We start from the raw sequence: 288,358 nt of genomic DNA on the forward strand, positions 1-288,358 counted from the left end.
GGTAGAAAGAATGAATACGACCATAAAGGAAAAGATTGTTAAAGTGTGTAAAACAACAGGGTTGAAATGGCCGGAGGCTTTGAATTTGGTTCTATGGGACATTCGGAACACACCCAGACAACCTGTTGGGTTATCGCCAGCAGAAGTATTGTTTGGGCGAGTTTTGGCTGTTCCAGGCACTTATTTGCCAGCAAAAACAAGTTTATTGGATGGAGATGAACGAGTGACACAATATATACTGTACTTGCAAAATTCTTTCTTTGAAATGCGAAAGCATGCCTATTGGTATCAAGGTGGATCTCCTGAGATACAAGTACATAACATTCAACCAGGAGATAAAGTATTGATAAAAAATTTTAAGAGGAAAAATAGATTTGAACCAAAATGGGAAGGACCTTATGTTGTACTTTTAACTTCTTTTTATGCTGTCAAAGTTGCAGGAAAAGAGACCTGGATCCCTCATTCTCATGTCCGCAAGGAACCCGAGGAAAGATGAAATATTTTAGTTTGTTCTTTTTTCTTCCCTCTGTAAATGTTGTTATTTCACCTTGTGTAAGATTTGCTATTCGTTATCATGATTCCAATACCAATGCCTCTCGTGTGCTTTATAGTAACTGTGTTTTGCAATCTGCAGGCTTCTTTGCGGCAATTAAGACAAAGACTGGGGAACTCGTTTTTACGTCTAGCTGTCCAAAGATTGAGTCCAGAAAAACTATTTATCCATCTGGAAATACTTTGCAATTCTGTGTTAACACACGACTTCAATATAACAATAACTGGAACACTTGGACCTCTGATCATGGCTGGTCCGAATGGTTCAATCCTTGGACACAATTTTCAGGTGAACCCCCCCATTTTCAGAACACTGTACCTCGATATCACCTTAGATTATGTGATAATACCTATGGCGAGGGAACATCGTGCTATAACCATTTATTGTGGGGAATTTATGGCCGTAGAGATTGGTGCTGTTATAAACACCATCTATCAAACCCGAGAATATTTTATTCATTTCGGCTGTTGAATTCAGAGAAGGGAAACCCCCTGGACATTAAACGGCGATACCGCCAACTCGGGGTTCCACAAACTCATCATGATACAATAATACCCCACATCAGACGAGTTCAAAAGAGATCAATGGAAAACTTTGATTTGATTGATTGGCGTACAAACGTTCATGTTTCCTTGATGAAAACTTTTACTGAAAATCTAAATTTATCTGATTGTTGGTTATGTGTAGCACTTCCCAGATCGGTCGAACAAGGGTTTAGATTAATTGGCATTCCTATTCCGAGACAAATGAATTGGACAAAATACTGGTATAATACTACCCTAACAGAGACAGAAGACTTTCAAATATGGAAAATTGAAACACCAAGAAAAGGAGATTTTTCACATGTTCATTGTGTTGCTAGGTGTTACCCACCAGGAAACATGAATCAGGAGTTATGTAGCAATCATACTTTTGTGGGAAATTGGACTCACTGTAATACCACAACCGTGATAAATACAGGATTGCGATTGGCTTGGTGGGTACCAGAAGGTATAGGGATCTTTTGGTTATGTGGGAAAAAAGCTTACAAAGCTCTGCCTCGAACATGGGGAGGAATTTGTACTTTAGGAGTAATAACTGCAGACATTGAGATACATCCTGGGGAAGTTCCACTTAATACTTGGCATAGAACATTTTTAAATCGTTTAAAGCGAACTTCCAACCCACTCATAGAGAGACCACAAGGAATTTTCTCTTTTCTTCGATGGGTTATACCGGCTTTTGGAGTAAGTGAATTGGAAAAAGCAATAGTAAATATATCTGGGGAAATAGAAAAATTAGCCAATGCCTCAATACACGGATTTCTGACATTGCAAAAGGAAATTACAGAGCTTTCTAAAATCACAATTCAAAATAGAATGGCTCTAGATATGATATTAGCCTCACAAGGAGGAGTGTGTACAGTTTTAAATGTCAGTTGTTGTATATACACAGACCGATCAGGAGAACTGCTCACAGATGTGCACAAAATTTGGGAAGTGAGTTCTGTGATGCAAAAGGTAGAAAGGGACGACACCTCATGGGGATTTACTGAAACACTTTCTTGGCTCACTTCTTGGTTCCCAGACTTGGCCTTATGGATAAAGAAGCTGATTGTAATTACCTCACTTATAATTATTATCCTTGTGATTGTACTAGTGTTGGGACAATGTTGTGTGCGATGTTTTTCTTCTTTTGTTTTAAAATTAAAATCATCATGGAGATACAAATAATTGCAGGGATGCAATAAAAAACAAAAGGAGGGAATTGTTATAGAAATTTTCCACACAATTAATGAAAAAGTTCTTATGAGTTAGAGAAACAAGAATCAATAGGGGTGAAATAGAATAGTGAATAGAATAATTAATATAAGTCTATCTGAATAAACACAGGTGGGCTTTCACAGTCCACAAATATTGTTCTCAAAGCTCCTTTTGTAATCCTGACCTAAGACTGAACAAATCATCAATCAAAGCTTAATGAGTAGCTAAGCAGGAGTAGGCCTAGAAGTATTACCTTCTGATGATTTTGGTAAAGAGAATGTATGGTTAACCTCTTCTTTACCTTAAAAGAAATATAGGACACTTAGAAATAAAAATTAGTATAAATAAGGTTTTAAATATAATTTTAGCTGTTGTTAAGGTTGAATGTTTAGGAGACACTGGCGGTGGGAACCGGACTCTGATCAACCTGAATCAGGACGGGACGCTGATCACAGCAAGAACATTAAGGACGCCGATCACAGCAAGAACATCGAGGACGGGGTGTTGACCGGAGTCGGAGCGGAACCAGAACATAAAGATCAGCTAAACAATGGAAAAGAATGGACTTTTGTGGACTCTTGATGAAGAAAGAAAGAGAAATTGAAATAGTTAGTGGATTATTAACAGAAGCTTATGAAATGTTTATGATGTAATTGATTATTAGTTTCTATATAAACCGGTAGTGAATTTGAGTCAGGTACCATTCACTGCGGTGGTGGTCCAACTCTGAGTTGTTAATAAAACCAGCAAACCTAGAGACCCGGACTCTGCCAATTTTCTTTAACACTTGTCTCCACTCACTCTTCTCCTCTAGGTTATTGTTTTCCACCTGAGAGGGGCAGAGTACAGGGGTCCCTCGATCCTGGGAGCTCTCTGGCAGGTGCTCCCATTTTTGTTGCAGGGAGGGCAGAGCCTGGCTCCACCAGTCTATCTCCATTTCAGCCTCCCGAATGCTCCTAAGCCTTTCTACTTCGGCTTGAAGCCTTTCAACCTGGCTTTGCAGCTGTGCCGCTCAGCCAAGCAGATCATCTACTTGCTCACAGCGCACACAGCCCCCTGACACCACAGAGACGGTGTAGCATTCCCTGCAGCCCGCAACCTGCACCATCGCCTCCTTCCGTGGGAGCTCTGTCTGGGTTCCCACATCCATTTTGGTCTTCTTCCACCGGGTAGATACCATTGTTCTTTCACTGAACTGGGAAATACCTGTTGGTGGCACCCCTGGTTCACAGCTCCTTGGCACCTTCCTCGCCTTGTGCACTGGGAGGGAGTCAGTGCCCTCCCCAACGAGTTGCAAACAACTGCAGCCTCTCCTGCCTGAGATGTTTGTTTCTTTGTTTGTTTGTTTAGTCTCGACAAGCACAAATGCAAGAAGTGAGAGCATACCCATCCCCTCCTAAGGATCATGAATCTGAGTTTCCTATGATGCAGTCTGATGCAGTCTGATGCCAGGACCAGCGATAGGTGCTCGGAGACTGGAGAAGGATGGCAGGTCAGCAGGAGAGTGCCAGAAGAGCAGAAGAAAGGACTTTCAGGCAGTAATTCAGTCTCATTGGGGGCCCAACTGAAATGCCTCTATGCAAACGCACGGAGCATGAGGAACAAACAAGAGGAGCTATAGACGTGCACATACCTGTAAGGCTATGACCTTATTGGCATCATGGAGATGTGGTGGAATGGCTCCGATGACTTGAGCATTGGAATGGAGGGATACAGGCTTTTTAGGAATAACAGGCAGGGGAGACAAGGAGGGCATGTTGCCCTCTATGTCAATGACCAGTTCGAGTGCATGAAGCTCTGCCTGGGGATGGAGGAAGAGCTGACAGAGAGCTTATGGGTCAGGATTAAAGGGAGGGCAGGGACGGGAGACATTAGAGTGGGCGTCTGCTACAGGCCACCTGACCTGAAAGACCGAGCGGATGAGGCCCTCTACAGACAGATAGATATAGCCGCACGTTCACAAGCCCTGGTCCTCATGGGGGACCACCCAGACATCTGTTGGAGGGACAACACAGCTGGGCACAAGCAATCCAAGAGGTTCCTGGAATGTGTGGATGACAACTTCCTTCTCCAAGTGACAGAGGAGCCGATGAGGAGAGGTGCTATGCTGGACCTTGTTCTTACCAACAAGGAGGGGCTGGTGGGGGACATGAAGCTCAAGGGCAGCCTTGGCTGCAGCCACCATGAAATGGTGGAGTTCAAGATCCATAGGACAGTGAGGAGGGCACGCAGCAAGCCCACTACTCTGGCCTTCAGGAGAGCAGACTTTGGCCTCTTCAGGGACCTGCTTGGTAGAGTCCTTTGGGATAAAGACCTGGAGGGAAGAGGGGCCCAAGAAAGCTGATCAGTATTCAAGGACCACCTCCTCCAGGCTCAGGAGTGATGCATCCCAACAAAGAGGAAGGCAGACAAAAACGCCAGGAGGCCTGCATGGATGAACCAGGAGCTCCTGGATAAACTCAGGCACAAACCGGAAGCCTACAGAGGGTGGAAGCAAGGGCAGGTAGCCTGGGAAGAATACAGGGAAGTTGTCCAAGCAGCCAGGGAGCATGTTCAGAAAGCTAAAGCCCTGATAGAACTAAATCTGGCCAGGGATGTCAAGGGCAACAAGAAAAGCTTCTATAGGTATGTCAGTGATAAAAGGAAGACTAGGGAAAATGTGGGCCCTCTCCGGAAGGAAACCGGAGACCTGGTTACCCAGGATATGGAGAAGGCTGAGGTACTCAATGACACTTTTGCCTCAGTCTTCACCGGCAAGTGCTCTAGCCTCACTACCGAAGTCGCAGAAGGCAGAGGCAGGGACTGGGAGGATGAAGAACTGCAGTTCTTCAGGGTCGAGGGAGGTGACTCTCCCCTCTACTCCGCTCTCGTGAGACCCCACCTGCAGTACTGCATCCAGCTCTGGGGCCCCCAACATAAGAAGGACATGGAGCTGTTGGAGTGAGTCCAGAGGAGGGCCACGAAGATGATCAGAGGGCTGGAGCACATCTGCTACGAAGACAGGCTGAGAGAGCTGGGGCTGTTCAGCCTGGAGAAGAGAAGGCTCTGGGGAGACCTTCTAGCAGCCTTCCAGTACCTTGAAGAAGGGCATGTAGAGATAGGACACAGGGTTACTGTTTTAAACTGAAAGAAGGTAGATTTAGATTAGATATTAGGAAGAAATTCTTTACTGTGAGGGTGGTGAGACACTGGAACAGGTTGCCCAGAGAAGCTGTGGATGCCCCCTCTCTGGCAGTGTTTAAGGCCAGATTGGATGAGGCTTTGAGCAACCTTGTCTAGTGGAAAGGTTTCCCTGCCCGTGGCAGGGGGGTTGGAACCCAAACCATTCTATGACTCTATGATATGGTTCTATGATATGTCTATTCCATAAACCTAACAGCTGCTCTCTAATATTCAAGTATTTTTTAATAATTGAAAGAATATTTATAAACTTTACTCTGCCTTAGATGTTCTCTCTGAAAATTTCCTGATTAATAATAAAGCTGCAGAAGTATTACTTTTGCTTTCTTCATAATCTCAGCTATTTTTTGAACATGTTATTCTACGGAAAAAAATATCAAGCTATGAAAAATACCACCATCTCACCAACTGGGCTGTAAAAATATATACTACTTTAATGGGTTGTATGCGTTATAACTGGAAGATGCCTATATGCTTGCAAATACTAACTTGTGGAGAGTAGCTCATCATTCAGTTCTGGATGTCCAGTTTTAGGAAAGCTAACAATGAACTGAATGAAAGAGATGGAGGTTCCATCAGAAACTCTGTTCATGTAAAGCACAGAAATATTTTAGGCAGAAGCAGGTTTTCTTTACAGATACTATATGGCAGAGAAAACTTTTCTGAAGGAGGAAGATAAAACTCCTTAAACTCTGGTAGCTTGGAAAAGTCTTGTCTTAATTTAAAAAATCTCTCCACAAGAACTCTACTCCGTAGAAGACTATACTTCAGAAATTTCAAGAGGAAAATATTTGTTTTGTAAAAGCCAAATGTAAATAGCTGCTTAACAGAGTATAATTTTAACTGTAGACTCATTGCTGCTTCACCATGAGAGTGGTTTTATAAGCATTAATGTATTTCTTTATCAGTAGGATCAGTGCTGGGTCCAGTCCTGTTCAACAACTTCATCAACGACCTTGATGAAGGGACAGAGTGTCTTCTCAGCAAGTTTGCTGATGATACAAAGCTGGGAGGTTTGGCTGATACACCTGAAGGCTGTGCGGCCATTCAGCATGATTTGGACAAACTGGAGAGCTGGGCAAAGAGGAACTTAATGAAGTTCAACAAGAATAAGTGCAGAGTCCTGCACCTGGGAAGGAGTAATAAAATGCACCAGTACAGGTTAGGAGGCGATCTGCTAGAGAGCAGCTCCGTGGAGAAGAACCTTGGAGTCCTGGTAGACAACAAGTTATCCATGGGACAGCAATGTGTCCTTGTGGCCAAGAAGGCCAATGGTATTCTGGGGTGCATTAAGAAGAGTGTGTCCAGCAGATCGAGGGAGGTCCTCCTCCCCCTCTACTCTACGCTGGTGAGACCTCACCTGGAGTATTGCGTTCAGTTCTGGGCTCCCCAGTTCAAGAGGGACAGAGATCTACTGGAGAGAGTCCAACAGAGGGCTACAAGGATGATTAAGGGACTGGAACACCTGCCTTATGAGGAAAGGTTGAGAGACCTAGGGCTTTTTAGTCTGGAGAAGACTGAGAGGGGATCTGATTAATGTGTATAAATATATGAGGGCTGGGTGTCAAGAGGAAAGGGGCAACCTCTTTTCACTTGTGCCCTGCGATAAGACAAGGGGCAATGGATGTAAGCTGGAGCACAGGAAGTTCAACCTCAACATGAGGAAGAACTTCTTTACTGTAAGGGTTACAGAGCACTGGAACAGGCTCCCCAGAGAGGTTGTGGAGTCTCCTTTTCTGGAGACTTTCAAAACCCGTCTGGATGCGTTCCTGTGTGACCTGCCCTAGATTGGTCCTGCTCTGGCAGGGCGATTGGACTTGATGATCTCCAGAGGTCCCTTCCAACCCCTAACATTCTACGATTCTATCATTTTATGATTCTGTTCATAAACTCTTGCAGAGAACAGAGACTAAAGTTGTATAAGTATCCTTTTGCTGTAGGTATGAAAATGCTAAAGAAATGTCTTTCAATACAAGAACTTTTGCTCTCAAATATCTTTTTTTCACCTAGACTTCTATATGAGACAGGAATATCTGCTTCGAAGTGTATTTTGGAAGCTATACAGCCCAAAGGACCAGGACATGAGTTAACTATTAAAATTCAGATTTTTGGTAATCTTTCTGGTAACATTATGGAAAAAGCTGTGACAAAATGAGTCTTGGAGTACATGGGCACTCGTGGCATGCTTACCAGGCAAGTGCTGTTGCAAGTGCTCAACCCTAGGCTCAGCTCATGCTTGTTGCCTTGCTTGGTCCCCTAGTAAGGAACAGAGATCAAGGAACATTTTCCATTGTCAGGTCAGGGTCATGCATATATACCTGGGGTAGCTCTGGGCAGATCTTTGCATATTAACAATTTTCATTTTCATCTGATGCTCTGCGTAGACAAATATATCCTGTTGCAGATGGTGCCCTTTGCAAAGTGCTATGCTGATGTGCATAGGCTGCTTTACATCTACACAACACTTAAAGATGTCAGTCAGACATCTACTGCCTGCGTATCACCCTAAGTAACCTTATATTAGCCTTGTCTAAACTGTCATTAAGAGTGTGGCCAGCAGAAAGAAAGTATGGAGACAGTGTCCCTGTTGCATGACTATCTCTGGCTTTCAACCTGCGGACTCCTAACTGTGCACTGCAAAGCAGAGCAATTTCAGTTTAGTTTGGCTTTCAGTGTAGGTCACCTGAACCTAAAAATCAACACAGATATTCAAGCATACTTTATTATCTCCATCAGATGCTTTTGATTGCAGTGTTGGGTATGAAGTGATATTCTCTCTGGAAGCACCTAAAACTGCACAATAGCCTTGACTCCTTTTTCCTGGAAAAACCTACACAAGGACTCTCCTTTGCCCCTAAGACTTGTGGTTTCAATTTACTTTGCTTGATATGTGTACTTAAATGCATTATAGCATCTGGAGTGGCTGAAATTGTTCTTGAGACAGTGCAGTGAACTACAGAATAAAGTACCTTGTAAGTGTTCCCCTCCTACTTTATTATGCCTTTTCTGGTTGTGGATCTATAACATGATTTATGGACCACACATTAACAGGCACCACATCAGCTTCTACATCTTTCAAATGCTGAAGTGTAAACATAATTCGTCATTTCTGCTTTATTATGTGGAGGAAAGCAAAGGTTGTAGCCTAGTTTCCAGTGTGGGATGTGAGGGTAGACTACATCATAAAAAAAAAAAAAAGAAAAAAAATGTAAATAAAACCTAAAAGTAATTAATAATACTATAAATGCATACTGAGCTGCTGTGTCCAGCCTGAGACACACTGAAAATTCTGTGCCTGATCTATTGCCCTCAACAGCGTAGGGATTTTGCTAGCAAGACTGCATAGCTGCAAATATAATTACCTTATTGATTTCTCACCCCGTAGATATCAATGGGTGAAGCAGTAGAGGAGAAGTGTGCTAAACACAGACATATCTGCAATGTCTCTGACTTGCAGCCGACATCTGCATGCTTTCTTTGCAATCCTATTTCCATATACCCTTTGCAATCCCTGGTATGCTGCATTCAGGGCAGTGGGCCACACTTCCAGATGTCCACCATGTTAAAAAATTGGAAATGCACAACCCCATGAGGAAAGGAGCATTCCGGTCTTGAGATAAAGCAAAGTGCTGGTAGCAAATAACCAGTCGCATCTAACTGAACTTCAGGCTACTGAATTACATTGGAAGGAATGTGGCAGTATTTCCCACCTGCATTTTTCTAGCCTGGCAGGCTTTTCTAGTCTTTCAAATTTCCAGCTCTGCCAGAAACTGTAGCTGTTAATGCAGCTTGCATTAACTTGGAAGAACATCCCTTTAGTGAAGAAGACTAATAAACTGTCTAAGCTAAATTTGCAATTCAAAAAAAGTAATCCCAAAGCATAATTTTCTTAAAAAAGTAAATAAAAAAGCACTACATCTTTAAGGAGGGCTAATTAAATCCTCCATTCTTTTAAATGCTACAGAATCTGTTATATTTAAACTCTGAACTAAACATACGAGGCTTCTCTGTCGATTCCCAATGCAAGCTAGTAGGGCAGCATTCAGCGCCAGGCAGCACGTAGCACTCCAGAGACTGTGGACCTAATTAAGCGATGATTTTCTTCTGTTTGCTGCATACAAGAGGTGTTATTTAAACTGCATTTAGTTTTATGAGGCTCTAAACTTCTTAATTTTCTGCTCCAAACTCTGAGGATGAATTTGTCTAAAAGGGTATAATTTATTATTTTGGTTTTAGTTTTCTGTAGAACAGATTAGATTGGAAAAAAAAGAGCATAAACTGAGGAAATTCTTAACAACCAATTTACATACAGGTTTGCCTCATTTATCTCTTTTCTAAGTTCTGTTTAATGTGAAATTACTCAACATACCAAGCTCAGGGTTTTTGTAGCAGAGTTGTACGTCAAGATTTTTACATTAATCCCTCTGACACCAAATCTCAGTTTCCTTTGCTTCTATATGCAAATGAGATCTATCTTATCAAGAGGTCACAATGAACTGGAAAATTTAATTTTATGTTCATATAAGGTACTAAAACCTGCAAGAGAAGCACTGTGTCTTCCTGTGTGTTCAAGAACCACTGGCCTTTATAGAGTGCTACAAATAAAGTGTTTAAATGTTGCCTACACAAATCAACTCTAACTTCAAATAAGGCTCTTCATTTATGTGAATGTGGTTTTTTTTCCTCACTGTGGGATCTAAATGCAAGTATGACAACACTAACTTCATATTCTGTATTGAAAACTGTGTTAGAGAGCCACATTAGAGAACTTTTTTAAAATTATAGAGCTTATTTCTGTCACCTCAAACAAATATGCTAATATATACCATTCACACACACAGGATCTAATATTTGAACAGGATAAATTATAGTTTTACACTAGATATTGAATAAATAAAATTGTATGCCATGACTGCTTTGACTATACGCACTTCTCCCAGAGTATGTGAGCAAGTACATAACCACTATACTACAGAAACACTCCTTATCACATTTGCCTCGCATGCAAAAGGTTCTTGGCTTGTAACTAGGCAGACAACACTTAATTATTTCCATAGAGTTGGACTTTATGATTTTATGGGTCTTTTGCAATCTAAATGATTCTATGATTCTAAGTACAGAGACCAAAGGGTCATCTCTTGTCACCATGTAAATGAAAATTACTTTATTGTATTGGAGTGTGTGGTTGACTTTTACATATATTCTTTTTCATTCATGTGTAATGTATCAGGCTGAGAACCTACGTTTCTTTTTCTGCAGAAAAGCAAGCATTTTCCCAGAAATGAAATTTGAAGACTTGTCTCTGTTTAGCCCACACTGGGAGCTAAACAATAACCGTTGCTCTCTCACCTGATGTCCCTTCCCCAACCAAGGAAGGGAATTAGGAAAAGGAGGGAAACTTGTGGGTTTAAAGTTAAACAGATCTAATAAAATAAAGAAACCAATATAAATGATAATACAGAACACACAAAATTAGACTTAGCTATAGAGTTACAGCAAGTTGCCCCAGGAATAGCAATTGTTGGGAATTAGAAAGAGTGATACAATAAGAGAGGAGAGCAAAAAGAGCACCACTCCTTGCTAGCAGCTTTCCCTTTTATAGCAAACTTGATGTTAATGATATAGGATACACCTGTGGGCAAGCCTGGGTCAGCTGCCCTGTGTTTAGCTGCCAATGGCCCTGATCAACATGGCTGGCCACAAAATGATATAAAATCTAACAGAAACTTGATTCTATAAATTTTATCCCATGAAACCAGGACAAGACTTTATAAGCACTTTCAAGAAGTGTAAGTGGCAGGTTATCAGACCCTAGTGCAATTAGAGATTTTGGGCTAAGTTTTTCAGAGCACTAAAATTTACCTGTAATGGAGGGAAAAGCTATTTTTAAGAAGTGATATTGGGTAACTGTGAATAGAAAAAATAAATCTTTTCATTTTCTGCAATGGTGATAATCTATTGTATTTATTTCTACTCAGTAGTCTGTTAATTTACATGATGCTGTCTTAAAAAAAAAGGGGGAGGGTGGATTTTAACTAAGAAGTAATCTCAGAGCCATACTTTTAAACTGAGAGGCTCCAAATAGATTACGAAAAAAAGTTATTGAAATTTTGATTGTGTTTTTTTTTTTTCTTTTATGCACATGGTTAACTAGTGTTTAAGTAGCTATTTTATTAAAAGTGGCACTGTTTTTTATTCCTTTTCTGTATCAGGACTCTGAATTCACAAGCATATTTGAAATCCATGGATGCTGCATTGATGGGGAGATAAGCTTCGAAAAATGTATATGTCTTTTAGTGTGTTATATGGGAATACTGAATTTGAATGAAACTGAACTTGTGTTTTGCATTAAATAGATGTCAGAGACTAAATAGCAAACTCACGGGAAGTCTCATCAAGTTCTTTTTTACCCCAGACCTTGCATTAAAAATAGTTTTTGTACAACTGTAAATGTTGCTGTAAAACTCTTTCTTAGGCAGGCTGTAGCTCTGTTGTGCTACAACAGAACCTTGGCCTTGGCTGATCTGAACACTTTGGGACTGTATCGTCATTTAGATTAGAGAAAGTTTATTACATTGAATGTTGCATATTCTTTAAAAGTGTTGCTTTGATTTTTAAGTGGAAATGACTGCTTTTAGTCTGAGACAAAAAAAAAAGGAAACAGAAAAGTTAAACATTTTTGCTAAAGTTGAAAGACCTGAAGCATTGTTAACAGAGGCGACGCTGAGCTGTTCAGATTAGCTGTTCAGATTATTCTATCACTGCCTGCCTCTTACAGGAGATAAATGCAATATTACGTTGATGTATTTAGAGTGCCCTTTGCTCAACATCTGTGCTAGGCTTGACTATATTTTGGAGCGGTAGGAAGAAATCACTTTATGGCTTCTGTCACCAGCCTCTATGCACTATTCTGAGCTCTAGTAAACTGGTGGAACGCTTTATCTTGTTGCGAGAGTGATCTGAACTGTCCAGTGCTCTTCTTTCTTAAAGAGAGGTGTTGAGAAGATAAGGAAGGGAACAGCTTGTGGGGAGTGTCCCATGGTGATGGGACTGCTGCAAGTTAGAAGTGTCCCTGAATGGTGTTTGCTTCTGAATGGAGTATAATACCTCCCCTGGGCATTATGATTTCTGCATACTGGAAAGGTACAGAAAGAAATCTAGCTTAAAAAAGAAAAAGCGTTGCCATTAGGCTGCTGTAGTCTTTTTTTAAAGAGAGTATATGTCTGTTGACAAGACTAAAGGTGCTGTTACGGCTGTTCTTTTTATCAGTGCTTGAAAATTTCAGGTTTACTGAGAAGCGCACAGGGCAACTTATTTCATCCTGAGATTTCAGAGCATAAGACTAACTAATTCTGAGTTCTGGGGAAAAAGTTACACTTGGAGCAGTTTAAAGGTGTCATCCAGTACTGGCAAGTAGGGAACCATGATTCAAAAATCTAAGGCCTGTTTTGAGCTCTGTCAGTCACACAGTCTGAGACTCAGTTTACCAATGTATATGAGAAATGTAAGTATCTGAACATTTACTGAATTAATACTTGGAAGAAGCTGAGAATTTTTAGATAAATAGTGTTATAAATGACTAGTAATTTTGGAGACCTACATTTAAGCTATTTTTGTTTGCCCTTTTATTGGAAGTAAGATAAATAATCCTGGATTTTCCTACTAAAATACCTTAAATAACAAAAGCATGGCAACGCTATTATTTTTCTAAAGAGGATCATTGCAATATAAAGGTAGTTTTTGTACACAGAAAATGCTGTACACCTCCAAAAGCCAATACTGTAAGTTATATCTTATTTTGGTTTAATTTGTTTTGATGAGATAATCTCACAAGACTGCTTGTGTCTGCTGTGCATATTCCGTTGTGCCTGGAATGTTAAGTAGTTGTCTGCTCGCCATAGCAGGTGATTTTTTCCACCTGAGAGTCTCCCTGTGTGTTACTCAAGGTCACTATTTTAAAGTGAAGAAAGATTGTTTTCAAAGGTAAACATAAAATGTATTTTAACCCTTACACAGCAGAAAACTTATGAATTCCAATACTGAATGTCTTTTTTACCTATGTCTTCAAATCATAGATCATTCCATTTTAATACCTTAGTCTTCATAATTTTTTTCACTTATAGATTTATGTGAAAACCTGTATGATATGTCCCCAGATCCACATTAAAAAGAAAAAGTCAGTGATGTTTAAATTGTCCTGTTTCTCTCTGATATCACATCACTATCACATATCATAGCAAGATTACCACCAGTGCTCAAGCCCAGAACTAGGCCCAAAATACTTTTGTTATAAAATGACAAGGAATAGTTAAAAATATTGCCTGTCTTGAAATGCAGAATGGATGACTTTGAAGAACATGACAATTCAAAAACTGTTCGTGCATCATCTCTTTCATATTATTTTGCTTATTCCTTTCTCCTTCCTCGTTGTGTTTATTATTTTCTCTTTTTCTCCTTACTGTCTTAGTATTTTCCCCCTACTTGTTTCTTTGCTTTTTTTACTTTTGCTCTCCAGTCTCCTGTCTCCACTCCCCAGAACCTTTCACTTTCAAGTCTAGGGCCAGCCACAATCACCCTTTCATTTCACCTTTGCCTTCTGAAGGCCAAAGCACAAATCATCCTGATTTAAGTGATCCTCCTTTTTCACTTTTCCTCTTCCCTGCAATTACAGTTTGAAAGCAAACAGCACTCCCCTTATCACTGAAAAACAGCATATGCGTGAGGCACTCAGGGAATACAGCAGCATTAGTCTGTGTTCCCGTCCCTTCAAAGTTAAAGAATGATGAAACCACTTGTAACTTGTAGTCACACCACTTCTCTCCCTCATACCTCATTTTCTGAGAAGGAATAGCTCATCCTGAAATCCTGACAGTGTGAAACTGTAGGCACGATCTGGACTGTGAGTGCAAATTTTGTGTTCTAATGCAATTGTGTTTCTGTGTATCAGCTGGATCAGTCATGTTATATATTTTCACATCTAGTTATTTTCAGATCAAATAATCACAGAATCAATCAGGTTGGAAGAGACCTCTGGGATAATTGAGTCCAACCATTGCCCTGACACCACCACGTCAACTAGACCATGGCACTAAGTGCCATGTCCAGTCTTTTTTTAAACACATCCAGAGATGGTGACTCCACCACCTCCCTGGGCAGCCTATTCCAGTGTCTAATGACCCTTTCTGTAAAGAAATTCTTCCTAATGTCCAACCTGAACCTCCCCTGGCGAGCTGTGTCCTCTTGTCCTATCGCTAGTTGCCTGGGAGAAGAGGCCAACTCCCACTTCACTACAACCTCCCTTCAGGTAGTTGTAGACTGCAATAAGGTCACCTCTGAGCCTCCTCTTCTCCAGGCTAAACAACCCCAGCTCCCTCAGCCGTTCCTCATACGTCATATTCTCCAGACCCTTCACCAGCTTGGTCACCCTCCTCTGGACTCGCTCCAACACCTCAACATCTTTCTTGAAGTGCGGGGCCCAGAACTGGACACAGGATTCAAGATGTGGCCTCACCAGTGCTGAGTACAGAGGGATGATCACTTCCCTAGACCGGCTGGCTACATTATTCCTAATAGAGGTCAGGATGCCATTGGCCTTCTTGGCCACCTGGGCACACTGCTGGCTCATGTTCAGCCGGCTGTCGATCAGCACCCCCAGGTCTCTTTCTGCCAGGCCACTTTCTAACCACTCTTCCCCCAGCCTGTAGAGCTGCATGGGGTTGTTGTGGCTGAAGTGTAAGACCTGGCACTTGTTCTTGTTGAACCTCATGCCGTTGGTCTCGGCCCATCTATCTAACCTGTCCAGATCCCTCTGTAGGGCCTTCCTACCCTCCAGCAGATCAACACTCCCACCCAGCTTGGTGTCATCTGCAAATTTACTGAGGGAGCACTCAATCCCTACGTCTAGATCATCTATAAAGATATTGAACAGCACCGGCCCCAGAACTGAGCCCTGGGGAACACCGCTAGTGACCGGCCGCCAGTTGGACTTTGCCCCATTCACCACCACTCTCTGGGCTCGGCGATCCAGCCAGTTTTTAACCCATTGAAGAGTCCACCCATCCAAGCCCCGGGCAGCCAGTTTGTCTAGGCTGGCAAAGTGGTAAATAGGAGTAGAAAATATTGGATATGTATATCTGTAGATAACTCTTTCTGTGCTGTTTGCATACATGCGTATTTTATGCTTATCTAACTCTTTTTCTCAGTAGACAGCGTTCAATACCTTTCCTCTTCTGGACCTATGCTCTTCTTTTTGAAGCCTTACTACTACCCAGTGTCACTTATGTGTGTTCATAACCTCTTGGTGTACTCGCAGGCCTTGAGATGCTGATAAGGTCAAAGACATCCCGTGTGATTTCTGCTCAGTGTCTAGAATCCAGATGTACCACATAATAATTTAAAAGTTTTCCAGACTCAAAGAGAAACCAGATCAAAGACGTCATCATACAATTCATTTTTCTTAGGGAGTCAGTGTGTGAGTCTGGCTATTACTTATTTCAAAGTGCTACTTGTGTGGAGAAATACTCATGCTTATGTAGAAAATATGTAGACCATATATGGACATCATAATATTTTAAAATATTTAGAGTGTTTTGAAATTAAGCCTTATTGGCTGAGTTGAAGAGCATTTTGATAACAGCAGAGTACATAGTGAGTCTCATTGTTCTGTAGTGAGTGTTCAGGCTTCATTAACAAGTTGTTAGACATTTTTATCATCTTGCAGTATTCAAGATATGTAGTTCTCTCCTGCACTCAGAACAGGAATTACTTCTCTATTGCTGTATTAATGGTTGAGAATCATGACTTCTTGACAGCAGCTTCTTCATAGAAAGGTTTTGCAGCTCAGTGTGTGCTTCTGGCCAGCAATCTGGATACACTACCTAGCACGTCCCTGTGTATGCAACATACGGGGGCTTTCATCTCATGCCACCTATCACAGTCTAAAAGTTAAGATATCTAATGAAGTCATGGCTAGTCATGGTAGTGTTCATAGTAGTGATGGACAAGCATCTTTAGAGGCCAGTTCACCCCATCCTAAGACAGGTGTCTCACCACAGGTAAGCTTAGTTGCCCTTTGCAATGATGCTTAACTTGATGCTTGACTTTTAGGGAGGACTATATTGATCCTCTGCAAGTTCATAATTTTTTAGAGAGGCACTTGAATTGTATTTCAGATTGGTTTTGAGCATACTCACTGAACAATGTTCTAAACTTTGACTGATTAAGGAGATCAGTTTAGGATAGTGGAAATGAAAATATGCTGTGGTTCCTCATTTGTTATCTGTGAGAATAATGTTCCAAACAACCAGGAAACAGTGTGGACTTTTAGACTGAGGAGAGATGTGGAAACTGTCTTCTAAAGGAAATAATTTTGTCTCCGGACTTCATTTGTTTGTCTTGTGCATCTCTAAACTAATTCTTATCTTGACAGTAAGACAGCGTTATTGGTTTCAGACTACTTTGAAGAGTTCAGTTTGAAAAAGTAGCCCCGCCCCCCCCCCCAAAAAAAAAGGAGGAACTTCTTATCAATGGCGATCCATTTAATTGGTAGAACATCTTCTCTTTGCATCATTTGCTGCTAAGGTTGTTCATTTTCTACCTGGTACGTGTATTTCTGTGACAAGTGTACTACATAGGAAGTTATCTTCAAATGAGCACTTAGGGCCATATTCTTATAATGTAGTTCCTTATTCTTCCACAACTTTCCCTAAAGAAAATGAGACAATTCACAGAAGAACGTGGTTCTCAGTGCAAAAAGAGGATGAAAAACATAAATATATTTTCTTACTATGTCATTGTCACGGTTTAAAGCTGGGCCGGCTATTAAACCTGTGGTAGATGCTCTCTGTTAACCCTCCCCCCCACACCCAAAGGGAAAGAGACTTATGGGTTGGAAAGTTAAAACAGTTTTAATAAACTATAATAATGAAAAAGAGTATAATAAGAATAATAGAAATAATCAAATATATACAAATATATACAAAACCAAGATCGAGAGCTTGGAAATCCTCCTCAGGCAGAGTTGCTCCCCCCAGCACAGGCAGAGGGGAAAATGCAGCAGCTCCCCCTGCCATCACACCTGCAGGCTTTTAACTGGAGAATTGGCAAAGCTGCTACCAATCAGTGGGAGACAGGAGGGCCCCTCCCTCCTGGGCCCCACCTCCAGGAGGCAGTGGGTTAGTGATAAATAGGAAAGTGAGAATGACATGTATGGGATGGAATACCTCGTTGGTCAATCTTGGGTCACCTGCCCTGTCTGCTCCTCCCTGCAGGTGCGACCCCCCTTCGGCTCTTCACTCATAAGCAGTGAGGAATTTAGCAGTGACCTTGGTTTCTCTAAGACTAATTGGCCTGGTTTGGGCCAAACCAGGACATTCCACCCCTTATTCCATACCATTCACGTCATACTCAGATCACCACTACCTTTTCATTTTCAAATATATATACACATATCACTAGTTTATGATTCATCTTTATGCAAAAAGTTCATCAAGTTCATTTAGTTCAGGATTGTGGGTTTCCATCTGACTAGCAGTCTCTCAGGGCAGGAGACATGGTATGAGTTTTGTCACAGTTCATGCCCACAGGTTGCAGGTTCAAAATGTCAGTCTCGAGGAGGTTACTGGATGCCACTTGCAGCTAGCTCCGGTCTCATCACCACTGTCTTAACCTGAAAGACACTTATGCAGCAACAACATACAGTTCAGAATTAAGTAGTCTCACCCAGAATCAGATCACCTTCAGGGACACATCGGACTTCACCATCTTGCAACATCACCCACCAAGTACATCCAGGTCCCTGAGCAAAAGCAATCCCACGAATGGGTTTACCTTTGCCCATTGCAGGAAGAATCCAGACAGTTTTTCCCAACAGATTCCTTTCATGCACCACAGGGACTTTATCTCCTTCTACTGTATGTAGAAGGTCTGACTGAGCAGGGCCAGCTCGATTGATAGATCCTCTGGTGTTAACTAACCAGGTAGCTTGTGCCAGATGTTTATCCCAGTTTTTAAAGGTTCCACCCCCCATTGCTTTCAGGGTAGTTTTTAACAGCCCATTATACCGTTCAATTTTCCCAGAGGCTGGTGCATGATAGGGGATGTGATATACCCATTCGATGCCATGCTCTTTGGCCCAGTTATCTATGAGACTGTTTTTGAAATGAGTCCCATTGTCCGACTCAATTCTCTCTGGCGTGCCGTGTCGCCACAAGATTTGCTTTTCAAGGCCCAGAATAGTGTTCCGGGCAGTGGCATGGGGCACAGAGTATATTTCCAACCATCCGGTGGTCACCTCCACCACAATAAGCACATAGCCTTTACCCTGGCGGGTTTGAGGGAGTGTGATGTAGTCAATTTGCCAGGCCTCCCCATATTTATATTTCAACCACCGTCCCCCATACCACAAAGGTTTTAACTGTTTGGCTTGGTTAATTGCGGTGCATGTTTCACAATCATGGATAACCTGTGCAATAGAGTCCATGGTTAAGTCCACCCCTCGGTCACGAGCCCATCTGTATGTTGCATCTCTCCCTTGATGACCTGAAGTGTCATGAGCCCACCGAGCTAAAAATAGTTCACCTTTATGTTCCCAGTCCAAATCTATTTGGAACACTTTAGCATCTTGATCCGCTTGTTGGTTGTTTCGATGTTCCTCAGTTGCCCGACTTTTAGGTACGTGAGAATCTACATGACGTGCCTTCACGACTAGTTTCTCTAGCTGAGTAGAAATATCTTGCCACAATTCAGTAGCCCAAATAGGTTTACCTTTGCACTGCCAGTTGCTTCGCTTCCACTGCTTTAACCACCCCCACAAGGCATTTTCTACCATCCATGAGTCAGTATAAAGATACAGCCTTGGCCACTTTTCTCGTTCAGCAATGTCTAAAGCCAGCTGGATGGCTTTTACCTCTGCGAATTGACTTGATTCACCTTGTCCTTCTGTGGCTTCTGTGACTTGTCGTATGGGACTCCATACAGCAGCTTTCCACTTCCGATGCTTTCCTACAAGACGGCAGGATCCGTCGGTGAACAGGGCATACTGCTTCTCATCCTCTGGTACTTCATTATATGGTGGGGCTTCTTCAGCACGTGTCAGCTCCTTTTCTGGTGGCATTCCGAAGTCTTTGCCTTCTGGCCAGTCCATGATCACTTCTAAGATTCCTGGGCGATTAGGGTTTCCTGTTCGAGCCCTCTGTGTAGTTCATGCAATCCATTTACTCCATGTAGCATCAGTTGCATGATGGGTAGTAGGAACTTTACCCTTGAACATCCAGTCTAGTACTGGTAATCGAGGTGCCAGGAGAAGCTGTGCTTCAGTACCAATTACCTCTGAGGCAGCTCTAACTCCTTCATATGCTGCCAGTATCTCTTTTTCAGTTGGGGTGTAATTGGCCTCAGAGCCCTTGTATCCTCGACTCCAAAATCCTAGGGGTCGACCTCGAGTCTCCCCTGGCACTTTCTGCCAGAGGCTCCAGGTAGGACCATTGTCCCCAGCTGCGGTGTAGAGCACATTTTTAACATCTTGTCCCATACGGACTGGTCCAAGGGCTACTGCATGCACAATCTCTTGTTTAATCTGTTCAAAAGCCTGTTGTTGTTCAGGGCCCCACTGAAAATCATTCTTCTTTCTGGTCACCTGATAAAGAGGGCGTACAATCTGGCTGTAATCTGGAATATGCATTCTCCAGAAACCCACAATGCCTCAAAAGGCTTGTGTTTCCTTTTTGTTAGTTGGTGGGGACATAGCTGTTATTTTGTTGATCACCTCTATCGGGATCTGGCGACGCCCATCTTGCCATTTAATCCCTAAAAATTGGATCTCCCGGGCAGGTCCCTTGACCTTGCCTCTTTTTATGGCAAAACCAGCTTTCAGAAGAATTTGGATTATTTTCTCCCCTTTGTCAAAAACTTCTGCTGCTGTATCTCCCCATACAATGATGTCATCAATGTATTGCAAATGTTCTGGAGCTCCACCCTTTTCTAGTGCAGTCTGGATCAGTCCGTGGCAAATAGTAGGACTGTGTTTCCACCCCCGGGGCAGTCGATTCCAGGTGTACTGGATACCTCTCCAGGTAAAAGCAAACTGCGGCCTGCACTTTGGTGCCAAAGGAATAGAGAAAAATGCATTAGCAATGTCTATGGTGGCATACCACTTGGCTGCCTTTGACTCCAGTTCGTATTGAAGTTCTAGCATGTCTGGCACAGCAGCACTCAGCGGTGGCGTAACTTCATTTAGGCCATGATAGTCCACAGTTAATCTCCATTCTCCATCAGACTTTCGCACTGGCCATATAGGACTATTAAAGGTGAGCGAGTCTTGCTAATCACTCCTTGATTTTCTAATTGTCTAATCAGTTTATGAATGGGGATCAGGGAGTCTCAATAGGTGCGATATTGTCGTCGGTGCACTGCGGTAGTAGCAATTGGCACCTGTTGTTCTTCAACCTTCAGCAACACCACAACAGAAGGATCCTCTGAGAGGCCAGGCAAGGTAGACAGCTGTTTAATGTCCTCAGTCTCTACAGCTGCTACACCAAAGGCCCATCTATACCCTTTTGGGTCCTTAAAATACCCTCTCTTGAGGTAGTCTATGCCAAGGATGCACGGAGCATCTGGGCCAGTCACAATGGGGTGCTTTTTTCCCATTCATTTTTAGTTAGGCTCACTTCGGCCTCCAATACAGATAACTCTTGAGATCCTCCTGTTACTCCTGAAATACTGATAGATTCTGCCCCTTTATGATCCGATGGCATTAGGGTGCACTGTGCACCAGTGTCTACCAAGGCTCGATACCTTTGTGGTTTTGATGTGCCAGGCCATCGAATCCACACAGCCCAATAAACTCGGTTGTCCCTCTCCTCCACCTGGCTGGAGGCAGGCCCCCCCTAATTAAGGAATGGATTTGTGCTGCTCACAGGGACTGGACCTTCATTTCTCCTATTCACACTTGGGAAAAAGTGATTTGAGGCCCATCTACCCTGACTGGGGTCCTGCTCACTGGTAACTGGAGCAGCCATCCTCCTAGAAAAATTCTCTCTGGTATTTCTTTTAGCTTGCAACTCACATACTCGTGCCTGTAGGGTACTGGTAAGTTGTCCATGCCATCTGCTCATGTCCTCCCCATAACCACGCAGGGCAAACCACAGGATACCTCGTGATGTGTTCCGTTTCCTTTGAGCTGGTCCTGTAGGAGAACGTTTTCTCCTAACAGCTGCAACACGTGCCTGTGTAGGTAGAGAGTCAAGTTTATTCTCGATCTTGGACAGTTTGTCTGACAGTTGTTTAAATGAGTCCCTGTTTTCCTTAGTCAGTTTTTCCACAGCCGAGATGCGTGCCTGCAGTGGGGAAGAAATACTATCTTCATACTGTCGCGTACAGTTAGCCATTTCGCCCACACTAGATCGTGCCATAGCATCTTCTCCCCAGACTAATATTGACAATGTATGGGTATATGTCGGTGGGGCATTCTTCACAACCTTCCGGAACATGGATCGGTTGCATTCCTCTTCATCAGGATCTACAATGTCCCGTGGGTGTCTATAAATGATCTCTTGCACAGCTAGTTCTCTAAGGTAGTTAACACCTTTTTCTATAGTGGTCCATTTGCTTAGGTGACTCATAACATCATCTTTATAGGGATACCTGCTCTTTACGGCTGACAAGAGTCGCCTCCAGAGACTGATAGTGTTTGACTTTCTTGCGAGCGCCTTATCAATACCACCATCTCTGGACAGGGATCCCAACTGTCTGGCTTCTTTGCCATCCAATTGCGTGCTGTCTGCCCCATTATCCCAGCATCGGAGCAACCAGGTAATAATAGGTTCACCGTCATAACGGCTGAAGTCTTTCCTTATATTTCTCAGGTCCTTCAGGGATAAGGAGTGGTAGGTTATCTCTACGTCCGAGTCCTCCTCTTGTGATAGTTCTGCTTTAGAAGGACCTTTCTTCTGTGATGGGTCTGCTTTAAAAGGACTATCAAGGAAACCCCCATCTGTGTCAGGCCCTGACTCTGCCTGAGAAGGGCCCTCACCTGGGTCATATGATGGCTCTGTCTTAAAAGGCTCTGAGTCATCATCCTTCACTTCACGAGCTGACTTCTTTCGGTATTTCTTCCTGGTTACAGGAGCAATTGGTACAGATTCGATAGAGGCTGGGGTCTGAGTAGATGCAGTGGCTGTCATGGGAGTGCTGAGACTCGTTAGAGTCTGAGTAGCTGCAGTGGCCATCTTGGGGGGTGTAGCAGCTGTGGTGCAGGCTGCCAAGGTTTCAGTGGATTTAGTGGCTGTATCGGCAGCACACACTGTAGGATCTGAGGTGGCTGCACAACACCTACTACTGTCCCTGCACCGATATTTAATCTTATCCCACATCAGAAACACATTCAGGACAACCGAAAATAAAAACATGCCACCTAGACAGCACCATCCTAATTTCGCAAAATCTAGTGGAATCAGCTTGGCAGAAAAGGAGAAGGTACTATTTCCCAAAGTAAAACTGGAAGTGTAATCATTAACAGAATCAGCTAAAGGACGCCTGGAGCATGCAGATGAAGTCAATGCTACTGATTCGCGATTAAAGCTGCCCATCATTGTGTCATAGAGATAAGAGATCGCAATAGTAACTGCCCAGTTTATCACAGCATAAATCAGTATCAAACCCCATACCAAAACAATATATTTCGACCAGCGCCCACTGCTAATCTGCATGTAAACATTCATAAGAAGCAAGCAATAACACAGTGCCCACGGCAGGTAAGGCATCATTGCAATACTCAACTGTGAAAGAAACTCTATAAAAAGATGAAATAACACAGCATTCAAAAATGACATCACCATCTTCACTATCTGTTTTAATTTCCAACCCCTTGTAAATCTCAAAGGAAGAAATCTGATACTCTCTCAGCTGAGCTCTCCGGGTCTCCTCCCACCAGAGCCAAGATTCAACTTATGAGAGCAACCTGTTGGAGCTTCTCTTGTGCCCCACATTGGGCACCAATAAATCTGTCATGGTTTAAAGCTGGGCCAGCTATTAAACCTGTGGCAGATGCTCTCTGTTAACCCTCCCCCCCACACCCAAAGGGAAAGGGAAAAGGGAGAGAGACTTATGGGTTGGAAAGTTAAAACAGTTTTAATAAACTATAATAATGAAAAAGAGTATAATAAGAATAATAGAAATAATCAAATATATACAAATATATACAAAACCAAGATCGAGAGCTTGGAAATCCTCCTCAGGCAGAGTTGCTCCCCCCAGCACAGGCAGAAAGGAAAATGCAGCAGCTCCCCCTGCCATCACACCTGCAGGCTTTTAACTGGAGAATTGGCAAAGCTGCTACCAATCAGTGGGAGACAGGAGGGCCCCTCCCTCCTGGGCCCCACCTCCAGGACGCAGTGGGTTAGTGATAAATAGGAAAGTGAGAATGACATGTATGGGATAGAATACCTCATTGGTCAATCTTGGGTCACCTGCCCTGTCTGCTCCTCCCTGCAGGTGCGACCCCCCTTCGGCTCTTCACTTGTAAGCAGTGAGGAATTTAGCAGTGACCTTGGTTTCTCTAAGACTAATTGGCCTGATTTGGGCCAAACCAGGACAGTCACGTTTATACGCATACATCATGGATGAGCAAATGATTAAAAGAAACAGAACGGAAGTTCTTCAAGTTGTAAGAGATATCAAAAAGGAGTAACACACAAATTACATAACTTAATTTCATACATTAACTGGAGATCTCAGAATGAATATATCTTTCTGACACCTAAACTGGAGGAACAGTGATGTGCAACTAAATTACAAACTTTCCGCTTTGGAGAAACGGTAGTGTTTTAAAACACTAATAAGTTTTAAGACACACACACGGAGAAGCAGCAAACAGATACATGCTCCCATTGAAGGATAATGAAGTTAACCAAATTTCAGCAACAAGCATACAACCGACACTGGTGATCTAACTCCTTGTGCAGACAATTACCATTTCATTCTGGATTGCCTTAAAAAATCTGGCTGTAATTAGGATACTTAATTTGAATCAGCTCCAAAAATTTCAATTATTTTTTTTTTTTGTATTTGCCATCTTAGTGCTTTTTCTTACCGTTTTTTAATCATTTAGGCTTGAGATCAGAGCAACACAGCGATTAGTTCTCGTAGGGTTAGATACACGGATTAAGAATATATGTGACAAGAAAATTTGGGTTATTGTGTTTTGTTTTGGTTTGGTTTGGGTTTTTTTGGTAAATCGAAGACACTGTCTACAGACAGTATTACAGCTATTACAGCTGTGTAGGCGCCCTGCTGTACTTGAAGGAGTCTCTCCAGCCCTCGACGCCTGCAGCGACAGCAGGTGTCTCTGCTCCCCAGCAGATCCTGCCGCAGTCCCCGCCCTGGTCCTGTGCCCCCTCCTGCCCTGCCCAAACCGGGGCCTGCTGTCCACCCCCACCTGCGCTACTGACAGCGATAAAACCTACCCACACTTCTATAAAGGAAAAGATGCTTTAATGGCACAGCTCCCGAGCGTGTGAAGTTCAAAGAGGTGAATTCCATCTACGGGCAAAATAATACTCATCAGTTACGCAGGGCAGATTTCCCCGTGCAAAAGCTGATTTGGTAGATTAGCTACTGTCCTCATTATTTATGATTGCTTCTCATATTTAAAACATACTAACATCTGTTTATCGTGCAGAGTCGGTGTTAAAGGGTGGTGGACAAAGACGATGATGACGACATTTGTCAGCCTCTTTCGGGCTCTCTTTTGTATAAAGACGCAAGTAGTGGTTGCTTAGCTTCACAAAACATTCTCCTTCCCGTGCTCCAAGTTCAAGTCACAAAGTAGGCTCACAGCCCTGATCTACCTGAAATATTTGCGGAATAACAAGTATCTCCACTTAAATATGCAAAAATATATAGAAGTGGAAAAGTAACAATGCCCTTCCTTTCTCAAGCTGTACCGTAGGGGAGCACGCAGTTTGTTTTTCTGTGGATTTGGGTCTCCCGAGGGAGCCGAGGACCAGCTCCAGCTCGTGGTACCTAAGGAGCTTTGACGATTTTATTCCTCTGTCACTGGGTGTGTACCATCCTCCACCGGGCTGATCAAAGTGACCTCTAAGGCCCCTATGCAGCTTTCACTCTGCCTGCAAGTGTCTGGAAGGAGGCTATTTTGGGGCGGGGGAAAAGGGGGGGAAGGCAGCATCGGCACCGGGGAGCGCTCCACGGGCGACATCAGCCCGAAATGCATGTAAGTGGCTGAGCGTCCCTCTATGTGTCTGACCGTCGTGCTTACGGGTCCCTCCTCGGACGCCACCGCCCGCCCCGGGGGCCGGGGCCAGGGCCAGGGGCGGGGCCGGGCCGGGCCGGGCCGGGCGGAGGAGGGGCTGCGCCCCGCCGGCCCCACCACACGCAGCGTCCCTCGCTCGGCGCAGCGGCGGCGGGTCTCGGCGGCGGCTCCCGGCGCCCGGTCGGACGGGGAGGGCGCCCGCGGGACAGGTAGGAAAGAGGGACCCGTCCCGTCCTGTCACGTCCCGTCCCGTCCCGTCCCGCCCCGCAGGTGCGGCTCCGGGAAGCCGTGGTGCCGGGCGCAGGTGCGGCGGAGCAGCGCTGCGGCGTCCCGGCTCGGGCGGCGGCATCTTGGCTCGGGCAGCTACCCGGAGTCGGGCGGGGCGAGGCGGCATCGCCCGCGGCGCGGAGCGGGGGTGCCCCTCGGCGAATATGTCCTCGGGGAAGCAGCGGGGTGCCGGCCCCGCTCGTCGTCGCCGCCGCCTGTGCAGAGTAGCCGGGCGCCCGCTCCGCGTTGTCGCTGGTGGGTGACCGGGCTGGCGGGGCGGCTCTGGGGCTCCGGGAAGGCTCATCCCGCTCTCCCCAGCAAGCATCGCCTCTGCCTCCCGCGCTGGCCGTCTGGAGCCGGGACGAGGCAGTTCAGGCTCTCCGCAGAGCAGAGGATTTGCGCGAAAGATCTTTTTTTAAAGGTTACCGTTCGTTTTCATGGAAAGCTTTGGCAGTCCTAAACAGACTGGAACGAGGGTGCATACTGAGATGGAGGGATATTCGTGTACATACGTAAATAAGCGTGACCTGCACGTGAAAATGCACATCTGTTTAATAACTTGACTTCATTCCAGCAGATGTCCTTCAGCAGAAGATGCCTAGAGAAATTCTCAGTTGTGTGGTATCCTGTACAGATTTTCTTTTGGCGACAGTCATGGTAGTAAAAATATTTCCTATTTTGTGTTTTAGCCAAGAAATAGGTTTGGTCTGGAAATGTAGGCACAAATTGATTAGGAAGAAAAAGCAGCTGCTTTTCCTAGAATGAGCTGGGAACGTGGGGCTTTTTGGTAATCTTATGAATTACTTAAATGTTGCTGCCAGTCATTGCGTACTTAAATGTAGTCAAAACAGACATGTAGTTCCCAGAATCGTGTACAGCTCTGAAGTTTTTCTTGAGTACCAGCTTTTGATTATAGAGCAAGTTTAAAACCTCAGCTCAGAACATGCCATCAGTACTGAAGATGTTTCATGGCATACTTTCTCAGGTTTGTAACTGAGCTTTGGTAGCAGCAGTTTGGAAAGCAGATTAACATAATGACTCTATTTAGGAAAAATGTTTTTATCCAGCAACTTGGAAGAACAAAAAGAAAAGCCGAGTCTGGAGAGTGACATTTGTTTCCCAGCAGATAAGCTACAGACCTATGCTGAAAAGTCTTAGATGCTTTGATTGAGCAGCATGTCTGATGTGGGACTGAAACTGAAAGCTGGCTTCAGTTTCCTTGTCAACACCCCTAAATGGCATTTGTGCCCAATAACACAATACCAGGGGCAAAGCATACGTAATTAGGTATGTGTGTTCTTGAAGTGCAGGGGGGCGTCCAACTGTCTGAGCTGGAGACAGAATTTAGGAAAACAACAGCCTGGGTGGCCAAATTGTTTGTTGTTACTTTTGTTACAATTGTATTGGTTGTTACTCAATGGCCCTGCAAATGAAAGGGTATTAGGAAGCCTATTTTTATTTTCTGTCTCAAGTCAGAAAGGCCAGCTGGGCAGATGTGCTCTAGACTTTAAAAAGCTGGACAAACAACGTAATTTAGGCCCAGGTTTCTATTTGCTTATACAGCTCATGCACCTGCACAGCATCAAAACATGGGACCTTATCTAGTAAAACTGATTTAATTTTTCTTACACAGACAACTATAATCACCATGTAGCCTTGTCATACAATCAAATTTAGATGCGTATTGCTCCCACAAGAGGTGGATCAGTTACATCATGTTAGTATTGATTGTTAATATGCTGTGGAGATGGCATGGCTTTGCGTTTGGCTTCTTAAGATGGTGCAGTTGTAAGCTTGAAGTGTTAAAAGTCTCTGCTAGAAGCTGAGAGGTTCACAGTACTGGCCATGAATTTTCTGAGTCTTGCTCACTGATTACAATCCATATCTTGCAAAAAAAATCTCAGCTGCTGGCTGCTCAGTGACCTGTGTGAAGTAAGCTGGTTGTATCTATTTAATTTCCCCGGAAATCACTTATCAGAGTTCCCCTGTTTTGAGTATCAGGTGGTGAAATGGTCCAGAGTCTGCACTGTTCTCCAGGGGCAGGGCTGTGCATGCCAGTTTCGACTCCCCACAGACAGCCCCAGCAGACAGAAACTCTACTGCCTTTGCCTCACTAGCATTATGCTTTAGCCCTTTGTCTACCATAAATTTTACCATTTAGCTGCTGTAGCTAAAATATGCACAGCTAATGCCAACACTTTAAATGCGACTGGAGGTGTGGGGTTGTGTCCTCACAGCATGGGCACTGGCAGGACCTGTCCAGGGGTTACAGTGTTAAACAAGCTGTTCCTGCCCTGAAAGTGAACAGAAGAGTTTGACCAAGTGAATGGTCCTTCGGTGACTCTCATAACCACGTTTTCCACAAAAGGATGTATTCTGCTGTATGGGGTCATACACCTGGGGAAGCAAATGCAGTTTAACAGAAGCAGTTAACTCATCTGTGCAAAGAACATGGGAACCTTGTATTAACATACTTAAGTTTGATTAACATCCTAACAGAGTTTGGAGTGGACTTTTGACTGCAGCTGGTAAGGATCCCTTGAATTTATATTCAGATTACTTGGCAGGAGTTTTGCACCGTGTCTATACATACATTTTTCTTGTCTAGGCATTTTCACTTCTTCTCATTAGGGGAAGTAAGTGGCTTTTGAGGAAGGAAAAAAATAAACAGATTCTTTGCATATGTGCTACAGTTTTAGTCAAAACAAAGATATGTTGATTCTTCTATAGAGAATACCATAACATGGGTGTGATCCAGTATATTCATTTTTTAAATCAAACGCAGCGTAGAGCAGTAAAAATCTACTATAAGCCTGCCTTTAGATGTTGAGTGGAATGGTGTAGTGGAATTACAGTCAAAGTTCTTACATCCTTATTCCTGTTAAGCAGTGTCTTCCTTGATGAATGATGCCAGTGCACCAGATTGCACTATATAGTTGTTAAGTTACCGAGTCACTGTCAGCAGTGGAATTTGACCCTGATTTTTAATATTATGAGTTTCCCAGTAATTGGGACACATATTCCCCTTTGATGATCTGAAACATATGCTAGAATCAGCATATTGTGAACTTAGATATAACTGCATTTTTTTCTATGAGAAGAATCTGTGTCTTGATATTCCAAATGTTTTTCTTATGAAAAGAGTATATATCGTCTAAAGCCATCTGTCAGAAAAATAGGAGGAGTATTCTGGGGAGGGGTTGGCTTTACTAGAATAGCTTTATTGATTGTGTCAGCATTCTTGTTAATTAACCCATTCAAACTGTGTGGTCTTTAATTGATGTTTCACTTGTGTAAGGATTTGTGGTTCATGCCTTTAGATGTACACATTAAGTTTCTATTAAAATGTAGACAGCCAGCTCTTCATGTTTTATCTGTGTTTTATATCTGATTGTCAGAGAAATTAGCCCATAGTCAGCAATGAGGTAATAATTCTGTGCCCTTTTGATGTACAAGCCAATGAAGAATATAGATTGGGAAGCAGAAAGCGTAATTTTAACTTTGACACTGACTTGCTGCGTGACCTCAGGAAAGAAATTTAATCTTTTTTCTGCAGCTGTGAAAGAACGCTTTTCTAAGCCTACCAAATTATTTTTGTTGAACAGAGATGCAAGTTAACTCTTGCAAAGAAACTTGAATATCAAGACTTCATATTAATGTGTCGTGTATTTAAAATAGAAACACTAGCACTAACAGCTGTAGGTTGTATGGCTCTAGTGTCACACCACTGCAGTCACAGGAGCTGGACAACAGCACAAAAACAGTAGCAAAAATTTTCTTCCCTTTTATAACCTAAACTTTAAGACAAAAGACAACAGGAAATAAGGAAGGACAGTGAAATAATGAAAACAGCTGTCAAGCCACAGTCATATTATTATTCATCAAAAATCATGGAAAGTAAAATGTTTAAAGGGATTAACGATAGTTTTTTTCAGGTGAGAGTCTTCAAGTAGGAGACAGTGTAGAACTACTACTCTGACACACCAGTATATTACCAATGAGGACTGGTACCGTGGCCCTGCCAAAGAAGGTGTTAACATCTTGTTAAGTAAGAGAATTGTTGAGCATGGGAAGAGATTATGAAAGGCAAGGGGAGAAGTCATGAGCTCAGGGTGGTGCAGAAGGTGGGTTTGTCAGGCTGGACAAGAGAAGATCAGCAGGGTTTTTTAGTGTGGGTGAAGTTGTCTAGGCATGAGACTGGGGGGCCCTGACCCAGCCCAGTGGTGTCTCTCATGGGCAATGCTGGTCTGGGAAGGTGTGCTTGAAACAGTGGCAGAGGATGTAGAGAAGAGGGATGGCTGGTCAAGGCTGCTCAAGAAAGAAAAATGATCAAGAGAGTGATAATATGTGTTTAGGGTGACTGGCATATCTATGAGCAGTAGCTGAGTGGAATACCAAACCAGAGTTTAGCAGAAGTGAACATTACTTTGTGAGCAAAGAACATTACTTTGATGGCCTGCAAAGGAAAGAAAAATGAACTCGACAGGAAACAATAAGCAAGCTGGTAGTTTGTTGTTCCATGCACACCCTCATTTCTTTTGGAAAGAAACCATTGCTTTGTAAAGTTTTCTGTACATCTCAAGCGTTATGCTATGAGTTCTTGCCGCATAGCGCGTATCTCCTTCAGGGGTAGATCTTGTAAGCCTCTTCGAAGTGAGTAGCACTGTATTCCATAAGTAACTGTACGAGACAAATAGTGCAGCACAAAATGATGCAGAGAGATAGTAAGGGCAGGAGGATGTCATTCTTAACATATTTTGGTCTTAGCCCTGTGAGAATATTTTTCATTAATGAAAACAAGGACATCCGTGCAGGGTCTCAATGAGTTCAGCATGTTCACAGCATCTTTTGAAGTTTCTCCTATACAGAAATCTTGTTTATGGTACTTTTCAGGACTTTTTTGGGGTACTTGGTGAATTTAAAGGACTTGCACAGCAAGTAATAACATTGTCACCTGGTAAGTTACTCATCTTTGCTTTGTGGAAATATTTTGATTTTGTCTTGCAGACATTTTTCTGAAGTACAGGAGAAAAATATTCAAGGCGGAGATAACTTTGACTTGGGATTTTTCCTGTCTCCAACTGTTATTTGGAACAAAATACTCTGCTATCAAAAGGCTTAGGAAAAATCATTATGAGATCCTCACCCATGCTTCGCAGTAGATCTGGCAGTGCCGCGTACCGCCTATACTCTGCAGTCACACCGCAGCTCTGCAGCGATGCCAGCCCAGGGTGTGGGAGCTGCCTGAGAGCTCCACAGCTCTGGCCCTGCCAGGGCATTGGGGTTTCCCATGGGGAGCCAGCATGTGCTGGAGGAAGCTTGTATGCTGCAGTCCCGTTTTGTCATGCAGTTTTGACTGTCATAATTCATATTCAAAGATCTGGGCTACAGGGTTCATCTGCTTTGCGTTGTAGATGCAGGTGGGATCAGTGAGGTTGTTAGCTGGTGGAACAAAGGGGAGGAATTTGCAGCTGCGATGCTGTGCTTGTCTTCTCCTAAACTGGGTTTTAGGGGGATCCCGCTATCATGGTGGTACCTTTCTGACATCACATACTGCAAAGGTGAACTAAATCAAACTTATTTCTGTTTTCACTATTGTTGGCTTCATTCAGACCTTTTGTACTATGGCAGTCTATTTTTTATTAACCATCTTGCTCAACACTTGAGTTTGGTGTTGATTCACACATAGTGATTTAGATTACAGCTATTTTATGTTACTTGCCCCTTTCTTCATGTGGCCCATAAAGAAGTTCCAAAATCAGTTGATTTGGATGAGAGCTTTTGAGCCCTAAGTTTTAAAGTTTCAGCATTGCTGAACTGAGTAACTAAAGAGGAGCAAAAGAGTTTCAATCACAGGGCTATGCCAAAAAATGCCCCCAAAGTGAATGTTTTGTGTGAAAGCATGCCTTGCAGTTTAAGCACAGAGTGACAGTGATTGTAACACAACGCTGTTCATGTGACAGCTAGACAAAGAGGCCATTATGTACGGCTGATTGGCATCAGATCTTCCCAAAGCCAATAGTCGGACTAAGCTTGGTCGCCCCGAGAACGTGAATACACTGGAAGCACTTGCATGTCGAAAAAGAAGAAAAAGATGTGTGTGTGTGTGTGTGTGTGTGCATATGTGTGTGTGTCAGCCAAGGTCTGGTGAAGTTGTAAGTACAAAATGACCTAATTGATTTGTTTATGTTTTTTTGGAACTTGCTGTCAGGAATCAGCAACAAACATGTAACGTAACACTGAAGACAGTCATGGTGGGAATAAGACAAAGTATGTGAATAGACCAAGCAGATCTTCCAGTTCCTCTGCTCCCTGCTACAAGATTTCTTCCTACAGTGTGCTTTTAAGCATGTATAATCGAGTTTTAGTTTCCTCTAAAGTGTTGAAAAAATTTGGACCTGACTGGTCTGTCAATGCACACATGTTGTGATCACTGGAACTTAGGCACAAATAACCCTTATGTGTGTTTGTGGGAAGCATTTGTTTGTGACTTATAAACCCTCTTCAAAGGGTTCAAGACCACCGGCAAGAACCAGAGCGCTTGATACACGAAGAAATGTCCCTGACAACTTGTGAGCTGCAGCAATCTTGGCCCCAAAGGCAGCATACTTGCATCAGCCATTGTAAGCCTACTTAAAAAATAGGATGCGGCAGCTGGAGTGGAAAGCTCTTCAATTAGAAATGTATTTGTTTAAAACCAACTGTTTTGCCCTTGCAGCCCTGAGGGCTGGATTGTCTGCTTCAGTGCACAGGAGGTGGCACCCGATGATGACCAGCATTGCTGATGATTACACCCAGCAAAGGCGCTTTGGCCTCATTCCATACCTACTGTCTTCGCACCCCTCTTCGCCTCCCTTCCCCCCTTTTTTCCTTTTTCCTTTCCTACTCTTTCTTTCCTTTTCTTTCCTTCCTCCTTTTCCCCCTCTTTTCTTTCCCTCTCTTCCTTTTTCTTTTTTCTTATTCTGATCGAGGGCCTTATTAAACTAGTGTTTGCTTCTGAATGGTATTTGCTCCTAAACACTTAGCTTAAGGAAAACATGCCATTTACAGAGCCATCTCTGTCTGTTTGTTGGTATATTGCTACTGGTATAAAAACAAAGCACCATGAGTTCAATTTCTTTAATTTCTCATAAGGTTCAAATATGTTTTTTCATTTTGCTCTGACTGTTACACTTTCTGAATACAGAAATTCAAAATACAAAATTATTTCATATTCTGCAGTTGGGTTTTGTTTATACTGACACAGTTTTCCTACTTTGTTTGCACTTTCCTAGTGAATATTTTACTTTTGAGAAAGTTTTAAAGTGCAAAGAGGAACAGAAAGCATTTTTTGCAGCTGGTGACAGAGTAGTATTAAATAATTAATCTTTTTATTTATTCAGTTCTCCATCATTAGGCTTTTCTTTGGAGGGTTATTTGTCTATGCATTTGGGAGAGACGATCACCAAAATTACTTATGCCTGTATTAAGAGTTTTGTATCATCAAGAATTAACCTGAAGAGGGTCAGACTGTAGTTTGTGTTTGGGGTACAAATGATAAATCAAGAAGCATGATGTATTGGTAGCTCTATTTAAATACACAATACAAGTGCCTGAAGAGCTGATGATTTTGTTACTCCTGCCTGCACTGACGAAGGTCCAAGCTCAGTCCTGCTCCATCCAGCATGTGCTGAGGGCTGTCCCTGGCAGCTAGCCCTTCCCTGCACTCACCCCCTGCACTCCAAAAACATGACTCTCAGGAGTTGTTGCAGGCTCTGTATGAATTTGGTGCTTTTGCTCACAAATTCTTTTCTATGCCACGTTGCTTGTGGCTGAGGATCAAAACTAGAGAGCTTAATGATTTTGCCTGAATTTTACTTGTCAGTAAAAATCACAGCGAATTTTGGCCTGACACTTGGATGTTTTTTTGATGGTTTTTGCATCTTTCTTTAACCTTCGTGTGCTTGAAGAGTCACACTGCTCCCGGGAAAAAAAAAGGATGTGTTTGGTTTGGGGAGCAAAGTTGGCATAGTTAGATTCCTGACCAGCTTCTTCCTCCAGTGTTTACCTTACATGTTTTAGTAAATCTTTTTAATAGAAAGAAATGCTGAGGATACATCCCAGTGGGTGTCAGAGGAAGGCTGAGTGGTGGTCTAAGAAATTCAGTGATCTGTCTGAGTAAGTCAGGTGAATAATGCTTGTTGAAGGTAAATCTGTGCTAGACAGGCTGTTTTTTTCAAACAGTCCTCAAGAAAAGGATCGGTACTTAAAATATTTTTTGAACTGTGTTAGAAGGGTGCCAGACTGCACAGAAGTTAGGATTTCCTTTTCTCTTGCAAGCATTATGGAAATTATGCTTGTGGCCTCTGTATGTGCTCCCGTTAAAGGATGTTTGTAGGCCACTGCACAGCCTTATGATAGCAGTAGATTTTAGTTATCCATATAATTACTTTTTTGTGCATAAGAATCTCTTCAATTAGAACGTCACCGTGAATGTCCTAAAAGTGTGTATCATGTGAAACAGCACATTGTCTGTCTCCTGAAGACAGCAAAGCAAACAGCGTCTCCAGATCTGAAATCCCAGCTCTCACATGGGCATTTTATTCAGCGAAAGGAAATTATTACTTCCAAATAGTAATGTTTGGATTTGTACAAATGAACTTAATGTCCCAGCTGTGCTTTACTGTTCAAATCGCATCCCCCGTACTGTGTTTGGTTTCGGGACCACAAAAGACGAGGACATTTGGGTATGTATTTTAAAAATTATGGGTAGGGCTTAATGTAGAGATGGTGCTGTATGATTCTTGCCTGCTCTATGTGGTTTGGTATAGGTGTTGCCATGTCTCATGATGTAAGCTCTTACAATCCTGCTTGATGATGTCAGGTCCTTCCGTCCTTTTGGTGTTTTCTGATGCATTGGAAGTTATCTAAATTACCGTATTCAGTGACAGCAAAATACAGGAACTTTGAAACTTCTGAAATTTTGTTTTTTATGATGCAACTAGGAGACTTTCAGGAATCTAAACACCTCAAGAAGATTTCGTGGAAAGACGGGAAGGCGATTTATCAGTTGTGTTCAGAAAGTCTTAGTTTATATGCTCTCTAGAGTGGTGTTTACTTCCATAGAAAATCTAGATAATTGTAATAGGAATAAACAGACACTTAAGTCTAAACAGACTTAAGCCCTACCCATAATTTTTAAAATACATACCCAAATGTCCTTGTCTTTTCTGAACTCCTAAATGGGAATCCCATTTGCCCATTTGTACGATTGTCCTATTTGCCCCTGATTTTGTGATGCTACTTCCAGAGCTGTTACTCACATGCTTTGTGAGTTTTCATGTGCCTTCTGAGTGAGCAGGTGAATATCCACAAACCCGGGGTGGTTCTTCCATGAGAGACTGCATGTCCCCTGCTGCTGCTTCACAGTCCCTTCTCCCAGACAAAGGCCACGTTCCTTGAAGCAGCAAAGGTGAAGCAGTTAAGAAGTAATTAACACCTGTCCACATTGGCTGTATGTTGGCTGGAAAGCATGGAAGAGAGGCAGAATAAAATGCTGGGCGCCATTATTCCCGTGGGGTGCTGTTACTTTGTGCTTTGTTGGGAGTTTCTGATATACTGCAGCTGAGAGGTGTTTCACTGGCTGCAGTGTACTATTATTGTTGTTTCTATTTATTTTTGTTTGTTTGTTTAAGTGGGTTCTGATTAACCACATGATTGCTTTTTATGCATAAGAATGCCAATTAAGACATTGATGTTTTTCCTGCCATGACAAAGATCTGGGCACCTGTGGCTGGACAGCTGCTGCTGCTGCTTTGTGCTGGTGTTGTCTTCCTGGCATGACCCATAGGAAAGAAAAAATATATAACACTCTGCAGTTTCTCAATGTCATGTTTATGAAGAGAAGAACTGTAAGTCCAGGAGCAAAAAAACAACCTCCCCAGCCCTGATGGCTGTTTCACTTGTCTGTTGAGGTGCAGGAAGGCCGGTGGTCTTCCAAGTGTAACAGCCCTAGTAAAACTGTCCCCTTCCCGTGCAGGAAACTGAGATCTTAAACCTTGGCCAGGTATGGGCTTCGTGTGGGCTTGGGCTCTCTGGCTGCAGCCTGCTGAGGGATGAGCTCTGCCTTTCCAGTGCGTTGAGGAGGCATCCTCGCACAGGGAGCCCCAGTGCTGCGTGCTCAGGTGTTTGGCATGGGGACTGCGCCTGCCTCTGGTTTTCAGTTTTGACAATGGTGTTTCTAGAGAAGATTTCACAATTTGCACAGGCTGCCTGACTCCATTGCTCAATCACCACCGAAATGATAGGCTGCCTCTTCACTATCCTCTTTTTTGCCTGCAAAACCTCCTCTTAACACACTTGTCTCCTTCCCTCCGACTTCCTTCTGCTTAGACAGTGAAAACATAAAAGCAGAAAAATCGTTTGGGTCCTTTTTTCCGCCCTGGCTGCAGATCCTGTGAGAGCTGTGTGTGGGCTCCTCCCGGCGCGGGGGGAGACCCCGCGGGGCAGAGGGGTGGGGAGGGGGCCACGGCCCCTCGGGATGAGGTGGGGAAGGGGCCACGGCCCCGCGGGGCAGAGCGCTGGATGAGGTGGGGAGGGGGCCACGGCCCCGCGGGGCAGAGCGCCGGACGGGGCATTTACCAGCGGCCCCGCTTGCCTTATGCGTTTAACGTGCGGCTCCGCCTGCTCCGTGATGGAGCTTTAGTGGTGCTTTAATCCACGCCACATGCGGGTGACCCGAGCAAACCCTGTGGGAAGACAGAAGCCCTGTTGTGTGTTTGCGGCGCAGTTGCTCGGAAGCTGATGTACAGCTGTGGCCAGGCTTGTATGGAAGTGAAGAGTAACTTGATCTTTTAATCTTTTTTTTTTCCTCTTTTTTTTTTTTCCCTCCCTGATAATGTAAATAACAACTGTTCTGAAGGGTACCTGCCAGTGAGATTGACATGCATATTTTAAATTGAGGGGTAATTTAATGAAGATTTTAGCTGTGTGCAAAGAATGTACTTTTGTTTTTTCTATAAATTACTTTTAGCTAGTTTTATTTCTTTTACATTAAAACGTGTAAGAAAACAGAGGCTGAGGGTCCGAATTGCTTAACTTACATTCAGTAAACCAGGAATAACTCATGTGAAATCAGTGGACTTTCAGAGTAACTGAGGTGAGGTGCATGAACACGGATCCCTTGTGCATCGCCTGGGTAATGCATTGTAGGATCTGTGAACACACACAGGTCTGTGTCATCCAGACATCCCAAAGCTGCCTCCACCAAAACCAGAACAACGGGCCTCTTTTAATAGATTATTGAGATTTATTTTTTTTTTTAAAAGCTGAATTACCAGCTCTGTAATGGACTCTGCTGAGAATGCATAGCAACATTAGTGCTCTTTATGCTTTAGGGTTATTTTGGATCAAAGGCACTGTATGTTGCAAATATGGCTGTGCAGCTATGCCACAGGGCTTCCTCACTTTAAGGCAGAAGATGGTACTGAAGAGAAGTGAGTTTCACTAGTTCCAGGGAAGTTGTTTAAACTCTGAACCCACAAAAGAGTGCATTTGAAATTATTGAATGAGAAGACTGGGTGAGTAGTTGTTGAAAAGCAAAACAAAAACACAGCAAGAGAGATGCTTCCTTACTATAAGTATCCCCACTGCTGTAAGTAGATTTTTGCATCTCCACAACACATTTCAAAGAGCTGGGAGACTTAAGCTCATCTCTGGAACAATATTGCTCCTCTGCAACTTTAATGCACTTTTAAGATACACTGCGCTCTTTCTTGCTGAACGCTAGTTCATGCCAATTTGCATTATGTATGAATAACAACAGCCAGGATATGCGTTCATGGTAAGCAAACCTCAAAGGATGCAGTGATCTGGGGTTCTGGTCTGCTCCGCTAAAATACAAAGAATTTTTTTGTGACTTTGCAGACTGCCAACCTTTCTGTGTGTACCACACCCTTTGACAAGTAGATTTTTATTTTGACAGTGGATCAACTTCAGAAAATAGATTTTTGTTTTGTTTGGTTTGGTTTGCTGAAGTAGCACTGGGATGCAGGGAGGAAATGCTCTGGCTCATCTAGCAATGAGAGAAGACGTAAAAAAAGTCTGAGGTTGCCATCTCTTGGTCTTCAGTAGGGAGTTTTTGGAATGAAGTGGAAATCCATTGCAGTCACTCCGAAAATGTCTAGTAGCATTCAGAAACATCTCTGGAGGCTGCATCCTTGGATGTACTCTAAGCTGCTCCTTCTTCTTCTGTGGGAGTCTCTCACTACACTTCCAAAAATTACCCTGCTTTCTATTTTATTGCCTATCTCCAGGGAAATACCAAAGTTTTAGTACGTAGAAGTTTTCTTTTAGGCATATATGTGTGTTCTTCTTCACTGCAGTTTACAACAAGAATACCAGTGGGAAAAATAAAGAAATGAAAAAGCAGACAGACAAGAGGGCATTATTGGCCTCTTCAGAGGTGACCCAAATCTGTTAAAAATTCTCTCGGTTGTGATATTGTGTGTGGTGATTCTTTTGTAAATGTCTAAGACCCAAAAGTCTTCATTTCAGCATTCTGATGCTACATCCATTGTAAGCACTGTAAGCACAATGTGCATGTTATTGCCAAAATATCAAACTGGAGGCATGGGTCCTAAAGGTGGGCTGAAAATGGAGACTAGCAGACCTGAATTCTGTTTTCAGCTCTGCTGTTGATTTGTTTTCTGCAACGGGATAAAACTTTTAGACAGGAGTTTAAATACTTCCCATATACAGTCTTGTTATTAAGAGTAGCCTTAAGAACAAAAAGGCTTACAGTGTAGAAAAAGTGTTGTAGATCTTGTAGGGAGTTATGTTGATAAAAATACTGTATGTGAGATTATTACATAACATATACCTAAAAATAACTGTGCTTAAGTAAGTGAATCCTATCTTTTGCTAAATTAAAGAGATTGAGGGAGATCAGGTATCTGCAAAGGGCACGTGAGAGGGAACAGACCCCAGAGAGAGCGCGCCACACGGAAACTTGCTGGAACCCCTTGCAGTGCGGAGCAGCCTTGGGCTCCTGAGACCACAACAAAGACCTTCAGACAGTGACAGAGAGCATCTGCCCTGGCCCATCTCATCCGTCGGGGGAGACTCTTTCCAAAAATGGTCACTTGCCTCCTGGAGGGAGGGAATTAGAGTGTCCCAATCTGCCCTCCAGAGAGAAGAAGGATTTATTCATGGATTAGTTCACCGGGCAGCTGATAGGTTGGGTCAGACGAAGTGCCTGCCATTTGCCCCAGCCTGTGGTAGACAGCTTTGCTTGGCTTTCAACAGAAGGGCATCCTTCTGCCTTTCAGGAGCAGATGCAATGGATGTTGGTACAGTTTTCATTGCTGTTTTCCACGTTCCTACCTTTCTTTGCACTCTCTAGAGCAGCACAGAAAATCGGTAAGGAAGGTCAAATAATCCCTTACTCCTTACTGGATGAAATGGATGAAAAGAAGTAGTTTTAAGCAATACGGCAGCTGGCCTGTCCATCTTCCTTGCTGACAATAGCAACATACATTTCTGTTCTCTTAGTAGAAAGCCTGTGTGAAATTGGAAAGAAGCGGTTAGTTGAGGGAGAAAGTGTGTGCAAGCTCAGAGTTGTTTTGCTGTGTCAGGACTGGTAGATGCTAAGAGCTTGGTGTTTAGAGCCAGAAGATCAGCTAGTAGTAAAAACAGTGTAATAGCCGTTATTGGCCAGCCCAAGCATGGAGTTTTCACCAGGTGTTGTGGCCGTGAATCGGAGTCTTTAGTCATCAAAAGTCAGTTGTCACCACCACCCAGCATATGGCCACAGGCAGGAGGAGGGATGTGCTTCCTCCTAGCGTCACACAGTCCCTTGGGGTGGCTCCTCTGATCTCTCCGTCTTACGTTCACTTTGCTTTCCTTTACGCGTTTGCACTGTCTGCTGCCAGGGAGCTGCAGTCGGGTTTACAACCCCTGCACGAAGCACCCTGCTAAGCTGCCCGGAGCGTCCGTGCTGTGGCCAGTGAAGTGACTTGGCAAACGCTGGCAGCGTTGAGCTGTTAGGCTGCTCTGGATTTCAGAGAGAACAAGCAGTTTCATGAGTGAGTTCAGGTTTCATCCCAAATTTCCACACAGATCAGAGGAGAGCATCCATTCTGTTTTCACTCTTCCCAGAAGCTCCCTCACTGTGATCGTCCGGTCCCTCTCCAAATGCTGTGCTCTTTTTCACTGTCCTCTCAGCTGGTTGCTCGTCCGCTAGCAAAATAAAGCAGCGGATGTACTACTGAATGTGAAATTTCGTCCTGTGCAATTTCCAGACTTTGGATTGGTTATGTCTCTGATCCGTTAATGAGAGGACACACTCACACATTCAGATGAGCACTGCATTTCTTTGTGAAAATAGTGAATTCTTTTAATTTACCTTTAAAAAAAACACATGCACAATTTGCAATACTTGTTTTTATTTTTAATGAATGACTGAACCAAGGCCAACGTTCCTGTAGTTTTAACTGAGCGGCAGCAGAAGTTGTAACAGAGATGCTCCTAATGCCCGTCGGGCTATAAGTTTTAAGTCTGCTTACAAAGTTTGCCTGTTTTCTGGCACAGTCTCTGACACATACACTCCAGTCAATCACAGTAAAGTGCCTAATAACAGATGTGGCAATTAAGCTGAAGAATTCTGTCTCTCTCTTTTAATTTTTATTACAGAGAATAACAAAGTACCTCATTAAACCCACCATCATAGAGATTTTTTTAATTTGGCATACAAATGTCTGCAAAAATTAGATCTCTGAATAGGGTGCCTTGTTACTAAAGGTGCTTTGTCAGACAATGCTATGAATAGACCATTTTTGTAATGACAGATATGTACTTGTGCTACTGCTGTTCTTTTACAACCCATACTGCAAAGAGGTACAGGTTTAAAGGAGGCAACATGTGTCCTGAAGGATAACCTTTTGAGGGATTTAGGGCCTTGTGTTAAAGTTAATAAAAATGTGGTCTTGATTTTTCTGGGTTGAAATTGCACTGCCTTCAGCTGGAATTAGCAGCAGACATTTAGGAAGGTTTCAGATAACCTGTAACCAAAGTAAATTAACATGTTTTAATAAGAGAAGTTATCTTGAAAAAAGGTATTAATTGCAACCAAAAAAATCCTCTTTTGGTTGTTAGCGCTTCTAAGGCATTTGCCTTCCTTAGTTTCTTTTAATGATGTACCAGGCACTCTTTTTAAAGGAGAGTCTGATTCATCATTCAAATAAATTAATTTAAGAATTTAATGATTTGAGATGTCTTAAAAATTATGGTAAGAGAAAACTGAAACTGATACAAATCAGAACTGGAAACTTTGATATTAAATTACTCTTTTAGTATCTAAGTGTTTTATGCATAAAATACAAAGTTGTTTACTTCATCACTGTTGGAAAGAACTTATTTTTTTACTGCCCATCACGAGTCTTCGTAGCAGTTTTATTTCTTAGAGGTGTTATTTATTCACTAAAGCACAGTGTTTTGTCTTACAACTTCAACTATTTATCCAGGAGTATAGTGAATGTGTCTTTGTGTATTTACCTGCATGTGTATATGCACCAGTGTGCAGATGCGTGTGTGTGCATACACACACACACAGAAACACTGGGAGGAGAGAAAATCTGCAGAGACCATTGGCACCTGGCAAGCTGAATTTCTTCGTAGGAGTATTTTTTGTTTCTCTGCTGACAGATAGGGAGACTAAGCACTAAAATTATACAGCTGCAAACATGGTTTTAAGTTCGTAATTTTTTTAAAAATTAATGTAATGTTGAGTTTAGGCGTCTTAAATGTTCAGCTGCTCTTTAACCTGTTGTTCCTATGATGTCTGTAGATATTACAGGCCACAGACAGGATAATGAGACCAAATTGTCACCCTGTAATGTCAAGGAGCAGTGCAAATCAAACAAGCTAGTCAGTACAGGTCAGGGAGAAGGCTCACAGAAGTGAGCATTGTTGCCGTAACTGCATATGCTTACCAGTGTTACGAAAGGTATACAGTTAGCATAAAACTTAAGTCTTGGCCCAGTTCTCCTGGGGCAGTAGCAATGATATACAGCTGCCACCAGTATAAATGGACCCATATGATCACTTGATGGCATCTCATTAGGGCCTTCAGCAGTAGTAAATTAACAGTGGTAGAGAGAGACGGAGAGATGGATGAGAACTGAAATGAGTAGGTGGAAAGATGGGTCTGATCTTGCACGTATTGGTCTGTAGAGCTCCTTCCATTTTTTTCCAGCTAGTAGCAACTCCAAAAGATGCACTGAAAGGATCTTCCAATGTTGTTGAGCCAGTTTACTGTGAAAACCACAGTCTTATATGTTGCTCACTCTGTAGGATGGCCTCATCACGTTATATAGTAGTCTCACTGAAAGCTGTTCAGGGCAGAATTCCCTTTGTCTTTAATGGGAATAGGATTTGTCCCTTTACTTGTGGTTTGGTTTTTTTTAAACTAGAACTAACCAGTCTTTCTTGGTTTTGCATTATGGTCTTCCATTTTCCCCTTTGAGGAAAGAATGCAAGAATACTACATCTATTCTAACCTTTGCAGATACCAAAATAAAAGATGGAAGAAGTGAATGAATGAAGTGTCAAAGGCAACACTTCTCGATTTCCCATTCTTCTACCAGAAAGTTTTGGATTTACTTTGCGGGTGGGGGCATGGGAGGCTTGTGCAACGAATCATAGATGCTTTGAACTAGATTGCTGGAGGTGGAAATGAAAAGCTGGTAAGTAATGCATTGGAATGTTCAGAAGCTGTTAAAATGAGAAGGCATGAGAGTTAATTAAATACTTTTTTAAAAAAAAAACAGATCGTTTGAAAGTTGAGGTCTGTAACAAAGTCAGTATTGTGATAAGGATTTACAGGAGTGAAATGCTCAGTCCAAATCATGAAAACGAGCTAACCGGAGTGACAATTGTATTTTCTGTAGAGCGGTATATGCAAAATGGCATTTCCCTGGATGATTTACAAAGATAAATGTACTGAAGCAGTGTTAAAACAAATTTGTTCACAAATTATAACAACTTATTAGCAACTAGAAGATACAAACAAATGAGGGTGTTCGAATGACTGATTTTCGTAATGAAAGGGTCCAGTGAAAGGCAGTGACTGAAGAATTTTGCCAGTGATAACAGAGGCTGTGTCTGGGAAAGGGAAGAATGTAATGTATGATGGAAATGCATGTGGAAAAAGAGAACATGCATGTAATGGGGGAAGGAAAAAAACAGCGGTGGTCTTTGAAGAGGGCTGAAACAAGAAAGCAGAAGACTTTTAAAGGAAGGCGGGCACGTTTGGAATGGATCCTAAATTGCATAGGAAGCTAAAGGAATTGTTTGAGTCCTGTGATTGTACTCCTTCATATGCTGCCAATAAACTGGAAGTGACACAGTGTCTGGAAGGATGGTACTTGAGATAGTAGGAAAAGAGGGGTCACAAAAGCTATGGTGAAGAGAGGGTAAAAAAAACATGAATGGGAATTTCCACAGCAGTGGAACCAGGGCATTGGTGTATTTAGGCAACCACAGGATTGTCCCAGGCAACTTGTCAGCAACCACAAAGTTTTCACAGTTGCATCCATGAATGCAATATCCTTTCTTATGATTGTCATTAGAAAAAACTGAAATATCAGATGTCTGGTGATGCTGTCTGCTTAAGGGACTATGCTAAAAATTTGATACAGATTTCTTACCATGTTACTCTGTAATAAACAGAGCTTTCATACATGCCACTAACATCTAACTTGAGAAATTACTTTCCATAGACACATGCATCCAGCCATTTTTACTCTTAGCCTACAATCCTTCGCCTGTACTATTAAAACAGCCCTGGCATGAATATACAGGCTGATGGTCCAGTAAGGAATACATTATTTGATTAAAAAAAGAAAAGGAGAAAAGGGGGGAAAGGAAGTCTTTCTGTGTGGATATGATTTTTGTATCAAGCCCTATACCATATAGCCTCTCTTAAAATATGTATTATTTGCTTTCATTGCTGTTAACTGACTGTTAAGTGTCAACAGCCACCCTGCAAGATGCCCAGGGCTGATAGGTGCCATCTGTGTGCAGACTGAAAGCTGCTGGTCCCTGCGTCGGCGGCCTCATCCCAGCTGGGTGATGACAACAGCCAGATGCTGGCTCCCGCACATCTCTGCGTCCCACCACTGTTTTCGTCCAAAATGTGGCCTGTGGCTTCCCTGGGGGCAGCTGGCCAGCCCCGGGGCAATCTGTGGCTGTGGAGAGGGGCTGAAAGGGGAGGAAGACCTTGAAGGTCTGGCTGGAGGGTGCTGGCAACAAACAGCTGCAATAGATTGCCCACAAACAGGCAGTCAACTGGGAAATGGTGACCTCCAAATATCTACACACGCTTAAGAAAAACAGGTGGTGGTTGAGGGTGGCCTTTCTAAAACCAGGCTCCTGCATGCCCTTCCCTGTGCATGGAAGGGGGAACTGCTCTTGGTCCCGAGTTTTCCCCTGGTGACAAGCTGCATGTTGCCATTACCCAAAAATATGACCCTGAGGCAATGCTACCATCAACAGTACAGACACACCTTGTGAAGATTTTCAGTGGTCTGTGTTTAGAAAACTGGTTTATTATAAATTCTTTTTAGAATTTTCCTCATCTCACATACAGCTTCTCTGTCTATCACTTACTCGTTTCATTATTTGGCTTGGGATGCGGGAGCATTAAGCATCTTGAGAAATTTTCCCTTTTGTTTTGGTATGAGAGCATGAAGTAAAGGAGATAAATTATTGCCCACTAATACTCGGACCAGAAATAGATAATAAGTATACTTAGCTGACATAGTTTTATACGGTTCACTTGAAGTGTCTTGTGTAAAACAAATATATCAGTTTTATGTTCTGGCTGCTGAGGATACCAAAGTATCTTCTGCAGTTGTGCTTTTCAGATACTTTGGTTTGTATTCTAGACAGCTTTAACTGTCTTTATTTGGTAACTTTTCATCTGGATGGAAAATAACCGGACAACACATTTAGCCAAAAGATTTTTGTTAACAGTTCGTCCTGTCAACCTCCCATATGAATAATCTGTAAACATGCAGTACCGTGTGTTGTAGGTAACCTTAATGATCATAGGTTCACATGTTCAAGACCTACACTTATCTTCCTGAAAAAAAAAAAATCTTTCAATGTGAGCAGTGCTCTGATTTAGTGGACAATGACAGCTACAGTGAAGTGACCCCATGCTTGTGATGTTTGGCAGCCTGCCTCAGAGGAATAATAATGAGTCCATCTGCAAAGGATCTGGCATGCTGGCATTTGTCTTTACCATGCCTCCTTGCCTCGTGCAAACTTGACTTCCACTGAACTTTCTTTCCCTTCCCTTTTAATAGTGAATTGAGGGAGAAGAGGACGGATAAATGGATATATCATCCCTGCCAGTTTAGTGGCTATGGAAACTCTCACCGTACAGTGAGAGTGTTGCATGGCAGTAAGTGGTGGGCCAAAAAGAGTCTTGCTTTTCAAGAGTCCAGAAGATCCTAGGGAAACTCTCATCTGATCTTTTACAGAAAGAGCAAATCTTGTAAAAGATGCTGCTGAGTGACTTGCAGGGAAATACGGAGTCCTCGAGGACCCAGATTACACTGGTGATGGAATAGTGCTGTGCTTTTGTGTCTGTACTGCAGCGTGATGCTGGGGCATGCAGTGCTATGGAGGGGCCAGCCATCCGGGACGGTGCCGCGGCACCGGGGACATTGCTAGTATAAGGCTAGATGTTGGCTGGGAGTTAAAAGATTTCTGTTTCTTCCAATGTTCGTAGTTATCTTATTTCATTCTGGAAATGGAATTGTTCTTACAGTTGCAGTCCAAGAGATTGTTTGACGCTTATAAAACAATGTGCAATATGACAGCTCCCAATCTCTCAAGGCTTCCACCTGAAAGTTTTTGTGTTTAAGTAGAAAGTGCCTACTCCAAAATACAGTTTAACAGGTGCTTTCTGTTATTTAACATCAGATAACGTATTATTGCATTTATGTTTAGAAGGAATGGTACAGATATGCGGCCTGTGAGATTATAACATTACTTAAAGGATCGTGATGCCATAGCTTTCAAAACAGGTATTTCCATGTTTTATGGGCAAATAAAGCCTGGTCTCCTCCAGACTTGACGTGTTATCAGTGCATTCTCTGGAACTTGACAATTCAAGACTTCTTCACTTCTGTTCACTACAGTTTAAATGACCAATGGATTTGTAGGTTATTTGGCATGAGGCCAGAACACATAGACATTGTGATTACATAAACCTCATTTTCCTAGAAAGCTCTGATAATTAAAGAGAGACAGAAAAGTAAAGATTATCTAATCTATTAACTGAAGAAAAATGGCAATTCATTAATGTTTTTTTTTTTCTTAATAGCATGGCACTTGAAAAAAGTAGCAGTATAACTGTCACCATAAAGGAGAATTGTTCCAGCACACTCAGCCTCTGATTTGGTTATTCTTCAGGTACCAGTCTAAATTGTTTTTCCTTTTTCATGCCCTTAAACACCTTTGGACTCTGCAAACGTGTCAGTTTGTTTCACTTTGAATCTTAGATACTAACTCAAATCTGAGACTTTGTCTGCAGTGTAGCTGGTTTTGAGTGACTTAGGGGTACTCTCTTTTTCATGCAAGACCTGCTGGCGTTTGGGAAGGGAAGCCTGGGATGCAGCTGCATTGGCTTGTAGGCCTAAACTTGTCTTAATTGGCGTAAATGGCTGCCACCCCCAGGAGGACCTTGTGAGTGAAGAAACTTGCAGAAGAATAAACGTGTGAAGAGGAAAACTGGACTTGTGCGAGGGTATGAAATAAGGAAATTAATACTGTGTTTTGAGGCAGGGCTCAGTGATTGGGTTAGTACAGTTTGTGGCTAGTCATATATTTAGCAAATCATCCCGCAGAGTCAGGTTGTCAGTGAGTGCGTGGCTAAGGCAATACCTGTCAGTTAGCACACGTTCAGTTAGCAAGGTTTAAAAGTAAAGAAGCATGAGCTAAGAGGGTCGGATTTGATTAAGCTGCTTCAAGAAGAGCCCTTGTAATCTCTGATCATGGGGGGTGTGAAAGGGTCATTCAATTTAGGGCACTATTGGGTTATCATTGAGCAAACTGACATATTAGCTGTCCAGATCCCATGCATTTTCTGTCAAGCAGAGTCTCAGCCTTGCCTGATGGGCTGCACGTCGGTCTCTTCTGAGCTCCCCTAACTGGTGATGATGCCTTTGGAGTGACATACTTTGAGGATTTGAGAAAAGACCAGTCACTTTACATTTGCTGTGATTGTACTTCTTCAGCTAGTCTAGGGTCTGTGTGATAATACTCCTATTCAGGTTAATTTGTATTTGGATTATGAATGAGGTTTCATGTGACACAGCATCAAACTGATTTACTGATTTCCAAAGAAAAAATGCCTTCTGCTCTTCACCCATTAATTCTCTAATGTAATCAATAAAAGCAATCAGGTTTTTTTTTCACAGAAGTTAACATGGGACTAATCATCATTGACAAGATTAGGTCAGGTTCAAATTTTGCTTTGCCTGATGTGAGAAACGAGCCTCAGTCTGAAACGCCGATCATAATTTTGGTTTATTGCAAAGCAAAGGCAAAACAGCGCTGGGCAGCACGGGGGGTAATCTCACCAAAATCGTGCGTGCCTTTCACAGTAATTCATTTTGTATTTATGTGGTAAAGTGTTACATATTCATCATAATTTTAAGGATGCCTATACATATTCATGACTGTCCTGAAAAAGGCGGTCTTTATTATAATGAGCCCCGAGAAATTATTTCCATAGTCTCCGCCTTTAATTCCTCCTGGTTGCGCCTGCGCAGTTTCTCCTGGTGGTCGTGGGCCGGGGTCTCAGGGATGAAGGCTGTATGTCTTCCTCGCTGTGCACTTTTTACCCCAACTGCAAAACCTGCTGAGATCAGCTTTCTTTTGACAGCAGTTATGTGATTTCCTTGACGAGTCCCTTCCTCCTATACATTCTACTCTATCTTATCTTATGTTTTTCCTCTGGTTAGTAGTTAGTTCCTATCTAGGGTCTGAGAATATAGATATATAGCTTAAGCTAAACAATGGTCCTGATGGTCCTGTTATTAACCCTTAAGTGTTAGTTTCTCCTCATCACAGTGGCTTAGTATTTTGTGGTCACTTACTTATACATTGCCAAGAAGTCTCTACTTTTTCCTCTTTATTCTGACACGAGTCATTTTTCACTTCTCACACATGACATTGGTAGTGTAGGAGATGATTTTATAAACAGATTGTGTCCCTGGTAGAGGAGCTTAACCTCCGGAGTGAGGAGAGTATAATGCTGTGAAAAACACTGCGTAGGAAGTGAAGGACCAAACAATTCTTCACCAGAAAATCTTTAGAAAAAGTCTTTATCTCATCTGGAGCCATGAATTCCAGTTGTGGGTAGCAGTCACTAAGTCTGTTATGGGGTGCTGGCTTTGTCACGCTCTGGAGAGTGTGAAGGCAGAGGTGTCAGCAAGGAACTCTGCAGTAATGACTGTATGGTTTACAGCTCCGTCTGAAAGTTTAACTGTGATGGACAGAATGAAGATTTTTTACAATAGCATTTGCTGTATATGCAGGTTAATGCAATGTAAGTGTAATTAAGAACAGCCCATGGGGTTACAGCCCAGAGACTAGTTCGACATACCTGTGGTGTATCACTGCGGAAGGGCAGAAATGAGTGTTGTAAAACCTTAGAGATACCATGACAAAGTACGAAAAGCTCTTACTATTCTGAAGATCGTCTTCTAACTAAATGGCGTGTTCCTGCTGCATTTTTTATGTTGCAGTGGTAAAAATGCTTTTGCAACAGTAATGAGAAAGCTACATCGGCATTTCCCTTGGTCTTGGGTCCATTATGTCATGTTAGCAACTACACCGTACTATTCTCTGTTGCTCATGCAGTTCTAATCCTGCTTCATTCACCGGCAGTGCTTGATTTTGCTGACCAGAAAATACTTGTTCACAGCCTTGAGCAACCGTTATTTTTATGTTTTGCGTTGTTTTACCTTCCTCTGCTCCCCCAGTTCCATTCATATTTATTTACCTTTTGTTATGACAAATCTGAGGGAGAACTGTGTGCCCTGAGTTTTGCTTGTGGCTCGGCTCTGGGTGGGTGGAGAGATTAATTTGTAATCGTGTCTCAATTTTCAGTACATAGAGGAGAAGCATTTGTTTGCCTTTTTTATTATCTGTTCTTTCTCTGGTTTTGATCCTGAACGCTATAGGAAAACAACCCAAACCAAAGGCAAAACGTGCAAAACTGCTAACACTGTCGGTAGTGGCAGAGAAAGTACTAACAAATCTCAGATGGTGGGCAGTAATGGTTAGCTGTCTGTATTTGTATGGTGCACATACAGTCTTTTTCATCTGCTTATTGGCGAGATGAATGTAGTTTGTGTAGTTGCTCACATTAAAATGTATTTTAGGGGAGTACCTGTAATTTATGGAATTATATTTTTGGGATGCCTGTACACCTGTATCACCATGTTAAAATGAGCTTGTTAGTAATTATAATATGCCTTGGGATGATCAGATTGATTTTTTAATATTACTATTATTGATGACTATTAATATCTTCCTTTGATATAATAAATGTATAATGAGCTAAATTTCCTTAATTAGATTACAGGAATTTAGGGGAGTAGTCTACAGTTGCTTCATGCAGCTGCATTGCTTTGCTGTCAATATTTTTAAACCATGGGCCTGTATTAAAGTCCAGGGAAACAGAGAAGTCTCTGAGTTAAACAGACCTCATATTGCAGAGGACCTGCCTTAAAGATCCTGCCCAAATGAGAGTAAAGATGCAGCTTTGTCAACAAAAGTTTTTGCCTCGGATAGTGTAAAAAATGCTAAGGGGCAATAAGATTATAGTGTTCTGTTGAGACATACGTGTTCTGTCGTGTAGTTTAGTGGACAAAGACCTGGCATTAAAATGCCATGGGCTAGGTTAAATTTGTTGTGGGGTCAGTCGCATTGTGAAGTCAGAGGCTTCAGCTGTACTGAGAGAGTTGTTCATGCTGGTTAACAGTCAAAATGATTGGAAAATGTATTTTGCTGACTCCCATATGAAGTTTGAACAGTGTGGTTTTTTTTTTATTATTTCCCCCCCTGTATAGGCAAACATGTTGCTGGATATTGGAGAGCGTTTTTGGAGCAACCATTTGCCTCTTTGAAGTTCTTTTTCATGGAGGTCAACGGTGCTACTCACAGTAGAGAGCTCAATGCCTGGTAGCAAAATTCCTGTTTATGGCTCAGGAACATAAATTATACAATATACTGTAGGAGGTCAGAGGAGCTTTCTGTTTTAGCATGCGTTGTTTACTCTCTCATACATATACTAATCGCTAATTTGCATAGAGAAGGCATTCTCCAGCATGAGCATTTTCAGTACTTAAACCACAGGTACTATGTATATGTAGATAGTGAAGATACTGATGTATTATTGGGTGAGATAATTTAAGCAATATATAATAAGAAAAGTGAATCTCGGAACAGGATATCTTACTGCAGACTGTAGGCAGCAAGAGTTAAATGAGTCATCTACATTTTTTATTGCTAATATAAACACTTTAGCAATGCTAATCAGTTGTACTGAATTTCTGGTTTGATAATTAAGCAAAAGATCTGGAATGCAATCAGGTTTTACACTAGGGGGTTCATGCAAATGATTTTTTTTTTAATTTTATATTTTGTTAAATGTATCAAAAAGGAAAGTTACTGAACTTGATAATAAAAATAAAAAAAGGAAATACAGTTTACAGTCTGCATAATCAAAGTGACTATTTTCAATGAGGGAAATCATCACTTTGTTGAAATTATTAGTTGAAAATACATCTGCTTTTACTCCTTTTTAAACAACTGCACATTGACTACTCTGCTATGTGCTGTGCATGCAGAGAAGGTTACAGACCATGAAATGTCTTTCAGCAGCCCTGATTTTTCAAGAGGGATTTAGCAAAATGGGATCATCTCTGAATCCCCAGATATCTTAATATAATAGTTTCTTTTTGTGAGCTATTTTATGTTGTCTTCTGAAGAAGGTATTGTAAAGTAAGACTATTTAATCTCTATTTATTTTTTCATGGCCCAGTGGACTTTTTTTCTCTTAAAATGAAGTTATTGGTGTGGTTTGCTTTATTTTATTCCATAATATTTAAAGTAAGGAATTTCTATTTCTGATAAATTTGCTTTGTTAAAAAGATTTGTATTATTTCAAAATAAACATTTATTAGAAATTATTTTCTTATTATACTACAGATTAGGCTCAATGATCTTTTTTTTTTTGTGATCTCTGTAGCCACATAGTGTTAAAATTTGTGTGAAAATGAGGATATAAGGTTAAATGTTCACTGAAAAGGAAATATAGTAGCTTAAGTCATGACAAATTGCCTATTACCAGCATTCTTGCTGGCATTTGTGGGTTAATGACAGGTTGGATTAAGAGTGTTTCAGTATACAAATTACAATAATTTGCTTGAAAACAAAGATAGACATTGTCAAAGTACTAGGATAATATTTTAGATTTTTATGTTATAAAAATAACTTCTTTTTATGAGCAGAATGTTTATTCTATTTGGGAATTGTATGACTACCAGAGGAGGAGGTAGTTTTGCAAACTGTATCGGGAATTCAACTTTAAAGAGCAGTAACAATTCAGGATAACATGTGAAGCTGTCTGTTAACAATGTAAAGCAAAGTCATTTAAACTCTTCGCTTGATTAATCAATTTGTTTGCATGAGAATTATAGGTTAGTTAGCAAAAGCACTGTGGCATTTTTTGCAACTCCTGACCTTGCATTGCATGTTCCAATAGTGTTGTTTAGCATATTGAAGAACTGATAAGGAGTATTCATGCGTATATACAATTTCATTTATATGTTTACGTTAAAAAATAAACACCACCACCCCCTGAGTCCTGCAGAACAACTTTATATTGCTTTTTGTTTCTCTGACTTGCATCTCTCCACATGATGCTGTTGCCTGGACCCTGTAGGAAGGCAGTTTATGGAGACACCCAGGTTGAGGTAGTGCCCAGGTGTTAGGGTGCAGACTTTCCCAAGCAGACCCTGGGCATCACCCCCCTTGCTGGCCTGGGCCCCAGGTGCTCAGGCATCCTTAGGGAGGCCACGTAGTGAAGTCAGTGTGTAATTTTGGGGAGGAGGTTTTTTTTACAAAAGGTACTGCTTGAGATGGGGCGGCATCTGAGGTCAGCATAGGCTGCAGGAATTGGAGGTGCTGCTGGCGATGAACAGAGTGGCACAAACCCCTCCTGTGAATAAGTGATGTGTAGGAGTTCTGATGGTGTGTCATCAGCTGCACCTTTCTACTCTTGCGGTCTTGAGCAAATGCCAGCCTTTGTTTTAAATTGCAGCTCCGTCCTTAGGTGTGGACAAACCATGACTAAACAGACTGAACTGCCATCTAAACATCACTAAACATCACTAAACTGCCTGCAACTTGATGGGACAGTGGGACCTCTAAAATGTAGTTTGTTCACTGTCTGACTGCCCTGCCACTCATGTGAAACTACTCCATTTGCGTTCTTCTTCCAAAATGGTCGTGATATTGCTGCTGCTGGGCAAGCAGTGTGTATTTATTGAAGTACCTGTTGTTTTATATCATATATATTGATTATATATGGGTAAATAGTTTTAGCTCCTTTATTGTTTGTATAATATTGTTAATGTATTGTAATTTTTTTTTTTCTTACAGCTGCCTTTTTGGAAAGATGGTTCTTCATTTGAACTCCTTTTTTGGCTTCCCTGTGATACTCCTGTGCCATTGGATGGGGAGAACTTTAGCTTTGAATCTGGAAGATCCCAATGTGTGTAGCCACTGGGAAAGGTAATATTTTTGTCTGGAAAATAAATGACACAAATTCTGATTGTCATAATTTTGTTCTGTTTTATGTGGCACATTTTAAATGATTTAAAGCTTTTAGCTGAGTAATGAACTGGGAAAAAAAAATTTGCATTACTGCATTGGCAAGATAAGTCCATGGATGAATAAAAGACTATTTCACACTGGGCTGAAATGCAGTTGTCTTTGCAGTAGCGGTTAGGATGCAAAAACCACTACAGTCGCACCAGCAATGTTGCACAACCATCTGGGTACAAGAAGTGAATAAAAATAGCTTTTTTCAATTTAAGTGAAAAGGAGCTTTTACATATGCAAATCAGAATTAACCATATTGGAATTTGGCCAAATTTGATTATGCTGATTCTTTCTTATTCAATATTCATAGAATCTGAATTAAGATTTGTTGTTTAATTTTTATGATGAGGTTCAGAAATTTAGAACATACAGAAAGAAATTAATCAATTTAATTGGTCCATTTGTTCACCCACTTTCACGTTAATTGCAACGAGAACTCCACAATGGGTAGGAGAGGTTGAGCCACAAATATTTGCTGTACTTCTTTTCTTGTGTAAAGGTTATAGTAGTGAAACCAAGCCTTATGGTCTCATTATTATTATTATGCCCGTGATCGATTAGCTGGTCACTGAGACAGTCTAACGGTTCACTTGAGGACATGAGTATTTCCTGCATTTAAGGTAAACTATGTTTTATGTTTAATCACTGGGAGTGCTGCTAAGCCACTGTACATTTATTTCTGATTGTTATGGCTAAATCTTTACAAGGAAAATTGAAACTCGTATTTACTTTTTTATAAAGTCTCTATATATTAAAAAAAATCACTTAAGAGACTTTTCCCAGGAATTTATCTGAGCTTCATGAGAAGCATTTGGAGTCTCTGCCCCTCAATTTCACTTACACAACAATGTGTGTATGAAGTAGTTACCATACTAAATACCTGTTTACAGCGTTCAGGCACATGTCTGTGACGTTACTGGATACTGCTCTATATTGTGTATGCTTTGTTTACTATTTTTATAGATAAAAGTGGTTTTGAGGGAAACTACAATGTAGCAAAACCAAAATGGGAAAAAACCCAAATAGAACTATTTACATTGCATAATGTATTTTAAAAAAAACTAATCAAAGTCTGCAGAAAGAAAAATATATCTAGCAAGCTTGCCCATTTTATTGCGTGAACATTTTTCCTTCTTCTACTGAGTCTCAGAAACAAAGAGGAACTCCAAGTAAACTTACTGAAACATTCGTGCTGTTGCTCAGAGCAGGCAGCAAAGGTACAAAGTATAAAAGAGTAAAACCCCAAATACAAGCTCTTTGCTGATGCTGTCACGGCAGTGCTATATGCTTTAAATAAATCTACCCCAGCCAGTAATAAAATGGTCTTTACAAATGAATCTCGATCACAGCAAGAAGGGGTAGAGCGTGTCCTGCCTCAAACAAAGAGCGCAGAGCCTCAGGTGAGTGTCGGCACCCCACCAATGTTGTGTCGGACTAGGTCAGACAGCTGGATGGATTAGGGTTGCTTGCCTTCATATAGACGGGAGTAAGTTGTGGGCAGCTAGAGTAAGTGGGTCTGGATGTGTTTTCCCTCAATACAGGTGATGACAGTAGGAAGAGAAGGTTGTGGCTGTTACCCTGTGATAGGTGCTAAGAGGTCAAAGAGGGTGTGAGTGAAAGTGACTGACAGGCTACGTACTTAGTAAGCGTTTTGGCCGGTCCTGGGAATTAGTCCTACTGCAGGAACTTGCCATGCATTCCTGTATTTTCTAACCCCCTTGCACAATCAAGGACTGACTGACTGCCAGCACAAACAGCCTGCTGAAGAGTTTTCTAGGATGATTCAGTATTTTTCCCTTTTGCAACAGGACTCTCTTCCTCTTGCCCCACTGACAGCTCTGGAAGCTCTGGACTTCAAAGCGTAGATTTACTTCTAGGACACTGCGCTTATAATTTGGCAGAAAATGATAATAGGACTTCAGTATAATATTTCTGAAAAAAAAAGGGTTCTCTGTTAAAAATTAGACAGTAAACAAAATAAGGTATGGACTTCAAATAATTTCTGATTCCTAAATAGACTGTTTGATGGCATAATTGTTATATAATTTTTCAATAATTATTACTTAGGTGTATTTCTGTGCTAATACCCACTTAGTATCTAAATACACTGGCAAACTTTTCCACTACCAAAGAAGGTGTGTTGCTATGGATACAGCTACAGTTTTTGAAAGAAATTTCTCAGAAAATCCAGTGAGATTTTTCTGTTTTGTATGACAACAGAAGAAACCTTGTTTTCTGGCTCATAACTAGTTTTCCAGCTATCCAGTGATGTTAGTAAAAGTTTATTGCCACAGGAGAGCACGTACTAAACACTATTTCAATTTGCTGCTCATTTGAGACACAGGTTTGGGTTTTTTTTAAATTTAGGCATACATTGCTTTTCTCTAAATGTCTAGTAGTACTATTTCATCAAATGTATTACACGGGAGAGACATGGTGGCTCTCCGCATATATATTTTTCTTTGCTTGGTGGAAGAAAAACCTTTCAATTGATGTCTTCTGTTTTATAAAGTTAGATGGTTCATATTTTACTTAAACTTGGACTTTCTGTGAGGTTTTATTGCACGTGAGTATTTTGTTACATTTATTCCTTTCTGTACCAGGACTCTGTAAAAGACTTACATAAATCAGACTGTACTATAAAGGACTTGCTCGATAATGTGTTTGCTTTCTCTCTCTCTCCCCCCAGTTATTCAGTTACAGTGCAAGAATCATATCCACATCCTTTTGATCAAATTTACTACACCAGTTGTACTGACATCCTAAACTGGTTTAAGTGCACACGACACAGGTGATGTATAATTATTAATACTGTCAAACTGCTGATATGGTAGATATTTGTAAAGATTTTGTGTCTGTCAAAATTAAGCATGATATGTAGGACATTTTAGCTATAGTGACTAGTCTGTCTAACTGCTAAGGTCTGTATCAACTGGAAAATGCCTGTCCAAGGAGTGACACATATGTTTTATTAGCAGGTCAGGGTGTATGGAGTACTAACAGAAAATGAACAGGTTGGGAAAAAGTGTGCAATGTACAAAATTAAATTCCCCAGACCCTGTGAGGTGTGTTTGTTCAGAAATGTCACGAGACACCCCTTGCTGCTTGCAACCTTAAGTTCTGGGGAAAGTGTACGCTAGTCGAAAGGAAAATAAAAAGATTTGTTAAAGGAAACTCCTTGTGTTTGCAGAAAGTAAGCAAGGGGTGAATGATTAAAAAATTATGACAGCTGTAAAAAGCATTTTCCTCAGAGGAATATGCCCATAAGTATGAACCATCAGCAGTGGGAAAGGCTCCCTGGGGCACAGCAGCTGGAGGAGACAGATCAGTGCAGACAGTATGTAAAAAAGCAGATACTGAGTTCGAAGAGAGATTACACTTTGTCTACCTATAACACCATTTATATACGAGCTGTTCTTTGCTGCAAATTCAGACTGTCTCAGATGTTGTGGGGATGTGTTTACTGCTTGGTGGAGTATGTGGTGAGCAGCCAGGAGAGCCTGGGAGGGAGATTCACGGACACGGTGAGGAGCAGAGAGGAGAGAGTGGTGGGAGAGCCCGCTTCTGATAAATACTACTTGCTCATGTCAGAAGGAAGCTGTATTTTCTGCAGTTCTTGATGGGGTTATGTGCTGATTTCTCTATGGGCTGCTCATCGCTGCCCTGCAGGGCTGGCGGCTGCCCAGGAGGTCCCAGCTGTCCCTTGAGCCCTCCATCTCTTGCCTTAACCAGAATTTCTCTTCTTGTGGCATCTCTGCCCCTAGAAAACTGACTAACCTTTGGGAGGATAATCCCCAGAAGTCTTTCCCTTGGAAACTGGTAGCTGTAATGATCCAGCAAACTGATTTGTATTGCCAGCCTTTAGCCTCCATGGGGGATGCTAATGGCAAAGGCAGTGATGCTCTGGTTTGCTTATTCATTAAGTAGCCAAAATCCTTAACGTTTTTTCCTGCTGTCTGGCCACCCATGGACATAAGGCTTGTTGAGGAACCACTAGGACTCTTGAACTCAGCAACAGATAATCCGAGGTCCATTCGAGCTTTCTTTCTTTTCTCTTACTGATACTTAAATGTTTTTTAAAATGTGTAAGAATATATATTATTTTGTTTCTGAACCATCAGTTGTATGTAACAACCATTAATTCTTTTCTTTAGGATCAGTTACCGTACTGCCTACAGACATGGTGAAAAAACAATGTACAGGCGTAAATCCCAGTGCTGTCCTGGATTTTATGAAAGCAGGGAAATGTGTGTCCGTAAGTTTAGCTTCTTTTTGCTTTGAAATTCCATACGTTTATCACAATGTTGGTTTGACTCCTCTTTGATGGGCAACTTGTGTAAGCTGAGTTATGGGGGCTCAGTTATTCATCAGTGGTGCACGTGCAGCTCTCATTGAAGTCAGTTGGTGTTGTGCATATGCAAATGACAGGATAATTGGATCTCAGATGTTTAAGTAACCAGTCTGGATGTGATTCTAACTAATGATCATAAGGAAAATGCACAGCAGAAGTGTCAGTGTATTTTCCAACACAGTCAATAAATAGGTTCAAAACCAGTAAGGAAATATAAGATGAAAACCAACTTTTTAAAAAAATGGATCTATCTGAGACCAGACTGGCAATTTTTTCAACCTTTTGATTTTTAACATGTATGTATTAGAGTTATAAGAACCAATTTCTAACTACAGTTGGTTATTATACAGCATATATGAATGATCATATTTAATTTTTTGATTAAGTAGTATACTTTTTGAAGTATATAACAGTTTGACTGATCACGTGAGAAGTGTGATGATGAGTCTGTTATGTGACTACAGGTTTTACATAGCTATTCTATATGTAGTAAATTCATTCTATATTAACACAGTAATACTCAAAACCTAGTAAATTCAGATCACATTGGATGTACTAATTTTTTTTACTGTTATGACATAAAAAGATGCGAAATGCTGGTATTCAGGACATATCTGCTCTGACTTTTGAAGCAATGTTGGAATGCCTCAGACTTAAAATTGTGTAAAAATAAAGATGCTTCAGTGGAGCTAACTTTGCATTTGTTTGATTCTGTAATGGCTGACTGTGTAAGGCATTGAGAGACCTTCAGTCCTCATGATCTTAAACTGGAGCTGAGGATTCAGGGCAAAGGAGGAGCTCAGTATTTAATAGGAGACAGCAAATATTTCATGCTTTCCATTGTTTCAGACAGCTTTCTTTGTAGTGAACTTGTACATACTAGAGTAGATGATGCCTGCATACACTGTGATACTACTAGTCATCCAGTTTAACTTGGAAAGCAAGTGTGGTGTTGTCAGCTGAGATCAAATGGTTAGTGATAGTGATATGGGAAGGACTCTTCTCTTGTGTCATCGTAGCAGAAATATCACTGGCAGAAAGCCAACACAAAATCTTTTTCTGCAAGAAAATGGCGACCACATTGAAAAACACACATGCACCTCCCCCCTTTTTTATATGCGAAGATAGAAGCATTTCTGTTAGGGTAGTTTTATTTTCCATGCAGTGTAGATTATTTTTTACTTAGTGGAGGATGTAGGATGCTTGTAAAAGGCTAAAATATTTGTGGTGCTGATGATGTTTTGTGTTTGTTTGTTCCTTTATTTGACTTCTGAATTTAGAAAGCTCAATTAGGAAATTCTACAGGTAGATGATTTTGGCATGTCTCAACACTTCAGTGCGTGCACTGATGAACTGAAGGCTTGTGACTTTGTTTTTAAAATGATAATTAGGAATCTACAGCATGAATACTCACCAGTCACTGTTCCCCTAGAGGCAGTACTTACTAGTGGTAGTACCACTTCACTGCCTGTAGTGGGAAGAGTATTATTTGTCACTGCATAAAGAAATGCAAGAATGTGCCAGCCTCATGTTGCTGAAGTCTGTAAATGTTGTATTCACAAAGGAAAAGAATGACCAACAGCCAGATGAAAGCATAGGCTGAAATTTAAGGGGTTTTTTTTTGAGTCTTTTGGAGTCCAGTCTGAACAGATGAATTTGAATTCATCATAGGATAGAAGATTTATTTGGAATTGTGACTCTTCCATACTTCTTCCTGAAAACTTTCAATAGGTGAAACTTGTGTTATGTGTTATGTTACTTGTTGATGAAAATTCCTTTTGTGTTTTGTCTTTGGATTCTGTGTATGTGTCTGTATATATATATATAATGTATATATGGAAAATATAGAAACAGGCCTTTTTTACCACTCATATGGAAATTTTTGGTTTGTTTGTTCTTCTCCTAATTAAAAATAACTGTTGTATTGTAAACTGCCCAAACTCTGATACAGAATTTTAACATCCTCTTCTTTTGAGTAATGCCATTGATAAGAAGACGACAGTTACACTAGGAGTAGGTATCTATTAAGAGTTTTATGGAAAAGACCACCCCACTACAGCCATCATAAATACAAAAAAAAGTCTGCTAAGCAACTCAGATACCTGTCTTTCCAATGTTTCTGAGTTTGTTGAAATGATGCTGAATTTACATCACTACTAGTAAGCAACAAAGTGGCGTCAGAAGTCAGCCTCCAACTGCAGTCCTTGGAAGCTTTTCAGGGAACCTCTTGGGGAAGTTTTAAATGATGTTAATAAATATTACAATAGACACATTTTTTTTTGTGTAACTTTTGGCCAGTATAGATGTATTCTCTTGCAGATTGAGTTTATTATGGCAAGCAGTGTTCAGCCATGCTGAATAAAAAATTATCCTGTGTTTTATTAGTTGTGCCATTTGGGTTTGTCTTCAGGTGGGTAAAAAAATTATATTTTAGTTTTAGTTCCAGCATTAAATGGGGTCAGTACTCAGACTGTTTTATAAGCATGAAGATATCTGTCAGTACTTCCAGTATTACCCTGGTTTGTGCTTTCCTCATATAACTCCTGTTTATAAAAGTTATTAATAATGTGCAAATTTCTGACTTCTGTCTTCACTATTGCTAGCATCTCTGCAAAAGAGTAGGCTAACTGGAGCTCAGGTGATTATTTATTTTTGCTCTTAAAAATTATGGTGCATGTTATTAATATTTAGATCTGATGGACTTTCTGAGTTGATCTGAATGCAGAAAGATAGAATCATTCTGTTAAGTTCTATAAAGGAACTTACTCCTGGCTGTAGAAAGTCCATACCAGGTTCAGCAGTTGAATTAGTCTTTTATTTATTCCAAATAATTTACTGTCACTTATCTCCTAATATCAGTGACAATCCCTAGGAGGTTTGGCATATGGATGCTAGGCTGAGCTACGGATTGAGAAGTTTTTACAAAAAGTGCAATCTTCTATTTTATTTTTTTTACATTTACAAAGTCAGTTCAATTTTTAGCATGTTTCTGAAATGAAAGAATATAAAAACTTGAAGATGTCTTCTGGTGGCTTTGTTGTAGATTGACACACAACCAGAAGGTAGATTGATCCTAGTTGCATTTTGGTAGCTTGAACATTAACTTCACATACAGTTGCTGACAGTGTAGCACATTTCTAAGAATGTTAAAGGATAATTAGGCCTCTTGAATTTCCTCTAGGCATGAAATAGAAAATAAACCATTTATCCTAGGGCATAACTGGATATCACTCACTTCAGTAGCAACTAGTCATCAAGCACAGGAAAAAAGGATTAACCAAAGGATGTGTCCTAGCACACAGTATGGAAGTGAAGAATTTATTTGAAAAAACACATTTATAATGTAATTTAAAAGATATTTGAATTTTGTTTTGCATGATAAGTGCTGAGGGACCTTATTTTAATTAATTTTGAGAAAGTTGAAGTTAAACCTTGCAGAATATGTAGAAGGGTCTTTGTTTCGAGTCTAAAATGGTTTGTGCATTCAAATTTAATTCACAAAATTTTGAGAACTTTAACAGCTAAAGAAGTTGGGGTTTTTTTGAAAATGGATATATTTCTTCAGTTTACTCTTTTCAAAGACTAGATATCCAGATCAGGATACAGATTAGCAGAAATGCTGAACATGAAGCAGTCAGGCATGTAGTATGACTTCTTTTGTTGGAAGTCATTTATCTGAAAGAAATAATGTGGAGGCCTACTTACAATGCAAAAGCAGGCCCAGTTCAGATATTACTCCAGTCTTCCTAATATGAATTCTCTGTAAAGTTGATAGGAATTTTTTGTAATAGATTTAAGGTATGAAATCTCATGAAATCAGGTATGATTTCAGGTATCTGCTCATTTGATTATGTGATTAATTTGTTTAAAAGGTGGAAGTCTAATCGAGGAACCGTAGTTAATTCTCCTGGTCATTTACTTATATGCATAATTGCAGCCAAAATATTTCAAGTTTTGTTTATGTTAATTTGTACCTGGCTTTCAAAATAAAAAAGCAACAGATCCTAAAATGCATGCATAAACTTTTATTGAAGATAAAAGTATCTTTTTTCAAACTTTACTACTGGAAATTCTTGTGTATCTTCTTTTAACATCAGATAATGCAATGCACAGCTGTCTAAATGTAATCTATGATGACATAATGAAATAACTTCATATCACTTCCTTAACAACAGAGAGCAGATTCATAAAATGCCATTCAGAAATTTCAAGTCTTACAATGTTCCACTCTTCATATATGCTCTAGTGCAGAAGTGGAAGTCGTATGAGGCACAGGAGTTACTCCACTCAGCTGTGATACTTCAAGTAGGTATAACAATGGAGGAGCAATCTGCATTTGCACATCAGGGAGTACACTGGAGCCCATCGGCATATAAGTAGGTGTTCGAATTGCAATCTTCTCTTGAGCTGGAGCACTGTCTCACTCTCTTCATTGATATCAGTATGAGACCCATGATCAGTATTTGAAAGTGGCAACTTGACCTAACATTGTATTATACATTCTGTTACTCTGGCATGACTGGCTTAATCCCTCTGGTATGAGCTCCCCTCCCAAAGCTGTGGTGCTAAGGCATGTCTGCAAGCGTATTGGCCAAGCCCTTGCCTCACATGGCTTTCAGCTTGCTGTAATAATGGTGTCGATGGCCTGGGCAGGTTACATGTGTCTTTTCACATTGATTCACTTTGCTGAGCTTCCTCAGCAGGGCATGTTCATTCAGCTGGTGACAGAAGTACTAGTGCCTGCAGCTGAGGTGGGAACAGAGCTCAAGCAGCCTGGTGGACTTGTGTCCAGGGGACGGGACAGCTCCTCTCATGGTGCAGAAAGGGCAGCTACAGGGAACTGCAGACGCAGCAGCAGATGTTTTATAGATACTTCAAGCCGGCTGATACTCTATAATCAGAAAGAGCAAATCTACCTTCTGTTTTTTAAGAAAACGAAAGTATATGATCTGCTGAAATAGACCTATAAGTTGGACAAAGCAAGGTTTTAGAGAAGATTTTGAAGGCAACAATAAGACACAGAAGAAAAGGGGAAATAAGATGTAACAGGAAATACACAAGACTAAGCTCAGATCGCTTTTCATATGATAATTGATTTTTCCCTTACAAAAGAAGAAGATATGACTTACGCAATTTACTGCTGCCAGTGAATTTTTTGATGCTTCTTTACACTGCTCAGTGTAAAGAAAAAAAGACTTCACGTTAAGGTTTTTATCTGCTCTTGCACATAAGTATTTTCTTATATAATGTCTAAAAATTCCATAGGAAACCAAGAGAAAATAGTTCCTCTGACCCTGATGTCATTCATGTCTTTTCAGCTTGGTCTAGTCCTTTCCATGTTGTCCTCACCTAACACCTTTTTGTAGGTCATGTAGTAAATTTTGGTTCTCTTATCCTGATGTTCAGTGTAGTAATTTTTTTACAGATGCTGTCTCTTAGGGATGTTAACTAGGATTCAATTGCCAAGAATCCGTTAGCCCATAAGGTGTCTAGAGAATAATTCTTTTGGTTACAAAATAGATTTAAGAAATAAAAGTTTTTTAAGAAATATAGGATTTTGTATATCTTGCTCATTTTTTGAAACATTTTTGGCTTTAGTTCAGCTTCTTCAAAGTAAAGAATTACATGTACCCCTTCTTTGAGAAGGAAATTTGTGTATTTGTATGCCATATACATATATAATTTTAATTGATCTTCATTGAATTTACTTGGAAGCAGCAATATTTATATTATACAACTTACTTCACAGAATCACAGAATGTTAGGGATTGGAAGGGACCTCGAGAGATCATCTAGTCCAATCCGCCTGCTGGAGCAGGATTACCTAGACCATATCACACAGGAATGCATCCAGGCGGGTTTTGAATGTCTCCAGAGAAGGAGACTCCACAACCTCTCTGGGCAGCCTGTTCGGTCACCCTCACCGTAAAGAAGTTTTTCCTCATATTTATGCAGAACCTCCTGTGTTCCAGCTTGCACCCATTGCCCCTTGTCCTGTCAAGGGATGTCACTGAGAAGAGCCTGGCTCCATCCTCATGACACTTGCCCTTTACATATTTATAAACATTAATGAGGTCACCCCTCAGTCTCCTCTTCTCCAAGCTAAAGAGACCCAGCTCCCTCAGCCTCTCCTCATAAGGGAGATGTTCCACTCCCTTAATCATCTTTGTGGCTCTGCGCTGGACTCTCTCTAGCAGTTCCCTGTCCTTCTTGAACTGAGGGGCCCAGAACTGGACACAATATTCCAGATGCGGCCTCACCAGGGCAGAGTAGAGGGGGAGGAGAACCTCTCTTGAGCTGCTAACCACACCCCTTCTAATACACCCCAGGATGCCATTGGCCTTCTTGGCCACAAGGGCACACTGCTGGCTCATGGTCATCCTGTTGTCCACTAGGACCCCCAGGTCCCTTTCCCCTCCGCTGGTCTCCAACAGGTCTGTCCCCAACTTGTACTCATACATGGGGTTGTTCTTGCCCAGATGCAGGACTCTACACTTGCCCTTGTTATATTTCATTAAGTTTCTCCCCGCCCAACTCTCCAGCCTGTCTAGGTCCCTCTGAATGGCTGCGCAGCCTTCTGGTGTGTCAGCCACTCCTCCCAGTTTTGTGTCATCAGTGAACTTGCTGACAGTGCACTCTATTCCCTCATCCAAGTCATTAATGAATATATTGAATAGTACTGGTCCCAGTACTGACCCTTGAGGGACTCCGCTAGACACAGGCCTCCAACTGGACTGTGTCCCATTGACCACCACTCTCTGGCTTCTTTCCTTCAGCCAGTTCACAATCCACCTCACTATCCGATCATCCAGACGACACTTCCTCAGTTTAGCTGCGAGGATGCTGTGGGAGACAGTGTCAAACGCTTTACTGAAATCAAGATAGACCACATCCACAGCTTTATCATCATCTATCCACCGGGTTATGTCCTCATAAAAGGCTATCAAGTTGGTTAAGCATGACTTCCCCTTGGTGAAGCCATGCTGAGTGCCCCTAATGATCCCCCTATCCTTGATGTGCCTAGAGACAGCACCAAGAACAAGTTGTTCCATCACCTTTCCGGGGATGGAGGTGAGGCTGACCGGTCTATAGTGACCCAGGTCCTCCTTCTTGCCCTTTTTGAAGACTGGAGTGACATTCGCTTTCCTCCAGTCCTCAGGCACCTCTCCCATTGCCCACGACTTAGCAAAGATGACGGAGAGTGGCCTAGCAATGACTTCCGCCAGCTCCCTCAGCACCCGCGGGTGCATCCCATCAGGGCCCATGGATTTATGGACGTCCAGGTTGCTTAATTGGTCCCTGACCCAGCCCTCATCAACCAAGACAGATTCCTCCTCTATCCTGACTTCTTCTGGGGCCTCAGGGGTCCGGGGCTCCTCAGGACAGCCTCCAGCAGTACAGACAGAGGCAAAGAAGGCATTCAGTAACTCCGCCTTCTTTTTATCCTCTGTCTCCAGGGCCCCCACCTCATTCATCAGTGGGCCTACATTGCCTCTAGTGTTGGCTTTACCTGCAATGTATTTGAAGAAGCCCTTTCTGTTGTCCTTGACCTCTCTTGCAAGGTTTAATTCCAAGGAGGCCTTAGCTTTCCTAGTTGCCTCCCTACATCCTCTGACAACAGACTTATATTCCTCCCAAGTGGCCAGCCCCTCCTTCCATGATCTGTACACTCTCTTCTTCCACTTGAGTTTGCCCAGCAGTTCCCTGTTTAACCATGCAGGTCTCCTGGTACTCTTCCTTGACTTCCTACCTGCTGGGATGCTCTGATGTTGAGCTCGGAAGAAGCAGTCCTTGAATGCTAACCAACTGTCTTGGGCCCCCCTACCTTCTAGTACCCTGTCCCATGGGATTTCCCCTAGCAATTGCTTGAAAAGGCCAAAGTTGGCCCTACTGAAGTCCAGGGTTGTGATTCTGCTAGCTATTCTGTTCCTGCCACAGGAGATCCTGAACTCCACCATCTCATGGTCACTACAACCAAGGCTGCCCTCAACCTTCACCGCTTCAACCAGACCCTCCTTGTTAGTGAGGATAAGATCCAGCAGCGCTCCTCTCCTAGTTGGCTCATCCACCATTTGCATCAGAAAGTTATCATCAATGCACTGGAGGAACCTCCTGGACTGAGGATGGCTGGCTGAGTAGGCTTCCCAGCAAATATCAGGGTAGTTGAAATCCCGCATGACAACCAGGCCCTGTAATTGCGAGACTGCTCTCAGCTGCCTGTAGAAGGCCTCATCACCGTCCTCATCCTGATCCGGTGGCCTGTAATAGACACCCACAACAGTATCACCCCTGCCAGCCTGCCCCTTAATTCGCACCCACAAACTCTCAACTCGCTCCTGATCCGCCCCTGGACAGAACTCAATACATTCTAGCTGCTCACTCACATAAAGAGCAACTCCACCACCTCTCCTTACTGGCCTGTCTTTCCTGAACAGGATATAGCCATCCATGACCACATTCCAGTCATGCGAGGCGTCCCACCAAGTCTCTGTAATTGCCACTAGATCACAGCCCCCCGACCGAACACGGATTTCTAACTCCTCCTGTTTATTCCCCATGCTGCGTGCATTGGTGTACAGGCATTTCAGGGAGCGAGCTGAGCACACCGATTTCACCCCAGGGGGATGGGGGGCCTCCTGGTCTACCTCAACACTAGAGCGTTGCCCCAGTGGTGCAAGCCCAGCTACTACCCCATCCCCCTTCGAATCTAGTTTAAAGCTCTCCGAATGAGCCCTGCTAATTCCTGTCCCAGAACCCTTTTGCCCCTACGACATAAACCTTTCCCATGTATTACTGTCACACCTGATGTCTTATAAAACCAGCCATTATCAAAGAACCCAAAGCCCTGCCTGTAGCACCAGTCTCGTAGCCAGGCATTTATAGAGAGACGTCATCCATCCCACGTCATCACCTGAAAATGGAAGGAGGGAGGAGAAAACAACTTACTTCAGTGGTCTTTATCTCATATTCCTTCTTTATTGGAGTTAGCAGAGTTTAGGCTGTCAAAGCCCCCCAAATTGTTACCTAAGATAACTTCTACAGAGACTTAGTAGTGATAGCCTGGTTTGAAGAGTTGTGTTTGATTTACGTTCTACTACTGGAAAACTGAAACACCACTTCAGTGGCTGAAGAGAAGCTACTGTTGATTTATGCTGTTGTGGCTAAGAAAAGAATGCAGCTCTAATTTGCGATATGGCTCTGCATTGTAAACACTTGGACCCAAAGTTTCATCTGTTGTACATTTGTTCTAAGACAACTCTATTTTATTATTGGAAATTAATTATTGGAAAATAATTGATGGTTATTTGCACAGCGCCATAGCGTTTGCTGTTACATAGGGATTGCAGGAAGGACCTCTGTGCTCAGCATGGTGTGAGGGCCAGCACAAGGAGGTGCTCAAAGAGCTGCTTCTGTACTTCTCACTGGGTCAAGTTTCTTACAACGTTTTGATTTTTGTTTATTTTTTCCGTCTCACAGGGTATGCAATTGAATGTTGCTTTATTGTGTCCTGAGCCTTAGTGCTCAGGAATTTGGGTTGAGTGCGTTGGTGTTCACTAAGTTATTCATACATGTGCACATGAAGAGACATGTATGTGTACAGCTACTTTTATGGTTTACTGGTAAGATTTTCCACACATTTGGTTTAGGGAGAGCTTCAGCGCCCTAGGCAGCACTTACTAGGCAAGAATTTTCAACGATACAAGTAATTTATGTCTAATTATAAGCCTAATGGAAAGTTATGGTGTATTATTTGAAGTCATTCTTTTCATAATAAATAAATAGAGAACAATGAAATAGCTTTGTATTAATATCTTGTATCATCTAACATTGAAAAATTCGTATTCTCCCTGTTGATTTCTAATGAAGATCATTTTAATGCACATCTGAAAAGTAGCTTATTAAAAATAAAAGTTGAGTAAGAAAATTAAAGGTTCTAAAAATATGCAATTAATGGCTGGGATCCCAGATAACCAAAGATTTTCATAATATATATGATTGATCTCTCTGTGGCTTTCCTTTTTCTTGGCCACACAAAATATGAAGATGACCAACATGCTTCATGATGTTTAATTAGGAAAAAACCAGGACATTTTGCAAGTATTTTTCCTAATTACTGTAGAGCATTTTCAATGCATTCAGAACCAAAATGATTCACATGTAGTCCCATTAAACTTCTTGTAAACACTAACTTTGTCTTTTTCCCATCATTCATCTTGTATTCATTGGTATACCGATCAGATTCCTGTCATAGTTTCTCTGGAAGTATTGGTACAAAGAAAGTTCTCATCCTGTGCACATTTTTCAAGTTTTATTGTTGTTCAAACTAGAATGAAAGTATTACAGTGTATGTGGTTTTGAAAGTTAAGGGTATTTCGTGGTGAATATGATGCCAGCAAACTGTTGCTGGTTGCAGATTCTTCCTCTTCAGTGTATTGTATTCTGAGTCAGTTACATCGATGTGCTGGGTATATTGAAGCCAGTTCAAGTTTTTCTTAAAAGTTTCAAATAAAAGCTCTATTTCAAAGTAAGCCTTAACTGTAGAAACACATACTTGAAATCATAAAAATAAAAATTATAATGAAAAATTTCAAGCAGCTCTGTTTCGCACTTACTATAAAGGTTGCAGTGAGTCATAACATTTATATCTCATGCATTACCTTAATCATCATCACTGTTCTGTTGTGCTTCATTTGAACTGTGCAACCATTCAGAAAAATCAATATTTAAATACTAATGTGTTGCAAATCGTATTTTATCCATGCTGTTGCAAGAGAATTCCTCTTTTTATGCATGCAAAAGTTCCCCTCTTAGCATGAGAGTTTGCTTCGGAGAATCATAGGATGGTTGAGGTTGGAAGGGACCTGTGGAAGTCATCTTGTCTGACTTCTCAGCTCAGGCAGTACCACCTAGAGCCTCTTGCCCAGGACCATGTTCAGATAGGTTTCCAACCTATATCATACTATGACTCTTTTTTCATTAAATGTGGACAATCTTCTCTTTGTTAAATGCAAAAGTATTTGAGTAGCACCAACATGGTTTTAGTTGGAGCCTTCAAACTTAGAAGAAATAGAAGAGAGTGAAGTAAGAAAATTTATTTTGGAAGAGATGTCATCAAACATTAATACACTAATGTTTATTTTGCTTTTAAAAGATATTTGAGACATGAGTGATCTGTATTAGGAATATATGTAGAATATTCTTCCTAGAGCTAGGAGTTCTTCTTTAATTCTTTTTCTTTTTCCTTCTCTGACAGCTCATTGTGCTGATAAATGTGTCCATGGTCGTTGTATTGCTCCGAACACTTGTCAGTGTGAGCCTGGCTGGGGAGGACCGAACTGCTCCAGTGGTGAGTTTTCACCTGCTTCTGCCTGTCTCATGCTGTTTCCATGGTGTTCTCCCCTCTTTTGGGTAGATTATCATCACTACTGTGTTTGGGCTTCTGCTTTCTGGTCAGGGGGTTGTTCTGAGTTATGGGGTTACTCTGCGTGTCTTGATTTTTCTTCATTTACTTGCAAACAATGTTACCCTGTAGCAGCACTAAATGTATGAGCTATTTTGTGCTCAGAAACATGCCAGATAATACAGAACTTAGTGTCTGGAGTGAAGTAGATAAAATTATATTTTAACTATAAGAAAATCTCTAATTTTTTATTTTGCTAATGCATGAAGAATGATGGTGCCAAGTCATGTTTAAAAGCTATGAGCAAAGCCTTCCTCACAACCCCATCCTCCTTTTACACTCTACCACTAACTTGTCCTTTTTTCCTCTCACTGTGTTCTCCTCTTGCGTTATTGGTTGCTCCCTATCTGCTCAGTCTCTTTCCATTTTACTTTCACTTAGTAGTCACGTTTCTCCAGCTTTCTTCTCCTTCCCCTTCGCTATGAGAGTGCATGCAGGAGACAAGGGGAGCAAGAGAGGAGTATTGAGGACGCATGTGGCAGGAGACAGGGGCAGGTTGACACCTCTCCTGCTTGGCGTGTGGGTGCAGTTACATGCAGCCCAGCGAGCAGGTGGTCACGCTAATGAAGAAATTATGAAAATCAAGGCCATCGCATGCTTGATGCAAGAACATAGCAAAATGGCAAAGACACAAAATGAAGTAGTAAAATAACACCAGTTCATGACCTTTTTAGTCACTGCTGTTTTCTAGACTCTTTGAGTGTAAAACCAGGCACTGCAGGCTGCAATAAGGCAAAAAGGTCTGGACAGATGGTAGAAACCCCTCAGTGGTAGGACTGGCATGTTTGTGCACTATCCCTTCCTCTGTCAAAGGTAATCATTTGTGATGCAGACCGTGAATTGTGATTTTTTCTTCCCTTTGCCTGAAATAGAGTTTCTCAGCGTAATTCTTGATTTTTTTGTTCATTATAATTTGTTATTTATTCCATCTTTCTGTTCCCCTATGTAAGGTCTTTGGAAATGTAGTGTTTAGTCTAACATTAGAACCGTACACTTTGTTACGATCAAATTCAAAGGGGGTCACTGCTAGTGACTGTCCACTTGAAAGGAACATATTTTAGTCAACAATAAAAAAATATGTTTGTAATTTAAATTTCCGAGACCATATAAAATTCTAATTCATGAAACAGAGCCTGATGTCTTGCAAAGGTATTATGCTGCTAGTTTACTTGCTGTGGGGTTCCTATAAAAATAAAAACTGTGAAAAACCTAGATCATCAGCAGGACAAAAATAATAAGGTTGTATTTTCACCTTCATTTTTTCCTGCTTAACAAAAATAGGGCAATGCTTTTTTTTTTTGCAAAGTGCTATAGTGACTCTTCATCTGGAACTGATCTGTTGTTCAGGCAGCGTATTTTGTGAAATTTGAGAGAGAGAGAAACAGAGTGAATAGAAATAATTGATAATAAATTACATGAGGAAGAACATAACCATTTAAAAATTGTTACATTTGTTGTATAGTTTTTGTATATACCTACATGCGATTCTTTTCATAAACAGGTCTAAAGAAACACCAAGTTTTGCATAAGGCATGAAACTGAGTTAGCAGTGCAGTGTCACTGTAATACTGATCTTAATCTAGTGCACTGAATCGTCAAAAGAAATTGTCAAAAAATGTTATCTTTCTTTCTGAAAGCCTTATGTGTCGTGCTTTTCTGTAACTAATCAAATATGCAGAAGAAACGTGTATCACTAGACAACATAGAATGGGGAGATACTGTTATTTATTGAGATTTCTAAGTTCGAAACTCGCTGAAAGGGCCCTTTAGATGAGACAGGAACCTCTAAATCTCTCTTTAGAAATAATCCTTCCTCTCACAGGATTTTCTAGAATCCACTTCCCTTATCTGTCTGGTACAATTAATTTTGAATACATGTGCAGCTCTTTTCCTCTGCTTCTTCCTCAGTTGCCTTTGATTGCTTGTCACAGCAGCCTCAACAGGAAAAATACTTTCTGGTGTGCGTACACAACAGGCCAAAGCTGAAAGAGCCTTTGTTCATGTACCTTTGAACATGTGGTCTCTGGAGAGGTTGGTGATACTCTAAAGGCTTCTGCGTGATGTTAGAGCTAACTGGAGCTGCTGAAATTTGTTTCAGATCGCTGGTGTAGTCCTAGGAGAAGGGGGTTAGGCTGAGGAAGAGGATAGTTTTGTGCAGGTTTTACAGGGACATTTGTTTTGGAATTTATCCCATTCCATGTGGACAAACTTAAGCAAGCTGTTGCTTTCACCACATTGTCCTTCTGAGTTTGAGTGCTGCTGTTTGTTGCTAGCTGTCCGTGATTTCCTTATCCATGTGCCTGAGAGCTACAGCGCAGATCAAATTGAATTGAAGAGCAGTGGATAGTGTTGAAAAGATCGTAGATGGTGGGGTTTTGGCTCTCTGGCACTGAGTTTTATTGTTGCTTGCCCCACGTAGGAGATTTTCATATTTTGCCTTTAACTGTATTTTCTGCATGATCCCCAACTTGATTAGTTTTAGTAAATAATAAAGAGATGCTTTTTTTTAATAATGATTTTGTTGATGTGGCACGTTATTCATTCAAGAAAAATACATGCCAATTGCCACACTGTAATAATGTCTATCATATAAACATTTTAACTATGTAGCCATTTAACTGAATAATGGAGAAGGAACAATGATTACAAGGCAGGCCAGTATTTTTGTAAGGCAGACAGGGATTTAGTGGTTACAGGTGACCAAATAAAATACTGTGACTGAAAGGGAGAGATTATTCTCAAAGTGTGAGATACTAGGCAAACTTCCAGATTTAGCAATCTGTTTGTTTTTGTGGACACAAGCACGTCAGAAGCAACTGTTCTACGTAGGCACTAAACTTTTGTAAAACTGCAGAACTAAACTTCTGCTTCCAAAGTACTATCCTTTCTCTATCAGGATTGATTATTCTTCTTACAAAGGAAATTCATCTCTAAGTATCTGAGAACAGAGTTAGTCCTATTGTAGCATCTGTCCATCTGGCAACCCCCAGCTTGATTTTATATGTTGTTTCTCGGTTGTATTTATCCAGTGTGTTTAAATAAATTTTTAAACCATATGCCACGGCTTCTATGTGACAGTGGCTTTCTGGGTGGTAAGTGCTTCCTAAAAGCTGTAATGTTCTCTCCGAAAGTGACAGAGTGATTGCATCATGCGTTGTGCAGTAAAAGCTGAATCAGCAAGCTTCCTCCCCTATCTTTGCATACCACTGTGTGCTATGGCCTGATAAACTTTCTCAAGAGTGAACTTTTTGGGACACTCCCATTTCCTTTTGTAGCAACCGTTACCTCCTTTTTGTGACGAGTCTTATCCAATTCCTAATAGTGTATGTCGGTGGCTATTTTCAGTTTAGAGAGAAGACGGATAAAGATTTGGCTAGACTACTGAGGCTGTCCTCTTTCAGTGCTTAATTTAAGCCCAACCCATAACTCTCATCTCCATCACATTCTCTGCCTTTCTGAAAACCTTACATCCAATCTGGGAGGAAAATAGGATTGGATATATTCTTCTGTGAGTAAAACCCAAGTGGCGGTCTTGGAATCTGTCTAATTAACTAATATCTCCTTGGGGAATGTTTCCTGTGTGAGATGTATTTTTTCTTTAGGCCTTTTCTTTTTAGTTAAATGAAATATACTATATTAGGCAGTGTCTGCTTGCAGTGAATTTCAGTGGGAGGCAATGGAGATGATGATAATATACATGTATCTGAAAAGAAATACTACTTGGATTGAGAGATCACTCATTTGCAGGACACTTCCATCCTAGCAGGAGAAATGACAGTCATGCAAACCAAGTTATTCTAGTAAAGATTTATTGACTGAACACAGTAGTTGGGTCAATGACAAATGAGTGGACAGAAGATATGTTGAATGTATCTTTTCACAGAATCACAGAATGTTAGGGATTGGAATGGACCTCGAAAGATCATCTAGTCCAATCCCCCTGCTGGAGCAGGATTACCTAGATCATATCACACAGGAACACGTCCAGGTGGGTTTTGAATGTCTCCAGAGAAGGAGACTCCACAACCTCTCTGGGCAGCCTGTTCCAGTGTTCAGTCACCCTCACCGTAAAGAAGTTTTTCCTCATATTTATGCAGAACCTCCTGTGTTCCAGCTTGCACCCATTGCCCCTTGTCCTGTCAAGGGATGTCACTGAGAAGAGCCTGGCTCCATCCTCATGACACTTGCCCTTTACATATTTATAAACATTAATGAGGTCACCCCTCAGTCTCCTCTTCTCCAAGCTAAAGAGACCCAGCTCCCTCAGCCTCTCCTCATAAGGGAGATGTTCCACTCCCTTAATCATCTTTGTGGCTCTGCGCTGGACTCTCTCTAGCAGTTCCCTGTCCTTCTTGAACTGAGGGGCCCAGAACTGGACACAATATTCCAGATGCGGCCTCACCAGGGCAGAGTAGAGGGGGAGGAGAACCTCTCTCGACCTACTAACCACACCCCTTCTAATACACCCCAGGATGCCATTGGCCTTCTTGGCCACAAGGGCACACTGCTGGCTCATGGTCATCCTGCTGTCCACTAGGACCCCCAGGTCCCTTTCCCCTCCGCTGGTCTCCAACAGGTCTGTCCCCAACTTGTACTCATACATGGGGTTGTTCTTGCCCAGATGCAGGACTCTACACTTGCCCTTGTTATATTTCATTAAATTTCTCCCCGCCCAACTCTCCAGCCTGTCTAGGTCCCTCTGAATGGCTGCGCAGCCTTCTGGTGTGTCAGCCACTCCTCCCAGTTTTGTGTCATCAGTGAACTTGCTGACAGTGCACTCTATTCCCTCATCCAAGTCATTAATGAATATATTGAATAGTACTTGAATATATTGAATATATTCAAAAGCACTTGAATAGTGCTTTTGAAGCAAGCGAATCAGCACAACCAGCGTGCTGTCAGCACCCCTTTGGAGAAGTGTTTGTGAACTTCAGGGGTATAAGTTGATTGGTTCTGGGCTGGGGACAAGGGCAAAATTCAGAAAAAAAAGACACAGTGGTAAAGATAGGTATGTTTGTAGCTTAAAAATGTAAACAAATAGATTTTATTGAAAAAAATCAAACCAACACAACCTTTCCCTCCCTAGCTGGGTCGTTGTTTGTATCAGATTTTTGACTTGCATGTGTCAGGTTGGATTGTTACATGTTACAAGAGCATTTTTGTCTATAGGTTGTGTATAAAGCAGTCTTCTGTAGAAGTTGCTACACGTCGCAGTAGTTGGCTGTCTAGATATGTGGAGACGATCAAACGATGTTTTACATTTGTAGATTATGTTTTCTGCCTGTTTTCTGCTCACACTCTCACAACAGTATTTGCTGTAATACATAATGTATGGACCTGATTGTCAGTTTTGAATGTGTGTGCAAGATAGATACACATGCAGCCTTATGTGGAGCCCCACTAGGCAATCAGGACATTCACTTTGTTTTTCTCCTCATGCCTAGTAGTCCACAAATAATTCCTTCGAAATCAATAGGGCACTTTCTGAATAAGCTGGAGCAGAGGCAAAAGGCCAAAATCAATATTACACTGTCTCGTCTGCCTTCATGATCCCCCAGCTGGCCTGAGTAGTAAAGCAAAAAGGGAATGACATGTTTTTGGTTTATGACAAGTATGTTAGGATTGTTTGTGGAAAAGTGAACAGACATTTTCTATTTTTATTGTATTTAAGTAGTATGAGATTTGTTTAAATCACTGGATTTTAATTTGTCGTTTGATTCTGTTGGTGATTAATAGAGTTTCATTGGGACTATAGTCTGAGAGTGTGGGGGTAGAATAAGTGGCACTAAGGCGTAATTTGGCTTCAGAGTCTTATGAAGCATGAGAAGAGAACTGGCTTTTTCCTAAATACATTAAGGTGAGCGTTTAAAGCTGGCATCTCAGAGAAACATCTTCTTACCTTTAAATGCATTAATTAAGGAAACTTTTAAGGTACAGTAGCTCTGCTGCTGTCAGATTTCCTTTAGTGTCATGGATGTTTGTAAAGTTCGCAAATTCCATTAAAATCTCGCTGTTTTCTTCATGGGACTTGGCAGATGCAGAATATGGCAGAAACTGGATCCCTTGGCATAGCTTGTGTGAGACACTCACGTGAGTTACAACCACTGCCAGTTTCTCAGTGGAGCTTATAATTTCCTTTAACCCTGCAGAGGTGGATGTGTGACTGTTTTCCACAGACACACTTGCACCCCAAATGAAACAGCCCTCTTGGTGCGGGTACCAGTCAATGTGCTTGGGAGCATCTTTTACATTCTGATGGCACAGCTTGTGGATCTTGAAATGAGCTTCTTTGACCAAGGCATTGCTTTCCTTTTTGTTTGTCAAAAGCATTTTGACTAACAGAGCTTGCAAGGTACTCATAGAGAGCTAGCTCATCCTTAAGTTTTCCAAGCCATTCAACAGGCTGTAGAAATAGGTTCTGGTTTTAACCACATGCTTGCATCAGAAAGGCTTGATTCCCAGAACTGAGAAACTTCTAAACACCTAAGATAAACTGCAGAGTATCCTGACAGAGAGCTATTTGCTTTTATGGAATATGTGGAGGAATAGCTCATTCAGGTAATGCAGAAATGCTCCCTGCCCTGGCTCCCAAACAGCCACAAGCGCAAATGCATCCTGTTAGCAAAAGTGACAGCAGGTCATTAAGTCTTAAATATAACCTTTTCTTATTACATGTGTCTTCCTTATAATCTTCAGTACCCTTAATTCATCTGTAATTACTACTTCTGTAATTCCCCTAACAGACTTCTCCTCAGTTTTGCTGGCTGAACTCTCTATTTTCTCCTCTAACAAGGCTGAATATCTTTGGGTTGAGATACTAACCCACCAGGAAGTTAGGTCAGGTGCAAATAGGGTGTCACAGTTTAAAGCTGGGCTGGCTATTAAACTGGTGGCAGACACTATTAACCGTCCTCACTCCCGAGAAGCGGAAGGAAAAGAGAAAAGGGAGAGAGACTTATGGGTTGGAAAGTTAAAACAGTTTTAATAAACTATAATAACAAAAAAGATAATAATAATGGAAATAATTAAATATATACAAATATATACAAAACCAAGATCGAGCTACCCTGATGTCAGTCACGTCCACTGGCACTGCAGGGCAGGCTCTGGGCAGGCCCAGGCTGGGCCCAGCGACGGTCGGGAACTGGACTCAGGGATGCACGGATCGGGATCGGGGGCAGCAGGAAAATGGACAGAGCCCTCTTCGGACACCGGCCATAGCAGAAGGGGCTGAGACCCTCGTGATCCGACCACTTTGTACTGAGAATGACGTGTATGGGATGGAATACCTTCGCTGGTCAATTTTGGGTCACCTGCCCTGTCTGCTCCTCCCTGCAGGTGCGACCCCCCTTCGGCTCTTCACTCGTAAGCAGTGAGGAATTCAGCAGTGACCTCGGTTTCTCTAAGAATAAGTACAGCAAGAGCCTTTCTGCATAACATCCCTGCTGGTGCCTCAGTGATAACTACAAACTTTGAGCGTTATCAGTCCTAGAAACAGAGACTGCAAAGCATGCAGTCAGTTTCAGAAAGCGCAGTTACTTAGAAGAAGCTTAGCTGAGAGTAAAAATTGCTGAAAGTAAAAATCACTGAAAGGAAGATTGGTCTGTTCTAGTCCAAACCAGGACATTGGGAAAACAGGTATTAGTGGAAGTTGCCATCACCTTCATTGCTGACAGTCACTGCAGTGTCACTATGGTAGGTGGTACCAAAATTCTCAGGGCTACACAGCAGCTGTGCTTTTCTAGAGTTCAGTACAACAATGTATTTGAAATTATATTATTCTTCTGTTTAATATAATTTCTGTCCTATAAAGCATTTTGGTTTTGAGGTTCTAGGGAAATTAATAGATTTTATGGACATGCTTCAGCATTTTGCTGAATTACAGTTGCAATCTTTAGGCAAAAGCAGAAACGAGAATATATTTTCTACAAAACTGAGTTATTAAATGTACTTGTGTTGAGATTTACTGAAGGAAGGCATTGCAGTAAATGGTGATACTTTTATTGATTTGTAAACATTTTCTGGATCAGAGATGCTTTTCATTTCTGCTTTTCAATACTTTGTAAACTCAGAATATTTGTGTTTACCTAAGTTGATTTCTTGAATAATAACTCTGTAATTTTTTTTTTCTAGTAACAGTGCAAAAGTATTTTTAGTATTGGTTTAATTTCAATCTGCCTTATATATTGGTGAACTTACGTATTGTCAGTGGCTTACTTAGCAGGTTTTCAAGGATGTGAAGGATAACATTTGTTGCTAATTTAAAAATTAAGATGACCCTCAAGTCATTGCAAAAAAGGAAAAAGGCTAATTTATGGTCCTACAAGGAGATCTGTGAAAAATCAGGATCATGGACAACAGTTCATTTTATACAGTGCAATCAGATTCTTATAATTATGTAATTTTTCCTATAATAGCAATTATTTTTAACAGGTTTTATTTCAGTAGCAAGATAAAATGAACACAGAGCCATCTGTGTGTATTTTCCTTAGCAATTACCCAACCTTGTGTTCTGATGTCCAAAGCACTTTAAAGAGTCTTCTGAAATTTATGGCATGTGAAAGGCATATAGTTCCAGTCTTTTATAGCATCTGAAAAACATATTTTCATTGTTCTTCCACTTCACGGATCAAAAGGCTTTTACAAAGTAAAAAAAGAAAAATCCCTAAATTAAATTAAAGCTTAGCATTTTGAATAAAAATCCTTTCTTATCCACAAAACAAAAAGAATGAAAAATATGCCACAGGGTAAAAAGCCTACAGTATAACAAATGAAATCAGATAGAAACAAAAGACTCAAAGAAAACCCAGATTTAATAGAAATTGCATTCTGAAAAAAAACACTACTATGCATTTCTGTGTCTGGGCTGTACGTAAAATAAGTCTTTTACTAAAAGGCATTGATATTTTTATAATTATTAGGAGTGATTCTCTAAAGGGAAAAGATTTATTTTCTGATATGCATGTGCATATATTTTCATAACATCCTGAGGTGACCAGAACTGAGCATATAAAAATATATGGAGAATAATCTCATGTTTTTATTAAATAAGGCTTTGTAGGTTTTCTAAAGGGTGTTTTTATTCTGCTTTTCAGAATAGCTGCCTTTGTTTTCTGGCTTTTTCGACTCATCTATGAAATTTGTTTGCTGTGTTCCACATTTAGTGTCTTGCAATCCAGGCTGACATACAGGTTGATGTCACTAGGGGCTTAATGCATCTTGTCGAATTTTGAACACACTTGAGTATTTATAGCTTTCAGAATCAGCAGGAATTTACTTTTATTTGGTTTAAATTCCAGTTGGGAGAATTATTATCTGTTTCCTATCCTGCAGGAATATCCTAAGGGAAATGAATGCCATCAGTTTAGATCCACAGCTAACCAAATCATAATAGCAGAGAGTAGTTTCAAGAATACTCTCTAACCTTTCCAATAAGGATGATGTGGATTTAGATTAGTGACAATATGCATATTTTTGTCACGGTTTTTGCTTAGCGAATCAAGGATGTTGTTCTGAACACAAACACACTCAGAAATGATGGTCATTAACAGTAGCATCTACATGGTTATGTTTTTTCATGTCCTTATCAGCTAAGAGTAATTGAGGACCCATAAAGTATTATCCAAGTTTAGTATTGTGTAGACCAAAAGTACATGGTGCCTTAATGTAATATATGACATATTTGGCTTTTGTAACGGTATGTGAAATACCTTCTTTCCTGTCAAGAAGGACATCAGTGTCGTTTTCTGACCAAATTTTTATCTGGAGCGTGCTGTACACCATATCTTTGCAAGCCTTCATACTGTAATTGTGGCACTCTCTTTGAGCAAAACAGTAAACACATTTTCAGGTATGCAAAATACAAGACTATCTAACGTGTGAATTAGTAGTAAATTTCCCTTCTGTTGACACTTGTAAGTTAGGTGGGCATCCGTTGTTTATGGACAAAAGGGAGTACTTGTCCTGGGTGTGTTTACTTATGGAGGTCATCAGAAAAAGAGTTGAGGTGAGTGGCTCCTCTTGCCTATGAATTTAAATGCCACCTTCATAAAAAGTTAATCTGTTTTATTGTGAAATTCTTACTGAGATTCATCAGATTCTAATTAATACCAGGTAGATATCTAAAGTATTAGTTCCACTCATGTATATTTATGTTAAGACAAGCATGTTTCTTGCTTCTGGAACACAGGGAAGAGTCCTTCTTCCACATGTTAAACTCTGGACATCCTTAGGGCAATCTATGATAACAAGATTGTCAGTGGGCTACTCTTTTGGATAAATCAAAGTTTTCTTAGTATTGGCCTGTTTTACTTACACTGGCTATGCTTAGCTATTAGTGGTGATTATTCCCTGATAATGCAAGTCACTTGTGGGCCCTCCTAGAAATGTTACTCTTTTTTTATTTATATCCTCTGCTCCAAAAGACTGGAATAGTTTTTAAACAGGGCATGTTACAGTGGGTCTACTTTTAGTTTGATGGTCATTCTTGCTCCTTGGTGGACCTCATGGCTGTCCCTGCTGGGGTTTTGTGGACTCCTTCTGCAAGTAAAAATACAGAACAGAAAGTTGTCTCTACCCCAGAGAACCTGTGGTTGAAGCAAAAGAGATAACACAAAGCTGGAAACACGTAGGAGATGAGGAAGGAAGCAAACACTGATAAATGACTGTGGCAGGTAGTGGTTGTGACACACTTGCTGCATCAACTTTTTGTGGACTTCACAGGAAGGAGGAGTTACAAGGTACGGACATGGAGGAGGACATCATGACATTTTTATGGCTTAGGGTATGGAGAGTTGTGCCAAGCTGTAGAGGCAAGTTGAGGAGAAACAAGGAAGACAATAGTCTGAAAGTGCAACAAAGGGGCTGATGTCATGGGCGATGTAAATGTGGGGATTGTTATTTGGATACTGGATGAGAAATGATAGATCAGGGATAGACCATAAAGGCCATGAAAGTAAGGACAAGGCAATAGAGATCTGAGAGTCAAAGGAGGGATGCAAAGGAAGGCACAAAGATTTAGACTTGTCCTTGATGTGACAACCTAGAAAGAAAGAAATGTCAGTCAAAGATGATGTGGAAGTTATGGGCAGCTTCAGTTTGTTTTACATGCTGGAGCAAGAAAAATCAACTCTCGCTTACTAGAGGCTGTGGCTCCTTGAACCTATCTGAAGAAATTATGGTGGAGTTTTGAGGAGACAGAGAGAGAGGAATTCTGCATATTTGCTACTGCTTATTTTAAATTTGTACTTCACAGTATTGCATTCCAAGTGAGGGAGCATTCACAGAATCGACTTGGTTGGAAAGGACCTTTAAGATCAAGTCCAGCCATTAAGCTAACACTACCAAGTCAACCACTAAAAAATATCCCTAAACAATATCCCTAAGCACTACATCTATTTGTCTTTTAAATACCTCCAGGGATGGCGACTCTACCACTTCCCTGGGCAGCCTGTTTCCACTGCTTCATAACCCTTTCCATGAAGAATTTTTTCCTAATATCCAATCTAAACCTCCCCTGGTGCAACTTGAGGCAATTTCCTCTCGTTCTATTGCTTGTTACCTGGGAGAAGAGACTAGCACCCTCCTCGCTACAACCTCCTTTCAGGTACCTGTATACAGCAATAAGGTCACCCCTGAGCCTCCTTTTCTCCAGGCTAAACAACCCCAGTTCCCTCAGCCGCTCCTCATAAGACTTGTTCTCTAGACCCTTCACCAGCTTCGTTGCCCTTCTATGGACTCGCTCCAGCACCTCAATGTCTTTCTTGTAGTGAGGGGCCCAAAACTGAACACAGTATTTGAGGTGCGGCCTCACCAGTGCCAAGTACAGGGGGATGACCACTTCCCTTGTCTTGCTGTCCACACTATTTCTGATACACGCCAGGATGCTGTTGGCCTTCTTGGCCACCTGGGCACCTGTCTCATATTCATCTGGCCATTGATCAACACCCCCAGGTCCTTTTCCACCAGGCAGCTTTCCAGCCACTCTTCCCCAAGCCTCTAGTGTTGCATGGGGTTGTTGTGCCCCAAGTGCAGGACCTGACACTTGGCCTTGTTGAATCTCATGCAGTTGGCCTCAGCCCATCGATCCAACGGGTTGAGATCCCTCTGCAGAGCCTTCCTACCCTCCAAGAGATCAACATTCCCGCCCAACTTGGTGTCATTTGCAAACTTACTGAGGGTGCACTCGATCCCCTCATCCAGATCATTGATAAAGATATTAAAGAGAACTGGCCCCAATACTGAGCCCTGGGGAACACCACGTGTGACAGGCCGCTGACTGGATTTAACTCCCCACAACTCTTTGGGCCAGGCCATCCAGCCATTTTTTTACTCACCGAAGTGTACGCCCGTCCAAGCCATGAGCAGCCAGTTTCTCCAGGAGAATGCTGTGGAAGTCGGCGTCAAAGGCTTTACTAAAGTCCAGGTGGATAATATCCACAGCCTTTCCTTCATCCAATAAGTAGGTCATCTTGTCATAGAAGATCAGGTTAGTCAAGCAAGACCTGCCTTTCATAAACCCATGCTGACTGGGCGTGATCGCCTGTTTGTCCTGTATGTGCCCCATGATGGCACCCAAGATGATCTGCTCCATAATCTTCCCTGGCACTGAGGTCAGACTGACAGGCCTGTAGTTCCCCAGATCATCCTTCTGGCCCTTCTTGTAGATGGGTGTCACATTCGCTAATTTCCAGTCCCCTGGAACCTCCCCGGTTAGCCAGGACTGCTGATAAATGATGGATTCACTCTGGTTCTGCTGTCTGTGGTAGGGAATTTTGTTTTCAGTTTTTTTTAAAAGACCATAAAAATACATAAACCTAACGCTGTGGTAAGAATCTCCTCTGCTTTGGTGACAATGGTACATATTTCCAGAGATACACAGCAGTGTGTGTTGCAGAGAGATGTGTAAGCCAGAGTAAAAACTCATTCTGTTGTCTTGGTGCTGTATATGACAGCTACAAAAAATGATAGCAAGAAAAGCAAATCTTAGTTTTGCTCTGATTCTTCACTTTCACCTCCCCATTAGCAAAAAAGAAAGACAAAAAGAGAAGAAAGGTGTTAAAAAAAAAGCATTGCAATAAGCATTGTCTGGCTTGAATATCATGTTATAAAGGAAGCTGTAGCATACTTAGAAGATAGTTGCAAGTCAGAGTTTCTAAGGAGGTTTTTCTTCTGAAATGTTCTTTGACTTGATTTGATAGCCTTATTTTGTTCTCATTATAGGCCATTCTTTAGAGAAGTACAGAATTGTAGGTGATCAAGGTGGGTTTGTCAAGAATAAACTCAGACTCATTTGCACTTTTCTTTTTGTTGCCTTTTAATGAAATCAATGACAAAAAAAGCAGGAAAACCCCTTACAAGTATGTGACCACATTTAGTTAAAAAGTCTTTGTTTCTAAGGAGCAATAAAGGAATTACCAAATTCTTCAGATGTTCTTCAGATGATTATAAAAATTCATACCTTGTGCTGTAAAATATCAGGGCTCCCTCCATCCCAATTTGCAAATCACCAGCTGCTTGCAGAAATTATATGCATAAGACCACATCTAGCCCAGCATAATAACAATGTGCATTAAAGTTATTATACTAGGAAATACAGAACTTTAAATCTTCAAAGGTGCTACAAAAGACCCCAAAACGATAGCAATTTGCATCACAGGTTCCAATTTCTTCTTGAAGGTGACTTTTTCACCATTGAGTCCTTGAGCTTCTCTATGTTTCTAAAGTCGTTGTTTGGCACTCAGTTTCAGTGAGTATTTCTTTATGATGGTAGGCCTGTATTGTCTTAGAGTTTCATACCATGCTTGCTCATTTTAAATGAGGGTTTATAGAATGCAGTGCCCTTATTCCCAAAGGCAAACTTTTGCTTTCACTGAGTAGCCTTTTGAGAGAAAAGTTCTCTGTCCTGTATTTGTAGCGTTGTGTGATGTGCACAGCACGTATTGCAGTGACAAAAAAGATATTCCTGGATGAACAGGATGTATAAAAAGAAAAAAGAAACAAAATGTGGCATTAATACCATGGTGTTTGTTAAACATTTACTTTTTTTTTTCCCCTACAGTGTAAGGTGAAAGCAGAAAAGACCCTGTTACAAAGGACCCTATTACAAAAGCTGATAGGGAGCAGTACAGCTAGCTGGTTCTCCTGTTTAAAACAGAAAAACCTGAAGGTGAAGATGAAATATGTGAAAAGAGGAAGGAGAACGAATTTTGTAAGGAAGGTTCTCTGCGTAAAAAAGAGCAGCATTAGGGCAGTTCTGTATGATCAATACAGAAAATTAACCCTGGTTTACTGATTGGGTTTTGCATTTCTGCTGGATTCAGACTGTTTCCAGGAGTTATTGGGGCTGAGATGCATCATCCTTGTGTCGAAACCATCTGAACATGGGGCTGTTGTCTCTATACTTTGCTTCCTTTTCACATATACCCTGTGTTGAGACAGATGATTTGCAGCTCCAAATCTGTTCAGAAGCCAGTAGCTGACACTTTTGCATGTGCATGCCCGTAGTGTTTGCATACATGCGTGTTCCTGTGACCTTGGTGCAGTCAGGACAGTCAGAGCAGCTATTCTGATTAAACACCAGCTGACAGTCTGTAACCTGACCATGGTCATTAACTCAAGCACTATCCCATTCCACCAAATTAGCAGCTGTGCAACTTCCAGCCTGGCTTTCTTAGTGTCTGAATACTAGGAAGCAGCAGAAATAGTCTGATGTAATAGTTGGTAAATTTAGCCTCCAAAACTGATGAAAAACAAAACAAACTCACCACAGGAAAAATTTCTAGCCTTTGCCCTCTTCTTTTTTAATAGTAAACTGAACATCAGTTTCTGACAAATCACTTTAATTTCCTATGGGGAACATTATTGATCATCAGTCAGGGGACACAGAGCTAAAATATGTGATTTATCCATCTTGTTCAAAATTATTATTTATTCCCATGAATCCTGCAAATTTCTCCACAGTTCTGCCCATAACTCACAGATAGATGCTAGGCTGGTGACAGATCTTGTGTAAAGGACTATCATGCAGTCATACTATGGTGGGGCCACCATTGTCCTTGTGGAATGCTTCACCATTGTGCTGTAGTGAAAAACTGCATAGTCAATATTTGTTACCCACCTGGCTCTTGCCGGGAGAATGGTCGTGAAACTGGAAATCCTATTAGCAGCCATATGATGCTTTTTATTTTAATGATTTTCTGCAAACATAATGAGAAGATCACGCCAGGAAGGTAATAAATTATTATGTACTGTGCAGTACATGCTCTTACAGTAAAATAGTTGAGAAAAATTCAAGTTCACAGACACAGCACGTTCACCTTGGATGTCAGTAAATCTCCAGGGAACAGTGTGGCACATCCCAGGGAGGCAGACTGGGGTTGAGATTGAAAAAAAAGAGCAGAGGGAGTACAAGGCCTCTGCTGCTTCACAAGTGAAGCAGTTTCTAGCAAGGCAATCTTGCTGCCTGGGTGTTGGATGCAACAGCAGATGCGTGGTAGTAGATGTTTCTGGTCTGTGTGGCTCTTGAGTCTCATTACGCTGGGGCTTCAAGCAGCTACGTGAATGTTGTTGCACTGCACCAAATATCTGATTTCCAGTTATTGGTGAAAGAACACAACCTCGGACTTCTCAACGAAGAAAAATTCTCCTCTGGCCTGTCATGTCTTTCTATTTAGAGCATGTTCAGGCCACATTCATCCTTGACTGAGTTCTGCACTGAAACAGTCATGGTCTGGTGATCAGTCCAAATTCTTCTGTTTATCAGACATGGCAGAACAGGTGTTGTTTTTTTGTTTTTTTTAAAATTTTTTAATTGTTCTATGAGGAATGGCTGAAATTGAAATTGTCTCTTTTGTCTGGGAGCAGGAAGAAGACTTTTACTTGAATCCAGGCTAGTGTGTTAAGCAAAAAACCCATGTACAGGTGTGTCCTCAACCATGACAGAACACATGACTGTCTCAGACATCTCACTACCCATACACATATTTTTATCTATCCCAAAGTAGCTAGTTTCCTGACAACAGTTTGAGGAATGGTTAAGCATGAGGATTACGCTTCCTGTTCCATGCAGACATGTTGAAAATAAACATACAGCACTTCTGAATGAATGTGAGTTATTATGGGGAAAGGCAACTTCTGAGATGCTGTGTGCTGTAGACAGCAGTGCATTGTAGTATAGTTCAGAACAAAACCCACACATCTTCAAAGAGAGCCCAATAATAAGATGGACAGTTCTGTCAGTTTGACAGTATTGCTGGGTGTTAATAATGCATACCATACTTGCTGTTACTCTGTACTTTATTGTGTGTAATTGCTCACAATATCTCCATTATGGATGCGTGTTCTAGTGACCTCTCCTGGAAAAAAAAATCTTAAGGAGTAGATTCTTTAAAAGACTCTAATCCCTTTTTATTTGTATAGCCTGAGTGAACAGCTCCTATAGCTGAATAATTCCTACCCTGAGGAGGATTCTTGAATTACTTTGCATTAGTCTAGGAAAGCATGCCTGTTCTCTGCCTGGCTTTTTTGCCCCAGGAGAAGACTAGGAGAACAATAGTTGTCATTCTCCAAGAGGAGAGCCCAGGCTTCCAGTCGCTGCAATTGAGGCTTTCCCGTTGTGCTACTTTTATCAACAGAAAATAAAACTAAAAGCAGATCATTTGACCATATGATTAGCACATTCCTGTTGAACTCTAAGTGACCTTAATCTTCTGGCTCTTTACAGAACTCCCATGTTTCTCACTTAAGAAAAATTTCTTCCTTAACATTAAGGTTTTTCGTTTGATGCTGAAATAACCTTTGAGTGGTTTGCTTACAGGCGTTTAATGGGATGCACTGGGGCAGACAAGAAAAGATGCCTTTGAATGATCATGAAGACACATTGGATAACCACATTTGTAACATACAGATGAAGTTTAACCATATAATCATTAATTTCTACTGCTTGGTGAAACACTTCTTGTGTTTTCTTTTGCCCTGTCAGTATATTGGAAGATTGCAAAGGAAATATTTGCAATTACGTAAACAAGTAGGAACTTCTGGATTTGAAAAAAATCATGATCTTATGTTGAGTAAGCTTTGCAACTTCCTTGTTGGATTCAGACAGTTGTTTATGGTTTTATACTACATTTTTTTACTTTTTTAAGTTAGCAAGACTTCTCTGTGTAAATGGAAGCTCACTGCAACCATAACTGTTATGTTTGACAATGAAGAGACTAGAACTTGCATTTACTTCACGGTAAATGCAATTTACTTTTAAAGTGTTAGCTGTTATGCTTAAGAAATTAATTTGTGTGCATGAATTAAGTTCTGTCTGCCTGCCAAAATCCTTGAGGACCAAGGAGAACTGAGGATGTACTACACAACTATTTCCATTTTGTAACTTTTTTTTTGTTTTACAGTTGACTCATAGTATCTTCAGTACGGTAACATGAGCTAGTATAAAACTGCTGTAAATTTTTCCTTCTACCCCTTCAGCATGTGACAGTGACCACTGGGGACCTCACTGCAGCAGCCGCTGCCAGTGCAAAAATGGAGCCTTATGCAACCCCATCACTGGAGCCTGCCACTGTGCATCAGGTTTCAAAGGTTGGCGCTGTGAGGAACGCTGTGATCAAGGAACATACGGAAACGATTGCCATCAAAAATGCCAGTGTCAAAATGGAGCCACCTGCGACCACGTGACTGGAGAGTGCAGATGTCCTCCTGGATACACTGGTGCCTTGTAAGCAGCGGGTATATTATTTATGGGGGAGAGATGTAAGTTTTAAATAGTGCTAACAAGAGAAATTAAGTTTAGATTAACTTTTAACACTATGCTGTTGGTCTGGCTGCTGTGTAATGCAGGGAAGCAGGGCTGGTGGCTAAGAAGCAGCTGTGCAAACCATGTTGCAGTGCTAAGACTGCTAAGTAAAAGCCACAAAAAGTAGCAGCAGGAGCTGCTACAATAGGACAAGAGGAAACAGCCTCAGGTTGAGCCAGGGAGGTTTAGATTGGCTATCAGGAAAAATTACTTCACCGAAAGGGTTATTAAGCATTGGAACAGGCTGCTCAGGGAAGTGGTGGGGTCGCCAACCCTGGAGGCATTTAAAAGACGAGTAGATGTAGTGCTTAGGGATATTGTTTAGGGATGTTGTTTAGTGGTGGACTTGGCAGTGTTAGGTTAATGGTTGGACTTGATGAACTTAAAGGTCCTTTCCAACCAAAACGATTCTATGATTCTATGATTCCTCGTGACCACCATGAAGACAGTTTGGCCACAAGCTTGGAAAATCACAATGAAACATGGAGTAATTTGGCTTTGTCACTCCAGAATAGATTTTGAGTTTTGTCAGTAACAACGAATGAGCACCAACCAGTGTAGAAAGAAATATCCCTGAGAAGAAGTAATTCCTAGGTTGCCAGGTCTGTTTCTTTAGATTTGTTGCATGGATGCTATACAATATTCAGCGTGTGTCTCTTTATGTTGGGACTGCTTTCTGTTTCATACTTTTGGCTGGAAAAGTTAACAATAGCATTAAAAATAAAAAAGTGGCTGGAGACCGGAGCGTGTGTGGAAGTAACAGTTGTCTCTCTTGTACACCACCACCTCCCCAGCTGCGAGGACCTCTGTCCCCCCGGGAAGCATGGGCCGCAGTGCGAGGAGAGGTGCCCGTGCCAGAACGGAGGTGTCTGTCACCACATCACCGGGGAGTGTGCCTGCCCGCCAGGATGGATGGTAAAAACACTTTCTGAAATCGACACAACCCCATAAAATTTCCATATTTGTAGATTTTGGACAGCATGAGAAAAGGGTAGCAAATGAGGATAGCAAATGCAGTCTGCCTGTAGCCAGGAGTAATGAGAAATGTACTTTAGCATAAAGGACTAGAATAAAATACTTGCAAAACCATCTGTTACTGAAAATCCTCCAGTTCTGCACTGCCTTTTTAACTGTATCAGATTTTGGGAAGCAAAAGTCATGAATTGTACTGTGATGAGGCACCATCCTTTAGATCTTGTCTGGAAGTCATTCATTTCTAGATATAATTTGATATTATATGGAGGTGACACCATCATATAGTTTAGCAGTGTATTTTGTGCCTGTTTTCATATGTATAGTATGCATGGCAAAAACCCCAAACCTTTAGATACTGTGTTAAATGTTAGTGATGGAAATGGGACATCAGAACATTTTCTTTAGACTTTCTACCCTTTTGTCAGTGGGTAGCAAAAGAAGAATTGACCTCGGAGCTGCAAGTAGCCTCCCCTACTACCAGGCTGCCAACTCTGAGCTGGCAAATAATGGAGTTGGAAGGTGATCAAAAGGCTGGAAGGTGATCAAAGCCCAAATAATTTCTTTAAATACATTTGTAGATATTATTTATCAATAGTATTTGTTAATAATGTTTTTTTTTTTTTATTTAAGTGTCCATTTTGAGTGAAAATCCACATCTATTGAACTTTTAATTATCTCATGGTAATTCAGGTATTGTATTGAGATAACCCAAGGCAGAGGTCAGTTTTTCACCAACTAGAGAATACAGCTATAAATGATCATCTCTGTTTTTGAATAGCACCACTCACCTGACTACCTAACTTGGATTATGGCTAGTTTTACTTTTTATTCCAGTTCATGTTAGAAGAATAAAGTTACTGGTCATAGAATATGAATGTTTGCATAAATTATTCACTCCCTTATACAGCAAGTGAAAAATGAGGTAGCATATGAAACAGTGATGGAAATTTTATACTAGTGGGTGTCCTAACTAATAAATTACTGTTTAGCCTTTTGACTAATTTTCTATTCCAAGTCATTATTTAAGCATAACTCTTTTTTAGTTCTAGATTTTTCAGTTCTGTGAAACACAATTTTGTCAGTATAACCTTTTTTGTTTTTCATGTAAGGAAGGTTTAAAGTAGCCAGCTATAAATTCTGCAGTATCTTACATTAGCTGAAATACCTGCATGTCTTTTGTGTGATGAAATGCCTGTAAATATGTTGTTCTTGAAATGGCTTCTTAAAAATCTTAACATCTGATGCTCCCTTCATTACACAAGTGTAATTAATTCCAAGGATGTAAATAGCAGTGCAGATATTCAAAACCCATTGAAGGGAAGCAGGCATCCTACCTAAGCTTTTAAGATATGCTGCTTTCAATGAAATTACAAGCAGCTTTTCCTTTCATCAGAAAAAAACCAACTTATCATAAAGTAGCATAATTGGGGCATTACAGTAATTACTGATTTCTACACCACTACTCACTGGAGGGCATTTCCGGATGTCTTGATATATACTACTGATAAATAAATTGGGAAGAGCTTGACATCAATTAGTCTTAAATGTCTAAGTGTTTTCACTGTTGCTTAGAGATAGTGTTTTTCATTAGCTTTGGCTTCCCAAATGGAAGTCCTAGAAGATTATTCCTCCAGTGCTGAAATGTTTAAAGCTGGAGAAGAGTCTGGCATTTCCAATATCAGCACTAGATGAGTGACAGGATATCTCCTTGGTCTTCCTTCATTACAAACCTTTCTTCCTTGTCCATTCAAGCTGTAGTCCCAAATCCAATATTAAGATCTTTTTTTCTGTGCACGCAGGGCATGGTCTGTGGTCAGCCTTGTCCTGAGGGTCGTTATGGGAAAAACTGTTCCCAGGAGTGCCAGTGCCACAATGGAGGGACCTGTGACTCAGCGACAGGTCAATGCCACTGCAGCCCAGGTTACACAGGGGAACGGTAAGGAAAACTTATTTTTGCCAGACTGCTGAACCTGCAAGGGGTCTGCTGCAACAGTTGGTAGAAAGCAGAATGAAAATATCTGTGATATGATTAAAAGAGTCTTATGAAATGTTTGCCATGTCACTTAGCTGATGCTGGGTCACAAGTTAAAAGTGCCTGTGTGATTACCCTTCTGTGAGGAACTGCTTGGTTTCAGGATTTTCCTGCGGTGGCCCATGCTCTGGCAGTGTCTTGTGGGTCTTCACTTGAGTGGCTTGCAGAATGATGCAGTTTGGGTTATGGTGAAGGGGTGAGGAGGGAAGTTCTTGGTTTTGTGCAGATGTTTGGCAGTCATAGCAGCAAGGGAGGCTGATTCTGTTCCTTTTCAAAGTGAGCAAGCTGGAGAGTTGTCTCCTAACGTATTTCATTCAAATGAAGAAATGATACTTCTTTATTATCTGACTTGATTGTTAAAAATTGTCTTTGGTAGACTGGAAAGATAATATAGCAAGACATAATTTTTGAAGGCAAGTGATGAAAGAAGTGTTTTCCTGCATATATTTTAAACAGCACACAACTAATTTGCTGAAGTCAGCAGCAGCTTAATCACTGGGATCAGTCCAGGGGATCTCTGCCAACAATAGTAGGTATTATAACCATATGCACTTCCCACGCGAGTGTTCACAGGACATGGGGAGAGCTGTGCCAGACATAAGGGGAAAACTCATGAAGAAGAGAAACAGTTAGTCCAGAGCCATTTGGATGCCAAAATTAAATTTGCATCTGTGAAGAAACAGTGCAGAAGGTGGAAGATGCATTTAAAGAGACACAGACAAGTCAGCAGTGAAATCAAAGAAATACCCATGTGAGAGTCTATGCACTACACTACACTGGTGTTTCTAAAAGCAATTAAATTTTTTGTCTTGGAGTTTAAATCTGACTTTAATCTGAAATGCCTTACAGGCTGCAGCATTTTTATCACTTTTGCAAATCTGAGCTCCCTCTTTTCCTGCAAAACAGACTGTATTTGCAATTCTTTTGTTTTTCAAGATGCTCCAAGGGCAAGAATGGGTCAGAAGCAGGTTGTAGACCTGGTTCTTATTTCATGTCAGTGGACTGGCAATGGAGGGAAGTGTTAGAAGAAATGTACGGGCATTGTTTGAGCTAGCACATACATACCAGCAGCAAAAAGGATGGTTTTGTGAAGTGCTAAGCTGTTCTCCACTTCTGTGTGTAACTTCAACAGTATTTTTATGAGATTTCAGTGTGGTGGTGACTCCTGCAACATGGTCATACAGCAAGAAAAAGAGGACTCCTAGAGCATGTAACGGTTCCTAGGTGATCTGAGTTAATACAAGGGGATCTAGTTTAAATTACGTTTATAAGTGTTCTGCCTAGTACTTTTTGATTGATACCTGTCCTCACCACGAAGTGGAAAAGGGTCTTGCAAAAGCTGATGAAGATGCAATTAAAAAAAAAATGCAGGGTTAAATTTTGTCTTATTTGGCTGGGTTTCCTGATTGTCATTTGGAGAAAATTCATTCTCAGCTTTATTTGTATAACTTCATTAGGAAACATTTAAACAGGGTTATTAGCTCTATTATTATGCTACACCTCTGAAGGAGAGGGGTGCCTTCAGTCAGGGCAGAGTTACGAATACTGTGAAACTGCTAGATAACAGTACTAGATTTTGCAGTGCCTTGTATCACGTGTCTTTGAAATTCTCCTGTAATAAACCACCAATCATACAAAAAAAGAAAAAAAGCCAAGTATATATGAAAAATGGAAAGGGACAACCAAGGAAATTCTTTTATAGGACTGGGGAAATTAGCAGGTTATAAGCTGATAAAGCCATAATAATGTGCTGTATTATCAAATAATCACAGAATCACAGAATCACAGAATGTTAGGGATTGGAAGGGACCTCGAAAGATCATCTAGTCCAATCCCCCTGCCGGAGCAGGATTGCCTAGACCATATCACACAGGAACACGTCCAGGCGGGTTTTGAATGTCTCCAGAGAAGGAGACTCCACAACCTCTCTGGGCAGCCTGTTCCAGTGTTCAGTCACCCTCACCGTAGAGAAGTTTTTCCTCATATTTATGTGGAACCTCCTGTGTTCCAACTTGTACCCATTGCCCCTTGTCCTGTCAAGGGATGTCACTGAGAAGAGCCTGTCTCCATCCTCATGACACTTGCCCTTTACATATTTATAAACATTAATGAATAATATTTTTGGACAACATGTAACTTGGTAAAACTTACAGGTACCAGAAGATGTTATGTGCCTTATATTACTTGTTGAGTTCACAGCACACCTCAGGACTTCAATGTCAGCATGTTCTGGCCCTAAAGCTTTGGAATTTAGCTGTTTTGTCTTTTTGTCTATGTCAACATAATTCCGAGTTTATAGGATGCTTATGTTGAAAAATACAGGGATTTTCCCTGAGACGTAAGCTATGAAATCTCATCCTTGGCTCTGAGGCATGAACCTGTTAAGCTGAGACATCTGCTCTTGTACATATAATCAAATATTTTAAGTGCGTTTATTGCTGGAGCTTTTAGTAATGCTGTAGTGGTACTGGCATTTCAATTTTTTAACAATTCAGTTATAAAACACAGAGAAGTTAAAGCTGAAAACATCAAACTCGTATTATATCTCTTAAATACATTGCCAAATGAAATTGCTATCCAGAAACTCATCAATAAATGAGTTGCAAGTTTTAGAAGCAGGGTACTGAAAATTGTCTTTTAGTAGTCAGACTGGAGAGCTAAACATACAGTCTGATCTTTAGGTTAAATAATGTCTTTCATATGTAAAACATTAAGGAAATAAGACTGTTAGCTAAAGCAGCTATCTTCTAAAAGCTCGATGAGTGAAAGAGGAAAAGTCTGGTGAAGAAGTCTTTTTATTAGGAAATATTTTCCTTAAGGAGCACAAAAATCATTGCTACTCTCCCCTATGGGTTAAACTCAAGTCTTTACGAATTTTCACTTTCATCTGTTAGAAAAGTCAGATGAAAAGAACGGGTTTGGGTTCCTGAAGATTTTCTGGTGTCATCCTATGAATATTTGAAGCACAAAATCAACAACAAAAAAAATAGGTTTAGAATGAAATTCTGAAAAGAAAGGTGATCTGGAAACAAGTGTTTGGAAACAGAATTAGAAAATGTTCTCGTCAGAGACTGCTGAACGTGATTGCCAGGGAACTTCCTGGCCTGAGCGTCTGCAGGTGCGTGGGTGTCTGCTGGCTATTCACACCATTGCTAAATGGAGAATCTAGATCACTTTAAAACGTTACAGATGGATGGCTTTTGAAACAAAATACTTGAAAATTTATTCCTTCTTACTTCAGGTCTGATTTAAGAGCATTTGGTTTTGTTCTGGTTCCTGAATATGAAGTGCAATGGTCTGTGTATGCACATTGCCTCCTTTGTTGGAGAGAAGGGAGACCTTTTCCAAAGGAATCTGCAGAGCCAATGTTTTTAAGCCTGTCTAGCTGAGCAGCAAAAGAAACAATGAAGACAGGCTCTTTAAAATACGAAGTTATATAAATTCCTGCTCTACTGAAGAGGTGTTTTAGACCAGTGTAAAAGATTCCTCATAAACTGTATTTCCCTTAAATCTCCAAAAGCTGTAGTTTATGAGAAATAAAACTAATTTTTGTTTGTTTGTGTTTCTCACAGATGCCAAGATGAGTGTCCAGTGGGGACTTACGGAGTGCAGTGTGCTGAGATCTGCAAGTGTATGAATGGTGGGAAATGTTACCATATTAGTGGTGCTTGTCTCTGTGAACCAGGATACACCGGAGAGCACTGTGAAACAAGGCTTTGTCCTGAGGGAATTTATGGTCTCAAGTGTGATAAAAAGTGTCCCTGCCGCATGCCCAATACCTGGAAGTAAGCTTTACACCCTTTAGCCTGTTTTCTTTTTCTATATAGAGCATAGAAATCTGAATATAATCTGAAAATATTTCCTGAGTTTTCTAGTACTTTCATGCAAACGGAAACAGCTAAAGACTTGTAAGAGTACTTGGTGTTCTCTAACCATATAAAGAAAGAAAATATCAACCCAAAAGAGCTTCTGAATTTTAGTACTTGCAGCTATATTTGATCTTAATATTCACCGCTGCATTTGGTCTCTGACCCATTAAATAATTGCTGAGATGAAGTGTGACCTTTGTCTATATTTACCACATGAATAAACCACTATATTGTTCATGGTATAGCCTCAAGCTTCGCCAGGGGAGGTTCAGGTTGGACATTAGGAAGAATTTCTTCTCAGAAAGGGTTATTAGACATTGGAATGGGCTGCCCAGGGAGGTGGTGGAGTCACCATCTCTGGATGTGTTTAAGAAAAGACTGGACATGGCACTTAGTGCCATGGTCTAGTTGACATGGTGGTGTCAGGGCAATGGTTGGACTCGATGATCCCAGTGGTCTCTTCCAACCTGATTGATTCTGTGATTCTGTATAAAGTCAGGATACATCATACATCCCTCGCATATTCTGGTGTACTGTAGATGAGAAATAACTGAATTGAAATCAATGGACGTATAGTCTTACGAGTGGGGCATGACGGGAGAATCCATTTCTCTGTCTCTGTATACATATATAAGAATTGGTGTAGGTGACTATTTTAATACAAAATTTCTGAAACCTTACCATTTGTAAATCTAGGTTTCAAAAATACATTTTTTGTCATTTAAATGATTTTTCTAGAAAGTAGGTAAAATCTGATCCCTGGAAATCGAATGAAAAGTTTTCCAGTTGGCTTAGCTTGTATCATCTCTTCTTATTCAGACGGTAATGAGTCCTGTTTTTTGAGTTTTGTGGGTCTTTGTGGATTTTGCAGTGTTTCAGCATATTGTTGTGAAAATCATAGAACTAGCTATTTGGAGACAAACTTTCAGCTGTGAGGGAGGAATGTCAGATGTCAGTCTAGGCGAGCCAACATATTTATAGAACAATTCTGGACAGCTTACTCTTGTTACAAAACACATAGCTGTAGAAGAAATTTGCAGAAACTATTGACTGTCGCATAGAACGCTGCTGTATGTTGTATATAAGATGCGCATTTCTTCATAGATAAAACAAAATCCTTTGGTCCGAATTTCGCAGTTATGTAAAAGCACTCAAGCACATACATGGAAATACCTATTCTACTAGGCCTCTGTGAAAAATTACTTTGTGGATTGTCTGAGTTGTTCAACGTACCTTTCATTGACAAACCATGTGACAGCAAACTGAATTCTTTTCCCTTTCTATTCATATGCTTTTACAGTTGTGTGCTTACACTTCTGTTTATCCCATTTACTTGAAATGTCTTTTGAAAAAATGCAGAGTTTTTGACATAAAGTCAAGCAATTCATTCTTTGGGCAATGCATTCAAGAATAAATGGCACCATAATGCTGACCTATCTAGCTCTCAAATTATGCTAGTAGACCAAATACTATTGTGTTATGAATTATGGTTAGCTACTTTCCTGAAAATTTGTCTGCAGACTGTTGTAGAAGCCTTGTTTGACAGGAATGCATAGCACTGTATAGTGTTTCTGATATTACAGGGATTACTTCTGATTCATGTTCAACACAGCTGTTCCTTCATTTATATCGCTGGAAGACAACTTGTGGTCAAATCAGATCATAAATGTTCACAAGTAAACAGCCACATATGGCTGGTCTTTTTTTTAACATTTTCCCCTCTGTATGACAAATCAAAGGGCACGTGACAGCCCTGTAGGTGCAGGAGCATATTTGCAAGGGCATGATGATCTGTGAGGAAAGCAAAGATTTTCATGACTTCACAAGTGTATTTTTCATATATAGGTTCTTTCCCCCTGGGTCAGGAAGTGATTAAGACCACCAAATAACAGAAATCAAAGGGCATCTGAGTAATGGTACAGAAGACAAAGCTCCCCACAGACACTTCACGCTTTTGAGAAGCCAGTTGTGTCTGGCTGTCTTCATCTCTCACAAAATATCAATCAGCCAGGAGAAAACTTTTTAAGCATGTCTGGGAATATCCTCATCCCTTACTTGCCTTCCACAAGTACTGTTTGGGCTGGCTGTAGCCAAAGGATCTTCTTCATAGCACTAACCCATTTAGCAGCAATGTAACAACCAGTCGTCCCAGGGCACAAAAAAGAGGTACAAGACCTTCTTCAAATACACTTTGTGTGTCTGTCAGTCTAGGATTCTGTTAGAACTTCTAGGGGCCTTGATATCGTAAAAGCTTTTCTTTGTCTGGGTATGACCCAGATACGGATTAGATATCCTCGAAGAGGAGCTGTTGGTAGGCGTAGAGCTCTAGGTTGTTACTTATGTTCTTGGTATTCATAGATATGGAAATGAACTAAAGGGTAGTTAAAAAAACAGTTAGCGCCAAAAAATATTACTGTAAAATATGTGTACATAGGTTGTAGTATACAAGTATGTGTCTAGCCATTTTCTTCAAATACTTAAAGATACAAAAACATTATAATACACCATAGTTCAAAAATGTATACATATTTTTATTACTGTTTTGTGATTGAGGAAATTGAATCAAAACAGCTTTGGCAATAATTCATAATTTGCATTTTGGGTAGGCTAAGCTACAGGGATTTCACTGCTGCTGTTGGTTGATGGCAGCTCCTGGGGACAAAAGGCAAGCCCATCCTTGTTCTTAGTTGTATCAGCAGCCTTTATTAAATGCTTCATAAAGGATTAGATATAAATATACTTGAGAGATTTTATTCTTTTTGAGGGGTCCAGACAGCAGCAGGTAACAGCTCTCTTGTACCAAGAGTTTTTTCACAAATGGTTCTTCTCTATTGCATCGTTTGATATATATGAAAGGATTTGAGCTAGAGCGCAAATCAGACAGAGACCTCTGTTCTCTGTGACTAGGTGACATTATCGATTTTTCCCTTTTTACTCCATAGTCAAGAAAAAACCTAGAGTGAGCGCTAGCTGGCTTAAAGTAAGACCACATTATACACACTCTTTCAATGGGGTACAACAGCAGTGCTGTGAGCAGACTCGTGTCCCTGCCACTTCCGTCCACAGTTTGTGGGGCTTACAGAAACTTGTCATTCTGAAGATCTAGTTTGCAGGAGTGAGCAAAAATAGACCTCGATCTGCCTTCATCAACATTGTCACTTCGTTTTGTTCGGGAATGTTTTTCTAGCCTAGACTACTTTTAGACTGAGTATTGTCATGCCTTTACTCAAGTGACACCTGACGATCATTCAGAAAAAGTAAAAAGGGCAGACTGCAACTGCATATTTATCTAGAAGGTTTAGAAAGAGTATTTGTTACACCTGTGTTACATAGTATGCACTGGTTTCAGGTTGATCTCCAAGCTAAATTTGTGATGTCCCTGTTTTCTTTTTTACTTGTGAGTTCGTTCTGGTGATCTTCCACTACTGCTTCACACCTGTAGGTAGGATCAGCTGGGGTCATTCTGTATCACCAGCTAGTTTGGTGTAGTTCAGGCTGGAATTAAGGTTTATTCATGACATGAGCTCTAATGGGGTTTCTTTTGTCTCATGCTTTTTCTGAGATACATATATAGGGTTGAGTGGAATTTTATGGTATGATGTATGCTTATTTCGTATAGTCTGTGTGTGTTTTTAAAGTCAAGATTAGGGCATCTTGCAATTTTACATTTTTCTAATGGACTTGTATGTACATGTACGAGAGCTTTTCATGGAAATTTTATATTGCATGGGGTGCTACGGAGTTTAGTTGGATCTTGTAATTGTGAAACACCTATATAAATCATATGAAAATCATTAAGTTAATCTAAGCCCTTCAAATATTATTATCAACTACCCACAAATATTTTTTGTCTCTGGACAGAGTAGGATTGTATTTCCAGAAAGTGTGAACAAAAGACCAGGAATAAAAGCGGATGTGCTGGCAGTATCTCTCAACATCTCTTTACTTCCCTGTCTTAATATATAAATCTTATTGCCAATTAAGCTAACTGCATGAGAACCCATCAAAAAGCTTCAGAAGTGCTCCAGCTTCCTATGTCTAATTACAAATTACAGAATACTAATTTTGGTGTCAATCAATATATGTGCAAGTAGGCCTTAGTAAGACCCACTGGGAGGCACAGAATGTCAATGCCTCTGCTTCATAGCCAATGCTTGCTCATGTGTGTGGTTTCCCCCTCTCCTGCAAACAAAAAACCCAAAAACAAATGACGCTGGGATTTATGTCTTAAAATGACAGTACTACTAATTTTATGTTATAAATATATTCTAATTCATATCATAATGACTGTTCAGTTTTGGATTGAAAAATCTTTTCATACTCCCTGCCCTGTATTCTTCCAGTGAAAAGAAACATGGGAATTGGATCCAAAATGCCACTGGGTGCCTACAGGAAGTGAGGAATAGGGGACAAATCTGATTATCTTGCTGCATCATGTATTTTCATAATTTTGTCTGTATTTTGTATGAGAATATTTCCATTTCACCTTATTTCATGGCAGGTATACTTTTAACTGAACAAATAACCAGGACTGTTGCCTATGAACACCATGAGTTTTGAACCATTTCTGCATATATCATTTAGTTAAAAAGACCTTTCCTCTCACTTTATCTAAACTAGCTTAATAGTGTCAAAGAGATTTTAGTATCTTTAAGACCCTCAAATTGTTATGATGTCATACTGTATGCAATAATGTATAGAGAGCAGAATGCATAATGACATTCCAACCTTTATAATTCATACTTTCCTTGATCAGCAGTATGTTGTCAGTTGGTTGTATTCAGAAATAGGAAACTCTTACTTTGACAAGAGTAGTGCTGCAGTCTAAGAGCAGTTGCAACTGATATTGCATTCCCTTGTTATGTTGCAACTTTTTCAGAGAATATTGTTGTTAATACCACCTGAAAGTGCAGTAGGTATTTCTGCAGACTTTCAAATGGTCAGAAAAATACTCCGTTTCAAACACACCCCTACACAAGGAGTCAGCAAATCTTGCAAGATCAAACTCGTCATGGGTCATTTAATGCATCTGGACGAAGGCACATTTTTTTTCCAGCACACTTAAAGGAACTTCACTTCAATCAGTGGCAGACAAATATCTTTAAACAGTCTTCCCATTGTAAATATATGGGATTTGGATATTAAGGCTTTGCTTTGGTGAGAATTAAGCAAGTGCTTTGTCTGCCAGAGTGCTACAGAGTACCCCATTGTGTCTACTTTTCCAGCACATATATCTTTGCACAGCTGATGATGTCCATTTGTTATGAGGCAACAGCTGTCTGACTGGCCCTTCAATGAAACTGCTGTTCCAGGTAGGGACAGCTGGTCTGTCACCAGGTATGGCCAACACAGGGGGGATAGATACTCTCGAAAAGGTCACTGCTCTGATAGTATATCTGACTTCTGCCCAATGCAAATGATTTTGTATCATTCCCAGAAAGATGCCAGTTGTCCTCTTTTCAACGAATGATTTAAAGAAAAGAGCGTGCTTGCTACTCATTGGGTGCTGTGTTATTGTATTGTTTTGTTTTGGATGCCACGCTGTTTTACCAAAGCATCATATTTCTCAGACAATATGCTGCTGAGTTTGGCCAGTGTTATGAAAATGATCCTATTGTACTTGGAGTGGAAACCCAGCAATACATTTTGGGGAATTTAATGATTTCATCACTTTAATGTTTGTAACCATGGATATCTATTTTATGGTAAAAACTGCGTTTCAGATAGGTTTCTTTTCAACTAGCTGTAGAAAAATTATATCTCTTCTTTTCTTTCCATGTCTGCCCAAAATGTCTGTATGTTATATGATGTTACATTTCTTATCTTAACTGGCATGCATTTATATATACATATACAGAACTCTTTGCTTTGTGGTTTGGGGAGTAAAACCATCTCTATGCATAGCATGCAAGATCCTTTATGCAACCTATCTGTAACAGCATTTTGTTTTCTGAAAAAAAAAATAATGTTGATGTCACATTTAGTCCTGAATTATTTATCCTTTCATCCCCCTCTGGCAGCTGTCACCCTTTGTCTGGGGAATGCTCCTGCAAGCCTGGTTGGTCTGGGCTCTACTGCAATGAGACGTGTTCCCCGGGATTCTATGGCGAGTCGTGTCAGCAGATCTGCAGCTGCCAAAATGGTGCTGACTGCGATAGTGTGACTGGAAAATGCACCTGTGCCCCTGGATTTAAGGTAAATAAGTCTCACTTTCACAGTCCATTTTCAACTCCACTGCCTTTAGTTAAGTGCCAAATTCTTCAAGATGCCACAGTGTCCTTTCTCCACCACAGTAAAAGAAAGGTAAGGATATTTAGGTACCACTGAGTGTGTTATGAGACCCTGATAAGGCAAAATCTATGATTCGTTCTCAGTACTGAAATGAAGCCATTTTAAGAAAGAAAAGTTTGTTGCTTTGTAAGACATTGATAAGAATGAGAGTGTGCTGTTGAAATCTAGATAAAAGGAGGAACAATAGGTTTCAGTCATTATCTTGTTGCACCAACTCCTCATGCTCCATCCTGAGAAACTCTAGACAAAAACGTTTGTTTTTACAGTTCAGGACAGATTATTCTGCAGCTTTTACATGTTTGCTGTTACCTGTGCATTGGATGCTAATCTAACATAGAAAACATATCCACATTACGTTCCATTAAACTGCTGTCTTACTGTGTTTTGGTTTCATAAAAGGCTTCTTTATTAATGAAATACTGGCCATTGATCTAACCAAGTGCTGTTAGCTACGTGACCTGAGCTCTCACAGCAACTAATAGAAAACTAATGCTTACTGTAGTCTTAAAAAGCATGAAGGACTCCCTCCTCCTTGAATTCAGGATAACTTAGTGACAGCCTAGGACAGTCATGGGCTGTATGTTTTCCGGCTTTTGTAGCACCTGAGTCAGTTTAGGCCATTTATTAGTTATATTGTCTGAATCTCCTCAAATAGTTTTTAGACTCTGTTTTTGTGTAATTCAGGATGCTGCTTGTGGTACTCCTTGTCTTCTGGGGACATACGGAGTGAACTGTTCCTCTGTATGCAACTGCAAAAACAAAGCCATCTGTTCACCAGTAGATGGTTCTTGTGCCTGCAAAGCAGGTAAGTGTCTCGTCAGATTAATTTTCTTTTTCTGTAATCACGAAATGAAATTGAGTTTTTGAAGTAGAGAAGAAGAAAGAAACTTCATAAAAAGCAGGCCACCGTGAAGGCCACATCACTAGATACTTTATGCTGCTTCTGCTCTGGAAGGCGAAAACTAGGAAAACATCTGCTCAGAGAAGAGTATGTGTACCTCGTGTTTGTGTTTCCTTGATGCAGTTCTCAATGGGCTGGGTACTGTGGCTGGGTGAATTACTAGTGTTTACCCTGAGATGGGCCTCCACTTGTCTCTTGTGGCAGTGCTATGGTCTGCTAGAAGGACTACTGGTACGCCGTTTATCTGATGTCAGCCTTCCTAGTCAAAACAGCCCTGTTTCCCCTCAGCCTGGGTGAGCACCACCTCTGCCTGCTACCCTTGCCCCTCTCAGCATCACAGAGGAACAGACTTCTTCCTGCCAGTGTAGCACTAATGTTGATACCTACTGGCAATTTTTTCTACTCTTTTCCTCAGCAGTTCTCTGACAAACCCCTTCCCAGCCTATGCCCTCTACTATTCCCTGCTTCTGCAAGAAACTTTCTGAATCTCCCAGTATTAGTGCAAGTGGATTCACGCTCCTCAACCTCTGTGCCTGTCTCTCTCCTCTCAACAGTAATTTTGATAGCCAGTGTACCTCCACCAGAAACCATATGTGCCTGCCCACCTCTCCATCTCCCAGTAGCACATGCCTTTGACTGGAACAAAGATATCTCAAACATCCTCCGGCGCTGTTGCAGAGATCTTTTCCCATATAAAGGTCTATAGGTCCACATGGTGTTCCTATTCAACCCAAAATAAGCTACTGAACTCCAGTTAAAGATCCACTCTTGCAATACACCTGTTCTCTTTTTCACTTCTGCTGTGAGGAAGGATTTAAAGTCCAGTGTCCCTCAGCTGTGGTGCTGGATTGCTGAGAAGAGAGGGGCAGGCTGTTGAATGCTCCCAAGCAAATCCCATGCCCAGCCTACATTTTAGACCCCGCCATGTCTAAAAATGTTTTTCTAAAAATACAGGAAGGTTGAGAGTTGGGAGAGAAGCCTTAGAGTTACCTAGACAAATAGCTACTAAATTTGTCAGGGACTGATGCAATTAAATCAGTGTAGCAAATGTGGGGAGTTCCCAGCTTCCTCTTGCCAGAGACAGTGGAGCTTATTTAACTCTGTTATAGTAGCTAAGAAGCTACTGCTAAGTAGCTAGGTTATAAGGAGAAAAACTACTCCTCAAGCCATGCATAATCCTGTCTACTTGTGCATCGTGCAGTTTTAGTCATACTACAATGATAAAGGACAGCAAATGGTGAAATTAAACTAAACCCAGATACTTGTCATGTAAATGAAGGAAATTTATAAATCCTGGAAAGACTGGGAGAAAGGGTCTCAGTTTTCTAGCTAGTATAGTATAACATTTTTTCCTGAAATGACCCCTAAATTTGAAGTTACGAATCAAGGGCATGAATCATAGAATCATAGAACAGTTTGGGTTGGAAGGGACCTTAAAGATCATCTAGTTCCAACCCCCCTGCCACAGGCAGGGGCACCTTTCCACTAGACAAGGTTGCTCAAAGCCCCATCCAACCTGGCCTTGAACACTGCCAGAGAGGGGGCATTCACAGCTTCTCTGGGCAACCTGGGCCAGTGTCTCACCACCCTCACAGGAAAGAATTTCTTCCTAATATCTAATCTAGATCTACCCTCTTTCAGTTTAAAACCATTACCCCTCGTCCTATCACTACATGCCCTTGTAAAAAGCCCCTCTCCATCTTTCCTGTAGGCCCCCTTCAGGTACTGGAAAACTGCTAGAAGGTCTTCCTGGAGCCTTCTCTTCTCCAGGCTGAAGAACCCCAACTCTCTCAGCCTCTCTTCATAGGAGAGGTGCTCCAGCCCTCTCATCATCTTCGTGGCCCTCCTCTGGACTTGTTCCAACAGCTCCATGTCCTTGTTATGTTGGGGGCCCCAGACCTGGATGCAGTACTGCAGGTGGGGTCTCACGAGAGCGGAGTAGAGGGTCAGAATCACCTCCCTCGACCTGCTGGTCACGCTGCTTTTGATGCAGCTCAGGATACAGTTGGCCTTCTGGGCTGCAAGCACATTGCCAGCTCATGTTGAGCTTCTGTCAACCATCATCCCCAAGTCCTTCTCATCAGGACTGCTCTCCATCCATTCTCCTCCCAGCCTGTATTTGTGCTTGGGATTGCCCCAACCCACATGTAGGACTTTGCACTTGGCCTTGTTGAACTTCAGGCGGTTTGCACGAGCTCACCTCTCAAGCCTGTCAAGGTCCTTTGCCATGAGGCAGCTTCATTTCAATACGTGTGTTTTGCATATTCTATTGATTAGGCTCAGTGCATAATTATTTTTCCCTTTGCTTATTGTAAACAAGGTACAAAATTAGAAACTTGGCTCGTGTCATTGTTGATGATAACATATGACTGGCTCACGCTGTTTGTCTTGTATCAAACAGATGATCACATTTTTAAAAATCTATTTACATTTCTGTCTATCCAGTGCACAGTCTGCTTATCATTGCTATCAGGCATAATCAGTGGTGAATGCTGCATTTGAGAACCATTTTCCATTACATTCTTTTTTATATTTGAAGAAATCATCTGAAAGGTCTTCTATGTGTTGTTGGAGAAATCCAACTTATGCACTACTTTTATGTTTTCTCTTTTTTTTTGTATCTCAGATTTCTGTTAAAACCATATTGCAGAACTGACTGTATCGAACACTGGTGGAAGAATTATGAAAGCAGCAGCTTCAGTCTGGGGAAAATATTCCTAATCTTTTTCAGGCTATGCCTTAAAACTTTCAGTATAGTTTAGTGCTTCTCCGTGAAATTTCAAGGTGTCTCTTGTTTTCATTTCAGACCTCCCATCAATTGCTTTTGTATGTTGGCACCCATCTGCAAATGTGCGCTGTGCGCAGATGTTACAAGGTGCCCTTGCACACCTTTGTTCAAATCTGGACAAGTCCTCAGCTGAAACTGCGGATACTAGCCTGTAGTTAATGTTACCCTGGTATTGCGCATCTCTGAGAGATGCCAAATGGTAGGCAGAGGGAAACATGTCCTCAGACAGGAATGAGGGAAAACCTGGTTAATTTGTCACAAATTAATTTGTTAATTAATTTGTTAATTCCTCTTTTTGGCAGGTTGGCATGGTGTAGATTGCTCAATAAATTGTCCCAGCGGTACCTGGGGACTTGGCTGTAACTTAACTTGCCAATGTCTTAATGGAGGGGCTTGCAATGCTCTTGATGGAACCTGTACCTGTGCGCCGGGCTGGAGAGGAGAAAAATGCGAACTCCCTTGCCAGGTAGTTTGATATTTTCACTGAATTTTGCACTGTAGGATAATACTGGGCAGGGGGACACTCCTGTCATTCCTCTGACTTCAAGGGGATACGTTAAGGAGCGCTGCACCTAGTAGCCCATGTACAACTGGGTTCAAGATCAGCGACATGCACCAACAATTCTTCTGGAAGAACTCTGCAGCACAGCACACCAAAGCGCACAAAAAATGACTACACAAATCGAAGACGCACGGATGAACACTTTTCTTGCTTTCACACTTTAAAGTTGGACCTCAAACTTTTCACTAGCTCCTTTAGAATTTGTTGAAAAACACAGAACCAATTTTTTCCCTCTCTCTCAGCATCAAATGCTGTCCAAACTGTTTCTGTTAAACTACTTTAAGTAAAAATGATGAGGAAAAAAAAATGCATCAAAATATATTCCACATCAAACAACATAATTTTAATTAAATTAGTTTATATCTGTGGTACAGTGTGAATGAAGAATTTTCATGCCTTCTCAGTCAGCTATGAGAAGGCATTCTTACTACCCATGACGGTACTGGGGCTCTGACTTCCACTAACTCGCAGACTTTGAGAACTGCAAAATTAGAAATCATTGCATTAACAAAGGCACACTCCTCATCAGTTCTGTTCCACCTTTTAATCTGTAGTTTGGGAAAGCCATAAAAATATATAATTTCAAAATTTAAAAATGGTAAAATTCAAAACTGATTTGTTTTATTATGTAACTGTTTGGTTTCAATTACATTTTGTATTAAAAAAAGAAGAAATATTTTATGAAAAATGAGGTTTTCCAGAGTCCATCTTTTCCAATGATGGACTTCAGTTCTCCAGGAAATTTTTAACAAAATTCATTTTTTTAATAAACTTCTCTCTGCTCTCCTTTTCCTCTCCACTGTCTTTTCTTCACTTTTGCAATGCTATCTGCATAGCAGGTTGTTGGTTTAATATAGTCATAAAGGAATCACCTGAATTGAACATAAATCTTGTGAATTCCACTCCCATATCACATTCAAGCTTCTGTCAGTTTGGGCTAGCTCTACTGAGCAATAACATGATAGGAGTAGCTGAACTACAGCCTAAGACTGGAAACCACACCTTTGTTTTGAATGAAATTTTTTTCTGTTGAACTGCTCTCAGAATACTCAGATGTTATTTTTTGGGGTTGTTTTTGCTTTTTTAAATTATGTATAGCCCACACTGATACAGTGAGTAAAGTCAAACAAATTCTGAAATATTCTGGAAAGCTGATTAGAGTAACATCTGTGCACGTTTATGCAGTGTTTCCAACAATGCATCTCCATCAGAAGACTAATTTTTCTTTTTTCTAAAGCAGCTTTGTTTATCACTTAGTGCCTGATTCTGAAGGATGATGACATCTCCCAAGCTCCATTAGCTCTTCCAAAACTGACTTATTAAAAAAGATAGGTATTGTTTCATGCCATTTGCTTCACTGTTCCAAATGTAGCAAAATAATGCTTAAAAACATTTCTATATCAGATAATTTACCATGCCCATGCTCATTGTCTTGCTCTCTCTCTCTGTATGTGTCAAATGATGTCCATAAGCATTTATATATTTCAAATGCATGTTCTGCCTCAAAATTCCGGAGCAGGAGAAAAACCAGAAAACTAATCCACATGTGCCCAGTGTTGTCTGATTTTTTTTCTTGTTTGAACAGAGTTTATTTAAATCAACGAATTTCAATTTGTTTCAATAACTTCAGAAAATTAATATCACTGCCCAGATAATTACTCAAGATTTGACTGAAGTTTGGACTTCAGTCCAAATACATAGCAGACTAAAAATACCTCTTTTCAACAACATATTTGAGGATTTCCTTTCTTTCCATATCTGATTATATGCAAAGAAAATGCTTAATCTTTTCTTTTTCTCTATATAAAAATGTATTGTTGAGATGAGCAAAAAGGCTCCTTATACTCTAGTAATGTAATATTTTGTTCTACTTTAGACTTGAAAGACTGGGAATTGAATAGCTAAATCCTGTGGAACTTGTTAGAAATGTAGGCATGAATATCAAAGAACACCAGATGAATTTTCATATAGGTTTTATTCTGATTTTTAATGTGACTGAGACCAATTTTTAGCCTCGAATTTAAATGCTTGGTTTTTAAACCTGATGTGTTTTTTCCTTTTTTGCCTTTGCTATGGGTAAGCCCAGAAGTATTACCTTAAATTATACTGGCTTTTGTCCATGTTTTTTAATTTGGTTTGGACACTTTTTCTGCGAGATCAATTTACTATTGTACTTTGCCTTGTTTTGAGAATGCAGTTGTAAACATTTTGCTCTTTCAGTTTCTCAGATTGATTTTGTTTGGAATTACCCCAAACATTTGTGCCACCTTCTATGGAAGAAGAAGAAAAGGCAAATTCAAATGTTTAGATGTAGTTCCATGAAAATCAGCTGTACTCTTGGCACAGCTGAATACACCAAGAAGGGTATTCAGCTAGTAGCTTTAATCTCTCTTGTTGGTTCAAAAAATGTCGCATACACAAAAAATATTTTTTTTTTGTGTACTGTCTTATAGCCAAAGAGCTGCTTTTTTTAACATAGTGTATGCTGTAGTGCAGAGGGAAGGATTTTTAATCAAAAGAAAGTGATGCAATTTGCATTCTTTATGCAATAAACTTCACACTGAAGATACATTTTAATCTAACGTTTTGCTGCTCTTTTTTAGAAATGGTGGCTTTATGTGGTTTCCTTTTTGACCGATACGTAGAGAGCTCAGGGTCTGAGGCAGAAAGGAAACTGAATTGCTTTCCCATCGAGGTACCCCCAGGTCCTGGAGTAGGAACTCAGCTGTGAGGGAAATTAGAGGTACAGTACAAGAAAGCTTTCATTGCAGCCCCTGGTAGTGTAGGTTACCATGTTCTGAATCACTGTCTCCAGGTCCATTAGTCTGGAATTTTTCAAGAGAATGTAATTTATTCTTTGTCTTCCGCTCTTAAATGAAAGAATGAAAATTTAAGATGCTAAAATGTTCCAAAGCCAGAAGCATTTTATATTAAGAAAGCGGATTACGTATTCAGGAGAGATCTGTGGTTGTTCTTTGAGGCAGGACTGACCAGAACTTGTTGTCCTCTAACTCCCAGTTGTCGTCATCTCTGGGATTTTTTTTTTTGTTGCCACAGGACGGCACATATGGTCTGGATTGTGCTGAACGCTGTGACTGCAGCCATGCGGACGGTTGTCATCCCACCACGGGTTACTGTCGCTGTCTGCCGGGATGGTCAGGTACAAAAGAGACTGTCATGAAGGACAATGAGAGTTTCTACTATGGTGGGACTTGGTCTTGTTTTTCAGTTTTGTGGGTAGAGGAGGAGTACATGGGGTTGGAAGGAGAAAAGGGCCAGTTCTGTGGCTGCTGTGTCCCTTCTGTGATTCACAGGCATGGGAACTTTGTCGAGTGTGGGATACACAGAAAACTGGGAATAGAAGGGGAAATCTTAGAACTTGGGCACCTCCACAGTATGAAAGTGGTGAATAGCTGTTAATATTCAAGGTTGTGCTGGCAGCTTTGGTAGGTAAAGCGTCACATCCAGGAACTCAGAAACCTTTGCTCAGGCAGCCGAAAAGAGGATAAATCGTGCAGAAGCTGTGCAGCCATTTGAGTTTCTCAAACGTTCGAAAAAATTAAGTTTCTCTGCACATACTTTGTTTTGTATGAAAATTGTTGCACTTTTTTCACAAAGCTTCTCCATCATTTTCATTGTGGTTTTAAGAACTATATATATTTAATTATTCATCAAAATTTGTGTTTGACAGTTTCTTGTTTGTGGAAGGCAAGATTTTTTGAAAATATGATGAAACTATGCAGGAGGGCAAGCTATCATTAAATGTTCCCTTTATCCCTAGGAGGTAGTTTTAGTTCTCATGTAGATTACTAAGCTCTAAGTGTTGGGAAGACTATCCCATCTTTAATAAGGATTAATTGACACCGTAAGTTTGCCCCTCTTGGAGTTTTCTGGACTTCGTGTCTCACTGTGATACTGTAGTGTTGCAAGGGTCAGATTCCATGTCACCCGTCTGTATGGACTCATTCCATTTAATAACGAGAAGTCAGCGTGAAAAACACACCTTAAATGAACAAAGCATGTTTCTGCTGTGAAAAAAAAGGAGGTTTTTTTGTGATTTCAGATATAACCTAATATTATTTATTATCAACACATTTATAAGTTAATATTTTTCCTAATTAACTTGATGGTTCATGATATAATTGTTTTCTGTTTTCTCTGGTGCTTCCAGACATCGTAGATGGTGGTGAGCAATCTGCCGCAAGTCATTTATTTGACAAGTTTAGCAAATCGTTGTGCTCACAAAAGTTTGTGTAGAGCTTATGACTTTCTCAGATACTATCTTTGCTGAGGTTTTTTTTTCCCAAATGTTGATTTTTATATGTTTTTTTTTTTTCTAGCACTGTAGATGGATCACAGGCATTTTGTTCAAAGTGCATATTACTTTCTGTCTGCAGTTCAGGTTGATTAGTTGTAGTCAATTACAGCTTACCTGATTGTTTTTTCTACTTACTGTTCAGATTAACATGACTTTTATGATTATTGGGGCATAGGAAGTGAAAATCTGTAGGGGATACAGACAGAGGCAGGAAGGGCTCCTGCTTTGCCTTGGAGGACCAAACCCATTTCTTATTTGTGCAATTTGTCTGTATGTTAAGCTTCTGACAAGTTCTTTGAGAAGGCCTGTCTCAGCATTGCGTCTCCCCATTGTTGCCCTTTTCAGTGTGAAAGAAAGAGGCTTCCAGAGCTAGCACTCACCTAACTGAGCTAGGAGTTTGTTGGTTTTATGCTCTTCCCACAAGCTGCAGTGTGACTTACCATCAGCCACTCAGATACCTCTAGAAAATGACTACCACAAGAGTGCTAAAATAATAAAAGTAATTTGACTGAATTATGAAATAATACTATTAGCGTTATGCCATCTCTTTACTATTTTGTGAGACACTACTTTGTGTTTATTTTGCTATTATGTTAATGGCATTTGATGACTGTTCTTACTTTCAGATAGTTTCAGGCAATTGTGTGTGTGTGTTTGGACACATTTTCTCAAACTTGTATTTGGATCTGCTCAAAAAATGATTTCTTAAATTAATAAATGTATTAAATAATACCCACATTAAAAACATGTGAACAGTTGTTGATCTTGAGCTACCATGGTATAGGCAGTCAGAGCTGTTCACAAGTTCCAGATGTACTGCTCAACTAAAACTGAGACAAGCATTAGAGACCAAAAGTATGTTAATGAATGAAGCTAGATTAAAATAGGTAGTTTTGAAAGGCCATACTAAAACTCTAGCAATTTTTAATAACAGGTTATAAAAATTACCTAGCCAGTGTGATGTAACTAACCTGGGATGTGACAAAGGCTTCAAGCATAGCACAAAACTTGACTGTGCTTGAACTCAGGTATTGAAAAGGAGACAATACTTTTTCCTTTAGTGAAATCTTGTTTCATCTTTATATTTAGAAAGGAAAAAGATTTCACTAGAAAGAGACTTTATGTGTGATTATAGATAAAACTGAATATCTGTCCCTGGATGATGTCATCACAACAGCGTGTGTAATAGACTAGTTTCAACATGTTGGTGATGTCTAGACACACAATATGACATAAACAGCATAGTTTGCTTTATACTCAGTGTCTGGAAAAATTCTCCTCCCACACCTCACATGTCAGAGCAATGCCCACGAGGAATCTGGTCTTTGTGTAGATATTTATATTTAGAATGATTTAAAAAAAAGGAAAGAATACTTTAGAAACAGGTTCTTAAGTAGCTGTACTGTAATGTTACATTGCAGAGATAACATTAGATTGTAGGATTAAGAAGGGAGGTTATATACATGTTTGCATGCATAATAGGTGGAGAAGCAGATGGAGGATTTGTGAAAATATAAGAAGGTACTAAAATGCAACAAATTATGTTGGAATAGCTTAGATTTTTTCTGTTAGATTTGTTGAAGTAACCATAAGACTTAGTAGTTTTTGGTGGTTAGTATTACCTACCAAAAAAAACAGAGAGAGAAACTGATTTTGGATCAGTGTATTGCTTATCTAACCCAAATGAAGGCTTTAGTTGTTTAAAAACCATTGGGAGTGTAAGGTTAAAAAATAAATTTATCTGGAGAAGCTTAAAAATGTGAACTTGTGAGTCTTTTTTCTTTTTCAACAAGAATAAATTGATGAATCCAAGGTGAACTTCCCCAAATGTTTTGATGCCACCAAAATTATATAAAGTTTCCAAAAAGATATTTTAAATGTAATATTTTCTCACCCCTGTGAACAGAGCAGTTGTCTACAGTTTCCCCATGGAATTTCATCAGAGGGAACAGTTTATATAACTTCGCAAAAATAAATGAAGGGTGGAAGATTTTTCCCTTGCTGGATGACACAGTTGTACTATAAGGCTGGGGAACAGGAAACATTCTGCACATAGAGGGGGTATCACTGGCCTGGTCCCTCAGGCAGTGAGGGAGCTGATGAGCTGCTGATGTGGGCACAAGTGCTATTGTCATGTACCAAAGGGCAGCCTAGCTAGCATGCTACCCTCTGCTTTAGTCTCAAGATATAGCTGCAGCTGAGCATTGGGTCAACAATAAGATGCTATGTGGTTTAGTTTTTTTAAGTAGTTTTTTCTTTATTTTTGAACATGTCCAATGTATTGTCCTTTGCTTCTTAGGTCCTAGTTACGAATGAAAGTGTAAGTTCAGTTACTGACTGTTGCATTGTCATGAGCTGTTATAAAACACAAGAAATAATTAAAATTGGTTTTAGTTAGATTCTGTTTTAATTTAGGGTTTCTGATTTTAATTTAGGTTCTGCTGCCTAGGAGGATACTTAGATTTTTCATCCTAAACAAAAGTGACTTTGTTTATAGGACTTCTGTTAGAAATTCTAGCCTCTCTGTAGTTTACACCAAGTGCTCCCTATACAGCAGCTTAATTCTGCTTAGAAAAGCAAGTTAAGGAGTTAAGGGTGATCTTTTTTTTCCTGGCAGTCTGACCATTCCATCACGTTCCAGGAGCCACATGACAGGATGGCACAAACAAGAAACATCCGCCCACACAGAGAATGATGTCTCTCTCCAAACGCTCTCATCCCTTGACATTTTCACTGTATCTTATAAATAACTTCTTTTTTTTATTTGGAGGGAGTGCAATAGCTAGACAGTGGAAAAGAATAGGAACCATTAAAACAGAAAGCAAAAGAAAGACGCAGAAAATGTACTCCCCGCATAGGTGGTGATAATTAATTCTCCTAATAATTTATACCAAAACTTTAAGTTAACTTCCATTTAAGAGCCACCTCTACCACTTCTCTCAATGACCACAATCCAGCAAGCACAACGGTAACTATTAATTTCATCCCTTAATCTTATCTGTTCTGCAAGCAGCTGTCAAAATACAATTTTTCCAAATTGCGTAAAAGATTAGAGAATTCATATTCTTGCAAACTGAGATTTCGCATTAAAGCATTGTGAAAAGGGCAAAGGTTTTTCTCCAGACTTCTTTTTATTACTGTATTACAGTAATGTGGGTGTTACTGATAACACGTTACTGTTGTGCTTTCTTGGGTGCAGTTCTGCTGGACCTTTCTGTTTATGAAGAAATGTCATGTCATAGTGATATGACATTTGTTATTTTTAAAATCAATTTAAAGGTTATGCGGTGCCAGGGATTATGAAATACCACTGGTCTGCTATCTGTACCAAAACAATAGCATTGTTTTATGGAAAAGACAGATGCAGTAATATCAGCCTACGTCTTACCAGCGTGCATAGTATTCATCCATATGCTACAGCAGATAGGGTGTTCGTAACTTTTTGCTGTGCCGGACACCTGCTGATGCTAGTCAGACTGCCCATCACCAGATGTGTTGTTTCTGTGAGGAAATGCTGTGTCTTTCCATGTGCTCCTGACATTATTTCTGAGAGGCACATTTGTTGCTGGATTATAACAGGGAGGACTGTCATCTGACACCCGCCGCACTGATGCAGATAACCAGGTCCCCTGGGAAGCACGAACTAGAATTCTCGCTTGCTCCTTAGCTTTTAATGTGTACGCATTTTTTTTCTCCTTCTCCGTAGAAGAAAAAAGACATAAAAGAGTACTGTCATGGGTCTCCCTCACCTTAAGACTGAGAAACGAGCTGCTGCTAGAACGGTGTGCATGGTGCTGGAACCTCAGTGCACCCAAGCCAAGAACCTCTTGCAAGAACATGGGTTTCCCTTCACCTTGGCCAATTTCCCCTTGGATCCTGAAGCACAAGGTTCCATTGTGATGAAAATTCAGTGTGCTGCAAAATGAAATCATATGGGGCACTGTGTCATGATAAACGGTGTCTTTACTTTCCAAACTTAGAGGGAGGAATTCTTCAATAAGAGGTTTGGCCTACCCTATGTCTGGACTTCATTGTGTCTGTATCCCTATTGCCTATGCATTATGGTGGGTCTTTATGTGGAAGAAATACCACACTGTTAGAAAAAGAACTTTAAATCAGTAGATGAAGTACATTTATTTTCTACCTATCAAGAAGGTAAGAAAAGGAGAAGTATTATTTTCTTGTGGCTACCTAAAATGTGTTAGATGAAAAAGCGCACCACTGGAGTGGATGACAGTATGTAGCAATGTAGCAATGTATGGCCTTCAGAAAGATACCAGGGATATCTCAAAAATGATTCTTCCACTAAAATTTGCAGATACTGATGTTTGCCTTCAAACTCTGATACAGCGCTGTTTTTGTTGACAAGCTTATGTAGCTGGCTTCCTACCAAAACCTGCAGGCACAAACTCTCCTGCTGTCGCAGTGAAGAAGCAGCAGTCTGAACTTCTAGAGAAAAATCGTTGATCTTTTCATTAGCTCCTTAATTTGAGACACTTGTATTTAGTCTTCTGGCTATCTTCAGCTAGGGAGCAAGGTACTTCTCTTCTCTTAAAGACAATGAGGGTACTTCTAAATAGTACCTATGAAGTTTTTCACCACTTCCCTGTGCTGTTTCTCCCCTTTCTTTGAGCTGCTCGTCCGTCATTTGACAGAGAAGTAGGGAAGCAATTCTCACCGTCAGAAGTCTCAGTTTCCTTGAACAGAAGTGATCTAGTGTTTGTTTTTCTGAAATATGAAGGGTGAGATCTTGGACCATAGTGCAGATGTATCATTAGCTTTAATGACACTAAGTTTTCCCCAGATTTTGAGGGCTTGATCCTTCTCTTGTTTAGGCTGTTGTATATCCAGTTTAGCTCTGACATATGGGAAGTACACCAATATACAAATAGGTATTAATTCTGAGAGACTATACTGGAAAGTTCCATGTATTGTGAAGATAATTAGTATAGCAAATACACGTTCTTTATGAAAAAAATAACTATTTTTAAAGTTTGGATAACTTTTTATCAAACTAATGGAAACATAATAAGCTGGAAAATAGCACGTAGTCTAATAATAAATTTGCCTGGGAAGATCGTCAGAAATAATTGGTAGATCTTTTTCCCCTTCCAGTGCTAAAACAAATTAGCTCTGTTGATGTGACTTGAATGGATCATTGGGTCTCAACTTAAAAATACAGCATAGGGAATATGTAAACACTCTGCTAGCATGGGCAGAAACACTGGTATCCGTAAAGGATTATTTGCTTCATTGATGCAATTACGAATGCAGGGGGAATGCTGATTTAGATGGGAGGCCCCCAGCATAAAGCACTGGGCATTAAATGCATGAGCATTTCTTCAGAGCAGCTTAGCTGAAGTTTGTCGTGACCATTCAGCTATTGCCTAGCAACTTGTGAAAACCATCAAAGACCTCTTTGTCCATAGCTCTGGCAAAAACACTTCCTCGCAGATATCCTTATCAGTATCAAAATCAACACGAAAACTTATCAAAACCAATTTTATTGCATAAGAGATTAATATTCGCTTGAAATTATGGCAATCATAAGCCAGTACACTGTTGATACCATTGTTATAAAAGCTGAGTCTCATCTTGCTTTGTCAGTTCTAGTAAAAATGTTTCTTTTTCCTCACAAATTTCTAGCTTTTCTATAAAAGCATAGCTTGCTTTGCTGAAATTTGATATAAAGTATCAGAGTTTGGAAAATCCTTTTTTTGGTTTTTAATCCTTTTAATATTTCTAACCTATTTTTTCTCAAAAATACACATATTTGATATTTACAGCTATAAGATGTGAAACTCAGTTTCTCATTTTTAAGTGCCTCGTGAACTTATCTAAATAACAGTGAGTGAGTGAGATTTAAAACTATTTTTATGTTTGCTACATTCATTCTTGACAGACACAGGAGTGAAATTCATTTTGCATATGATCAATAGTGAATATAATAAAATTTTTTCTATAGTGAAACAGAGGTAATATTGAGCACTGTTTCAGTATGTTATATTGTCATAATTATTATTCAGTGATATTTAGGATACACTGTTTCTTTGCCAAGTAGAGGGATATCATTCTTCACCTCCTCATAAAGCGTGAAAGTGGGAAAGAAAAGGTAATTTTCTCAGTTTCCCTAATGGATAATTTTCCCTGGTGTGTACTGGAGGAACTTTTTCTTTTTTCATTTTTAATGGTAGTTATTGGCTCTTTTAAGTATTGTGGCTCTATGCAACATGGAGCCCATCGTCTTTTCTATCCCAGTGTGCCCAGTATCACCCTTTGACACCATGCTGTCATAAAGCATCCTCTGTGCACAGATCAAGACGATATAATTGAGCCTGGTGTTACTGTGTGTCACTGGTCTACATAATCTCAGATAATGCACTATGGTAACTCTTGGCAACCACTGACTTGTTAATAGTGACCATTGTATACTGAACACCGCTGAAACCCATTAAGACTCCATGAAAAATGTCTTTTCTCTAGCAGGATTCACTGAGTGAAGCTATGTATGATCTGACAGATAATGCTCACGTGAACAGAATGACAGGCTCAATTCTGAAATCCTCTGCATGTGTCTGCTCGTGCTTTCACAGACATAAATCCGAGTTCTCAAATTTGGGAGCCTCAAGCAGAGCAGTCTTATGCATCTGAAATAAGTGGTCTTGTTTCTGAAAAAAAAAGCTATGATCTCATCAGGCTCATGTGCATCAGCATCTCTGAAAGTCAAACCACTCTCTTTTATTCATTTATCCACAAATAGACAGTTAATGAAAAAGTTGACCCAGGCTACTGAGAAGCAAGTCTATGCTGCCTCTCAAATGTAGATGAAGATAGCAGAATGACATTGCCTATGCAGACAAAAATGAAAAAGTAATACTATAAGAAGCCTTTCATTTGTTTTAGGTCAGTATTAACCAATGGTCATTGTGCAGTTAGGCCTTTTGGGTGGCCCATGTACTGTCTGCTGCTGGTTAGCGTCTGGATTCAGAAAGGCAAGTGTTTTCTCTCTTGATGGTGTTTGTTGGTGCAATCTGTTGAATCACATATTTGATTATTCAATCTGTTGATTGTCTTGCAGAGAAACAAACAATTTGAGAATCTGGAGTTTCACCTCTCCTCTAATTAGAGAGTTAGCCTTTGGATATAGGCAGCTTCACAAGGCACATGATGTGGGGGTTGAGGAATCACCTCTGAGTCTGGTCTATCAGTAAACAGTGTAATTATTTTTCAGTATTGTTATGAACAGTAGGTTTTGCTCTTCAAAGTTAAAAGATTTTTTTCTTCTCACATGTGAAACTTTCTTTTTTTAGGACTCTGGCAGCCAGTGAACCTGTGGCATATTTTGCTGGAAATACTTACAAAGCAAGACATGCTTGTGGTTGGACTCAGTCCACTTTTCCCTTAGTGAAGGGCTTTATTCAGTAGAGGCACTACAATAATACTTAATTGTTAATGCAAAGTACTGTAGACACAATATGGTCTGAGTTCCACAGTGGTGCCTGCTGGCAGTTAACATGGAAGGTGCTTTTTAAAAGCAGGTAGTGGAAAAAACAAACAGGAAACTTATATTTAATGTTGCTGCATTGCAAAGAAAAAAAAACATTCCATGACTGGATGATTATAATTAGTGGTTTGTATTATGATTTATGTATAGGTGTTCAGATTGTGGCCATTTTATAATCATTTTTATGCCAAAAATGGTTAGACAAAGCACTGACTGACCAGCGTCCTTAACACTGTTGCAGCTAAGCATTTTGGAATGCTCACGTGATGTGTTTGGAAACTCTTTGCGTGCGCTACATTTTTCCATTTGGTATGAGGCTTAGCAGTAATCAGCTCACCACTAATTAGAAATCATTCTGTGTCCTGCACCCCATTATTACACAAAATTATGTCAGACCTTAAGAATTCTTACATTCAGAAGGAAAAGTTTCTGCAATACCTTTTGCCATGCATTTCCCTAACATAAAATTAGAAAATAAGTTTTTGCAGTTTTGAAACAGCCATTATGGAGGAAGCAAAAGCCATTATTTTGCTGCAGTTGAATTACTTCATACTCTTAATTCTCTTTATTGATACCAGTGGTGAAAGTGAGAGGAATGAAAGACTTTTTGAAATTTGTATATGTTTAAAGGACTTGGAAAATTATGGGACTTTTTTTACATTGAGAGGTTTGCATTCATCTTTGTAGTTCTTAAAGTATCGGTGGGCAGGAAGCCTGGAGGTAGCATGACATGGAACTCTTATGTAAATCTGCAGAAGTGCTTTCCTGTTACAGAACTCAGGATGAGCCCTTATGTACATCTCATCAAAACTGGAATACGAAAGAAATCCACTGTTCTGGGGGAAAGTAGGAGCAGAGATGCAAGTTTACCTTGTTCTATTTTCCTGATATTAGTGATATTTTCATAAACAGGTTTTGTGAGCTGTGTTTTAAAAATGAGTCCTCTGAGGACCAAAGGTTTAAACTAACTATGCCTAAGAGTTCTTTATAAAGGCTGACAGTTTTGTTTGTTTGTGGTTGCAGGCATTCACTGTGACAGTGTGTGTGCTGAGGGACAGTGGGGTCCAAATTGCTCGTTGTCTTGTTACTGCAAAAATGGAGCATCCTGCTCTCCAGATGATGGAATCTGTGAGTGTGCACCAGGATACAGAGGCACCACTTGTCAGAGAAGTAAGAACAAAATAAATGCTTTAAAACCTCTGTTTCTCCCTCCTTTACTTGGAATACATATGATATAATACCATAATCCTTTGTTAATTGTAGTATGGAGTACTATGAAACACTCCTTGACTGGACATTTTGTCAAAATATATGAATATACAGAAATAAGTGTTATGTGAAATTAAGAAATGTTTCCAACTAGTAGTGCTCTTCTTGTTATTACTTTTATTCACTGTCTGTGCTATGATGTCATTATGCACATGTGTTTCTAAGGAACAAATTTAGTAGGAGATTCCATTCTAAAAGCCAGCATTTCCAAATGTGATTGACGAACAATTTTGTAATACATATTTTGGTAGGTAAATAAAACATGCATGAGTTTCAGAAGCTAGAAACCTTAGCTTCTCGTTGAGTCTGGTAGGAATCATTGGCTTCATTATTGCTTTTTTTTTTTAACACTGATTTTGAACAGCAAAGAATGGCCAGTGTAATCAGGCCTCACAATAAGTAGAGGATATAATAGGTACCCATAGTTGCATTTGAAAACATTGTCTCTGTAAAATTTAAATGTTACAAGAAGAGAGATACAGTTGAACTGAGGCAAATCATACCAGAAAGAGGGAGGGAAAAATAATAGGATGTGGAAAATATCTACCCTCCCAAGAAGATTTGTCACGGTTTGCCAGCAGTCTAGCTGCCTTCAGTTTGAATTGTTGAAGCTGTGAGGAAAAGGTGTTCAGAGAAGAGAAATGCGAGTCCTCTGCACTTGAAGGGTAGCCCTGTTTTCAGAGGTCTCCCAGAAACAGGGTCAAGAAGCAGGTGGAGTAAGGCCAAGCGGAGATGCTACTAGGTCCTCCAAAAGAAGAAGGAGAGGACATGGAATGATTACTAGAAGGTAGGTGGAGAACCAGAGGAGGATGAAGTCCTAACAGTCCAGGAATGGCAGGATTTCAAGCTGAAGAATGTGATTGCCAATGGTACTACTAAATCCCACATCAGTGCAGCATTACTATTCCTCAAGCGTGTGTAACTTAAGTGCAATAATTATTCTCACTATCTAATCTCTAAAGGCCTTGCAGTTAATCAGTTAATCCAAAGGCAGACTAAGTGTAACACTACGTGTAAAAATGTTCCCTGTATTTTGAAACTTGCCTATAAAGTGGACAAGAGGCTTCCAGTCCGGTGGCCCTCAGAGCCCCTCTCTGATGCACGGTGTGGAGGCCAAGAAGACAAAGGTCATACGAATAATTTGGATCCCAGTCAGAAGTGCCTTTTCAGTAAACAGGAAGACCTTTTGGCACTGTTTCACTTGGAAAAGTTAATCTCTCTAGAGAGATCTGGCCACATAACTTGTATCAAGTGTATAATTAAAAGACTGAATCTTGAATGAAATTAAAATATTGAAAAGATTCCAAGTTACTTTTCATCAGTGCTAATTGCTGCTGTGCAAGAGATATTTCTCTTGATGCATTACCTAATATTCTAATTTATCAGGAAATAAATGCCAAAAGGGATTAGAGTAACAAAGAAGGAGATTTTATGCAACAGCCTTTTTTTTTTTTTCAGTTTTATTCTTTTTTTTTTTTTTTTTTTAAGAAACTAGTGCCTTTAGCATAAGAATTAAGTGCACAACTCTGTATTTCTGATCTCAGGTTCTCTAAAAATTAGGTGATGCATAGCTGTCTGTAACATGTAATGAGTACAGTGAGTACCTAAATGAAAGGTTGACTGGAAAACATTTGTATGTTTTTCTCAGTGAAGTAATGGCTATTTGTATTTCAGGTTAGGAAACACAGAAGTCAAGGTCTAAGATGACCCTTCTCATCTACAGATAAAACTATCCATTCTATTTTTTTAAATTGCTTTTCTTCAAATATGCTTTAAAAGATGTTCATGTTGTAGAGGACATATAATGTATAGCCAAATATGTATTATATATAAAGTATATATGCATTTCCAACATAACCCAAGTACAGTGTGGCCTGACAAGTAATACAATGTCAATTAAGTCATTACTAACTAGAATATAAGAAACCCTTGAATAAGATAAGCAAGTCTCCTTTCGTGGCTGTAAAGCATTGAACTGTATGGATAATAACAACCACCATTGCAACTCTTGTGTATTTAGAAAGCAGAGCTAATTCAAAGTCAGGAACAAGTGCACTGAAGAGTAGTTCACGGCTATATAGAAAGTGCAGGAAGCAATGACAGTTTGTTCTTTCTGATTCCAGTTTGTTCGCCTGGGTTTTATGGACACCGCTGCAGCCAGACGTGCCCCCAATGTGTACACAGCAGTGGTCCCTGCCACCATATTACTGGCTTATGTGACTGCTTACCTGGATTTACAGGAGCCCTCTGTAATGAAGGTACAAGTTGTAATAAGGACTCTATGGGATGCAGAGACCAAGCACTGTAATAATTTTTGTTCCATCACTTGGAAACTATAAAACCAAAAATAGTTCCTGTTGTAGTAAGTGCAGCTTATAAATTAGGAATCTTAAGCAGGTTTAAGCTGTTTGAACATTTCATTCTTAAGTATGAAACCCACTGTATTCTTATTTATATTATTTGTATAATGGGCTTACCAGAATTTATAATGCCTTACTTTAACATTATATTAAGCAACATGTTTCTTGGTCCAAATATCAGTTGCTTTCACTTGAAATAAAGAAGATTTACTTATTTCCTTGTTCTGATTACTAAGGAGTTCTAATTCTGACAACTTGTTCTCAGTATGTCCCAGTGGCAGATTTGGCAAAAACTGCATTGGAATATGCACCTGCACCAATAATGGAACATGTAATCCTATTGATAGATCCTGTCAGTGTTACCCTGGCTGGATTGGTAGTGACTGCTCTCAGCGTAAGTATCAGCTTTTTTTTTTTTCCTTTATTTTTAAAAGAATTAATAAGGATTCAGCTATTTGAAGTTCTCTACTTTTTGGTAAAGAAACACTTAAGTCAGAAATGAGGACTTCATGGTATATAATGAAGAGATCCTAAGCTTTTTTGCATTTCATCAGCACTATCAGAAACACATTTGCACTATTGATTTTTGTAATAAGTGGGCTGGAGCATATGACAGGAGGCATCAATTTTCAGTCTTTTTTTCAGTTTTTTGTGCGCCCAGGTGGAGGACCTTCTGCAGCAGGTGGTTGAGCTGCAGGAGGCAGTGAGAAGGCTGTGTAATATCAAGGAGGCTGAGAAGGAGTTGGAAAATGGGGTTCAAGTGCAGTCTGCAGTGGCCCCACAGTCCATGGCCAAACAGCCAAAACCCCCCCAGCGGCACACTCAGAAGGAAGGGGGGATAAAACTGCAGGAGAATGGAGGATCGTAAAGAAAAAAACCAGCAGGAGGAAGTGACTTCCTCCAAGGCCTGAGGCGCCCCTGCAGAACACCCCAGTGGCAGGGGATATAACTGCAGAGGATTGGAAGGATGCAAAAGCACGGACTAGCAGGAGGGAAGAGCCGCCACATTGGGAGAGACGCTGGAGCCCAGTAAGACAGCCCAGTGTGCCCCCCGTATAAAGATCAGTCCTACCAAGAAAAAGCGACAGGTGATAGTGGTAGGTGACTCTCTACTGAGGGGCACAGAGGCACCCATCTGCCAACCTGATGCGCTCTCTAGAGAGGTGTGCTGCCTACCGGGGGCTCGCATCAGGGACGTCACGGAGAGGCTACCGAGCCTGGTACAGCCCTCAGACTATTATCCGCTGCTGCTGTTTCACGTGGGCACCAGTGATACAGCTAAGAGCAGTCTGAGACTTATCAAGGAGGACTACAGAGCCCTGGGAGCAGTGGTAAAGGACTCTGGGGCCCAGGCAGTTTTCTCATCGATCCTTCCAGTCAAAGGGACGGGGACTAAAAGAGACAGTCATATTAGGGAAATAACACATGGCTACAGGACTGGTGCCACAGCCAGGGATTTGGCTACTTAGACCACGGGACTCGTTTTGAGAAACCCGGTCTTCTGGCAGCTGACGGGGTCCATCTATCAGAGAAGGGGAAGACCATCTTGGGTCATAGGTTACCAAGCTGGTAAAGAGGGCTTTAAACTAGATTTGCCAGGGGAGGGGATCCTCAGTCCATCCCAATTCAGCCAGTCCGATGCCAGGGCCAGTAATAGGTGCCCAGAGACTGGAGAAGGATGGCAGGTCAGCAGGAGTGCGCCAGAAGAGCCATGGATAGGAATTTCAGGCCACAAGGCATCTTCGTCCGGGGCCCAACTGAAATGCCTCTATGTAAATGCACGGAGCATGGGGAACAAACGAGGAGCTAGAGACGCGCGCATACCTGCAAGGCTACGACCTTATTGGCATCACAGAGACATGGTGGGATGACTCTGATGACTGGAGTGTTGGAACTGAGGGATACAGGCTTTTTAGGAAGGACAGGCAGGGGAGACGAGAAGGGGGTGTTGCCCTCTATGTCAACGATCAGTTTGAGTGCATGGAGCTCTGCCTGGGGATGGAAGAAGAGCTGACGGAAAGCTTATGGGTCAGGATTAAAGGGCAGGCAGGGACGGGAGACATTAGAGTGGGTGTCTGCTACAGGCCACCTGACCAGGAAGACCAAGCGGATGAGGCCCTCTACAGACAGATAGGTGTAGCCTCACATTCACAAGCCCTGGTCCTTATGGGGGACTTCAACCATCCTGACATCTGTTGGAAGGACAACACAGCTGGGCACAAGCAATCCAGGAGGTTCCTGGAATGTGTGGATGACAACTTCCTTCTCCAAGTGATACAGGAGCCAATGAGGAGAGGTGCCATGCTGGACCTTATTCTCACCAAGGAGGGGCTGGTGGGGGATGTGAAGTTCAAGGGCAGCCTTGGCTGCAGCGACCATGAAATGGTATTATTTTACAAATAAGGAGCTGAGACACTGAAATACAGGGTGTTTTTTCTTACTACAGTTGCATAGAGAGCTACTGGCAAGACTCGGAACAAAGCCATGGTTTTCTCAGATACTAGTGCTCTGGCTGCAAGACCATCCTTATTCTTGTTAAACATTTGAACATTTTGTTAAGAAATTTTGCACTATGACTTTTTTTAAGTGTTTATAACTTTCTGATGGATTTTTTTCTTGCTTGCTTTTATAAATGTTTCACAGATGCACATTTATAGTGTCATTCTACCTCACTTGATGAGTATTGTGTTGGTATGCTAAACTCAGTGAAGACTTTGTTACTGACTTAAAAAGGGGAAGGTCTAGGCCCTAATTTTGTTATGTTTCATGGAGTTACTTTATTAAATAATTAGGCATTCTCCAGATGCCTTGCTGGGTCTATGCAAATTATTAATGACAGGAAAGAAATATCTGAAGTAAAATTTTCACAAGAAGCATATCCAATTCCATAAGGTAACAAAATTCCCACAGTCTGAAACACATGCATGCCAAAATTTCAGTCAACCCATTTTTATGAATTAAATAAGCTGTACCAGACCCTGATATGTCAAAATTCAAAAGACATTGTGCTGGGATTTCCAGGGGGGTGCATTTCCTAATAACATGCCTCATTGGTTTGTATCATTTACGGTTTGACTGGTCCAAGTTAACTGGCTCTGTACCAGTGCGATGCAACATCTGGTCAATTTGGAAAAAAACCTTTGCTGGCTAAATTCTGCGAAGTGATTAGCATGCACAATTCAATATGATACCAAAATAAATCTTGGGCCTATTTATGTGGAAGCCTATTTATGTAGCAACAAAGGTCCCTGTTTTTATGGTAAAATAAGTTGGTAGGTGGGAGAGTAGCAGAATAGGGGTATTTAGGAGGAGGAGGGACTTACTGAATCAATAACAAGAAAACGGTGCCAGCAATATGAACGGAAGCATCTATTGAGGCTGTGCTCATGGACCGTAACCGAGGAATTTTGTTTGCTTTGTAGAAAGGCCTTTCATTCACATAGAAAATAATGATTCCATTAATTTCTTTTGGAACTAGCAACCTTTTTGAGATTTCTGACCTTTCGTCTGTATGTGATTTACATTCCTTCTTAGTTGAGTACTAATTTCAAACAAAAAACAGTAATAAAAATCATTATAAGGCACAACTGAAGTGGAAACAACAAAAACCAACCTTAATACTTTTTTTTTTCATTACAAGGTAGTATATTTCTTAATGAAGTGAAATTTGGGCAAAGATAACACTTTGCAAAACTACAGCCCACACATAGATGAGTCATTATGCAAACATTTAAAGGATTCAAGAGTTTTTATTGCTCTCAGACAGGTCTCTGGACAACCAAATCAGTACACAACAATAAGGAGTTATCAGCCTTTTTAAACTTACACAGAAATAAAGCTAAGACTTTTATGTCTGATGTGTTTCTTCTCTCCTATGAAATACTCATGTTGTACTTCCACAAAACTATTTTTAAATTATGCACCTCTTTACTAAACAAACAAATAAAAACCTCAAGATGTGAATCCTAATAACAGAAAGGGACTATTCTTAGAGTCCCCTCTGCACTTAGTGATACTCTGATATGAGGAAAATTATCTTTTGCTGTCTCTGAATAGTAATTAGCATTTTGGAACCGCTTCACTATTCTAATGGCAGCACATAGTATCAAATGCATTCACCGTGACATTTCAAAGCAGTCAGTAAAATTCTATCTCATAACGTGTTGACATGATTGTGAGTGAAAAAAATCTCCACTTTATATACTTGTTTTTTAGAAATATATTGATTAATGGACCCATGGAAGCAACTGAGTTAACTTGATTAAGGTACAGTCCTGATTATATGCACAACATTTAGGCAGTTACATAGTGGAAATACAAGAAGTAAGCTTAGTATTGGGTCTAAAGCAATAGGCTGTAAGATGTGTTTAAACCTTTTCTGTTTGTTCTCCTTCACTTTTGAGGCTTAAAAGGCTTATCCCCTTGACTGTGCTCAAGTGAACTGTTTGCAGATTAAAAAATAAATTAAGAAAGGAAACTTGTATGGCTTCCTCTGTGAGAAAGCTGGTATAAGTGTCCTAGTTACTGCGTATTGAGTATGTATCACTGCTTTCTTTCACACATTTAATCTTTTTCAGCACTTCTTATCTAGAAGAAAATGATTCCTTGGTTCAAAAAAAAAAAATCTGTGGCTATTTGCTCAGAATGGAGCAGCCCAAAAAGTGCCTTTAAAAGAAAAATAACAAACCCCAAACAAAGCAGCGATCATATGTGAATGCAAGCAGCTCTCTTCATGTGTATCTAGGATCTTTGTCATTTGAGATTAATTAATTGCCCTCGGTTGTTTTTAGCTTGCCCACCTTCCCACTGGGGACCAAACTGCATCCACACATGCAACTGCCATAATGGTGCTTACTGCAGTGCCTACGATGGGGAGTGCAAATGTACCCCAGGATGGACTGGCCTTTACTGTACGCAAAGTAAGTGACTTTTTTTATCCATTCTTAATCTACAAATCAGTGACAGAATTTTCCTTCAATATTTCACACTTTATTCATTGATTTCTTCCCATGTTGCTGAAGCTTTTTTGATCCAGAAGATGCAACACATACCTCTATGGCTGCAGGGAAGGCTCTTGTATAAGCAGTAGCAGAGTGTTGGCCACTACATTTGGGCTCCTCTTTAGCCTTCCTTCAGAGGAGGAGAACTTTTGGCCACAGCCAGGCATCCCTGTGAGTCTGTTGTGTGCACACGCAGAATGCGTGACTGACATTCAGATGCTACCACTGCAGATATGTAATTATGGCTGCAGTCCATAGCATGGATGGGGTCAGCTCTGCAGGCATTCCCCACAGGGTGGGATGATGGTACCATCTTAATTCCTTCCCTCTCTGAAACCTCCCCAAGAATTACTCCAGCAGCAGGGACTCAACAACCAAGACTGTAAGATAACACACAGCTGACTGAAGCCATGACAATAGCTTCTAGCTTAGCTGTGGCAGTTGCGTACTGAGGCAACAGTCCCTGTTGTCACTGCAAAGTGATCATACAGTGCATCTCACATCTGCAATTGCTACCTCCTGGATGCAATTGCAACAACAGCTCTCGCTCAGCGCCTGTAATTAAAATACTGACATAGAAGCTATTTTATTTGGAACACAGAAACTTAGCTTTACTAGACTGTAATGTTATAATTTGTTTTGGAATTTTCTTCATGTAATTAATACATTAATACTTTTTTTTTTTCCCAAGAGCTTTTCATTAAATTAAAACTATAAGCAGTGCAGTGACTGGATCTAGGTATATGACACTCATTATACGCTGAGTAAGAGTTCATACAAAGTTTGAGAAATAAACATTTGTTAGAGATAGATATTGATAAAGTTGGCTTCTTATCTTTATCATATTACAGCTTCAGTTTGGTTTATCTTTAATCCAGGCACCCCCACTGTCTGTAATCTGGGTATAACCATTATCTTTGAACTCAAGAAAAATAAGACTGCTAACTGTGTTTTGCATTCAGTATTTAAATACATGTTTTTCATAAAATCAGAACTCTCCTTTTTCAACAGAATGATGTCATAGTGGCAGGAAATAACAGATATATTATAGAGCCATATGGATGCAGCTCTGGAAGACATTCACTAATGGTTCAGCTGTCAACTATCATGGTTATTTTGCTTCCTGCTGGTGAATAATGATCTCTTTGCAGTGATATGTCTTCTTCATACTGAAATGGTATCTTTGTGAGGAGCTGAGATACAATATGTTATTATTTTTATATTTTTATGCTTCAACATCAACTGTGCAGAAAATATGTCCAAAGGTTCATTCATCACTGAACAGACTCCCTGCTCTGGTTCATGAACTGCCCTCTTTCTCCTCCTTCAAATATCTTCTTAAACCCATTTCTTCGAGGAGCCCTTCTTGCTGCCTTCTGAACACTTGCTGTCTGTACAATTTTCCAACCTCATTTTTATGTAGTTTTTGCCTAATGTGTATTTTAAACCACTTAAAATAGGTAGGTCTTGATCTATTGTGTTTATAGAATGACATGTTGAGTAGCGGGGCTACAGAAATGATTTCTGAATAATGTACTTAACCAGAATATTTGCAATTTATTTCTAGAACAGTTGTTTCACTCCTTTTCCCCTCGCCCTCCTTCTATTGCAGGATGTCCCCTAGGGTTTTACGGGAAGGACTGTGCATTGATGTGCCAATGTCAGAACGGTGCCGACTGCGACCACATCAGCGGGCAGTGTACCTGCCGCACAGGGTTCATGGGGAAGCACTGCGAGCAGAGTGAGTGGGGACAGGAATGGCAAACACTAAACCCTGAGCCAACCCTCTGTTGTTTTGGCCAGTGTTGCGATACAACCTCTTGGCTTCAGTGAGAATTTTGATGGGGAAAGAGCTTCAGGAGTTGAACCTAGGCTTTTTCCAAACAGATAAAACCCCGCAGAATTATTTATTAAGACTGATTATGATTGTGATGGCTGTTCCTTTCAATTTGTAGCTAGATGTAAGAGGCATTTGTACTACATTCCAGTTGCTTTGGGCATAATGCTAAAAAATCCACAACAACTCTGTCATGTAAAAGTAACAAATGAATCCAAGTAATTGTCATTAGCATAAATCACAATGAAAACTAATAGTTAGAAAACTAAAGATACGAAGTACCACATCAGTCCTACTGGATAAAACTGATTTTTGCAATGGGGTTTACAGTACAATTGGATTATAAAAGAATAATAGATGGCATTTTGTTTGTGTGTGATTCTTTACTGAAGAAAATCAAGAATAACAGGACTGACATCAATGGTGGTATGATGTTGTACAACATTAAAAGAACAATCAGGCTCCTAAGTACATAACTGTTGGTTCAGCTTTTGTTAATGTTACAGTGGTGCTCCCACACTTCATGCATTATACTGCAGTACAAAGCAATCCATTCAGCCTACTATTGTGAAGGTTTAAACCTGTCTTTGGCATCAGCGTTGTGCACAGGGCTTTGCTTCTGATGTGTGGAGGACACTACATATTACCTGATTTAGCTGCATCTGGATCTGAAGGGCTGTGCAGTGGCCAAGATAGGATGTATAACATCTGGCAGCACCGTAAGAGAAGGGAGGGGAGGTTACTGTCCCTATAGACACACTTTATTCCCTCTGGAGTGGGACTAGCCCCAGCTGCAACAGGAATTATGTTTTTAAGGCTAATCAACTTCTATGGTAGAATCACTAAAAATTTGGAAGTGAATTTTTTTTCCTACGAAAAATACAGTTGCAACACAATCTGAATGGTTGAGAGGAATTGTCACGGTTTAAAGCTGGGCCAGCTATTAACCCAGTGGCAGACGCTCTCTGTTAACCCTCTCCCCTCCCCCCCACCCTAAGGGAAAGGGAAAAGGGAGAGAGACTTACAGTTTGGAAAGTTAAAACAGTTTTAATAAACTACAGTAATGAAAAAGAGTATAATAGTAATAATAGAAATAATCAAATATATACAAATATATACAAAACCAAGACTGAGAGCTTGGAAACCCTCCTCAGGCAGAGTTGCTCCCCCCAGCACAGGCAGAGGGGAAAATGCAGTAGCTCCCCCTGCCATCACACCTGCAGGCTTTTAACTGGAGAACTGGCAAAGCTGGTACCAATCAGTGGGAGACAGGAGGGCCCAGGAGGCAGTGGGTTAGTGATAAATAGGAAAGTGAGAATGACATGTATGGGATGGAATACCTTGCTGGTCAATCTTGGATCACCTGCCCTGTCCGCTCCTCCCCGTAGGTGCGAGCCCCCCTCGGCTCTTTACTCATAAGCAGTGAGGAATTTAGCAGTGGCCTTGGTTTCTTTAAGACTAATTGGCCTGGTTTGGGTCAAACCAGGACATGAATATATTTATTTCAATGAAATAATAGTTGGCAACATGTAACTATTAGCTATTTAAATTTTCTTTTTCTACTTTGATGATTTCAATGTTTCCCTTCAGAAGACCAGTAATGTTTAGGAAAAGATAATTTTTTAAGATCCTCTCAACATCATGATATCAAAAAATCATTTTGAATACTTCAGCAAATCTAACTTTAGTTTTGTAGATTTTTTTTTTTATCCTATAATTTGATAATAATGATTTAACAATATTGAACTTTTTTTGGTACTTTTTAGTATTTCTGAATTTGAATGTCCGTTTTAAAAATCGACTTTTCATTCCAATTCAGATTTAAAAATGGCAAAATATATTATGGTATGATGGTTTTTGCCCAGCCATTGACTTCAGTAGTTATAATCTTGTTTTATTGAATGTGACCAAGAGAAGGAGAAGGTATATAAGCATGAAATTCCCCTTGAGTCTGGATTTATCAAGACTGCAATAACATTTCTCTGGCACCTGTTGTGTTACATTATTTTATAAATTATTCTAAATTAAGAGTACATAAAAGATGAGTTATATTCTTTTAAAAAGACAAAAAGAAAACCAAATTAATATAGTTACAAAACTCCTGAGAAATTTCAGAAAATTGAGTCTCAGAAGATGAAGAAATACCACACTTCCTCAAACCATCAGAACTACAATAATGTAACAAGCCACACAGTTACAGAGGTGGCAGTATAAAAGAAATAATTTTTATCAGTGTAGGATAATTCTCTACCATGCTAATTACATGATGTAGGAGACACTTTGATCAGTAATTAATTACTATATTCAAATTATTCTGGGAAAGAAAAAAATAATGTAAAACTCTTCCAGTTAGCTTATTCTTCATAATTTATCATTTTTCTCCTGTAGGTAGTTTCTCAATGTATACATTACAGTATCAAAGTATGCTATAGGCAGCCTAGGACCAGTTTTATTTTTATATAAATGCGTGCTGTATATTAGACTTACGGCCCTTATCTCTTGCTCTTTTACCACATCAGCACATCTGCCATATGACATGACACCAGCCAGCTGTCTGGCTCCACTCACATGATGATGTGATTTTTTCGAGCACTGGGATCTGAGTAACCTGGGAGACCTGACATTCTGATGTAGAACTGGCACTTTGTTCACATTTTATCCATTTCTTCACTGCCTTCTACCCTCTTAATCTTTTGCAGATTTTTTTCCTTCCTAATTTCACTGCCTTAGTGGCAGCAACATTACAGGCAAAGGAAAATCACTTCTGAATACAATTACCATCTCCTTTTCCTTCTTCTTTTCTACACGCACCCCCCTTCCTTCCAGAGATGCTCTTAGAAAAATCTTTTCCGTAGAAGCCTACCACTAATAATGCATTGCCATCTGCTGGCCATGTACAAAAAAATACGGGGTCAGAAACAAATGGTGGCATGTATGGTGCTGTAGGTCTGTAATGCCAAAACATTTAGGAAGTACTGAGTACGCGTATTTGTATTCGGATTTATTTTGTGCAGAATGCCCTCAAGGTACATATGGATATGGATGCCGGCAGATCTGTGACTGTCTGAACAACTCAACCTGTGACCACATCACGGGAACATGTTACTGCAGCCCAGGCTGGAAAGGGGCCAGGTGTGATCAAGGTAAAGCCTAGGTGCAATAAAATTATTGTAATTGTTTTATATAAAACTTGGGTTAACCTATTAAATGCCATCTCTGTATCATTCATTAAATAAATCTGATAAGGCATGTGTGTTTAAATAGTCCATTCCATTAAGTTATATATGTTCTGTAGATTTTTTAAGTATTAGATGCCTCAGTGATAGTTTATTGGAGCAAAGCTCTCAAGTGTAGATCGCTTGAAATGTTTTACAGTGCTGTGCTGTCTAAAGCTGCTGATAGAGCATGTGCTTTACCTGCTCTGTGCTTTTGCCTAGAGAATGTTCTTACTTTTTCAACACCATGAAAATATCTCTTTCTATGAAGAAGATGAATGCTTTCACTTAAGGCTAGGATTGTCTTCGTGTTAGTTTCTGTCATAGTTCTATTTTGGCATATATTAAATACAGTTAAGTTAGCAGAAAGATTTAGAAGTGAAATATTGTCTTCTGTTCCTGACACATAAGCCTCTGAATTTATGCCATATATTTTCATTTTTTCTTGTATTTCAGCTGGTGTAATTATAGTGGGAAACTTGAACAGTTTAAGCCGTACCAGTACTGCCATCCCTTCTGATTCTTACCAGATAGGTGCTATAGCAGGCATCATCATTCTTGTCCTGGTTGTGCTTTTCCTGCTAGTGCTGTTCATCATTTACAGACATAAGCAGAAAGGAAAAGAAACAAATATGCCCACAGTGACCTATACCCCTGCTATGAGGGTCATAAATGCAGATTACACCATTTCAGGTAAGTGACATTTAGAACAGGTTTTTTTCTCCGTCTCTTGACTTGATGCTTTTTTTTAGCTGAGCTCTGAAGGGGTTCAGATCTACCCCTGACATGGCTTAAACATGCATGTTTCACAGAATCACAGAATCACAGAATGTTAGGGATTGGAAGGGACCTTGAAAGATCATCTAGTCCAATCCCCCTGCCGGAGCAGGATTACCTAGACCATATCCCACAGGAATGCCTCCAGGCGGGTTTTGAATGTCTCCTGAGAAGGAGACTCCACAACCTCTCTGGGCAGCCTGTTCCAGTGTTCGGTCACCCTCACCGTAAAGAAGTTTTTCCTCATATTTATGTGGAACCTCCTGTGTTCCAGCTTGCACCCATTGCCCCTTGTCCTGTCAAGGGATGTCACTGAGAAGAGCCTGGCTCCATCCTCATGACGCTTGCCCTTTACATATTTATAAACATTAATGAGGTCACCCCTCAGTCTCCTCTTCTCTAAGCTAAAGAGACCCAGCTCCCTCAGCCTCTCCTCATAAGGGAGATGTTCCACCCCCTTAATCATCTTTGTGGCTCTGCGCTGGACTCTCTTTTGCATTAGTGAGGGCTTCTGTGAGCAGGAACATATTTGTTTTTGAAAAGGGTGTCTACAGTTCTGCCTTGGAAGCCTTCCTGGAAAGAGAGGTAAGGGAGGGTTTCCGCCTTTAGGAAGAGGAAGACGGAGACACTGCTCTCAACTGCGTTTCGCAGGAGAGCAGCCCCTGAGACCACACTGACAGTGGTGCTGATGGACTGGCACATGAGACCAGTGGGATGTGATAGTGGACTTGTGTGCTTACCTTTCAGCTATCAGAGACAGTTCACCCGAGTTCAGACGGATGCTTCCCCAACATCTATAGCTGCTTAGTTTGTTGTGGATCATAGTCTTTCAAACTCTGCTTTTGATACTACGAAGGTGGCTTATCCTGGTAAAATCTGTTAATTTTAACGAACAAGTGACCATATACCTCACTTTACTGTGTAACATTTTGCACCCTCAAATGTTTTTCTGCATTAAACAGTGGAAGTCTATTCCTTTGTGCCTATTTTTAAGCAGAATTTGAAAGTGTGGCAAAATACGGTTTCTATTGAGACTTCAAATTCAATGCCAACAGCTTGAATACAGAAAGACTGCTATAGCTGTAGAAAATCAGGATTTCACACTAGCTGTGGCAAGATTCTGCAGAGAGGCAGATAGCAGAGTGGCTGGAGTTTGAAACAAATGAAGGCAAGGAGCAATGCTTCTGAAATAAGAGTTTTTGACCTATGAAAGTGCACGTGAGTTGGGATGCAATAGGTACATGAAACTTCAGGTAAAGTTGTCTTTTGCACACAGCTCTTAAGGAAAGCAGCAGGTAAAAAAGCCAGCAGAAATGGGAGCATCTCTCTTACGAAGAAAGGCTGAGAGAGCTGGATCTGTTTAGCCTGGAGAAGAGAAGACTGAGATGGGATCTTATCAATGCTTACAAATACCTTAGGGGTGGGTGTCAAGAGGATGGGACCAGACTCTTCTCAGTGGAGTCTAGTGACAGGACAAGGGGCAACAGGCACAAACCAAAATGTGAGAAGTTCCATCTGAATATGAGGAAAAGCTTCTTTACCCTGAGGGTGACAGAGCACTGGAACAGGCTGCCCAGGGAGGTTGTGGAGTCTCCTCTGGAGATATTTGAAACCCACCTGGATGCGACCCTGTGTAATGTACTCTAGGGGAACCTGCTTTGGCAGGGGTTGGACTAGATGATCTCCAGAGGTCCCTTCCAACCCTAACCATTCTGTGATTCTGTGATTCTGTGAAACAGTTGTCAGAGTCAAGAGATGTATCAGCAAAGGTGGTGGTGCTCTTGAAGCACCAGAAAATGTTGCTGTGAACTTTATGGTGAAAGTGTTTATAATTAGGGCAATGCTATGACTACAGAGGCAAAAGAGAGCAAGGGACCACAGCAGAAAGAGAAGTTAGCAAGTAACACTTGTCAATGCTCTTTGCTGAAAGTGAGGACATGACTAGTCAGTTACTGCTCTGTCTCTCTAATTTCTTTAAATGAATGCAGGATTTTTAGATTTTTTTCAAGAAACTCTAAATCAGATTCTGAAATCAGTGCAGAACTGTCAAAAACGTAAGAAAGAAATGTCATGTTATTTTTAGTTATTCATTTTCCTTTCTTTTTCTTTTCAGAAACCATCCCTCACAGTAATGGTGGAAATGCTAACAGTCACTATTTCTCTAACCCTAGTTATCATACTCTAACTCAATGCACTACCCCTCGTCATGTGAACAACATGGACAGACTGACTCTGGCAAAGGTAAAGCATAAAAATCTGAATGCTTCTGCGTAAATTAGCCTTTGGTTTATTTTACTTTGTTCCCTATTGTTTCATATTTAGTTTATTTTTTATTTCCCTGATTTTCATCTGGAAATTCAGCAACTTCCCATCAGTTTCAGTTTCTATTACCTATCTTTCTTTGAAATAGGCAAAAAACAATCAGCTATTTGTGAACGTTAAAAATGTAGAACCTGGAAAGCGAGGCACTGTCATGGACTACACAGGAACACTGCCTGCAGACTGGAAACATGGTGGCTACCTCAATGAGCTTGGTAAGGAAAACAAAAAGGACAACAGCATCCTCGTAGATAAACTGAGGAAGTGTGATCTGGATGATCGGGTAGTGAGGTGGATTGTGAACTGACTGAAGGAAAGAAGCCAGAGAGTGGTGGTCAATGGGACACAGTCCAGTTGGAGGCCTGTGTCTAGCGGAGTCCCTCAAGGCTCGGTACTGGGACCAGTACTATTCAATATATTCATTAATGACTTGGATGAGGGAATAGAGTGCACTGTCAGCAAGTTCGCTGATGACACCAAACTGGGAGGAGTGGCTGACACACCAGAAGGCTGCGCAGCCATTCAGAGAGACCTAGACAGGCTGGAGAGTTGGGCGGGGAGAAATTTAATGAAATATAACAAGGGCAAGTGTAGAGTCCTGCATCTGGGCAAGAACAACCCCATGTACCAGTACAAGTTGGGGACAGACCTGTTGGAGAGCAGCGTAGGGGAAAGGGACCTGAGGGTCCTAGTGGACAGCAGGATGAGCATGAGCCAGCAGTGTGCCCTTGTGGCCAAGAAGGCCAATGGCATCCTGGGGTGTATTAGAAGGGGTGTGGTTAGCAGCTCAAGAGAGGGGGTCCTCCCACTCTACTCTGCCCTGGTGAGGCCGCATCTGGAATATCGTGTCCAGTTCTGGGCCCCTCAGTTCAAGAAGGACAGGGAACTGCTAGAGAGAGTCCAGCGCAGAGCCACGAAGATGATTAAGGGGGTGGAACATCTCCCTTATGAGGAGAGGCTGAGGGAGCTGGGTCTCTTTAGCTTAGAGAAGAGGAGACTGAGGGGTGACCTCATTAATGTTTATAAATATGTAAAGGGCAAGCGTCATGAGGATGGAGCCAGGCTCTTCTCAGTGACATCCCTTGACAGGACAAGGGGCAATGGGTGCAAGCTGGAACACAGGAGGTTCCACTTAAATATGAGGAGAAACTTCTTTACGGTGAGGGTGACCGAACACTGGAACAGGCTGCCCAGAGAGGTTGTGGAGTCTCCTTCTCAGGAGACATTCAAAACCCACCTGGACGCGTTCCTGTGTGATATGGTCTAGGTAATCCTGCTCCGGCAGGGGGATTGGACTAGATGATCTTTCAAGGTCCCTTCCAATCCCTAACATTCTGTGATTCTGTGAGAATGTGAATGTTATTCATTGTGTTTGGGAAGGATTGGAAAGCAGGGATGTTTTCCTGGTTCTCCACTCAGGGTGATGTCAGGCTTGTCAGATTGTGTGTGAGGTTCAGGGTTATGGGTTTGACCTTCCTTTAAGGCAGTACCCTTCGAGATAAAAAAGTGACTCCTTGTGAGGAAAGGTGAATCAGTCTGATGCCCATTGCAGACATGAAATGCAAAATATCTCATATTATTTTTGTAAAAAGATTTGCTTATTAATTAGTTTCGTAAAACAATGGGTATTGTACAATAAGGGTCTGCTTTGGCAAAATTACATATTCTTATTAAATAAATGAGAGGTTGCAAATATTCTTTTTTTTTTTTAATCCCCACCAAATGGAATCAATGCTTTAAAAAGTAGTTTCTCATCATCTGAGTTGCTTCAGATGTAAATTCTAGGAGAATCTTCCCAGCTAAGCCTCCTGTTTGCGAAAAGACAGAGCATTGTCCTTAAGAAGAAGAATTCCCGACAAGTGGTGAGAGTTGCTGCATCATGCTTTACGCTGTCCTTTTCTGTCTTTTCATCCTTTCCCAGTCTCATGCATTCCAAAAAGTCTGCATTGCACTGACCATATCTCTGACCAGTAAAAGCCTTAAAAGGGACTTTCAGTGCCACTATAATTTGGATCATTTAATTACCTTCATTTCTGGTCCTTATCAGTATCAGATTCTGGGAATCAGAACAACAGTATGCAGCATTATTTTTTTCCCTGCTCATCCCCAGTCTTGGTCTAACCACAATTCAGGCTCAGATCTGTTTTTTTTAGAAGAGGACTTCAGTCGTAAGGCTCAGTATTCAACTTTACATTGTCTTGGAGCATTTGTACTATCACTTAAGACTCCCAAGAGATACTTACTGTGGTTAACCTACTGCAGCAGATCTGGAGTAACAAGGAGATTCTAGAGGACTTGATGAATGCTGATACTATGTTTCTTTTCTAGAAGATTAAATGGGATTACTTGGGTAACTCTAGGCTGCTGACCTGGGCATTAGTCTTGGTAAAAACAAGCTGACGTGAGATCTAATAAATAAAGATGTGGTCGGAATAAAATTAATTGTTTTAGGTCTCCTCAAATAACATAATTTCGTTCTTGGAAACTATGAATTTTGTTTATAGAGATATTGCAGAGATAAAATGATTTTAGGCTTTTGTAAGGCTTCTAACATCGTACCACAATACAATCCGACTGAAAAATTAGCACTCTGTAATACCAATCAAGGCTATTTGAGTGGTTTACTAACCAGGTAAGTGCCAGGTCTCTGAAGACAGTTGTCAGGCATTGCTGATTGCTAGTGTTTATATTGGGATTTATACTGAGAGAAATCTGTTACTAACAGATAATTGCAAAGCTGTAGACTTAGGTGCTAGGTGTTCAGGCCATTCCTGCAGGTCAAGGGACTGAAAAAGAGTGACCTTGGACAACACAATAGGAGTGATTAACTTTGGAAGCAAAGTACCAAGAACTGGAGTGAACTTTGCATGCCCTGAGAATATCAGGTGAAGATGGGCTGCCTTTCTGGTAGATACAGTTTATCCAGACAAAAAATATGCTTTAATCACACAGCAGTTATTAGGCTCATTCAGGAGTAACTGGGGGAAATGTAATGGCCTCTGACATATGTGAGGTCAAACTAGATAATTTAATGGTCCCTTATGACCTTAACCACCTTCCCTCTTCAGGAAGCTACAGTTTGAAATTGTGCAAGGAAATAGTAAGAATGCTTCTGTAACCCTATATTGGGCAGTTTCATAGTGCTTATAAAAGAATTATTCTGCTAAGGTAGAAATTAGTCCCAAAGCAATTTTTAAAGCTTTAGAAGCTGTTATCTAATCACTTTTCTTTTGATTTTAAAACTACTCTGTTTTTTATATAATTTTTCTCAGGTGCTTTTGGACTTGACAGGGGATATTTGGGAAAGTCCCTGAAAGGTGAGGTTATTTTCTGATGCATTTAAATGAAGTGATGTAGACATTCAGTTTACTCTTTGGTTTCTGTGTGAAGAGAATATAGAATAATTTTGGACTAAATTGTTCCTAGACACTGGATCGATGCATGAAGTTTGTTTGCTTTTTTTTTTCGTTTTTCAGGGGAGGTTTTTTTTATAAAAAAAACAACAAACCAAGCCTTTCTAAGTCTCCTGTGTGTCACATACATCAAATGTTTCTGTAATGCTTGAGTCACAAAATGGCTTTATTCAAGACAGCAGAAGGGGAATGGCCCTTGAATTCAGCCTAGTGTGCCAGATTAGGACGCATGCTGCCTCTGATGAAAGGCTTTAAAAGACAACCAATTGCTCTTTCAACTGGCATGGTCAATGTAGGACTGCATGACTACAAGCCTGCAGTGCTTCATCACATTCACTGCAGGCCTTTGGAAAGGATATCAGAATATGAATACATAGAGAGGAATGAAAAGCTTTGTAAATTCAGGGTAGTGATGATATTTTGATCTTTTGAATTATCCATTTTTTTCATAAGACTTTATACTGGACCATACTAGTGTTATGTCACTATTTTTGTTATATGATTAAGGTATGCCAGGGGTGACTAGAATGCCTGGATATCCAAACAGTGAGAAAAGTGTAGCTAAGTCCATATAAATAATGAGTTAAATATGTAGACAAAAGCAGCCGTTTTGTTACCTTGTGTATAACACAGGACAATTAACCTGAAGGAGTGATTTATTATACCTGACATTTTCTGGTTTTAGAGGATTAGGGAAAGCCCAATTTAAAATACCTTAAAGGATTCACAAAGTTAGAGCGCCTATCCACTGACAGGTTCATCAAGGTCAGTCTCATACTGGGTATTCAGAGTCAGGAACAAGCTGAGCAAGTCTCAGCTCTAAAGCTTAAATAATACAGCGTATCACAAAACAACACAGAGAACAAAGTAACATGGCCACCACAAAATCTCTTCCCAGCATAAGAAAATACGTCTTTTCTTAAACTACAGTTACCTGTCCTTCAGTTAAACCCTGAAATGACAAGCCACCTGATGTTTCCTTTTCAGTTCTCCTATGTGCACCTTACAGAAACTTGTAAGAAGCTGGTTACTCTTTTTAGCGTGGCTGCATACTCCAACTTTGCACCAAACAGGCCATCCCTAGAAGTCACCTTACTGTCTGCCCAGACATTGCTATTGGGAACAGTCTTAGATCACTTATTTTAATACTGTCCTGAGTTCAGCACTTGGAAAGGCAAAAAGTGTCTATTAAAAACTGATTCTACACATTATCTGTATTTAATGCTAGCTACTATTTTAACCAGCATTGAAGGTGCTCAGACTTTGCAACAGGAATTTGCTGATGGCAAGATGAAGCCCATAAAAGAACATAGCAGTAGAGCTGCTTTTGTTAATTGCTGTATAGCAGTTTTGAAATGTTATGACTGGTTTCCATTTAAATATTCACTTATGAGTGACTTTTTAGAACACAAAATTAAAGAATGCCCTGTTTAGTAGCAATGTCCATAGTACGTAGCATGCTTGAGAGAGTAATATGTTTTTCTTTTTGCAGATCTAGTGAAGAACTCAGAATACAATTTAAGTAATTGCTCATTAAGTAGTTCTGAGAACCCATACGCTACTATAAAAGACCCACCAGCTCTTGTACCAAAAAGTTCAGAATGTGGATACGTTGAAATGAAGTCACCAGCACGCAGGGACTCCCCATATGCTGAGATCGCCGGCTCTGCTTCAGCCAATAAGAACGTTTATGAAGTTGGTAAGGACATAATCTACTTTTAGATGTTGAAGACTAAGAACAAAGAGCACAGGACTTTTTTTCTTTGAATCAGTTTAATCAAAACCATGAAAAGTCACTGAAAAAAATGATGATGTGTTCAGATTCCATTTTCTGCTCAAAAGCTATAACAACAATCTCATTCTTTTGAGATAAGTGGTGTAATTTACAAGAACAGAGTTTGAAATACCTTCAGCTCTGTTCTATAACCTAGAGGTACCTCTAAATTTCACTGGTTTGAAAGCCTTTCTTTAAACAACAGCCTAGGATAAGCTTAACATTTGATGGCAATATAATTCAACTCTAGATTAGACTGTTATGTACTGAATGCAGCTGGCGTAAGTGTGTGGTAGGGATAGAAAAGATCTGTTTCCTCCTCTTGATCAGAAAAAACAGCATCTTCATCCACAGATATAATATTTCACTGGTATGGGCCCTATCTAGTTACTGCATTACTGTAGTTACAGAAAACTTTGGGGTCTTGTGGAATGGTAGATATCCTAATGGTCTCTGAACTGGAATAAAGTGTATGTCACATATTGTAGGATACCATTTTCCTTTTCTGTCCCCAGTTAGAGATCCCTCTGAAATCTATCAATATACCCATTATGTTTCTAAGGATTTTTATAAGATCTTGACTAAAAGCCCCAAATTTGGGCCTTTTTTCAGTTTGCCCACACACAAAGAACAGATGCTGGTCCACTTGCTTCTGTCAGTAAATATACTCATGGCACGGCCCTGCTGCAAGCCCACAGGCATAACTTAGTGTAAAGCCAAAACACCTTAACATCAACCTTTGTTTCTACACCTCCACTTCAGGACTCAGAATTACAAGGAATCTTTATATTGCAGCAGAAGGGAGAGGATATTTTGTAACGCAAGCTGAAATGAACTACAGTGTTTGCCTTCTGTTTGCCACTTCTAGTGTTGAATGTATGTGCTCTCTTTTATCACAGAACCTACGGTGAGTGTTGTCCAGGGAGCATTCAGCAGCAGCGGACGTTTCAGCCAGGATCCTTATGATCTTCCAAAAAACAGCCATATTCCATGTCATTATGACTTGCTACCAGTTCGAGATAGCCCCACATCCTCTACGAAGGAGGTCAGCAGTGAATGACCCCAAAGTTGATGTGTAGCACAGTGGGACTGTCGAGGCGCAAAGTGGCATGGTTGTGCTCCTTCCTCTAGTTTACCATCATGTTTGGCTCCTAATCTGTCCAGCAGACAATTGCTGTACATTAAACAGAATCTCAACATGAGGTTTGTATGGTGTATACAAGTGACAGATGGACAAATGCCACACTCTGGGGATCCTGATCATTCGTTTTTTTCATGGCAGTAAATTTTGTAGAAACAGGTATGCAACACATTTATACTGTAATATACTGGCTTAAAAATATTAGGTTTGCAGATCAGCTTTGATAACATCCCATTTCAGCGACTTTAAATATACACTCCATGTTTGTCATGTTTCAGAGTAGAAGTACTTCCAGGACAGTGCAATTTACCAAATACCACTTCGTACAGGTGATCTGATTCACTAGTTATGTAGAAGAAAAACTGCCTTGCCAAATTTTAGCTTCCATTTTGATCTTTAGTCAAGACATATTAAGAAATAAGATCTGATGGGGATAAGTAAGCACAATACTGCAGTTGTTTTAGAAATCCATCATCAGGCTTTTTTGTCCATTACTGGTGGTGGGCATACCTTGCTTGAATAGTTTTGGAGATAAAAGCATTGCATGCATCAATATTATATGATGCCTCAAGATCTCTTGGTACTCCAGACCCAGCACCAGTCTTCAACAAATCTTTTGCTACCATTCAACTGCATATGTTACAGTTCTGACCACTATTTCTGCCGTACACAACGAATAATCCATAACATATCAATAATTACTTCATAAAATATGTAAATTAAATCAGTTTATTTTTGTCACCATGAACTGATTATGTAAGGAGTGGACAAAGGTGATGATTGCTGTAAATCTTAACTGCAAGGAAAGGTTTACATTTTATAAACAGGTAGTAATAATGACTGTAATATAGGATAGAAATAGTAAAGTGTTCCGATTTTTTTTCTTAGAAATAACTAAGCAATCTCTGTGCATACTTGCTAAAAAGGCACCTTTTCTTTTTTATAGTTGATGTAGGAAAACACATGCTTAAGCTGGTCTTTTGCATTGCTAATAATGTGACACATGTACCCCCAATTCTTCATTAACTTGTGTCTCCATTTTTATGCTGTGTGTCTGTGTTTCTAGTGATCTAGCTTGTAATTGCAAAAATATTCTACTGTGTGTCCATTTCTTTTGAATTTTTGCCAACTGGCCTTTATTTTGTCTGGTTAAAGGTACCTCTGGGCAGAGGGAGAGGATTAAAGTAAGACTTCCTGTCATACTGATGTCTGTCAGAGGTGGTTAGCTAATACATAATACTTTAACTTAATGAATTAATTAGGAAAAAATCAAGGTGTTTTTGTTGAGGATAATAACAAGAATGCAGAAGAAAAGTAAAAAACAGTCCCTCTTTAAAATTTAGCTTATCTGTTGACTATATGGAAGGAGACCATCTTTCCAAAAGATTCCTTTCTCTCCCTCCAAAACAGTCTGTTATAAACTGTGCAATTTGGTGGAAATTTAATTTGCCGAGGTATCCATCCATTGAAGCAAAATTATCCCCCAAACACATCAGCCTAAAAATAAAATGGTTGATATAGACCGGATGTTTCAGTGAAAAGTTACCTCTAGAAACCTAAAAATGATGTGGCAGTATTACTTCCAGCTGCTGCAGCTGTCAGTGATGCTATCTGCTAACATGCTTGTAACGTACACCCATCAGGCTTTTCCACCCTGCCCTAGCAGTACTCTGTAGCTTCTTGTGAATAGCTGGTCCCCAGGGTTGATATATCCCTGACTGATGGGGCAAGGATACTGGTGATTGCATCGTATAGCATATAATGGGAAGCACTAGTCCTCTCTTCTTTTTGTGTTGGGGTCACATTTTGGTGCATGAGACCTGTGATATACTATAACAATGTGAAGAGCAGTTGACAGGTCAAGAGCGTGGTGTACGTGCTCTCTGGCTTAGTACAGGGAGTGCCAGAACCATTTTTGTCTTTACATCTGGACTGCAATAGAGTCTGAGACAAAGAATTACCACTATTGTGACAGCATTGATATATTCCTAAGAAAATCACAACCAGTTGCCTTTGGAATAGTAAATGCAACAAAGGATCAACTGGAAGAAAAACTGAAAAAACCTTTGGAAGATTTTTTTAAAGGAGAGCTGAAATGGAAATAAAATTTACTTTTATTTGTTGTCACTGAAGTGGTGATAAATGAGACATCTGCATCCAAAGACATCGTTGTGGTTGTGCCCAAGCCTGAGAATATATATGCCTCTATGAAGTGCCCTGTAACATTCTTGGTTCTCACTGGCCATGAGCACTGGCTGTTTTGCAATTCCCTGGTCATTTCCTATATATCCTTGGAATAAATAATTTTATTATATCTGGATTTTGCAAGTACAGAAATTAACTACAAGATTTCAAAAGCCAGTTACCATTTAATCCCTTTGTAAGACAAAGTATTGATTTGGTTTGTGTGCATATAGATAACATGTAGAGCTACTGGTATATACATGTGTTTGTACTGTGTGAAACAGACTTTAAAATAAAACCGTTCTTCTCTGAAGCCATGAATAGCAAATGCTGTATTTAGCAATTGTGAGCTCACAAAAAAGTGTATTTTCTTACTCTGTGTAAAACTTGGAGACCACTAGATGAATTAATCTTCATAATATAAACAGTTCTTTTTTATATGAAAAAGTGAAGAGCTGAATAAACTACATTTATTTGAAAATTTCCAGTATGTCACATATCCTCAAGTGATATATTCAGCCAAATATTCATGAAAACAGATGAGTTTCTGATAATTTTGCCTATTGTGTATGTTCTAAATATACACATTACTAAAGTCTGCCTTTCTATATGTGGCTAAAAACTCCGGCTGTGTAGTCAGAATAAGCAATGTCTGCATATATCTGAGCCAGATTTGCAATACATATATGTCAAGTAAACAACTTGTGAATTTCCTTCTGTGAATGATCGTTGGTAGACACTCAGAGAACAGATTGCCTGCAGGGGTAATACATTCTTGTTAAATGATAGCCGTGTACCATTTCAGAAGAAGAAAGCACATGGGACGTGCATTAGCAATCCTGCTGTCTCCTGTACACCTAGGGAGGCTTGCTCTGGAGTAGACTGCTGTCAATTTAAGAGACCCCCAACTCAATCCTCATGACTGTCACATAGCCCTTTTTGTAGATCCCAGTATGCTCTTTAGAGAACGTAAATACTTCTGAACATGCATTCTATATTGTGGTGAGAACTTAATGAGTAAGTTGTTATAATAATTTTAGCAAACACCATCTACTCAGAGAATGGGCTTCACCACAGACAGGAATGGAAAGAGATGCCTTGCCTCTCTATAGTCCCATTACAACAGTGAGAAACATAGCATTGAAAATGGAGATGCTAGCATCTCCTAGCAATTTGTTATCAGTTTAATAAAGTGCAAAATGCTGCACAAAGTTAATAGCTGATTTTAAAGTAATTAGTGAGTATAAACTTCAGGTTTTAAATAATGTAGGCATAATAATTCTGGTCATTTAGAAGCATAATGAACTTCAAGGCTTTTTACTATATCAAAGATTTTTAATAACAACACACTTGTTACCATAAAATTTGTCCTTAACTTGATCTACCCAGAGAACTCCCATTAATTTTAATTGGAGATGCACATGCAGATTACAGGGGAAAGAACATTTCATTGCTCTCATACTTTCTGCTAAGACAATCTGCAAAGTCAAGTTAATATTGAAAAGTGGGATTGTCTTATCTAAAATATATTGGATTTTCTGAGTATTATGACAATGGAATTTTTTATTAGATACGTGTCTGAATAATAATCATTATACTGAAGCTCTAAAGTCCAGACTGAAGAATACAGAGCTAATTTTGACAAAAATGCTTTATATTAAAGATTGTATAGGTAGTACTTTAAATGACTGAAAACAAATGGGTGCATGTTTATTAATTACTGTACAGAAAATCTTGTCATTTAGTACATTCATTCTAGTGCTAGAGCACTGAACCTAACTCTTCTATCTTCAATTTTTTAGCCCACTTCACTTTGATATGATTGAACTGTAATATATTTTTAAAGAAAACCTATCAAGTATTCCTGGCATTTTTTCTTAGCTGTAACAAAAAATATTTTGTTGTGAAAATATATCTATTTTCCAAAGATGACTGATGTTCATCATTCTACCTTTCACTACCATATATTTCACTTCACATACGTGTAGGCTAATGTAATAAAGATTCTAATGAAAAACAGGAAATGCTTTGAAATTTTTTCCTCTGTTTTTCATTTGCTTAGGATGGATATTGAAATAGCATGGGAAATATAAAAAATGGTATCCTTGCTCATGCTGTACCAAAAAGTAATGTATTTTATTTTCCCTCGTATATTGCTTTGTGGAATATCAAGGCTGATTTTGACCTGCTGAGCATCTGTGATTGCTTTCTATTCCTGCAAGAATTAATTCTGTAAATGGGTGATTCTTTCAAGACTGTTTCTTGAGTGCTTAGAGCTTTTTAACCTTGAGAAAGATGGGGAGCTGAGTTGCCAAAAGCAAGGCATTTCCCATTTTTCGTAGGATAATAGCCTTGGATTAAACATTAAAAAAACAGTAACCAAAGTACAAACACAGCATAAAAGAGGATAAAGTATTGTAATTTCTGTTCTGTAACACTGCCCCCCCTAAGATGAATCTAAAACACTGGCAGCAGATAGATGGTGTGGGAAATTGTTCTTTATTATCACAGTTTGATCAAGGATGAGAGATTCGCCATTAAGACCTAATCATAGAATCATATAAACATGGAATGGTTTAGATGGGAAGGAGAGAAAGATAGCAGAAAACCTGCCAGAGTGAGCCAAGTGCTGCCTGTGACCTGCCATGGGAGGAAACAGGGGAGCCCAGCGGGCTGGCCAGCAGTGGTGGGGAGTGGGGAGAGCCTGTGGCACTTTGTCCTGCAGCCTCCCAGGGAGGCACGAGGCGTTACTGAGTGAACCCTCTTGCCATGTGTGCCTGGAGACGTCTGCCCTGGCCAGAGAGACCTGACGGGGCCCTGGGAAGACACAGCTGAGGCCTCGGTGACTGGCGTGAAACACCGACGCCAAGCACAAGACAAGCGATGGGGGGATGGAGTGGGCAGTGGCACTGCGGTAACTCCAGACGTGTGTGCTGGGGCTGCAGCGCTGCCGGTGAGAGCGCTATGGGCGAGGATGGCCCGTCACGACGTCCCCAAGCGATGCCCTGTGATGTCACCTAGCGACGGACTGTGACGTCCCCGACCGATGCATTGTGACGTGGCGTCCCTCGCTGCTATAAATTCGGGCGCCGAGTCTCACCCGGCCGGCTCGTGCCCACACTCCAGCTGAGCGAGGTCGCGAGGTTTGGAGTGCTGAGCGAGGACTTTGGTGCTGGTGTTGTGCTCAGGGAGTCGTTCGTTGCAGCTCTCAGTGCCCGACCCCAGAGCTGTTGGAGGATTTCCCCCGGCCCTGCCACGTTCAGGCAGCCGGGGCACCCAGCAGGCATGCTCACAGCAGCACAGGTGAGCTGGGAAGGGACAGCTCACCCTGGGGAGCTGGGAGGGTTTCCTTTTTGAGGGACCTGGGCATTTCTTCCAGCCCTCCCTGGGCCAGCCCATGACCATGGCCACTCTTCCCTTTCTAGCACGACACCTGCTGCTGCAGCGCCTGTCAGAGGGAGCAGCTTGACATCCCCAGCTCTCCCCAGCCCACCGCAGCCGATGCAGAACATGGCCGCGGAGCTGGACAACCGCTGTCCAATCTGCCTGGACAGCTGGGAGGAGGCCAGCTACGTGATGCCGTGCCTCCACCAGTTCTGCTACGCGTGCATTGCACAGTGGGCTGAGTGCAAGCCCGAGTGCCCCCTCTGCAAGAGGAGGGTGACCTCCATCTTATCCTCGGTGCGGGGGGATGACGACTTCCAGGAGCATGTCATCCCACCACCTGCAGCACCAGCAGCTGTCGTCCATCAGAGCCATATCCCTCACCCTGCAGCATCCCAGCCATCAGCTGCAGCGCTGGTGACAAAGGCTCCTGTGGGCGGCCTCCATCCCCACATCTGGGCGCTCCTCTTCGAAGGGACCCAGCTCTGCTCCTGCCCGTACAGCCATGGCAGCAACGAGAGCTGCGACTCATCTTTGCAGGTGCCAGGGAAGCAGCGGAAGCAGCGAGGAGGCTCATCCTGTTCAGCCTCCAACTCTTTGGACTGAACAGGGAAACCCTGATCCGGGTGCTGCACGCTGCCCTGGGCCGGCACACGAGGGTCTTTGTGCGCCGGCTGATTGTCACCATTGCGGACCGGTGCAGCGGGGAGGCCCAACGTCAGATGGGCTTGGAGGATGCCGATGCTGCCAAGGAGCGGGCGGGCAGCTCTGCGGCTGCCCCCGGCCCCGCTGCCTCCCGAGGGAGTCTCCTGCCCCCAGCCCAGCCCCCTCCAGCAGCCCCAGCAGATCCGAGGCAGAAGAGCTTCCCAGCGCTTCATCGGCTGCCCTTGGTGGGGATGCTGGCAGCCCCTCCTCTGCCCCCGTTCCCACCCACGAGGAGCAAGAAAAGCCACAGGAGGACCCAGAGGAGGCTGTGGCCAGGCCCTCTTCTCCCGGCCAGGATGGCAGACGCTACCCTGGGCAGCCTCGTCGAGCCCCAAAGAGGAGGGCTGGCAGTCCTGAGGACCCCTCCCAGCCCCCCAAGAAGCCACCCCACCATCGATGACACTGGGAGGGTGCCTCAGGGGCCTGCCAAACCACATCCAGGCTGGTACCTGGGAATCAGGCTGGTCCCCAAGAGATCCCAGCCCCCTAAATTTAATCACTATGCAATAAAAGAAAATAAAGGCATGAAAACTGCAGAAGAAGTCTCAGTATTACGATCCATCTTGGTGGCATTGCTATCCCCACCCATGCTGCTTTGCCCCCTTCTTCTGGTGCTATGCCCACTGTTTCCTCGCATGTCCACTGGACCCTACCACCTCCATGTCCACAAGCCTGGCAAACTCGGTACCAGCCTGCTGTCTGGTACTAGCAAGGGCAGTGCCATGTGCCTGGGCTATGGGACTCAAGGGGTGCACCCAATGTGTGTCCTGTTACACAGCAGGGCAGAGGAACGGGGGCAGGAGACTGAATGGGGCTCAGGTCCACGGAGGAACAGTGGCACAAGCCTCTCTGCTTCAGTTCCCCTGGTGAAAGGTGGCCATGCCTTGCACCAGCGATTTCCGCAGGGCTGCTCTGGTTTAAGCAGGGCTGTTGTTCTCTGGAAACACACCCACCCCAGTGTGATCTGAGGGTGTTACAGGTGCTTCAAGGAGGACTGTGTGAGCCCCGGCGTGATGCCCTTTGCAGCGCACAGAGAACGAGCGTTGTGGGCCGGAGACAGAGCAAGGGTTTTCTAATGCACGTCAGCCCACAGAAATTGCAATGCCATCAGGCCACTCTGTCTTCTCATCTCCATAGAGTCTTTCCAAGTGTGTGGCTGGGCTTTCCTGGGAAGAAATCCGCAGTTTATTCTTGTCTTTGGCTTTGAAAATGAATGCCTGCAGCCATAAAGGAGGAGCTGGGGCCTTGTTCTGATCTGGCAGGGGAAAAGCTTTGCAATTCACAGCCAGCAAGGAGACCCATAGGCTCTCAGTAACAGTCTAAGTCTAATTCTTAGACAGGACAAGAAAATAGAGGACTAAAGACTACACAAAAAAAGCCCTCAGCTTTGCTAACAACGTTAAAGGGTGGGGTGTTGATGGTGGTGGTTTCTGCTTGCTCGCATTAGGATCTCCTTGGCACCGTTGGTACCATTTGCTAATATGCATTCAGTTCTTGCCCTTTTCTCTTCATCATCTTTTTTCTTCAGGATGGAGATTAAATTTGATTAACATTCACACTACTGAAGGTCTGTGACATTTTTGCACATTCTCCAGCATGCTGCATGCCTCAGGAGCCCGGGCTGTCTTTGGTGCACAGTGCTGTCTCTGCTTGTGCAAAGTGACAGTGCACAGTGATCAGGTCATACCCCTCACCTGAGCATAGCAGTGTGGCACTGCCGACACACGCTCCAGGCCATTTTGCTGCAAACTTGCAGTGCATCCTTTCTGTTCCGGCATCCCAGCTGCTGTGCATAGAGGGCTGCTGCCTAGAGGGCAGCGTGGAGATGTTGTCTGTCCCTTCCCAGTTCGGCCAGTTCGGGTGGCTTTACTTATTGGTTCAGGTGCTGTCCCAGTGCAGGAGAATTAGGGAAAGTTTGGCTCCATCCTGAAGTTTGCTTACAAGAGTGTTTTAAGCATTCTTCCACCTATATCTCATAAGTCTATTTATGAAGTATCAGTTTGCAAGGTCAGAGCATAAGGAGTCTCAGTGTGTGTACCCTAGATACAGAATAGCTGAACAAGCAAGGAAGAATCAGATGTGAGAACATGTCAGCTGAGCTGCTCAGAATGAAGCACCAACTTTACCCATGCAGACATCAGGTTCTTCAGTTTACAGAATGCTGTGCAGACAGAACTCAATAGGTATCTACTGCAGGTCACAACAGAGTCAATGCACCACCGCCACCCACAGAAACACACACACTCCCACTCACACCTTGTGGAGTTCCTGCTGATTAGAAGCAGCATGTTTATTCCTTAGAGAAATTTAGACCATGTGTAGTTTTGTTCTAGACTTGCTTTCAAACTTCTGCAGACACGAGAGCCTTAAAACGTGTCCACACAACCTGCAGTCAATTTAACGTTCTTCAAAATTTTAGGAATAGAAACTGAAAGGATTCTTTCCCATACACAGCAGATTTCTGACAGTACAACAGATTTTTCAAATGAAGCATTAAAGAGGACCACATGGTAGCTGAGTAACGCTTGTTTCATCAGATGCCTCCCCTTTTGTATATAGCTGGCTTTGTCAAAAGAGCCAAACAGCCGTGTTTGAGTCAAAAGCTCAGTAAAATTGAACTGTTCCCCCTCCTGCCCACAGCATCCTTGTGAATACAATCTTTGTTTTCGTTAACTTGCCAAAGAGCCACAACAGTTCCTCAGGAGTCAAAAGTCTGTAAATACAAGCACTTTGGACAAAACAGAGCTGCTTGGCTTGGGAGTTTCCGGTGTTGGTGAAAGGACACTATCAAAAAACTGGGAGCAAGTCAAGTGGGGAGACTTACTGGCTGAAAGCAGCATGATCTGGGCACCCAAATCTCTGTGGCAGTGTGCTGCTTAGCTGTATATTGCATCAAACACAGCTTCAGTAGCTACTGGGACAGACATTGTTCAGGTTCTTTGAAAGTCACACTGAGCACAATGCTCTCAAAGCCACTGGGTACCCAGCAAGCCTGAGTCCAGATTGATCGTAGAATGCTGAAGTCCTTGCAAAACCAAGAACAGCTGCAGAGCTTACATCTATTTAAAATGAGGTTATGGTAGTCTCAGAAGAACAGTCACTTTAAACAGATCAATATTCCACTACCATCTATTGTTCTAAAACTAAATCGATGCTTGATGAGGGTTTGGTCACATCCAGCTATTAAACTTCCCAATATTTTTTTTGATTTTACACACGAGTACCAAGTCTTTCCTTTCAAAAAGATCAAAAAATTAGCTGTTTCTTTCAAATTCCCTGTCTGTATTAAAGCAATGCACAGCTTTACTAAGAACAAACAGCATATAGCATCTGTGATATCACTCAACTAAGAGTGCACACCTTAAGATTTACTGAGTTCCTTAATGTCTGATTTTGGATGTAACTAACTGGCAGTGAAAGAGAAGTTGAGAACTTTCAGGTGGTTCAGTGTCTAGGTGTGTATCTGCTGTGTAGGGACAAGCATCTAAACAGACAGCAGAAAATGATGCCCTGCATGTTAAGACTTTTCTAATATTAGTTGCATATATAGGCTGGAAGTCCTTTCTGAAAGCCACTGCATTTCAGATAGGGCTTTCGCAAAGTGTCTCTGACCTTCTGCCTTTTATCTGCTGAAAGTCTGAGGAAACAAAGAGGAGAAGAGCAATCATTTTAATCCAGAATTCTGAAGAGAATTAAAAAGGATCAAGCACTTGGCATCTAGTTAAATTAATCACAGTGATATTTCAGTTCCTGGCTATTTCAGACTGAATACCCCAACTTTGTTTTTCACTCAGTGTAGGTGCAGAGCTAAGCAACAAGGCACCGTCACCTGCAGCCCGCTCTGTTGGCTAGCTGTTGTCAGAGGCATGCCGGCATTACGGCCAGGTGCTGTGTGGATGCAGGCCACCACCTTGCCAGCAGGACAAGCGTGAGAGAGGGGATCGACTCACCACTCTCCCTTGTGCTTCCTTCTGGGTCCACATCTCAGGTCCCACTCCCTTTTTGTGACTGGAGCTTTTCTCTCACTAGGAGTACACAGCTGTTGGACTACTTGCCAGCTCTGGCTTGCCCCTCAAAAGCAGATCAAACTGCTTGGCATTAGCAGCTTGAAGCACAATCTCCCTGGAAAGCTGCCTAGATCACAAAATCAAACACAACCTAGATCTTAAGTGAAGGGTTTTTAACTTGTTCAAGGCAGTTAGCAGTTAAAGACGGGCCAGGAGGACAAATGCACCCAAAATCCTGGTGGCTCAGCACTACATAGTCTGAGACAGAAAATGTAAATTTTTATTTCTGCTTCAGCTCTTGTGATTCCCTGCCATTCCCAGTTCCAAGTGTACCACTACATGGTCTGTGTCAAGTGGATCAAGCATGCATACAACCTGCTAATTTTGTATTTGGAGCTCAAGCCTTCAGCCAACATGATAAAAAGGGTTTAGCAGCAATTGCACTGGAAACAAATCTGAGTGCCTCACCAGAGCTCATCTTTGGAGTCAGATAAGGTGCCTTAAGGTCAGAGATCTGCAAATACCTTGAGATGTTGGGTGTTTCAGTTTCTGACAGAGCTGTGCTATAGTTTTGTCTCTTGTGTGCTTCCAGCACGGGAAAGCTTCAGAAATCATGTGCGTTAGGATGACTGAATCAGTGGACAGTGCCCTATATGCTGCCAGGCATCTGCAGGCAATTGTATTCTACCAGGGCTTTTGCAGATTCTTTGAAATGACTCTGTAGTCAGTTATTAGTGGCATGCTTTAGGGATTAATACAAGAACCAAGGCTATTTAGCATCATCTTTACCCGTCAGACTGATGGGGCGGCACGCACTCTCATCAAGTTTGAGGATCCATCCACATCCATGTGGAGATTTCCAACGAGCATTTACTGTTAGCTGTAAGTGCTCCCAAATCATAGGGTTGGAAGGGGGGCAGGGCAGGGAGGGAGGGGGGGGAGTTTGTGTGAGGGGAGAAGCATTGTTTGAACTACAAGAGCTGAGGCAACCAACCTCACACTTGTGCAAACAAAAAACCCAAATTCAGTGCCCCAAACAATTTTTTGGAAAAGGCTCCACCTTCTTCCAAAGGCTGCTCTGATGGCTCACAGCAGTCAGAGGCGCTGGGGCTGTTTGGTGCTGTGTCCCCCCATCACCCTGCACACTCTGACCAGGGGAGCCTGGGGTCCCTTCCAACCACTCTCTGCCCCAAAGGGCATCAGGAACGGAATACAAAAACCCTTCTGGAGAAGTGACCATGTTTTCTGGTATCACCACAGGGGTAAGGGGTGCAACCACCTTTGGCAAGAGGACATGTAAAGCTTGGGATTGGAGGCATTGGTTTGATGGCTCTACAAGTAAGAGAAAATCTCCAACAGTGAGCCAAGTCCTCCCCGTGGGAGGAAGCAGGGGAGCCCAGTGGGCTGGCCAGCAGTGCTGGGGTGTGGAGAGAGCCTGTGGCACTTTGTCCTGCAGCCTCCCAGGGAGGCACGAGGCGTTACTGAGTGAACCTTCTTGCCATGTGTGCCTGGAGACATCTGCCCCGGCCAGAGAGACCTGACACGGCCCTGGGAAGACACGTCCGAGGCCTCGGTGACTGGCGTGAAACACCGACGCCGAGCACAAGACAAGCGATGGGGGGATGGAGTGGGCAGTGGCGCTGCGGTAACTCCAGACGTGTGTGCTGGGGCTGCAGCGCTGCCAGGGAGAGCGCTATGGGCGAGGATGGCCCGTCACGACGTCCCCGAGCGATGCCCTGTGATGTCGCTAGGACTGTGACGTCCCCGACTGATGCATTGTGACGCGGCGTCCCTCGCTGCTATAAATTAGGGCGCCGAGTCTCACCCGGCCAGCTCGTGCCCACACTCCAGCTGAGCGAGGTCGCGAGGTTTGGAGAGCTGAGCGAGGACTTTGGTGCTGGTGTTGTGCTCAGGGAGTTGTTCGTTGCAGCTCTCAGTGCCTGACCCCAGAGCCGTCGGAGGATTTCCCCCGGCCCTGCCACGTTCAGGCAGCCGGGGCACCCAGCGGGTGTGCTCACAGCAGCACAGGTGAGCTGGGAAGGGACAACTCACCCTGGGGAGCTGGGAGGGTTTCCTTCTTGGGGGACCTGGGCATTTCTTCCACCCCTCCCTGGGCCAGCCCACGACCATGGCCACTCTTCCCTTTCTAGCGCGACATCCGCTGCTGCAGCGCCTGTCAGAGGGAGCGGCCTGACATCCCCAGCTCCCCCCAGCCCACCGCAGCCCGTGCAGAACATGGCCACGGAGCTGGACAACCACTGTCCAATCTGCCTGGACAGCTGGGAGGAGGTCAGCTACGCGATGCCGTGCCTCCACCAATTCTGCTATGCGTGCATTGTGCGGTGGGCTGAGAGAAAGCCCGAGTGCCCCCTCTGCAGGAGGAGGATCCTCTCCATTGTGCACTCGGTGCGGGGGGATGACGACTTTGAGGAGCACATCGTCACACCATCTGCCGCAACATCAGTTGTCGGCCGCCAGGTGGGAGGAGCTCCTGGCCGTCCAGCTGCCCACAGTCCTGCAGCAACAGAACGGCAGCCTGTGGGGATGGTGCCCAGGGCTCTTCTGGGCGGCCTCCAGCCCAACACCTGGGCGTTCCTTTTCCGGGAGCACCCAGCGCTCCTGCAGCCCCTTCTGCCCTGGGTGTGTCAAGAGCTGGGGCTGATCTTTGGGAGACGGCGTTCACTGGCAGCCATAGTGGAGGGCCTCGTCATGACCCTCCTGCGCCTCTTTGGGCTGGATGAAGACCTCCTGGTCCAGCTGCTGGGGGCCTTCCTCCAAAACCGCGCGGCGACATTTGTGCAGCAACTTATTGACGTCACCGTGCAACAGTGCAGCGGGGAGGCCCACCGTCTGCTGTGGCTGGAGGACGGCCTTGCTACCTCCCAAGGAGGGTCTCCCACACATGGCCCAGTCCCCTCTGGCAGCCCTGAAGGAACCAATGCGGACGGCCTCCCCAGCACCTCAGCAGCTGCCTTTTGTGGGGGTCCCGGCAGCCCTCCCTCTGCCCCCGTTCCTACCCCTGCAGTGCAAGAGCCACCCCAGGAGGAGCCTGAGGAGGCCGCAGCATCTCCATCTACTTCCAGCCAGGGCAGGGAATGCTCCCATGGGGGGCCACGGTGACCCCCAAAGAGGAGGTGCAGCAGCCCCGGGGCCTCTTCTCCACCCAAGATGAGGCCACCGCGCCGGCAGCACTAGAAGAACGCCCCAGCTGCTGCCAGAACCAGGTCTGGGCCAGCAGCTGGGGCACGCGCCGGCCCTCAAGGGCTCCCAGCCCTCTGAGTCTCAGGATCAGACAGTGAAAGAAAATAAAGGCCTGAAAACCTCAGAATAAGTGTCGGTGTTACTAACAGTGCAGGTGGCCTTGCTATCCCCACCCGTGCTGCTTTCTCCCCCTTCTCCTGGGGCTGTGCCCACCGTTTCCTCTTGCTGTCCTTAGCAGAGTGCCATGGGCCTTCTCCCTCTGGTCTTGCACAGCCTCGTTGCCCTGCTTTGACTATTACAGGGCTGGACCCCTGCTCTCTGGGTGCATCTCTCCCCAGAGCACAGTGCCATGGGTCTTGGCCCTCTGGTCTTGCAGGGCCCCTTTCCCTTTAGCGAGGTGCCACGGCACTTCGTCCTGTGCTCTTGCAGGGGCCCTTTCCCTTGTTTCAAGCACCCCAGGGACTGGCCCTAAGCACCTGAAGGGCCTCTTTGTGCTGATCTGAGCACACTGGGTCATGTCTGGTCTTGCTGGGCCATGTTTCCCTCATTCAGGTGGTACGGGGACACAAGCTGAGAAATATGGACATGGTGCTGCCCTCGAGCACAGGCATTCTTTCTGCTCCTCCATCTCCAGCCTTGGTGCTGCCATTTCTTATCCTCCACTTGGAAAGGAACCCCCTTTGCAGATGGGCGCCGTCAGTTCCCCACCACCCCCACCAGCCCTCACCATCCCATGCTCTCTGCAGGCCTTTTCCCAGCACAGCTCCTCTCTGCTGCGAGTGAACCCCGCAGAAAAGGCAGCGTATCTTCTCTGTGCTCCCCATGGCCCCTCGCCCTCCTCTCACACACCGCTCCATGACCCCTTCTTCAGCCAAGCCAGCCATGCAATATGAGGGCAGGGACAGGAGGTAGCTGCTGGGTTCAGCAGCGAGACCTGCTGCAGGGCCCCAAAGGAAGATCTGCGTCCCAATAGCATGAAAGGCCAAAGCTCAGCTTGGGTTGAAACTGAAGAAGAAAGGACTTTTTAGTATGTTAATAGCAAGAGGAGGAAAACATTGGTCTGATACTTGATGAAGATGGTCACCTGGCAAATAGGCATGCAGAAAAAGCAAAGGCATTCAATGCTTTTTTTTTTGCATAAGTCTTTAATGATAATGATAGACCTTGGGCAGCCTGGTCCTCTGAGTTGGAGGAGCACGACTGTGGGAACAGTGACTTTCCACTTGTGGACCCTGAAATTGTGAGGGACCGGCTGTATCCGTTGAAGGTTCATGTCAGAGTACTGAAGGAGCTAGCAGGTGTTACAGCAGGACCCCTCTCAATCATCTACCAAAGGTCTTGGGCAGCTGGGGAGGTCCCTGCTGACTGGAAGCTTGCCAGCATTATTCCCATTTACAAGAAGGACATGAGAGAAACTAGAGACCTGTTAGTCTAGCCTTAGTACCTAGAAAAAATATGGAAAAGATCCTACTGGGTGCTACTGAAAGGCATTTCAAGGACAATGGAGTCGTCAGGCAGAGTCAATACGAGTTCACAAAGGGAAAGCCCTAAGTTGTCTAGATGGAAGAGAATGCGGCTGAGGAGCAACCTCATTGCTCTCTATACCTTGTTGAGGAGGGGAAGCGGAGAGGCAGCTGCCTGTCCTGAGGTCCTCGGGCAATGGATTCTGTTGTCACCTAGTCACTATGCAATGGGTTGTGGTGTCACCAAGGGATGTAAGAGAAGTGATTGCAACTAAAATATCCTTTAAATTCCCGTAATTAGAAATTTAGGAAAGGGTTCCTGATGGCTTGTTAAGGCTGTAAAATTTTAAGACCATCATGTAGTTTTCGCCCCGGTAGCCAGATAGAAGGCAGTGGGGTGCTGATGCCCATGCAGCTGATGATTGGCGCAGGTGCGACCGGGAGACAGCGTACAGACGTGGCGCAGGGGAGCAGCGACCCAGCACACCGCCGCAACTGCACTACCCCAAGCTCGGCCGAGTCCGCTGGCCCGCCCCTCCCCGCAGCCGCCCGCGAACGTGGCAGATGGGGCGCCCTGCTCCCCGCTACCGCCATTTTGGAGGCAGGCAGCGAGCCGCAAGCGGGGCGCGCCGGGCGCGGAGCGGCACCCCCGGCCCGGGGCCGGAGGACGTGTCGTCCTGGCCCCGGGAGCGCCCCGGCGCGCGGCGGCAGCGCTGGGGGACTACCTTGGCGCGCGCCGCCGCCAGGCAGCGCCGCAGCAGACGTGGCAGCACAGGGCGGGGCCGGGGCGGGGCCGCGCGCGGGCGCGGCGCCGCAGGGGCTGCTGGGAGCTGTAGTCGGCGGCGCAGTCGGTCGGTGCCTCCATTCGTCGCCGGCGGGATCCGGCGCGCGGCTTCCCCGCGAGGCGAGCGCGGCCGGCCAGCTGGCCGGGCCGGGGCGGGGGCGGGGGCAGGCGGCAGGCTCTGGCGCGTGGGCTCGGTGAGGCCACGTGTCGTGGCGTGCGAAGGAGCCGCGTCGGCACCCGTCGTCCCCGGCGACGTGGAGGGAGTGGCTGGAGGGCTGGGCTAGGCCGGGCGGCGGCGGCGGCCCACAGAGGTGGTTTCCCCGCATGACGGCTGCGGCCGTTGGGGCCCGAAGCGGCCGTGGCAGGTCCGGAGGTTAGGGCGGCGGGCAGCGGGGGAGGCTGTGGCATGTAGGGCGGGGTGGGCCGCTGAGGTGTTTTCCGGGGCGGGGGGTGGAGGGATGCCGGCGGTGTTCGCGCCGCTCCGCCTGGCCTGCCGGCGTAGGCCGCGCCGCTCTGGCGACCCGTCAGCGCCGGGGCCCTGCGGGGCGGCTGCCGGCACGACTGCGTCTGTTTGCGCGTGTAGAGGCCCGGGCCGAGCGCCGGGAGCTGTCCCGAGACCTCCCGCCCAGGCGCTTTTCCCCCTTGAGCGGCACAGCTGGGGCTGCAGGGTGTCGGCCCCTCAGCGGGCTCCATCCTGGAGACCAGCCAGGGGCCTGACCCTGCTGTGGGCACTTTGGCTTATTCCTCTTGTTCTGAACCATCTTGTCCTTCTAAAGGGTAGCAGCGGCTCCTGTCCTCCCTATTGACAGGAACACGCTCTAAGGCCTGTTGTAAGGTGAGGGTCGTGGGCTATGCATGGAGATCAGAGTCCTTACAGGACTCCTTGCTGCCTCAGTGGCTGGTGGCCTTGGAAACACACGCATGGACCAGCACATCGTAGAGTTTCCAGTTGGCTGGTTCTGGTACCTTGCTCTTGTGAGTCACCCTCTGAGCAACCAAGCTTTTCCTCCAGGCACTGTGCAGAGTTTGGATGCCTGGCCTCGGTGTTGCACATTCCAGCCTTGCAGCTAGGGATGGAAATGCAGGTCCTGGGTAAACCCATGTGGTTTCGGGTTGAATTAACGTGACTGACAGTGGAAATCCTTGCCCTTGAGGATCTGCTAGTATCTCATAGAATTGATGCTTCAGGAGGTTTATTAGTTATTATAATGTTTCTGGAGGCATTGTTGAAGTGATTTGCCCTTTATTTATATGATTTATTAATTTTTATTCTCACATGAAAAAAGCATTATTTCTTTTTGGGAAAAAGCTCCGAAAGTGCTGGAGCTGTTGCATCACATATGATATAGCTATTGGTGCAAATTGGTACAATGTACATGGTTTTGTTTAGCTGTTTCTTTGATGGTTTTATGTAGTTGTACATAACGTTGTATACGAGATCAGTAGTTCTCTAGCTGTGGTCGTCAGTGATCTGGAACTAAATGGTCCATGGAGCTACATAAGCTTTATGATATTTAAAAAATAACTATTTGATGGTAAGGGTGCATGTGGTTTGGAACAAATCCCCAGGGTTGTCAGTGGCACTAAGAATGTGGGAAACAAATAATTCTGAGAAGTGAGGAAGCTTTTAGAAAAGTGGAACTTACATTTTTTTATGGTATCTGTGGACTATGTTAACTCTATCTGCAGTAGTCTCAAGACAAGACCAACCCCTTCTGGCATGCCTCGTGTTTTGAGCTGTCTTGGTACTGCGTTAGGTCTGAGGCATACTGGATTCTGCTTGGTAAGCAGACCTTTTTTTTTTAAAGGTGAAAAGGTGATGCAGATATTGTGATTAACATTATTTATGCTACGATTAGAAAACAAATACAGGAGAGTTCTGTTCTCTTTTTTTTCTTTCCTGATTACCTCTCTTTAAGGCTTTGGACTTTAGAACAAGTCATTTAACACCAGCTGATTAAACTGATGATCCCCATATGCCATTCCTTTGCCTTCAGTGGGGCTTTGATGTCCTCTGGGACCTACCCGCATTTACAGGCCAGAGTCTGAAGGAAGTTTTAGCCCTGACTTTGTGCTCTCCCTTTCTAAAATGAAATAAACCAATGTGAGGGATTTTTCAGATGAAACTTTAATGTACTAACAGTTGAACTCTGGTTTTGCTTTGATTTTTTTTTTTTCAGAGTGTTGTCTTTTTGATTGATGTCAGCTTCACCCCATCTTTAGTAGCTGAAGGTTTTTCTTTTCTCATTTTCTTTCTTGCTTTCTTCTTGGTCATTCTGTTTGTGATCTCTGTTGTTTGCATCTGTATGAGTTCTTGAGCTTTTTTCCCTTTGACTTCTCTCCTGTTGAATACAAGTGTGTACCTGTGAATCTGTCTATCCATTAATGCAGTCTAGGATGTAACATTTTATTTGAAGACGTGGTTGCACTGGGAATGGCTCCAAACAATTGATTTGTTCACATAAATAAATAAATAACTGCTCCTTGTTCTGGACAGTTGTCAACTTGTGCTTACCCATTGACAATGTGTGTAATCAGTACTGTTCCACGCAGTTAATTAAAATAGTTATGCCTATTATCACGAAAGATGAGAAGTTTAATAGCATTTAAATTTAGTATTCCAACTGTGGTTTTGTTTCATTTTAAGCTCCGTTTAGAGGATAGTTTTGCTTCTTAGCATTCTTAAGTATGTTGTAGGGTTTTTTTATTAGCAGGAGCATCTACTAAAATACAAGAAGGGGCTAATTAAGGATGTTTGAAAATATGGCCTCATTATAAACTCTGAAGTGTGACTGATTTCTAGATAATGTGTTTTTATCCATCCGAAATTTGCTAATCTCCATTTGTAGGTAGTTATCGTTAACTGTGAATTTCTATATTTTAGAATAATAACCTGTAGAATGCTTTTGAAGTATGGTTATGTCGTTAAGATTATTGCAAAATATTAGCGCAAATGTAATTACTTCTTATTAAACTTAAGTAAAAAGATGAATAGTTTGCCACTTCAGCCTTTTAGTCTCTAAATAAAATTATGTCATTCCTGCTTTTAACACAGGTCCTGTTAAAATTTTCAGTCAGAACTTTAGCCTGATTTTTCCTTCAATACACACGGACTTTGCATTTGGGAATTAGGTTAATCACTGAGATTTGGCTTCACTTTAATGGATGAGATTCAGCTGGTGAGAATCAGTAAAATGCAGTTACCAATCAACTAGGGATAGACGTGGTGGGTATACTGTATTTTCTTTGTGTAATGTGGGGGTTTAACATCATCCCTATTAGTGTCTTTATTAGTACTGACAAGGGTTATTTTTTTTAACCAAATAATTGATGGAACCTAACAAAATTCATGCTTCTGCTTCTTAAAGGGGTTATTTTAAGGATGACTTATCATAGGGAATGTGGTTTTTCTGTGTTTCTCTGTATTTATCTTTTTCATATCCCTTCTTTTTTAATTTCTTATAAGCATAAGACAAGATTTTCTTGTAGCTAAGTGTGGCAAGTTTATCGAATTTGTGAAATCTATTTATGATCACGAATCACTAGATGGCAGTACTGCTGTTATTGTCACCTGATTGCACATGCTTCAGTTGCCTGTCTCAGAGTTTCTCCTTTGTCTCTTCAATTTAGTAATGCAAAATGTTCTAGTTTGCAGGAAGGCAAAAAAGTCGCTTCCTTAAGAAGTTAGGAATTTTCAGGCGCTACTTGCTACAAATTATGTGTTTGTGGCTTGGACTATGAAGAATTATTACAATTTTTTTTTTAATCACTGAGAAGACAGTCCAGTTCCACACCCAGCATTCATTAGGAATCCGTAGGCTGATCTTATTGGGGAGCTTTTTCCCTGCAACTCTCCCAAGGGAAGCTGGAAACCCTCATGGGAAACTTTGTTGAGGACTGAACACTGTTAAGTCTGTGGAATGCTTGGGTTTTTTCCCCACCATGTTCTGCTTCCATCCTAATGTTTCCCAGTTTCTCACATATAACTGGTTTCAGGTAGTCCATTTAGATTCAAGTGTTAAGCCATATATCCTGTAGGATCAGTTTTAATTATATGGATTCTTTGTGCTGGATTCTTTCAACACAATGAGCTATTAGCTTCCAATTACACCTATTATGCTTTTTACTTTCCTTTTTGTATTCCCTTCTCCCATGTCTTATCTTTCTCCTTAACCTTATTCTTTTTAATTATTTATGTTTTTTTTTCGTGCAGCGCATGCAAACTACAACTGGCTTATGTTGAGAATTCAGTGTATAGAAAGCTGTTATTTGTGCAGGCTTCATGTTAGTCCCTGCTAGGTCAGGACTTCACAGTGAGATTGATGGTGTGAGGGGATGGGTAAGCTACAGGGAAAAGAATATAGGACTATTTAGGCTTCAGGGTTCTCTAATTGCATTAAGGTGGGTAGATGGAAAGGGAAAAGAGTGAAGGAAAAAGTTGAGAGTTGGAGGAAAATACTGTGGGAAAATATTTGTGGCTGTGCGTTATGTGAGAGAATAAAGGAATTTGTCCACTCTTCCAGGAAAAGGTAGGGAGAGGTCTTCTTTTCCCCAGCTAGTGGCAAACCCCAGTTGATTTAGTGGACAATATATGAATGAATATGGGATGTATTAGGGTCAAAGGATAAAATTTAAGCCAGAACAGAAAGGAGATAGCAGTATGCTTCTCACTGGGCATCACTCTGAGGGTATCCAGCTTACTGGGACACATTGCCTGGGGGTGTGCGCCTGAACCTGCAAAGTCCAAGGGAACGGAAATAAGCCCTACAACGGGCAGGATTCCCCTCTGAATCACAGAATCACAGAATGTTAGGGATTGGAAGGGACCTTGAAAGATCATCTAGTCCAATCCCCCTGCCGGAGCAGGATTGCCTACACCATATCACACAGGAACGTGTCCAGGCGGGTTTTGAATGTCTCCAGAGAAGAAGACTCCACAACCTCTCTGGGCAGCCTGTTCCAGTGTTCAGTCACCCTCACCGTAAAGAAGTTTTTCCTCATATTTATGTGGAACCTCCTGTGTTCCAGCTTGCACCCATTGCCCCTTGTCCTGTCAAGGGATGTCACTGAGAAGAGCCTGTCTCCATCCTCATGACGCTTGCCCTTTACATATTTATAAACATTAATGAGGTCACCCCTCAGTCTCCTCTTCTCTAAGCTAAAGAGACCCAGCTCCCTCAGCCTCTCGTCATAAGGGAGATGTTCCACTCCCTTAATCATCTTTGTGGCTCTGCGCTGGACTCTCTCTAGCAGTTCCCTGTCCTTCTTGAACTGAGGGGCCCAGAACTGGACACAATATTCCAGATGCGGCCTCACCAGGGCAGAGTAGAGGGGGAGGAGAACCTCTCTTGACCTGCTAACCACACCCCTTCTAATACACCCCAGGATACACTTGCCCTTGTTATATTTCATTAAATTTCTCCCCGCCCAACTCTCCAGCCTGTCTAGGTCCCTCTGAATGGCTGCGCAGCCTTCTGGTGTGTCAGCCACTCCTCCCAGTTTGGTGTCATCAGCGAACTTGCTGACAGTGCACTCTATTCCCTCATCCAAGTCATTAATGAATATATTGAATAGTACTGGTCCCAGTACCAACCCTTGAGGGACTCCGCTAGACACAGGCCTCCAACAGGACTCAGTCCCATTGACCACCACTCTCTGGCTTCTTTCCTTCAGCCAGTTCACAATCCACCTCACTACCCGATCATCCAGACCACACTTCCTCAGTTTAGCTGCGAGGATGCTGTGGGAGACTGTGTCAGACACTTTACTGAAATCGAGATAGACCACATCCACAGCTTTACCATCATCTATCCACTGGGTAACATCCTCATAAAAGGCTATCAGGTTGGTTAAGCATGACTTCCCCTTGGTGAAGCCATGTTGACTGCCCCTAATGATCCCCCTATCCTTGATGTGCCTAGAGACAGCACCAAGAACAAGTTGTTCTGTTACCTTTCCAGGGATGGAGGTGAGGCTGACCGGTCTATAGTTACCTGGGTCCTCCTTCTTGCCCTTTTTGAAGACTGGAGTGACATTTGCTTTCCTGAAGCTTCTATCTTGAGGCCAGGCTGGATTTGCAGATGGTTGGCTTTCCCAGAGAGACTTACAAGTGAGAGGAGAAAATGTGAAACTACTGATTTTTGGTGGAGTTTTTTTGTTAATTGAAGTTTTAAATCAGAGGTTTTTTATCATTGTATGTCAACAATCAACTCATAATTTTTGCAAGTTTGGGATTGCTGTTCCTGTTTAATGCTTGCTTCAGTTTTCTCTTTGTAAAGTTAATAGAGAAAAGCAACTACAGAGTTATTTACATTTCTTCTAATTCCTAACTTTCTAGATGTCAATTAGGTTACTTTTTCGAGGGGTTGTTCCCACCTCCCCCCAACTTTAATAGCTCTGTGAAGCTTTGAAAAAGCTTTGTATGGAGTTTTTGAAAAGCTACTCTCTGGAACTTTTTCAGTCATTCTACATGGCTGCAGTATTTATTTTAAGTAGTAAGCACCTCTCAGCAGTTTTTAATCATGGCATTAAGTGAAATCAAGCAGCAGATTAAAAGAGCCTTGATAAAATAAAATGTTTCTAGGAGGTTTTGGTCAGTGATTACTTTAGTTGCACAGTGGAAAATTCTTTCTTGCTTTGCAGTGTATAATTGGAAGAAGAATGACTTTAGAAATACTTCTGTGAGGGGGAATGTAGACTCCTGTAACTTGATTAAAAGACAAAATCTTATTATTGCAAATTCTTCTGCTTAATGAAGTTTTAAAGGAAGACTGCAGTTCCTTTCTAAGGGATGATGAGATGTACTCGTTGTACAAGGACAGTTTGTTCCCCACCAGGCAATACTGACCCTTTCATCCCATCTGAAGAGAAGCTTTTAAGTTAATTGAAGAGGTATTCAGAACCTAAAATCCCTCTGTTATAAGAGTTTTCATGAAGAGCGCTGCACACAAACCACATTTACTTGCTTTCTGAGGCTGGGTTCAAACGTTTAATCTTGAATCACTTATGCAAAGCATACTGGTTTGTCAGAAGGACTGTGATTTCTTCTATGTGATTTTGATGCCTTTGTTTATGAGACTCTTTGTCAGCCTGTCAAGACTAACATTGACATCCTACTTTTTGGATTTTTCGATTTGGTAATAACAGTAATTTTTCCTCCATATTAAACTTAAGAGTTCTATATACATTTAAAACAACAATGAGGCAATGAGGGGCTTTTTTTTTTTGAAAGAGAGGAAAACCCCTGTATTTTTGTAAGTGCAGTTCTTTTTATATACACATGGGTATTTTTACTCAGCATGTTATCTAAGCCTTTTCTTCTCTAAATTGTTAAAGGGAATACGCTGGCACTCCTCAGGAGTAGCTGGTGAAGTAATGAATATGGTGGAAAATGTTGGAGTCTGTCTGTTTTTCATGGATGTAATTACTTTATATTTATTTCATTAAAATTTCCTTAAGGATTGTTGCCTCAGGGAGTGGTACAAATCATTGCTGTGTAGTTTACCAGACTTGGGCGGAAGCAGGGTTTTTTTTGTTAGCTGCCTCTGCACTGAAAAACAAAAATATCCAGGTGTTCATGAAAGTCTTAATTTTTTCCCCTCTCCTTTTCTTCTCCTAAGCCCTTTTACATTAGTTTAAGATTTTTAAATAAGCATATAGCTTTACTTTTCCAGAAGTAGTGTATTTTAAAGGTTTACTCAAAGTTGTTAAAAGATACTTCCAACATAAACTGCCTTTCAAAATAAAAGCCAAAGTTTTCAATTACTTTCACTTCTGCTGTAGTGTTACCAGAGCAGTATGGTATTTGGATTTTGCAGGAATTGCCTGTACTGGAAAACTTGTTCAGTGTAAATTAATTTCAATGGAATTTTATTCATGTTGGAAGTGAATTTCAGCTGGTTTCATTTGGCTTTTCTGGAGGTTTATTTATCTGACCCCAAAACACTTATGCTTTTAGGTAGACAAGGTCGTGATTAGAGCTTAGGCCACAGAGTCAGGGCTCCTGGGCCATTGCCAGCTCTGTTCACGGTGTTCAGCAAGGTGCTTGCACTCAGGCATGATGCTTAGGAGCATCTGCTGAAGTGCTTGAGCCCGAGAGGGCTACAACTTTTCGGGTAGTTGTCGTTCTTTGCTGCCAGAAGCGGGGAGACTTTAGTCCTCTATTTTGCCTCTTGTCATGTTTGGCATCCTGTCATGCATCAGCTCTGAAAATAACAGGTCCTTGTTTGAGTTACTATAGCTCCATAACGCAGCAAAAATACTACCCCATAGTTAAGATTTTCTTGCAATGGGTTATGGGTTTTACAATGTGTAATTACTTCTCTATTATTACTCCTCTAAGTATCACCAGTGTATATTGGAAGCAGTAACTGGGCATGCACAGTGTAGTTTTTAGAAAGAGGCTTAGAGTTTGAAGTATTATCACAGTGCTAAAAATAAAGGGAAGATACAGGAGAAGTGAGACATACCAGATAATTACGTACTCGAGATCAGTCAATTTCTTTCTTTTTTCTAGAGTTGGCATTTGAATTACCTTCTCTGTTCCAGAATGTAAATCACTATGTTTTGGCCTTTACATTCTAGTTTAAAATCTTTTCCCTTGTTTCTCAAGGTACACTTTTTTTTTTTGCTCTCACAGCTTTTCGTAGATGAAGGAAAATGATGGAAGAGAGTGGAATAGAGACAACTCCACCTGGCACGCCCCCACCAAGCACAGCAGGGGCTGCTGCTGCTGCTGCTACACCTGTCTCATTAGGTACAGAAACTTCCTCAGGAACTTGGTCACATTTTTTCATGTCTTTTGAAGCACCGCAGTTCACCCAGAAACCTTGCAATCAGCATAATTACAGTGCACTTCTCCAGACTAATTGGAAGAATTTAAATTGTTTCTTAATCATGGAAGTGTGCTTCTTATCTGACATGCTTCTGACACACAGAATATTTTCAGCATTTTTCTATTCTTCAGACTTTTTTAATGAAGTCATGTGGATGCACCTGTGTTTTTTAAGGATGTGGGCCAGGGAAATAATACCTTCCACTACAGTGCACAGTTAGATGAGCCAAACAGAAGGGAGTTAAAAACAAAACAAATTTACAGTCTTGTAGAGGATAGTGGTAAACCTGGATAATCACTTGGTTTTTAATATTGTGGGTGGTAATCAAAGCACTTTATCTGATTTTTCAAGAATCTGAACACCATATTCTGAATACCAAATATTTAATTTTCTGACAAATCTGGTATTGTTATCTTGAGTCACATTAGTGCAGCGGACTCCAAAGTGGAGTACCTTTGCCCCAGGGGGTGTGCAAGGCAAGCCATTGGGGTGCAGGAAGAAAATACTAGAACTTCCATTAATATTTATTTTTAGCTAAAAAATAAGAACGAAATTAAGCTTTACTAATATTTGCTATACTGCTTGACACTGGTGTCCTCACTCAGTTGGTCCATACATTGGGCATTCAGATGTCCTGAGGGAAGAGTAGGTATTTCACAGTGCAAAGGGGTTGACAGTGGCACCCTCACTCATTTGCTCACTTTCATCATATTGCAATGCCTTGCAGTTTGTGTGCCTGCTTAAGTGGATTTATGGATGATGTTATCTAGTTTTAACTATACTAACCCTCACAAAATGGGCAAGTGACTTAAAGATTTCTGCAAAGAGACCATAGATTGAAAATACTGCCAATAATGCGAGCACAAGCAAACAAGAAGAAAATGGAAGAGCTGACACTTCTCCGACTCCGAGTATGACCTCTTTACCATTGTTTTTATCTCGTAACATGGCTAACAATCTAATCAGAGCTAACAAACAGTTGGCCAAAAAAAAATTCAAAATTTTCAAGAGGACTATTTGAAATATAAATTTACAGCTGCCATTGTTAACAATGAACCTCGCCCTGTGTATATTGTGCCTTGAGATATTAGCTAAAGATAGTATAAACTCACTATGATTAGTAAGATGTGTAACAACTAAGCAGAACATGAAAAAAAAGCCTGTACGATTTTTTTTTTGGTAATGTTTCAAGTCTTACAGTACTCAATCCAGTACTTCAAAAATTTCAGTAAGCTTAATGATAAACCTTTAGAAGCCTCTCTGGGTATTTCTTATCTCATAGTGAAGACAAAAAGTTATGTACATTGGAGAACACTTGTTATTCCTGACAGTAAAAACGTCTCAAATAATACATGGAAAACAGTATGGTTACAAACTAAAATACATTTGTCAGTAAATACTGTTGGAAGATGCTGAAGATTTGAACAAACACATATTAGGACAAATTACACAGTGTGGGAGGCTTGCTATACGGTTACCTGAAAGTACAGCTGTTCCTAAGGTGTCTCAGCTTATGGTTTTTGCTAAATTCTGTTGCAATAATAAAATACACCAAGAACTACTTCATTGTCAAACGCTGAAGGAGGGATGTACCTCGTAAGATATATTCTCAACAGTAAATGACTTCTATAATAAAAGTGATGTTTTTATTAAAACTGTGTAAGTGTAACCGCTGATGGAGCTGCTGTTGCAGGAAAGAAACTGGAGCCAGAAGTGCACAAAGTGCTACAGGATATCAGCAATTTGGTTCATTTTGTAAAAATGATCTTTAAAAGCAGATTTTTTAACAATGCTTTGTAATGAGATAGGGGGTGACCGTGAATTTTTTTTTGTATTACACAGAGATTTGCTGCTTGTCATGTGGCAAGGTGTTTAAAAGAGTCGTTGAACTTAAAGATGGCATGAACATTTTTCTTTTACAAAAAGAAAAGTCTCTCAGATTTGCTGACGTTTTCCGTGGTGACAAATGGCTGTCAGCAGTGTGCTACTTAGTAGATATTTTAAAAAAAATATGCACTCATAATTTGTCCCTTCAGGGTAAAGGTAACATTTTAACAGGGAGTGATACAGTAACTACTTCTTGTAAGAAAGTAATGCTTTTGAGAGAGCCTTTTGAAAACTGATATTTGGAAATGTTTCAATCGTTATGCAATCCTCTTGCCAACAACAATGCAAGTGTCGCATATAAAAACTGTCGGATCTGTACACATAATCTTTCAAAGAGAGTTTCCTGACCCGTGTAAAAATCTTTCAAATGAAGAGTTTCAGTGGGTTTTGAACCCATTTGTTAAAAATACTGAACTGCAACACCTTCTGATTAGTTGTGCAAGAACAATTGATTGACATTGGGGGAGATGGAAATTTGCTAGCTGAATTTCAAGAAAATCCTTTGCATAACTGGTGGGTGGGAGTGGAAAACAAGTAGCATGATTTAGTAAGCACAGCTAAAAATACACTTCTTCCATTTGAATCTACGTATATGTGAGGTGCCTTTTCCTGCTATGACAGCCTTTAAAGCCAAATATCGAGATAATCTGAACATAGAACCAGACCTTCAGATTGCTGTGTCATGAGGTGTTAAACCACGGTTTAAAAAATAATGAGGCTTCTTCAATCACATTATTCTCACTAAAATATTATTAATAATTGTATTATATAGTATGTTAACCATTATTAACATACTGTATTATTAATAATATATTAATAAAACAATTTTCAGTGGGAGCAGAAAAGTTTTTGTACTGTTAATAAAAGTTATTTTTACTTTTTTTTTGTGCATCTTTATCTTATCCTTTTAAAATTTCTGTTGTGTATGTTTTATAATATACATGATATACTAGTACAGTGGTACAAATAATTTGTAAATAAATCAATTTACATAGGTTTGGAGGGTGAATACTCAAAAAGTTTTTACTAATAGGTGTGTGTGATAAAGTTTGGCGACCACTGTATTAGTGCAACTTGGCATATCATTTGACTGTCATTGATGTTTAGGCTGAGGCCAATGAGATGCTTGAGCTGATCCAACCAGCTTACTGCTATCAGAAATGATCATTTCTGTTTGTCTGACTTAATTTTCTGGCTAAACTTGGTTTAGAGAGCAAAATTGGCATATCCAAGGATCAGCTGAGGACCAGACTGAAACAGAGAAAGCAGAGGGATTAGGAGGCTGGGTGCTAGGGAAGAGAGGGCTGCGTGGTGCTCAGCCCATCTCATAGAACCATACCTCTGAAGTAATTTCCACCCTGCCAGATATTATGAGTGTAAGTTTTGTTCTTAAAGATGGGCACTTCCTGTATCACCATTATTCCTGTTGATTAAGCAGTTACTCAGAAAGAACAGTACTAGCTAGAAATTTCTGAGGCAGACTTCAGCTGCTATAAATTCAGTAGTCAAATGTTGACTCATCTTTTTAAGCTTACGACAAATAGGGTCATGCAAGAAAAAGAGATGTTGCTTACAAGATACTATCACCAAAAATTGAGCGCAATTGGTGTTGTGTGCAAACTCAAGCAGAACTAAAATTCACTTTGAAGGGAAAAAAGCAGACCAGGTCAAAACTTATTTGTAAAATATCTGAACAATTATATAACTGAATCTCTTGAGATTAAGGCTCAGCATTTCTAAAATTCCTTTTTTTTTTTTCATAGCTTTGTCCAGTCCCCTTGCTACACCAAGTATGTCATCTTCTCCCGCATACTCACCACCCTTGCCAGCTGGAGTGTCTCCCCTTCCTACTCCTACAACAACTTCAGCTTCTTTTCCACTTGTGCCTTCTGCAATGGTTTCTGCTATTGCACCACCTCTAACTCCTGCCCCACCTCCTGTTGCCCCTTCAGCTTTTAATACCTCCATGCCCCAGTTCTCTACACCTCCTCCATTAAGCTCTACTACTGGCCCTGGTCTTCCTGCACCTCCTACTGGTCCCCCCATTTCAGGATTTTCCATGTCTTCAACCTATGACATTACCAGAGGTCATGCTGGTCGAGCACCGCAGAGCCCACTGATGCCATCATTTTCTGCACCTCCAGTTACAGGTAACTTTTTGTTTATATACATTCAAGACAGGATGAGGGGTCTCTTACGTGGCTTTTTCCATCACTCTGCTAGAATCTTGCAAGTTTAGCTTCTTTATTATTCTAGGTACACTTACTCAATGCAGCTGCACTCAGAGAAGGGAGAGTAGCCTTTAAAATACAGTCATGGTCTAGAACAGAGTCCTCTAGTAGAGTTCTGCTAGCATTCAGGCTCACAGAAAAATCTTGCTTTGAGAGATTTATTTTTTGTTAACTTGCGCAGGAAAGCCCAGCTGAACATATGTACATATCTTTTGTTTAGATGAGAGAGTCAACTTCAGCTGTTATATTTCCACAGAGTGATATGATATCTCTGGCCGTAGTCTCATAAATTTAAGGTTTTTTGTTCTGAAAAGCTATCTATAACAAGCTGTCCATCACATGACACCAGGCTCTGTTTTGTTGTTTCCAGCCACTAAATTGCATTAGGACAGCTAAAAATACTTGCCTTCCATGCAAGCAATGGCTGTAGTTGCTGAACTGATGTGATTTTCTGCTAGTGGAATGGAAACTTGGCTCTTCAACTACAATTGGGCCAAGCTTTTACTATTGTTGGTGATATCTCTTTTAAGTAGTCTGTATTAGGAAAATGTCTAAAAAGACCTATCAATTGTGCAGTGTAAAATAAAAATAACTCTTGATTAAGGCTAGTGTTGGAAAATCTGTTAAAATAAGCTTGAGTAATGGGGCAAAGGCTCATGCTTAAATTTTTTGCTGTTTGAGTTTCTTTTGTTTTCCTTTGAAATATGTAAAGCTATTCATTTGCTTGCTGCTTTTTCTATTTCTACTAATTCCCAGCACTCAGGGCTAGAAAATTTCCTACTTCTCTCTCTTATTATATATGAGAACATTCCTATCTCTTTGTTCAAAGAGCAACACCCATTCCTCTTTTTCCTCTACTGAGGGCTTATTATGAAAATTTGAATACAATAAAAAGTACCACTGATAAACTAACCTGCTAAGAAAAAATCATTGTTTAATTTTATACATAATGTACAGGCAGTCTTGGTTCTATTAGCAGTTATTTTTGACCTCGTTTACAGTAGTTATATCTGCTAACCTTTAACGAGCAGAATTGTTCTGGGGCCTTCAAGAAATGAAGTGAATCAGCCCTGTATTCTTCTATTCTTCCTGCTCATTTTCCTGTTAAACAATTGCATGTTGCTACAGTATAACAAATTAAATGTAGTAAAATAAGTGAACACTTGTGGTTTATTTTTCCCTCTTACTAGGTGTTTTGGCAGATCCTATTACTCAACAAGCAACTTTCTCATCACCATCTGCAATCACTTTTCCTGAGGAGCGTGAAGACCCCAGAGTATCTGCTGCCCAAGGTGGAGCACCTGCTGGAGGACTGTGGGGGTTTATAAAGGTATGGGGTTTTGTCTGTTACCCTTCATGAGGAACTACCATTTTTTACTGACTATAATGAGACATAATCTTATTTTTAAATGCATGTTGATATAAATCCTGTCTTTTCTCCATCCTCATGTGGAAGGTGGCTGTTTTTAATAGTGATGTTTGCTGAAACTATGCTTTTGCTCTTCCTGTGCATAGAAGAGGGAGGACTACACAGATGCAGGTGTTCTAGGTTAATTTTAGTGCTTGTGAGAGGAAGATATGCATACCTAACAGGTTCTGTCACATGTTCTTAAATCAGGTGAAGTTTTAGAACCTCTTTAAGACCTGAAAGCTAATTTTTACTTCACAGTGACTGGATGCAGAAAAAGATAGTTTGTTTTACCTCACCAGAATTCTTTGCATATCCTCTTTCTTTATCATTTCTAATGAACTGAGTTTGATTTCTATGGGGTGCAAATATTGCCTGTTCTATAACAAACAAGTCTTTTCAAGGAGAGACAAATATATATTTCTTCCACCAAAGAACATTTTATCTAAGAAGTGTCTAAGATATTTTGTAGCATTTTTCTGTTCTGCTAGAAGACATGGAGTATATAGTGCAGAACAGACGTTACTTGTGGTGCGATCTAATCATACAGAGGAAATAAGCAGCAACATCAACTAGTAGAATTTCATTAGCCTGTAACATTTCTGGAGCTGCGACAAATGCTACATGTAAGTAGCATCATGGAGATTGTAGCAAAAAAGATCTAAGGACTGTGCATGAATGCTGAACCATCTTTGAGAGCAACACCATTTCCTGTACTGTCTCATGCTGAACCTGAAGGAATAATCAAGAAGATTGACGTCCCATGGGATTGCAGAGTTTTGGAGGGACTTTCAAGCCCTTTTAAACGTGAAAAGCTGGGAGAAAAAGTTGAGTGTGACATGGCAGACTGAGCCCTCCCTTACTCCAGGAACACACATTTTGACAGTGATGCAGGCTTAAAGAGCAAGATTAATCCTCCATCAGTATGGTGAAAGCAGAGTTGTCATGCTGCCCTTTTCACGGAGAGATGTCTTCTCATAATCCTAAAAACACATTTTTTTCTTCCTTTAAATAATAATGTCCTTCTCTCGGTCACTATATTCCTCTTAATATTTGCAATAGATGGTAATGTTTCAGAAGAGAACATTTTTCTTGCAGCATGATTCTGTAGCCCTTCTGAAAGTATCAGAGCTTGCACTTGCCAATTAGTTGAAAAGCCAGTCTCATCCACATTACTGTTGCCTTTATACCAGTAGGATCCAAAAGGCATCCTGTTTCTGTTTATGGAGAAGGTCTGTATCATTGACTTCAGTAATTTAGATTGTTGAAGTATTAAGCATTCCATGTGCTCTGTGTGTTCAGTGACCTCTTTTTGAGAATTTCCTAGGTAGAAGAATGAGGAATCATTAATTATACTGAAGCCATCACATTCTTGATGTGTTTAAGCACACATCACACTCTGTTTTTAAAAGATCAGCCAGAATCTGGGTGACTAACTGGTAATTATTACAGAAATGCATCCTGGATTCCTTTTGAAGAGCTTACACAGTAGTTGCGGCACTTATCTTTATCTCTGTTCATGAAGTACTTTGAACTGTCCTTTTTCCTCAGCCAGGACCTGAACTTTTGAAAGATTTGTGTTTGCACTCTGCCAACGTGGAAGATTCTCCATTTAAGCAATTTGGATTTATGTTGACTTAGAATTGACTGTTAGAAATTCCAAACTTAACTGCATTATGGTTCACAGTGTTGTGATAATTTCATGTTTTGCATTGTTACAAAACTATGGATTATTTCTCCCTGCTTCTGCTAGGCTGGTGAACATAAAGGCATCTTCCACAGGTAGAAGCAGCAGCTTCTTGCTTCTCGGGAACCTGATTATCTGCAGGCGATGTATAATGACTTCATGTTAGTTAGGTAGCCAGGCTGCTGATTGTACTGCTTGGCTTTGCGCTACTGGAACGATGCTAGAACTGGAAATTCCTATTAAAATGTTTCTGAGAATCTCGTAGCATTCAGTCAGTTTTTGTTAAAACAACGGACAAACTTCAAATTGTGAGAGAGCTGAAGGAGGAACATAAAATTCCCTGTTCTTAATGTCATCCTGTGGGTACATGAGTAGCCACAAGAGTATATGTATAACTCATTGAATGCTACCATTCAGAAAAGTCCTGTGTTATAAGCATGAGAAACAGGTGGCTACAGTGGGCTGTGGCTTGAAAAAGCTTAATTGTGCTAGAGTGAGTAATTGTTTTGTTTTCTTTACTAAATTCTACAGTCAGGCTTAGTGTTCTGCACAGTGTTGAGAAGAGTACCTGAATGCAGTAATGAACTATTTCAGCACGAGGTGTGGGATAAGATAATCATCATTAGTAGCTGTACAATATCTCAGTAGTTGTAGAAGTGTGGGTTGTTTTTTTTTTCCCTTTGTTAAGCTTGTTACAAAGAAATAGAAAGGATTCAAAGGTTGGATGGGGCTTTGAGCAACCTGATCCAGTGGAAGGTATCCCTGCCCATGGCAGTGGAGTTGGAACTAGGTGATCTTTAAGGTCTCTTCCAACCCAAACCATTCTATGATTTATGGGAAAGAAGCTTTGCTGAGGAAAAGTTACTCTGAGATAATTAAAACTACTCTGATTTCGCAGTTCTCTGAAATACTCTGTAAGTGTATTAAGCAGGCGCTTCCTGGAAAAATGTATGTGCACAGTGCTGTCCTGTGTAATGCTTGTCATTTAGTGAAACAAATATAAGCACATGCAGTTTTAATATTAGACTGAAAGCAGTCTGTTTACTAAAGAAATTTTATAAAAGGTTTCTATGAAACAGTTTCCGGTGCTTTATCTCTCAGTGATTCAGCATTGGTATCTTTCTTCTTTCACCCTGTGATCTTATCTGAATATAAAACTTTTGACAAGATATAGACATTCATTAAGACTATTTGCAAGACACGGGACAGTGTTTGTGTTTATATTTAATGAATTCTTATGTCTGTCAGCAGCTTCACCTATGATTTGGCTGGAGAATGTAGAACATTTTTCCAGCAATGTTTAGAACCTATTTATAAATTGAAGACTTTCAGCTTGATTGCTCTAGAAATATTTGTTAGTAACAAGCCATGCAAAAATAGATCCTGTTGTCTTTAAAAAGGTTAGAGAAGAGAGACTCTTCAGCCTGAGTTATTAGAGTCTAAATCTAGCTACCTAGTCTGATGATACCTATAGTTAGCACTGGGAATCTACAACTTTGCTAAATGCTCAAGGCTTCCAGTCCCAGAATAGGACTAGATCAAGTGTGTTGCCCACCATCACTGATGGGGCTGTTTCTGCGTTAATGCAGAAGAGGATGGTAAAGACGATATTTGAACTTCATGTTGTAACTGAAAAGTCATGCACTAATAGTCATATCCTGTAGCATTTGTGCTGAGAAATGAGATACAACAGGTGTTACAAAGTGTAAATGTAAGGAAAACACAAAACAGCTTAATATTTGGGTTTTGTTTGTTTGTTTTTTAACTGTAACATTTTGAGTTTCTTGGGAAAAAAACAGAAGATAATATGGAAATCTGTTTGCTTAAATGTAGGGTGTAGCTGAGAATCCCATGGTGAAGTCTGTTCTTGATAAAACCAAACATTCAGTGGAGACCATGATCACAACGCTGGATCCTGGCATGGTTCCATATATCAGTAAGTATTTGTGACAAACCATTCAGTAATACAAGTAAATGTTAGAGAGGTTAATGTAATAGCACACTACTTTTACACTTGAAGTTTGTATACGTAGTATGTTAATTCAGAGTCACAATACTGTACTGATTTCTCAAGTGTATTATCCAGTGTAACTCTCACTCTGGAGGCTGACTTATTATGTGTATCTTGAGGTTCATTTGACTTTCATATTCTGTTATCGTTCGGATAGTGGCATAGTAGTAACCGTTAATTCAGATTGTGAAAGATGAGGAAGCTATAAAGAAAAAGAAACTATGAGGAGACCTTGCCTATAATCCCCAAGTTGCGGACTGTTTTCTGCCACTATGTCTTTATTTAAGCCTCATGGACTTGAGTTTAAAATACACTATATGTGTTCATTGGATCACATGCTTAAATACTACTGTGTAATCTATCACATTCAAGTTAAAGCAAGCCAAATGGTAGGCATACTCAGAGAGGCATAGGACAGAGGTATTTGAATAGCTTTCTTCGACTTTCAGCTGTTCCACTTTTCTAGCCTAAAAGTATTTACACCATCTGGCAAACTTGAAGCAGTTCCTGAATCAGTTAGTAGGAACGTTAAAATTCTAGAATGGTCTAATGAAGTCTGAAATATTGCTGAGCATTGAGCCTGGAAGGAAAAGCATAGCATTTCAATTACAGCTTGAAAATTAATAGGAAGGAGAAGCATTGTGGTGTTCAACATTTTTTGTTTTGCTAGAGTACATTGCATGTCACATATAACTGACCTGAGATTTCTACTTCACTAAAATGGGGAAGCAAAAGATGTAATTTGTCCAGGGTGGTGGTTTGGTTTTGTTTTGGTTTGGGGTTTTTTTGTTTGTTTGTTTTTTGCTTGTTTTTTTTTTTCCAGCAGTCTGGTAAGCAGTCATCCTTCTTAGTTGTGCCAGTACTGCCCTTTGCATGTAGGTGAAGCTGGTCAGGAAACTGATAAGGCTGAGAAGAAACTGCAAAAAAATTATTTGCATTTTGTTTTTCTGAAGTGTTTTTCAGCTGGACCTATTCTGTGATCCAGCTAACCACATTACTGCACTATTGTACTAATCCAGTGGACAATATGTGGAATAAAAGGGGAAGATGACCTAATTATTGAGTAATAATTAGTTGTCTTACATTTAAGGGAAAATATCCCAGCAGCTGACTTGTGAGGAGATAGTGGGATATGAAATCAGTGAGAAGGCCAGCCAGCAACTGAGAAAGTGTTTGAGAGAAATAGCAGGATGCAATGCAAAGCTACAGTGGATGTTGATTATGCACAATTTGGCGAACTGTATTTAAGGTTTCGATCGCAGTAGTGACCTTCCCTTTTTAAAATAGGATTTGATAGTATCCAATGACAGTTTGGATAGTTTGACACAGTATTCACTGGACAGAACATTACCTAGAGGAGGAAGTAATTCTAATAAAGTGCTTTTCTTGTAAGATTCAGTTAGAGTAAGCAAATTCAGTGGTTATCCCAAAGTTGTGTTGGAAGGGAAAGTGTCTGTATACATCTTGGCCATTAATATATTGCATTTTTTTTGTAGTTGCAAGTTGTGGAAATAGGGCAGGGATTTGTCAACTTAGTGTTTACTTGCTTCTAGAAATGTTTTCTGGGATCAACGAAAACCATGGCCTCAACAATAAGTGGCCCCACTTTTCTCTGCTCCCTCTACACTGCTGCAATTCCAAACAAATTTCGGATTTCTCACACCAAAGCCTGAAATTACCAAAGCTTCTGGGTGAGGTGGTTGATTTTTTTTGTGTGTGTGTGAGCAAATAGTATTTCTGTAATCTCTTTCTTGAAAAGAGCTGAACTGTTTTCATTCGCACATTGTGAAGATGTCATCTGAGGCAAGCACGTGGAATAGAAAATTTCTGTCTGCACAGGAAATGGTCACCTTATAAGCAAAAACGTCAATGCTTTTGTAACAAAAGACCACAGGGAATCTTAAATTGTATGTGGAACTGTCATTTCAGTTTATAATACACAAGGTACAATGAAATCTCATGTTCAAGTGTCAGAGCTTAACTTAATGTGGCAATTCTGTCTGTGAATTTACCACAGTATATCTAATTCTTATATTTTAGGTTTTAATATTTCCATATTACCATAGTGTGTGATACATCTTGTCACAAATTGTTTCTTTTAATGCATGTAATATCTTTGTTTCCCTTCTGTAGTATCTCTGATGAACAAAGATATGCTTTTGATATATGATGATCCTTAATACAAAAGAATATAATCTGTATTCTGCTGTTACAGTACACAAACATGGGGCACAGTTACCATTCTTAAGTCACTATGCAGTAATTTATTAGGTACATTACGGGTTAGTTTTTAGTTGCATTAAAAACTCTTTAACGGTTTTTCTATCCCTGGGCACTCAAACAAGGCTAACTTCAGGAAAAGCCTGCAGTCAATTTTAAGCACTTGTTTACTTATGTTAACTTGAGTCTGTCAAGAAGGAATCAATGAAAAAAAGATACTCTCACTAATTTTTTAGTCTTCTTGTTACCCAGTGTTTAAAACAATTGCCCAAAGTTCAGCAATGAGTACACCCAATTACATTCAGTGAAGCAATTGATAAATAAAGAGCTTAAAAATAGCCTAAAAAACCAAATAGAATGTTTTACTACGGTTCTGGTGTATCTCTGTCGATTCTTCATAAAAAGAAAATGTTTTCTGTAACTGAGGTCTGCTAAGTAATACGAGCCAAAGAATAAATTGTTCTTTTCATTATAATTTAAGCTTCAGCTTATCATTATCAGTGGAGCAGTTTTTCTTACATCAGGATATGTTCTGCAGACTTTGTCAGCATGTGTCATTAGGTGGAGTGTTAGTGTTTAGAAGGAAAACCATTGGGGTCTGTTCTTTTTTCTTTTAAGAGGTAGCTTAACATGTTTTTGTACAGTCAGTGGGCCTGGGAAATGACAGGTTAAAAGACCGTTTCTTCACTAGTTTGCTACTGTTGTCATAAGAAATGCCCTGCTGGATCACAAAATCACAAAGTGGTGTAGGTTGGGAGGGACCTCTGGAGGTCATCATGTCCTTCAGCAGGGCCACCTAGAGCCAGGACTGCATCAAGGCACCTTTTGAGTATCTCCAAGGATGGAGACTGCACCACCTCTCTGGGCAGCCTGTGCCAGGGCTCCGTCACCTTCACAGTAAAACAGTTTTTCTGGATGTTCATAGGGAACCTCCTGTGTGTCAGTTTGTGCCCATTGCCTATGGTCCTGTCACTGGGCATGACTGGAAAGAACGTGGCTCCCTTCAGATATTTGTATACATCAGTAAGATCCCCCTGAGCCTTTTCTTCTCCAGGCCGAACAATCCCAGCTCTGTCTGTCTTTCCTCACAGAAGAGATGCTCCAGTCCACTGGTTCATCTAGCTCAATATTCTATCTTCAGCAGAAGCAACAGGAGATCACAGAATCAATCAGGTTGGAAGAGACCTCTGGGATCATCGAGTCCAACCATTGCCCTGACACCACCATGTCGACTAGACCATGGCACTAAGTGCCATGTCCAGTCTTTTCTTAAACACATCCAGAGATGGTGACTCCACCACCTCCCTGGGCAGCCCATTCCAATGTCTAATAACCCCTTCTGTAAAGAAATTCTTCCTAATGTCCAACCTGAACCTCCCCTGGCAAAGCTTGAGGCTATGTCCTCTTGTCCTATCGCTAGTTGCCTGGAAGAAGAGGCTGACTCCCACTCCACTACAACTTCCCTTCAGGTAGTTGTAGACTGCAATAAGGTCACCTCTGAGCCTTCTTTTCTCCAGGCTAAACAACCCGAGCTCCCTCAGCCATTCCTCATAGGTCAGACCCTCCAGACCCTTCACCAGCTTGGTCGCCCTCCTCTGCACTCGCTCCAACACCTCAACATCTTTCTTGAAGTGCGGGGCCCAGAACTGGACACAGGATTCAAGGTGCGGCCTCACCAGTGCCGAGTACAGAGGGACAATCACTTCCCTAGACCAGCTGGCTACGCTATTCCTAATAGAGGCCAGGATGCCATTGGCCTTCTTGGCCACCTGGGCACACTGCTGGCTCATGTTTAGCCGGCTGTCGATCAGCACCCCCAGGTCTCTTTCCACCGGGCCGCTTTCTAACCACTCTTCCCCCAGCCTGTAGAGCTGCATGGGGTTGTTGTGGCCGAAGTGTAAGACCCGGCACTTGTTCTTGTTGAACCTCATGCTGTTGGTCTCGGCCCATCTATCTAACCTGTCCAGATCCCTCTGTAGGGCCTTCCTACCCTCCAGCAGATCGACACTCCCACCCAGCTTGATGTCATCTGCAAATTTACTGAGGGTGCACTCAATCCCTACGTCTAGATCATCTATAAAGATATTGAACAGCACCGGCCCCAGAACTGAGCCCTGGGGAACACCGCTAGTGACCGGCCGCCAGTTGGACTTTGCCCCATTCACCACCACTCTCTGGGCTCGGCGATCCAGCCAGTTTTTAACCCATTGAAGAGTCCACCCATCCAAGCCCCGGGCAGCCAGTTTGTCTAGGAGGATGCTGTGGGAGACAGTGTCGAATACAGATGCTGTATGGTAAATGACAGTAGATCTGGTGACTTCTGTAGTCCTTTCTCCTTATACTCCTCTATCATCCACAGGACTAAGGATGACAAGAAGTATATCCATTCCTATTACTTTTAGTGCCTGCTTGTGGACATGTTGTCCATTAATTTGTCCTTTACACTTGCCAATGCGATTTACTTATGCAGCTTTCTCAGATGTCATATTCCATGTTTGAAAAAAGTTTAAGCTGTTCTTAAGAAAGCTTGTCAGAGCAGGGACAATTTTATGAGATGTTTTTGCATAAATTAAGTTTGACAATAAAAATTATATAGCTGTGATAAAGACAGATGTGAGGTAAAATTGAGCTCATCAGTCTTTCGAAGTAGTTTTAGATTTCTTCTAGTTCATGAACTGTTTTGTTTTATTCTAAAAAAGCTGAGTGAAAATTCATCCTTCTTTATGGAGGTGCTACCATATGGAAATTATTCAGAAATACTTGCAGCATTTTAGTTCCATAGATATTTAATGTCAAAAAACAGGATAAATCTGTAGGGAGGCAGACAGGCAATAAAATGACACTGAAATTCACAATCCAAGGACAACTAGAAAGTAATGTGAGCCTTTCTTTTAGAGCTTGTGTAATTTGACAGCTCTTCACTGAATTTTATGAAGTGCCTCTGTGTTCTTGGTCCCTTTCATAAGGAAGAGTTTGTGTGTCACACTAACATTCCTTACCACTTCCTCAAACACCAAAACATCATTAGAAATGGATCTCCGGGTTATTCCCCTAAATCCATGAACTGTCATCTTAAATGAGTAGTATGCTTTTTTTCAGGTGCTGAACAACTATCAGTTTCTGTTGTCTGTCTTTCTTCCGTGAATCACTTAGCTATTCATCTAACTTTTACTTCCTGACTTACGTTACTTCTGCTTTGTCAAAGAACTTTTATACAGTGCTTGAGAAAGAGAAGACCAACTGTATACTCTTAAGATGTAGAATGTATTTAAACTAGCTTATAATGGGAATGAGGAAAAACACATGCCTATATATACATATTTTACAGAAACTGGGGGAGAACTGGACATAGTCGTTACTTCTAATAAAGAGGTAAAAGTTGCCGCAGTTCGAGATGCCTTTCAAGAAGTCTTTGGAATGGCTGTTGTTACTGGAGAGGCTGCACAGTCTAACATCGCACCCCAACCTGTGGGTTATGCTGCAGGTTTAAAAGTAAGTTGATACATAACAGTACTAAAGTACCTCCAATGCAAAGAGAGGGTGTGGAGACATTCACGCAGATAATCTGATTTTCCATAAAGGGAAGGTCAATTTGTGGGATAAGTAAACGTTACGTTTTTGGTTTTTTTTTTTCCCTCTTACTGTCATCTGGATCATTAGATCAGTTTAAAGTTGCTTGGGTTTTTTTGCAAACACATTCACAGCAAATGAAGAATATTTATGTCAATTTTCTTATACTGTCATTGACTGCCATCACATCTAGCATACCTGGTGATATTACTGTAGTTTCAAAGTATATCAGGCATTTCTTCTTCGTCTATTACTAGCACACCACGTTGGGAATGTTAGAAAGTAAAAGAGACTCTTTGAGACTGAGTTGTCTCCTCACTAATTCTGTAGATCAAAGACAGTTTGATCAGCACTTGTCAGTGATCTTCCTGAACAGATCTATGTTACATTTAAAAGGTAAGAATTCACTGTGCAGCCTTGCAAACAGCTTTGGTGGCCCAGATGAAGGGTTAGCAAAGGTTGTTAAACCAGATTTTAAAAATGTACATGTTCATTAAGTGTACCTAAGTGCAGCTACCTCCTTGGCCAATAACTAAAAACCCTGAAAACAGCTATTTAGTGTTCCGTTTCTTAAATGTAAGCAAACATTTACTCATTAAAAAGGGTGTATTTTCTCCTAACTGCTGTGGCAGTGTTCACAGCTGAGTAAAGCCTATCCTCGTAGCAATATATTAGCTGATACAATTTTATATTGAGGTAAAGGAGGATAATGTGTATGTTCCTTCACCTGTTCAGCTACTGCAGTGTAGTAGGAATAGCAGTATTTCTGTTAAAGCTTCAGAGTGATAACAGGTTTGGAGCAAATAATTCCTACATCTTAGTTGGATAGGTACCACAACAAAGAGATTCTCTCCCTTCGTCTTAGAAAGTTGGTCCAAAGCTCTTAAAGGATCTAAATCTGACATCTTAATCTGCAAAAATGTCAGTGTAAGTAACAGAATTATATACTAATGCTTTAACTGATAGTGAAACTTGCACAGTTACAGGTTAGGAATTCTTTGCACGCTAATCTAGATCTTTTTCATGGAAAAATAACCAACTAAATATGTTTCATTAGTTTTATTATAGTTTTTGTTACTGTTTGGGATTCCCTTATATCTTTTCATGAGTTTCATTTTTTGTTTTTCTAATGTTGAAATAAGAGTAATTTTTCAAAATCTCTCACATTTTCTGTTTAACTTCAAAAGTACGTTCTAGAGTTCTTTTTGCATTCATCTGTAAGCATTGTACTATTTTGTGATTCAAAGAGAATGTTGCTAACAGCTTCTGTTGCCATTTAGGGAGCCCAAGAAAGGATAGACAGCTTGCGTCGGACAGGAGTAATACATGAAAAACAGCCTGCTGTATCAGTAGAAAACTTCATTGAGGAATTGCTTCCTGACAAGTGAGAACTTTAAATATATTCCGGGGAGAGAAGAGAAAAAGGAATATTCTTTGTTGACTCAAAGGGGCCTCTAAAGAGTTGCTGGCAGTATTGGTCTGAGCAGAAGAAAGGAGAGAGTCAGTGTTGTTAGTTTGCTGATAGGGAGAAATGATTTAATGTTTTTGCAAGCTAGACAGGGAACCATTTCGGGTACTGCTTCAGTAGCCTTTACTGTGTCTGCTACAGTAGGCACCATCTTTTCTGGAAGGTGCAGAGTTGTTTCTCTGGATAAATCGTTTAAATGATTGTTATAGGATTAGATATACCAAAAAAATCTTCTGAATATAGAGCATGAATGATAAATAGATTATTTTTTTAATTGTTAGGGAAGGTTATCTTAATGAGAAACATTCTTTCAAAGATTGATTGAGAACTGCAGCTTAATAAATATGGCCAAAAGAACGTACCTGCACACATGCTCACCCCACCAGCTTTCTTTGTTTCTTTGATCTGTAAGTTTCATGTATTTTGTATATTTTCATGTATATTATGTATTTTACATGCATACACACGCACTAGAATTTAACATATATAAAATTTATGTATGCAAATTTTACTTGAAAAATACTAGAACACTTCGGTCAAACTCATTATTACATTATTACTACATTTGTAGTAGACTTTGTAAAATGGTCATAATTCAACTGCTAACGTGTTGTTTTTTAATTGAGTGATACTCAGTACTCAAAGTAACTTGCACGTCACTGCAGGTGGTTTGACATTGGGTGTCTGATTATTGAGGATCCAATTCATGGAATTCATCTGGAAGCTTTTACCCAAGCAACACCAGTGCCTTTGCAATATGTCCAGCAGGTGAGTTTTCATTTTTCTTATCAATGTTGGATTAACAGTTGAGACTTAAGACTTAGGTTTTCATTTCATTGGTGATGTCAGTTCTTGCTGACAGTTGCTCTGCTTGAATGTTTTAATTTATGAAATGAGGATAAAAACTATTTTTAAATCATGTTTATGTGTTACCTAAAAATCTTCAGGCATTTGTGGCAAAGCAATTCTTGATCAAGAGTCTTATTCTGCAATTCACGGCACTCAGAAGCGCTAGTTTCACTTTTCTGTTAATGAAAAAGAAATATTCCAAGAAGAAATTAACCACAAAGAAATACTCCCTCAAAAAGGAAATATAACTTTAATCATTGAAGTATTGTCATCAGCCTGGTTCAGTGACTCAAAATTAACCCTCATGAATCTTTGCAGAGATAAAATAAGAATACTCATTCTTCTCAGGCGCAGAAGGAGGTCTTTGCATCTTAAGTAATGCACCAACCAACTACACCAAGGAAGTGCAGTAAGCACTCTTATCCATCCGAAGGCTTGGTTTCCTTTCCTTAAGTTACTTCACATATGTATTGGAGTTTTATCTGATGCCAACGAAACTGTGTAATAGTGAAGTGTCTGTGTGCACACATGTACGCGTTAGCAATTCAGTGAAGTAGCTTACCCTTCATTTAGGTGCAGTTTATAAATTGAGATCTTACCACTCAGTTTTTAATAAAGCTCATAAAGCCTCGGTATTTATGTTGTTAATTACCAGCAAACAGACAGCATACTGTACTGATTAGTATTCCAAAAACTTATTCCTAATAAATAAACAAAGGATTCCCCCTTCTTCAGATCTGTGCTTGGACTTAATTCCACTGTGAACATATAGACTCTCACCTAAAAGGCAAGACTGATTTCCTCTTCTGATTGTGCTATTCTGACAAGAACGTAAAATTTCTCAAATGCAGAGATTTAAATCATGGAAATATCATGGTTCATCCCATTGAAAATAATGCAGTACTGTGCAGTTCTTAAATATCACCAACAGAAGTTTTTCATGAGATTGTTTACATTTCTTTGGGCACGCACTGGGATTTACTCCAAACTCCAGCCACTGCATGTTGCCTGACAGCAGATATGAGTCATACATTAGTTCACTCTGGTCTGAAAATTCTTTTTAAGTAAATGTTTCCGTGAAGAATTTCAAAACAAAACTGTTTGGGGTTTGATCCTTAGGAGGTTGTTTTGAGAAAACAAATAGTAATTTTTTTTTTTTTTTTGGTAGTACCAATTCTGGTATAGTGAACATTTGTGGGATTGGTTTTAGTTCTTATTTCTCAGAGTCCTTAACAGCTTTGAAACGCTGATGAGTGGCAAAAGGAGAAATACTGCTCTGACTCTTTGTAGTTACTACTTAAATAATTGTCAAATTCTCTATGGAGCTTTGATATGAATTAAACGATTTTTTAAACATAAAGCACAATAGATATCTTTTAATTTGTGTTTCACAGAATATTCTCTATTTTGTAATTTAAAAACTATAGTTAATCACGTAACTTTTGGGGCATTTTTTTCTCTTAGGTAAACGTAGTTTGTAACTTTCAAAATTAGTGTTTACCTTCTAATAAGAGAAAATGTTCTTGATTTAACTTTTATGCAATCCATTTAGTGTATAGCATGGTGCATAGTACAGATTCAGTGAAACAGTAGGCCTTTAAACTTGAATTAGGTTGAATTCTACTCTGCTGTTTAAAGAAAACTCTTCATATGCATGCATTAACAGCCAAACATAGCTTTGTTTCATATCTTCAGAGTTAAATTTTTCCTAGTCTTGCTGTTATATATTTCAGTTAACTTCCAGATAATGTGCTGTGGTGAATCATCGTGCTCTTGATGGTGTGCGTGCACCAGTTGCTACCTTTGTTCTCATTGTGTCTCTTCTAGAATCAGAATGGGTTTCCCTCAGGGGTGTTCAAGAAACATACGTTTGTATAAATCCAGTCCAATATCTTTAAGCAAAATCTAGATTACAACAGGAAAAAAAACAGCAATTGTGTAGTTGTATTTCAGACTAACAACAGAGAAGAGATATGTGTTGGACAGGAAATGTTATTTGTTATTCACAGTACGAAAAGATTTAATAGAGGCAACATTAAAAGCCATTATGTTCCTCGAAGTTCTTGCTAGCTATGTGTTTTATTGTTCTGTGTAATGGAAATAGTGGTAAAACTGTCAGTACAGAATAGATACTCTTTTGTTAATGTCTTTACCAATGGCATAGACTTCTCTGAGCACATAATATGAGACTTCTGGCTGTTCATAACTAAGTATTGCTTGATTTGAAGAGGTAAAAAGGTGGATTTGAGGGCTTGTCTTGAGAACCATTTTCTGTTAAGAGACCAGGTGTCGTCTTGTTTTTTGCTGAGCCAGAAATTGCAACCATGGTAGGAAACTACTGCAAGGTTGTTTTTTTTCTTTTATTTGAAGTTTACTGATTTTTAGCAGTAAAAATACGAAATAATTAATTTATGAAGCTATGTGCAATTGTGGATCATAATGGAGATGTCATAATCAGATATCCAGTCCCTTCTTGCAGCTAGATGCACTCTTACTTACTTCTTACTGCTAATATATTCTGACTGATAAGCAAAATTTCCTGTTCCTTTGCTTAAGAAATCTGCCTTTTATGTACCTCTTGATAATAACAAGTTATTTCGATATTGGACCAGACTGCATATTCTAACAAACTTATATATGCTGTTATTGTTGCAAGACAGTAGTTTTAGGAAGGCTGAAACACACTAATGAACTTTGATCTGCTGTACATGCACTGGAAACACACTAACTCGAATATTTGTCAAAATAGAATCTGCATGAAGAATTGGGCCCACTGTGCAATGCTATGAAGAACTGAGTAATACTAAGAACAGTCTTACTAAGGCTAGAAGTCTTCTGCCCTTCATTGTATGCAACAGTGGCCAGAGGTGGTTGCCTAAAATGAGCATCAGACCAGATAAACGCAGTGATACTTCCCCACTGTTTCCCTCTGCTTCCAACTTCAGGGAATTACAGTATGTAATCCCTCTGTGATGTCATGCAAATAGCTCAGTGCTTGATTTCTGCCAGGCTCAGCTTTCTTCTTGTATTTGGCTACTTATCTGCTTCAGAGGGACATTTTAACTGGTTTTAAAACCTTTGGAGGGTAAGAGTCATTGTATGAACATGTACCATTATTGATTCCATCTGTTGGCTACTTTAAAAGACAAGACTGCTTCCTGGTAATGGCACAATGTCTTTACTCTCTTAAGCATTGTATTTAGTTTTATACTGTTCATATGTCATTTGGATCATGATACACACAAATCCAAAAAGTATAATTGGCTAGGCAAATTATGGGGCAGTCTGAAATTTGGATTCTGATACTCTTTAATTTGCCATGTAGTTGCATTGATATAAGAATGATTACTTATGGAAGTTGGTAATGGTGAAGATAAAAACAAAACTACTCATTTCAAACTTTTTCAATAATCACTTCTCGAAATGTTATACAGGCTAAGAGTCTCACTCCTCAGGACTACAATCTGAGATGGTCGGGCTTGTTGGTGACCGTGGGCGAAGTGCTTGAGAAGAGTATCCTGAACGTCAACAGGACTGATTGGCACATGGTATTCACTGGCATGTCCCGTCGACAGATGATCTACAGTGCAGCTAAGGCTCTAGCAGGAATGTACAAACAACACTTACCACCCAGGACTGTTTGAAAGAACGCTGATCCATGACACTAAGGAATAGTGGTTTTGATTCTAGAATTGAAGTGAAAGCTACATAGTCTGATTCTCAGTGAATACAACACAGATCTGTAATGTAACTGTAAACTGTATTTTACTTTTTGAGAAGTGAAGGTAATTTCCAATAGTGGAAATGAACAATTGCAATTTTTAACTACTATATGATTTCCAATATGATTCACAAAACAGGAATCAGAACAAACATATATTTATAACTGGGACAAATAGCATTGCAGTTTGTAAAGTGGAATGTGCTATTATTTGACACCTTACTAGGCATTTGCTGAGATATTTTAGTATACTTTTTTAAAAAAGGGGTTAATTGTTTAGCTATTTCTATTATATTAGTAATGTAAACTTGTTGACGGCGTAACACGTATGTTATATATGCATTTCAATCCAGAGAGACTACCTTCTGTATTAGATGTTTTCTTGGGGCCTGTGCTTAGGTGGTACCTAACACTGCATAGGCTTGGTGTCTGTATGTAAGTTCTCAGGAGTAGTGCTGAGTAGTTTTTACAACCCATAACAGTGAGCTGCTGAAGAAGAGCACAAATCCATGCCCCATTAGTTGAAGTCATTGCTAAATACTTCTGAAATGTCATTTTCCATGCTGCATCTTTTTTTCTTTTTATGTAACAGTAATGAAATTCTTGTCTAATTAAAACACTAGACAAATTTCAAGTTGCTTCAGTGGGTTTTAGATCAGGTACCACATATACATGAAATTATCTCAGCAGCTTCAGCCACATAGTTCACTCCAGTGCTTCCAAACTTCATATTTTATATGGAATTGTGTCATTTCTTCTGTCACGTTATGGTTGTTAGCAATTTGATGTAGAAAATGGTGAGATGTGTATCACTTGCTTTGCTGTCCTGGGTTTTCTAAACATTTTTAAGTCTTAAATGCCTTCTTGATGTCATGAGCTCACTGTTTCTCATATAAGGCTTCAGTGGTGTCTGATTTTTTCATGGCTATAAATGCCCTGTATTCACTCTCACACAATCTTAAATCTTTATTTAGAAATATGGAAGTAATTTTGAAGAAAATATTTTGGTGATAATACTTTTTTAAGAAATTAAGAATAAACAAAGACTTTTTGTTTGCCTTAAAGAAGCAGTTTTTGAGCTTATATTCCTCTGCCTTTACTTTTCTTAGATGCTTTCAAAGCACATTTTCATATACAATATACTGTTAAGCCAGCTCATGTTTGTACCCAGTGAAAGACTGTCTGTTTCCAAGTAGTATATTTTGCCTTAATTGGCTTAGTCTTTAAATTAATTGAATAAATGTTTTTCCTAGAGGATTGTATCTATTTTAATGGTTTATTTTTTAATATAGCTGATGAACATCAGTTTATTAAAATTATATTTACATGTCCAAGTTACAAGTTTGGCACATATTTAAATGCCTATCTTGTCTGAAAAAAACCCAAAACGAACAGAACTTGACTCTTGTGGTCTTGAGGTCTCTCGTTGGGAGCACTTCTTTGTATCATAAAACTAAAAAGATTATACAGGGACTTCTGTTTGTCACTGATCAGTAAAGGCATCTTTGCTTTTACTGTAATTTCATTTTGCAGTGTATAATATGTTGAATACTGCCCTTTTATCCCCTGCTTACAGCATCCTCCATTATGCAAAGGAAGAGGACATGAAATCATCAGTAGGTTAATGTGCCCTGGCACAAGTTAAAATTAGAACTGAAGAGGAATTTCCATTTTCTTACTCCCTTTCCTGGCCCTGGCCTTCACTGTTTTTCAGAGGTGATAAGAGTGGAGGTAGAAGGCGGCTTCTTATGTTGCAGCACCTGGTTCATTGTGGTGACATTGGCCCAGCATTCCAGCTGTCTTATGAGGCTGCTAATGTGGCATACTCCAAGACTGCCTTGGCCTACCTGAGAGAACTTTTAGGTCTGTCTTCTGTAGAAATTTGCTTTCTTTATGCCAAAATGAGAGCAACTACCCAGTCTTCTCTCGGTGTACTTTCTCCTCATGGTTGGGTGCTGGCATATGACATGGTCGAGTGAAATAGTCTTTCTCCATTCAAAATCTCTGGCTCGGTGAAGGTCTTTTGATGTAGTTTTGACTGCTCACTCAAGAACTAAAATGGCTCAACTTGATAACTTTCAATTAGTTACCTCCCTTTACTGAGCCTTGCTTGTTTATGTATAAAAAAATAACATCCTCGCATAAAAGCCAGGAGCTCAGCTTCTTCCCTGGAAAGCCAAGGAAAGGAAAAATGTCTGCAGTATGCTCTGGAAAGCTAATAAAATTTGAAATTACTTCCTATCTGAGTGAAGGACCTTTTCAGGGTCTGAGTTGCAGTTGGCATGGATGAATTCTGGAGCAAGTTAAGATAATATTTAGCTTTTTACCATCTGCTGGATCATATTGTGGCAGTATTAGGAGAGGGAGCTCAACAGATAGGACACTGTGTTAAATTTATATTGAAATCAACTTAGAAAAGCAGATATCAGAACACATTTGGACATGTAAAGACAATTCTCAGCTGCCAGTCATCACTGTACATACACCTGCAGAAGCTATTTCTGCTGCTTTGTGAATGGGTAAATTTGTTCAAATATGAATGTCTTAAACAAAAGACCAGGAAAGCTCCCAGATTTGAAGATGGATATCAAAGATTGCTGGAAGTGGTCCTGGGATACGTCCAGAAGGAAGGGAGACCAGCTATATTAACTGGTGTGTTTTATTTCCACATTTGGAATTGTTCTAGTTGTTTTGTTTTCTGTATCTTTTGTAGCAAGTGGTACTGAAAGCAATTTTCCCATGACCATGGGCTTGTTCAGTACTCTCACGACATTTTGGAGGTACTTACCTCAGCAAGGAAATACACATTGGTAAACAACATTATAAAAAGCACATAATTTGGCCTGACCCGCTTCTATTGTAGCTCCTGCATCGCTGCAGTCAAATGTAAAAGCACCAGAATCAGCCGAGAGAAGGCCAGGCTGTGAAAGATGGTCTGCATCTGTAGGTAAGCCAAAACATAGTAATAACAGCATGCTCTGCTATGGTGTTGGTGCCACTAATTGTTTTTGCTGCACATCTTTATAATGATACTGTAATTTCATTCTCTGCCAGCATGTGGTCGGTTCAGTTCCTTGGGGCTGGAATGTGACAGATGATTGCACCAGTGCTTCTCAGCTCTGCGTAATCACTGTTTCATGAGTCTGACAAAGATGTCCTGATTAAAAACCTTTACATGCCTACATGCATTCCAAAATATATATTTTTCCATTATACTACCATTTTTAATGAGTGTTTCAGATACAGCCAAATTCTTCCAGTTTGCATTAAGTTGAAGCAGATCTACATGATCTTTAAACTGAGGCAGAGTCTTTAAAATGTTGGAGATAGCTCATTAGCTCTGTTGTTGCCTGCTACCCTAAGCAGCAACACTTGCTGCTTCTGTGCAGCCCCTTACATACTAAGTGTTTAAATGCACTGCCTTGTACACCTTAAAGTAATGACTCTTTCAGTGACTTGTGCATTGCACAATGGCAAGATTTTAGTTGTTACGGAAAGTAGTAGAGATGTGATAAATTCAGCTTGAATGTCACATGATTTGTATAGGCTAATAAGAGATGGATCAGTCTTCTGAAAAATCAGCACAAGGATTTTATATATGGGAAGAATATTGGATTTTTATTGTGAGTCTGAAAAATGGTTTCAGGACTTAATGAAGTTGTTTAAAAAAATGAGAGCTAGTGCCTGCTGGTGAGTCTAGAAGCCTCTGAAATTCCTTTATTATGTGCATGTGATGCCAGCTCTAAAGAGTCAGTTAAAGAAACACTGTTTCTTTCTCTAAAGAAACTCACAGTTTTTGTTTCTTTGAGTGAGATTTAAGTAGATCAGAGAGATGTTAAAGATATTTTCCCAGCTTTTTTATTCTAATTGGTTTTCTTGAAGGGGAAAAAACCTGCTATGTCAACAGCCATCCTGTTAAAAAGAGATTCTGTGTCTCACATACTTTCTGTGACAAGTTACTCCTAGTGGCTGCTAACGAGCTTTCCCATTTGTAGTAGGAGTTTGGGGTAGTTTTTATTATCAATGGGCTTAGAAAATTCTGATTTTTTTTTTTTAATAAAGGTACCCTGCCTGTTTCATCCAACTTCACAACAAGTAACGCCCCAGAAGAGGATAAAGTTTAAAAGAAAATAAGTAGAAAATGTGAAGGATGGTTCAGCTGAGGAATTTCCCCACAAATATTCCCATTCATTATGAGGCTGAAAACTTTAATGGGCTGAGAGGTTCCCAGGAGCAGAATGAATGAATTGTGAAAGTCGGACCCGACTGCATGACTGGAAATCTGGGAGGCCAGAACTGAGAAAGGAAGTTTCTCAGAGGCTTGCTGCAAGCACCCAGTTTGCCTGCTCATCTGGTTCAAATATGAGTGCTTAGGAGAGAGTGAAATATTTAGACTTCGTTTTATCTCTTTTTTCCCCAGTATTCTGGTCCCATTGTTAGTATATCCATTCTCTAAAAAAAAAAATGAAGGATACTCCATATTTTTTGAAATACCTGTAGCCTCCTTAAAAGTTATCCAACAGAGGTCTGAGCTGAAAGCTTTGCAAAAAGAAGCCAGATACTTGTCTCGGTAGTAGTATCCTCAAAAAGAGGAACGAGTGCCTACCAGTTAAAAGTGTACCTGTGAAACAAAGCGTGCATGGGGTGGCAGCAGAGATGAACTTACATGTGCTAATTTTATTTTAGTTAGTGCAGACGACAACAGAAGGAAAAAGAGAGAAATGTATTTGGGCTCTGAATACTTTTGGACTGGTTGATACTCTGTGATGAAACCCTTGGCACTGCTTTTTCAAAACGCTAATTGTGTCAAGGTGCAGGTGGCAAAAGTGTGGCTATGTGAGCTGCTTTTCCACCTTTATCTTGTTATGGTGCCCTGCCCTAAGAATATACAATACAGAATAGCAATGGTTAAAATGAGATGTATGCTGCAAATACATGGCAGGGTCAAATTCAGTACTGTTGCAATTGATTTGATTTCACTGAAGATACAGCAGCCAGCAATAAGAGCAAATAACTGTTACTTATTCTTTTCAGCTCCTTAATGTGTGTAAGTACTTTCTCGAGCAAATACACTGTCATGCCCTCTCGGTAAGATTAGATAGGTGAATTTCAGGCATGATGTCACAAATGAGGATTTTGAAGGAGAGTGTGACTGGGTTATCAGTAGAGAAGGGCTGGAAATTTAAGTGTGCAAAAACTGCTTTGCTTGGACAAAACTTTTTTTCTGGACTTCATTTGCAGAGTCAGTAGTCTGAACAGCTTTTTGCTTTTGAAAGTATATACTTATCCCAGCTCTTATGCTGTGGCCTTAGTTGGACATTGACTTTACAAGCAGCTGTAGTAGCGTAGAGTGTTACAGCCCTGTTGGAGGTTTCTGCCCCTGCAGATTTCCTAGCAGAGTAAGTGCTCTCTGCTCGCGATCAGCTGAAGTTACCTGGGGCTGCTCTCACACTCTTTTTTGGCTGCAGCTAGGCTGAGTTGAAAAGTTACAGCTCTGCTAGAAAAATCTTGGTTATGAAATTCCTCATGTGTTTGTTGAAACTAACGAGGTAACTTTCACCTAGCTGCCCCTCTCAAGATTTGCCATAAACATCTGTGAAGAGGGTGGGGCTGCTGAAATGGCAGATACAGTTTGGTGTAACATCTTGATCCAAAATCAGAAACAAAACAGCCTTGGTGACTGCTCATATACTTTCCAGAATGTTCTCCTTTAACAAAAGCTCTTTAGAAATGCCTTCCAATACCAGTCTTCTTTTTTAGAAGACCTGCTCAGTTTGGGCAAGATAGTGAGCAATGGCAGAAGATGGCAAAGAAAAGAATGAAGTATGAAAGGATGTGAAAGCGATAAGGAGAATACCAGAGAAGTAGAAATGTGTAGTGAGGAATGGAGGAGAAGACAGCATCTTAATTGTCTTTTGTTCAATGCCCTGGATGCAGGAGATGGTAGAGGGTAGTTGAGAAATCAGATGCGAATACGGAATAACTTGGGTACATCTGCTACTGCTGATTTTGGCCAGCTTTAGAAGAGCACCAACACATACATGTAAGTCTTGCAGTAGAGAGGTTTTGCATAATTGTGATTCAGTATCTGTGTATAATGAAGTGTACAAGTTGCCTTTGATGTTTACCCTTGCATGCAGCATAGGACAGGTTTTTCGGTGGCTGTTTTTCAAGTGGGAGGTTTCTGAAGAACTATAAGTATAAACCTGTGAAAATGAGAATTTTAGTAAAAAATTCCTAAGGATATTTGTAAAAGTAGGGTTTCTTTTCATAATAGTATGATGTAATGTAAACTTTGCAGATGGAAAATAAGAGTTTATCACTGAACAGTATTCACTCTGAAAGATAGAAATCTGTGAGTCTAGTGTACAATTACATTTAATAATTTTTGACCAAGCAAGTTTAAAAAAAAAAAGCCTTTCTTCATTTCCTACTGTTAGCAGACACTGTAACAAGTAGCAAATGAGAACATTCTGTATCCCATCAAAAGTTGTTAACCAACTTGAAAACCGGAATAAAATAGCTTCAAACTTGGTTAATTTTCCAATGTGGATTTTAACTTCAACAATTAAGTGTGTCTGTAATCTATCAAGAACTCACATTTTAACATCCTGAATCTCAGAGCCATTTGGCTTTGACTTTATGGCTCTGTTCTATCCATAGTTATACAATCAAGGAAAAACTATTCACATAAAAGTAATAGTGTATAGAGCTACAGTTCCTAAAAGGAAAAAATGCCAATTGTTTTGACTTATTATCTCATTGTGCAGAATTCTGTCAAAGCTTTAGATATTCCAGCCAGTTGACTTTGTAAAGCAGCCAGACTGTGACCTGGCAATTAAATTGTGAGCACATAGTGCTGCAGAGAAATAACAGATCCAAAAATACTCAGCTGCTGCTTCTGAGCTAACACAGTGATTTTTCATATACTGGAATCAAAGTAGATGTAGCTTTAAAAAGGTTACAGGCAAATTTAAAATATTTTGTGTTGAGAAAGTGATTTTGAACTATCTTTGCATTCTAGAAGTGTGAGTGAATGTAGCCATGGACTTCCCTGTAAAATAGGGAAGTACCTCATCTAGTAGAGGAGAGAGCACATGAGTTGGTTTTCCAAGGTTATGTTGGCTTGCTTTAGCACAAAATTATGCTGAATTCTGTATTATGTCTGAGTTTTTTGGTATTAATCACAAAAACATGCTTCCTGTAAAAGTATACTGTGTGACAGGAGTGAATGTGATTTTTTTTTTTTTAAGATCTTGTGCTAGAAATATGCATCAAGACTTTCAAACTTCTTTTGGACTATTTTTGTCAGATCGATGCAAACAGCATGTATTTGATAAAGATCAAACTTAAAATTAACTAATGTGGTAGCTTTGTTGTGAACAATGCATTGAACCACTGAGTCAAATTCCTCCCTCAATTTTCTCTTGTATTCCATCAAAAATTCTCTGATTTTTAAGTTTTCACTTGAAAAGGCTTAGTTTGAGTATCTGTATGTTCATGAACAGAACATCTTGTGCAGTTGAGTCAATTCTTCTCTGCATTTTATAGGACTATTTCCTAATGGAAGAAAACACATTTCTCATCTAACAGGATACTACAGGGAACTTGTTTCTTTTCAGCTTGGTAACAAAAAAGAGTATAGCTGTTGCCCTGCTTGTGTGCTAAAAATGGATTAATTATGTCTTCTGGTGAGAAAAATAAGTAGATAAGTGATATAGGCTTAATTAAACCAGCTTGACTGACTATTTTTACCAACTTGGGACAGGCTGTGAAAAGAATGTCATTTGACCGCAGTGAGAAACACCCTATTTATTTTTTCAGGTATCAGGCAGAAAGCTGTTCTGTCTACTTTTACAATAGACCACACATTAATGCATAGTACTTAGGGATCATTTTCATGATCCCATTCTTACAGTTGCAGGAACAACTTTTGCAAATAAGTGTTGATTGTTCCATGAGTTCTTGGAAAGGTGCAAGAAGTTGTATTTTGTGTAAGGAAGAGTATTTTGACCAGTAGCAGGATTCTGAAATAGCTATGCCATCCAACAAGAGGTAAAGACCAGTATCTTGCAGCGCAACAGATTTAGAAAGTCTTGGTTATCCTGCCATCAACAGTGTACTTGAGATGTTGCTGTGGGATGAATGGGTATGGTTATGCACATGCAAGGCAGATAATGTGATTTGTTTTTTTGACAAAATGTGTTAGAAACAAAATCAAGAAACGTGTCTGAAGAGGAAGGGACAGGAGAATATTTGGGTTTAATGTAATGGGAGCTACTGTAGCCAATAATTGCACTGTTACGTGATTCTTTTCGTCTGTGTGTCTCAGAGTATTTATAAAAATGCCCGTCCCAATACTTAGAAGGTTGTAGGCATTATAATGTAAGCATTATTAGCTCTCTCTATGCAGATGCAGTCCTTTGTATCTGCAGTGCTTATTTTCTTGGATGTTGCAACGCAGTAATACCAGACATACAAAATTTGGTCTTAAATTGATAAATCTAAGAAACTAAAATTTTCCCTAGGGATAAGGTGGTACACCTTAACACCACTTAAGTGAGAACCTGCCCTCATAGATTCATGGGATTTGTAGCACTTCAAAAAAATGAAACCAAAACACCTTATCCCTAGTGATAATTTTTGTTTCACTGTCTTTTATTAACATAAGTGGAAACATATCAGTTCAGACTGATGGGGTAGCCTCATGTTTTCATGATTTTGATTTGGTTTCATTTAAAGACAGCAGGCCATAAGATACTTTTCAGAGTTTTGCAGAACTGGATAATACCAAACCATTGCTCCCATAGAATTAACTGAATAGGAAAAAATGTTTCTTTGCAGTTTGTTTTGACTTTTGAGTTACGGCAAAACTGAGACAAACTGGATTTGAATTCACAAATAAAAAAATTGAATGAAACCCACAGAAACCTAAGCTTGCAAATGTCTCATAGTTTTGGGAACTGAAGAGAGTTCATATGCTGCCCAGTATTTTGCAGCCTCAGAAATTAATCTGGCTGCTCATTGGCTGTGATCAAAACCACCATTCTAGTTAGAGGTAGATGAACTCATCTGGCATTAAAAAGACAACGTGAATAAACAGTTTTGTGAGAGCAGATCTCTCCAGTCAATGTTGACACATGTTTTCAGGATGATGTTGAGCAGAACATCCTGCCTCTGCCCGTATAGCATTCTTCTCACCACGGAGTTGCCTAATTGCCTTTAAATTTAGTTTTTAAAAGAAAGGCATATTTCTGCTGAATTTTTTTTAAGCCATTCAAAGCACCTACTCAGAAAATTTCTACTTGTAGAGGAAATTCTAGCAAATTCCTAGTAGACTAGATGTGGCACTTAGTGCCATGGTCTAGTTGACACAGTGGTGTCAGGTCAAAGGTTGGACTCGATGATCCCAGAGGTCTCTTCCAACCTAGTTGATTCTGTGAATAAAACAGTTACAATAATACAGTTCCAGTGCATATATTTTTATTTACTTAGGTTTGTATATGAGGGGGGAACGTTTCTCGGTAAAGAGTGTAATTGCATATTTTACCTATCTTCAGTGCAGTAGGCACTGTAGGAAAACGGCTCAGAGGCAGAAAACATAACAGTTGTCTATAAGCTATCACAAACATCATATGGTTTTGCACGCTCTACTCAAGTATCTACATAAAAGTGACTGTTGCTTGCAAAAGTATCAGAACAAAGAAAAGTTGTATCTGTCCATGTATGTATTTATAGTTGTCCCATTGTGTTTGAGTACCCTAACACATTAAAGGTTTTTTTTATCTCTTACTTTATTCAGCAAAGACATAATATTCATGAGAGTTTACAATTGAAAGAATCCAAATGTTTGACCTTCCTCTGATGGGACGTGGGGCTGTTTGCTGAGCAAGCTAGATCACTGTACATCCAACAGCAACCCTTTCAGTTTGACTATGAGAGTGTTTTGGTGATGGCAAGTTCCCATGGTGCAAATGCTTGTGTTCGCTTCCTTCCTCCTTTGCCTGCATTTAGCACTATTCATATGACAGCCTTAATGCTGTACTTCTGCATGATTTTTTTGTGTTGCACACGCTATGTACTGGGCTGGAAGCATTTGACATTTTAAATTTTGGATGTGTAATCCCTCACTGTGTGTTTTCTTCTGCGTACTCCTCTAAAAGGGAAATGAGCTACTCTGAAAGAAGTCCTGTAATTACCCACTCCAGGGTTACCAATGCCAAGAAAGCAAGGGAAAACACAAGAGGTGCTAGACCCTTGCGTCAGGGGTTGCAGACAGTGCAACTGCATGTACCCGGTGTGTCTCTGCTGAACATGAATGCTTGCATAAATCTGCCATGTTCTGCTCCAGCCAAAGCCAAGGGCAGAAGGTTTTACAATGGCTTCTTTTGGGTGGATGTTGGTGTTATTTTGCAAGCGCCGCTGATGAAAACTTCAAAATAAAGATAACCTAAGGCATGTGATACATATGAATATTATCTGAACATAGTCTTTGTGACTCCTAACTTTCTCACACTAGTTATGCTGTCTCAAAATGAAGCACTGCTGGTTTTGTTGTTTTTCTGGGTTGGGTTTGTTGTTGTTTTCTTTCAACTAGGACACTCCTATGGTTCTCTGTTTTACTTACAGTTTCAAACTCTCGTTACCTGCAAACACCTTTAACAAGCAACAGAGCACAAGAAAAAATTGTTGTTCTTCTGACAGATTTGTTCAGCTATGCTTTTAACTCTCATTGCCTGATTTGTATTATTTCAGCCATCCTAGTCTGTCTTTCTGTTAATTTATCCTCAACTTAGCTCCCTTACCTCACCTCCATTTCTTCTTTTAATTCTCTTCACCTAGTTTTATTGTCTTTCTTCCATTTTAGGGAAGTCCTACTGCTGTGGTAGGCCTCTCATCCTCTCCCTGGATGCCATTAGGGACCTCTTGATTCCTCCAGCCTTTGACAATGTTTCACTCTACCCTTACTCTTTGAAGAACAACTCGACAACTTAGTCAAAGCTTCATGCTCTTTCGGCCCTCTGCCTTTGCCTTCAGCATCTAACACCAGTGAGAAGGGCTGATCTGACAGTTGCAGATAGATGCTTACAGCTTCGGGTTGCCTGATGTTTTTCTGTGTGATTCTTTTTTTGTTATCTGCTTGAGGAGGTCTTTATATATACCATGGAACCACTGTCACTTGGTAAGAGTAAGAGTGGGACATGCAGCTAAGGAGTTGTGATTTCATACAGACAAGGGCAGTGTGTTCATGCAGTAATCACCACAGTAGGGTGTGCACAGTATGAGGCTCTAGTCTAATACATATCTTTGATTTCAAAACCTCATTTTTGGAAAGTTTTTACTACGTTCACCCATTTCCTACTGGTGTTTGGCTTCCACGCATCAAACCTGCCAAGTGAACAAGAAGATAAAACCTGAGGATTTCCAAAGCAGATGCATGTAGATCTTTATCTAGATGTTTTTTGAATTGTGTTCTTTATTTCAATTATCCTAAACGTAAGCAGAAAAACTGATTTTTGGTGTTTTCTGAATGATTCTTATATCATTCTTGAAAAATAAGGGTGGGAGAAAGGGTCAAATTGTGGTTTTGTTCTGTTGTCGAGTTGCAGCTTGACTAAGCAGCCAGCAGAACTAACAACTATACATACTGCAACACATATCAGCTGCAGAGTCAAAACAAATACTCTTTTGTGAACTAAATCCTGGTAAATCCAAAAGTATAAGTGGGTTTAAAAAGAGACTAATGGAAAAGTACAAAATGCCATTAATCACAAAGAAGCAGTAAAACTGTGTCTCTGAACTATATCTGCTGGAAAATGGAAGGCCTTCACAAGAGAGGCATCATTGTGTGCTGAGTGATTCTTGTGTTATTTCGTTAAGTTTACTGCTGACCAGTGTCAGAAATAGGATGTGTAGCTAGAGGGATCTTTGACCTGACCCAGCATGGCTGTTGTGACCTTATGTTGCAAGAGAACCCCTGAGAAAATCCTCTAAGACTCTCTAGAGAGGTTGACTAAGAAAATGGGTTTTCAAGTATTTCTCCATAATTTTCTTAAAAACTGGAAATCAAATATTCATCCAGCCTATATTCTAGTTCTTATTCATGAATTGCTAAGAAGCTAATAGGTATTTGTTTTCTTCAACTCTACCACACTCTACAGAGCAATATCTGTATCTGCATGACCACATACTCCGGTGTACTCTCATTTATTTCTCTCCTTTCTTTGGAAAATAAATGCCTCCTGGCTTCCTTCTGTCCTTTTCTCATGTTCACCCTTTTGCCTGTTACTATCAAGCTCCCCACACCTGAAATACTGGGTTTTACTGCTGTATACCAAATAGCCTGATGCTTTCTATTCATTCCTTTTCTTGCTTGTCTGACAAGATAGCGAGAAAGCAACTAAGTAAAAGAAGAAATCTGCACCCAAAACCTACACTCTAGATTGTGTCTGATTCTCCTTGGATTTCAGATTCCTTCAGGGTTGCACTGTGGGTAGAGATTCAGTGGTGGACTGGAAAGCAGCCTTGTTACCGGAGGATCAAGTAAATAAATGGTTCCTGTTTTCAGTGAGATTTTGGAGGATGAACTCCAGGAAGCAATTGCAATTGTGGAGGGAAATCATTTGGGCCCATCTGCTGTAGCAAATCCAGATCTTGATTTTCAGCAGTTCCCTAAACCGGCCTAATTTGCAGTCATTACAAACTTGTCTTGTACTGTCAGTTACTGGCTCGGTAAGCAGAGGAAAATACTGTCCAGGCCTAGTAAATTATCACTAAAATAAATGTTTATGGAAATATATCAATCAGACAGGCATTCAGGAGGTATCAGAATAAATAAAGCATGGTATAAAATAAAATTAGGATATATGCAGGGCTGATACTAAGTACAGGCAAGCAGTCTGAGTTTGGTGTCAAGAGACTTTGTGGTGGAAGAAAGAAATGTGAAAGGGCTGAGGAAGGGCTTGAAAAAGGGTCAAGTGACTTTGGATGGGAGAAACCAGCTCGGGACAGACTAGGAGAAGCAGACGAAGGGTATATATTGCCTAATCTTACTCTCACGGAAGCTTGGTAACATACCTCCCATTTGCGTATGCAGACTCAAATCCACAGAACAGCTGTTGGAAAGGGGGAGGCAGGGGAAGAAGGAGAGATGGCAGGAGAACTTGTCAGGGATCCCTGTCTGGGAAGCTGGTGTGAGGAGCATTGCCATCGTTTTGTTGCAACACGGGACTGTATATCCTGAGGGTGGCATCACAGCTGCTGGATCCCTTCCTCTGTGGTCGCACTGCACAAGCCTGTTCGTTTGTCAAGCTCAGCGCTAAAATAACAGTTCAAGGCTTCTGCCAGCCACAGAGTGGTCACATCCAAAAGACCTCTTTGTTTTGGCCCTCATGCTAGACTTAAACTGTGCCAGGCATTATGAGGCAGAGCACAGTATGGCATAAGCCAACGATGCCTATGAATGTGCTGGGGTTAAACACACTGCAACGAGCCTCTTCCGCAATGCCGCTTATTTACTAATATAAATGTTGCCTAAAGACCAGTTTACTGATACTTCTTTAACAAAGAATGCTCCTAATCTTATTCACCATTGGCACAACCTTGAGGACCTAGTAGTTACTGGCCTGGTTTAAAGTGGCCCACCAAATGAAAAGGCTGTAGTTGCCCAATCTATAGAAGCTTGGGCAAAACAGAGCAGAAATTGTATTCTCATCAAGAAGTCTGGCTGTTTCTATGACTTTGTTCATATATATATACACACACATATTTACATCTATGATCATATATATGCATGACGATTATTAAATATTTTATGGATTGATTATAGTCTATATAAATATGTAGGTCTAAAGAGGGCAAATCAACCTTCTCATTGAATGCTTTGCCTTTTATTTCCTCCTAAACTATGAGAGCTGTGTAGAAGGGATTGTATTGCAGGCACAGTTCTAAACCGTAAGACACAACCTTTCATGGCACCTTGGGCTCCAAGAGAAGGAAGGTTTCTGCAGATGGGAAGGAGAGCTGGTTTTGCTGTACTTTCTTCTCTTAAACCAGACTAGCACAGACATACAGTGTTTTGGCACAGCAAGAAAGACTGGTCCTTAAAGTGTCACACTGGTTTAATATGCTGCTAAATGGGATGATAACCTGTTTATGTGATTACTTTTGACATGATACTGTTAATGCTTTCATATCTGAGGAGAGATATAGTAAGACAAATATAGAATTACTGCTTTTCTGTTTGTTTCTGTGCATGTTCTGCATAGCGGCTGTATGCATTCGGGGAGCAAAAGGCAATGAAGCAGGAATATCAGATTTAATTTTTCCCAACATATGGACTTGACCCTAATTCATTCTCTAGTTAATTAAAAGAACTCTTGCCAAAGTCATGTGGCAAATTATGGTTACTTTCTGGGCATTTGACACTTGATGAAACATAACCACTCATTTTCTTTGGTTTATATATTCAAATTGAATGTTTGAGCCATAGTAATGAGGCAGACCAAATGCTATCAGCTTGAAAAGAGTTAATGTGCCATTGCTATTTGCAGTAATGCATTCTGACGAGAAACTCATCGTGGATCTACTTTAAAGAAATACTGGTATCTTGCTTGTTTGAAGGTCATTTTGACCTCCCTAGAAGACTTGCTATGCAAAAGCCAAATGTGTGCCAGGACACACATGGGCTGAAAAGTCAGTCCATAGCAGTATCTGACATTTGCTAATAGAGCACTCACCTGTCTCCTGTATTTTCTAGCCCTTCACCTGACCATTCAAAATTTACAACTTCTGACAATTTGGACGTGAGCACAAGATATTTTACTCTCCTATTTCTACCTCTTCACATGGATATCCCTTTAGGCCACCATTTGATCTGGAACCCACACAGGCTGAAATCCTGGCTCAGGAAAGTCAAAATGGCTGGTGACGACAAGAAGACCACAATCTCCCCCAAATTCTGTCTGAAGGTTAAACATTTATTTTTGTGTGTGTGTGTGTTTATGTATGTGTGCATTTCTATATATGTGTGTGTATATGTGAGCGTATATTTATACATGAATGAAAGATAAAACTCGTTCTTTTTTTTCGTCTTGAGGAAGGAATCTGTAGCCTTGTCCTTGAGGAAAGCCAATGAAAAGTGTAGTACCTAGTAAACTCCAAAGGATAATGCTTTCACACCATTTTAGATCATTAGAGCAAAAGAGGCTCCATCTTCATTTAAGAAAAGATTGTTGTAGTTTAACCTAGGGGGAAGACATGGCAGCTAGCTGAACAGATCTCTAGTGTTAAGAGAGCCAACGAAGATCATAGTTGCCAAGCATCTTACTAATGTGAACTTTTTTTTCCACAAAGTTGGTTTCATTATTGCAAACACAAGTTTTTAAGTGTATGTACTACTTTGTCCCTAGATCTGGGCTAGCGATACATCTGGGAGATCTGTCATACACAGAAGGATCTCTTTGTCTACAGAACCAAAGCACCGGGCCTTTGGGCAAATGCTCCTCAATGCTCTCGGGTGTCCAGACAGTAACAGTTCATGTCTCCACATGATGGCACTGGATGTCAGGGGACCGCAAGGTCTAGCCCTGTGAGGAATCAAGGACTTTTATTAGCCAGCAGTAGGGAGATAAGCTGTCTGCCATGTGACAAATAAATGCTAACCATTCTTTTAAAATCTGAGATCTCCTGGTCAGTCATGAATCTGAACTGAAGAGCTCAGTAACTGTAACGAAAAAGTACATTTAGCTTCTTTTAATGTTAGCAGTGCAGTAACTTCTGCCTAAGATTTTGATGTGTTTCAAAAACTGTTTTCCGCTGAAAGTGTTGCCCCTGAAACAGTACCTTGAAGATAACTCAGGTATCTATGCCCTCTCCTGTAGCTTGGACCCAAGGTGAACTACTTGTAAAAAGTACTCTTGCAGTTTGAGGGGAATATAGTAAAATCCTATTGAATGTTTCTCTTAAATTGTTTGGAAATTCTCAGAGAGTAACTTTTGAAAGTATTTGGACAGATAATCTTAATCTGGCCATGGAGGTCTTATAAGTAAAACTGGTTTTTAGTCACTTTTGCTTTATTAGCTAAACAAACCAAAACCTTCTGATTAAAAATTCAAAAATGTCATTCCCCCAAGATGATATAACTTTCCATCTGCAGGAAATCTCCCAGTCTCTTATCCTTCCTTCCATGAGGGAATCTTTTTATGTAGATGTTTCTTTAATTGAAACATTCAGCTCTTTTCAAGGCCTCAGAAATGTGTTTGCTTCTTTTTTTCTTCTTGGATTTTTTTTTATTTTGGGTGGGATTTTTTAGCATGAAGTTCCAAAGAAGTCAAAACACACTGGATCAACAGTGGTAGACAGGTATTTTTAAATTAAAGAAATTAATTAAAAGCAGCTGGTTTTAATAGCCCTTTGTATTTCAGATTTAACCCACTCCGAGGTACCACCTTGTAGATCCTTAGGTAGTTTAAATGCCTATAAATTCAGGGAAGCATAACTAATCTACAACTGAGTATTTAGCCTATTGTTTCAGGCTTCTGGAGAAATTACAGGGAAAAAATGCTTATTTACTGGAAGGACTTAAATAGAGGCTGTAGCAGATAAAATTCATGCCCGTTACTTCCACTAGCCATATTTATCAGTATCGCTTCTCTCTTTCCCAACTCTGATTCCAAACTGCCGTAACAATGTGATCCTCGCTATGTTGTCAGTGCTTCTCCTGTAAATCAAAGAATATGCAAAAATTTGCAAAACTCTTCTCACTTTTATACAACAGACTTTCTTTTCTTAGATTTTGAACCAGATGGAAAAGCAAATATCATCTGCTTTCAGTATCTTTAAGAGATACGTATTGGAAAAGGCAAGTCTGTTTAGTATCTCAGTGTTGTGGCTGTTTGCAAAGACATTTAGATAGATAGTGTGCATTTAGCTTACAGATAGCCCATTCATTTCTCTTGACTAGATGTATCTGGTAATGTTATTCAGAGCTTAGTCATGAGCCTAGGTTAATTATTTCTCTGTTATTCAAGAAGTAAATGTCAGGTTATTTTCTGTTCCTATCAACCCCATGCCTGTTCCTGCTCAGGAATGTACACTTTGATACAAAACTTCCACTTCCTTCAGTGCGGACTGGGACTCTCGGGAAACAACACAAAACTGAGCGTTTCAGACACTATCTGTGGCATTTACTCCCATCCTGTCACTGCCATGGAAATATGTTATGGTTAACAAACAGTCACAATACAGTCATTGAACAAGAGGAAACACCTGGATCCAAGCACAGCCGGCAAGGAAACACGCGGCTCTTGTCCATTCCAGACAAATGCTGAAGGGCTGCCTAATCCCGGAGTGGCTGTCAGGAAACCCTGTTCCTAACACCGTCCTTAAAGGAAAAATGCCAATGATCTTGCACTGGAGAAGCGATCTCTCTGGAGGGAGCACCTGTGCCTGACACACACAATTTAATTACGTGCCCAGGTGGGGCTTTTATTTAATTTTTTTTTCAAATCTATTCATTTGGTGGCATGCAGAGGAGGGGAGCTGCAGGGAGGATGGGAGTCACATTGTACCCCAGTGCGTTTTTTCAAGTGCCAGAATTTCATGTTGTCTTGAATAGGCATGAAAACCAATGAGCCTGAAATTCTCCACAGAGGGAAGTTCTGGGAGAAAAATACATTTCACAGCAATCTTCCAAAATAAAAGTAAGCGAAATACACAGAGACAGATGAATTTTGCTATAAATTTTCTATTCTGACAGAATTTTGTGCTGTAAGTGATTCACTCTTCTGCTGGTTATGTATCTATACTAACAAACCAGTATATGCCCTGTCTTGCACACTTTCTTTCAGCCCAGAAACAATTTTACAAAGAAGTCATCCGACTCCCTTTGTGATATTTCTTCACAGTTTGTCATTAGAAATTGAGTATTGTGGCTTCATATAAGTACTGGTAAGAAACACTAAATAAGGCAGTAATAGTATTCCAATACTTTTAAATAGAGAAATATGAAGATGAAATAGTTTTAACAAAATTTTAAAATGAAAGGAACCAATATGCAACCCCAAAATATATGTATTTAGCATGTCCACCTTGCAGAATTTTTGATCTCTCATTCATTGATTGCAATAATGAGTATAAAATTAGAACGCACTAATCTGCATCTCATCTTAAATTCTATATTAACTTAATTTTAACATATTAAAATTTTGACAATCTGAATTTCAACCAATTTTGTAGGTAAAACTGAAAAAATCAGATTAGTTTATTAAGTAGAGGCACCTAGATAGACTGTGGGAACTAGAGAGGACAGCTCTTTCTTAATGCTAAAGTTCTGCTTACATTTCTATATTAAGTTAGAACCATGTTTTCCTCCAGTCATCTTGTGTTTTTCCAGAGCTCTGTGGACCTTCTGAGGAAGTAACAAATAATGAAAATCAGTTTAGCAACTGACAAGACTTAATGCACAGCTTTCTCTGATTGTTTGTTTAACATTTTTCCCCACAGATGTCAGTAAGGATTTAATTGGTTAATTTTATTATTCAAGTAAACATCTAAACTGTCTTTTGATGCTGGGGTCACCCATAACCAACAAGGACTCATGGGACTCAGAGGCTCATCTGTGGTCTCTAGAGGTGGTTAGCCATATAAAGGGACACCAAGAACATAATCTAAGTGCTCTAAGTCATTATCTGGAGTACTTGTACTCATCCTGTGATCAGATACATACTTCCAGGTCTTTTCTTTCACTTTTTGTCAGTTCTCAGCTCCAAATAGAAGTTTTTTATTTGTCCCTGTGTGCATAGCAGGGGTCTCTATTCTAAAATTTAATCCCATTTCAGTTACTTGTGTCCTCAATTTTTTTCGTTTCCTATGTGACATCTTGTCTCTTCACAAATATCTTTGTGCTCTGCCTCTTCTATTAGTTTTATTTTATAAGTGTATTTCAGATTTTTGTGTTCTTACTGTCTCTCATATACATACAGGAGAAGAAATGCTACTAGTACTAGCATGCTCAGTTTTTCCTACGTCTAATATCCAGTTTTATTCTTCACCAAACATTATGCCAACAAAAGGCCATTGTACTTATACTTGCCTTTGGTAACGGCATAAGCTGAAAGCAAGAAATAACTTTAGATTGTTTCTTAGTTCTTGCTCCAGATCTATCAGCTTAGTTTAAGTGACTTAAGGACTCAGATAGAGTCCATCGATTAAGAAGATAAAGCTTACCACCAGCCATCCCTCAAGGATCCAAACATAGAGCAACCTATTGACCTTTGTTCTCTTGTCCTACTTTTGTTGTTTTCCTCCAAGGAGAGAATGCCTTCCCTTGGAGATGACTTGAATCTTCTCCTCTTTGTCCATCCTCCACAACACACTTATGCTTGACACATTCTTCCCTAGCACCAGGGCTTTAACAACATAATTTGTCAGAAGGCCACTCTGTGTTGCAGTCTCTCTTGAGTCTTTGCCTGCCCACTTAAGCTATTCTTGAGTCCTAATGTCTGTTTTGTCAAGATTTGCTTCCTTTTTTTCCTCCCTTGATGCATAGTTTTCTGTCAGTTGCTGCTCCTTTTTTAGGGGAGCAGCAAACCTATTTCCCTGCTTTGCTTGTTCTTTTATTTTTCTTTGTGATCAGTTTTCTCTCGAAAGTTATTTTCTCTGTTTATTGCTGTGTGCTGAATCAGCAGTTGTCTGCAGATGAGAGGATGCCTGTGTAGTTAAGTTTCGTAGTTTTTATCCATCATGTCTTCAAGCCCGTGTCTAGCTTACTGTTGTCTCCAACTATATTTGTGATCACACTTGAGTCTATGAGTTTCAATATGGTTATGTGCAAAAGCAGTTCTACCAGTTACCTGCTTAAGGTTGACATATGTCCTGCAGGATCTGCATCCAATTAACCTCTTTGTCTTGTGCTGCCTTAGCAGTCCTTACTGGGTTTTTTGACCCTAACTCCCAAGGAACTATGACATTTTCTTTAAAGGTAGTACTCTTCCAGAAGTACATTTTCAAAACCATATTGAATGGGTCCAAGAGATATTTTCTTTTATATTGTTATTTTTGGTCATAAGGACACCAGGAAAACAGAGAAGCTATCCACAGATGTCCAGTGGATATCTTAGCAGAAAAAAAACCAGCCTTTTTCATCAGAGCATTAAAACTGCACCTTAAAGCCAGTCACAGATTCAGTGATTCATGGCAAGTAGTACACAGCTCTTGTTTAAACATTTGTGTGAAGCTTGCATGTGTACCAGAAGGGACGTCTGATGTGGAGTTCAAAGCATTTCCAAAGTTATATCTGAAGAAGCGGTGTAAGGCAGTTTAACAATACAGTGTCTGTGTTTCTTGGTGGGTAAGGACAGCAATGATGGTGATTTACGATGCTACTCTTCTGAAAACCACCTGAGCCCCAGGACTGCCAAACTAGATTAAGGTGCAAAGAGAAGCTCTCAAAATAAGGTCGTGTGGTTTCCCTCTGTGTGAGTCAGAACACCACTTGAGAGCTTCCAGCTACTCAAAAACTCACGTTTCTTTCTCAGCAAGCTAAGACAATGCTGCCAACTCCTGCAATTTATTTATGGCTATTTGATGTTTTTCTTAAAGCCTGGTTCCTACTGGCATGTGACCATGTGAGAACTTCAGCTTCCACTTAAAGAAAAATGAAGATTCTAACCATCAAAATGCAGAAATTAGCAGGCAAGCGGGATCCAAATGCACACAACCAGATCACAAAATGAAGGAGGAGGGGGGAAGCTTTCTTTGTTGAATGTTAGACAAACATCTGCCAGAATATTTTGGTGTAATTGGTTTTGCCTTAGGAAAATCTCATGTTGGCTTCAAAGAATGGGACTGAAGAGACATAAAGTTTAAGTTTTGTTTGTAATTACAGGAATAGGCTGTGAATGGGACAATGAGATTTGCACCCCTATTTATATGTTTCAAAGAATATGTCATTTTGATATTTTTAGTGAAAAAATATGAAAGGTTGTTTGAGAATTTTCAGAGAAATGTGGTTCACTGGAAAATGCAGTATCTGCAGGATCAAAATTCTCTGCAGGAAACCAAATTCTCCTGAAATAAAAGTAAATTCAGAGACACTTGATTTCTTTTTTTACACAGTTTTGGAGTTTCTCAGTATAAATATCTGTCAAAATGGAGTCTCCTTCCCTTCTTACTGAAGAGGCCTTCTCTCTGTAACATTTCGCTAAGATCACGTGCAGAAAAATGAAATAGTTCAAGTCTACCAAGAAACCTGCACAGCAGGTTTTTCTGAACTGGAACTGAATAACAATCAAAGGGAATGTAATAATATGCCCTCTCAATTGTGATAAAGAATTGGATGAAACTTAAAGATATTAAATTTAAGGCACAGAGAAAATATTTATGTGAGCTGTTAGAATTCACTGAAATTAAAGACACTTAGGCAAGCAACATAGGAGGATAAACAAGAGAAATACATGATTTTGCAGCTGTTTCTATTATCTATGGTTATTGCAGCCATGGCAAAGCAAGGTTGTATTTTGTGGTGTAAAGGCATTGCCTTGCTAAAAAGCAGAGAGTCTTAGTTCAGGTGAAGTGCAACTGGTGCAGTAGCTGTACCTGCTCCCTCAGAGCTTTCCCCGAGAAAACTCAAGTAGCACTGCAAGGTGAACTGCAGTGTCAGCACTGCGAAGGCACCCTTGTTGCCTCACAAATGTGAACGCAGGACTGACAAGCAAACGGCAGATTGATTGTCTTACAGGATGGCTGCTCTCTATCAGGCTAGGGTGACTTGAAGACAATTACTCAAGTGCAGCTATTTTGCACAGGTTCTCTGCTAGAGGCATAGATTAAGAAGATGCTAAGGTGTCTCTGTTGACTAGAAATAGATGCAATTGCAAGTGGTAAAATCCTGCAGAGGACAGCAGCTTCATTAATGCCTTCTGATGGGACCTGCATCAGGCAGTGCTTCTGAGATGGCAGGGGAGTGGGATAGCTGGGTGAGACAGGGAGGTCTGTGCATGCAGATTTTCAGAATGACTGGGCATAGGGAGAAAATGGAGAGCAAGATTAATAGGTTTGGTTTTTTGAATGAGTAATTGCAAAACCCTTGGAGGGATGATCGCAGACATCTAGACTGCTCAGAGGAGGGGAGAAGCACTGACTCTTAATGTGCTTTGAGTCGGGGAGAAGAGGCTGTGATATGCGATCAGGCACAGCTAATTTGTGAGTTGTTCTTGCTCGCCTCTTCAAAAAGAAGTATTTCTAATAACTTGTGTTGGTAGAAAAAAGACTAAATTTGTCAAATAAACTGTCTGACTAGCATTAACAGCAATATTGACTTCTGAGAGATTCATGCTATTAGCTACACGGTACGTAGCCCAATGAACATTTTGTTTTAAATAAAAACCCAGAGGTCTCTATTTGAAGTCACATGAGGATTTTGCACAATATCTCATTTGTCTTGCTCTTTGCTGGCAATAAAGGAGTGAAGTAGAGTTAATGAATCAATACTAACTTTTTTCATCGCCATCGGATGTCCCACCAAACCAGAGCAAAGTTAACTTGATAGGCAGCATGGGAGAGATACTGTCATACCATTGCAGAGCCAGAGAGACAAAAGCTTGCAGTCTCCAGTTCTGTTAATCCAGCTTCTTCTGTAAGCTTCACAATTGCTTCAGTATTATTTTATATCTTAGGCTTAAATGCAATTCATGTTAAATGTGGTTTTATCATCTGGAAAGCTTTGAGGGCTACAAAGGTCTAATGTCATCAGAAAGATTTATTGATAAATGCTTGTGCTCATGAAAGCTGTGCTCATGAAGGCAACGAAACACTCTTCTGGTAGCATTTTCAGTGTTCATTGCTGCAAGCTGCAGTTAGAAATTGCCCCAGTACCTTTCCTGTGCCTGCCTTTAATGAGATTGCAATCTGCCTTTTACAAGACTGAAGGTCAAGATGTTTGAAGGTGACAGAGCACTGGAACAGGCTGCCCAGGGAGGTTATGGAGTCTCCTTCTCTGGAGATATTCAAAATCCATGTGGATGCAACCCTGTGCAACGTGCTTTGGGGGAACCTGCTTTGGCAGGGGGTTGGACTAGGTGCTTTCCAGAGGTCCCTTCCAACCCTAACCATTCTGTGATTCTGCGATTCTATGTTGGAAGTTGGCTTTCAAAACACTATATCATGCAGTGGTTGAGATTAATCAGAACAATTTAAGAGTATCGAAAAGGTTTTTAAAATATTGTGGACATTTGTGCAGCTTTATGATGTGTAAGGAGAGCTCCCAGAACAAGGCTTGTTGTCCCTCTCTTTTTTCCTTTGCTTTTAGTCTTTGACATATGAGATGTATCAAATGAATCATAGAATCACAGAATAGCTTAGGTTGGAAGGGACCTCGAAAGCTCATCTGGTCCAAACTTTTGTGGGAGTGGGAGCATTGATGAAATTATCCAGCACCCTGTCTAAACACATCTTGAAAACCTCCAGCAATGGGGACTCCACCACGTCCCTGGGGAGGCTGTTCCAGTGACCGATTGTTCTCACCGTAAAAATGTCTTTCCTATTTCAAGATGAAACGGTGTCCATTTCTTATAAAGTAATTTAAGAAGGATAGAGAACATGAGGAAGACCTTTGGATATTCTTTTTATTTTTCTTTAACTGGATAAAGTAACATTTAGATTTAGCATATCATATTAAATTTAAAACCACCACAATCCAATTTTTCACTCTGCAGGTATATGATAGAGAAGCCACCTCCCAAAACGCTGGCACTGGAGTTTTCCCCTCAGTTTTGTACTTGTGACCTTACGGTGGGAATATAAGAAAGATGTGGCTCTAGGTAAAGGTGAGCTTCCATCTTATTCTCCTGTGTTACAGCAGATGTACAGACAGCACCACCAGGACCAGGGCACTTCACAGTTGGCAATGTGACTGCTGGTGCTGACAGGGGTTGTACAGTGTAGAGAAGTATGGTTATAGATGGCTGGGAGTCTTGAGTTTGCCATAAGAGTTCTTCTCTTTACCAGAAATGTCTTCAGTTTATGCTGTGATTGCAATCTGAATACTTTAGTATGTATTTGTGTTTGCATGTATGCACACATCCTGTTAGCTAGTGTTTTCTTGTGGCTCCTTCCCCAGTATTTTGGTACTCAGAAGACTCCTGTCCCTTCCTTCCAGTCATTAGACTCCTCTCTTGCTCTCATGTTCACTTAAGTGAAACCATGGTTTTACAATTAACTGTCCTTCAAATCTTCTTCCACTTCAGCTTTCTTTCCTACAGCTTCTCCCTATCTCCTCCTACAGCTTCTTTTCACCTCTCTTCATGCATGCAGCCTAACTGCGAACTGCTGAAATCACTCTGGTCCATCTGTAACCAGCTCCCTTTCAACCTTGATCTATTACACTCCTACTGCATCTCTTCTCCCCGAGGTAGCCACAGCTGTGGCACACCCATGGATCGTCCCATCTGTTTTGATCTCTTCCTTTATCCGCCTCTAAGGAGAGGTGACTGCATAGTCATTTTCCTCCCCAGCTTTCCAGAAAGGCTTAGGATGCAGTTTCAAGCTGCGGCTAAGCCAATCTAATAATAATCTGCTGCTGAAAGAGGCAGCCCTGCTCCTCTGTCTTCCGGTTCCCTGCTCTGTGCCCATCTCTCTTGAGATGCTAACTGATCTGATGAGAACTATTTTGGGTTTTTTTTTCATTTTTTATTGCCCAGGTGGATTTTCCATACCTGATTTATACTGTAGTTGCACAACTTCTGCGTCTGATGGAAAGGGAGTGGCGGCAGCCTTCAGGGCTGGAAGGTGGGGGCCGGGGCAAGTTTGCCCCTTTTTGGCAGTAGCTCACATACTGACTTTGCTGCAGTGTGAAAAGTCTATCTCGAAGCAAGAAGCAGGGAGGTAAACAGCAGGCTACAGGTCTTCCCAGGAGAAAAGGTCATTAGTTCCTCGTGCCTGCTGGCCGCCACGGAAGAAAACACCAAGTGATACGGGCTACTTGGACAAGATTGTAGGAGGGAGTGGAAAGGAGGAGGGTTAACTCCCTTTCACTGCTGCCTGGCCAAAAGCAGTCTACAACAATTTAGATTCTGTTTGCGTATAACCAGTTCCTTTTCAAATAGGAATGCAGATGGGTTTTATTGATGTATTAGCAGTTATAATATGATTCAAGTTAAAGATTATACATTTTTAGGTGTATTTCTATTAGTAAATGACAAATATGTTGACATGATAAAATGTAGTAGCACATAGGGAAGCTTTCATGCTTTTGAAATACCTTTTTCGATGTACATTTGAGGACCTGGCGTACTTTTCCCTTGTTTGTCACAGTTCAAGAGCATGCTACCTTTTGTACAGAATCCTTCAGATTAATTTTAATCAATGTGTTCAGGGCCTTTCAAAGGAAACCCATTACATTTGTTACCATCTTTTAAAATAGAATGAAATCAGTTGCCCCAGTCATGAAAAATGTGAACATATCTTGAATGTAAATTAACTGCAGTGTTAAATAGCTCTATTGTCTGTCTGTGTGTGTCTCTTTATGTGGGCTCACATGGTTTTAGCTTTAATTAAGGAGACTAATTTTATTTTCAGAGGATTATAAATTCCATGAGACAGAACAGTAAGAGGTAGCATTATGATATGCTAGTTATTATCCTATTTGGAAAAGAGAATTGCATAACTAATCTTTTGTCACATTAAATCATTATGCTCACATTTGAAATGTACTGTTTGCAACCTTTGTGCAAGTAGTATTCTCTTACGTTAAGTAACTGCTTTTATGAACATTTACTTAAATTACTTGATATTATGTTCTGTTTTTTTCTGATGCAAATACATAACTTTTGTTTACAATATTAGATCAATGACAACATTTAGATGTGGGGAAAAAAGTTCCATCTCAACTGTGTCAGTGTGACCTGTTGCCACTACTGGGTGTGTAAAACATTCATTACGGAGCTTCTGTGGTTTTTACTGAAAAAGCACTGTCACCTTTGGCATTTCTGGGTTAGCCAGAAGGATGACTTTCATTCCTTTAAGGCCCTAATTTAACCAAAACAGTGAATAAGAATCACTTGGGCGTTACCAGCTTCCTCGGCTGGAATTCTGTAGCACATTGTATAGAAATTTTAACAGTATGGATTTATTTAAGGGATCTACCTCTTCCTTTCATGACACACTCTCAAAGGATGAAATCATTGTGAAAAGGGGCAGCTTTTGTAAAGGAAGCAGGATTCTTGAAAGGGAAAAACATAATCATCATCCCAAACTGCTCTAAAGGTCAGCAGTTATATTGCTGGTACACTCGGTCTCATTTCTCAGCAGCAGTTCTCAGTTGTGCAAAGTTATTGAAAATCAGGACAAAATCAAACAGCAAAAAAGCCAGCATCCCACTCATTAAGCTCTGACACATCCCTTCATACTCATTATTCCAAAGCTCTTTATGTCATTCTCAGTTGACTTTTAAGGCAAGCTAGCTAATGTGGGCATGGGAATGTTAGGTAGCATTTATAATTTCTTAAACAATAAAATCTGTTCAATGATGTTACTCTGGGTTTTTTTTAATGAGACTTAGACATAAAATGTACCTTGACTGACATTACTGAACTGCATTATACCAAATCACAATTTCTGTATAATGCAGTGGTGTCTTTTGGAAGGCATCCTAATTCAATCTCTGAATCTTCAGCATTATAGTAGTAAAATTGCACATTGCTTGTTTAATGACTAATAAGCCTATGGACTAAGGATAGAACTATCTGTACACTTTTTTTTCGGCTGTGTCCATGCAAGGTATGAGTTTAAATCAGTGTTTTTCTGGAGGTGCCTGTCACAAGAAATCTAGCACTCTCTTACATGCAAACACCATCGGAATTTTACACAGCTGCCTGCATAAATCAGCTATAGGAAGAGAAGCAGAAGTTTTTACAAACCTTTATGTTTTGGCAGCAGAAGTGCTGTCGTGTTATGTTAGGTGTCACATCTAGGCTGCATTAAGTCAAAATAGGGAAGTAGAGAAAAATGCGAAGAAAGTAAATTAACTTTGAAATCTTGGCCTTTGTGATGAATTATGTAAATGATGTTAGGGATTTTGCTCTTTTTTGGTATTGCCACAGTGCACACTAAAGAATACAAATGAAGGAAAAATAAATCAATATTAGTGTGATATAATTTGCAAACACAGCTGTGGGTTACGAAGGAGCAATGAGTTAGTAGATTGAATGCCACCTCTGGTTTGAGACGATGGTATATGGCACTTTATAGGTCTTACACTGTGCTCTGCAGTGGCTGATCCCCATTCCTGCCAACCTTCAATGTCAGTCAGAGGTGAGTGACTCAATTTGCACTTCCAAGTATTTTGAAGCAGAATGGGGTTTGTCAGCTTTTGTGGCAAAACCATAATGGAGGTGGTTAGGAGGAGTCTGAAATGGGCACCATGGGGCACAGTTGCATAAAAATAAAACACACAAATAGGAATGAGAGAGCTCGATTTAAAGCTATCTATATCATACTGATGCTTTAGATACCTCCAGAGAAGGTGCTGTCACCTCACAACTTATCCTTGTTCCCTTTTTCCCCCCGCTTCTCCAGATACAACAATCTTCCCTGCCCCAGCATTTGCTATTTTCACCTTGTTCTTAGCCAGATTTTAAAAGTCTCTGTAGATTAGGATCATATAGACATATGTCAACTTTGACCATCAGAATATGGATGATTTTTACACTGAATGCAAAACAAAATCTGTCACAGCTTTCTCTGACCAAGCTGGGATTCCAGGCTCACTGGTTTGTGCACAAGTTGGTGCTAAAGATTACAGCAGTAGATGCAAACATGAGATAACCACTTATGTTAGGACAGGAGATCAGGGAAGCTACACAGTCTCCGAAGTAAATCTCAGTTATAATATCATTTCTCCTTCAGATATCTGAATATTTTACCCTCCCTAACATTTTATCATTCCCACTTTGCCCTGGCAATGGTGTCCCTGCCTGTGGCAGGGGGATTGGAACTAGATGATCTTTAAAGTCCCTTCCAACCCAAAACATTCTATGGTTCTATGATTCTATACTTGCTGTACAGGCTGAGGCACCCTTTAGATATGCTTCAGGTTTTTATTGTTTTCGGTTTTACTTGGTCCCACAAAAATAGTTTTAATGCCAAACTGAACACATATGGGAAAGCTCAAGCAATTGCTATGGAAAATGCTGGCTAATATTTGGATTACAGAGACGAAATTCCAGTTTAAATCAGTGTTTTTAAAACCAGTGTAGAAGTGTACTAAATAGACAAGGCAAGGAAACAGGTCGTGCCATGTCAGGGTCTTCTTCTGAGGTTGCTATAGGGGAGTCATGTGTACTCCAGATAGTTTTACAAATAAGAAGTTAGGAGTCATGTTGCTTGCCTACTACCCTCAGGAAATGTCTAAGCTACATTGTTGTTTTGAATGACCTGTGTTAAGGAGGATATTCGTGTACCTTCATGCACCTGCCAAAGAAAACTTCCCCATGCATGCACAAAACAAGAAAAGCAATGGATTTACGCTGAAAAGACAGTGCAGTTGACTCAGATGGGGCATGAATATAGCAAGCAGGTTTATTTTGTGAAATGTCTTTTGTGGTGGAGGTGAGGTACTGCCAGCAGTAGGGATGCAGGGCCTGAGAGCAAGAGTGGTGAGGGCAACCTCCATGTTCTCCAAGAGATGCCTGATCTGACTCTGTGCCTGCAGTCAGGGTGTTCACAGCACCTGCCAGAATTGGATCGTACTTCCAGCCAAACGCACATCACAGGGAAGGATACCGCCAGATGTTTGTGCCAATTAAAGCCATCTGCAGGGAAAAAAGGCTGTGCTGGGCTGTGAATGCTGCCCAATCAGCCAACATCTTTCTCACTTGCTTTACCTCTACCAGCCTGAAAAAGGTCTTGGCATTAGCTATGAGGGTTAGGGGAGCTCAGTAAAAACATCTGGGAGAGCAACTTCTGCAGGAAAAAGCAAGTTTGCTCAGTACTTTCCCTTCTGTGTAAGTATAGTGGCAGAGGACCTGCAAGTGGGACGCTGAGTATCTGGCACACTGCTGCTTGTAGAACGGGTGGGAAGCAGCACTTCAGGGCCTCCACCTCCCAAAAGTAAGTAACAGATCTGTGAGCAGACAAAAATAGAAGCACACAAAAAAGTTGGCAGGAGAGTCTCCTGAGTCACAGTGAATGTATCAGGATTGCATTTATGGCTTTTAATCAAAATTTGGTTCTTTCCTGAAAGGCTGCCCTTATTTACACTTTTTGAAATGGATATAGATTTTGGAACTGAAACACATCTAAATATTAAAAATAACTATCTTCAAGTCTCCATTTTCAAAAAGTTGTTAAGAGTAAAACACAGCTTTATAGCAAAGCAAGCCAAGGCTATGGAAAAAATTTTCATGATATTGGCTGAGAAAAACTTTCTTTGAAGAGCACTAGAGGAACTTTCCTATTAAATAGCTGGAGATGCACACTCATCCCATTAATAGTGCTGTAGGAAATTACATGAAACACCAGTGTATTTCTGACATTGATTTCATAATTTTACATTATTTCCTTTCAAAGGCATATGTGAAGCATACTATTTTCAAGTCAAATAAGAATACAGGAGTTTGCAGTCCCTGGGGCTGGAAGGCAGGGTATGATGCACTCATTGCAAGCCCTACAAGAACTGACCCTATAGCATCTGTTAAACACGAAAGTTACACCCAAAAGCTTCAGCTGCCTAAAGCAGCATTAAGGGGACTATGGGAACCTAACTCTGACACTGACATCCAAAACATTCCCTGGCTAATAACTTCTTGAACTCACTAGTCTGTGCTCCTCTCTTCCTTCTCTGACCGACTTGGTCAGAGACACCTCAGGGCTTTTCCACTTAATTCCTGGCTCCTGCTTTAACCTTATTGGGACCAGATCCTAGCAAAAGCACTGCTTACGCCTATTCTGGGGTCCAACTCACACAGCGTGGCAGCAGCATCCGGCTTTTATATGTTAACCAGCTGGCTCCCAGGATTATTTCTGATTTTTTTTTAATCCAATGGCTTTTTTTAATCCAATAATAATATAAAAGACATATAGAGTGAAAGGAGCAAACTTCCCCTTCCGTGGGAGTTCCCTCATTGCTGGATTATAGATTCATGCTCTTATGATCTGTCTTCCCGTAAGAAATTAATCATTCCTTCTTTTCTTGCAGCCTTGCTCAGTTTCTTGGAGCTGAGTGGATCACAACTTGTATCACAATGAGAATTGTTTAAAGAGAAGTGTGTGATGAGTTTCTTCATGACAAAAGGGTACACCCCAGAAGGCACACCAGCTTGCCTGGATCGCAGAGTGGTGGTGCTGCAGTAACGTGATACTGAGTCTGTAAGACTGTGTGTGATTTAAGAGTACTTAAATGCAAAATATAAAGCTTCTATCTGATGTTATGAAATCCCTATGCCAGAAATCTTCTGGGAATGTCATCCAGCCTCTTTTGTCAAGTCTTGTCATGAATCTTTCAGGCAAGGAGGGGTTACTAAACCTTGCCAATCATCCTTCCAGAAGTTGCTTGCTATAGCAATGAGCGGATCAAATCTAGCTGTGTGGAGTTCAGGTTCAGAAAGTGGAAAGTCTTCAAAGAATTAAAAAGGGAAATTACAAACTGGCTCTTTAAAGTCACAGAACGAGAGATGCTGATGAGACTAAGGGAAGCGTAGGAAGAGGCCCCAGGACACCCTTATTGAAGCTCGTCTAGAGGAATAAATCCTGAGGGATTCAGAGGGTGCAGAACACAGCATCAGACTGACCTATGCCCATATGTGCAAAGGAGAACAAGGAGCCGAAAAAGTCCTTCCTGAAATGTTTTCCTGCAGGCAGAGGTATACCCTGATGTGAGCATAACACATTCATATGGCAGTCTGCCTTGTGGTTTGTACTGAGGTGTATACTTGTGTAACTAGCCGTCAAAGCAACATGCTTGCAACTGAAGTAGACATATTCGCACAGAATATTTCTGTGTTCCAAGCCTAGGTCCCTGCATAGCCCCTGTTATCTGCTTTCCCTGCAAAGGACGAGGTGCTGAGGGAGCCTTGAATGGAGGTTTTTATGTGACAGCAAGAGGAGGTGCTTTCGTCTTTGTTTATAGTTGTATAAAGCATGAAAAACCAAATTGTGAATGGGTTTAAGACAGACCACCGCCAGGGTGCATGGATGTCTCTGGTTGTCTGCGTGAGTGTCCACAAAATGACCATCTCTGCATTGTGGTAATCCGGGTGGCAGATTTGCATCTCCTCTGCAAGCATATTTTGTCCTATGACATGCACAAAACCATGGTCCCATGCTCCACAATGTTGACCACAATGTGGTTGGCAGGGTTAATATTTTAAAATAAAGGATGCTTCCATGGGAAAATCCTCAAGGGGTAGGGAAAGGAGGATAATTATTGTAATCTTCAAATCTATTGTCCATACCAGAAGCCTGAAGGAAATAGGAGAGCAGAATAACATCCCATGATCTTTTTTTGGTCTATGAATATCTGAGATATCTGAAAACTGAAGTTCCCTGTAAGAGGTCAAAACAAATAACATTCTGCCACCTTAAAATGGTTTGGGGTCTCTGTGTGTGTGTGTACATGTGTGTGTGTAGGTTTGTGTGTGTGTGTCTGCTTGCTTTTAAGAAGAAACTTAGGAAAAGAAAAATCCTTACATTTTTTGATCAGCCTATCTGACTGACATTCTAAAACTGACTTCATTTTTCTCGTGGGAAAGGAAAACAGGAACCTTCTCACTTTAGTTAGATATTTTCCCTCAAAATAAAAACCAACTATATCAAGAGTAGCTTTAGTACATAGAAACAAGTACAACTCCCAGGGCAAAAATCCCTAGATATAAATTCAGAAGTTAAGCAGCAAATGTTACTGACTATATCCTCTCCCATTGCAAGGTCAGTTTATTTTCTAAGGGAAGTACACCATTGGCGATCACATAATCCACTACATTTTAAGAAGTGTAAGGGATTAAGGTATTTGGCTGAATATCACAAACTGTGATCAATATTCAAATTGACTGATAAAAGGAGTATTAATTGGTGTTAAACAGACAGATTACTGACAACGATCAATAGAGAAGAAGAAAGAAGCACTGGCAGATTATAGGTCTGATTTTGCAAAAGTATGGGAATACCCTGTGGGTTTTTTTGGTTGGTGTTTTTTTTGGTACACCTTTTGAATGTTAATGTTCTGCTGAAGATGGTTTCACACAGGCTGCGAGGCGACTGCTGTACACAGCCCAGCAGAATCCATTGAAGAGTTGGTGAGGCAGAACTGAAATTATAGCCTCACTTTAAAAAAACCTGCAGTATTGTCAGCTAATTACTTTTAACACACAAAGAGGACTCTCATTCGAGTTTATGGGGGGTTTTTCTGTAAAATTCTAAGCCTTCAAAAGGCAGCTTTTGAACTTGGGTATTCACCAGTTCCTTGGCAGCCCCTGATCCTTTATGCTTAGAAATAAGAGAAAGGTGCAGAAGAATGGAAACTAAGGATACTTGTAACTACCTGTAACTGCTGCAGTGGGAAATTAGGCAAGTTTCCTCTCGACTAGATGAAGGTATTTGTTTCACAGAAATTGATTGTCTAATTTTCTTCATTTATTTAATAAAGTTAAAAACTTTATATTGCATATGCCTGGCTAATATTGTCTATTGTGTCTTACAAAGCAGGTCAGGAACACTGACATTAGACTTAAAAGTAACAATAATTAAATGAATGTATACTGATTATATTGTTGTGTATTCCCTGTTTACTTTCTGCAAAGTATATTACAGTTCATCTTTTACTGATGACAGAAAAGGTAGTATAAAATCCATTTCTTGTCATTTTGAGCTGCAAATATTTTTTTGGTAAGGATTTATGACTGTTAAGACAACAAATTTTCAACTTGCTGATTCATGTAGGATCCAGTCTATAAAGATATTAGCCATGTTATTAGCTTTAAAACCTTTAGCATTTTTGGTTCTCTTACTACCACTATACATTCAAGATATTCTCTGTGGAGGAGGGTTGCAATACTGATGCCTGTGTATCTGTACACCCTCTTTTTAGAAGAAGACTGTATACAGACGAAGAAAAACAGTCTGTTGGGTGTATATTTCAAACCACTGCACAGATTCCTGGATGGTGTAAATGTATTGATGTTTCACAGATTCATACCTTTAGATCTTCACAAGTAGTATCTCATAAAGCTAGCAATTTCTTTAGCAAATGCAGTGATTAATTCAAGCTTTTAGAATAACTTTGACCTTTTTTGTGTATAAATCATCCTCACACAGCTTATGTAGAGGAATTAAAAATATTATACGTGCACGTTAACACATTAAAGGCGAGCTTACATTTTAAACATTCCATGGTGCATTAAGTAGAAGTGAGGTGCATGATATGGGAGAGGGTCTACAGAAAAAAGAACAGATCCCTTTCTAGCATTGTTTTACTGCTAAAATTAACCCATCAACTTGCTTTAACAATGTCAACAGCTGAATGGCGCACCAACGGGATCTTTTTGCACACAAAGATCTGTCCTTAAAAGCTGTTGAGAGACGGTGAGGATATGTCCCTGCAGGGGAAGGGCAGTGTCAGCTTGATATAAAATTTGTAAGAACAAAAGGATGAAGTGTAGATGAAAAGGACATTGTTAATATACTCATTTAGACTGTGCAGCAAACTACACTTCAGGATACAGGATGAAGGAATGTAAGAGATGTTTTGGTACAAGAGAAGGGCACGTGTAATTTAATTTATTAGCCTGGTACTTTTTGTAATCAAGTTTTGTTTATTTAAGGTAGGTTTAAAATGTCAATCACAGCAACTGAGCTGTGAGTGCATGGAAATATCTTTGCTCAAATAGTTTGTGTGCAGATGTTTGAACCTGAAGAAACTTGCCATGTGTTTTTGTAGCTAAGGAAGTGAGTAATCAGTGAAACCAGTATGAGTGGTATAGGAAAATCATGCACATGGTTTGGCACAGTTGTGTGCTTGCTACATTCCATGAGACATTTCATAATGGAAAACCAATTGCTCCACTAATATAGGATACCTGCATATAAGGCATATGTTGTGAAGCACTCAGTGAAGTCCTTACAGACCTTGCAGATTAGGCCAGTAAATCTTGAGTGAACAAGAAGGGGAAAAGAAAGTCCCTGGGTGATGACTTAAAAGAGAGAGGAAAATATCCTGTTTAATGTGTTTAAATGTCTTGGTGTTTAATGTCTTGATGTGTTTATTGCTTAATTGTAATTTTAGCAATCAAATTTTACAGGGCCAAAAGTGTAAGCGGGCGAGACGGTAATTAAGTCAGCAGAACTCTATAGCTAGCTGCAGTAGCAGGAAATTTTGCCTTGGGTCTGGTTAGCAAGGCTGAAAGCTCCAGAGACTCAAATGGTTTTCTGCTGGTCAGATTCCTCCTTTGAACTTGCTTGTTTCAGAAGCTTTTCTGTTTGCTTTATGTGATTTACACAGAACATTGTGCAGTGAATGATCTGTCAAGAAATAGCAATAAACAGACGCTGCCACTCTATATGGTGTTTCATTGTTAATATTTTTAACTAAAGTATTTGCTTTGAATCCATACACACATAGGTTGTGTATGTCACAGTTCAGTCTAGATGTCTTCAATAGTTTCTTGAGTTACCAGTTCCTCAGTACTTTGAAAGACGAAGGGGCGGCAATGTTAATCCGTGTGTACCTCCGACTATATTGGAACAATTTACAGCAACTGAAGGTCAGCACCAGAGCTTCTGTGTATCTGAGAGTATTCATGCCATATTGCAGCTACGTGGATAGGATGATACACGAGTTTATGAACAGGTAGGATACAGAAATTGGCAAAATGGGTAGAAGTAAGTTTCTACTCAGCAAAATAGCATGTAATTTCCTATAGTCTCTTTGGCTGTGACTCCTCACCAACATACAAGACTTTCATGGTAAGAACATAAACATATGGGTGTTGATACAAAACGTAATTTATGTTGTACACGGTAACAAAGAGGGGGGGGTTAAACAACAGAACAAAGCCAAATTTAATTGTAAATATGTTGTTCTTAGAGGTGCAGATCTTAAAGCTATTCTTTCCGTTAGTCCTATTGTTCTCAAAGTAAGAAGCTTTAAAATGTGAGCCCTAAGGAAATCCTTTTAACGTACAGCAATTTTCAATTAAAGTTAAATTTGAAACAAATGTAATGCTGAAAGCACAGAAAGACCAATCAAAGGTACTTTGAACAAGTTTAAATCTTCAGTCCTGAGAATTTGTATCGTTCAGACGAATGTGTAGATAGCTCTATCAACTAATTAATCCAATGACATTTTAACTTTAAAAATCTTAGTGGCTTGACCAGAAAAGTTTCCTTTTGGTAACATTTGACCAGGCCCTATGCTCATAGTTCAGCTACTGGGCTGCAGGTGAGCATCTGAAACTATATGAAAGCTATTAAGGTTTAGGACGTGCCAAGGACTAACCTGTCAATTTAATGCCACTAATGATTTGCAAGTTTTGCTCTGTTTCTTTATTTCTTTATAAATTTAGTATCTTAGACTGTAAGCACAACCTCAGGGAGCACTATAATTGGACTACCTAATGGACGTGTGCACACTGGCAAGGAGAAATTATAGCAACAACCTGATGTGGATACAGTGATGTGCAACTGTGTACTCATTAAACAAAACATTAGACACATCTGCAAGGAGCTCATTACAGAAGGTAATTGAAGGGGGCACCTCTGCACTCAGGAAAAAAAATCAGGGCTACTCATTTAACTGAAGGATAATCTGTTTGTTTTATCAGTTGAGATTTTATCTGACATGTGGGGGGAAAAAAAAGAAGCAGGTCTGCACCTAGAGGAATCTTAGTTATATTAACAAATTTCTGAACAACCTTGGGGCTTTTCCTCCATGCTATAATCTGGCTCAGCTCTTAGTGATTGGAACAAGCTGAAAAGTAACGCATTCAGGTTGTGTTGTTATTATTACTGTTATCTGTTTTCTACCGCTTCTCTTGCTATGGTCTGTATTTTTTATTTATTTGGTTTGGGCTGCATGGATACCTTTGTGCCGAAATGAGGGTACCTATAGTGTGCATCACACTCATGCTTTCATCTCTTGCCTCTTGGGATCTGCATTAGAGGTGGGTCCTTGTGCAGAAGTCTCCCTCATGCCATGAGGAAGGGCCTTTTTGTCTCTCTTCACAGCTCCTCAGCATCCTCTTCCAGGCTTCTGTCCTCCCTGACAGCCTTTGATCAGTACCATCCAGGCAGGATGGAGTTCAGACAGGCTGGAGGAACTCTTGCAAGGAGTGCAGAGGTTCTCATGCAAGAAAACACAGTTTAAGGGTATGTTGCCATGTACAGTCTATATAGTTTCCTAGATAGGGAGTGTTTCCGGTTGGAAACAGTCTCTGCTGTCCAGTGCCAGCAGAGCTCTTGCTGGCACAAAAGAAAGTGACAGGCAGGGAGGAAGATGAGGAGCTCAGGGACTTCTTTACACCAGTTGCTCCAGGTGAATGGCCAGAGGCCTGGAGTGTGGAAGCTCACACTGCTGTGGCCAAGGTGCTTCCAAGCCTAATTACTTGTGTCTATAGACACACCCAATTAATGTCTTTAGCTAGTTACCTTCTCCTTTCAAGTACCCATGCTCTTCTATCAGTCAGGATAGTTAAACATCATTTTGTCACATAGGGAATGGTTAATGATCTCATTTAAGTTTTAGCTTGCAAAAGAAGTGGTCCGAAGAGGGCAAAGGATGTGGTTATGCCTGGTGGTGTGCCTTTCAGTGGAGACAAACTGCCTGCCCCAAAAAGCTTGCAATCATTCAGTGTAATGAGCACACTCAGAAGACTGTCTGGAAGCCCAAAGCCTCGGAATTGCATTTCTTTCAGCTTTGCAATGTAGTCTTAGTATTTTACTGTATATAATCCATAGCATAAAAATTAGGATTCTGAGTGTGAAAAGCTGCTGATTGTAGAATAATCAAACATCTCACCTGTTCCTAAAATCAGTCAATAGTGCTCACTGGTATGAAAATTAATATCTAACTCTTCTCTGTATTATCCCACTTAGGTGCCTAGTTTGATCCCAAAAGGAAAATGATGAACTGCATTTGCTTATCACTAAACTTATCACTATTATGACTAAGCTTATCACTAAGTCACTAATTATACATATCTTTTTAAAATCAAGTTTCTTCAAAACTAGAAAAATACCCTGTACAGAATCCTTTGTCTATTCTAAGTTTGACATTTAAAACCAGCATATCAAAAATTGATCTTTCCTGACAGTCACAGATTTTCCATCTTCTGCATTTTCTCCCACAGTTGCTAACTGTATTCAGATAATGCCTAGAAAAATGTCAGGAAAACCTTTCCTAAAACACTCTGATCTGTGAGAGCAAGCATAGCTACTGTATTGTGTGACTGCAGTTTTAGGAAAGACTGTTAAGTGTGTACAATGTGTGTATAGCTGTGGGCATATGCTTAAATAACATTAAAAAACATGACATAATGTGTGTGCTGAAGAGCTTTCTGAAGTCAGAGTACCAGAAGTCTTTTAGAAGGGGACACCACTAGCTTTGGCATTCACTGTAGCATCACTGCCACAGTGATACACTTTGCCTCAGTTTATATGTTTCTTCTTTTTTATAACAAGATTATTTATTGCCAGAATTCATTATTTCCTTCACCAGGTATCACCCCTCAAAAAAAAAAAAAAAGTCTGTCAGCTTTATTAAACCAGTTGTTCCTAAAGTTTTAGCTCTCTCTATTAGACAGTAATCTGCATTTTTTATCAGCTGGTAGCTGAGACACTCTTTCAAAAGACTGGAAGTTAACATTTTTGATCTTTCTATCATTTCCTTCATAAATTAAGTCAGGCAATAATAGACATGCACTTCCAATATTTTTGTTGCTTTAATACTTTCTCTATTCTGTTTAAGGTGCAGTTTTTAGAATAAACCTGGCAATATTCCAGTATGACTGTGCTTTCTTAATCCACTTAACCTATTAACTGTTCTTGCTGAGGCGTGCATGTAAATCATTATTGACCCTAGTCTGGTGACGGAGTGGTTATAATCATGTGAAATTTTCATCTCTACATGCTATATATTGCGTTGTGTTCTTGTATTTCTTTTCCTTCCTTTTACCATTAACACAACATGTTCACCTGAGACAGCATTGTCCTTCAACCAGTTTTGAAGCCTTTCTTTTCCTGAGGACCCTTTACAGGTAATTTCAGTGGTGCTGATGTCCAGACCTAAGCTGTGGCATCCAGCAATGCATCCCTCCCGCTGGAAGGAAAATCCAAGGGAGGAGGAAATAATCATAGGCAGACACCCAGACAGTCAAGGGAGCAGTCGTGCCAGGCAGGCGGTAGCACAGCATATGCTCTGCTGCCTAGAAACAGCCAAGTTCAGTCCCAAATCCTGGCGATTCTCTCAATGTGGCAGAGCTGGTGACATAAAAAACATTTTCTTGCTAACTGTGTTTGTAAGCCTGATACTGATTTTAAGTAAGAAGAGGAAACATTTGCCCTTGAGCTTGATTACTACTTGACTTACTTCAAGTTGCCTTCCTAAATCTTCTCTCATTTAAAACACAAATTTTATATGCCTTGCCTTCATAAATGCTGCAGTGTTACAGGCGCTGAATGGTTGCTGCCTTCTGTTGTGGGGACACACGGATTTTCTTGGCCTGCAGCGGATCCTGATCCATCCCACCTTAAAACATTTTTGGTCATTGTGTATAAAACCATGACTACACTTGTTTTTCAAAACCCTCTCCCCCAACTTAGAGTAGCATCAACTACAGTTCATCTGTTCTGCAGCAATGCATGCAATTTGCTGTTTCTGTGGGCTATCCACTGGAGCAGTGTGATTAAACCCCTCGTTTTCCCCCTTGCTAGAAAGAAATGTTCTACCCCAACCCAAATGATATGGTAGCAGGGAGAGGTTACTGCCGGCTCAGGGTCTAGTGACATTTAATATTGATGGCTGGATTCAGCACTGCCAACAGAACAGTACAGGATTTCTAACAGGTCTCTTACATATGACACAGAGGCAAGCAAACTTGCTGTCAAGTTCTTTTCCATCTCATTTTTCTCCATTAGGAGAAAGTTGTATTGAAATAAACAAACAAAAGGGCTATTCACAGTTAACATTGCTTCCCCCTTGCCCTACAGATAGCAAAGTGCATCTCAATGGCTTCTACTCTGACCTCAGCAAACTGATGATGGAAAGAAGGCGACTGTGGGATTATTCGTTTCAGCTTCCCTGGATGATGGATGGAGAGATAGTCACTGCCACTTTGGTGCCACCTGGGAACGTGACACCAAATTCTAGCATGACCCTGGAACAGAAAACAACATTTGCCCTTGTGATTTTGTTATTTATTTTCTTGGGAATCCTCATTGTTCGCTGCTTCCGGATTCTCCTCGACCCCTACCGAAGTATGACGACCTCAACCTGGGCTGATGGACTTGACAGACTGGAGAAAGGCCAGTTTGACTATGCTCTTGCTTAGAGACCAAGAATTATGGAGGTCTATTTAGCGCTCTGATAAAGAAAGAAAAATCCTGGAATGTCTCTTTACTGTGTTTCTCGTTTACATTTTTTCAAATATAGTAGGAGTTGCAACATACAAATATGCACACAATGAATTTGATCTTAATTGAACACCAAAGCAAGTTAAATTTTTGATTAGTGAATCTCCTCATTGGGAAAAAGATAAAGGCTGCATTAGCAGAATTTTTCTTCAGAATGCCGTGGAACAGTATGTAGTGTACATGATCTCTTATAACCAGCTAAAAGACACTAGAACACATCTTCTCTTGCATAGCCTTTTTATCATTAACAAGAGTCTCTGGGGGAAGGTGTCTTACAAATGAGGTAATAAGGTGTTTTTATGATCTGTATGTAGTAAATTAGCTTTTTGAGCTCCACAAGATTCTTCTTACTCTATCTCCAATGCTCTGAAGACAAGTGAGGAAGTTTCCCATACCCTAAGATAAGATTGAAAGTGATAGAAAACTTCAGGAGAAAAAAATTCCTCCATGTTTTCCCAGGTTTTCAATAAGATATTCTTTCTTACCATTAAGCAGTGATTAAGCTACTTAATACTAACAAATCACTGACTGTAATCTTTGTTGTGAATAAGATATGTAATGATTTTGGCCTATCTTTGTCTTTTTGTGCCAAAACTGATTTCTATTAAGACAGGTTTTTGCATCGTTCTTACAACAGCTTATGCAAACAAATTTCAGTCTTGCATGTATTTCAAACCCTGCATTTCCAGCATTTCATCAGTCTGTTTATTTGGTGTGTGGGTCACACTGCATTGGTTTTGTTTCCTAATTTGATGACTGAAATGTTGGTGCTAAGAATCAATAAATAACCACCACCCTCTTTACCTATAAATGTCTTTGAGTGTATTAGTACACTGAAAACCCATTCCTAGAAGTCAACGTAAACAAAAACCTATCTGCATGATTGATCAGGGAAAGAGAGATTTAAAAGGTTGCATAAAATTTAGTAGAACTACTTAGAGTCCAAGTGGATGTTTGCAAGCATTGTTTAGCAGCATTGAAATACTATAGTGGTAACAACATTTGATGTACTGCCAGGAGGGAAAAGGCCACACTCCTGAACGCAGAAGAGTCCTGAAAAAGGTCCTAGTGCTGCCAGGCTTCTGAAACGTTTCATGGAGTGGGGAAGGGAAGGCACATGCTGCCTGTTTTCAGGCAAAGCTTTAGATTTAGCTATTTTACTCATACTATAATAATGACAAGCAGTTGGGAAGTTTTCCTTTGTGATTTGGCTTGCAGCCTTTAAATGGAGAAACAAAGCCAGCCCCGTAGCTGGTACAGCTGGGGCTGTGATGACTCATCCAAGCTGAGGCTCTGACTCTAGCCGTGGCACTCAGAGCTATTCATTTCCCTTTGCTGCTTGTCCTGTCCATTGGTTAAAGGTTGCAGCTATTTGTAGCAGAGGTAGTGGAAGGAGGGGTGGCTGTGCACGCTGGCTATAGCACTTCGCAGGAGGGCAACCAGAGCCCCAGCGCAGGTCCCTGAGGAGTTCACAGAAAGAAGGTGGGCTGTGATCTGTCACTGTGGAAATAAGAGCTCAGCTTGTTGCAGGGGTGGTACCTTTGAGATGGAGTGTGCAGAATGGGACAGGAACACAACTATGTTCTCCAGAAGCTGAGAGGTACTGGCTTTAGCTACATATCTATCAGTGCCAGGGCATCTAGATCAAAGCAAACTCAAACTTCCACATCATTTCCCAAAGGTAACAATAGTGTGGCATACAAGAAAAGTTCCTGTTGTTGCACCGGTGCTGCCTAAAGCAACAACAATATTTATGAAGCAGCAGTAACAGCATTTCTCCCTCTGGCCTGGGATTTCTCTCCTGTGTCAGGGTCTGTTTGTTTGAAGACTCTATACATTTTATTTTCGTTTAAAAGACTTTTCCTCATAATCGCACCTAAAGAGGGAGGTGATGACGCTGGTCAAGGGAATGTAGCACAGTGTTCAAGTGAGGCAATTTGATTCTTGTGTAGCGTTTAGAAGTTGCTAACTGAGGACTATTTTGGAGACTTAGCTGGCCAGCATCTCTGGTATGTTTGGAAGTATTCCAAGGAGATATTTTTGTAAACCACTGGGATATGTCAGCCTGTTAAGGGGAATTTATTACTGCTGGGCAGTCACTTTAAGTCAGCTTATCTGTGGATATTGCTAAATAGACTACAGCAAAGATAGGAAATTCACACCAGTTCTCCCACTGCAACAGAGACTTTTTCCTTCACACTCTCAAAGTCTAATAGAAGTTTTCTGACAACATGCTGGTGATTCAGTTTCATGATACCTCAATTTTCCTTTACCTGGAGAAACCAGACCAAACTTTGAATGGAAAGAGTACTATTCCAGTCCATAAAGTAGCCTCTGACACATCACTATGCCTTACAAGAACATGTATTCACTGTGGAATGACCTGAAATATTAATGAGACTGGAAATGGAGGGTCCTTGTGCTAACACAGCTGGGCTCAGGCAGCTCTGCATCACTCTGGTATAGGCTTTTGTTTATTATATCAGTTTCTGTAGAAAATCCTGTGCAATCTTTAAAAAATCTTTTTAGAATGAATATTTCTTCATATAATTTAAGCAAATATACTCTTACGTACTGTGGAGAAAGAAGGAATATGTGTAATTTTTTAATAAATACCACATTTATGTTAGTTTGTTCAATCTAGCTTCAAGGAGTTTATGTCAAAGGGCTACTGGGGAGAGATAAAGCCAACTTTATTGGAAGACACCAGGGAGTAAAGCTGTTTTACTCCAACGAAGATTTCAAAACTTCTATATCTCAGTCATGACCCTTAAATGAAAGCACTGGCCGAACAGCATGGAGCTGAGACAGGAGTCTGTTTTCAACGATGTCTGGGGTGCCTGTGTGTGAGAACATCCCCGATGCTGCCATCAGACGTTTGGGTGCAACTTGTGCGGACATGAACTACCTTCAAAGAAGCTAGCTCAGGTGTCAGGAGTGATACAGCCACAGCAATGCACAGCTCTATGTACTGACCAAGAGCCATGTAGGGGTTAGTACTGGGTATGCACACGTGTGTTTGACCTGCATTGAAATGCATCTGCCGTTGCCATGCAACTAGTGGGATCTGAGCTCTCTTTCAAAGGCAGGTGAAGCTGGGATCCAGCAGTACAGCTGTGCTAACTGGGAGAGAAATAAAACCCATCAACTGACTGCTGCAGTTGGCAGCAGGGTGAACTCCTTCCTCCTCACCAGAGATGGGGTTTGTAGAATTGAACGGACTTTAAATTAACATTTCCATTAAGAGAATTTTGTGTATATAAGAGGAAATACTAATACAAACTTGTCTTATTTTACTTTTTGTTCTCCCTGCTATGTACTCTGAGCAAATGTATAATGCTTGATTTTGTCAAAGTGGTCTGTGAAGCATGGCTTAGTCAGCTTTTACCACAAGTCCCCAGAGAAGGCCTTGAGGTACCTCATGTGTGGCTATGTGCCCTGTGAGCCTAATGGGATTGGTACACAGGGATTTTGCAGGTTTGGAGCTCTACACAGATATGTTTGGATCTACACATATGACATGTGTTGTCATGGGACACTTTCAAGAAGTGTAGCTTAGGAGTTGCAACCTCTGTTCTGATCTGTAGACTATTTGGCAGGAATTTATACTCAGTTTGGTGCAAAGATCAGCAAACTTAACCGTGTCAATGACCACTAAGAAGCAGCCTGCAGACCCCCAAGAACTGTAGGAAAGAAGCCGCAACCCTTTGATCTGCAGTGTGACTGGGTCTGTGGCCATAAACTGAATTTTCTCCAACACAAAACCTCTTTTTTTTTCATCCTGGTTTATTGAAATATCTTTAGTCTGTAAAAGGCAGCAAGTGTCTATTCATACCGATGTAGTCTGCACAAAAATAAAGCTATTGGTTTCCCACATTTCACATCCTGTTTTCGTGCTTCTGAAGTTCTGCAGCAACGTTTCAGACTTTTTTTTAATACATAGATTTGGTGTCATTTCTGCAACATTGGTATGGGAGGCTGCCATTGCTCCTGTTCTTTTGTCAACATCACCATAAAAGCAGCAGACACTACGGCAATTTTTCTTTTTTCCCTCTTGGCACACTAACTAATCAATCCCCATCATACCCTTAGATGTCTGTATTGTTATCTTTATGGTCTAGAAGGAGCAGCGAGGAGTGAAAGCTCTTTTTCAAGGCAGAGATGAAGAAGACTTGGTATCAGTGCTAAGGCAGGATCTGTGAAGTGTAGGCTTCTGTCCCATGTTGAAGTCACTGTGCGTTACTCAACAGGGTAGTAGAAAATGCATCCTTCACTTCTGATATAACTGTAAAACACAGTGAGTCCTACCACACTTCCTTCTGCTTTATATGAGCTCTGTTTTTTACTGTGGGAGAACCAGTGGTGAGGCAGCTGCACCCAACCTGCTATTTAGACCAGTGCAAGATCTCCAAGGGAACTGGGGGATTTGGCACAGTGCTGCTGTCCCAGCCACTTAATAACCAGTGCCTGAACTAGACTGTACTTCCTTCTTATGGATTTGATTTTCAGTGAGATTCTCTACTTTTACCTGCATTGGTTTAAAATCTTACCTTGCCTCTTAGAATTGATATTAGAGGTTTAAATACAGAAAAGTGATACCAAGAATTACATCTAAGCAGACAACCGCTTTACATGCAACGAAGTCATGGCAAAAAAAAAATTCAGATTTGTTACTGTCTGTTCTATATGAGGAAAAAATGGCAAAAGCCAGAGTCAGAATATGTAGGGATTACATCTTAGAGTAAAGTATGTTTAGTAACCCCCAGTCTGAGACAGGAGAAAGACTCACACATAATGCCAGCCCCTCATCTTTGTAACTCCATAGCTGATGCTGGTGATCGGTTCAGACTGCAGTGTAAATTAAAGCAGACCTAAAGGTCTTCAATCTTGTGATATTAGTCACAGTATCCCTGCAAGAGAAAAGAAGCATATTTATGAAGTTTTTGTAGTTGGAGGGTCACATTCTTAAGAGCTGATTCCCTGCAGCTTTGTCTTGATGTAATTGACTTCAGCTGCATTACTTCAAATTTACGTCAACGTAACTAAGAATCAGGCCCCAAATTTCTGAACACATAGAGCTGTATCAAAGAATTGGTAGTGCTGCACTGATGTTTAATACATTTGCAGTCAATTTTTTTTTATCAACTAGTTTTTAGAAGCAACATCATTGGTTGTTAAGCTTTAACAGGCCCTATAAATGCCATAATATTACCATGGTGACAACACACTTTCACAGGCTTTCTGATATGACAGAACATATATTTATTCATGGTGTTTGCCTGCTAATTAAGGGGCCAGTCTCATAAAGCAGTCATTAAATTTACCATTGATAGCACCATTTGTATTCTATCACTCTTTTTTTTTGGTTAGGCTTTACAACTTGTTGAGGTGTTTGTTTGTTTTGCTTTTTTCTTTGTTTACACTTTGGACAGTTTTTTATCTCACTAGCAATTATCATAACACAACGTGAAGTTACCACTTGATGCAATGTTTTCAACTTTCCTGGAGATTCTCTCTAGCCCATATAAAAAAATGGGTGTTATTAAAGTAGGAGAATGCTTATGCATAGAATAATTAAAATCAAATGTTTAAGGTGACTACAATGTATAGTTTTGTGGAATTTGATCTATAGTAAGTACTGGTTGGTCCATGTGTTGCTGGTTACATAGCAGCAGACACAAAAATAATAAACACAATCACAATTTGCTAAATATATCCTGGAGATTAAGACATAGAAAGTTCTTGCCTAAAACAAATGGATAATGTAGAAATACCACATAGAATGGTGTATCAAGACTAGAAAGTCTCCAATGTGATTAGAATACAATTATTCACAATTGCTAGTTAGTACATTTAAAAAAATTGTTTATCATCTCAGGTAGGTAAGTATTCTGTTGACTTCAGCGAGCTGAAGCTTACAAGCTTTGAAATGTTTCTTGCTCTGTTCAAACTCATATTTATCAAAAGACTCAAATTTTCTGATTGATTGCATAAATGCAAAAAAGAATACATATTTTTCTAAGAAGATAGTGAACAGCATAAAATCCTAATATAAACAAGCACAATAGCTTCTATATGAGTATGTCTTCTTGAAATCACTCCTCTACCCTTCACTGTGGAGTTTGTAACTATATCTGCATTACATAGACATATATAGTACGTCTACTGTGCTTGCGGTTTGTGTAGGAAAACACAACTAAACTCTGGCGTAACAAGCTCAAATATTTCACATAGCCCAGCCATAGGACCAAAAAGCATGAACAGATCCTGGATAGGTTCAGCAGCCCTTACTAAGCTATTTGTAGACAGTTGGCACTGCTAACCAAGATATAGAGTTTACAGTTAAATGGGATAAACCTCACAAGCATCCCTATCCCCCTGAACTGTAGCACTCACCGTAGTCCGTGTAACTCTCAGAGTAAAAAATCTCTGTGCCTCCTCTCCCTCCATGACTGTTGTGTATTTGGATGGCTGTCATGATGTAAAACCAAAAATGAAACCCTGGAAAAGACTCATTCATTCTCTTTATAGAACAAAAACAGTGTCTGAGAAGTATAGAGTTATGCTAACATACAAAGGATGCATCAACACCAGAGGTCGAGAAAGGATTTTGTTTTTTAATATGCACATTAGTAGCAATATTAGCAGAAGTTGTTGATAAACACACAGAGTCACAGAATCACAAAGGTTAAAAAGGACAAGGGGAGGTCTGGTGAGATCAGGTTTCTCAGGGCTATGTCCAACTGGATTTTGAGTATCTCCAAAGGTGGAGATCCCACAGCCTCTCTGGGAAACCCATTCAAGTATTTGATCATCCTCAGGTTGGAAAAAAAGTCTGTTTGGATTTTCCCATGCTGAAACTTGTGCGCATCACCTCTCGTCTTTCCATTGTGTATCTCTGTCTTTTCTGCACCCTCCAGTGGGGTCAGCTGGAGGCAGCAGTAAGGTCTCACCTGAGCTTTCCCTCCTCCAGGCTGCACAAACTCTGCTCTTTCAGCCTCTCCTCACGCATCAAGTGCTCCAGCCCTCTGATCAGCTTGGAGACTGCTGGATTTGTTCTGGCATAGCCATGCCTGAGGAGCCCCAAACTGAACACAGTTTACCAGACATGGTCTCTCTAGTGTAGAATAGAGAAATATCAGTGCTTTGGGCCTGCTGGCTGCATCCTTGCTAATACAGCCCAGGATGTGGCTGTCTGCCTTCGCCACAAGGGCACACTGCTGGCTTATATTGTTTTCTTCACAGCAACACTGTTCAGTAATTTGAGTGCATTTTCTTGCAATGTAAGGATCACACTGGAAGCTCAACTGCCTGAAGTCTGTTGTCATGGAGGTTATTTTCTGGGGGTTTTGTTTCATGCAGGCAAAATTAAATAGTAGGTGATTTTTTTTCTTTGAACTTTTAATCTGTAAGTTTTCAAATTAAAAATCCATATAGACAATTGCAGGTTATGCCAAATACTATTTTAATAATCTAATTTTCCTCATTTTCTTTGTGGAGAAGTACAGCAGGACTTATCACAGAATCACAGAATCACAGAATGTTAGGGATTGGAAGGGACCTCGAAAGATCACCTAGTCCAATCCCCCTGCCGGAGCAGGATTGCCTACACCATATCACACAGGAACGCGTCCAGGCGGGTTTTGAATGTCTCCAGAGAAGGAGACTCCACAACCTCTCTGGGCAGCCTGTTCCAGTGTTCGGTCACCCTCACCGTAAAGAAGTTTTTCCTCAAATTTAAGTGGAACCTCCTGTGTTCCAACTTGCACCCATTGCCCCTTGTCCTGTCAAGGGATGTCACTGAGAAGAGCCTGGCTCCATCCTCTTGACACTTGCCCTTTACATATTTATAAAGATTAATGAGGTCACCCCTCAGTCTCCTCTTCTCTAAGCTAAAGAGACCCAGCTCCCTCAGCCTCTCCTCATAAGGGAGATGTTCCACTCCCTTAATCATCTTCGTGGCTCTGCGCTGGACTCTCTCTAGCAGTTCCCTGTCCTTCTTGAACTGAGGGGCCCAGAACTGGACACAATACTCCAGATGCGGCCTCACCAGGGCAGAGGAGAGGGGGAGGAGAACCTCTCTCCACCTGCTGACCACACCCCTTCTAATACACCCTAGGATGCCATTGGCCTTCTTGGCCACAAGGGCACACTGCTGGCTCATGGTCATCCTGTTGTCCACTAGGACCCCCAGGTCCCTTTCCCCTACGCTGCTCTCCAAAAGGTCTGCCCCCAACTTGTACTGGTACATGGGGTTGTTCTTGCCCAGATGCAGGACTCTACACTTGCCCTTGTTATATTTCATTAAATTTCTCCCTGCCCAACTCTCCAGCCTGTCCAGGTCTCTCTGAATGGCTGCGCAGCCTTCCGGCACATCAGCCACTCCTCCCAGTTTTGTGTCATCAGCAAACTTGCTGACAGTGCACTCTAATCCCTCATCCAAGTCATTAATGAATATATTGAATAGAACTGGTCCCAGAACCGACCCTTGAGGGACTCCGCTAGACACAGGCCTCCAACTGGACTCTGTCCCACTGACCACTACTCTCTGGCTTCTTTCCTTCAGCCAGTTCACAATCCACCTCACTACCCGATCATCCAGACCACACTTCCTCAGTTTAGCTGCGAGGATGCTGTGGGAGACCGTGTCAAACGCTTTACTGAAATCGAGATAGACCACATCCACAGCTTTACCATCATCTATCCACCAGGTAACATCCTCATAAAAGGCTATCAAGTTGGTTGAGCAAGACTTCCCGTTGGTGAAGCCACGCTGAGTGCCCCTAATGATCCCCCTGTCCTTGATGTGCCTAGAGACAGCACCAAGAACAAGTTGCTCCATCACCTTTCCGGGGATGGAGGTGAGGCTGACCGGTCTATAGTTACCCGGGTCCTCCTTCTTGCCCTTTTTGAAGACTGGAGTGACATTCGCTTTCCTCCAGTCCTCAGGCACCTCTCCCGTTGCCCACGACTTAGCAAAGATGATGGAGAGTGGCCTAGAAATGACTTCCGCCAGCTCCCTCAGCACCCGCGGGTGCATCCCATCAGGGCCCATGGATTTATGGACGTCCAGGTTGCTTAATTGGTCCCTGACCCAGCCCTCATCAACCAAGACAGATTCCTCCTCTATCCTGACTTCTTCTGGGGCCACAGGGGTCCGGGGCTCCTCAGGACAGCCTCCAACAGTATAGACAGAGGCAAAGAAGGCATTCAGTAACTCCGCCTTCTGTTTATCCTCTGTCTCCAGGACCCCCACCTCATTCATCAGTGGGCCTACATTGCCTCTAGTGTTGGCTTTACCTGCAATGTATTTGAAGAAGCCCTTTCTGTTGTCCTTGACCTCTCTTGCAAGGTTTAATTCCAAGGAGGCCTTAGCTTTCCTAGTTGCCTCCCTACATCCTCTGACAACAGACTTATATTCCTCCCAAGTGGCCAGCCCCTCCTTCCACGATCTGTACACCTTCTTCTTCCACTTGAGTTTGCCCAGCAGTTCCCTGTTCAACCATGCAGGTCTCCTGGTACCCTTCCTTGACTTCCTACCTGCTGGGATGCTCTGATCTTGAGCTCGGAAGAAGCAGTCCTTGAATGCTAACCAACTATCTTGGACCCCCTTACCTTCTAGTACCCTGTCCCATGGGATTTCCCCTAGCAATTGCTTGAAAAGGCCAAAGTTGGCCCTCCTGAAGTCCAGGGTTGTGATTCTGCTAGCTATTCTGTTCCTGCCACATGAGATCCTGAACTCTACCATCTCATGGTCACTACAACCAAGGCTGCCCTCAACCTTCACCGCTTCAACCAGACCCTCCTTGTTAGTGAGGATAAGATCCAGCAGCGCTCCTCTCCTAGTTGGCTCATCCACCATTTGCATCAGAAAGTTATCATCAATGCACTGGAGGAACCTCCTGGACTGGGGATGGCTGGCTGAGTAGGCCTCCCAGCAAATATCAGGGTAGTTGAAATCCCCCACAACAACCAGGCCCTGTAATTGCGAGACTGCTCTCAGCTGCCTGTAGAAGGCCTCATCACCCTCCTCATCCTGATCCGGTGGCCTGTAATAGACACCCACAACAGTATCACCCCTGCCAGCCTGCCCCTTAATTCGCACCCACAAACTCTCAACTCGCTCCTGATCCGCCTCTGGACAGAACTCAATACATTCTAGCTGCTCACTCACATAAAGAGCAACTCCACCACCTCTCCTTAGCGGCCTGTCTTTCCTGAACAGGACATAGCCATCCATTACCACATTCCAGTCATGCGAGGCATCCCACCAAGTCTCTGTAATTGCCACTAGATCATAGCCCCCTGACCGAACACGGATTTCTAACTCCTCCTGCTTATTCCCCATGCTGCGTGCATTGGTGTACAGGCATTTCAGGGAGCGAGCTGGGCACACCAGTTTCATCCCAGATTCACCCCCTGAATTCACCCTAGGGGGATGGGAGGCCTCCTGGTCTACCTCAACACTAGAGCGTTGCCCCAGTGGTGCAAGCCCAGCTACCACCCCATCCCCCTTCGAATCTAGTTTAAAGCTCTCCAAATGAGCCCTGCTAATTCCTGTCCCAGAACCCTTTTGCCCCTACGACATAAACCTTTCCCATGTACTGAATTATTTGATGATTCAGTAATGGCAGCAGGAAAATAGATCTATTTCCCTTTTATTTACACCCCCTTTCAGGTCTTCCTTGCAGTCCCTACCTATGTAAAAAAAAACAGAAAGAAATCCAACAACAACAGAAAAAAAAACATTTCTGCAATCAATTTCAATGCTGCTTGAGCATGCAGGAATAGTTCTTGTCTTAGCATTGGCAGATGAAAAAGGGAGGAGGACTGGTCTGCACTTTATTTCCCCTTCATAAAGCTATTTGGTAAATCCTTTCAAATAAGTTGAGTACTTAACTACACTACTTGTTCTAGTATAGCTCATTACCTCTTCTTATAGTCTCCCTAATGTGCTTAGACCATTTTGTCATAAACAACATTAAAGCTATCAAACGCCAAGGTATTATGTAGTAACTGATGGCAGAACCGATCTTTTCCACAGCAGAACAGGAGACCCTTCCATGTAATGGTTTTATGAGTATTGCCTAAGTACCTTTTCATTTCAGGCACTACATTTTGAGAGCAAGGATTAATGACAAATCATTATTGCTACTGAAATGCAAATCCAAGCTGTAATCATACAGCTGATTTCCCCACATTGTCAAACACGTAGTTCAAATGCTGAATATACCAGAGATTGCTTGGACAGGTTTTCTGGATATGTTTTCCTACGTACAGGATTTGGGCTTTCAGCACTTCCACTCTGCTTATACTGTTCAGGTTATATGCACCCAGGGAAAGTGCCTGTCTGTTGTATGTGAAGAAGTACCACTACCATCTATAGTTTGAATAGCAGATTTACTAGAAAGAAAGATCTGTGCTGAGTGAGGCGAGGTCCACATATCTCAGTTTTAAGAGAATTATTTTTTTCTCTACAGATCTCCAGTATTCATCTTTTTTCCCAGAGAAAACAAGAAGATATATAAATATTTTATTGAAAAGCTATCATTTTATGCTATTTTTCTTCCAAAAATTTGGAACAGGAGGGGAAGAGAAAGACATGCATATTTTGCAAATGCTTCCTGAGTTCAAGAATAGGGTTGATGGGAGATGTCTCAGTTAGGACCCACCTTCTCCCTCATTAGTTGTGAAAATCCTGCCTGTAATTTCTCTGGAAAAGGAATTTTGAAATCTGCAAGGCCTCCACTGAAAAGAAAATTTAATCTCTGTAGAATCATGACAGAGGAAGATCAATAAGCTAAGCAAATACACTGCGAAGCATCAGCTGCTAAGAGAGGGTGGTCTGCTCATGAGCTGTGGACTGCTGACATAATTTTATTACATTTATTTTATTAATTGCTATTATTGATCTAGACCACTGGACAACTTTCATTGATTTCAATTTCCAAAATCAAGTGTGCAAGATCTGTGTTTTGACTTTGCTTATTCCAGGACTACATCTGATTTTCACTGATACAGTTATAATTATGCGTAAAGGAAGTTCAGGTAAGATCAGTTCTGTGTGGATAAGGCTGAGTGTCCTCAGCTTCAGGCTGTATCGCACTGAATGCAAATTATAGTTTTAGAGGTTGAACTCCCAGCTGGGAGATCACATGTGGACGTGGGAGCACATAAGGGACTTACCACAAGATAGTTAGCAAACAAAACTCAGCTGCCAGGAGCAGAGCCCTGCTTGCTATAGATTCAAGAGCAGAGCTGGACATGCTGGGAATTACAGACCTGAAAGTCATAGCACATACAAAGCCTAAGAGGGAGCCTAACAGAGTATACCATATTTCTTTCAGATAGGATTGCCTGTCTTCTAAAAAGTGGTCAAGTGTTGCTCTTTGTAGTGACAAAATGTTTACAATGCTAAAGAGCTTTTGTATCGTAAGGCTGTCAGTGTGTTTTCTGTCAGGGTTATTGTAGAGGTGGGAGCACTCATACTCTGTTCTATTTGTTCACACATCTGTGCCTTTGAATTCTGTACAATAAAACAAAATTGTACTCCACAAATATCCTTCTGTGCCTGACAATAGAATTGAGAGAAGTACAAACCGCTGGCCTACAACAACAATTGGGAACCTGATAATTAAAACTAAGGTTTTGTATAAATTTGAAACAGTTAAGTATTATTGTTAAGGCAAAAAATCCCTTCTTCAACTTTCTATACCAGATCAAGCAATCTTTTTTGCACCTTGATAACTGTAACAAATCAATTATTTGATTACTTGTTTTTACCAGCTCTATATAAATAAAACAAGAACTTGTACACAGACCTATCAGAGTCTGATATCAGTGTAGAACAAACTCCCAACATAAAGCAGAAGATATCAGAAGCAGCATGAATCAGGAAGACAAATATTCTGGGAGACAAATGAAAACCTGTTCTGACATGTGCATGTAAGAGTGAGAAAGATAGGGACAAATACTGACTTTTGTGCCCTACACACCATGGATGTTACAGAGGTGTGAACAGGCAGGGAACAAGACAATCTGACAGAGCATTGGATGTAATACTCCAGCTTGGAAAAAGTGAACCATTTTCCTTTTAGCTGACCAAAGACTGCAGGAGCATAAAGTTGCCTTTAACACTTCATTGCAATGCTAAATTTGATCAAATCTGAAGATAAAGTATAATTTTAAAAAGCAGCTATTTCTATTTTATTTTAAATTAATGGGATTGTTCCACATGCACGGGAATCCATTTCAGGCTATACATTGCAGGCAATCTTTCAGTTTGCCAGTAAAAATAACGCAGAAAAAACTCATCATTTGTGGAAAATTTTCTTGTTCTTATCTAACATACCATGAACAATTCAGTTCAGAGTACAGCCTGTTTATCTTAACACTATTCTGAAACATCACCCTTCTTTATCGTATCTGGTTAACTGTGCTGAAGTGCAGTATACAATTAATTTCAAGGTGAACGATTTCTACTCTAATAGTTTGGTTTGTAAAGTGTATGGGGAAGATCAAAAGTATTCTGTGGTATCAGCCATAATGAACCACTTCAGGTGGCTCAGATGTACTAGTCATATCTTGAACACGAAGGATGGTATTCAGGTAGCGCTGGGGTTTGTGCTGATGGACTTACTTGGCTGCAGGAGAATCTCTGCTCCTTTTCCACAAAGTGGGCACTGCATTAGATGAGTCTATTTGATGATACAGTTTGTAGAAGACTTTATAGAAGACTTGTCATAAAACTAAAGCTAAATTGGTTAAAGGCAATTTAGGAGAAAATGGATGGATGATGGAAAAACTGGACCTTTTTTCACTTTGTGTCAATGACTTTTAATAACATTCCAAAAGCAGGTACCTACACACTATAAGCAAGGGAATATCAGTCGTATTTTGTGAGTACTTGTATGACTGTTGATTTGATTTCTGTGTCTGAAGTCTTAAAAACTAAAGTAAAATAGAGGTTACTGAAGTGCTTTTTCCCCCTACTAAAAATGTAATTAAATTTGAGTATTACAAGTAATTTGCAGATATACTGGAGTCCTTATAGTAATTTTCCTGTGAGTATTAAACTTCTGCTAATCCCACTATTAATTTGTATTCAGGCAGCTACTTTGAGTTATTTTGTATAGCCAGTAATTTGCTTTTCCTTACTTTTAGAAAGTTATGAGTAATACAGATCTTTTGACATTGGTAACAACTTGGAAAACAAGATGTAAAAATAACAATCCTCCAGTGTATCTGATCCAGTTAACTACTTCACATGATGTTGTCGATTAGTTTATGTGTTTACCCTCCGCATTATAATGATAAAATTTCACATCTGCAACATTTATACTTGGGTGTGCTAGATATACCTATTATAATTAGATAATGTAAAACTGAAACTGAAATGGACAAAGATGTCCAGTGCTTTTTTATGTAATTAATGTCTATCTTTAGAACACTCTGTAAGAACTGGAAAATATAAGCGCAAGCTGATAAATTTGATAAGTTGCCCAACTTTCCATCTTCACAGTGCTGGATTTCAAAATTGGGTGATGTTTACAAATTATTCTGATTGTGGCACTATATTTGGTGTTGGGACAGACTTTGAAAAACTAAATACACACCAATAACAGATGTGAGGCTCCTGCAACTATACTCTGAGATCTCCCAGTTGACTTCTGAGGAGCTGCTCACCTCACTTGGTGCAAATGTCAAGGCTGTCTGTGACCTTGTTATTTCATGACTGACTCCCTTCTTTCCTTGAGAGTTGCTTCCCTGTTCTTGCTAAATATGCAGTAAAATCCCTGAGTATGGGATTTTTTAACAACTCTAGTTTTATCCTTTGGAACTAGAAATATTTTAAGACATATAATTGAATCTGCACTAGCATTTCTTTGCTTTTCCACAACAGTATTTGGTTAAGCACTCTCCCAGCCCCCCATTTTGTGCTTACCACAGTTTGGGCTGGATCTGAGGCAGAAAATACCAGTGATTTAAGACTTTCCTTGCATCTTTCAAATAGTGGGTCCAGCTGGTGTCTCCTTTGGTGCACAGAAGTGCAGCTAGTCTGACTCAGTTTCTCTACAGCTCTCTATAGTCCTAAGGAATAATTTTGTCTGTCAGAAGTAGCTGGAACAGTGTATGCAATACTGCGTCATCTGTGCCTCACTGCCAGACACACACCTTCCTCTTGAGGCTATAAGGAAAGTGGCTAGAGCCTGTATGCGTGCTTAATCCTCCCACACCAAGCAAAAGTCACAGTGAAGCGGTGAATCAAACATGTCAAGCCTGGATCAGGCCCAGGAGGCTCACAGTTGCTCTTAGGGTAGTGCTGCTCAGCATGCCCACTGCTAGTGAAAGGACAAGCTTGAAAACATGGCCTGAAGAGTGGGAGGAAAGACCTGCAGGAACAGGTTAAAATTATTCAGATGACTTCTGGAGAAAGAAGCACAGAGATCTGCTGCAGAAAATAGCTTTTGTGCATTTATTTCAGCAATTTCTCTGAACATTAATTTCCTGTAATTTGAGTTCACGCTGGGGTTTTTATTGTCTTTTTAAGCTTAATTGAGGATAAGAAAAAACAAAATCCTTGAAGGGGAGCCTTGCCCTAAGGGACAAGGCAGCCGGCATCTGCTGCCATAGGTGGGTATGCTGTTCAGGGTGGATGCATTGTATATGTGCTATTATTGGGAGATTTCTCCTTGTGTTCTCCTTCTTTTTCAGTGTCTCCTTGCAAGACATAAAAGTGATGATGATACATCTGGACTGTAAGTATGAGATATTTACTGCTCACCTTCAGACAAAATTTCTTTGCCAGTCATTGACATTTATGAGACTAACTAAAGTTCAGTCTTTCCTGAGCAGAAGATTCCGTATTCAAACCCAAGTGGTTACATCAGCAGTACAGTGATTTCTATAAAAACACTCCATTTGGCTCAATTTATCATTCAGTTAAAGGCTGCAATAAAGAATTAGGAAAAAAGAAATAGACATACTAGTGTAAACTGGTGCAATTACCTCCTAGTGTAACTATGACCTAAATTACTCTTGGCAGTAGGCTAGATGTGGAAAGCATGTACCACTCATGCACTGATAATAAAGGTGGCTGAACTTAATGAGTGAATTAAAGTATTCCCTCCTAAACAATGACAATAATCGTGTTTGTAACACTTCAGAAATGTGCATTTCTATTAAACAATGAGATGCTGACCAGTTAGGCTCTGGTACAGATGCATGACAGTGTGCGAAACAGATTTCTGTGTGTTGACAGTAGGCTGATTAATTTGAAACCATGCATTTGCTGGGTGCAAAAGTTAATGAGCAGCACAATGTTGCCACTGGTCACTCCCTGACTGGATGGAGTGTACTGGATCTCCCTGGGGAGGAATAGCCCTTTGCTCAGAGTCACTTTTAAGAAAAGTGTTAATTCTCTGTCATGCTCCCTTCTGAGGGCAGGTAAATCTGTCACACAAGGTAAGCTGAATAGAGCAAAAGCAGAAGGGTTTATTTTCCCACTCATAATCCACAGAGCAGTGCTAGCAATTCCTGCAGTTATACTAGAATCATGAACATGAACAGGATGACACACTGCGGTGTGTGGGTTGTCTCTAACAACTAATGACTACAATGTCTTAGAAAGTGATAGACAGAATCCCAAAAGACCGCATCACTATGGTCAGAAAAAATGCAACAGAAAGGGAAACATAGCCAGATTAAAAGAAAAGGGAAACAATCAATCTTACACATACTTTCAGAAGTGTGCAATAGGAACAAAACTGACATGTACACACATAAAAAAAGAGATAATGTGTATAAAGTATACCTAAACACAAAGAAACCACAGGAAACCATGTGGCTATACTGAGATATCACCTCCATCATTGCAAACCATTTAATTTTTATTAACAGGTCAGTGCCTGACCACCATTTTAAGCTCCACCCGCTCTTGTAAAATGGAAGCTCACCCTCTGCAGCAGTACTGGATATTTAAGATTTGTTTGCCAAAAACTGCATGGTGCTGAAGCAACAGAGATCTTGTACTGTTTTATGTAAAACTGACCATTTTAGAAAGAATAAAGATCGCTTCCTCTTTCTTTAAATGTATCCTTTCAGAGGAGGAGCCATTGTTTCCTGTTTTTTTTGTAACGGAAGTGTTTAAGAAAACCAAGCACTCTTTAGAGTATATACTTACTTTCAAAATGCGAATCATTGAAGCTGCTAGATGTTTCTCAGACCATATAAAATTATCTGAAAAGGGTGTTGTGAGGGTTGCCTCTGTGGTAGCACCTTCTGGCACATCCTGGCTGTTTGCAGTAGGTGATGGCTGAGAATGTGACAGGGGAGATGCACAAGAGCGCCTGTGTTCTGATATCTGTTAAGCTGTTTAATAAAAGAGCTCTTTAATAAAAGAGGCTGTTAAGCCACTTCTATTAAAGGCTTATCTTAAGGAAAAGGTTCATCTGTGAGTTCTCCATAAATGCCACCCAACAACTTTGCTATCACATCACTAAGGGCATTTTCATCCCTGCTTAACCTTTCATCTGAAATAGCACATCTTGGCAGCAGCTAGTCAGAAAAGTGTTAAAAGATATCTCCAATTGGCATGGTGGGTTTCTAACCAGAAAACCTGTTCAGCCTTGGGGTAAGATACACTGTTACGTCAGCTGGGAGGAAGGGGGGAAAGAGAGGGGATGTGTGGATGGGAGGGACTAACTGATGAACTGGTTGATCTTGAGTGAGGGTTCCCTAGAGCTCCAAGTGTTTGCTATGCAATGGTGAGGGTTTGTAAGGAAACCTGAGAGAAGGGAGTAAGAAGGTGGTATGTAAACTAGAGGGCATGAGAGTAATGGGACTCACCTCCACTGTAGCAAGAGGCCCTGGCTGACTAAAGTCTCTGACTCACAGCCTTGTTTTTCAGCTGGGGCAATTGCAGATGTTTCTGATTCTTAGCAGAACAGCTTTAGTTCTGGTAGGACAGGGAAGAATGGGTGGCAAAGTCTGGTATCTGAATGTAAACCAAAATATCTGGTGTTCTGAGCTACTGTGGTGGCAAAAATAGCCCCTTTAACTACTTTTCTCTAAATCTCTTTAGGGTTGTGAGCTGATGGTGGACTGTAACTCTGTGGAGTGAGAGAGACTCCTGCTTGTGGTACCAGTCTGTTGCCAGGATCTGCACATCCTCCCGGGGCCAGCTTGTGAGATCTCTGCTGCCTGGGTTTGCACTGACAAAGTAGGATGAATGTCTTACTCTGTCAGGTTGAGTGGGCCACAGACAGGATGGATGTATCACTCCAGAGATGGCACTGACTGCTCATCTTACTTTCTTTTTCTTTTTTTTCCTCCTCCTCCCTCCAACATGGGGAGGCATAAAAAGGAAAGAGAAAAGTGCTTATGAACATGCAATTGCCCACTCAAAGTAGGCAGCTGATGAGAAAAAAATGTTGTTTCGTGGTACTTGCTGCTTGCAAGGGAGAATCTTCCTGAGAAATTCAGAACAGGTATAAACTTTCTTGAATTTTTTGTTTTTTTTCATAGCATCAGCAAAAGATATGTAAAGTTCAGGAGAAATTACAGTCCCAAATTTGCTGCAGATTAAGAATGATGAAGGACCCAGCAAATGGTGTCTTGTGTTAGAGACTGGTCAAGGTGCAGTTCTTGGAAGAAAAAGGCTGTGGGACCTTGAGGTACAGCAGACTTGCATGGGGTTAGGGAACTGTGAACAGTGAATGTATGAAGGTACATTCCAAACTGAATGTATAGATGCTGTGCGATATGTTCCTCTACGCAGAACATTTTGGGGTTCACCCAGCTGGAGACCACAAATAGTGTCCTATATTCATGTACAGATGCTGGAGTGTGCCTGATTTTCTGTGTATATCTGTGTGCGCGTGCATGTGTGTGTATGCGTGTGTACACGTGTATATATACACACATCCACTGAGGTCATTCAGTCAAATAAGATTGTAGCCTGCTGTTACATACTCATAGAAAATGTCTGCTGTGCTTTACCTACAGCTAGGGCTAATATGCCGACTGCCTGACTGGGACTAGTATTTGGCTGTTCCTTTGCCTAATCATTTCAGATTTGTTTGCCTCCTACTTCTGTGTGCTTCACACTTAATTTACAAGTGGCTAAAAGCCAGTTTCTCTGAGAACTTAGTCCCTTTGCAGACATTCTCTATTATTTATGCCTTTCTTCAACAGTGAGTCTATTGTTCTTCTGCCCTGTCTGTAATGAATCCTTGTTTCCTCTATGTGAGATGTATTCTCCATTATACAAGGATGCTCCATTTTTCGCAATAGCTCAACTCAAATTAAAAGAAAAGAAAGCTAGACAGTTTCTGGAGGTGATGATTTAAAGAGCTCTTTGTTGGAGCACATAACTACAATGCAGTGGGCAGAGCAATAAACCTCAGAGGAAAGAACTTACGTGGGGGAAAAGAGTTGTTGATTCCCCATTGAGCTATGAACATGGCTAACCAGATTATTCAGTGAAAATTATCCTTAAAGCAGAGAGAGGTGCAAATCTCTGTTGTTTTAGGGGTAGAAATGTGATGTGCATGGGTAGTACCCCATGCTATTTTCTTCTTCTTTACCTGTCTGCAGTCTCTGTTTTGCTTATCTTCATAATTTTCTTCACAAGTGACTAGGTCTGTAGCTTTTTAAACTGGTTTTAATTAACATTTTTCTTTTCTCTTGGCTTGCAACTTTCAAGCTTTCTTCAGCACAAGGTTACTCTGGCCATGCTTACTATCAGGCAATCTTGTTACAGATTGTTTATGGTGCTTCTGCTATGACTTTTTCTACGAAGTATCGACTGAGGTTTTTACTTGATCCTGTTCAACATTAGTTTCTACACTCTTTTTTGCCTCAGTTTAGACGTAGAAGATTTCTCTTAGCTGGTGTATTACGACTTCTCTCACTTTCTTCTTCTCTTGAAATAGTTCTTCTATTCTGACTCCCCTCCTTCAAGAATTATCTTGTTGCTTGTCTTCAGACAACTTCCTTCAGCTGCCTTTTAGCTTTTATTATAACTACTGTAAAATTTCCTCTTTGTGTTTAGAACATTTGTGGAAATTTTCTACTATTTTAACACTGAGTCCTTATCTACCTAAACAATCCTTCCTTCTTCTGTCATCCTCAGATTGAAAACTGAGGGAGAAAGAATTTAACAGGGCACCCTTTTTTCACAAGGATGTTAAAAAAAAAAGAGATCTCACATGCATGTTCTACAGGACAATGTTGAAAGTCACCCGAAGAGAGCTTTAAGCAAGGAATGTTGATAAAAATGGCAGAAGATACAACAGGATGATATAAATGAGCACAAATAGTATTTTAAAACCAAATGCATCTTTCCCTCCACATGGTTAATTTTGTTTAATGAAGTAGTAGTAGTAGTTGTCTACCCATTTTTAGTAGTGAACTTTCTATTTTATGAATTCTACATGTTGGTCAAAGGAATATGCTGTATATGGGCCTTTTGCTGGGTATAACTTCTATCAGCAAACCTCTACATAAAACTTATGAGACCATCCTTTTCCTGCAGTTCTTAATAAGTTAAGTGAATCTTAAATAGGTAAAGGTGAAGGGGAAAGTGATCCTTCTGTCCACAACCATCAAGAACAGGCAGAATTCTTGGCACGTATGTATACGCGTATGCATAATAATAGATATTTTTTTTTGCAGCTTGAAAGCAGTACAGTTCCCTAACAAACAAAATTGTTTCAGTCTTAGTGTGGTTAACTGTCCAGCTCAGAGTTCCCAGTTTACTTATTTTGCCATATACATGGGCAAAACTGGTGCATGTGTATGAGGGTATATGTGTGCTAAATAACTATTGACCTTATAGAATTATAGAATTGTTTTTGTTGGAAAGGACCTTTAAGATCTTTGAGTCCAACCATTAACCTAGCATTGTCAAGTCCACCACTAAACCCCACATCCCTAAGCACCACATCTACTCATCTTTTAAATACCTCCAGGGATGGTGACTCCACCACTTCCCTGGGCAGCCTGTTCCCATGTTTGACAACCCTTTCGTGAAGAAACTTTTCCTAATATCAAATCTAAACCTCCCCTGGCACAACTTGAGGCCATTTGCTCTCATCCTATCACTTATTACCTGGAAGAAGAGACCAACACCCACCTCGTGACAACCTCCATGTAGAGAATGATAAGGTCTCCCCTCAGTCTCCTTTTCTGCAGGCTGAACAACGCCAGTTCCTTCAGCTGCTTCTCATAAGACTTGGGCTCTAGACCCTTCACCAGCTTCGTTGCCCTCCTTTGGACTCGTTCCAGCACCTTAGTGTCTTTATTGCAGTGAGGGGCCCAAAACTGAACACAATATTCGAGGTACAGCCTCACCAGTGCTGAGTACAGGGGGACGATCACTTCCCTTGTCATGCTGGGCATACTATTTCTGATAAAAGCCAGGATGCTGATGGCCTTCTTGGGCACCTGGGCACACTGTTGGCTCATATGCAGTCAGCTGTCAACCGACATCCCCAGGTCCTTTTCTGCTGGGCTGCTTTCCAGCCAGTCTTCCCCAAGCCTGCAGCATCGCATGGGGTTGTTTTGACCCAAGTGCAGGACCTGGTGCTTAGCCTTGTTGAACGTCATACAATTGGCCTTCCTCTATTCCAAAACACGAAAATAAAATGAAGAGCCGAAGCACCTTGCCAGTAAGGAAATGGTCATAAATCATGTTAGGATGCTTCTCTAGAGAGTTTAATTAATTATTTCCAAGGGTGAGGTATGAATGGACAAAGACTTTTAAATCCCTGCTCTGTTTCCAAGCAATAAGTGCCATTTTTAAATTAAATAGTTTCTATATATACGAGCTAGTCTAACAAGACACATCATTTTCTAAGCCCTTCAATTTTTTCCTTTCTAAAAGCAGCCATGTTTGACTGTAAAACTATTCTTTCTGGACTCTTTACCTATTTAAATCAGCAAAATTTTTAGGTGATTTTTTTAACCTTCATGGAGGGTGGTTCACTGATTGAATCTGTAGGTCTATAATGTGTTGGTGCTTTGCAAAGGTGTGTTTATAGTTTTCATAAATATAGTTGTTAGTGAAATGGAAGAGAGATGACTGTCTAAAGCTGTATCTGAACAATTGTTATACTAGTGTTATTCAGCAATGAAGACTGCTGTACTAAATTTGTGTAGCTGCTATCAGTCACTTGGCGCTTTTAGTATTTTTACTTGAACTTTGTTTGTATGTAAACTTCACGCACTGGTAAAATTACTCTGCCAAAATTGTTTTCTACGGTTGAAAAAGCACTAATATTAATGCTGTGAAAACATGATAAATGTCTGCCCACTGCAAAGAAATTGCAAACTTGTCATTGTAGGCTCATTCTCAGTTTTGCTGCTGTAGGTTGTTGCATTTTAGCTACCGAAAACCTGATGTTGAAAATTTGTAACATGACGACATAGAATAAGTGGAAAGAGGTAAGTGTTGCTTTAGTCCTTAGTGAGTGAAATAACGAGTTTCTCCTTTTGTACCACTAGACTTCAGTATTATTGCTATAGTTTCTTTCTAATCAGTTAGGAAAATTGGCTATCAAAGCAGGCAATTAAACAGCTGTACTTCTGTACCTATAATATGGATAAAATTGCTGATCCTTTTTAGTTAAGATTGTAGATTTACTTCAACTGCAGCAAAAAGAAGCCTGCACGTGAGGAACCTGGGGATCCCTGTGTTTTAGGCAGGTCAGGAAGGCAACCTGACTGAAGTAATTGCTGATCCAGACATTAACTGTTCAGATAAATGAAATAAATTGCCCAGGTTTCATGCATCTTCTGTTACATAAACCTCTGATTTAAAAATGAACTTCAGTCTGGTTGCCTTGAAGCTGGAGGGAGAAACTGTTAATTAGAGAGAACAATGGAATAGAACTTAACAATGTATAAAGGAATGAAACATTAATTCCTTAAAATGCAAACAAAACCTCTGAGAAGTCAACCAAAAAGGGGTGGGAAAGGGTAGGAAACAAGACAATGATGTATTCTTAGAATTTGCTATGAAGACATGGAAAAATACCATGCCCAGCACACATACTTGCCAGAAATCTCTCTTTAGACAAAGACACAGAAAAAAGTAGTCTGTTGAGCTAACACATTGCTTAATCAAGGTTTCACAACCAGAATTACTCCTTGCCATTTGGAAAGTGATTAAGTTTTGGCTAATACATCTGACTATTGTAGAAACCTAAGCTAAGAAACTAAGCTTCTTCAATTATGCTCTCTGTCTCCCTTGATTTTTAAAGCCAGTTTTAAATTTTCAATTAAATTCAAAATGGAACCAAAAATCTTGCAGATAAGTTTACACAGAAACAGAAGGTAGCAGAGAGACAAGGCACTAATTAGAGTATCCCATTCAACATCATATTAACTTGAGTTCTTTTCTATGTGGCCAACCAGCAAGCCAAGACGACTAATCTCAGGTATGTAGATCAGACACAGATGTAGATCATGTGGATCAGTCTTCACTTATTGTCTTTTGCACCTGTGGAAAGCAACTGGGTGGAGAAAAAAAGAAACAGAAAATGCTGATGGGCAATAGAAGAGCTATGAGTTGGAATTGCTGTGGTGCAAGTAAAAAGAAGAAATCAGGGCCCATTTAGTTCTGCTGTCTGAAAGACACATCTGCTGAAGCCAGTCTTCTGTGTGTAACAACTAAGTTACAGACGACTTTCCAGGTTTCAGCTCAAACTTGGCAGTTGAGTGCTAAGAGAGCTTTGAACCTGAGTTTGGAGTCACTGTTGGCCTAATTGATCTCAGTAAATTATGAACTACAACCCACGCATTTTCACCAGGAGCCTACAAACTCCTCAGTGAGAATACAGGCAGCAGTGCTGGGAAGGTATATCTTAGAAAACAGTGAGTTCCGCTCATGACAGAAATCCTGGCAATTGTCCTTTCTTTTCTAGTTTCTCTGGGAAAACGTGCACTCTCCCTCTGAATCATAAGGGAGGAGAAGAAAGAAAATTGAGACTTTGGATTTGCCTTACAGCTGTTACGGGTAGAGCTCAGCAGTTTCTAAGACCTTCCCCTACTTAATGTTGAAATGCTGTTTGCAGAAAGAATGGCTGTTTGGCCAGAAAGAACTCAAGATGAGTTTCTCTCCCCTCCCTCTCCATTTTCAGTTATTTACAGCTGACATAAGGACTCAGGAAAGTCCCTTGGTTTGCACATTTGAAAGACTATGCAGTTCTGATTCCCCTGCAAAAGAGAGAAAGCTGCAGAACTCCAAATGTACTCTGGCCCAGAGTTCAGGCCTCACTGAATTAGTGTGATCACACTTCTGAGTTTACAAGTTGTGGCTTCAACACAGAGTTTTACATAACCCATTGATACCTATACAATAAAGCTGATGAAGGTCACAATTCCAGCTGGAAACATCACTGACTACAACAGCGTATTGTACTATGCTTATAGATGGGCTAGGGACTTCTAACTACCAGCAGTATTGAAATCCTAGACTACTTCCTAGAGCTTTTCCTCTCCAAGGAAGAAAGAGAGTAGTTCACAATTATTCTGTGATGACTCGTTACCAGTGCTCATAATGAAAATCTAGCTATTTCAGAACATGTGCCAGGGAGAAATTTCCAATCAGATGCTATAGCAACTACTCATTGCTTTGCTTCCTTTGAAAGCAGATTTGTGCACTCAGTTTCACTTCGCTGTTATCATAAGTAGCAACTAAAATGAGTTAGAAAGTTCTTCAGTCCTGATCCTTATCTCACCTGTAACACTGCAAACTAAGAGCAAGTCCATAGATGGATTCATTAAGTAGAGAAATTTAACTAAATTATTAGAAAAAAACTAAGGGTTTACAGCTCTGAACAACACCTTGACAGACAAACATTGGATGAGTATAGCTATTGTTCTTGAGATAGAAGAGTCCGAGATGTAATGACTTCTTTAATGTTCTGGACTTAAAAGTGCAGAGGTTTAGAACAGATTCACTGTCAGGTCAGCCGTGCTTACCTCTCAGGGTGGCACCTCCTCTTAGAGGAACTGGGCAGACAGCTGCTCAGGGTGCCCTCTGATAGCAGCTGGTTCCAATCCTTTTGACTTCTTTTTCTGCTTTTGGAATGCTTAAAAGTTCAGCCTCCAGAGAAGAAACTATTCTTCTCTATTTACTTACTTCTGCCATATTTACACTCTTCAAATGTTTTTTGGATTTTCCTGTATCATTTTAGGTTTGGCTTGTTGAGATAAATTTTGCATGTGTCTTGACTTATAGAGTGTAACTTAGGCATGTAAGCCTAAGTTTTCATTCTCTCTCACCTGTCTATGAAATATTCTGTGTTTAGTCAGAGCAAGCAAAATAATCCAGATCTTACTGTGTTGCTGCATCTTTGTAGCAGCATTTATGCTAGTGATTCAAACACTGCAAGGTTTGAAATAAATATGTTTGCAAGCTGTAATATAATAGGGTTTATGGAGAGTTCAGAGATGCTAGAGACTTGAAGGAAGTTTCTAGGCTCAAAATGCCATTTATAGTTACAATATTGGGCTTAGAGTTTACCTCCTTGTCTTTTGTGATACACAGATGGTGCCAGCATGTCACAGATAACCATCTTGTGTCAGAGCTGGGATCGTTATTAGTTGTTGTCAGGTGGTTTTCATCCCACCTCCATGATAAGTGAAAGAGCATATCAGTGTGCTGTTCAGACAGCATTCTCTTAATGGAGATTGATAAAAGGACTGTGAACAGTGGATGTTTCTTGGGGCATTTAGTATCTGTTTTGGAGCACACTTAGCCAGCATGGTAATCAGTTGAGTGGCTGACCACTAAAATGTTGTAAGAGGACACTCCTAAAGCAAAATTCCAGTTCCCTCCCATATTGTGGAAGTAAAGCTATACTATATCTGAAGACCATTTGGTATGACAGTAAACACACTGTGGTCAAAACCCACAGACAAGCTTGGAACAACATTGTGCAGCATAAAAGGTGCCAAAGAAAAGTAGTCATAATGGATATTGAAAGCTCTGACATCTGTAGCTGCTGGTGAAAATAAGACTAATCTTCTCACCAAAGAAGCCACAAGAAGTGGCTTCTAGTATGTTGAATTGATTGATGACCCTCACCTCCCTTTAGAAAACAGAGGTTCTATGTACTCTTACTGCTATACATTATTTAACTTCAAACCTATGAATTTCTCAGTCTGTTTGTTTATTAAATGACAAAAAGTTCTTTGTCGAATAGTCTTTTAACATGCTGTCACTTCAGATTCTTGACAGAAAATATGAAAGTATGGGAGGGCAGCTTATTATCTCACAATTCGCCTTTGTTTGTCGGCAATGTCAGTGTTGATCCACCACAGAATATTTATTTTGAAACCCGAGGTTTTTGCAAAGTATAATCAATTTCAAAATATTAGGTACTCAGCACTTTTCTGTGATGTGAAATCTAACTTGATCTTTCAATAAAATGTACTTTCACCTATGAGTTTTGAAATACGGAAATCAGTTCAATTTTCTGGGAATTTGGAAGATTGTGATACAATATGTAGAATTTAAAACCAAACAGATCCAGAATGATAGATATCTATACATCTTTGCAAAAGCAAGCTTTGAATTTACAGCTTGTGATCAAATTTATTTGTACAGAAAGCCGTTCCTTTCCAAATTTGGTTTCCATATAGTCAAGTCATTGTTTTGTGCAACTAAGATTTTTCTTTTCTTAGGGTAGATTTTTTGCTTATAATTTGTCCCAGAAATGGGGGAATAAGCAACCTAAAGGATAGGTAAGATTTTGGACTACAGATTTTGTGGACTGCAGACACATTATTTTTAAAAAAGTGTTCAGGAAACACAGGTTTGAGATACTTATGAGTATTAAGAAAAGGTTTTTCAAAGCACAAAATATACAAAAATACATCCCAATGCTATACAAAATTAACATATATCTACATTATCAGTTTGAAGGAGGTGATACCTCAGGATTGTGATGAAAAATTTTCTGTCTTGGAAACAGATATATTGCTTTCTCATTCTAAGATATTTTGAGAATTCATATGCTGCAGACCAGTGACTGAATCGAATGGAAAGACACATGGCTCTGATCAGCCAAAATGAGGCTGTACTCATTAAATATTCAATCCTAAGTATGCTGTCCCTGAAAGAAAAATAATATAATACTGAAGCTGAATGTCTTCACCAGTTTTGCCGTCTATGAGTGAGTGTGGGTTGAGTCATGACAGTTCTTCTCATTATTATGAAAGTTCAAAACATTTCTAAAGAAATATTTTCCTTCATGAAAATTGATGTTCCCTTAGTATTTTCTGTGAGGAAACAATCACTTCTGGCATACTTTTTCAATGGGTTAAATCTTAAATAAATCATATTTCAGAGTCAATTTGGCAATTGGCATCTGCCTGACTTTTGGGGTGCCTGTTTGGGACTATATTTCTGACTCATCATACATTTTCTTCTAATCCTTTTCTGCAGGCCTCGCTCCACAGAGGTATTATTCTTCTTGTAATGTATAGTAGTTTCTGCTCATCTTTCTGATTCAGTTCCACCACGTAGAAGAGAAATTGTTTTTTATTACCCAGCTAGAATAAAAATACCTTTTCAGTTGGCCTAGCTGTTGTTATCTTGTCCTTTGCAATGCATGAGAGATGAAAAGGAGTTGAGACATCTGCTAGGTTGAAAGTCATAGCCGGAATTGATTCCTTCCTACTTGTGAACAGATGGGAGGTAGTTTCTGCCCAGACTCATGGAGTAAAGGTTCATGCAAATTGCCCAGTATTAGTATGCTGCTTTTAAAATCATCATCTTATCACCCATTGTGTATAATTTGCAATAAGTGTAAAAATTACAATATCCTGAGAAAAATGAAGCAGACTGTTCACCTCCAAGAGGCACTTTGATTAGGAGAATGAGTAGTAGATACGGAAATAACATTTTTTTCTGTAGGATATATTGAGGGTACCAGAGCAGTGGAAGACAGTTTTCTTGCTAAATGTTTGATTGTTAAGAGCCTGAACCTTCCTTTGGCTGTGTAACTGTTGCTGGCTCTCCTTAAGTGGCTGTTAGGAGGTAAGAAACTACCATAACACTCTAAAATAGCAATGACATTAAAAGCAAAGGTGGCTTGTTAACCAGACACATCTGGTTGTAGTTGCATGTGACAGCCTATGAGAGCTGCAGTTCCAGTAGGCACAGGCTGTACATGCAAGGTCACTGTGACACCAACAGCACAGACACCAAAAGCAAAGCACAGGTCAGAGAGCAAGAGGAGGTGATTATAAAATGGTTAAAGGGTGAAGCGATGATGCATCACCTCCTGTCATTTGGAGAATGTTTCTCTTAATGTGGCACTCTAACAAGGCATTATACATGTAATATGCATCTGCCCATAATGTCACATACGGAAAATATGGTTATGATATAAAAGGGCATCCTTTTATATTCTTGTTATAGAAGACCCAAGAGAGAACGGATTATGTTAGACACCTGTAATATGCACATAATATGTTGTGTATAAAATCGGTTTCTGTTAAACAGTTGGTGAGCTTTAATTCCACTGGGAATAAACATGCTGTGAGGATGTGAGCACTAATGAAAGAATTTGTCAAAGAATCCAGGTGTTTCACATATTCTAAAATATCATTCTAATAAAATACATCTTTTCAATGAATTTTTTTACTTGCAGTTGTGACAGTGCAAAAGGCCATTGATTTCATTCTATAGAATATCTTGTTTTTCTAGAAACAGGCTATGAGGTTGTTAGGCTAGCTGAGGGCTTTAACCAAAACCCATCAAACATGGTATAATATTTCTCATTCACTTCACTGAGGGAAGGCTTCTGTGGCTATAACTGTGCTTTTCTGGGACATCAAGATTTATTATTAAAATGTATATGAAGCAAGTAAAATACTCTTTATAATTATCCCTTCAAAACCTGAAATTACATCTGTCTTATCTTTTACCCTTTTTTACAGAAGACAAGAAAAATCTCATTAAAACAGTTTCTATGAGAAGATTCCAATTCATGGATTTGGTAAATGAATTTCAACTGGGAAAGGAAATTACTTTCACAGTGATAGTAAAATATAGAAATAGAAGTAAAAATATCTATTGCAAATAATACAAAAAAGCATTTTAAGGTAACAAATGAAAAAACAAAACACAGCTTCTCTGGATTAATCATTTCAACTTCTGTTTTATCTTGCTGTGAATGTTACAGAAGACTGTTTTTAATGTTGGTATTTTATGGGTGTACTAAAGTGCTATCTCTCAGCACCAAAAAGCCACCTACCAATCCCACCTGGATCATTGTGAATCTTGTGTTCGTTACAACTACAGGCAGCTGTTAATTTGAAGCAGAAAATGTAAGATTGTTAGCTGTTTGCCTGCCGTTCTGTGCTCCCTGGTATGATACCAGGCAATTGTGATTTCATTAAACACTTCTTCAGTTTCTTTCAGTCTTTCTGGCTAATTTTGGAGTGTGCTATTATCTTATCCTTCTTTCAGATCAGTTATTTCAAAACACTCCAATTAGATCCATCTAACTGTCAAACTTGCAGCTTGTCTCGTGTTTCTTGTGCATGTGGAAGGCTCTGCCGTTGCAGAAAAGAAATGAGTCATTATTCAGAGGATCATTTGCCACCCAACAAATGCCGCTTTCAGGTTTGTACCTGAATACATGGATTTCAACTCTAAGTGCGTGAAATTTAGGTCAGCAGAGGCAGAGTTATAATGGACTCCCGATCCTTCATTTAATAAATGGAGGCATTTTATTTTCATTATTTTCTCGAGCTGCTTGTACCAGAGTAAAATTGAGAAATGCTAACTCACTAGGAAAATACCTTTTGAATCAAGAATATTCATTTACATTACAGGTTTTGTGGAAAATGGGTATGTAACCATTTCATACGCAATTATAATTCTATCACTTCTCCTTTTTTTTTTTCACTAATGATTCCAGAATTGACATTCAGCAGAGGTTCCTTTTTTAATTCTTGGAACTAGTTATAACTTAATTACACAGTAATTACACAGTATATCTTGTTTAGAAGCATATTTGAAAAGGTAAATTCTTAGTCTCTAAGATTTAATTGCAGTTGGTATGAACTTGTTAATTCAGAGAGGAGAAAAACATGGTGAGGAAGTTTAGAATGTCTTTATGTGATTCAGTTTCTTCTGAGAAATGAAATATTTTCTCAGTCACCTCAGTGGGCAACCTCAGTCATGTTTACAGTGGGCACCAACAAGTGCAATACATATCTGAGTTCCTGTAGTATTAGCTTAAGGGATAATTTTTAATGTGTTTGGATTGGAAAAAACCCAATGGAATGTGGCTATGTGTTTGTGCATAAACATATAAATTCACACATATAAATTACATTTTTAAAAATGTAGCTCAGGTTTAGGGGTAAATCCTGCCCTCACTGAATGCAATGAAAATTTTCATATTGATTTCAAAGGAAGTAGAAGCAAGTCCATTTAAATTAAGATGTCAGCTGTGTAATGAGCAGTTTTTACAATAGAATACGTGGGAGTGTGGAAGGGTAAGCAACACAAAAAGGTTAACCAATTTGGAATGGTAAACAAGTATGATTTTAATTATCAGTTTGTTGAGACTGTGGGTGGATTTTTTGGTCTTGCATTCCTCCTTTTTTCTGCAGGCATTAGCCAAATTTCAAAGAAGCTATTGTTTAAGTTTATTTGTGATTCTGTTGCTGACAAAATGAACACTGTATTTCTCTATTTCTGTGCTTATTTACACTCTGTAAAAGTATATTTTTGTCTTAATTGTGGCATGCCAGGTCAGTTAAATAGGAATTTCAGGGTCTGCATGAAGGTGGAAAGAATAATGACCAATCATCATCCCATGTCCCTTCCACTTGCTCTGGCAGATAAATATCACACTTAGTACTGTGCTGTCATTGGCAACTACAAAGACAACACCTCTCCCTTTCCCAAGCAACCCTCCCGCAACATTGTTTAATTGTTTATTGCAATTAAAATCTTTGCCTGGAACTTCCAGTGAGCTTCCTGAAGTCCAGGTCTTATCTGGTTTCCTTATACGACGTAATGTAGCAACAAAATGCCAGATACCTCTCTCTCTTGAAAAAGCTTATCACTTATTCCAGAACCTAAACAGAAGGGTAAATCTTTGGAAAATCTAGTTCCAGGTTTGGAGACTGGTTCTTTCAGAAGCTTTGAATGATGGGCTTTACAGATATCTGGATTTCAGGGGAAGTACTAGGTGTTTTTCTTTAAGCTTGGTCTAAGCTGTAGATCAAGATTCTCTAAGGTTCTGTAGTTCAGTCCCAGATTTATTTTAAGTGCAATTCAGGTAAGTACATCTTCATTGATTCTTGCAACTTTTTAATACATTATATTTAGTATGACAAAACATTGTAAAATTTCACCTCTTTAACCTGAGGTCTGTTTGAAGGGAAGAGAATTATTTTCACTGCATAGGCTGCTACAACATCTGCCAAGTCTATTTGAGGAAAAGAAAAGAGATCTGTGTTATGGCTCTAAATAGACCTTGCTATTTACAAGCAAATAGAATCCTGCTCCTGTCCATCCACCTCTCTGTGTGGGGTGATACCTAGCTAAATGAAGCCCTTCAGATGCAACATACTTCCAGCAATCTTTTGCTGTAGCTGAAGTAGCTTGCAAGTAATTTTCTTAGTACCTCTTCCTTTATAGAAAGTTTTCCATAATATATGGTGTACGCTTCTAAGGGAGAAATATGTTTACAGTCCCTGGGTAGAGGAATTAAATGTCTGCAAGGTGTTGCCACGACCTCATTGATACCTTGTTTTTGAGAGAAAGAACTGTGGCTAAATCTGATCTCCTGTCTTCCTGCAGACTGCAAGATATCGATAGATCTAGTACTGCTAATCTGTGTTTAGATGAGTGCTAAGGACATTTTGGTTACAGTAGAAGACAGTTTAAGGGATGACTTAGGTTTATACTTTGATGCATTTAACTTCTGCTTTGTTTTCTATTGTCTTTCATTTTTCTGAAAATATTGTTTCATTTGAACTGTTATAGATACTCCATATATAAAGCAAATGGATTAATAACTTGAAAATTGTCCACACCAGACAAGTGCATTTACATAATATCATAAGGATGCGGGGTTTAAAAACAAAAATCCTACACATTTAGAAGAGGGGGAGGCATATTCTGCACTGATCACATCCAAAAAGTAAAAATGTTAGCTTAAAATGACTTGGTAATAAACTATTGCTGAGTACCTGAAAGGAAACTGTGATTTAATATGGAAGGGAAATAGGAAGGGAAAATCAGTTGCTGTTGTTTTTAGTGTGGGATCTTTGCAAATTACCTGCTCACCAATTAACTGCACGAAGTCTACCCGAGAAAATGCTTGTCTCCCTTTAGCAGTACTTTGATGGAGCTATAAATTTAGGCAATGGCTTGCAAACAAGCAAATCCCTGTGTCCTACCCAGTTCCCTTGACTCAGACCAGCACAAGAAGTACTCCTAAACTGCTCGGAACTTAATTCAGAAAGCTCAGAGAAGTGTGGTAACTTGAAAAGTACTTCGTAAAAAGTATGCCTCCAGAAAAAATTTCCCACTAACTTCAATTTACATACAAGTTAAGAATAGTTTAGGTATAATCCTGCTTAGGGGCAGAGATAAAGCCTCTCAAATCCCTATTTTTCCCTGTGATTCCATTATTCAAATTTTCAGTTTTTCAGTTTAAATTCATTTGAATTCAATCTGCATATTAAGATGCAAACAACTCAAAACTTAAATGATCATCTTACAGCTGCTCAAACTTCGGGGTGTTATTCAGCCAGGTCTTAGAGGAAAATGACATGAAGCACTAAAGCAGTTCAAGTATACATTGTGCAGATTCAGGCTTAATAGAGAAATATATTTATTTATTTTAAGAAAATCTGAAAGAAAATATATTTTGGCTTTCCTATTGGAGTGTAAGAAAAATTCAACAAAGGTGTTTTTCCAGAGAAATCATCATTCCTGCAGTAATTCTGTTGGGGGAAATAAGTAGAAGAGGGTACATATCAGAGGAAAAAATCTGAATAGTCCTAGGATTGAGAAGTGTTCCATAAATTTGTCAATGTCTTGTTTAAATTAGTAACATTGTAGCGTCACTACTGAAATAACACAAACAAAAACAGAACCAAAAAGCAGCATCCTAGGACCCTGCTGACTTTTTGTGAGCAGTTTGGTATTTTTCCTTCCTTCTGAACTGATGTTGCATTTAATTTTCTGCCACCAAACAAAAAAAAAACCAACACAAAACCCAACAGCTTAAGTAAGCCACAGGCAATATGCAGCAAAGCTTTTGTAAGATTATAGTCTTTAAAATTCTCAGTCAGGGAGTGCTTCATAAGGGTAAAATAACTTAACACTACTAGTGTTTGTGTAATGATCGGATTATAGATTGATAAGATTTGTACTTGAAAGATGAAGCAAGTTAAAACATACAAGTCACTGCTGGAACAGTAAACTGCTAACAAACATCCATGTGATGCAATAATGTGTATGCTTACAGGATATTCTGCTAAAGCCGCGTGGTCCTTGTACACCCATAAGACCATGGGAAACAATATTTCATGCATTCATGCCAGTGCCAATCTATTGTCTTCAGATCTTCCCACAGTCCATGAAAAGTGGAAAAATCCTTAAAAGTTTTGGGAAATTTTTCCCCACTACAGCAGCTAAAATATCCAAGGAAGACCTCTAAACATATGGGCAGAAAAATGTTGGGAATAATTCTGAAATAACTCTTCAAATGCATGGTCTCTCTGAAAGCTCCTGCTTTTCTGATTCACTGGATGCTGAGCAGCTGTACTCCACAGGATAATTAGGTCATGAAGACAAATTGTGGAGATCTCTAAGCTCTCTGACCCTTTGATGCATTTGGGATATCTTAAGTCTTTATCTGAGCTTGAAATTTTAAATCTGAGTATTTAATTGGCTGAGTCTTTTCACACTGGTTACTGCTTTATGAATAGGCAAGACAAGTTTAGCTCATGTATGTGAATATGAAATATCACCTCAGTGTGCTATCACTCACCACCTTTTAATTTGGCATATGACCTTTCTAATATTTTATAATTAGCAAATAGTATCCTAGGTACCTGGAGTGATCAGGCTACTGAACAATGGAAAAAATTTTGCTTGAGACTCTTTCTTTGGACTGCAAATGCTGCTTCTCACAGAATGACAATAAGTGGCTACACCTCTCATTTGATTTAAATTAAGTCAGCTTGATACTAGCGATAGGACAAGAGGGAGCCTCAAGCTTTGCCAGGGGAGGTTCAGGTTGGACATTAGGAAGAATTTCTTTACAGAAAGGGTTATTAGACATTGGAATGGGCTTCCAGGGAGGTGGTGGAGTCACCATCTCTGGATGTGTTTAAGAAAAGACTGGACATGGCACTTAGTGCCATGGTCTAGTTGACAGGGTGGTGTAGGGGCAGCAGTTGGACTCGATGATCCCTGAGGTCTCTTCCAACCTGTTTGATTCTGTGATTCTGTGATTCTGTGATACTAGCTTGGACAACCAATTTGGAGAAGCAGTGGAGTTGTGCTGTGGAAAGATCAATCCTAATCTGCTGCTCTAACAATTGAGTTTTTCAGGGCTGAACAGAGACCAGTAGGATTGCTTCAGATTTTGAAAGTGTATGTTACATAAAGGTGAAATGTTTTCAGAAATTTCAAAAGTGCTTACCCGGAATTTTCCTCTTCAATAGTCAATTAGCTATTGCAGATAGGTAGTAAAGGGTAGTCTTAAACTTTTACACTGGAAGATCATATGCTAAATCAAAGTTTGTACTTGTTGGTACATTGGCACTGGTAATATTTGAAATTTATAAAGTCATTGAAATTTTAGGGAACAGTATGAGTAAATTTTGATAGTACAAATTGTGCATATGTGGGCCAAAAATTTGTTCAAATCTATTTAATTTGCCTAATACATTGAACTGACTTCTCTCTAAACAAAGGGAACTCATGTGATGGATAAATTTGCTGCATTTTTGGGCCTCATGCTCTATTCACTAAGATAAGTAATGGAACTGGTATTCAAATTCTAAAAGCAAGTCCCCTCACTTAAAACCATGTTGTACTGGCATAACATCTTTGTCCTTAAGAGTGAGTCTGCCCTTCTCCGACACGGAACGTAACTCAAGGCCAGTGATCATGCTACAGTAGTTTGTGTGAAAGAGACAAAAATAATGGCACATATGTTCAGTACATGACATCTGAGACTTCTGAAAAGTCACTTGCCTTACTTCACACTTCACAGCCTGTAACTTATTTAAGAACTGCCTTCTGGCATGTCTTCTCTGCTTTCTCACAATTTGAAAGTGAGGACAGTCATTGCTCACATACTGCATGTTCGTGTCTGAAATAGTGTCCTGCCTTGTAAACAATCTGCACAAATGAATTGTTCTCATGGGAAAAAGTCAAACTGGACAGCTTCGTGACAACCAGACCACTGGAGGTTATGGGAAATCTAGCTTTTAATATGTTACTAAAGTTTTAGAGCTAGTCCCTTGCTGCTGCAGAGCTGACTTGTCTCTATTGACTCCCAGAGAATAGAACTGATCGACATAGCTCAAATTCTTACCTTTAATTTTCCTTAGAGTGCAATGTCCTGCTTTAATCTGCTTTTGGTGTATGGTGCATCTTTTAAACCAGTGGAAGAACTTCTATTTTGCTGTTTGCTGTGTATAGGATCTGTATATTTTGAAGACCAGCATTTTCCTATTTCTACTCATTATAATCCCTACGTTCTCCTTCACATAGTGTCAAAAACACCTGCCTGGTGGTTGGAGTTCCTTGTGTGAGTTTTGCTCCTTATGGAGAGAGGAAAGAAATGTGGGACCATAAAATACCATGGCTTTCATCAGAACATCTCTTTGCATTTTGCGTTTAAACATCAAACACAGTCAAGTGTCAGGCCCAGCATGCCTGCTATAAGTGCCTTACATAAGCCAGGACTGGGTTGGTCTAGAAATTTTGATTGTTTTCTGTTGTCTTGTGAAGTGGCTGGTTTTCAAGGTTTTTGTTTGTTTTACCAGTAGAGATTCTAGTAGTCAGCTGTGACACAACAGAGAATGGCTTTCAGACTCTTTCCCCCATGCTTCCTGACACAGTTTTCCTGTGTGTTTCATTTCTGTGATTTCCTAAAGTTGAAGTGACGACTGTGTTTAACAACAATCATCACTGCATTTTCTATAGTTTTGCTCTATTTCATATTTCTTAGCAGAGGAAATATCCGCTCGGAGTACACTAATGACTTGACAGACTACAAAGGCAGTAAATGTCTTTATTAAGGACAAAATACCTCTGATTCCCATTACCTACTTAAAACGGAATGTAGCACACCAACAAAGTGGCATCTAGTTTTATCTAGATGTTAGAGAATATGTGGCATATCTCACTCTTCATTCCATGGCATCAGAATTATATGTGTAAGCCTGAACAGGAGAAGACTTATTTTGGCAAAAAAAACCCCCTTTGTATAGGTTTTCTGGGATTTATTCTATTTTCTGTTGAATTTTAAATTTCTCTTCAAGTTCTTTTCACTCACTGTTTTCATTATAACACTGAATTTGCAGTTTGGACAATAAAGTTTATTTTGAAGCCTGAAATTCAAGAAAATGGAGAAAATTAAACTCCTGGAGAAAACTAATTTTCAAAGAACTGTCCCAAAAAGTTCAGAGATTAGTGCATACACAGTGAGTGTTGTATTTATGTAGTTCAGGGTGGTTGTTTGAAGATGAGTGAAAATGAACACACATGAAACAGAATCGAAAGAAATCTAAATCCTTTGCTGGGGAGAGTTACCTGTTTAAAAGTGACAACAGAAATATGACAGAGTGCTAGTTCATTGCCCTTCTTTTCTGGACACCTGAAGATGTAAGCCCCAATCACTTTCCAGGATTAAAGTAGGCTGAGGTTTCTTTCAGGTCAACTATCTCTCATCAGGAAAGGGGGTGGGGAGGGCGGGAAATTGAAAAATAAATTACAATGTCTGATCGTAAGCTTCAATTTCTTTCATTTTTTTTGTCCATCTTTTCCTTCTATTATTCTTCTTTCTCTTGTATATCCTTCCCTGAAAACTACCTTTTTATTCACTGTTGCTTTGAAATCTTGAAGTTAAAAAAAATGTTTATGTTGGATATGCCTTATTTCACATTATTCAGTTACCTGATGAACATTTTTATAGATACGAAGTTCAAAGGTAGCACAATCTGCCATACAAAACGAAGCAGTCAACAACTAATTTAAGAGTGCAAATTAGGCTTTTATAGTGAAACTCTGGGTATGTCAATGTAATATAAACACTGCTTCCATAAATGATACTAAAGTAACACAATGAATAAATGAAATACTCTTTTCCCCATGAAAATAAGATATTAGAAGAGATCTGATCTTTGCTATAACTAATTATGAAACTTTTCTATAATTAATTATAAAAATGCACTTAACTATTATTTCAGGCAACAATAGTAAGCTCTAGTGTGTGTTAGAAACTCAAGTCTAGAGTAACACCGTCACATGAATACAATGGAAATCTAGCTAAATCTTGGAAATCTAAGTAAAATAATTTAATTTCCATCTTAAAAAGGGATTATAACACCAGTGGAAAAAACCCTCCTTGGATATAGATGAGGCAACAACAATGAGGCAACAGAGAAAAACAAACTTCATTTGCCGAGTGGACTAGCATACTTCGTTCAAAGCCTGTGGAAGGCAAATAAAGCATTTCACTGAAATTTATCAGCTTTGGACCAGGCCCCTTATAAACTAATTCTCGCTGTCATTTAGTCTGAAAACTGACTTTTTTTTATATACTACTGCAGAATGCAAGATTTTTTGTGGTTGCTCTAAATTTTCTGACAAAAATACTCAGAAACTCACCATTGCAGGCACATGAGATAGATGCTGCAAATGGTTAGTTTTGTGCTTCATGTTACGCAAGGTAATGTGTTAAATACATGCACATTGCTTAGAACACGTGGGTTTTCAGAACTATATTATTGTTCCATCATGCTCAAGTACATCACATGATGGCAGAGCCTTGAGGCTACAGAATCACCATGGGTGCATCCTCCTTTTCGTTCTAGGCAGTACTAAAGTAATGTCATTTCTTGTGTAGACCTGCCATACAGCAGCCTGTACCTAGACATGTGTTCAGCTTAAATTTTAGAGGATTGAACTGGTGGGATTACTGTATGAGAGTGCCAAACAAGGCAAATACAGGAAATAAGTCCATCCCTAAATCACTGACTTTCAGCCGTTATAGCATTTGTTCTGTATACAGGGGTGTGCAGACAGATTTTTGACATTTAAAAGATATTTCTTTTGTTGTCCCTATTGGCATATGCAGAAGGAATATCCATCAGTTATATAACTTTGCAGTTGACACAGCTGTGTGCTACAGATGAAGTTTGAAAACTACTTAATTATATTCTTCCAATACTTCCAGATAAGGTCAAAATTCCTCCTTCATAGTTCATACTACTTATCAAGACATAATCCTATCATATAATTTCTAGAAGTTACAAAGCAGCAGTGCTACCTGTTAACCCATCAGATTCTGTAAATAATGTTGTATATAACTGACATGCCAATATGGAAAAAATGTGTAAGTGGAATAATAAGTAAATATAAACTTTCATTATCTCAAATTACATTAGCTGTTAATTTAGAGTTTAGTTTGCCAGGAACATTTTCTCAGAAAGTAATGACTTGATTTTTTAGTTCCAGCCAAACTCTTAAATCTTTTAAGAATAGTAGCAGAGGAAAAAAGGGATTTAATGAAGAAGGTATTTGTAATTCCATCAGCTGCAAAAACATTAAAATATTTGTTTTCCTCCTGCTTTGGATATTTTTCTATGGGATGCTTGAAAGAGGTGGATCTGCTCCAAAAATGAGGTCCAGGCTAGACCAAAATGCAAGCATTCACAAAAACTTGACAAAACATGTCCTTGTCATATGGTCCTGTGGACTAGGTTCCTGATGCACTTGTGTGTGCTGATTGTGTTACCTGCTGACTGCATTTTGGTTATATGATGAGAGGGATGGAAGAATGACATGACTGGGAAAGACAGCAGCAGGGATCAATACATCAGAAATATTTCTGCGTCCTGATTCTGGCTGGCTGTGAGCATCTGAGTGACCTTTAGAAAAGAAAAGGGCAAGTAAGGGGCCAGGGAACAGGTTCTGCCAGACTAGATGTGTGACAGCAGTTGGCCACTGTCCATCTATAGCTTTTTTTTTTTTATGTTTCTGCTTTTAAGCATATATCAATACCATAATATTTATGATAAGGTATCTGATCTACTATTACATGTAGTCTAATATATCAATCATATTTGTCTAAATACAATTTATTTGATAAAAACATAACAATTTATGATGCGCCTTTAAAAATGTAGATTAGAAAAAAGCTGGATGTTTGTGTAATTTTCAATGGAGATATAGAAAAAATGGGCAAGATGAGAAAAAAGCAAAAGGAAAAGATTATAAAAAATACATGTCAGGAAATTTAAAGAACAAGATGAGACATTCCATACTGTTACAGACAGCTCAGGAAAGTCAGAGAGAGATTCCAGTGGACTGAAGAAGAACAAACAGTACATTTTGAGAACAGAAAAATTATCTTGGGAATTACAAGCCAATCAGCTTGGTTAACTAGAAATATATTGGAAAGATATGAATCAGTGTGCAAGCATTTAGGGAATTATAAAGTCATAAAAGATAGTCAACAAAAAATAACATCCAGTGCTTTTCTTAAGCAGCATATCTACCAAAGAGAATAGGAGAAAGTCTGCCTTGATTTCAGTACTTTAACAAGTTCCAGAACTTTAACAGTTCTACGTGACATTTTCTGATAAACTAAGGAGATAAGGCTTCATGAAATTACAATAAGGCAGAACTATACCTGATTGTAAAACAGCACTTAAGCAAATTTTTAGTAATTTTCTGTCAGACTGGGGGACACCTCAGGTTTATGGGGTATATAGAAGTTTTGAGGACAGCCTGGTCAGTTGAAAGACAGTCTGGTCAATTGGGAGACAGTCTGGTCTTTTCCAGGTCTTGCTCACATTGTTACTAATTGCTGTGATGACAGAGGAGTGCATTTATGATCTATAAGCAACAATGAGCTATGCAGAGTCACAAGCACGGTGTAAGTAAGTCAGAGATTGATGACAAATTGCTCTAAAATCAGGTAGGTGAAGTTCAGAAAAGATAAGCTGCATATACATAATGTACTATATTATAATTAGGAAACACCCTTGCAAAATGAAAAATAACTGCCCAGGTACGAGTGCTGTAGGAAAGAATGTGTAGGCTGTAATGGATTAAAAACCAAATATGAGTAAAGATGTAAAATGTTAGTTAAAAAAAGAAGACATATCCTGTGTATTAATGCTATTGCTACATGAAAGATGTGAAGAGTTACAATGTTTTGTTCTGGCAATAACTTGGGTAGGTAGAATGTCCAGCTTAAGACATTGTATAAAGAGCTTGACATTGAGGAGATGTTAAAGTGATTGTGTCAGAAGAGATGTGGAATACGCATTTTTGAAGGAATTGAGTTTTCCTAGCACAGGCAAGAGAAAGCAGATAAAGGGCATAAGTTTCTCTATGACCCTGATGACTGGGGAACTAGAGAAAGTGAAGAGACTATAGTTAGCTCTCCATTATCCAGGATAGTTAGGGACATAGATACCTTAAAGAGCAGAAATATCTGGATAATATGAGTATTATGTGATATACACAGAGCACTCACACTCATTTCTGCAAGCCCTTCTTTGTTGCTTTAAAGCAATTCTCAGAACTCAAGCTCTGGTGAAACATATTGGCTCAAATGAAAGGCAATAAAATTGCAGAAACCATCCAAGTGTTATGCACTATGTCATGTTTAATCAGACTTTTGTAAACTAGAGCAGTGAGGAGCACAGAAGAGAGAATCACAAGTCTTCCAGACTCCTTGTCTTGGGTATTTCTTCAAAGCCACTAAAGTTCTCAGTTGATTCTGCAGGTAGTTTAGCTTTGTTCACATGGCAGGGCTCACAAACTAGTAAACCCTATGTATCCCAAACTGACACTTCATTAGACTGGCTTTGAGGTGATCGTCAGATAAATACCCCAAAGCTGATTGAAAATGTCCCTTATTTACATGCTTTTTGCCCATGTTGCCTATCTCAGGCTGCCACACCATTTGTCCCACGAATCTATACCATTGCCACTAGAAATAAAATTCTTAGTGTGAACATAATTAGTATGATAGGAAAATATCTTTATCTGAATACCTTATTATCAGAGTACCTGTCTGAAAAATAAACACTGCCATTATAAGCATCTTTATACCACATTTATTTCCTGCTTTTCTGCGGAGGGTATAATTCAGCATGATATAACAGCAGTTTATGTCCCTTGTTTCCAAATATAGACATTTTCTGTTTGGCTGTATGAAGAGAACTGTTTGAGAGACAGAGTTTATCAACAAAACATCTCCTTTATTATTGGTAAGAAATTTAGCAACAGTCCCAACACAATATATGTCTAAATCCTAATAGAAACACTGTCAATAATGAAGTGTTCTTCTTCAACAATGAAGTTATATTAATATGGTATGTTCCATCTCTGTATTATACAACATACTATTTTATTAGACTGCTTTGTAATATTAAGTTGAACAGCTTTAAGAATTTAAAGTATCAGCATCAAGAGTTTTAAGAATATTCTGTCAACATCTTTATCAGCCAAACCATGGATCTGTCAAACAAACTTGCTTTCTTCTGTTTAAGGACTTGTAGCAGGCAAAACAGCCTCTAACTGCACTGTTGACACAGTTGATAATATTTAATATGGTAGACATGATAGCAGTATGTGCAAGGTTTTTTTCTAGCGGGTGGAGAGCCAAGAGGGACAACGATGGAGAACTCCAGAGAAGAAGAAGAATGAGAAATGATACAACAGACTTCTAGTTTATTTGTTGAGGGAGTTACAGGGGTTAAAGGAGGAGATTTGAGGATCCCTAACTTTTTGCTTGAAATTAGGGTTCTCACTCCCAATGAAAGCCCTCTTTGCCACAATACAGACAAGACAGTTCTGGTTCTTAATTTCTGGTTCATTTCTAGATCTTTCTTTTCTTCTGTTCCCAGGTCACCATTTTTCCAAATATCTTGTGCCTTACAAATACATACCTCCTACATTTTCCTCTTTTTTTTCTTCATTTGATCTAATCCAACTCTCCTTCAACATGTCCTGCCACACATGAGGAATCTCAGTCTTTACAATTTCTTGCATATTTGGTAATTAATATTTTCCCTTTGATAACATCGAAGTATATTTCTTCATACAGAGTTAACTATCCCAGCTCTGTGTAAAATAAAGGGTAGGAGGACAATAGTGTTGCGACAATATAATACCCAACAATTCAATTTGAATCCTGTGAATCCTTTGATTTTTGTCCATAATCCTGCAAAGAGGCTATATTTATTCCATTCTGCATATGGTTACTTCACTGAAACATGGAGTTTCTGTGTGTGTCCTTCAAATGCGGTCGAATTCCTTTCACCTCAGCTGATTCCCCGATCAATAGAATTTCTTTGCTGCAAAAGTATGTTCCATCTTCTTGCCTCCTTTGCCCAAATTACCGATGTCAGTACTGTTCGTGTTTTTACTGGACATAGTACCTTTGAAGACCAAGACTGAAAATTTGAAATTTTCCTTACAAAGAAACTGCAGTACTCCAAGCAGAGTTACGCAGAAAAGTACAGAACTGAACTGGACTCATTTCTTGAACTCCAATTTGATTATATGGTGGTTTTCCACTTAAAAGATCCTCTTCAGCCCCAAAACTGGGAGACAGATAACAAAATCTTCACAGCATGGCTATGAATGTGTGTGGTCAATGACAGCATTCATGTGTGATCTTGACATAATGAAATGAAAACTTACTGTTCACCAGATTTTCCTCTGAAGTCTAACAGAAATGTTAGGCTTCATACTGAAAAATACGTTTCTCCAAATGATTCTACCTGAGGCCACTGAATGATGTGTAATTTTAGCACTTGGTATTCCTTCTCATAATTATTTCAAGGGTTTTTTCAATGCAGACAGATTTTCAAGGCAGAAATTTAAAATACAGTTACAGTGCTTAAGAGTTACTTGACAATTACCCAAAGTAAGATGGAATGTTGTTCACAGGTTGCCTTTTCTTGTCTATATTTCAGACTCTGCTCCACTAACTGTATGATGAAACAGCATCAAGGAGCACAAACTGCATAATGCAGAGCTTGTAAATACTTAAATGAAGTTGTATTTAAAGTTTAATCAAATTCTCTCACTAATCACCCACTTCTGGCAGATCTACAGTCAGTGAAAGATCTATATTATCTTTCTGTTAATGCAGAAAGATAATTTTCATTATAATTCTTTCAAGTATTTTAATCAGCACTGTGCTCTGGGGCTTTCAGCCTATGCCTTATTTTGCCACTACAGATTAAAACATTGCTGACTGTGAATTTACTCCATATTTATATATCCGTAAGACCTCCATATTTCATTTAATTCATTCTTTGTTCCAGCGGTATGAACCAGTGTCATTAAATTGTGAGTACTATACTGCTGACCTAAGTCTAGCCTGATTGCCTAGAGAGAATGAAAGAGGCTCTCACTTTTTAGTATAAGTGCTCTCTTAAAAGGACTTAAAAGGACTCATAACAGACTATTTCACTGTTATGAACTTTCAGCTCGCCGCTGTGCACAGCACTGACAATCTTGAAATCCCTTAGTGTTGTAAAGTCTATGAGGGAATGTTTTCAGTACTCTTAAGGCTTTCTATGATTTTGGTTTGGTTTACCTACGTCTTTTCAAATACAGCTTTGTTGATTTGCCAGCTCTGGAGTATTAATTCTGTCCAGCACTCTGGAGAAGTATGTCCCTTATTTGCTGAATCTACTTTATGAATGAGAGATCTGAATAATTCAGGGCCTGACCTGAACATCTCAAACTTTGGATGTTTGGAACTGAGAGTCAGTGTGGACATATTGCTAGCTAATTGATGAATTTAAACTTTGAAAAGTTTATTCTCTGATTTTATCAATATATATGCTTCAGGCAATTTATTAATATAAACTCAAAAATTTAGCTGTGAAAACACCACTCTTTCCATTTATTTTAATTTTAAAGAAAAACAAAGTTAATGGATATCATGTATTCCTATTGAGGGCTGGAACACCTTTCCTATGAAGAAAGGCTGAGAGAATTGCAGTTATTCAGCCTGGAGAAGAGAAGGCTCTGGAGACACCTTATTGCAGCCCTTCAATATATAAAGATGCCTTAGGAGAAAGATGGAGAGATACTTTTTACCAAAGTCTGTAGTGACAGGACAAGGGGCAATGGTTTTAAATTGAAAGAGGGTAGATTTAGGTTGGACATAAGGAAGACATTTTTTATCATGAGAGCGGTGAGACACTGGAACAGGTTGTCCAGAAGTTGTGGATGCCTCATCCTTGCAAGTGTTCAAGATCAGATTGGATGGGGCTTTGAGCAACCTGGTCTAGTGAAAAATGTCCCTGCACATGGCAGAGGGGTTGGAACAGATGATCTCTGAAGGTCCCTTCCAACCCAAACCATTCTGCAAATCTATGATTCTATGATTCTATCCCCTAGTAAGCTATGAAATTCTCATTTCAAATGTCTACTGCATATTACCGAGTTATTTTTTGTGCATAACCCTAGATTTAACAAAATCAACTGTTACACAATAAAGTTACTATTAAAACAGCAAATAATAGAAAATGATTGCAGGTGTTCCCAGAAGATCATCCTGTAATATTTAATGCTGTAACTATTTAAAAACCTTCCATGTTGTTTATATTCCTTCAGAAAGGTGCTCTGTGAGTATGATATCCTAATTATTTCTGAGAAAAAGCTGTGAGCTCATAGATAGTATTTATATCTACAAGGCATTTTTATGGTTTAAAAAACACAGTATCTAAATCTTTAGTCTCACTGAAAAAAAAGAAACATCAGACACTGGCATCTGGCAAACTGATAGCTAGGGTTCTTTAGATATGCATTTGGCTAGGTGAATCTCTCTGTCCATGGGTCTGACATTGGTCTTGGCTTGGAAACTGGTTCTCTCTAGCACTGATGCCCTTCACTGTGAGTCCTTGCTAGTTGTGCTGATTTGTTTGCATTTAGCAGATGGAGGGGAGTCAGCTAAAGCTAGATGTGGCAGTTCTCCCCAGTGGCAATGGATGAAGAGCAGCTCCCGGCTTTCCTGGAAGCTGGAATTCTGTCTGAGCAGAGTGAAACTCCCAAATGCATAACGGGCTGTGAGACTGCCCAAGAAAACTAGAGGAATATTCTTATTTTTCTATTGAGCTCTTTTAGGTTAGTGTAAGTTCTCAAGAATCTTACTTTCAAGGTTCTCTTTTCAAAAATAGAGAATAGGAGTCTATCACATATCCTTTGAACTTGCCATTTTTACATTTTTGTCATATAGTTTGGTCATCTTCTTGCTTTTGAAAGTAGTATGTTATTAAGATATGAGAAATCCCAATCTACCGAACCAGTGTTAGGATGACAATTTTGATGTTAACTTCACAGAAGAGATTTGCTGGGGTGGACATGAATGCTTCACAGTAGCCTTAGCCAGAACTGCTGGTATCAGTTGATTTAAACTGACAGGAGATTACAAGTTTTAGACTTTGAGTGAATTTCATTTTGTTTGTTTCTTAATCAGATTGTCATAATTGGGGTCAACAGCACTGCTTTCTTACAAGCTGTCAGCACAATTACCTAGCATTTGGTATTCTGAACAGCAGAGTAACAGACATTGTGCATATTTGTAGTACCATGTAAGTAAAAAACCAGGTCTGTGATTGCAAATACATATGTGACATAGGACTACTTACTCAAATCTGATATTTTCCTTATGTGCTACTGTTTAGAAAACAAGCCTAACATTTCAAATAAACAATGTTTTGCTGCTCTAATATGTATGTTCCGTGTGCACTGCAGAACATCGCAGCACTTGGTATACGAGGCAGAAAATTTTACAACAATTTAAGAATTTAGAAAGGTTTGATTTGCTTACTAACATATAATCAAAATAACAAAAACCACATCTGATGTCCAGTTCATTTGATTTTGCCAAAAAAATCAGGAAAATATTAGAACTACTAATTTGCTACTGGTGTACTCGTTCAGTGAGGACTTATTCATAGAATTGTTTTGGTTGGAAAGGACCTTGAAGATCATCGAGTCCAACCGTTAACCTAGCATTGCCAAGTCCACCACTAAACCACATCCCTAAGCACCACATCTACTCATCTTTTAAATACCTCCAGGGATGGTGACTCCACCACTTCCCTGGGCAGCCTGTTTCAAAGTTTGATAACCCTTTTGGTGAAGATTTTTTTCCTAATATCCAATCTAAACCTCCCCTGGCACAACTCGAGGCCATTTGCTCTCATCCTATCACTTATTACCTGGGAGAAGAGACCAACACCCACCTCGTGACAACCTCCTTTCAGGTAGTTGTAGAGAATGATAAGGTCTCCCCTCAGCCTTCTTTTTGCCAGACTAAACAATCCCGCTTCCCTGAGCCACTCCTCATAAGACTTGGGCTCTAGAACCTTCACCAGCTTCGTTGCCCTTCTTTGGACTCACTCCAGCACCTCGATGTCTTTCTTGTAGTGAGGGGCCCAAAACTGAAGACAATATTCAAGGCGTGGTCTCACCAGTGCTGAGTACAGGGGGACAATCACTTCCCTAGCCCTGCTGGCACACTATTTCTGATACAAGCCAGGATGCTGGTGGCCTTCTTGGCCACCTGGGCACACTGCTGGCTCATATGCAGTTGGCTGTTAACCACCATCCCCAGGTCCTTTTCTGCTGGGCTGCTTTCCAGCCACTCTTCCCCAAGCCTCTAGTGTTGCATGGGGTTGTTGTGCCCCAAGCGCAGGACCTGACACTTGGCGTTGTTGAATCTCATACAATTGGCCTCGGCCCATCGATCCAGCCTGTCCAGATCCCTCTGCAGAGCCTTCCTACCCTCAAGCCAATCAACAATCCTGCCCAACTTGGTGTCGTCTGCAGACTTACTGAAGGTGCACTTGATCCCCTCATCCAGATCACTGATAAAGATATTAAAGAGAACTGGCCCCAATACTGACCCCTGGGGAACACCACTTGTGGAACACCACTTTTCAATAGGGCCTGACAATTTTCAATGAAGGGCGTCTAACAAATAGCAGCTTAACCTCCCCTTCTGAAAATGCTGGAGAACTGAAAGACTGTCTTGGTGGCCAATCAACTACAAATTGTCATTCAAAAATAATTAATCAAATCTTTTACAACGCTAACTTTATAAAAGAAAAGAAACAAACATATGCAATAGTGTATCCCTTTTCCTAAAGGAAGTCTGCCCTCTGAATTCTTAATCGTGCAGCTACTTGGACAGCTGCCTGCTCCTCTCCTTCTCGTCTAGTAATGCTTCACTTACTTACAAAATGTGTAAGTAAGATAGCTTGCTGGATGGCACAGGATCAAACAAGCTGCATCTGACCCAGTGCTGTGGGCTGTCACGTGCCCAGATGAGGCAGCTGCTTCTCTTCTTCAGTGATTTTGATTTTACAGAATGAATCCCAAGGCTGCAATGTACAGGTGAAGTGAAGTACTGTACTCTCTGCTAGAGTAGTTAGTTTGCCCAAACCTTTACACACCATTTCAACAATACAATCTTCTTCATGTTATTATTACCCATTTTTTTTTAAAACAAAGGGCTGCAACTCTGACAGAACATAAAAATAAAATCTAACATTATCTACATTCGCTTCTTTATCCTTTTAGTTACAGTTCTCTCTCACAAGCAAGGGCCAAAAAAATTTTTTTCTGGTTTTCGATCAGTCAAGAGCTTTCTGCTCACAGACTTCTCATTTCTTTCAGACCTCAGGCCCTACTCTCATCCTGCAGCCCCGAAAAGCATGCTCAAGCATGACAGGACTGCCTTAGACTTCAGAAATTGTGAGGTCTTTGTAGCAGTTTTGTAGGGTATCCATATCTTAAAAAATTAAGCAAAGTCTGAGAATGTTCTGAGGCATTAGCTCTGAACTGTCCATCCAGATAAATTGCTATAATGACCTCTGGTATAGTTGTGACCACAGCCACTTAACTCTTTTTAACAATTCCTGTTCAAGCTTCAGGAACTAGCAAGGGCTATGGAACATTCCAAACCAGCACTTTGCTTGCAGCCCCTCTGTTTTGGAGATTACAGATTTTAACAGTATGTAGAAGCCTTCCCTTGTCAATTTGTTTTAGCATCAGATAACAACCCTGACTACATTTAAGCTAATAGCATAGATGCAGCATTAATGTCATAGCCATGTAGCAAAAACTGTAGACAACCCAGTACCACCTGCCAGTCAGTAATAAACTAGGTAACATTCAAGAGAAGTTTGGCTTGGATACAGGAGCTGAGACCAAAGAACAATCATCTGCACCATTTTCTAAGTGACTAGCAAATAAATATACTTTAGGTTGAATAATTAATAAGCTGGAGTATGAATCAGGGCCAAAGAGGATTTTTATAAAACAAGAATCGCACTGTTACAAGAAGTTGCATCCTCTTTTTAAACAACTCTTTGCAAAATTGCAAAGTTTGGAAAAGAAGAAAAAAGCAGAAATGGAAGCTGGCATTCTTCTAGAATAAGTGAGAGCATGTTCACAGCTTAATTATTGTAATATGGTGAAAGATAAAGGATAGATACCTGCACTTAAATATGCAACTTGTATTAATTGTTAACATTTCATTAGGACAGGGTTTCTTTAACTGCTGTAGAAATGACATTACCATTAATCAAGTAGTCACACTAAGCACTTTACATGAAGTGTTTTTTTTTTTTTCTAAAGTGCAATTAATTTGATTGTTTATTTCCTTTTAAATTAACATTATAATTACATTAGAATTATAAAAGCCACCTTTTACTTTATGAATTACAGCATGTGCGTGTATGTATACTGTTGTGTAATAGATGCATAGATGTCTGTAGATTGTTTGTGTAAACTAGGCTACATATGATATGGGGTCATCTGCTCAAAAAACTAAGGAAAAAAGTCTTTCAAGAGAACATATTTTGAAAAGAAGAAGCAAATCGCCACTGGGTGCCACTGTTCTTCCTTGCCAGCTATCTTGTCTATCACTGCAGAATGATTTCAGCAGTAACGGCATGATCCAGAGCTGGTTCAGTCAATGGCAAAGCTCACAAAGACTTCAACAGCATGTGATGAGAATCTAAAAGAACATGGCCCTTCATCAGAGATGTTCCTGTTGCATAACTGTTATAAAATACGGTAGTTGCTTGTGCAACAAAAATCCTAGGAATTTTTTTCCACTGCTGTACAGGGTTTTTGAGAGTAGTAGCTTCTAAGAGATAAGTTGGCAAGCACTTGGTATATAAAAAAAATCACACACTGGTCCGGAATTCCTGAGAAGGCAATGATAAATCTTCTGCGCACTTCAGCAGAATCATGGGCAGGCTTTTAAAAACCAGCTCTTCCTATGGGTAGTGAAGCTGTACAGTCTTCTTTCATCCAGAGAGATGTACATTTCAGAAGAAAGAAGAAGTAATTCACAAGAAGCTGTTAATTCTGTTTTCTGTTCCTTCTAAACTGTATTATCTGCCATGTAATAACACTACCCTTCCCTACAACGAGGATGCACAGTGGCTGCAATTTAGTGATGCTGGCATTATTCTTCTCTTGGCTTCATTCCCCAGTGGTAATACTGCTGATTTATGTAAGACTCAGAGTACTTAGATAAGCTATTTCCTGGCCCTGTGCCTTCCCTTTCTCTGTCTCCATAGAGCCACAGGCCATGAAAGGGAAAGCGAGAGCATTGTCCTAAGTTTTTAAAATCAGGTTAATGCTAAATGCCTTTGGCATTTGAGAGATCTTTTCTGGATCCATATGTTATACAATATTATCTAAATGGTACAGCAAAGCTAGAAATACAATGTTCAGAAGTACCTTAAGTAATAGAGAATGTAAGGCCAAACTTGTAAAGATTTTTAAATGTCTAAGAATCCAAACAGTAGGATTTTTAAATGCTTTAAGGTCAATGGGAGGTAGATAAATCCAGAACTTCCTGGGGATTGGCATGTTCAACACTAAGGGATCCTGTGCCTAAAGGAATTGCCTCTTTATATATCTGAGCTAGATACATGAACATCTGTAACAGACACAGGAATGAGTCTTCACCTTAGAATGGGGTTCACAGAAGTCAATAAACTGAGTGGAAGGTTGCTTAAATTTACCCTCGGGAAATACTGATAAAAGCTCTCAGTTCTCAAAGGTAGGTGGGTGCCTCAAACCACTCAAGAATATCTGTTTATATAAAGCAAGGTATTATTCTTACAGAACAAGTGTTATTGCTGGGCTACATTTCAGCACCTAACTGGATTTGCTCTAATTTGCATAAAAGGAATATTAATTGAAAAAGAGATCTTCCATATTCTCCTCTGTCCTGTCTCTCTTTCTTACTGAGGTTTAGAGCCAACAGTCTGGTGACACTGGATGTTTGGGAAGTTTTGCACACTTTCCTGCCAGAAACACAGGGACACTAGAGTTAAAAGGCAAGTATAAGGGATTGCAAAGTTCACAGTGGCATTGTAATGTTGGACTATTCCATTCCAATGGCTATTCTGTTCCATTCCATTTTAAAAATCTAAAATACTTTTTGAACCTAGCCTTTAGTATACAAAATACAGTATAGACTTTCAAGGTTTAGATAAAAAAATATTTTGGTGTATAACTCTTAGTGAAATCTGTGCCTGGGGAGTGTTCGGTGATTGGAGTCTATGTGTTTAATAAATTTTTGCAAACGGAAATGCACTTTGGCATTTCTGAAAATACTTTCTATGTACTTGCTCCTATCTTTCCCAGGACAGAGTATCTCCTCAGTACTGTCTACATGCCAATGATTTAGATAGTTTCTAATATAATTCAGATATATTTCCTCTGTATTTCATTGCCTCCTTTTTGTTATTCTTCATTTATTCCATCACAAAATGTATAGGAGCCAGGTTACTCCTTGCACTATGGCACTAGCTGAAGGCTTAGCTGTATTAATTTCAAGTTAGCCTGATACCATTTACAAGAGTCCTCATCTCTTCTCTTGAATGGAATAATAGATGTAGTTATGCAAAACTGATTCACTAAAAATATGGGGAGAAAGCGGCAATTGTAAGGCAATAAAGAAAAGATTGTTCTGGGTTTATAGAGTGAAAAAAACTCTGATGAAACTATACATAATAGGGCTCATGTAAATAAGGTTATTTATTTTATAGGCTGTTTATGTTGTAAGACTAAACGATAATAGTGAGAAGGGGACAAAAAATATGAGTCTTTCAAACAGCAGAACAAAACTCCATATAAAAATTACACTTCTGCACTTAAAATTTCCAAGTGGCACAGGAAAAAAGTGGGTATTTTTGGAATTTAGTCATAATAAATAACCTGTAACCTAATTTCAGATACTCAGATCATTCAGTTAAATATTGTTTTTAAATATAGATATTGTGCCTGGATTTTCATAATAAAACATTCCTTTGTTTAGGTGGGTAAACTTACTTTTAGTTACGCACCGTTGTTTGGGTAGTTTTTAATTAAAAAAATATCTGTGAGTGATTTAATCTGAGGGAATATTTGTTGAGTATTAATGTATTCAAATATACAGCGTTTCCAGTCGGAGTCAGAACCACTTGTCTTCACCTTGCAATCCTTGGTGTCACTTGAACTGCTCATGTGACAACATTCTAATATGAAAAGAGACAATGGGCATTGTTGGCCTCACATATTAATAAATAAGAGAGCCACAGTGTGTGCAAACAAAGGCTGCTTCCTGGGACATTGTGTCACAAGATTCACAGGGTCAATCCTGACAGCTTTACTCTGGTGAGAAGCTCTGTTTAAATCAATGATCTCAATTCTCTTCACATTAATTTTACATGGCTGTAGAGACATTACTATTACATCGTCCCAAATTCTGATCTTGGTTTTCTTAGTGTAATTCAGATGAGAAATAACCTACTGATCTGAGAGTTATATCCGCTGTTACCCCTGGGCTCTCTAAAAAAAGCTCACGTGAGCAGGGAAAATGGGCCCGGCTGCCATTACGAAACTTTGCAGAGCTGTAATTAGATAGTAAAATCTGTGCGAGTGACCATAGAAGTGGTGAGAGAAGAGCTCTTGAGGATTTTAAGCAAGTGTCCCATTTTTCCACTGAGCAGGGAACGAATGGAAAGAATAAGTACTATGGGACTCTGTCTGTGGGGCTTATAACCCCTATGCTTTTTCTCTAAACTCAGACAAGTTATACTGAAGAAGAGTATTTTGCTTTCTTGCTTGTGTGCTTTTGAGTGCTCTTCTTGCCAGAAGGGCTCACTTACTTTTTGGATTGCTAAGTAATAAAAGATCAAAGGCTATCATATAAAAGACAGACAATCAGAAGCAGGAAAATTCTCTTAGAAACAACAGGCAATCTGAGGTTTCTACCCTTAACTGATACTTGTTACTTTCTAAACATTTCTAATATTTATTTTCTAGACTGCTAACATACACACATTATTCCTCAAAAAAATTTTTAAAAGAAAGGTCTTCGATAGTATGCCTATTAACTAGGAAAACCTACTACAGTCTAGTTAACCAGTTTTGTTCATGTGGGGGGTTGAACTATATGATCTTTGAAGGTCCCCTCCAACCCAAACCATTCTGAAATTGGTGAGGATGTCTGTGTATGTACAATACTATACCAAAAAGAACTTTTTAACCCTTCTGTATTATTCTCCTCTCCATTACTCATCCATACAGCTTGACTCCCTGTAGCACTACCCCATAACTTCCTTACATTACTTGGGCATGAATCTAGCACAGAGTGCAGCATTGTCTCATGAGATATTTCCCACTTAGAAGCAATTTAGTGAGAAAAGTAGTTGGAGCCCTCATCTTGATGGACAACCTGAGGAGAAAAACAAAGGGTATATCTCTTTGTGAGCACATTTTACCAGGAAGAAGGAAACCTGGAATAAACCGAGTCCTAGTCCTAAAATCCTTCTGGGGTTTTATACTCATAAAACTCTGCCAAATGTATATTAGAGGTTGTAACTAAAATACATCATGCTATTGTAGACAGCTGGTACTGACTGACCAGTACTTAATTAATTGATCAGGAGTCTGTTCATTCTTAGTTGCTATCAAAGTTTATGAGAATGTCCAGACAGTCAAATTAAAAGCTTTTTTTTTTTTTTTGGTAAGTCACTAATAATTCACCACTAGTTGTGGCAAGAGAATAAAAAGAATAAAAGGAATAAGTTTTTTATCTTCCTTCAGAATGACTAAATACCATGGGTTTCTGTCTTCTCCTTTGTCTCCAGCCTGTGTTTCTAATGGATCTGAGCAGACCATTCAAGTTCCAAGAAATTCTGTTGCTCTTGAGAGCCTCAGAAAGTACATCCAAGAAGGTTTGTTTCCTTTTGGTCTTTGACCACTGTCAAACACACAAGATTAATGCTAAGAAAAGTAGCAATGGAATCTTCCTTATCTCTGATTTTATCATGAATTTGGACTTGCCTGTGTATGCATCAGACTCCTGAAGACTTAACCAAGGCCTTGGTACAAGGTTAGAGATACAATGCAGTAACATCTACATGTGTGAATGTATGTAATATATACATACGTATATATTATCAGTACAATAACTGTAGCCCATGTTTATCTACTTCTGCTTGTCTGCTTTTTCAACACAAGACCGTATCCTTGGAAAAGTTTCAGTTTATTGCTAATACAAATTAATACAAGCACAAAGAAAAGGAGAAAACGGAGTATTCACTAGTAACTTGAGAACTGCCTGATTTATGAGTTGTTCAATTGATTTTTCCTCTGAATTATGTTGACTCTTCTCTCTGTGTCAGTACAAACAATGATGAAGTTCAAGGTCAAGTCCACATTAACAATTGAGTAGAATCACTCCTCTCTCCTCTTTTGCTGATCTGAATTAATGACATAATTTTTGTTTTTAAGAAAATAAAGATAACTATAACAATGACAAGTTTACTTATCTCCCCATTTCAACCTGACTATCTCTCCCAGGCACCAGCAACTGTAGCTTTCTATCACAGGTCTTTCCAGGTGATTATGGAATCCTTACAGATATAGACCAGCCAGATTTTTAGTTAAATGCTGAAAGCCTAACACATTGTGCTATATTCCTATCCTGCTGAACTAGCCCTGACTAGCGAGATTACTAAGAATACCTTGGACACTTCATCATATTGTGTAATGGCTCTAGAATACTTGATATAAACAAAGATTTGTGCGTGGCTGTAGTGGTACCCTATTTAGGCCAATGGTCATTTAGATTGTTTTCCCTCTATTTCTTTGTGATTTCAGATCTATAAAAGCAATACAGCTTTTTCAGCTGGTGCATTTCTAGGGGATTATTGTACTTGATGGGTGGTTAAACATCACTCGATGCATGCAATGATTGCCCAAATATGCACTGCCTATTGTGTTTCAGTGTTTAAATAGAACACTGGATCTAACGAGGATAAGTTTGTTTGAAGTAAGGTAGTCTTAGCAGCAGTGTTTATATGTGAAAGTGCATAAACACTATTATTTCTGCAAAGCCAAAAGTGAAATTCCTTCTCTACAGCTAGTTCTGCCAGAGCACGCGCCTAAGTTTTGTGTCATACCCAGCTGATCACAGGATCACAAAATCATAATTATTAGTGACAGAGAACCCTATTAGGTAAGTCCCGTGGGGACAAGCAGAGCATCACTGACACAGTAATCTCTTGTAATAAATGTAGTTATACAGCTAATGTAAGTAATTGGAACTTTCTATCTCTATATCCACTTAATTCTGCCTGAACGCAAGCTTAAGTTTTGTGTTATACCCAGATGATCAGAGAATCCCAAAATCAGAATTATTAGTGACAGAAAAACCTATTATGTAAGTGTCCCAGGGAGCAGCATGGCATTACTGACACAGTAATCTCCCATGATAAATGCAGTTATACAGCTAATTTTAGTAACTGGGACTTTCTTCAAACAAGTGTGTTACTTCTGAGGCCATTTGTATCTGATGTCACCACAAGAGAATTGTTCTGCAGCACGACTTCAGCTTTGTTAGTGAGGAAGGAACACAAACACTGGTACAGCAGTGCTGTATTTGGAGCAGCATATTGGCTTAAAGAGAACGGCAAAGATATAACAAAACAGCTTTTGTTCTTGTTTTTCCAGGCAGGATGTTTGCCTCTGCTAACTAATTACATAACTGATGGCTTTGCTTAGTCTTATATGTCATGCTCTCAGTGGTGTGAATGGTGCACGCAGATACGCTTGTGCCTTCAACACACAATATAGTTTGTGTTTCTATTTTCTCGTGGATTTTCGGGGTTGGACAAATAATTTATATCTTCTTCCATCTGAAACTTTTCAAAGAGAAGAATGCTGTATCTTCATTCAAAACTAACCATAGGTAAAATGACTGCCAGTTAGCCTGTATGTAGCAATTCAACATGCTGCAATAGAACCATACATAAATATAAGTATGTTGATGCCATGCCCCATGCACACATTGGACTGCCTTTGACTATGATTAGTAGAACTAGCAGCTTATATCAGGATTTCTAAAACTGTAAATCATTGTATTATTCCACATATTTCTGCAGAAGATGATGGACTAGCCTGCCTGCCCAATCAAGAGATTAAAGAAAGAAATGCTCTAGAGTGGAATGGCTCTGCTCTCAACAGCCAAACGTGTCTGAACTCCCGTGGTGGAATGCCAGTTCCCCATGGCCCAGGTCAGTTTAGCTGGGAATCACACAAGCAATGGCGTCTTGCTTCTCTCAGTACAGAGGGTGACAACAGGTAGATACAGGAAGGCATGCTACCTGCCTAAACAGCTGCTTTCCTTCTCTTCTTGATGAAAGGTGCCTGGGTGGAGACAACCAAACAAAAGGCTAAAGCTGACCCTCAGGCTGTATTTTGACTGACTGTGTCTAGACCCTGAAAATCTGGTGTGACCATGTGCTGTTAAATGCTTACCATGGGGATCTGTTCTTTCCTAAACAACTGAAAGCTGTTAAACTTTTAGGCAGCAATTATCTGATTGTGCCTCTGCCAAATGGCTGCTATTAACAGAGCTGTATCTGCTTGGTCTTTATGGTACCAGCTATGGAAGAGATCCCTGGGCTACAAGGAGAGGCAAGGGAACTCCTTCTTTTGAAGGCATCCACATTGACCAGACTGCCAGGAAAAGGCAGATCTATATGGTGGCACCTGATCTCTTACTGTTATCCTTGGAGTTTTCATCACCTCTGTGCATTGCCAGCTAGTTTGCTTGATCCTGTTACCAGTTCCTGCTACTCTGACAAAACACTGCACCATTTAGAGTTTCTCTGTGAGAGATTAAAGCCTTCATATCAGGCCAGTGTTGAACCTAGATTCTGACACAATCCTCCTTTAGATATGAAAAAACAGATTAATCACATTTTTATTGAGGCTGAAGTATGTGTTCTGTTTTACTTAATACCAGACAGAAGAGTGCAAGCAGAGAAACTGACAGCTGGAGATGGGACTGAAAATGGTGAAGTTCCATATGAAGTTTAGGTCTCTGCTGGTAAGGCGGGGCAGGTCACAGTACAGCAAGAGAAGACTGGGGAAGATTATGGAAGGGTTGGGAGGAAAATCAGGTATCAGGTTTTGTGATTGCAGTGTCTGCACATTTTCACAGCTATTATCTTCTGTTATCAGTATTCAGGAAAGGTAATTTGAGTCTGCCCTAGACCTCAGGGCATAGTGGCTAGGCTGACACAGATGATTTTAAGGTAAAAGGCTGCAGTAAAGACAGAATAACAGAAATACCAATTCATCCATAACACCTGCAAGAATTAAATGTCATTTCACTGTGTGCAGTCAGCTGTTGCCTAATCTCAGTGTCATGTATGCTACACAATAGCAACTGAAACGTGCTAATAGAACTAGTAGGGGAATTTTAGCAGATAGAATGAGATAGAATGAAGCCAGGACACCAGGATTTACGTACACGTATCTTACAGTGCTGAAAAACAACAACGAGACCTTAAATGTCCACAAATAATAAGGACCTTAGTTTTGTTGTTGATCTGAAAGATGACCTAGGGCATAACATCCTATAATGCCTAATAAATGATGATTTAGCATTAATTTCAGAATAATACCACGTTTTTGCTTACACTGACCAACTTCCATCACACACAAGTGTTTTTAAGGTATCACACTCCAGATGTGTTAGCATATACACATATGGCCTAAATATGGACCGAAATGCAAGCTGCAGACACGTGAGTCATAGAGCAGAATGACAAAAAAAAATCTAACAGACACGTACGCAATCCATACAGATGAGTTTTAGCAAGTCTAACTTCATTTAGTAGTCTATCAAAAAAAAAAAGCTGGTTATATAAAACAATGTTTATGAATTTTAAGAAAATGGGAAATGTGAATACAGATTCTCTAGATTAAAAACCTGACTAATTCACTGAGAAACTTATTAATACAATCTAACCTAATACCTTCCTGAAAGGTAGATATTAGAGTTGATCTTATCTGTGTTGGTTCCATCTCCAGTCAATGGAAAGATACAGGTGGAACCAGAGGTCTGTTCATCTTATTCTGTTTTCAGTGTCTAGGAACTGTCTTTGCTGATTACAAGCAGAGACAGAATTTTATTTTTAAGCCAGGTAGTAACTGATTACATGGCTCAAGTTAAGTGAGAAGAATCCCGCGCTCAGATTCCAAAACTGGAGTGACAGCAAAAGACAGACAAATATTGTTAGTTTTAATACCTACAATAAGAAGATACAGGATAAGGAGTTTTAGTATTTTATGAACTGAAAATAAAATGGATACAATATTTCAGGCAGAGTATGCAGGTTCAAACAATAAGCAACTACACACTGAAGGAATGTTTCTCTAGGTTGGCTGATGCAAAGTAAAACATAATATAATGTGTGATAGAGATCTGTACCATTGAATCTTCTTGTACTAGCAATATTAACGCTTTTGAGCACTGGCATCTTTTGCCCTGGTGCAAATTTAGAAAAGGAGGTGTTTAGTGCCTAAGTAAGAGATGGCCTTGTTCCCATGTGGGTGAATTAGTGCCCTTCAAGTAGATCTAACAGAGAGATACATTATGCTTGAGGATATCATGCAAATTTGCCACAGTCACCATTAAAAATACTTTGCCAAAAATGTTTTTCATAATGAGAACCCTATAGAGATTTCCATTCATAGACTATAACATTTAAAACACAGAAGAGACCACCATGGAAGAACATTTAGCAAAGACAGCTGTGGGGGAGATAAAATGGAAAGCTTACAGGCAGTCAAAGACTTTTATTTAATATAATATAAATAACATATACTGTAATAAAAAACTTCTATTTGAAAATAATCCTGGTGGAGAAATATATGCAGAAGATCTTGTCTTGACTGCATTGTTTTCTAGATCCTAATATTTGGGACTCCTGATGCACACATTCACTTGGAGTGATTAAAAGTTTTATTATGCCTCTCAAAGGCATAACTCAAAGGCTAGAAACTACTAAAATTATTTCCACAATGATTCTCTGGCTTGTTCAGGCCCTAGCCAAAACACAGACAATAGTCAGCTATCAATGGAATTAATGAAAACTGTACCTAGCATAACAGCTTTTGATTAGATTGTACTTTGTCATTTTTACTTTGAAGCATTTTAATCCAAAACCTCTAGGAAATTAAAAGCAGCTTGCTGATGAAAGAAATTCGGGAGGAAGACAAGGGGGAGGAAGGGAAAGAAATTACTTTTTGCTTTTTTCCTAAATTAGACATAATACCTACACTAGTTTGACAAACTCTACATACTTCTGTGTCTGGAAATACCTGTTCTATGCAGGGGTTCAGCCAGTATTTTTAAAATTCTTTTATTAGTTACACTGCCAGAAGCATGGGTAGTTACTAGTATAACTCAACCCCGGATGAGATTTGTGAACTGTCTATGGTTTAGGTGAGACTTGTATTTGTCTCAAAAGCCATCTGCTCCCTCCCTGTGGTGTAACATCTCCCAGACTTGCCTGGAGCCTTCTCTTTATCTGATTTTGAAGACAGTACAGATCACATATTTGTCTACAAGTGAAGAAAATTATCAAAACTGGTTTATGAAATAAAAGGGAACTTGATACGTACAATGTTCTTCTTTGTTCTTTAATGATTTAGTCCTTCTTCAGTATCTGAGGACATCTACAGACTCATACCACTACGCAAATCACAGGGGCTATAAATAATAAACAGCTTATCATATTAAGCTATAGTAACGTCTCCAAAATTACAGGAAAAATGCAACTATGAGAAAGTATACTCTGTCTCTCATTTCTGAGCAACTTGGTTTTTCATAGGCTAAGAAATGCAATCTTATTTATTTATTTATCACTTTCAAGTTAAATTATTCCCATTATTCTCAATTCAAAAACTTTTTGAACAGAGATGGCATTGATACGTTTGTCTTATTGCAGCACAAATATTTATTTTAAGCTCAAAGAGAAATGGAAACTGAACCCAAATGGTGTCTGAGTTTTTTAAATTAAAGACCAATTACAGGAGGCAAATAGACTCTTTAAGTCATAAATTCTATTAAATGTTTCTAAAATCCTCTTACAGCAAGGGCAGCTTAATTGTCTTAGTTTTTTAATAGCCCTAAAACAAGTTCTACTTGCTTTGTCCCACTAACAGACAAGTCAAAATTCCTGTAGAAGTCACAGAATCACAGAATCGATCAGGTTGGAAGAGACCTCTGGGATCATTGAGTCCAACCTGTGACCTAACACCATTGTGTCAAATAAACCATGTCACTAAGTGCCACATCCAGTCTTTTCTTAAACACCTCCAGGGAAGGTGACTCCACCACCTCCCTGGGTAGCCCATTCCAGTTCCTAATAACCCTTTCTGTGAAGAAATTTTTCCTAATGTCTAACCTGAACCTCCCCTGGCGCAGCTTGAGGCTATGTCTTCTAGTCCTGTTGCTAGTAGCCTGGGAGAAGAGACCGACCCCTACCCCCCTACAACCTCCTTTCAGTAGTTGTAGAGAGAGATAAGGTCTCCCCTCAGTCTCCTTTTCTCCAGGTTAAACAATCCCAGTTCCCCCAGCCGCTCCTCATAGGACATACCCTCCAGACCCTTCACCAGTTTCATTGCCCTCCTCTGGACTCACTCCAGCACCTCAATGTTTTTCTTGAAGCGAGGGGCCCAGAACTGGACACAGTACTGGAGGTGTGGCCTCACCAGTGCTGAGTACAAGAGGACAATTACTTCCCTAGTCCTGCTGGCCATGCTATTCCTGATACAAGCCAGGATGCCATTGGCCTTCTTGGCCACCTGGGCACACTGATGGCTCACATTCAGCTGGCTGTCCACCAGTACCCCAAGGTCCTTTTCCACTGGGCCGCTTTCCAACCACTCTTCCCCCAGCCTATAGCGCTGTGTGGGGTTGTTATGACCAAAGTGTAGGGCCCAACACTTGGCCTTGTTGAACTTCATACCGTTGGTCTCGGCCCATCTATCTGACCTGTCCAGATCCCTCTGCAGAGCCTTCCTACCCTCAGGCAGATCAACACTCCCACCCAACTTAGTGTCATCTGCGAATTTACTGAGGGTGCACTCGATACGCTCATCCAGGTCATCAATAAATATATTAAACAGAACTGGGCCCAGTACTGAGCCCTGGGGGACACCACTAGTGACCGGACGGCAACTGGGTGTGGTACCGTTCACCACCACTCTCTGGGCCCGGCCATCCAGCCAGTTCTTAACCCAGCGAGGAGTGTGCCTGTCCAAGCTGTGGGCTGCCAGTTTATCCAGGAGAATGCCGTGGGAGACAGTACCAAAGGCTTTGCTGAAGTCGAAGTATACTGCATCCACAGCCTTTCCCTCATCCACTAGGAGGGTCACCTGATCATAAAAAGTGATCAGGTTGATCAGGCAAGACCTGCCTTTCCCAAACCCATGCTGACTGGGCCTGATCACCTGGTTGTCCTCTAGATGCTGTGTAATCGCACTCAAGATGATCTGTTCCATGACCTTGCCAGGCACTGAGGTCAGGCTGACAGGCCTGTAGTTCCTGGGATCCTCCTTCTGGGACTTCTTGCGGATGGGCGTCACATTGGCCAGTCTCCAGTCATCTGGGACCTCCCCAGTTAGCCAGGACTGATAATAAATAATGGAGAGCAGCTTAGCAAGTTCTTCCAACGGCTCCCTGAGTACCCTTGGGTGGATACCGTCCGATCCCACAGACTTGTGAGGGTCCAAGTGGCACAGCAAGTCGCTAACTACTTCCTCCTGAATTACAGGGCGTCTATTCTGCTCCCCATCCCTATCTACCAGCTCAGGGAGGCAGTTGTCCTGAGGACAACCGTTCTTAGTGTGAAACACTGAGGCAAAAATGGTATTAAGGATCTCAGCCTTTTCCTCATCCCTGGTCACAATGTCGCCTGCCCCGCCCCTGCCGCCCCGCATCCAATAAGGAATGGAGATATTCCCTTGATCTCCTTTTGTTGTTTATGTATTTATAAAAACACTTTTTATCATCTTTTTCTTCAGTGGCTAGACTGAAATCTAGTTGAGCTTTCGCTTTTCTAATTTTCCTTCTACATGACCTAACAACATCCTTGCACTCTTCCTGAGTAGCCTGCCCCTTTTTCCAAAGATCATAAACCTTCTTTTTTTTCCCTAAGTTCCTGCAAAAGCTCCCTGTTCAGCCAAGCTGGACTTCTTCCCCCATGACTCATCTTTCGGCTCATGGGGATGGCCTGCTCCTGTGCCTTTAAGATTACTTTCTTAAAAGTATGTCCAGCTTTCCTGGACCCTTTGTTATCAAGAATTATTTCTCATGGGACTCTCTGAACCAGTGTCCTAAATAGGCCAAAGTCCACCCTCTGGAAGTCCAAGGTAAACATTTTGTTGACCCCCCTCCTTCTTTCTCCAAGAATCGAAAACTCTTATCATTTCGTGGTCACTGTGCCCCAGATGGTCTCCAAACACCACATCTCCCACCAGACCTTCTCTATTTGTAAACAGCAGGTCTAGCAGAGCACCTCCCCTGGCGGGCTCACTAACCGGTTGTGTTAGGAAGTTATCTTCCACACACTCCAAGAACCTCCTAGACTGCTTCTTTTCTGCTGAGTTGAGTTTCCAGCAGACATGCAGCAAATTAGAGTCTCCTACTAGAACAAGGGCTAGCGACCTTGAAACATCAGCCAGCCGCTTGTATAATAGCTCATCTGCCTCTTCATCCTGGTTGGGTGGTCTATAACAGACTCCCACCAGGATATCTGCCTTGCTGGCCTTCCCCCTGATTCTTACCCATAGCCGCTCAACGTTATCATCATTATTCTTAAGCTCTATACAATCAAAACTCCTCTCTGAAGGTTGTTTTGCCCAGGAATGTTTTGAAAAATAAAAAATAAAAGGGCAATTTAAAAATTAAATGGATTATTGTAATTAGATTACACCAAATTTGGGTCATCAGTCAATATTAGGTTTAGAGACCTAAACAAGCTGGAGGAATGGGCTGACAGGAACCTCATGAAATTCATCAAGAACAGGTGCAAAGTCCTGATCTGGGATTGAATAGCCCCTTGGAGTGATACAGGCTGGGGGGCAGGTCTGATGAAAAGGTCTTGGAGGTCTGGGTGGACAGAAAACTGAGCATGAGCCAGCAGTGTGTTCTGGCAGGTACAAATGCCAACTGTGTCCTGGGCTGTATGAACAAGAACATGGCCAGTCAATTAATGCAGGAGACTCCCTGTCTATTCTGCCCTCATTAGACCACACTGAGATACTGTATTCCATTTTGGGCCCCCAGTATGGGAAAGACATAAACAAACTGCAGCAAGTTCACCAGAGGACCACTGAGATGGCTGGGGCTGGAGCATTTGTCCTGTGAGTAGAGGCTGAGGGACCGGGACTGATTCAGCCTGGAGAAGAGCTGGCTCAGGGGGCACTTAACAGCAGCCTGCAGTGCCTGTGAGGGGCTACTGGGGAGACGGACCTGGGGATTTATTAGTGGGGCATGGTGGGAGGATGAGGAACAAAGAAGGTGAAAACTGACTATAAGAATGGTCTTTCACTAGAAGGCCAGGCAAGTAATGGCACAGGCTGCCCAGGGGGATCGTGCAGACTTCCACCCTCCCCAAAGGGTTGCATATCCCAGCTTGATGAAGCCCCAAGCAACCTAGTCTGACCATGAATGTGAGCAGCACGTTGGACCAAAGACCTCTGATGCTCCCTTCCAGCCTGAATTATCTTATTATTCTCTTATCCCATGGCCCTACAATGATTTTATTTCTTAAATACATAAATATTCCTAAATAAACAAAATGTCTAAATATATTTTATGATTCTCTTTTTTTTTAATATCTCAGAAGCCTTGTAGTAGAAAATCCTAATTATAAGTCACATGTGACCTAGTTTTCTTTGTTGATTTTTCTTAAGATCCCAGTTCACTTATCTTGAGTGATATATGAAAGTAGCTCAACACTGTCTGTGCAGGCTAAGAAACCCAAGGTTGGGCTCTTGTTTTCTGTCCCCATCTCTCCTCTGATATGAAGGTTTTATTAACAACTGCCCGACCTGCTGCTGTTAGTTAATATGCACCAAAACAGTTTTGTTCGCAAGCCCCATGTAAAAGGAAAATTGTATTCACTGCAGCTTTTCCTGGTTCATCAGTCAAACCTGAGCCAAAGGAGTACGTTGCCTTTTCTGGCTCTGCTGTGTTCAGTGACACTGGGCTGCCATTAATCAAAACAGGCTGTCAGAACAAACTTATAAACTTCAGAGAAACCAGTCCCACAGCTGACAACAGCCTGACCATGTGCCTTACTAGGAAGCTGTTAATGGGCTGTGGGAAACTGTTAATAAAAAGGTGAAGAATTTGAAGCAGATACTGAGTGGTCATGCAGGCAGTCACACTACCAGTGGCGAGCTAAGCTGACAAGCCTGAAACTCGCTAGTACAAACCAGTTTCCATTTAATTTTCAGTTTTCATGAAAACATGACGTCTGTTTTCTGTACACTACTCAGGGGAACAGGAAACTATTGCAACATCTATCTTACAGCAAAAGCAGTGAGCAAAATCATCC

The 288,358-nt window shown here is 40.5% G+C and overlaps 3 protein-coding genes across 8 annotated transcripts; all 3 read left to right on the forward strand.

Annotated features, from left to right (window-relative positions):
* The first annotated feature begins 52,748 nt into the window (after window positions 1–52,748).
* On the forward strand, window positions 52,749–145,085 carry MEGF10 (multiple EGF like domains 10). 3 transcript variants are annotated; one of them, XM_068422533.1, is made up of 25 exons: window positions 52,749–52,864; window positions 55,644–55,745; window positions 57,109–57,209; window positions 68,560–68,652; window positions 86,242–86,488; window positions 87,361–87,481; window positions 89,341–89,477; window positions 93,146–93,358; window positions 99,463–99,637; window positions 100,418–100,538; window positions 103,725–103,888; window positions 107,042–107,144; window positions 116,830–116,976; window positions 119,199–119,333; window positions 119,701–119,829; window positions 124,226–124,354; window positions 126,048–126,176; window positions 129,287–129,415; window positions 129,944–130,180; window positions 132,378–132,505; window positions 132,675–132,798; window positions 135,856–135,900; window positions 137,489–137,695; window positions 138,670–138,815; window positions 145,041–145,085. In XM_068422533.1, the coding sequence occupies exons 1-25, from the start codon at window positions 52,749–52,751 to the stop codon at window positions 145,083–145,085; spliced, it is 3,423 nt and encodes a 1,140-aa protein (XP_068278634.1). The 3 variants fall into 3 exon arrangements, with proteins under 3 accessions (XP_068278634.1, XP_068278635.1, XP_068278636.1); XM_068422534.1 differs by lacking the exon at window positions 145,041–145,085 and having other exon boundaries at window positions 138,670–138,830; XM_068422535.1 differs by lacking the exons at window positions 135,856–135,900; window positions 145,041–145,085 and having other exon boundaries at window positions 138,670–138,830.
* Window positions 145,086–154,884: 9,799 nt separating this feature from the next.
* Window positions 154,885–185,787, forward strand: PRRC1 (proline rich coiled-coil 1). 4 transcript variants are annotated; one of them, XM_068423018.1, is made up of 9 exons: window positions 154,917–155,004; window positions 163,278–163,394; window positions 167,124–167,510; window positions 168,782–168,921; window positions 172,520–172,622; window positions 178,246–178,409; window positions 179,768–179,871; window positions 180,621–180,723; window positions 184,239–185,787. In XM_068423018.1, the coding sequence occupies exons 2-9, from the start codon at window positions 163,298–163,300 to the stop codon at window positions 184,446–184,448; spliced, it is 1,308 nt and encodes a 435-aa protein (XP_068279119.1). In that variant the 5' UTR covers window positions 154,917–155,004; window positions 163,278–163,297; the 3' UTR covers window positions 184,449–185,787. The 4 variants fall into 4 exon arrangements, with proteins under 4 accessions (XP_068279121.1, XP_068279119.1, XP_068279120.1 ...); XM_068423019.1 differs by having other exon boundaries at window positions 154,922–155,012; XM_068423020.1 differs by lacking the exon at window positions 163,278–163,394 and having other exon boundaries at window positions 154,885–155,012.
* Window positions 185,788–223,764: 37,977 nt separating this feature from the next.
* On the forward strand, window positions 223,765–224,058 carry CTXN3 (cortexin 3). Its single transcript, XM_068423908.1, has one exon. The coding sequence runs from the start codon at window positions 223,765–223,767 to the stop codon at window positions 224,056–224,058; it is 294 nt and encodes a 97-aa protein (XP_068280009.1).
* The last annotated feature ends 64,300 nt before the right edge of the window (window positions 224,059–288,358 follow it).

This window comes from Nyctibius grandis, chromosome Z (genome assembly GCF_013368605.1).
Source record: "Nyctibius grandis isolate bNycGra1 chromosome Z, bNycGra1.pri, whole genome shotgun sequence".
In the NCBI taxonomy this organism is placed as follows: domain Eukaryota; kingdom Metazoa; phylum Chordata; class Aves; order Nyctibiiformes; family Nyctibiidae; genus Nyctibius; species Nyctibius grandis.

Bases quoted from the DNA above. Each gene is read 5' to 3' on its own strand.
- CTXN3 (XM_068423908.1), top strand. From the start codon at position 223,765: ATGATGGAAAGAAGGCGACTGTGGGATTATTCGTTTCAGCTTCCCTGG.
- PRRC1 (XM_068423018.1), top strand. From the start codon at position 163,298: ATGATGGAAGAGAGTGGAATAGAGACAACTCCACCTGGCACGCCCCCA. The intron at 163,395-167,123 runs GTACAGAAACTT...TTTTTTTCATAG, and splicing joins TGCTACACCTGTCTCATTAG to CTTTGTCCAGTCCCCTTGCT. The intron at 178,410-179,767 runs GTAAGTTGATAC...GTTGCCATTTAG, and splicing joins GTTATGCTGCAGGTTTAAAA to GGAGCCCAAGAAAGGATAGA.
- MEGF10 (XM_068422533.1), top strand. From the start codon at position 52,749: ATGGTTCTTCATTTGAACTCCTTTTTTGGCTTCCCTGTGATACTCCTG. The intron at 132,506-132,674 runs GTAAAGCATAAA...TCTTTGAAATAG, and splicing joins ACAGACTGACTCTGGCAAAG to GCAAAAAACAATCAGCTATT. The intron at 138,816-145,040 runs GTCAGCAGTGAA...AAGCAGCGGAAG, and splicing joins CCACATCCTCTACGAAGGAG to CAGCGAGGAGGCTCATCCTG.